The sequence below is a fragment of the Peromyscus eremicus genome, unplaced genomic scaffold (genome assembly GCF_949786415.1).
Source record: "Peromyscus eremicus unplaced genomic scaffold, PerEre_H2_v1 PerEre#2#chr22_unloc_1, whole genome shotgun sequence".
Classification (NCBI taxonomy): Eukaryota; Metazoa; Chordata; class Mammalia; order Rodentia; family Cricetidae; genus Peromyscus; species Peromyscus eremicus.
In genome coordinates, this window is record NW_026734286.1 from 745,705 (window position 1) to 967,500 (window position 221,796).

Consider the following 221,796-nt stretch of genomic DNA (forward strand, 5'->3'; position numbering starts at 1 on the left):
CCAAGTCAAACATCCTCAATGAAGCCAGCAGCTGTAGCATCTGTAACTCATTCTGGGGAACTGACACCTGGTCAGGATTGTGACCTTTCTCCCCTTGCTCTCAGCTTCCAAAGGGCTCCAGTCCCAACATTCTATTAGCACCCTTTCTTGTGGTGGCAGTGTTCTGTTTGTTAGTCTGAAATAGGTTCTCAATCTATAATCCAAGCTGGCCTCAAACTGGCAATCCTCCTGCCTCAGTCTCCTAAGTACTGGGGTTAGAGTCATGCACCACCACACTCAATTCAGTGTTTTATTCACACATATTCCATGGTTCTACCTTGAGGATCCACAGACCTACTTAAGGGTTACAGCTGATCCACAGGACAGCAATGATATTCACCTACTAGCTTACTAAGTGCAAAGACTATAGGCATAGACCAATAATACCCACCAAGACCTCATCTAAAAAAAGAAAAAGGGTGGGCTGGCAAGATGGCTCACAAGTATAAGTATGAGCTTAAAAGGATCACACTGGAGTTCCATCCTCAGAACTCAAAAAAGACATGCAGTGGCTCAAATCTGTAATCCTATCACTACTACAGCAGGATTGGAGGAACAGACAGCAGCATCACCCAGAAACTCTTGGCCAGCTAGCCTGAATTACATAGCATGGCAAAATCAAAAGACCTTGCCTTAGCAAGGTGGAAACCAATTCCCAAAGTTGTCCTCTCACCTCCATACACACTGTAGCATGTATTCATATACCCTACAAAGACAATAATAACAGATCAAATCAAATCAATAAATACTAAGACAAGACAGAATAGAAGTAATGTGAGCTCTATGTATTTGTTATAAATTAGGTCATGCTCTCCCCAGAGGAAATCCAAGGAGGAAAAGTAGTCAGGTGGCCATGGGGACCCGGCAAAGTAGCCTGGGGCAGTGTCACAGGTATGGCTGGTCCTTGGACAGCTCCCACCTCTTTATTGGAGGAGCAGGCGTCACTGCCTTCTTAGTGGCTGCCACAGCTGAGCTGCAAGAAAAAAAACAACACTTAGAGCGGGTCTGCAAAGAACACTGGAGAAGGATCTTTTTGTTTATTTGTTGTTTTAATTTTTTATTGAAAATAAATTTTTCTATGCAATATATTCTGAGCAGTTTTCTCTCTCATCTCCTCCCAGAATCTCTCCACATCCCCCACCCATCCAACTTCACGCCTTCCCTCTCTCTCTTTACAAAACAAGCTGGCAAATAAAGAAAAACAATAAAACCAAAACAAAACAAACAAACAAAAGAAAAACACATGTACACACACAATAACACACATAAAACACAAAATCGGAAACCATAATACATATGCAAAAGACCTGTAAGGTTACAAAATACCCAAACAAAGCATTATGAGACAAAATCTCCAAAAATACCACTGTTTGTTTTGTGTTGGCCATCTACTACTGTGCATGCGGATTGCCCTAAGTGTAGTTCTTATACTCAGTGAGACTCCACTGGAGAAAATTGATTTTTCCTTTGCAAGCAGTTGTCACCTGGAAACAAGTTCTGGGTTAAGAATGGGGGCTCATATCCAGTTCCCCTCTCAGTGCCTGGACCCCATCTGGCTTGAAACTGTGCAGGCCTTGTGCACTCTGCCACAGTCTCTGTGAGGTCATATGTATGTCAGTCCTGCTGTGTCTGTAAAGCACTGTTTCCTTGATGTCCTGCATGTCCACTGGCTCTTTCAATCTTTCAGCCTTCCCTTCTGCACAGTTCCCTGAGCCCTGGGGGTAGGGGGGTGGGGAATTTGATGACAGCATCCCAATTAGGAATGAGTGTTCCACTCAATAGCATTGTCTGGTTGTGGTCTCTGTATTAGCAATGGGGAAGGACCTTAAGCGCTGAAGTTACTTGGCCTTTCTAACCCATATTTCCCTCGTTTGTAAGGTGGTCATGCCCACCCCGGTACAAACACACCCACTGAGCTTTCTGGATATGGAGTGCAGAGGGCAGGTATCTCAGAATGCCCAATCCTTCCCCAATGAATACATGCTGGGAGCTGGCATGGGCCATGAGAAGCTTCAGTCAGCCTGCCCTGACACCAGCCCGAACCTGGCCTTGGATAGCTCGAACCCTCCCTTCCTACTTATACTCCAGTGTGAACAGACTCCAGAGCAGGATGCTGTGTGTTAGGTCCCACACAGCATGGTACCTGGGATGGACAGCTGAGGTACCTATTAACATATCAAAGCCCACATTGGAGCCAGGCTCCCTGGGCTCCTCTCAGCATTTCTACCCTAAACCTCTCCAGCCCCTGAGCTTCACCTCCCTTCTCCCAGTTTTCCTTTCCTATATAACCCAGCCACTTCCACAAGCGCTCTCACGGCTCTACTCTAGGTTCTCCTCTCTTTCCCGGTCTTCTCTCTTCTCCTCTCATTCTATTCCCGGTCTACTCTGGCCATGTTTTGTCTGGACCTTTCCAGATGCCTCTGGCTGAATTCTCACTCATATCTATAATAAAAACCTTCTCCTCAACCATATCTAAGAGCAGTCATGTCCTCATGTTTATTCACTGGGTAATGGTTGTCCACTGTCCTTCCTCAGGTAGTGAGTACCACACAAACACTCAATGGCAGGTGCACACAGGCACAGTACTAGTGACTTAAGGCCAGCCCTTGAGCTGGCAGAGCAGAGTATGAAATGTAAAAAGACAACACTAACACTTAAGACCAGACTGGGCTACATGGGGAGGGGGGGGCGGTGCTTAAGTGGCATGCACCTATAGTACTTTAAAAAAAAAAAAAAACAATCTAAAGCAAGCAACTAGATCCCCTGAGTCCGAGAGTTTAAGGACAGCCAAGGCAAAATAGTAATGTATGTCATTACTATCTAGCTCTTAAAAATATAAAGACAGGGCTGGGCATGGAGACACATACTATGATGGCTATTCTTGGTTGTCAACTTGACTATATCTGGAATTAACTAAATCCAAAATGACTGAGCACACCTGTGAGGGATTTTTCTAAATTAAATCATTTCAAGTGGGAAGACCCACTTCTAACCTGAATCTTTGAGGTAGGAAGATAAACCTTTAATCCAGATCTTTTGGGTGGGACAATCCACCTTTAATCTGGACCACACCTTCTGCTGGCAGCCTATATAAGGACATGCAAGAAGGAAACTCTCTCCCCTCTCCCCTCTCCCCTCTCCCCTCTCCCCTCTCCTCCCCTCTCCTCCCCTCTCCCCTCTCCCCTCTCCCCCTCCCCCTCCCCCTCTCCTCCCCTCTCCCCTCTCCCCTCTCCCCCTCCCCCTCCCCCTCTCCCTCCTCCCCTCTCCCCCTTCCTCTCCCCCTCCCCCTCCCCTCCTCTCCTCTCCCCTCCCCTCCCCTCTCTCCCTCCCCCCTCCCTCCCCCTCCTCCTCTTCCCTCTCCCTCCCTCCCTCCCCCCCCCCCTCTCCTCTCTCTCTTCCTGCCTGCTTGCTTGCTTGCTTGCTCTCTCATTAGGAAGTCTGGCATTAGAGCCTACTTTGGGATTCCAGCCTATACTGAAGACGAGCTGAGGCATCCAGCCTCATGGACTGAACAACTACAGTGTTTATCTAGCATACCAAAAGCCCTGGGTTCAACTCCGAGCATCACAAAAAACAAGTGTAACAGCACATCCCTGTCAGTACTTAGGAGTTGGAGGTAAAGGAATTATGAGTTAAGTTCTCATTACATAGTAAATAGAAAGTCAACTCTGTCTCAAAAAATAAAATAAAATAATAAACAGGCTGATGGCTGGGGAGATGGCTTAGTGGGTAAAAGTGCTTGCTATGCAAGCCTGATAAACTAAATTTGATCCCTAGGACCCACATAAAAAGCTGTACATGGTGGTGTGCATCTGTAACCCCAACACTCCTACAAAGAGATATGAGGCAGGGCCAGCTCATGGGCCAACCAGCCTTTAGCACAAAGCACAGCAAGAGAAACAAACAAAACCTTGCCTGAACAAGGTAAAATGAGAACCAACTCCCAAAAACTGTGCTCTGACCTCCACACACTCTGTAATATGCACACCTATTCACTCTATCTCTATCACTGTCTCCTCTCTTCTCCTCCCCCTCATACACATACACACACCACACACAAAATAAACGTTTTCTGTTTGTTTTGTTTTGTTTTGTTTTGTTTTTTGAGACAGGGTTTCTCTGTGTAGCCCTGGCTGTCCTGGAACTTGCTCTGTAGACCAGGTTAGACTCAAACTCACAAAGATCTGCCTGCATCTGCCTCCTGAGTGCTGAGATTAAAAGCATGCATCACCACAACTGGCAAACTTTTTTTTTTTTTTAATGTAGGGCTGGAGAGATGGCTCAGCAGTAATCCAGCTACTATCCTTACATAGGAACCAAGTTCAATTACCAACACACACACACACACATCAGATGGCTCACAAGAACCTGTAACTCTGAAGGGAGATCTAATGCCTCTGGTGTCCAAGGGCACATGCACTCACAGACCTATACACATGTAATTAAAAATAATAAAAAAATAAATCTTGGGGCTAGAGAGATGGCTCAGCATGGGCTGTTCTTCCAGAAGCCCCAGGTTCAGTTTTCAGCACTCACATGGCAGCTCACAACTGACTGTAATTCCATTCCAGTTCCAGGAGACCAGATGCCCTCTTTTGGCCTCTGCAGTTGCCAGGTATGTATGTGATGCAAAGACCTATTTGCAGGCAAAACATCCATATACATAAAATAAAAGTACATTTTTTTTTTTAAGTAATCTTAATTTTTTTGTTTTTCCAGACAGGATTTCTCTGTGTAGGCCTGGCTGTTCTGGAACTTGCCCTCTAGACCAGGCTGGCCTAGAACTCAAAAGATCGCCTATCTCTGCCTCTCAAGTGCTGGGATTAAAGGCATGTGCCACCATAACAAGTAAAAAAAAAAACCTTGAATAAACAGAAAAGGCTAAGGAGTACCCTAGGACCTCACAGTAAATTGGCTATTATGGCCTAGGCTATTGAACTCTCTGGGCATCAATTCTGTTCTGCAAGAGTTATCAGGAATCAAGTATGGTATGAACTCTATTCATCAGCTCATTAAGGAAAAGCTATGGTCAAGAGACAAAAGTACAACAAACATACTTTATCTTTAATTGGCTTTTCTTTGTGACCAATTCTTGGTCAGTCTCTCATTCCATGTGTGCATGCTTCTATGTGTGCCTGTGTCGATGTGTGTGTGCGCGCGCGCATGTGGAAGTCATAGGAAAACCTCAAGTGTCATTCATCAAGCAACATCCACCCTTTCCTTGAGCCAGGAACTCTGTTTGGTCTGAAATTCTCCTAGGCTCGGTGGCCAGCAGGCTCAGGGATCTACCTATCTCTGCCACCACAATGCTGAGATTACAAATGTACATCTTTTAATCAGCTTTTTTCCCCCATATATTCTGGGGATCAAAACCACGTTCTGAGCCGGGCGGTGGTGGCGCACGCCTTTAATCCCAGCACTCGGGAGGCAGAGCCAGGCGGATCTCTGTAAGTTCGAGGCCAGCCTGGGCTACCAAGTGAGTCCCAGGAAAGGCGCAAAGCTACACAGAGAAACCCTGTCTCGAAAAACCAAAAAAAAAAAAAAAAAAAAAAAAAAAAAAACCACGTTCTGCAAGAACTTCACCAACTGAGCCGTCACCTCAGCATCTTTTTTGTGAAAAAATAACATGTAAGGAGTGTGGGGAGGGGTGCTGTACATGAGTACATAACACTTATGGAATCCAGTAGAGGGCACTGAATCCCCTGGAGCTGGAGTTACAGGTTGTAAGCCCATCTACACAGGTGTCTGAGAACAGAACTCTGTTCCTCTGCAAGAGCATTACACAATCTTAACCACTGGGCCATCTCTCCAGCCCTTTTTTACTGGGTCTGTTGGTTTGTTTGCTTGCTTATTTGCTTGCTTACTTGCTTGTTTGTTTGAGACAGGGTCTTACTATGTACACCAGGCTAGCCTCCAACTTGTAGCCATCCTCAAGCTCTGCCTTTTGAGTACTGGGATGCAAGATGTGTGCCACTGCATCTGGCCTCAGCATCTCATTCTATTTTTTTTCTATGTGTATGTGTATGTCTACGTGTATGGGTGATTTGCCTCTGTGTGTGTGTGTGTGTGTGTGTGTGTGTGTGTGTGTGTGTACACCACTTGCATGTTTGGTACCTGCAGAGCCAGAAAAGGGCATCAGATCCCCTGGAACTGGAGTTTAGGAAAGTTATGAGCTGCCATGGAAACCCTACCATGTCCTCTGCAAGATCAACAAGTGCTCTCAAATGCTGCAATATCACCAGCCTTTTCGCCTCATTCTATAAAACAAAACAAAAATTGATAAATAGAGAAGAGACTGGCTTTATAGACACAAAAGAGCTGAAGGAAACAGAAGCCAAACAAAATGATTGGTCAGTTCAAAGTTACCTTCCTTACAGAGGCTAAACTAGCGGGGACTTCTTTATCATGCCAACTAAAACTGGTTTGCCAGGGAACTGACTGATCTTTCACCTGATTTCTCAGAAGGCTGGATAAACAACTAAGCTTCACATAAGTGTCTGTTCTGTCTTGGTCTACTGGATCTAGTACAGAAACTCATTCCAGACTATGGCCTCCTATGAACCTCATGTAATACTACCGTCATCCTCATTTAATATAAGGCACCTGAGGACAGGAACCAAATACAGTTTTTTCTCTTGGGTTCCTTTGGGGTTCTTTTAGCATCATCATTATTTTTGGACTAATTTATTGGGGCTAAGGGCATACCATAGCACATATGTATAAGTCAGAAGACAATTTGCAGGTCTCTGCTTCCAGCACATGGATCCAGGGGATCAATCTCAGGTCATCAAGTTTGGCAGCAAGTACCTTACCCACTTAGGCATGTTACCTACCCCAACTTGTTTTAAGACTGCCCCTAACTATAATCACCTGGAACTTGCAAGCTTCCTGCCTCAGCCTATCTTCACCTTCCCAACACTGGAATTATAAATGTACTACCAGGCCTGGCTTTTTTTAATGTGAGTTCTGGGGATCAAACTCAGGTCTCTGTGCTTAAAAGACAAGTAGATTACTAAGTGAGCTATACCCTCAGCCCTGGCCTGAACTCTTGATTCTCTTGCCGCAGCCTCCTGTCCAACCACACCTAGCTAATAAAATGGGATTGTGGAAAACACCCTTCCACCTGCAGGGAAGGAAAGGCCGATAGCAGAAGGGAGTGTTGCTGAGTTCTGGGCAGGGAATATTGAGGGTCCTCACCTCTCAACTGTCTTGCCCGACACTAGGGCCTTCTGTGAAGACATGATGATTGAAGGAGGAACAACTTCCCGACGGCCATCACGAGTGCAGTAGTAATTGTTGGACAGCTTGTGACTGGGGCCCACTGGGAGCTTAGGAGGTGGCTGGGTCCTGAGAGGAAAAAGATGTTGGTATTGAAACAAGCCTACAGAAGCTCTCACTGCCACAACTCATTTACAATACTAAGGATCAGGAGCTACAAAGAGGGCTGTAGGCCAGAGGCATGCCTTAGTACACTATCACACTATATGCCTAGGTCTGGGACCAGAAAGCAAGTAGTAGACACTTATCTATATTAAAAAAGTCTTCAAAGCCAGGCTCCAGCCTAGTTACCCTAAGTCACTATAAGGACCCTTCCTGAAGTTCCCAAGACAAGGAGAAACCTAGACATGATCCTATCCCCAACCCAAAGCTAAGCTTAGCAGCAGCCTTCCCTCCACCTCAATATGTTCAGGAAATCAGGCTAGAATGCCAAGCTGTGACCACCCCTTATCCAGCAATTACAGTCCACAACACTGAGCCACTGCCCCAGATTATCCGACTGAAGTGGCTTCCGCCAGCTCCCACCCCCCCAAAGGCCAGGTTATGGAACTTGTGAGTTCCCTATTATCTCAGGAACCCTTTGAAGAGCCCTGCTGGAATAAAGGCTTACTACTCAAAGAACACCTTGCCCTGGGAACCTGTCCAACTCTCTGTACTTCCTGCTACTGTATGGTCTGCTGCCAAAACTCCCTGTAGAGGGAAGTGGAAGAGTTATGTGGAACAAAGCTCAGTCCAGTCTTGGGTTAAACTCTGGGTTTACCAAGAAATCTAAAGCCGTGAAAGGAAACACTAAGCTTCAAACAAAAGAGGAATTGCCTGGGACAGAGTGGATGACAGTAAAAAGTTTAGGGATTTATTTGTTTATTTGGCCACACTGTCAAACAACATTTTCTCTGGCAATTTTAAGTTTTCAAAAATTTGAAAGCCATTTTATTTCTTAAATAAAAAATATGTCAGTGTTCTTGAGAGGTAGAAGAAAATTAGTTCAAGGTCATGCTAAGCAACATGAATTCCAAGTCAGCACAGGCTACATGAGACTGTCTCAAAAATACAAAAAACAAGAACTAGAGAGTGGCTCAGCCGTTAAGAGTGACTGTTATACAATCATAAGGAACAGAGTGCAGATCCCAGCACACACATAACAAGCAGAGCCTTCTCCTGGCCTCTGCATGCACACATGCACATCTCCATTTACATGCCCGGACACATATACACATAAATAAATAAAATATTTTTTAAATTTTATGTTTTGGTTGGTTTTTTTTTTTCTTAAGATAGGGTTTCTGGCTGTCCTGAAATTCTATGTAGACCAAGACTGCTGGCATCAAATTCTGATCCACCGGATCTGTGTCCCAGCCCTAGGATTAAAGGTCTGCACCACTACGCCTAGCTTAAAATTTCCTAAGATTGGCCTGGAGTGGTGGCACACGCCTTTTATCCCAGTACTTAGGAGGCAGAGGAGGGCAGATCTTTGAGTTCAAGACCATACTAGTCTACAAAGCAAGTTCCAGGAGAGCCAGGGATATACAGAGAAACCCTGTCTCAAAGGAAAAAAAAAAAAAAAAAAAAAACAAACTTTTTTTGTTTGTTTTTCAAGATAGGGTTTCTCTGTGTGACAGTCCTAGCTATCCTGGAACTCACTATGTAGACCAGGGAGGCCTTGAACTCAGAGATCTGCCTGCCTCTGCCTCCTGAGTGCTGAATTAAAGGCATGCACCACCACTGCCCAGCCAAAAAAAAAATTTTTTTAATTTTTTATTATTTTTATTTTTTTTAAGATTTATTTATTTTTAATATATGTACAGTGTTCTGCTTGCAGGCCAGAAGAGGGCGCCAGATCTCATTACAGATGGTTGTGAGCCTCCATGTGGTTGCTGGGAATTGAACTCAGGACCTCTAGTAGAGCAGCCAGTGTTCTTAACCTCTGAACCATCTCTCCAGCCCCCCCAAAAAATTCTTAAAATTACAAAAGTAGAAAAGATAGGATAAAATGAGAAGCATAGCTAGACACTGGGTACACCACTGTAGTTTCAGACCTGAAGAATAGCCTGGCCAAATAATAATAAGTTCCAGGAAAGCCTAAGCTACATAGCGATACCCTGTCTTTTGAAGAAAACAATGGGGGCTGGAGTCATGGCACAGTGGTTAGTACTTGTTCATGCAGAAGACCCAATACTCATATAGTGGCTCACAACCATTCAAAACTCTAATTCCAAGGTATCCAACGCCTTCTAGCCTCCAGGATATTGCATGCATGTGGTGCACAGCCATACATACACACAAAACACCCACACACAAAATAATAAAATAAAAAAAAATTTTTAAAAACAAGCCAGGCAGTGGTGGCGCACGCCTTTAATCCCAACACTCGAGAGGCAGAGGCAGGCGGATCTCTGTGAGTTAGAAGCCAGCCTGGACTAGAGAGTGAGTTCCAGGAAGGGCTTCAAAGCTACACAGAGAAATCCTGTCTCAAAAAAACAAACAAATAAGAGAAAAACAAAGTAATGGCCAACAAGATGGCTCATTGGGCAAAAGTGCTTGCCACCAAGCCTAACTACCTAAACTCAATCTCCAGGACTCAAATGGCAGAGAAAGAAGAACTACTCCCACAAGTTTTCCTCTGACCTACACTCAAACACAAACACACACACACAAATGCAGTAATTTTAAAAAGAAAAAAATGACAATTATGCCGGGCGGTGGTGGCGCACGCCTTTAATCCCAGCACTCGGGAGGCAGAGGCAGGCGGATCTCTGTGAGTTCAAGGCCAGCCTGGGCTACCAAGTGAGTCCCAGGAAAGGCGCAAAGCTACACAGAGAAACCCTGTCTTGAAACACCAAAAAAAAAAAAAAAAAAAAAAAAATGACAATTATAAAGTTCTAAAAGGACAAACAATATGTGAAACTTAGAATTTGCCTGAAAAACGTATATGCTAAGCCATAGCTTTCATCATCTGTACACAGCAAAGTAAAAAAGAACCAGTCATCTAATGCCAAGACCCACATGAGTCACTAGAGGGCGCCCTCATCCTAAAGAAGCTGCTAGTTCATGGCCTGTAAGCCCAGTACCTCAGTGCAACCTGCTGAACCATCTCCCCTAGAGGATCTCATTGAGTTCAAGGGCAACCTGATAAGAGTGATCCAAGCCCAATCAGGAATACAGTGTAAGACTCTGCCTCTGGACAGGCGTTGTAACACATGCCCAGTCAACCCAGCACATGGCAGGCAGATCAGAGTGAGAGACCACCTCAGGCTAACTATATATAAAGACCTGTCTCAATAAAATATAAATAAGCTGGGTGGTGGTGGCACACGCCTTTAATCCCAGTACTCGGGAGGCAGAGGCAGGAGGATCTCTGTGAGTTTGAGGCCAGCCCGGGCTACAGAGTGAGTTCCAGGAAAGGCGCAAAGCTACACAGAGCAACCCTGTCTCGAAAAGCCAATATATATATGTACAATTATATATATGTGTATGTGTGTGTGTGTGTGTGTGTGTGTGTATGTATGTACGTACATGCTGTATTTATTTCTCTGCAATGTTTCTCCCTCCTAGACAACATCCACATAAGAAGTAAGGATAGAAGCTGTTGAGATGGCTCACTGTTGCTCTTGCAGAGAACCAGGATTTGATTCCCACATGGTAGCTCACAACCATCTGTATAACTCTAGCTCCAGGAGATCTCATTCTATCTTCTGAACTCCACAGGCACCAGGCACACACATGATACATATAAACTCATGCAGGCACAACACTTACACATGTAAAAATAAATCTAAAAATATTTTTAAGAAAAAAAGATAAGTATAAGAATTTAAGGCATAGTTAAATTTAAGTGATTAACATTCATGAAGCTGTCCCCAGCACCACATAAACCTGGTACGGTGGTACACTCCTGGAATCCCCGAACTTGAAGCAGAATCATGAGTGTGAGGGCATACTCTAGGCTACATGACAAATTTGGGGCCAGGTTGGGTGCTCTGTTTCAGATGCTCCCCTTGGCTTCTGCCCCTTGGCTTCTGCTGAGTTTTCACAGAGGAGCTCATTCTAAACCCAGCAAAAGCCAAGAGGCTGTTTTTTCATTTGTTTTTCAGTCTCTCACTATGTAGCTAGCCCTGGTTGGCCTGGAACTCACCACGTAAATCAAGTAGGCCTTGAATTCACAGTAATCAGCCTGCCTCTGTCTCCTGAGTGCTGAGAGTAAAGGTTATACCACTATGACCAGCCTCAGATTTAGGGTTGGTGGAGGAACGGCAGGATGAGTTCGGGGGAGGGGGTGGGGCAGCAAGCAAAGCCTGCTCACCGCTTGGCGATCTCCTGATAGCGCAGCTGCAGCTTCGCCTGCAGGTCTTGCTGTGGGAAGAGGAGAGAAGAGGTCAGACTGTTGGGAACCCCAGGATTGGGTTAGTGAACAGGTGTGGTCAGTCAAGATATGGATATAGGCCCTGCAAATGAAGAAGAAAGCTGGGGCAGTGGCTTACAGAACATTACCAAGTTTTTGAGCCTTTCCAAGACCTAACTTTAAAAGCCTTCCTCTTTTCCTTCTCCCTTTATCTTCTTTAGATATGGGTCAATATACTAAACAAGCCTGCCCTAACATTATGGAAATTCTCACTTTCTCTGAAGAGCCACACACCTGAATATTTGCTTGCTGACCTGCTGTGCTGAATACGCCTTTCTTGGACCCAAACATAAAGGGCATGGCTACCTCTCTTCCTCTTGTACATCTCCAACCAGGAGCTGCCGAAATCTATAACTTCCCTGACCTTTAGTTTTCTTGCGAAACCTAAATACTCTTCCTCGACTTTCCAAAACAAGAGAAAACTACGGCCATAAGATTCAAAGCTAGGATACGGGGACTACAGAACTCCGGGACTGAGTGGGACGTGGGAGACAAGTGAGGCGGGGAGAGAAGGGCAGGAGAGGAGGAGGGGCAGGAAGAAGCTAAAGCTAGGCATCTAAAGCCGAGGTATGGGGACAAGGGAATCCCGGAAACCCGACCAGATAACACTTAGGACCTTGAGTCCCGGACTAATGGAGTCACAAATTGAGGGATCCTGGACTCCCCACTGAGCTAATGAGATGTGAAGCGGTAGAAGATTCGGAGGAGCACAGAACCTAAATCCTTCCCGACCACAATCGGACCGGAACACTCACCCCAGACGCCCAGTTCCGCAGCTGCTGGATGACGCGAGTGGCGGAAGCCATCTTTCTTCCGCTCCGAAGGACGCTGGTGACGACTCTGCCCCCGCAGACTGCTGGGTAGCGCGAGCGCTCTCGCGAGAACGGGAGTAGAGCGTGGTCAGGAGCGTGTTATAAAAGCGCTTCCCTGCTCACGTGACTCCTCTCCGCCAGATCGCCGCCATCATGGACACGAGTCGCGTGCAACCCATCAAGCTAGCTAGGGTGAGGTGACTGTAGGTGTTTAGAAGCCTGGATAAAGGAGAAGAAAGCTGGGTCTGTCGGATCTAACTGTCCCTTCTTTCCTGCAGGTAACCAAAGTGCTGGGCAGGACCGGCTCGCAGGGACAGTGCACGCAGGTGAGCGGGTGGGGACACCCCGACTACTTCCTGGGCTCTGAGCCCTCCTAAATATTCAGTTCACTGCTGGATTTGGTGGCCTTTAATCCTAACTGCTAGGCTTACTGAGGATAGAACTTAGTAGCCAACATGAATACCTTGAGACAGTTTGAACGTTTTATTTTTAAAAAGGTGGGAGTGGGCTGGAGCTGTGTCGGTAATAGACTTGCTTGACATACGCAGAACCCAAAGACTGGATACTGCACTCGTACTAAAATATCAGGTGCTAGCCCACGCCAGTAATTCAAGAAACCTAAGACAGGCAGATAGCTGGGAGGTTCAGGCAGGCTTAGGCTACAGAATGAGTGAGATCTAGTCCCGAAGAAAGCTGACACTTGCCTAGCATGCAGGACTTTGAGTCCCCTGCACCACATAAAGCAAGAATTGTGGGGTATGCCTTATATCTTCTTAGGAGACCAGCCTGGGGTAGAGATGCCTTGACTACTCTCCTGGAGGAAAAAAAATAATCTGGTTTATACCCAGGTCTCCTATCGTAGGTTATTGAAAAGACTGAGGTAGGAGAATTCCGTATTTCTGGGCCAGCCTGGCCTAGTCTTAAGCGGGAGGCCCAAAGATAGAAGCCTAAACACTGGAGGTGGGGAAGAGGTATTTTGGGGTGGTGGAGTAATTCCAGAAGGATCAGGAATTCAAGGTTAAGCCTGGGCTACAGGGTAAGACCCTGCCTTGGCTTGGGTCTCTTTGATCTCAGCACAGAGGAAGGCTGAGTTAAAGGCTAGCCAGGGCTACAGAGTGAGACCCTGACTTTAAAAAAAAAAAAAAAATTAGCCGGGCGGTGATGGCGCAATCCTTTAATCCCAGCACTGGGAGGCAGAGCCAGGCGGATCTCTGAGTTCAAGGCCAGCCTGGGCTACCAAGTGAGTTCCAGGAGAGGCGCAAAGCTACACAGAGAAACCCTGTCTTGAAAAAACCAAAAAAAAAAAAAAAAAATTACGCCAGGCCTTTAGTCCTAGCACGAGATATGAGAGACCTTATTTTTGTAGAAGGAAAAAGACACACGCCTTTTGTGCTCTGGGTTACCCAGGATCTCACAGACCTTCTAGCAATTTGGTTATGCAGCTGCTTTTTTTAATGGTTCTAATGTACACCCTTTAATTGTCCCAGGTTCTTGGTGGTAGGGGATTTGTTTCCACTTTATATGTCTACCACTTGATAATGTCCAGAGATTAGAAGAGGGGGGATCAGATTTCCCCTGGAGCTGGACTTAACAGGCCAGTAGCAAGCTGTGGGTGCTGGGAAATGAAGCCAGATTCTCTGAAAGATCAAAAAGCTCATAACTGCTGAGCCATCTCACCAGCCCCTACCCCAAGCTCTATTGTTCTCTGGATCCATATCACCTTTCCACCCCACTAGTAAGTAGCAGCACTTAATTCTTCTAATGTGTCCATAGGTGCGCGTGGAATTTATGGATGACACCAGCCGCTCTATCATCCGAAACGTCAAAGGCCCTGTTCGAGAGGGTGATGTGCTCACCCTATTGGAGTCAGAAAGAGAGGCTCGGAGGTTGCGCTGACCGTGCTGCTGGTGGGTATATGGCAACCCTTGGGAAGAACTGCCACTTGCTGGGAGTGAAAAAAGTTCTCTATTTAATACTTGGGTCTGTTCACAGGGTCCTGGATATCCAACACTTGGCCCATGATGACCTGCAACTATTAAATAAAGCATTTGTATTGTTTTAACTCGTCTGGTTAGGGCTTTTGTTTTTTTTTCCTCTTGTAGCCTAGGCTGGTCTAGAATTTGGAATCCTTCTAATAAGGTTTCTCGGGGTAGTGTCTTTGCTTTATAGCCCCAGTGATCATTTCACTCTGAAAACCCTTTCATAGGTATATCTTGCACATGGGATAGAGTGTATGTGTCCCTACCACTGCCACCCACACAGAATACAAGCTCAGTAGAAATGCTTTATTAGGAAAGGTGTTTTATGAAGTGAATGGGTTGGGAGTACCGGCACAAGGCACCCTGCTGTGATTGGGAAGTTCAGGCATAAGAGGAAGGTGTCTCCTACAGTCCAGGTGGAGGTAGCAGCTCACAGACCTTCATTTGTCACTGCATCCCTTCGCTGGGTGTGCCTGTAGGAGACCTTGGGGGTGGCTGGCCCTAGAACAAAGAAAGGGGTTCTGTAGACAGAAGGTAAGAGCTTCCAGCCACCATGAAGGAAGGGTTGTTAAGGATGTGGGAGTAGTTAACATTCCATTCCTGTAGAGCCAGGCTGCCTGTACTGATTGCATTTAGACTTCCATTCCTACTTTACATCAGGGTAAGTGTGGGCCTAGTTGGGTGAATTAGTCAAAAAAAGGCCAAGAATAAACCCAGTATTTGGTGTCCAATGCTCAACCCATAGGGTGTGTTCTCCCAGGCACACTTCCCTGCTGGGGCAAACTTTTACCAAGCCTCTAGGCTTCTAGCTCTTCCTACTTGAGCAAAGGGCTCCTTTAACAGGAAAATCTTCCTACAACAGGTAGCTAGGGTATGCCTTTCTTTCATGTGTGTGATTTTAACCTAAAGTTGTGTTTACCACTGGTTTTGCTAGTTAAGCATCAAATGCTTTACAGTAGAATTCAGGCAGAGGTTCTCCAATCTTTGTTCTTCAGGAAAGGAGGCTTCTGAAGGTCGTTAGCATCCGTCTGTTTCTTGGGGACCACACCTACCTGGAAGCTATGGTGGTCTGATGTCAGGTGAGCATGGAGCAGTGCAGCCACCTCATCCTGTTCAGCCTCCAGCGCAATGGCCAGGGCACTTGTTCCCTCCTGAGAAATAATAGGACATTAGGTCCCTGGGCTACAGTGGAACACACCACCACTACTCTAGGTCCTTACTAGTGAGTAGCTCACATTGTCTAAGATGGTTAGGTCACAGCCTGGTTGGGCCAACAGCAACTGAACTGTATCAAGACGTCCATACTCGCTGGCACACATCAGTGCTGTAGCCCCATCAGCATCCTGTACATTAACATCAGCCCCACATTCCAGCAGGGCAGCCACCATGTCCTGATGGCCGTGGCTGATGGCCAGCATGAGGGCTGTCTGTCCAGTCTGGAAAAAGAGGTCTGAGGGTTTGAAAGTAGAAAATGACACCACCTTACCCACCCATTGTGAGTAGTAGTGTACTATGCACCTGGCTAGCCTTGGCATTGACATCACCCGTGCCAAAAAGTCTCTTGACCACAGCCATGTCTTCCTCCTCCTGCCCTACAGAAGTGAGTGCAGCCAACATGAGTGCAGAATAGCCGGCTCTATTCTGATGATTGACATCACAGACCCCTGGGAAGAAGAAAGAGATCACTTCATCCAAGCCTCACATGCTGATTGGTTGGGGGAGGGGGGGTCAGGGTTGAGTCTCCTGCATCACAGATGGGGGAATGAGCATCTGTTGGCAGCCATCTTTTGAGACAGCATCTCATATAGCCTAAGCTGGCCACAGACAAGGATGGGTCATGAACTTATAGTGCTGCCTCCATTTCCCCAGCACTAAAACTGCTGGGCAAAAACTCCACTAGCTAAGCTACACCCCTATTTCCTCTGCCAATTTCGTATGTGCATTTGTGTGATTGGCAGACAGTAAGGCCTTGCAGTCTGTCAACCACCCACAGCCCCAGAGATACAGACATAAGCGGGGGCTTACATGAGTGCTGGATATCTGAACTCCTGTACTCTTGCAATGCAGGTATTCTTTTCTGTGTCTGTGTTCCTCTTGTTTTTATTTGCTAATAATCTCTGCTCAGGTGCACTCAATAGCTGTTCACTCACAAATGCTTTACAAGAGTAAGGACACAGACTTTTAATCACAGCACTTAAAAGATAGGAGCCGGGCGGTGATGGCGCATGCCTTTAATCCCAGCACTCGGGAGGCAGAGGCGGGCGGATCTCTGTGAGTTCGAGGCCAGCCTGGTCTACAGAGCGAGTTCCAGGATAGGCTCCAAAAGCTACACACAGAAACTCTCTCTCGAAAAACCAAAAAAAAAAAAAAAAAAGACAGGAGGATGGCCACAAGTTCAAAGCCAGCCTGAGCAACATAGTTCCAGGCCTATACAGTGAGCCTTGTCTCAAAAAACAAGAATTTTAAAAAATTTATTGGCCAGGTGGTGGTGGCATGCACAACTTTAATCCCAGCACTCACAAAGCAGAGGCAGGCAGATCTACAGTTTTAGGCCAGTCTGGTCTACAGAGCAAGTTCCAGAATAGAGCTCTACAGTGAGACCCTGCCTCAAAACAAAAATAATTTTTTTTTTTTACTGTGTGTCATGCTGATGTGAAGGTGAAATGGGACTAGCAACTGAGCAATCAGGATTGAAGGTCCCAACAAAGAAAATAATGAAGTTAGTAACAGGATAGTGGTTAGTCTATGGCTCACTGTCCTCTCTATGTTGTTTCATAGACAATGAAATTGTTGCCTTGAGCCAGTACCCACTAGATTTGATAAAAGTTACCATATCCAGGTGTGTGTATTTGCTTCAGTGAGGGGATAAGATGAGGCAGGGTTGAACAAGCAGAAGGCAAGTGAACAGTAGTTCAACAGCTTGGTGGTAGTGAGAAACCTAAGCAGTGAGTAACCCACCCCCCACCCCTTGAGGATAGACAGTGTAACCAAAGAACTCAGGAAGCAGTCAGGCATGGTGACACATGCCTTTAATCCCAGCAGAAACAAGTAGATCTTTTGTGAGTTCCAGGCCAGGCTGGGAGATTGAGGAATACAATATACCCAGGGAGGGGATTGCTAAATTGAGGTCTCTGATCTCAAAGCTGGGTGTTACGGGGGGGGGGGGGGGGGGGGGGGGGGGAGTTGATTCAGGACAGCTGAAGATACAGTGAGGCCAAAGATACCCCTGGGAGACGGGCAAGAAGGTCACAAATTTGAGTCCAGGCAAGGGCTACATAGCAAGGCCTTAAGTCTAGATGCTCAGAGGGGTTAGAACACTACCTGCCAGCCTGAGGACCTGATCCCTAGCACCCTCATAAAGTTGAGCACCATGGCACATGTCTGTAAACCCCAAGGCTGGGGAGATGGAAACAGGTGGGACTTGCTGGCCAAACAGCTCCAGGTCCAATGGGAAGTTGTTTCAGAAAACAAAGTAGGGAGTCATAGCGGAAAACACCCAGTGTTGATTTCTGGCCAAGTAAACAGCAATCCACCCACCCTCTGCCACTCAGCATTTTTCTGTGCCCCTCAACAACCCCAGCCTTCACCCAACCTGGCCCTCTTCTCCACAACCCAATTCCCTGACCTGTATCCAGTAGCAGGCTGGAAATGGCCAGATTTCCATGAGACACACTGTAATGCAGGGCCGTGTTTCCATTGCCATCTGCCAGGTTCACCACATGAGCCAGCAGCTCAGGCCCCAGGCTCTTCACCCCTCGAAGCACCTCTGCCACAGACTCAGCCTGCGAGCGCTTTTGGCTGGACACTCGAAACCATTCCTGGGCCACAAGGCGTGCAGCACTCTGGCAGGACAGGGGCAAAGAAGGCATCAATGCAAATACGAAATGAGAGGCACCAAAATTATGTGTGTGGAAGCCCCCTTTGGTGATCCTGGCAAGCAAGCAAGGCCAATTTCTAAGTAAAGAGAGCTTGAACCACACCCTCTTAAAAAAGGAAGTACAGTCAGGTTCCTGGGCTCAAAAAATAAGACTACATTATGGGAAAATAGAGGACCAAGAGTGAGTGTGGCAGTGAGTACCCACTTGTTCTTTCAGTGTCATGGAATGGGCCTGGGGCTCTGATCTTTACTTGGGGCTGTGGGTGGGCAGGCCAAGAAAAGGTCAGAGCTCTATCCTAGGGGCTAGTATCTCTTTAGAGCTTAGGATCAAGGAAGGTCTCTAGTAAGGGAGAGTACCAAACTTGGTACTCCTGCTCTAGGAAACCCTGCTCTCTTAACTAAGAGGATGTAAGGGAGGAGACATAGGACCCACACTCACGCCGTCTCTGGTGACTCCACGAGGCCTGATCAGCTGCCGATTCAGAGCAATGCATGCCTCCCTCAAACGCGGGCTCAGTTCACACCTGCCAGGGAGGCCAGTCTATACTCAGGATCCTGGGCAACGGTGACCAGGAAAGAAGGTTTCTGCACTGCAGACCTTTGGAGAATGCTCACCTCCCTTCTGTCTCTGCCTTCAGCTCTAGCTGTGCCTCACATTCAGAGTCCCCGGCGTCTTGGTCGTTGGGGGGGCCAGGAGTTCCAGCATCAGATCCCCCACTATCATCTCCTGACACGGAAGAGCTACTCCTGGGGAGTTCAACACCATCTTCATTGTCACTATCACTGGCATCCTCGCTGGAGGAGCTCTCATACCTGGGAACAGGATGGGAGGTGTCTGCTGAGCCTCCCCTGTGGGCTCATTCAAGACGGTTGTGAGGTGAGAGTGGCATTTTAAAAAGGAAACTGGACTGCAAAGCCAGACTATGAGCAGAGGGGCAGAGCTGGGATTAATAGCCTGTGTCCCTGTGGCTGTTATCGGGAAAGGGTTTGCGCTCACTCTCCGTTGAGGACCCCAACGAACTGCAGGCTCTTGGGTCCCTGACTGGATTGGGCACCTGGAGTACCGTCTTTTTTCTTCATGATGGATTTGAGGATGCCTGGCAGGGAATTACATAAGGGCACTGAGTTTTGACTTCAGCCACCTGGCAGGCCAGGGTTCAACCAGGAGTGGAAACTCACCAGCAGGGGCTACCTCCTTGTCTCCAGCCATGGGTCTGGGCTGGTTCTCCACTGGGAGCTCGGTCTGCGTGGTCTTCTCAGTGCAACCCAATTCGGTCTGGGTGGCCACCTCACAAGATTGAGGCCTGGCCACTGCAGCCTCGTGGGCCTCCTTCAGCTCCCTCAACCGGCCCCGCAGGAGTTCGCTCACTCCACGCTGATGCTCCAAGCTCGTGTGGAGCAGCTCCAGCTCACGCTCTGCAGCCTCGGGCAGCCCCAGCAGCGCCTCGGTCACCCACGTGTCCACCTCAACGGTGTGAGGGGCCACCTCCACTCCAGCCTCCCTAGTATCAGGTACTGCCTGGGCATCTGCCTCTCGGGTCTCGGGCACGACTTCGGTGCCCGCCTCCCGAGTCTGGGGTTCCCCATCGGGTGTCCCAGACGCCGGGTCGAGGACCTGCAGCTCGCCTTCGCTGCGCCTGGCAGCCAACCCGTCGGGATCGTCAGCCCCGGGGCTGGCCCTGGAGCGGACTCCGCGATCGGAGGTGGCCAAACGTTCAGTGAGGCGGCGAAGCTGGGAGAGTTTGTCTGGGCGCGCTTCAAAGGCCTCCACTTCTTGCTCCGGCTGCACGCGCCCGGCCAGTAGCCGCGCCTTCTCGGCGCGCAGCGCGCGCACCTGCTCTTGCAGCTTGGGCAGAGCGCGCGCCTGGTCCTCGAGTTCGCGCAGGCGCCGCAACGCCACGGCCATCTGCTCCCTCACCAGCTGCAGCTGGGCAGGGCCGGGTGAAGCAAGGGCGGGATTGGGGGCGGGGCTGCTGCGGCCCGACCCGCGCGGGCTACGCGTGACCGCACGGACCGGGCTGAGCGCGCGCTCCCCGGCCTGCGCCTGAGCCTGCTCTAGTCGTCGGCTGGTCTCCAGGAGCGTGTGCTCCACGCGCGGGTTGCGCGAGAAGGAACGCGGCGACAGCGGAGGCAGCAAGAGTCCCGGGAACGCCCCGGGGGAGAGTGCGCCCGACGCTCCGCCGTCGTCACTGGCCAGGGATTCACTGGAAGTCCAAGCCCCTGGGCTCCGCGCCCCGGCAAGGCCCGTTCGGGGCGCCCGCGGGCGTCGTGTGTGAGGGGGTCCTGGGGCTCGGCGGGAGGCAGGACCGCGCTCGAGTTCCTCCACATACTTGAGGAAGTCCAGGTCCAGGTGGAAGCCATAGGGCGTCTCCACCGAGTAGGGAGAGCTAGGGCTGCGAGCACTCCCAGTGGAGCCTGGGTAGAGGCGAGGGCCGCCCAGGTCTGTGGTGTAACAAGGACGTGGAGAGGAAAGAGGGTGTCAAACCAAGAAGCACCCAAAGAGAATGAACAAATGTGTTCCCCGCCCCTTTGCCCCTGTTATGCACCTGTACATTGGTCATGAGCAATATCTGCACACGGATGGGCATGCAATCATGTTTCTTGAGCACCCACTAAGTGCCAAACACAAACTTGGGACATTATAGTAAGACAATATCCGAGCCCTCCTGTTAGCCATAAATAGACACAATCATTTCAAATGACTTTCAAGACAATAATACATGGTGAAATACAGAGCCACTGCAGGAGCCAACTTTGGCTCTCACGTCAGGAAAGATTTCCTGTAGTGGGAACTTAAAAGGGATTGGGCCCTTCATAACAAGGAGGAAGCAGCTGCAAGGGCAGAAGGTTCCAAGAAGAAAAAAGACCCATGGAAGACACTGGAAGGGAGGGGGTGCTGTAAGAGTGACAGTCCAATGGAAGTCAGGAGTCTCCAGGGTGGTGAAAGGAGGAAGGGAGAGAAGAGCTAAAGGATAGGCAGAGGGCACACTGTGGGGGTCCTCTAGGCCATCATGGGGAGTGGACATTATTTATGGGGGTGGAGGTGTCATGAATGGGTTTTAAATAAAGCCATGACATTGGCTAATAGGCTTTTAGGAAAGGCCATGTGGCCACCGTGTTAATACAAATAAAAAGGAACTGCTGAGTTATGTCCATATATACACACAATCACCCAATGTGGATCTGTGTAAACACATATACCTCATTTTGTACACTCACCAGACAGGTTCTGATTCAGGACGAACTTGGCCATATTTCCTAGAGTAGCCACCAGACAGCCTGGAAAAGACCCCCAGAGAAGTAAGTGTGAAAATCCAGTCCTGTCCCTTGGTTAGAACCTGATGTTCGCTCCACCACCATTGAAACTTTGAGCAAACAGACCCAAGAGCATTTTTCCACCTCACCCATCCCCAGGCTCTCTCCTCGTCCCTTCAGGAACCTTGGAAATGCTAATGCTACAGATGGGATCCAAGACTTTTTTCATTCTACATAAGTACTCTTACCACTTTTGCTTTGAGACAAGGTCTTGCTATGTGGCTAACTAAGGCTAGCCTCAAAATCATAATACTGCCTCAACCTCCCAAGTTCTGGGATGACAATTGTGTGCCACCATGTTTAGCTGAAATTTGAAGTGAATGAAGTAGGAACACCCAAGTTGCAAACCTGGGAAGAGGAAGCAAGACAGACATCAAGCAGAGAAAAATAAGGAAGTGGAAGTATTTCAGACTTAGAAATCTCAGTACCTTAGGAAGCTGAGACTAGAGGATCCCAAGTACAAGCCAAGCATAATGGTGCATGCCTTTAATCCCATCACTTGGCAGGTGGATCTCTTTGAGTTTGAGGCCACCCTAGGGTCTACAAAGTAAGTTCCAGGACAGCCAGATCTACATAGTGTGATCCTGTCTTTAAGGGGGCAGGAGGGAGTACAAGGTTAGCCTAGACAACACCCTAGACAGATGTTGTCTGTCTAGACAGATCCTGTCTCAAAAAGTGAAAACAGAGGGGCTGGAGAGATGGCTCAGAGGTTAAGAGCACTGCTTGCTCTTCCAAAGGTCCTGAGTTCAATTCCCAGCAACCACATGGTGGCTCACAACCATCTGTAATGAGATCTGGCGCCCTCTTCTGGCCTGTAGGGATATGTGCAGACAGAACACTGTATACACAATAAATAAATAAATCTTCAAAAAAAAAAAAAGTGAAAACAGAGCTGAGGATATAGTTCAATGGCCAAATGCTCGCTTAGCATTCTACAGGTACTAGGTTTAACCCTCAGTAACACACACACACACACACACACACACACACACATACACATATACACACACATTCCTTGCATTTTTCTTAGAGAAATGGTAAGATTTAAGTGAGCATTGGAAATTTAAGCAAGGTTACTTGCAAAACCCTTCTATAAATGATAGATGGAAAAGTATAAGTCTAGATAGCTCAATGATGCAACTGAGGAAAGCCTGTCTCTCTGAAATGTCTCTAGTACGATGCTACAAGGCTCTGTTCTTGGCTTATGGGACTTTATAATGGAAATGCAAGCATCTAAGGAAACAAAGCTATGATTATCCATGAGTTCAGGGAGTATGAATCTTCAGATGACACAATGGAGGCTAAGTAGGTAAGGGTGTGGAAGCAAAGATATGACTCAGTGGCACTTGCCTAGCATACACAAGGACATGAATTTGATTGGAGCAGCACCAATAAAATGAATGAATGAACAAACAAATGAATGAATGAATGAATGTATCCTGGGCTGGAGATGTATTTCTCTGGGTAGAAAACTTATTTAGCATAAATGAAACCCTGGGTTACTGACTAGTGATACAAACCTGTCACGACAACACTTAGGAGGTAGACGCAGGAGAATCAGGAGTTCAGGTCATCCTCAGTTACATAGAGCTTGAGGCCAGCCTGGAATACATGAGACCCTATCTCAGAAAAGTGGGTTAGAGAGAGAGAGCTCAGCAGTTCAGAGCACTTGCTATTCTTGCAACTGACCAGGTTCAGTTCCCAGCACTGGAGAGCTTACAACATCCTGTAATTCCAGTTCCAGGGGATCCAACAGTCTTCTGGCCACTGAGGACACTTATATATACTTGGTCCATATAGGAACACTCAGGTACTTACACATATAACAAAAACTGTTTAAAGGAAGAAAGAAAGGGGCTGAAGAGTTAAGGATGATTGTTACTCTTCCAGAGGACCTAAGTTTGGTTCCCAACACTTACATGGTGGCTCACAATTTCCTATAACTACAGTTCCAGTGGATCCAATGCCCTTTTCTAGCCTCCTCAGGCATCAGGCACATATGTGGACTACACACATAAATATAGGCACTCATATGCATAAAATAAAATTTTGAGGAAGGGAGCAACGAAGAAGAAAAGAAAAGGAAAGAAAGCCAGGCATGGTGGCACACACTGGAATCCTTCCACTCAGGAGGCTAAAATAACAAGACCGTGAAATCAGTCTGGGCTACAAGCAAAGCTGAGGCCAGCCTAAGCTATATACTGAAAAACTACATCAGAAAGAGGAAAAGTGGATAGAGTGAGAAGAATCAAATCACATGTAATGGGATAGTTAATAAAATCAAACATTAAATCTAGAACTTTAATCCCAGAACCCAGAAGCAGAAGCAGGAAGATATCTGTGAGTTCTAGAACAACCAGAGCTACTTAGAGAGACCCTCTCTCAGGGGGGTGGGGGGGGAACAGCTTAGGATGGAGACAGGGTGTGGCTTCAAGGCACTGCACTAGCCTCAAATACATAAGGACCTGGGCTCAATCCTCAATGCTTAGCATACACACACACACACACACACACACACACACACACACACACACACGGACAAGGAAATGATGGGATGATGGGACTTCAGGGAACACACATGAAAAGCCTCCAGAGAGCCAGAAAGTGGCTCAAATTGACTGCCTACTGAATACTCTCCCTAATAAACCTCCATAGAATTCTGCAACATAAATTATTGTTCACATTTTACAGAGCAGCTGAGTAGGTCTCTTTGAGTTCCAGGCCAGCCTGGTCTACAGAGCTAGTTCAGGACAGCCAAGGCCACACAAGAAACCCTGTCTTTGCAAATAAACAAACAAAAAAAGGCAAGAAGACATTTTACAGAGCAATTAAGTCCATTGCCAATGGGAAAACCTTTCAGATAAGGCTCTGTCCACCTTCTGGGGACCCCATCCTTGTAGTGCCAAGTCAAGCCCTAGTCTGAGAAGCTTTTCACCAGGTAGACCCAACCCACCTTCTGGCTTACCACCCCTCTGCTCCAAACCACTAAGAACCCAGCCACTCTTTCCAGCTTCTACCATTCTGAAGAGTCACTGAGTGCCAAACATTACTGGCTATTCAGCACCCATCAGCATGCCTAACACATCCCCCTCTCCACTGCTTCAAGGATCCCTTTCTGCTCTCTGAGTCCCCTCTCCCCATCCTCCTCATCCAACCTGAGGCTCTGAAGTCTCCCTCCCCATCCCAAGCAGCTGTTTCCTGTCCCCTAACACCGGCTGCAAGGGGCAGGCCGGCAGGTCACCATGGAGGACAGCCAGTGCCTCTCACGGCTTGTTTTCAGGAAATTGCCAGGGAAGAATTTGGTTTTGGAAAAAGCCTGGACCAGGGCTCAAGGGTCTGGAACTGCCTTTCACACAGTTGGAGTGTGATTCTGTACGGTACAGTCTGTCCCCTCCACCTGAACATATCAAAATCCAAAGCTACGGGACAGAGAAAACAGCTGCAGGTCATTTCTAAGACCCAGACCAGCTAGAACAGCCAGGTCCAGAGGCTGTACTGAGATGTAGGGTTGTAACACGAATCTTAAAGGATCTTATTAATAAAACAAACCCCGGGGGGTTGGGGATTTAGCTCAGTGGTAGAGGGCTTGCAGGCCCTGGGTTCGGTTTTTTTTAAAAAAAAAACAAAACAAAACAAACAAACAAACAAACAAAATACATAAAAAAAAAAAAACATGGTGCCAGGTATTGGGGTGAACGCTGAAAGATCAGAACAAGCCACATCCAACCTCACCTTGCCAATTTCTCAGCTGATCTTGTTTCCTCAAACTGGAAACCTCTGAGTCCTCATCCCAATGGATCTCTGCTGAACTGCTGCTAAAAGCCCAAAAGCTTAAAAACCTAAAAAGCCTCTCGTTCCTTTGTCCTCACACCTTTCTGTGTCCAGCCATCACTTCCTGGGATTAAAGGCATGTGTCTTTCCCAAGCAAGACATGAGATCTCAAGTGCTGGGATTAAAGATGTGTGCCACCATGCCTGGCTTCTATGTCTATCTAGTGGCTGTTCTGTTCTCTGACCCCAAATAAGTTTATTAGGGTACACAATATATCAACCACATAGGGTCGTCATTAGTAGGGGGGTAAATAACAGTAAGATTATTGATGATTCTTTTCAATTTGGGTTTTTTTTTTAGACTTTTTAAAATTTGTGTCTGTGTGTGTATGTTTGAGTATTTGCCCATGAAGGCCAAAAGCTATAGATACCCTGGAGCTGGAGTCACAGGTATGAGTAGTACTCACTCTTAACCACAGAGCCATCTCCCCAACCCACTAGTTTTTTGTTTGGTTTGGTTTGGTTTGGTTTGGTTTGGTTTGGTTTGGTTTTTGAGACAGGATCTCAGGAAGCCGAGGCTGGCTTCCAACTCCCTAGGTAGTTGAGGGTGACTGTGAACTCCACCCTCCTACCTCCACCTCCTGAGTGCTGGGATGTGCTTTACCACACCTGGGTTGTGCAATCCTGGAGATGGAACACAAGACTCCATGCATGCTAAGCAAACACTCTCATAACTGAGCCACAGCCACAGCCTCATTTCTTTCCTTTTCTCCCTCAGCTTCTAAGTAAGTAGCTTGTGCACATCAGCCTGAGCCTTCTACAGTTGGTCTTCATATTATCACTAACCCCTACCCACTGTACAGATGGAGAAACAGAGGCACAGAGAGCAGTTAAGCTATATCCTAAAAGGCATGCATGGGCACAAGCAGGGTTGAATGCATGTAGCTTGTTCAGATCCCTGTATTGGCCACTATGCTTGACTTTCTTGTTTTATTTATTTATTTTTTACACTGGTTTTTCCGAGGACAGGGGTCACATGCATGCCTCAACACACATATGAAGGCTGGAGAGGAACTGTAAGAGTCAGCTCTCAGCCGGGCGGTGGTGGCGCACGCCTTTAATCCCAGCACTCGGGAGGCAGAGCCAGGCGGATCTCTGTGAGTTCGAGGCCAGCCTGGGCTACCAAGTGAGTTCCAGGAAAGGCGCAAAGCTACACAGAGAAACCCTGTCTCGAAAAACCAAAAAAAAAAAAAAAAAAAAAAAAAGAGTCAGCTCTCTTGACCATGTGGGTCCTGAGGACTAACTCAGACTTACTGGCAAGTGTCATCTCACCAACCCATTTCATTTCTTTCCATGTTTTGTTAGTTTGTTTTGGAAGTTTTCGGTTTTTGTGGTTGCTAGGGGTTTTGGACTTTTTTGTTCTATTTTGTTTGTGTTTGAGACAAGGTCTCACTATGTAGCTAGACCAGGCTGGCCTTGAACTCACAGAGCTTGTCCTGTCCCTTCTGAGTACTGCCCTGTTTGTTTTTTGTTTATTTTATGTATTTATTTAAGACAGGGTCTTATTATGCAGTACTAGCTGACCTGGAACTTGCTATGTAAACCAGGATGGCCTCAAACTAACAGAGTCTCCTGCCTGTGCTTCTGGAGTACTGGGGATTTCAAGCATGTACCACCACCACTCTGGGGCTCTGTATTTATGTATGTATTTATTTATGTATGTATGTATTACGACTCCAACTTTTCATGCTTCAGCCTCCCACATGCCGGGATTTCAGGCATGCACTGCCACACCCAAAGGAATGCCCTTTTTTTCCTTTCTCATTCCCTCCTGGCCCCTAACCCCTCCAATCCCTCCTTCCTGTGCTGAGGATGAAACTGGAGCCTCACACATGTTAAGTGAGTTCTCTACCACTGAGCTACACCACTAGCCCTTTTTGCCTTAATTACATTTTATTTATTTTATGTGGGAGGTGGGTGGGTCCAAACATGCCATGGGGTGAGAGTGGAGGTCAGAGGGCAACTCTGTGGAGTCACTTCTCTCCTTCTCCCAGGGATCCAACTTGATGTCAGGGATGGCATCAAGCACCTTTACTGGCCAATCCATCTTGCTGATCCCTAAACCCCTTTACTAAGTTGCCCATGCAGGCCTTGGACTCACTCTGTAGTTCCCAGGCAGGCTTTCAACTTTCAATCCTCCTATCTCGACCTCTCCCGTAACTGGGATTATAGGTGCTTTTGGAAAGATTCCCCTCCCCTCTCCAGAAATTGCAGGAAACCTGGGCCACTTATCACTCACCCTCCCAGCCAGCATCAGTCGGCCCAGCATGAGTCCTTGATTGGAGAGTAGGAAGTGTGGTGGAGCAAGCCCACACCTAGACTGCTCCACAAGCCAATGTCTCCCAAAGTGGGGCGTGTAGCTGTCCTCTTCTCTCCCACACTACTTGGCTGTCAAAGCTAAATCCAGATCCCCCGCCTGAGACCCCCTCATTAGGCTGTCAGAGCTGAAGCCACACGCCCCCACACCCGCCCCTGGAGCTATTTCGGGACACAGAGCTGTATCCGGAAACCTGAAGGATGGGGGACAAAGCACTCAGTGCGCACCGAGGTCCTGAAGAGGGTATATCTTCCTGACCTAAGGCTCTAAATGGTGGCACCCTTAACGTTGGGACGGGATTCTCAGATTCATGACGTGTTGGGGGGTTAGATGATGGAAGGACTGGGGGTCCTTGGTTCATCACACACACCCCTCCCCAAACATACACAACCAGGTCAGCTTCGAAAAGACAGGGCAGTTTCCTACAGGAAAAGCCGCTGGGCGGTTCCATCCGTTACTATTGTCTATGGGTCCGGGGGGCCATCCGTCCCTCCCTCCAACACTGTTTCCGTATCACCCGCCCCCTCCACCCCTCTGCAAGAAGCCCATCCCGAAACAGCCAGTCCCAGGTCCCCAAGCCAACTCTGGGGAAGGAAGGGTCCATTAGGCATCTGGGAGGCATTACGGTGCGCACAAGCTCCCCGGTTCGGTCCTGGATGGCCATATGGCGGAGATCTGCTCAATCTAGCGCTCCCCTCCTGGCTTGGCTAACCCACCTGGGGCTCCCAGTGTCCGAAGAGTCACCATTACAGGACAGTGTGTCCACCCCGTCGCAGCGCACAGAGCCCATAGAAGGGGCTGAATGAACCGCGCCCCTCCCGGACACTTGTGTCCTCATTTTCCCCTAGGATCCCCCTGAGTGTCCCGGAAAGTTTGGACTTTACCTGAATGCGAAGCCCCGGCCGCGCCCGCACTACACCCGGGCCCGCACCCTCGAAGCTCGGGACCGGTTATCAAGGCTTTTACCCCTAACTGATGGCCATTTCAGCCAACCAAAACTCGAATCTGACAGAACTATCCAATAGTAAGGCTGAGTGGGCGGGGACGGGGTGGGGACGAGCCCAGGGCGGGGCCTACAGTAGCGATCTGGAGAGATGATAGCTGTGGAGTTGCATGCTTCTCCAGCCACAGCTGAATCCTGCCTGGTCCATGACTTAAGAAGGTGGTGTTTCATTCACAGGACACTAGGGGGCAGGCTACAGGAGGAATCTAAGCAAACTATTCCAGTGGGATTTATGTGATTTTAATTCCTAGGGTCTGGTTTAAGTCCTAAGACCCTGGATCTTGCCCTCCGCAGGACCTTTGCACAGAAATATTCTCTGCATGCGATACTTTTCCCTACTTCCAGGTGCTCAATCTATGTGTACCTGTAAATCTATGTATCTATCTACCTATCTATCTATCTCTCTCTACCTACCTACTGTGGTAATGAGTATTTAATCTAGTGTGTATGCATGCTAGACAACTGCTCTACCACATGTTAGACAAGTGCTCTACCACTGGGTTATATATTCCCAGCAGAGCAGACATTTATTAAATACCTATAGATAGATGATTGATAGATAGGTAGATGATAGATAGATAGATTAAAAAAATTGTCACAGCCACCTTATGCTGGAGAGGATGTGGAGCTAGGGGAACTCTCCTCCACTGCTGGTGGGAATGCAAGCTTGTACAACCACTTTGGAAATCAATATGGCGATTTCTTAGAAAATTGGGAATCCATCTCCCCCAAGATCCAGCTATACCACTCTTGGGCATATACCCAAGGAATGCTCAACCACACCACAAGAGCACTTGTTCAGCTATGTTCATATCAGCGTTGTTTGTAATAGCCAGAACATGGAAACAACCTAGATGCCCTTCAACTGAAGAATGGATAAACAAAATGTGGTACATATACACAATGGAATACTACTCAGCAGAGAAAAACAATGACATCATGAGGTTTGCAGACAAATGGATGGATCTAGAAAAAATCATCCTGAGTGAGGTATCCCAGACTCAGAAAGACAAACATGGTATGTACTCACTCATAACAGGATACTAGATGTGGAACAAGGATGACTGGACTGCTACTCACATCACCAGGCAGGCTACCTGGAAAACAGGACCCCAAGAAAGACACAGGGATCGCCCAACGACAGAGAAATGGAATGAGATCTACATGAACAGCCTGGACAGGAGTGGGGGTAGTGAAGGGCGAGGGTCGAGGGAAAGAGAGCTTGGGTGAGTGGGAGATCCCAGCTGGATCAACAACAGAGAGGGAGAACAAGGAATAGGAGACCATGGTAAATGAAGACCACATGAGAATAGGAAGAAACAAAGTGCTAGAGAGGCCCACAGAAATCCACAAAGATACCCCCACAACAGACTGCTGGCAATGGTCGAGAGACAATCCGAACTGACCTACTCTGGTGATGGGATGGCCAAACACCCTAATTGTCGTGCTAGAAACCTCATCCAACTACTGATGGATCTGGAGGCAGAGATCCATGACTAGGCCCCAGGTGGATCTCTGGGAGTCCAATTAGCGAGAATGAGGAGGGTTTATATGAGAGAGAATTGTTGAGACCAAGGTCGGATAAAGCACAGAGACAAATAGCCAAACAAACGGAAACACATGAAATATGAACCAATGGCTGAGGGGTCACCAACTGGATCAGGCCCTCTGAGTGGGTGAGACAGTTGATTGGCCTGATCTGTTTGGGAGGCATCCAGGCAGTGGGACTGGGTCCTGTGCTCATTGCATGAGTTGGCTGTTTGAAACCTGGGGCCTATGCAGGGTCCCTTGGCTCAGCATGGGAGGAGGGGACTGGACCTACCTGGACTGAGTCCACCAGGTTGATCTCAGTCTGTGGGGAAGGCTTTGCCCTGGAGGAGATTGGAATGGGGGGCGGGCTGGGGGGAAGGTGAGGGGGGCGGGAGGGGGGAGAACAAGGGAATCTGTGGCTGATATGTAGAACTGAATTGTATTGCAAAATAAAAATTAAAAAAAAAATTGTCACAGCAATGAATTAAAACTATATTCAAGGCCAGTGAGATGGCTCAGCATATAAAGGTGCTTGCTGCAGCCGGGCGGTGGTGGCGCACGCCTTTAATCCCAGCACTCGGGAGGCAGAGGCAGGTGGATCTCTGAGAGTTTGAAGCCAATCTGGGCTACAGAGTGAGTTCCAGGACAGGCTCCAAAGCTACACAGAGAAACCCTGTCTCGGAAAAAAAAAAAAAAAAAGGTGCTTGCTGCCAAACCTGACTATCTGAGTTTGATCCCTGGGACCAAGTAACGGAGAGAATCAACTCCCACATGTTGTCTTCAGACGTTCAAATTGTGCCATGCATCTATCCACATGTATTCATACACACAGTAAATTAATAAAACATTTTTAAAGTGCATTTAACTCTAACCTATTTGGAGTATGTTATGATTGAAAGCTACTATAGATTTTGTTTCCTGTTAATGTAGCGTTGACTAATTGTGGGCCAGGCTAGTGAATCTCTTAGCGGGCAGGATCTCCGCTGTCCTGTGCCTTTCAAACCATGGCTCCTGTGAAGGGGTAATGGGTACTCTGTGGGCGAGAAAAAGAGATGCAAGGACCTCATCTGCAGTGAACTGAGAATTCAGGGTTTAGGGGAGAGGATCTGAAAGGCAGCTTTCAAGGTGACCCTTAAAGGAGGACCCTTAAAGGAGGATCCAGGCAAGGATAAGAAGTATAAAGCTCCCCTTAGGGACCTTGAACTGGGCATGTCAGCAAGAAGTGAGTTGGTGGGAGAACAAGGGTTTTTGTTTGCTCCAGGTTTTAGGAAAGGGTTTGGGTTTATTTCAGTTGTTGTTGTTGTTGTTGTTGTTATACTTTTCTGGGTTTTTGTTTTGTTTTGTGCTTTGACTTTGTTGTTTTCAGGGATGACCTTGAACTTCTACTCCTTCCACTTCCACCTCCCAACTTTTGAGAGGTCTCACTACAGTTTGAAAGATTTAACCTAGCAGTGCCAGCTGTGTCTGTGGTGGTACAAGCCTGTAATCCCAGCATTTAGGAGACTGGAGACAGGAGGAGTTCAAAAGCAACCTAAGCTACATGATTCTTCAGTCTTTCCCAGTTTCTTTGTTTTAATTACAGAAGCTGTAACAGTGCTACAGTCAGATTGTACAGTAATATATTTATACAATAGTGTGTGTATGTGTGTGTGTTGCTTTGTATGTGTGTAGTGTGAATATGTACATGATAGTCCATGTGGACGCTGGCAGGTCTTTTACCTTGAGGGCTCTCCGTTTTTATGTTTTTGAGATAGGGTCTGTCACTGAAGCTCACCAGTTTGCCTAGCCTGACTGGCTAATGATCTTCAGGAACCCACCTGTCTCTGTCACCCTATTTTTTACCCTAAAGCTGGTGTTACAGCCACATGCCGCTACACTTGGCTATATTCCCAAACACTGATTCTTACCATTTACAAAAAAATTGATTTATTTTCATTGGTTGATCAGCTGAAGAAATATGCCCAGTTTGACATGGAAATTCTGGAGTTGTAAAAATATTTTTATTGCATAATAAGTAGATCACATGTCTAGCATGTACAAACCCTGATTCAGTCTCCAAAATCAAAACCAAAAATGTTTAACTGAAAAATGAAATGATGTGCTAAGTGGTGGTGGTGCATGCCTTTAATCCCAGCATTCAGGAGGCAGAGGCTGGCGGATCTCTGTAAGTCCAAGGCCAGCCTGGGCTACAGAGTGAGTTCCATGAAAGGCACCAAAACTACACAAGAGAAACCCTGTCTTGAAAAAATAAAAGCAAAACAAAACAAAAAGATGCACGAGAGAGAGAGAGAGAGAGAGAGAGAGAGAGAGAGAGACAGAGACAGAGAGAGAGACAGAGAGAGAGAGAGAGACAGAGAGAGAGAGAGACAGAGAGACAGAGAGAGACAGAGAGAGAGATCAGTAAGACAAATGTGTAACTAAGGAGGAGGTTTTAACTTTTCAGCCAGGTCCTTAACTTTTCAACAAGGGCCGTTTTGCTAATTAGGAATGCTTTGAAATATTTAAAGACTTTTATTTCCCTCAATGGTGGATGGTAGAACACTGAGCCAATCCCCAGTCCAAGAAGCACTTTTTTTTTTTTTTTTTTTTTTTGGTGGTTGTTTTAGAGACACGGTCTCACTACGTAGCACAGGATTACTTAAAATGTGTGATGATTCTCCTGCCTAAGGCTTAGGAGGGCCTACTACTATCTTTAATTGTTGTGACTTGGGGAAGAGTGTATGTTCTAGTCACTGTTCTATTGCTGTAAAGGGACACCACAACCAAGGCAGTTCTTTTTTTTTTTTTTTTTTTAAAGCATTTAATTGGAGGCTTGCTTACCATTTCAGAGGGTTAATCCATGATGGTGGGAAACAGACAGGCATGGCACTGGAACAGTAGCTGAGAGTTTTTGGGTTTTTGGGGTTTTTTTTTTTTTTTTTTTTTTTTTTTGGTTTTTTTTTCAAGACAGGGTTTCTCTGTAGCTTTGCGCCTTTCCTGGATCTCGCTCTGTAGACCAGGCTGGCCTCGAACTCACAAAGATCCGCCTGCCTCTGCCTCCCGAGTGCTGGGATTAAAGGTGTGCGCCACCACTGCCCGGCCCAATAGCTGAGAGTTTTATATTCTAATCCACAGGCAGCAGGAAGAGAGAGAGAGAGAGACACTGGGACTAGTCAGGGCTTTTGAAAGTTCACCTCCTCACCCAGTGATACACCTCTGACAAGGTCACACCCATAATCCTTCCCAGACAGTTCACCAAGTGGGGACTAAACCACAGATATATAAGCCTATGAGGGCCATTCTCACTCAGACTACCACAGTGTATTTTGGTCATTTAGTGAGTAGAACCCAGAGATGCAGAAAGACATTCTACATTGCACAAGGCAGCTCTCCCATAACCAAGAATAAACTAGCCAGAACTGGAACCATGCTGATTATTAGAAAATCTAGCTGTGGGGGCTTGGGAGATGGCTCTGTGGAAAAAGTGCTTGCTGTGCAAGCACAAGAACCTGAATTTGGATCCCCACATCAGGCATTGGGCAAGACACATTTATAATCCAAATACTGGGGAGCAGAGACAAGAGGATTCCTGGAAACAAGCTTAGCCAAATCCGCAGGCTCCTGGTTCAATAAGAGATGCTGTCTCAAAAAATAAGTTGGAGAGCAATGAGGAAGACACTTGCTGTCTCTCTGCCCTCCCACCACAGTTTTATGTTTGTTTTTTGTTATGAAAGAAACATAGTGGGCTGGAGAGATGGCTCAGCGGTTAAGAGCACTGGCTGTTCTTCCAGAGGTCCTGAGTTCAATTCCCAGAAACCACATGGTGGCTCACAACCATCTGTAATGAGATCTGGTGCCCTCTTCTGGCCTGCAGTCATACACGCTGTATACATAATAACTAAATAAATCTTTTAAAAAAAGAAAGAAAGAAACATAGCTATATGTTTGGCCAGGGAGTTGTTTGGTTTTATTGTTTGTTTTTGTTATTGTTTTTGAGACAGGGTCTTACAATATAGCCCTGGCTGTCCTAGAACTTGCTATATAGACCAGACTTACCTCAAATTCACAGAGGCCTGCCTCTACCTCCCAGGTGCTGGGATTGAAGACATGTGCCACCATTGTTGTGGAATATTATTTTAACTATATAAAGATGTGTTACATTTCTTTATTTTGTGGACTATTACTTTAACTGTGTAAAAGTGTGTCACATGTGTTTATGCTGCATTTATTATGTTAAAGATGTGTTGCTGTTTTACCTCGCTTGCCTAAGACACCTGATTGGTCTAATAAAAAATTGAACAGCCGCCGGGCGGTGGTGGCGCACGCCTTTAATCCCAGCACTCGGGAGGTAGAGCCAGGTGGATCTCTGTGAGTTCAAGGCCAGCCTGGACTACCAAGTGAGTTCCAGGAAAGGCGCAAAACTACACAGAGAAACCCTGTCTCGAAAAACCAAAAAAAAAAAAAAAAAAAAATTGAACAGCCAATAGCTAGGCAGTTTCGGGATAGGTAGAGCTGGAGGGCAGAGAGAAAAAATAGGAGGAGGAATCTAGGTGAGAGAGAGAGAGAGAGAGAGAGAGAGAGAGAGAGAGAGAGAGAAAGAGAGAGAGAGAGAGAGAGAGAGAATGAGAAGAGAAAGAGGGAAAAAAGAGAGGGGAGATGCCCGGGGCCAGCCAGTCAGACAGCCACCAGTCAGATACAGAGTAGGACATACAGAATGAAAGAAAGGTAAAAATCCCCAAGGCAAAATGTAGATGAAGAGAAACAGATTAATTTAAGTTATAAGAGCTAGTGGGACAAGCATAAAATAAAACCAGGTATTCATAACTAGTAAGAAGTCTCCATGTCAAGAACTTAGTCCTACCTCAACTTGATATGCCATGCTTTATTGACACCCATGGGAGGCCTGCCCCTTTCTGAACAGAAACAGAGGAGGAGTGGGGAGGGAACGGGAGGAAGGGAGGGAAGGGAAACATTGGTTGGGATATAAAATAAATGAGAAAATTTAATTTTAAAAAAAGAGTCTCCATGTAATGATTTGGGAGCTGGTTGGTGACCCAAAAGAAAGCCTGTTACACACCATATTGGGCTAAGAAATCTAGCTGTAAAGCAACTATCACTATTCCCACATCCCCTACAAAAAAATATCACATTGCTAGTTCCACAGAACAACTTCCATGATGGTATCCCAAACTCAGCAGGCCCCTTCCTCCCCAGGTGAGCAGCGTCATGACTTGGAGGTGTTTTAGTTTGTATATGTTTGGTTTTGATTGTTTTGTTGTTTAATTTTAGTTTGTTTCTTTAATGTTTAGAATTGTTGTTGGGTTTTGTTTGTTTCTACACTTACTTAATAGGAGCAGGGCACACACATGCCTTGATCAGAGATCAGAGTACAATTTATAGGAATTTCTTCTCTCTTTCTAGCATGTAGATTCCAGGAATCGAACTCAGAAAATCAAGCTTGTCAGCCAGTGCCTTAACCTGCTAAGTTGCCTTGTCTACCCTGCCCTCATTTTGTTTCTGGGATAAGGTTTCATGTAGCTCAGGCTGGCATCCCACCTTAAACTCCTGACCCTCCTGTCTCCACCTCCTGGATGCTGGGATGGCAGTACCAGAATCATCCTTAGCTACATAATGAGTTAGAGGCTAGTCTGGGGCGACATGAAACCTTGTCTCAAAACACCATCAAACAAAAATAAAACTTAATACAAATTGTCTTAAACAGTCTGTTTGCATGTGTGTGTGTTTTTATATGTATTCTCTCTCCCCATCTTCCCCCTCACCCACCCACCACCTGTTTCTTTCTTTTTGTGATTGGGTCTCATGTAACCCAGGCTGGCCTCAAACTTACCAAGATATCTCACCGATCCAGTCATTGTTCTGTATCGTAGCCTTTACAGCTGTGTATATCTGTCAATTGTTCCTCTGCCTTGCCACCTTACATAGCACCTCCAGATGCTGTGTGAGCCAGCCCTTCCAGGTCAGTTCCAGCTTGATGGCTGCCTGAACAGGATAAGTATAATGACATCAGTTGACATGCCAATATGGACAAAAGAAACTCTACAGGGCCCCACGGCAAGATGAAGAGCTACAAGTAGCCAATGGCTGCTGAGAGAGGAAGAATCCATCTTCTCAAGGGATGAGCTCCTAAACAGGATGTCCAATCCCAAGTGGACAGCCATGGACACATATACATACAAACAATGCTAAATAAACTTAGTTGTTTTATTTATATATAATATTATATATGTGTGTGTGTTATGTATATTCTAACTGCATAGGTATATACAAATCAATAATAATTAAAGAAAAGACCATGTATTTGGGAGAGGATATGAAAGGAGTTTAGGGGGAGGGACAGGTAGAAATGATGTAGCTAGAGTGTTTATGTACAAAGTTCTCAAAAAATTATTTAGAAAATGGACTAGAGACATGGCTTAGATGGAATGGCACATGCTTGGCATGTGTAAAGTCCTGGGTTCAATCCCCCATTTGATAAAAATTAAAAAGATCCCAGCCTAGCAGATTGTTGGGAAACAGAACCTGGAGAAGGAACTTTGTGTAAAAGTGGGAAGCTGAGGATGTACCTCAATTGGTACAGTGCTGTTTCATATGCAGAAAGCCCTGGCTTTAATCCTCAGCACCCCACAGAACCTAGTGTGGTGGCACATGCCTTTCATCCCAGCAATTGGAGAGTAGAGGCAGGAGAATCAGTTCTAGGTCATCCTTGGCTACACAGTGAGTTCAAGGCCAACCTGGAATAAATATCTAGGGGAAAGGGGTAAGAATAAATAAATAAATATAAGTAAATATGTAAATAAGGAAGAAGAAGAGGAAGAGGTCAGGATGCATGCCTTTCATTCTAGCAATTGGAGAGTAAAGGCAGGAGAATCAGGACTTCTAAGTCATCCTTGGCTACACAGTGAGTTCAAGGCCAGCCTGGAATATATGTCTAGGGGGAGAGGGTAGGAGTTCTAGGACAGACAGACAGGGCTACACAGAGATCATGTCTGAGAGAGAGAGAGAGAGAGAGAGAGAGAGAGAGAGAGAGAGAGAGAGAGAGAGAGAGTCAGTCCAAGACTACAAGATGGTGTCTCAGTGGGTAGGGCACTTACTGCCCGATCTGAAGACATGAGAGTTTGGTCCCCAAAATCCTCATGGTGGAAGGAAAGAGCTGACTATAACAGGTTGCTCTCTGACCTCCATACATGTCCTGAAGTATGTGTACACTCCCACATACACTCTCTTGTGTGTGCATACACACACACACACACACACACACACACACACACACACACACACAAAGAGAGAGAGAGAGAAAGAGAGAGGAAGAAAGAGAGAGAATAAATATGATTAAAAACTTTTTTTAAAAGATAATAAAGAAGGGGACTAGAAAGGCGACTCCACAGTTAAGAGCCCTTGCTGCTCTTGTAGGGGACCAACTTCCCATTCCCAGCACCCACGTGGTAGTTCATTACCATCTGTAACTCCAGTTCGAGAGGATCCCATACCCTCTTCACCAAGCATGCATGTGGTGCCCACACATACATGGAGGAAAAACATATAAAATTAATTAAGTCGAATTTAAAAACTGAAAAAGCTTCTGAGAAAGCTGCAATAATCTTAGAGTTCATTAATGACCCCTCCCACACACCTCATTGCTCACATCCTTCATGTTCATGGTAGAAAATGTGACCCTTTTCTGTTCTGAGCTATCTCAGGCCAACAATGGAGTCTCCAGAGAGAAGTGGGGAGAGGGGAGAGAAGCCAAATTTCAGCCATTCCAAAGTATACATGAAGCCCTTAGAAGCCACTTTGGATTTCTTTGCCATTTCAAGGACCTCCTAGACATATGCCAGAGTACCCTTCACTCTGTCTGGAATGCAACAGCTCTACATGGGCTATGACTGACTCTCAACACAAACACCCCCAGCGTCTGGGCTGAGGACACAGATGGGGTTTTCAAAGGACATGGCCACCCGTTCAAACTCCAGATTCATCCTGCACCTCATCCAGCTGTTTCCCTCCCCCATAGAGTTCTGGAATTTATCCCTCTCCTACCTGTGGGGGTGGAGGAACACATCATCCCCACTGCTCTCCTGCTCCCTTCCCTAACTTTGAGCAAGTTCAGTTATTGTACAGTAGGGTTCTTCATATCTTAATGATTTGCTAAAGTGGGATGTCCTTGAGTTTAACAGAAGCTTCCTAGCCCCAGGTACACTTTAAATCAGGAGTTAGGGTGATGATGGACTTACATGGTCACACAAAATTTCCACTGAGTCAGTAACAGCCAAAAATGAAATTCACATACAACAGAATGTCAGACATGAATATTATTATAGGTTTAATAAAAGGTGCTCAAGAGAAAGAACTGAAAGGGCAAGTTGGCTCAGTAGGTGAGGGCATTTGCTCCCAAACCTGGGGACTTGAGTTCGATCCCTGGAACCCACAAAGCAGAAGAAGACAACCAGCCTGATTCAGGACCTGAGTTCCAATCTTCCAAACTTCTTTCCCCCCCCCCCTAAATGGATATGGTGGCAAGTGATTGCAATTTCAACACTGGGACGCAGACACAGGAAGATTGCTGGGGCTCTCTGGCTGGCCAGACTAGTAAACTTGACAAGTTTCAGGCCAGTGGGAGATCCTGAGTCAAAAAGAGGAATGATACCTGAGGAACAATGTCCAAGGTTGTCCTCTGGTCTTCACATACATACACACACACACACCCACAACACACCTTCATCTGTGAAAATACACACATACACACAAAATAAAGAAACAAAGAAATGAGCTGGGTGGTGATGTCGCATGCCTTTAATCCCAGCATTTGGGAGGCAGAGGCAGGAGGATCTCTGTGAGTTCAAGGCCAGCCTGGTCTACAGAGCGAGTTCCAGGATAGCCAGGACTGTTTCACAGAGAAACCCTGTCTTAGGGTTGGGGATCTAGCTCAGTGGTAGAGCACTTGCCTAGCAAGCACAAGGCCCTGGGTTCAGTTCTCAGCTCTGAAAAGAGAGAGAGAGAGAGAGAGAGAGAGAGAGAGAGAGAGAGAGAGAGAGAGACCTTGTCTCAAGTTACAGGCAGTTATGAGCTACCATGTGGGTGCTGGGAATTGAACCTGGATCCTCTGGAAGAGCAGCCAGTGCTCTTAACCAATGAGCCATATCTCCAGCCCCACCCCCCACCCCACCCCCCATCATGGGATTTTAGAGTAAGAGATTCTATCTAGCTATAAACCAACCAACAAACAAACAAAGCCATTCTGAGTAATTGATTCAGGCAAGACCCCACAGTAAAGCAAGTGGAAGAAAATTCCAGAAGAAATGGAACACTTTCATAGCCTCAATGTGTGAGCCCTTAAGATAGACAGCAGTTACAAGAGAGTAACTGTCACCTCACAGAAAAGAAAGTGACAGAAATCTCCAAGTGGTTATAGTTAAAACTACCAGCTGGGCTGGAGATCTGAAGGGATAGTTCAGTGGTTAAGGGCACTGGCTCCTCTTTCAGGTGCTGGTTCAATTCCCAGCACCCATATGGCTGCTCACACTTGTCTGTAATTCCAATTCCAGGGGATCCAATACCCTCTTCCAGCCTGCTTGGGCATGCTTATGGTGCACATATATGCAGGCAAAACATCAAAATTCATTAGTAAAAAACAAAAACTGACCACACTACTGTGGTATTTGTAAGATATGTCACAGGGTCCTAACACAAAGAAAAAAGCACCTTACAAAGGACTGAATAGAGCTTTCAAACACATGTGGGTGTCATCCCAGAAGTTGGGTGGTGGAGGCAGAATATCAAAAGTCACAGTCTCCCCTGTTACATAACTAGTTTGACTGGGGCAGGGAGGTATGGATATGAAACAAAAAAACGAGCTAGGCTATTCCCCATATGACCACTAGGGGGAGTCCTTTATTTCAAACTTTATTTAAACCAGGAGCAGGGAGGCTGGTAAGATGTCTCACCAAAGAGAAGCAACCTGCGTTCAAACCCCAAGACTCAAGGAGAGGAAACAATAACTTCCACAAGTTGTTCTCTGACCTCCACTCATGCACTGTAGTATACACAGCCCCATACTCAAACACAGGCACACACATGCACTCAAAAATCAATAAATATGTAATTTAAAATATTTCATGGGCTGGAGAGATGGCTCAGAGGTTAAGAGCACTGACTGTTCTTCCAGAGGTCCTGAGTTCAATTCCCAGCAACCACATGGTGGCTCACAACCATCTGTAATGAGAGCTGGCACCCTCTTCTGTATACATAATAAATAAATAAATCTTTAAAAAAAATTTCATGTGATAGATTTGCCTGCATGTAAACATGTGCCATGTATGTGCATAGTGACCAAACAGGCCAAAAAAGGGTGTTGGATCCCCTGGAATTGGAATTACAGATGGTTGTGACCCCCATGTGGGTGCTGGGAATGGAACACACATCTTCTGAAAGAATACCCAGTGCTCCTAACTGCTGAGCCATTTCTCCAGACACAGTAAAAAATGTAATTAAAAAAAAAAGGGGGGTCAGCTCAATATTATCCTCAGTTACATAGCAAAATGTGAGGTCAGCCCAGCGTACAAGAGACCTCTCAAAAAGAAAAAAAAAAAAAAAAAGGCCAATGACTCCATGAGCAAAGGCAAGGTCACAAAGGCTTGCTGCATAAGCCTTAGGACCAGAGATCTCCAGGATCCACACGGTAGAATGAGGGAGCCAGCTCTAGAATGGTATCTTCTAATCTCCTCATGCTTGACATGGTGTGCAAGTGCCCATACTCAAATACACACACACACACACACACACACACACACACACACACACACACAAATTAATCAATTAATCAGTATAATAGAAAAACATCTGTGTGATAAAAGATAAAGAAAAGAGAAAGCAGGAAGTGCAGTTCAGAGTAGAGAGTACATCAAGTGTATGTCAGACTCTAGTTTCCATCCTTGGTAGAGGAAGAGGAAGTAGGAATGTTCCAAACTAAAGGTAGACTGATATATAGGACATGAAAATAATCATAAATGCCACTGGATTGGACCAGAGTCTCAATATATAGCTCTAGCTGTCCTGGTACTCACTCTGCAGACCAAGTTGGCCTTGAACTTCACAGAGATCTGTCTTCCTCTGCCTCCCAAGCGCTGCAATGAAGGATTACTGGTGTGTGCCACTGCACCCAGCTAGAAAAAAAATTTAAATGCTTTAAGGGGCAGGGGCATCTGTTGCTTTGCAATTTAATTTAAAATGTTAAAACGGCAGCCAGGCATAGTGGTGCTTGCCTTTAGTCCCAGCACTTGGGAGGCAGTGGTAGGAAGAGCTCTCTACGTTCAAAGCCAGCCTGGTCCAGGATTTTCAGGGCTACATAGAGAGACCCTGTCTCAAAATAAATAAAATAAAATATTAAAATGGGCAGTGTCTCAATTAATAGCTACCCTATCCTCCTTGATATCCAGGCCATCAGCAACAAGACAAGATCACTTAGAGTCCTCTCTTTTTCTCTCCTCACTGTTCAAGTGGTGTTTGTTTTTGAGACAAGGTTCTATGTAACCCAAACCAGCCTGGAACTCTGTATGTGGTCAAAGATGATCTTGATTGTGTGTGTGTGTGTGTGTGTGTGTGTGTGTGTGTGTGTGTGTGTGTTTATATATTTGGCACTGGAGATGAAACCCTGGACTCCATGAATACTAAGTAAGCATCCTACCAACTGAGCTAGAGCCCTAACCATTATTGAACCCCATATTCCAATGAATCAGCAAATCATAAACACTTCATTTTCAAAATGTTCCAGTATCCAGCCATGTCTCACCACCATTGTGTTTTCCTCCTGGTCCAGCCTGGGCTAAGGAAGTCATCATCTCTTCTCATCATTTCAGTTCTATGTGTGAGCCCACAGACCAGTTGGAAGGAGGCTTTTAATGCCTAAATCTTGTCAGCTCTTTGCTTAAAGTCCTATACATGACTTACACATTAATAAAAAGTCAAGTCCCATAGTTGGGTGTGGTAGTGCACACTTTGATCCCAGCACTAGGGAGGCAGAGGCAGGTGGATCTCTGTGTTCAAGACCAGCCTGGTCTACAAAGTTCCAGGAGAACCAGGGCTACACAGAGAAACCCTGTTTCAAAAACAAACAAACAAACAAAAAGATCAAGTCCTTTCCCAGTGACCTTTAAGGATCTGCCCTTGTTTTCCTGCTTTGATTCTTCCCCTTTTAAAATGTTTTACTTAGTTTACTTATTAATTTAATGTACATATGTATGTGCATGTGTATGGATTCAAGTGCTACACACACAAATGGAGGACAGAGAACCTACAAAAGTCAATTCACTCCCTCCATTACACAGGTCCCAAGGATTGATCTCAAGTCCACAGGCTTGGTGGCAAGTGCCTTGACCCACTAAGCCATCTTGCCTCCTTCCTGTTTATTCAATGATCATACACATACACATCTGCCTCAGGACCTTTGAATTGGCAATTTGCTCTTTCTAGAATGTTATTACACCAGAAAACTCACTTGGCTTGCTCTTTCACGTCCTTACTTCCCTGCTCTTCTCACTGAGTCCATTTGTGACCACTCTATTTAAAATGGTTAATATCCCTCCCCCATTCTGTATATTCTTTATCTTCTTTGATTGTTTTTTTCCTACTTAGATCTATCTATATGCTTTCTCCTTTCCTAACTTGTCTTGTTAATTATGTCTTTCCTGAACAGTAATTATAATGTTTGCTATATTAACGATCTTTGGCTTAAGTGCTCAAAACAGAATGTGGTGTGCAGCAGGTGCCCCACAAATGTTCGAAGAATAAATAGTTAAATGAGATGGGAGCTGGTGATTGATAGGGCTCAGTGGGTAAAGGCACTTGCCACCAAGCCTGAGGACCCAAGTTAAACCCACAGGACCCACAGGATAGAAGGTGAGAACTGACTACATATGCACTGTGCTGAACACACACACCCCACACATGCATACTTAATTTTTTTTTGATTTGTTTTTTTTTTTGTTCGTCTGTTTTTTTCGAGACAGGGTTTTTCAATGTAGTTTTGGTGCCTATCCTGGATCTCACTCTATAGACCAGGCTGGCCTCAAACTCACAGAGATCCACCTGGCTCTGCCTCCTGAGTGCTGGGATTAAAGGCGTGCGCCACCACTGCCTGGCGCATACTCAATTTTTTAATTAATCAATGAAATAGCCTGAAAAGGAGAAAAGAGGAAAAGTAAAGGAGGGAAAGCTTACTAGTCATCACTTACATAAGTCCCCTTTTCGACAGATTCTCTGGACATGTTAATCATATTCCTCCTGGCGTTAGTAAGGGCGGCTCATAGATGAGCCAACAGGGGGTGCTAGAACCTCGAGAACTTTCAACCAGATTAATACCTGCAGGAAGTTTTCCTCCGAGGAGAAACAACAAAAATCTCGTGCAGCAGCTTTGCTTTACTGTCATAAAAACTATTTCTGAACTTCTGAAATCACCCACAGAGAGGATTAAGAAACTCTAAAGCATCTGGACAAGGTGACTCACACCTATAACCCTACCACTTCAGAGGATCAGCATTTCAAAGTCATCCTTGCCTAAGTAGTGAGTCTGAGACCAGTCTGGACTACGAGACCCTGGTTTGTTTGTTTGTTTTAAAGCAGAAGGCCATGAGATCGCTCAACAGGTGAAAATGCTTGCTACCAAGCCTTAACAATTTATAGTGGAAGGAGAGAACTCCTACAGGTTGTCTTCTGATCTCCACACACATGCTATGGCATGTGCATGCCCCCCCAATAAATAAATAAAACATAATGAAAATATAAAAATTATTAGGTTGTTTGCACGTTTGCCACTGTGCAGAGGACCTGAGTATAGTTGGAAGTTTTCCTGTGTCCTGGCCAGCCAGAGGTCAGGACAAATCACTCCCACTTGCGTCCCCCAAGTAAACACACAGAGGCTTATATTAATTATAATTGCTCAGCCATTAGCTCAGGCTTATTACTGACTAGCTCTTACACTTAAATTAACCTATAATTCTTATCTATGTTTAGCCACATGGCTTGGTACCTTTTCTCAGTTCTGCCTTGTCATCTTGCTTCCTCTGTGTCTGGCCAGTGACTCCTGACTCAGTCCTTTCTCTTCCCAGAATTCTCCTCTTCTGCTTGCCCTGCCTATACTTCCTATCTGGCTACTGGCCAATCAGTGTTTTATTTATTAACCAATCAGAGCAACACATATTCACAGCATATAGAAAGACATCTCACAGCATTTCCCCTTTTCTGTCTAATCAAAAAGAAAGGTTTTAACTTTAACATATTAAAATTACATATAATAGAACAGTCATCAAGCAAGAATTACAGTTTCAATATCTAGTCTATTTGTATTTGGCAAAATTAAAGAAAATATTTTATCATCTATCCTATATTTGTGAGTCTAAAATTTCATATATAATTTTTTATCATAACGAAGGAAAATTATAATTATAACTACCTAGTCTTCAACTACATCAAAGACCCCAGAAAGATATAATATTACCTAAGTAAACAGGAAGTACATTGTAAGCAACTTCCAAAAATCTAGAGTGACAGAGATAGCTGGCTGCCTGGACAATCATCCAAAGTTCCTCTGTAACATTGGGGCATCCATCTTTAGCCAATAAGCCTAGAGTTTTTTAGTCACTTCTCCCTGTGTCCTGTAGAATATTTGGCAGTCTCCTCTGCAAAGCAGGAACCTGAGGAACCATTTCACCTTCCAAAGTTCAGTGGTCACCTTCCTATGGGTCCTGCATGTCCAGTTTATATAACATATTATCAACAGTCCAGGCAAGAGCAGTTTTTTGCCCAAATGGCTATTTTTGCCAAGATAAACTCCATATGGAGTATCTTCGAGCCTATCTCAAAAAAAGAAGGTGGAGAGTTCCTGCAAGCAACACCCAAGGTTGACCTGTGGCCTCCACACGCGCGCACACACACACACACACACACACACACACACACATACACAAACGTACACAAGCTTTGTAGGTACCTCTAGGTGTGTAGCTTTTGTGAGTTGTCACCCATACTAGGGTGGGCTTTTGAGTGTTGCAGCTGCCTTTGAATCACCCATGCTCCTATAAGTAACCCAATAAACTCACATTCACTAACTCAAATTTGCTATGTACCAAAGGGTGCCCTTGAACTTATCATCCTCCCTCCTCCATCTAGAGTGCTGGAATTACAGGCATGTACACACGCATGCACATACTTGTACCCACACATACATAAACATGAGTGAACACATACACATAACATCTTTTATATTTAAAAATAAAAGATTCATCATTAATGGTGCCAATAGGAGCAAAGGGCCATCATAACGCCTTCTAATATCAGCCACTGAAAAGGATGTGGTATCATTTCCAAAAATTAATCACAAAAAACTGCAAGGGAAGAACCACCAAAAATACGTACAGCAATAGATGTTCTCCAAATAACGGGTGTGCATCTGCCAAAACCGTCAACACTTGCAGGACAATGGAGGTGCAAAGGGCATGACCAAAAAATTCAGCTCATGCTCCATAGGATGGGCTCCCCATGAGACAAAACTTACAGTTACAAAGGATATGACTGGACCATGGATGAAAACGGAATATGGACTGTAGATTAGATAACAGGACTAGGTCAGGGTTACACTTCCTGCATCTGCTGACCGTAAGGTAATTACATTAAGAACAGTCCTGGGGGTTGGGGATTTAGCTTAGTGGTAGAGCGCTTGCCTAGCAAGCACAAGGCCCTGGGTTTGGTCCTCAGCTCTGAAAAAAAAAAAACCAGTCCTGTTCTTAGGAAAGGCCAAGGGGCAGAAGGAACACATTCTGTGTGTAACGTGCCTTCAAGTAGTTTAGGACAAAATGTGAATGGCAAATTGACAGTATCATGATGAGCATAGCTGCCCTCCAGAACAGAATGTGCATATGTGAAAGTATACTTTGTCTCTCTCCACCTGTGTGGTATATGTGTGTGCCTGGGAGGATGGGAGTATGAAGTGAACATAAAGCCTTGTGCTTAGAGAAGCACATACCACCCAGCCCATTTCCATATCTCTTTGCATTTTGTATATGTATGTGTGTATGTGTATTTGTACAGCTTGTGATGTGTATTTCTATGTACATATAGCTCTTTCCATATAAATGTGTGTGTTATATATATATGGGTATATTAGTAATATATATATATTTACATATAGTTATCCTTTTGTAAGTGTGTAGGGAAACGGGTTTTTTTTTCATTTATGCCTATATGTAAGCATTTCATTGTTTTGGTTTTATAATTCATTTTAAGATTTGTTTGGGGTTTTTGTTGTTGTTGTTGATTTGTTTGTTTGTTTGTTTGTTTGAGGCAGAATCTCATTATGCAGCTCTGGCTTTCTAGGAACTCACTACATAGACCAGGCTGGCCTCAAACTCACAGAGATCTCCCTGCCTCTGCCTCCCACATGGTGATTAAAGGCATGTGCCATGATGCCTGGCTTTAAGATTTATTTTTAATTACATGTATGTGTTAATGGTAGATACGTGCACAGACATACAGGTGCCTTCAAAGGCCAGAAGAGGGTATCCAATCCCCTGGATTTGGAGTTACAGGAATTGTGAGCAACCTAATATGGGTGCTGCAAACTGAACCCAGGTTCTCTGCAAGAACAGTGTGTACTCGTAACCACTCAGCCATCCCTTCAGCCCTGATTTGTTTATTTTATTTGAGACAGGATCTCATGTAACCCAAATTGGACTCAAGCTTGCTATGTAACTGAGGATGGCCTTGAATTTCTGATCCTCCTCCTGCTTCTACCTCAAAAGTGCTGGGATTACAAGTACACCACCATATCCAGTTTATGCAGTGCTGGTGATCAAACTCTACCCACTGAACTACATACACAGATCTGTTTTACACATTTGTGTGAATATTACATATTTATATGTTTGTATATGCCTTTCTATATAAATGTGTTTTTTTTAAATCAATCACTGTATCCATTTGGCCATACGGTTGGTTAAATGTGGTTCTTTCTATATGCATATGTGCATGTATTATGTGCAGATGTCCCTGTGTATTAATGGTTATATATGTGTGTGTGTGTGTGTTATATGCATGTATATTTCTATATTTGTTTGTATGTCTTGTCATGTATTATACTTATCTACATACAGATATATATATATATAGCATATATATATAAATATACATATATAATGTGGAGGCAGGAGGATCAGGGGTTCAAAGCCATTCTATGCTTACATAGAGAGCTGAAGGCCACCCTGTAGTACATGAAAGCAATGTACACATCTTAAATGTGTTTGTGTTTATATACCACCTCTCTCTATTTGTGTACGTTATATATACATAGGAAACTCGGGGTTTTGTGCATAATAGACAAGTACTTTACCAAACTATTGGTAAAGCCCATGCCTAACTTTCGTAAATTGTTTGTTTATTTGGGGGATTGAGGATTGAGCCTTGAGCTTCAGGACTGGTAAACAACCACTATACTACTGAGCTACATTCCCAGACAGGATCTAAGTTGCTATGCTGTTTTGAATATGAATAGCCCCAATTGGCTCATATAATTGAATACTTAGTCACCAGAGAGTAGAATTCTTTGAAAGGATTAGAAGGTTTAGGAGGTGTGGTCTTGCTGAAGGAAGTGTGCCACTGGGGGTGGGTTTTGAGGTTTCAAAAGCCCAGGCCCACTCCCTCACCTCTGTTTGTGGATCAAGATGTAGTTCCCAGCTACCTCTCCAGCACCTTGGCTCCTGCCATGCTCCCTGCCATGATGATAATGGACTAAGCGTCTGAAACTGTAATCAAGTCCCCAGTTAAACACTTTCTTTGAGTTGTCCATGGTATCTCTTCATAGCAATAAAACAGTGACTAAGACAGTTGCCCAGGCTGGCCATAACTCACTCTGTATGCTGGGCAGAACTTGCATTTATTTTATGGTCACCCTACCTCAGACTTTCAGACTGCTAGGGCATGCTAGAGCCAGCTTGGCCCACCTATGAACTTTTTAAAGAAGACTTATAGCACTGGCTGTCCTGAAACTCTCTGTAGACCAAACCGACCTTGAACTCATAGAGGTCCTCTTGCCTCTGTCTCCTGAGTGCTGGGATTAAAGGCATTTGCCACCATGGCTACCCCTTTTTTTTATTTTTATTTTTCTTATTTTTTGCTATAACAACTTTAAAGTACAAATTTTTTGTTTTGTTTTTGTTTTTTTTTAACCTACTTACAATGGAGTCATATCCTGAGAAATCTATTGCTATGGCTGGAAAGTGGCTTGAGTGTGTCCCCAAGGGTTCAAGTGTTGAATTTAATTCTCATAGTAGTAATGCTGAGGTGTTGACTGAAAAATTTTTTTTCTCGAGACAAGATCTTATGTAGTAGAGACTGATCTTAAATTTGCTGTGTGTTTGAGGATGACCTTGGACTCCTGATCTTCCTACTTAAGCCTAAAAGAACTCACCTCCTGAGTTCTGGGACAACAGGCATGTAATACTGCACCTGGTTTTATGCAGTGCTGGCAATCAAACCTAAGGCTTTGTGCATACTACTCAAGCACTCCACTAGCAGAGCCATATCCCCTGAGTGTAGACATGTAAACCAATCTCAGTATGGAGAGATGAGGCCTCTGCGGGGGATGATTAGGATTAGATAAGGCCTTGGGGTAGAATCCTCGTGGCTGGTAACTTGTGACTGAGAAGTAAGACCAAAGGATGTGTACACCTATACATGCTACCTTATCTTAGGCAAAACCTTGAGGCAGGCAAGGCCCTCCATCTTGGACCAGAACCCTGAGTCAAAATAAATTTCTTTTCTTTATAAAGGCCAAAAAAGCAACCTTTGATGTTATTTGTAGTAGTGTAAAATATACATATCCTGAACTGAAAAGAAGTTAAATGAGACATGAAGGGCTGAAAAGATGTCTCAGTAAAGGAATTTGGCACCAAGCCTCACAGCATGAGTTTGATCCCCAAGATCCACACAGTAGAAGGACAGAATCAACTCCCATAGGTTGTTTTCTGATCTTCACAGGACACACATACACACAAAATAAATAAATAAATGTAATTTTAAAATGTTTTCATTTTATGTGTATGGATGATTTGCCTGCATGTATATCTGTATATCATATGCCTGGAACCCAGGAAGGCCAGAAGAGGGTGTTGGATCCCCTGGAATTTTAGTTAAACATGGTTGTGAGCCATCATATGGGTGCTGGGAATTGAATTTGGGACATCTGGAAGAACAGCCAGTGCTCGTAACGTCTGAGCCATCTCTCCAGCCCCAAATGTAAATTTTTTAAAATAATATGTTGAAGAGCTAGCAAGATAGCTTAGCAGTTAAAGGTAATTGCCACCAAGCTAAAAGTTAAAGTTAAAGGTAATTGCCACCTGAATTCCATCTCCTTCAACATGGTAGAAGGAGAAAACCAATTCCCATATGTTGTTCTCTGACCTCCACTCTTAGGATGCAGCACATGAACATTGTTGCCACACTCACAAAGTAAGCATAAAATTTTTTAATGAATTTAAGAGGCTGGGGATGTGGCTCAGTTAGCAGAATATTCACTTAGCAAGCACAAAGCCCTGGGTTCAGTCCAGCACTACATAAAGCCAGGTGCTGGATTGCGTGCCAGCCATCCCAGCACTCCGAAGGTGAAGGCAGGAAGATCAAGAGTTAAAGGTCATCCTCAGCTATAAAACAAGTCAAAGGCCAGCCTAGACTACATGATAATATCCTTTAAAAATACAGTTAAATGGCTGGAGAAATACTCAAAGGTTAAGAACACTGGGTACTCTTCCAGATGATTTGGGTTCACTTTCCAGCACCTACATGACAGTCTGTAACTCCAACTCCAGGTGATCCATTGCTCTCTCCTGGCCTCCAAGGGCACTATGTGCATGTGCACAGATATGTGCAGGCTAAATGCACATACACATAAAATAAATGAATAAAGTTTTTAAAATATATTTAATACTCCCAATACATCCATCAAAAAGTAAAAGTAAAACTTAATGCACTTTAAGTTGGACCATTATAAACTGAAGACTATCTGTATATAATTAAGCAGCAGTAAATACATCCACTAGTTGTGCAACTTTTTCAAAGACTCCAAAGCAAAACCCTGAGCAGTCACTTCTCATTCACCTTTTAAGAGTTCATTGTGAGAGCAGAAGAAATGGTCATTGGTAGCACAAGAGCCAGGTATTGGAGTGAACTCTGTAAGATCAGAGAAGCAGAACAAGCCATAGCTAACCTCAACTCGCCAACTTCTCAGCTGATCCTGTTTCCTCAAACTGGAAGCCTCTGAGTCCTCATCTGGAATGAATCTCTACTGAACTGCTGCTAAAAGCCTAAAAGCTTAACAAGCCTAGTTCCTGGTCGTCACAGCTTATATACCTTCCTGCTCCCTGCCCTCACTTCCTGAGATTAAAGGCATGTGTCACCATGCCTGGCTGTTTCCAGTGTGGCTTTGAACTCACAGAGATCTGGATGGATCTCTGCCTCTGAAATGCTAGGACTAAAGGTGTGTGTGCCACCATTTTCTGGCCTCTATGTCTGTCTAGTGGCTGTTCTGTTCTCTGACCCCAGATAAGTTTATTAGGGTGCACAATATATTGGGAGACACAATATCACCACAGTCATTGGTTAAAAGCACTGCCTGCTCTCACAGAGGACCCAGGTTTGGCTCCCAGCATTCACATGGCAGCTCACAACTGTCTTAACTTTAGTTCCAAAGGATCTAACCTCTCTTCTGGCCTCAGTAGACACTGGACACACACATGGTGCATATACATCCATACATGGAAATACTCATACACATAAAAATAAAAACAAATCCATAAAAATTTCATTGTGGCAAAAAATGAATGAGAGGTTTGAGATAGGACCTCATGTAGCCCAGCCTAAACTCTCCATATAGCTAAGGATGACTCCTGACGGGTCTGCCATCACCTCTCAAGTGCTGAGATTTCAGGAGTGCACCACAACACCAAGTAGTAGTTTTTTCTTTCTTTCTTTTCTTTCCTTTTTTAATGAAGTGCTAGGGATTGAACCCATCATTTTGTGCATACTTAGCAAGCATTCTGCCAATAGAGCTACACCTCCACCTCACCATATAATTACTTATTACCAACCTCATGTCCTGGTTTCATTTCTGGTTGCTGAGATAAAATACCCTGACAAAAGCAACTTCTTCTTCTTTATTTTTTGTTTTTGTTTTTGTTTTTGTTTTTGGAGACAGAGTTTCTCTGTGTATTTTTGGTGCCTGTCCTGGATCTTGCTCTGTAGACCAGGCTGGCCTCAAACTTGCAGAGATCCACCTGGCTCTTGCCTCCTGAGTGCTGGGATCAAAGGCGTCACCACTGCTGCCCAGCCTGGACAAAAGCAGCTTTAAGGAAGAATGGACTTATTTAGGTTCATGTGAGGAAATCAAGACAGGGATTTGAAGCAGTCAGTCACATCCACAGTTAAAAAGCTCATAGTTCAATGGTCAAGAGGGCCGGGCGGTGGTGGTGCACGCCTTTAATCCCAGCACTCGGGAGGCAGAGCCAGGCGGATCTCTGTGAGTTCGAGGCCAGCCTGGTCTCCAAAGCGAGTTCCAGGAAAGGCGCAAAGCTACACAGAGAAACCCTATCTCGAAAAAAAAAAAAAAACCAAAACAAAAAAAAAAACAAAAAACAAAAAACAAAAACAATGGTCAAGAGGAGAGAAAAAATGAATACATACATGTGTGGCTGTTCAGCTCATTTCTCCATGTTTTTTTTTTTTAATTTCATTGGATTATTTTTGTTGTTGTTTTAAGACAGAGTCTTACTGTGTATCCTTGACTCTTCTAAAACTCCCTATGTAAGCCAGGCTGACCCAGAGTTCATAGAGATCTACTCTGCCTCCCGAATATAAGGATCAAAGAAAGCAAGTACCACCACACCTAGCTTATGTTCTTCACTTTTATACAGCCCAAGATTTCCCACCTAGGGACTGAGGCCACCCTCAGTGGGCTGTTTCTTCCCACAGCAATTAGCATAATCAAGACAATCTCCCACAGACATGCCCATAGACCAACCTGACCTACATCTAGACAATTTCTCATAGAGACTTTCTTCCCAGGCAATTCTAGATTGTACCAAGTTGACGATAAAAATTAACCTCAGAAAGCCACACAACTCATCATTTCTGAAATGTCCTATTGGTTATCTCATAGAAGGGATTCAATTAGGATGTAAATACCAGAAAATGAGAACCACTATTTATAATTGGTATTTTTGCAGTACTGGGGATGAAACCCAGAGTCTTACATGTGCTAGGCAAGTAGACTACCCCTGAGCTCCACTCCCAGTTTGAATTATGTATATTTAGTAATGGCAACTTATTGTGGCTGCTAATAGCACAGCTGTGAGTCAGACAGCCAGACTTCAAATCCTAGCTCTGTCTAGACAATTGTGTGAAGCTGGACATATACGCAGCCTCTCTTTCATCCTGTTGTCATCTGTAAAGTCAAATAATTATAACAGCTGCCTCCCATGGAGCTGTTGCTAGGATGAAATGAATATATAATCACTTGAGTATATGAAATACACAGCAGGTCTCGGCTGCTGTTTTTGTTATAAACATCCCTTGCACCAGAAGATCAGTCCATTTCTTCCTAACCTTTCCTCCAGAAGTCTCCGTGATCAGAGGTGGGAACACAGCATTCATGACACCATGTCCTTTCTGGGGTTGACGTCTTTTGAAGGCTGGAATTATTCTCCTTCATTCTGCTGCTACATTCTAGCAACAAAAGACACTTACCTGTTTCCTTTGCTGATGACAGATCAGTCTCTGGGCTTTTCTTTTCTCTCTGCCTCCCTCTTTCCCTCCTTCCCTCCTTTCCTTCCCTCCTTCCTGTTAGTGTTGGAAATAAAACCTAGGGTCTTGTACACAGCAAAGAAATGCTCTACTGTTGAACTTTATTTCCAACTTTTTTTTTTTAATCTCACACAGCTCAGCCTCAAACTGACCATGTAGCTATGAATGACTTTGAACTCCTGATACTCATGCCTATATAACCTAAGTGCCAGGATCATAGGCATGTACCACGATGCCCAGTTTATCTAGTACTAGGAATGGAATCCAGGGCTTCATGTATGTTGAGTTTCTATCAACTGAGCTCCATCCTCAGACCACCTATTTTTTTTGTTTGTTTTGTTTTCTTTTTTCTTTTTTTTTTTTACCCTCCATCCCCTCCTCCTGCTCCACCCACGTTTTGTTGTTTTCATTTTTTTGCATTTGGTGGAGGGGTTGTGTGTGTGTTTAAAACATTAATTTAATGTTGTTTTGTGTGTCTCTGTGTGTCTCTGTGTTTGTGTCTGTGTGTGTCTGTGTGTGTGTCTGTATGAATCTCTGTGTGTGTATGCGTGTGTCTGTGTATGCATGTGTCTGTGTGTGTGTATTGGAGTGTATGTGTGTCTGTGTGCTTGTGTGTGTGTGTGTGTGTGTGTGAGAGAGAGAGAGAGAGAGAGACAGACAGACAGACAGACAGACAGAGGGTAGGGAGTGTCCATTATCTATGTGTGGAGGCCAAAGGACAGCGTTGTGGAATAACTTATTGCCTTTCCATTTTACACAGGGCACTGGGATCAAAATCAGGTTGCCAGGCTTATGAGGCAAGTACTTTCACCAGCCTGACCTTGAATTCCTGATCCTCCTGCTTCCATCTCCCAAGTGCTAGGGTTATAGGTTGTAGCACCTCTTGGGTTTTGTGTGTACGTGTTTGAATGTGTGTGGCTGCAAGTGTTTGTGTGGGGTGAGTGAATGTGTGTGTACATGCTTGTGGAGGCCAAAGGAAGTTGTTGGATATCTTTCTAGCTCTTCCTCCACCTTGCATCTTGAGGCAGGGCCTCTCAGTTGGACTTAGAGCTAGTCAATTAGGCTAGTCTAACTAGTTAGCTTGCTCTGCAGATCCTCTGTCTCTGCCTCTTGAGAGCCAGGTTACAAGCAGGGCACATGCCAGCTCTGCATTTACTTGGGGGCTGGGGTTCCAAACTTTGATCCTTATACTTGTGTAGCAAGTGCTTTACCTACTGATTCATCTCCTCAGCCCCTGGTTTTTCTTTTTAAAACAGGCTCCCATATGTCAACCAAATATAAGTTGGCCTTATACCTAACTATGTAACCTAGGCCAGCCTTGAATTTTCGATCCTCTTGCCTAAACCTCCTAAATTCTGGGCTTACAATGTCTTAGTTTTTTGTTTTTGTTTTCGTTTTTATGATGAAAGAAACTTAAGGGGGAAAGGATTTATTTCAGCTCAAGTTTAAGGTTGAAGTCCATCTTCTTGGGAGAAGTCACAACATCAGGCAGCTAGTCATTACTGTCCTCATCAAAGAATCAAAGAAGCAGAAAGCAAGGGATGAAGCATGCTAGTGATGATCCTATTTTCTCCACTCTTCTATTTTTTTAGATTTATTTTGTTAATGTACGAGTATTTATGTGTGTATGTGTATGTATCATGTGCATGCCTGGTGCCCAAGGAAATCAGAAAAGGGTGTCAAATCCCTTATAATTGGAGTTAAAGATGACTGTGAGCTGCCATGTAGGTACTAGGAACTGAACCCTGTCCCTCTACAGGAGCAACAAGTGTTCTTACCTGTTGAGCCACCTCTCCACTCTTACACAGTCCAGGATTCCCTGTGTAGGGGATGTGCCACCCACAGTAGGTGGATCTTCCTACCTTAACATAATCAAGATAACTACGCCCATCACTTCACAGATAATTCTAACTTTTGTCAAGCTGACAGCTAATACTAATCATCACAACTGGTCTGTGCCACCTTTCTACAGCTATTGGTTGATTGGTTGAAGTACTATAGGTAAACTTAGGGTCTCATGCATGCTAGGCAAGTGCTCTACCACTAAGCTATGTCCCCAGGCCAAATATAGATGCCACATTTTTTTTAAGTGCTAGGCCTCACACATGTTAGGTAAGGGCACTAACATGAGCTGTATACTCAGTTTAGAGCCCAGAAACAAAGCTGGGAGTGTATGAAGACCAGGACACGCACAATGATATGACCCTAGCACACTGCCAGCACATAATAGGTGCTTACAGAGTGACTGCAATGGCTTGGTAAGAAGGAACATTCCAGAAAGAAGTTTTCAGGATAAAAGCCAGAGCAAGCTCCAGGTCCCAAGAGGACGGGAGTCTTTTGTAATGGTTGTACCCATCAGGTGCCTCCAAGAGTCTTCAGAGTGTTGTACTCTCTGAAGTATGGTACTGAAGAAGTCCATGAAAAGTATATGGAGAAAAGACTATGGGATCAGAGGCTGGAGAGATGGCTCAGTGGATAAAGTACTTGTCCCACAAGTGCAAGGAATAAATTGATTCCCAGAACCTACATAAAAGCTGGGCAGACATGGTAATCTCAACACATGGGAAACAATATTGGAAGATCCCTAGGGCAAGCTAGTGAGCTTCAGGTCCAAGAAGAAATCATGCCTTAATAAATAGAGAGCAATGAAGAAAAACACCATCAGCTTCACTCTTCCATACACATGTACACGCAAGGGCATGCTCACCTGCACATATGCGTGCCCTTACATATGTTAACTTGAACACACACACACCACACAAAAAGACTGTCAGGTTAACAAAGTAGTTACTTGTTTCCTTGATTTTTTAAAAATATTTTATTTTTAAAGTTTTAAGATTTATTTTGTTTTATATGTATTAGTATTTTTGTTTGCATGTATGTATGTGTTCTATGTGTGTGCTTGGTGTCCCTGGAGTTCTAAGAAGAGAGCACTGGATCCCCTGGAACTGGAGTTGCACATGGATGTGAGTCATCATGGGGTTGCTGAGACCCAAATCCAAGTCCTCTATCTACAAGAACGGCAAATTCTGTTCTAAGTTGCTGAGCTATCTCTCTAGCTCCCAAGATTTTATTTTATTCTTAATTATGTGTTATGTGTGTGTCTGTGTTTGGTTATGTGCACATGTGTGTAGGTGCCTGAGGAGGCCAGAAGATGGCATGGGGTCTTCTGAAACTGAAGTCTCAGACAGCTATGAGCCCAGTGTGTGTGCTAGGAAGCAAACTCATCCTCTGCTAGGGCAGTACATACTCTTAACTTCTAAGCCATCTATCCAGTCCCTGTTTCTCCCCCTCCCCCCCTTTCTCTCTCCCTCTCTCTTTCTCCATTCTTTTACTTATATTGTGTATGCACATGCCGCAGAAAACTTGGTGAGGTCAGAGAATAATTCTTTTTTTTTTTTTTTCTTTTTCTTTTTTCTTAGTTTTTCAAGACAGGGTTTCTCTGTGTCCTGGCTAGCTCTGTAGACAAGGCTGGCCTTGAACTCACAGAGATCTGCCTGCCCCTGCCTCCAGAGGGCTGGGATTAAAGGTGTGCACCCAGCCAGAGGATAGATAACTTTTGGGAGTCCTTTCTCTCCTTCCAACATGTGGGTTCCAGGGACTGAACTCAGGTCATCAGACTTAGAAGCAAGCATCTTTACCCACTGAGTCATATGACCAGCCCCAGTTTTGTTTCTTGGGACAGATTCTCCTCATGTAGTTTAGGTGGACCTGAAATCCTGACCCTCTTGCTACTATCCTCTACATGCTGACAGACATGCACCACCACACCCAGGTTGGTGATTTTTCTCTTTATGGGCTGGCATGGAATAGCTATGTCCTGCTATTACAGAGGATGCCTGAGGTGGGCAGATGGTGGACGTGTGAATTCATTCCTTGCTGAGGTTTTTCTGCCTGCTCTTTCTGTCTGCCTGCCACTGCTGCTGTGATCAGTCACCCTGGCAAATGGCCCAGCTGGTCAAGTGTACAAGCAGTGGCCTGCACGTCAGCCTTGGGGCATGCAGTTTCAGATTCCAGAGGTTTGCTGCTGGCTCCCAGCCCTGCTGACTCAACTTGGGGGTTTTTCAGTCTGCCTTAAGGGTCTTCCTGGCAGGCAGGTTTTCTGTGCCAGGTTCCTCTTCCTAGCAGGCTAGAGGAGAACTGGCAGGGAAGGAGCCGCCCATACAAACTTGTTGAATGAAAACTTAGCCATGCAGCAGGGAAAGGTATCAGCCTCACCCAGGTCCTCCTTTGTCTCAACCTTGTCCCCCTCTCCCCTGCTCAGTGCTAGGGTTTATCCACAAACTAAGGAACTCAGTGCAGGGCCTAGGCTGTGGAATGAGTGAATGAATGGATGAGTGTGGAAGGGAAGTCTTTCCTTGATACTCCCTAGGTTACTTGCTTTTTAATTTGTGTGTGTGTGTGTGACAATTTTTTAAATTGTGTGTGTAAGTGCTCAACGAGGTCAGAGTCATCATGTCACCTGGATGTCACAACAGGTGGTTGTAAGCTGTCGGACTTGGGTCCTCTGCAAGAGCCAGACGTGGTCTTAATTGGTTTTATTTTATTTTATTTTTATTTTTTATGTTGTTGTTGTTCTGTGACAAGGTCCTCCTTGCTGGCCTGGTACTTCACTGTGTAGACCAGGCTGGCTTCAAACTCACAGAGCTCCCTCCAACTGCTTCTGCTTCTGGGGTGCTGGGATTAAAAATATGCACCACTGTGAACTGTTTTTTTGTTTTGGTTTGGTTTTTTGAGACAGGGTTTCTCTGTGTAGTTTTGGTGCCTGTCCTCTGCCTCCTGATTCCTGGGATTAAAGGCGTGTGCCCCCCCCCCTCCCCCGCCGCCGCCGCCACCACCACCACCGCCCAGTTTGTTTTGTTTTTTGAAACAAAATCTTGCTGTTTCAACCTTGACTAGTCTGGAACTTACTAAACAGGCTAGCTCCTAGCTTACACTATTTTTCTGACTCCTGAGTGCTGGGATTACAGATGAGTGCCACAGATTTTGTTGATACTGTTATTGTTTGGAGACCTGGTTCAGAGTAGCCCAGACTGACTTCAAACTCACTGTGTAGTTTAAGATGAATTGCACACCCTTCTGCTCCATGTCCCAGAGCTGGGATGACAGGCCTGGCCTCAGGCACGGTTCCTGCTTTAATGCAGTAAATTCCAGGACCCCTGTTGGTGGAAGGCGGGCAACTGCAGAAGGCCTAGAGTTGTAATCTGTACGATGTAGGTAGAAATCCCAGCATTAACAGCACTGACAATTTGGCCAGGAAGAGAAAACTAATTGAACAAGGGCGTTAGTGACCCTCACAAAGACGTCTTCAATGACGAATCCTTGAGCCAGCCGGAAAGAGAGTTGGAGCACAGAGAGGTCTCTGGTGGAAGAGAGAGTGGGGGGCAGGGGTTCCAGCCTCGTCTGGAGATTGTAGATCTCAGGAAGCCTCCAAGCGGCGGGGGCAAGGTTCCGTAACTCCCCCCACTTGCCATCTGAATTCACCCGACCAGGGAGAAACCTTTCTGCTACGTAACTCTGCCCTGCTCCGCTTCTGACTTGGGAAGGGGTCAGTCAAGAAGGCACCTACGTCCTGATTGACTTGAATACCCTTTCATCCATTGAAACGGGCGGGGAGCGGGATGCGGGGCTAGGGCTTGGAATTTCCGGACTTAAGAGTGAACCATGCAGTTCAGGGACAGTCACGTCGCTCACGGGGTCGAGGGGGAAGGTCAAGCAGGCATCCCCAAGGATTCTTCACCCCGACACGCACACACCTCGTAACTACCAGGCCTGTGGCTCCCAGCACCCCAACACTTGTCCGCTTGCCCCGCCCTCGGCACTCCCCGGGCCCCGCCTCCGAGGCTCTCCCTCCCACTCCCACACCGCTTTATAAAATGGGGCGTTGGGTGCAACCGGGAAAAGCTGATCGACTGGGAGCTCCAGAACTTCTGCAACGGAGCAAGTCTAAGCCTAAGTCGGCTTCCCCAGAACTCCAGCTACTGGGTCTCGAACCCCTGTCTTCCGGAGTCCTAGTGTCGCCGAACCCAAGGCACCCCTTCCCCGGGAATTATGCGCAGCGCTCCGACTGTAAGGGCAGCCTTGGTGCTCTGCGCAGCTACTGCGGGGCTGCTGAGCGTGCAGGGCCGCCCTGCACAGCCCGAGCCGCCGCGCTTCGCGTCCTGGGACGAGATGAACTTGCTGGCTCACGGGCTGCTGCAGCTCGGCCACGGGTTGCGCGAACACGTGGAGCGCACCCGTGGTCAGCTAGGAGCACTGGAACGCCGCATGGCTGCGTGCGGTAATGCTTGTCAGGGACCCCAGGGGAAAGACGCACTTTCCAAAGACCCTGAGAGCAGAGTCCCTGACAGCGAGCCGGCTCCTGAGACTCTGCAGAGTTTGCAGGTAGGTGCACCCACTAGGGAGGGGGCTGGCTCCTTAGATTCCTTTTGGGTCTCCCCTACAAACAGCGCATTCGCGTGCACAGGAATCGGGCGGGGAGGGGCCTCAAAGAACCAACGTGTGAAAAGATGGAAGGGAGAGTAGGGGGAGGTTGCAGACATAAAGCCAGGTTTTCACCGGTCTTACATGTCTCCAGACACAGCTCAAGGCTCAGAACAGCAAGATCCAGCAACTGTTCCAGAAGGTGGCCCAGCAGCAGAAACACCTAGCCAAGCAGAATCTGAGAATACAAAACCTTCAGAGCCAGGTACTCACCCCAGGGCTTGGCCCAAGTCGGAAAGAGACAAAACGAGGGACCAGTGGTGGAATGTGACTAACAGCTGCTTTAGCATGAGCCAAGAGACCCGACCACCCTTTTCTTATCCTGTCTCAGATTGGCCTCCTGGCCCCCACACACCTAGACAACGCAGTGGCCAAGACTTCAAGGGGAAAGAGGCTTCCCAAGATGGCCAACCTCATCGGCCTGACTCCCAATGCCACCCACTTGCACAGTGAGTGTCTCTGGTGTTGGATGTCACCCGGCAACTCCCAACCCCTCCACCTGCCATTCCCATCCTTACCCCTCTTGCCAAGTCCATCTTAATAAGAAAGAGACTCTGAACTTGGGTGCCTGTGGGCTCACTAGGCTGTAGTCAAGGGCTTTTAGATGTACCACCCTCCCCACTTCTGATCTTGGTTGGCCAGGCCACCCCACCCTTCTTCCCCAGCAAGACTCTCCCCAAAATCTTATTAGCCACTAACCAGAACAAAGGGAGACAGACAATAAGGAGCTGAAGTTTCAGGGGTGCTGGGAGATAGTGATGTAGCTCAGGTACATCATCCTGAGGGGCCCAGGGGTGTGTGTGTGTGTGTTGTGTTTTGAGGTTTGGAACCTGCCAAGGTCTCTTGGTATAGATATAAAAGGGAGCAGCAGGGTAAGGACACCTCCTACTCCAGCTCCCAGAAGCGACACATATTCTTACATCTTACAAATCCTTTGTATCTCTTCTGTCCTCAAAGCCCCCATTCAATCATGTATACACAGACCCCACAGTTTTTGCAATCACAATTTCTAGGTCCTATATTGTGCATGTCCAATAATACTTAGTTTCAAATTGCAGTGTGTGTGGGGGGCGGGGGGGAGCGCGCACATGTGTGACAGAGACAGCGAGAGGTTCCCAGGTCCAACCCTGAGTTCTCAGCCATTCTCTCACCCTGCTTGACATCTGTGGCTGTCCACAGCCAACTGGGTGAAAGTTTGGATATCCCCCTTCACACCCTAGGGGTAGTTGCTGGCTTCTAGCCTTTAGACTTGTTTCCTTCCCTGGCTTTTACCCAGGTATGTACTTGGGCATGGTGAGGGTCATGGGGGAGCTTTCCGGGATCGACAGACACAGGTTCTGGCTAGGTGATGTGGCGGAAGAGAAGGGCAGAAGGAGTGGTTTTGTGGGTTTGGGACTCCTAGACTCAGCCTAGCCAAGTAGGGGAAAGTTCAGAGCCGGGAGAGACAAACAGCTGGTCCTAATGGAGACCACATGCGTGGCTTGGCAGTGTGCCTGTCCTGATTGGATGAGAGGAAAGTAGGGGAAAGGGAGCTGCCCAAGGGATTGGAAAGTGTCCTTCCCATCTTTCTGGGCCTGCCCCCACTCCTGGCAGTGTGAACTGGGCTTGGCTGGCAGAAAGTTCCTGCATGCCCCTCCCCCCAGTGACCTTTCTCCTACTTTTCCTGGCTGGCCTGGGGGTTATTCTTCCTGAGTTTAGAGGCCTTGTGAAGGCCAAGTTCCTTCTCTCCTCCTCTATTTTCCTTCTCTCTTCATTCTGTCCCCCTTCTTCTGGTAGCAGAGACAGCCATATCCCACCCCAACCCCCAGCCTCAGTCTCCCCCTGTCCCATTTAGGCACTGTCAGCATCCCCTGCTAACTAACAGAGTACCCTTTCGCTCAGTCAGCTCTTCTCTTGCCTTACCCCAGATACATCCCATCAACTGTTTTAAGTCTTTATTGAAACACTGGCAGTGGACAAGGCTTTAGAGGCATTCAGGTTCCTATTGTGGAGAGAGCTCCTCCATGTCCCTGGCCTTGAGAAGCCCCCACTCAATGTGAAGAGTAATGGCACTCCACCAGATGAATTCTCCCCTGTGGGAAGACTTCTGTGTTCACTCTGGGGAGTCTAAGTGGGTTTCAGAGAGTGAAAAGGCATCCTTTTAGAAGCTCAGGCCCAGAGAAAGGAATGGGAAAAGGGAATCCCTGGCATCAGGACCATGTGCCAAATCCCTGTGGGAGGAAAGTTTGACACAAGGAAGAAAGGCTTTATGACCAGAAAGGATGGACAAGCAGTGTGGGAAGAGGGAGGATTGGCCAAGTGGCTGGTCCTCAGTGTGCCTTATAGACTACACTGGAGAATGCAACAAGGAGCCAGGAACAAGTTTAGGCAGATGGCCCTGGGGCTCATCCCCTACCACCCAGCCCTCATGCATACCTGTCTCCTGAAATCTCTGGGGGCTTCTCTCCTGCTTCAGTCTCTCCCTTTGTCTACTTTCAGGACCTCCCCGGGACTGCCAAGAACTCTTCCAAGAAGGGGAGCGGCATAGTGGACTTTTCCAGATCCAGCCTCAGGGATCCCCGCCATTTTTGGTCAACTGTGAGATGACTTCAGGTAGGATGTGCTGGCCCATCAAGGAGCCTATTTGCCATGCACAGCCTTTGTGTCATAACATCCAGCCATGTGTAACTCAATGATAAAGTACTTGCCTAGCCTGGAAAAGGCCCTTCCACAGCAAACACACACACACACACACACACACACACACACACACACACACACACCCTATATGCGGCCTATAGGATGTAGCCTTTAGTCTATATTTTAGGATATAGTGATGGGTTTTCTGTGGTTAAGATCTGCAGCCATCCAGGTCTAGTGGTCTACAGAGTGAGCTCAATACTAGCCCAGTGACTAACTGTAACTCTGTCACAAAATAATGAAATATAAACGAGCTGGGGGCATAGCTCAATGGGAGAGTGCTTGCCTAGGATGTATAAGACCCTAAATTCATTCCTCAGAACCACAGCTGGATATGGTGAGGTGTGCCTGTATTTATAATTCCAATACTTGGGAGGTTGAGGCAGGAGTATTGTTGAAAGTTCGAGGACAGCCTCGTCTCCATTTAATAAACATGGGCTGGGACTATACATCAATTGGTAAAGTGCTTCCCTAGAATGTTTGAAGCCCTGGGTTCCATCTCCAACACTGCATAAACTGGGTACGGTAGGCAAGTCTGCCATCCCAACACTCGGGAGGTGGAAGCAGGAGAGTCAGATTTTCAGGTCATCCACGGTTATATAGTGAGTTCAAGAACAGCTTGGGCTGTATACAAGTCATCCTTGGCTACAAAAGCATGATCTAGGCCAGTCTAAGATAGAGACCATTTCAAAAATTAACAAAATACAGCTGCAGCTGGTTCCTGCAAGTTCTTGGGACAGAAGTCTCTTCTGATCCCACCCTCTGAGAGAGAAATGATGAGTGTGTTGCTTTTCCTGGGGTTGTGTGGAAGCATGGCATCAGGCTTGGGAACTAAGTAGAACTGTCAGTTTCCCTGTGAGGAGGGACTTCTGGTGACGTTTTTGTCTTCCTGGCCAGATGGAGGCTGGACAGTGGTTCAGAGACGCCTAAACGGCTCTGTGGACTTCAATCAGCCCTGGGAAGCCTACAAGGATGGCTTCGGAGATCCTCAAGGTCAGTGTTTCTCGGGAAACCAGAGGTAAGGAAGGAGGAAGGGGCAGAAAAGCTGGGCCCTCCTTATGAGATAACTTCTCTTGAGGCAGGTGAATTCTGGCTGGGCCTGGAGAAGATGCACAGCATCACAGGGGACCGAGGCAGCCAGATGGCTGTGCAGCTGCAGGACTGGGATGGCAATGCCAAATTGCTCCAGTTTCCCATCCACCTGGGGGGTGAGGATACAGCTTACAGCCTGCAGCTCACAGAGCCCACAGCTAGTGAGCTGGGCGCCACCAACGTCTCCCCCAATGGCCTTTCCTTACCCTTCTCTACCTGGGACCAAGACCATGACCTCCGAGGGGACCTCAACTGTGCCAAGACCCTCTCTGGTAAGCAGGTTTTACTTCCACGGTAGCCTACATTCAGACCCAAAGTACGTCCATACCCTGGCCCCCTTTTCTCCTTGCCTGCTGTGTGCCCTTGGTCCAGTCATTGAATTAATCTCTCCTGTTTTCAGTTTTCCTGTATTTAAAGTAGTCATAATCATAGTGCCCACTTTATAGGGTTATTTTGAAAATTCAATGAGAACACTTGCAGGGGGCTAGCTGGTGTTAGGCAAAGCCAAGAGAAACCTTTGTCTTGTTTTTTTTGAAATCTGAGGTATAGAGTCTTATGCATGTTAGCCAAACATTCTTCCAGAGCTACACCCCAGCCCCTGGTGTTTTTGTTTTAATTGTCTGTTTGACACAGGGTCTCATATAGCTCTGGCTGGCTTTGAATTTGTTATATAGCCAAAGATGACCTTAAAAGGTCAGCCTCTACCTCCCGAGTGCTGGGGTAGCAGGCATGTGCCAGCATGCTCCTTCCTGTGGTGCTGGAGATCAGTCCCACTATTTCATGCATGTCAGGCAAGCACTGTAACAACTGAGCTACAACACTAGCCCTCCTTGTGTTTCATTTGTAAAGACAGAATCAAACTATGTAGAGCAGGCAGGGCTCAAACTTCCTATCATCCTGCCTGAGCCTCCTGAGTGTTGTGATTACAATGTTGTACCAGCAATCCCTGCTTCATAGTGTAGCCCACTTGGTAGAGAGCATATTGAACATGAATGAAGGCCCAGGTTCCATCTCCGATGGATAGTTATAAACCATATAAACCAGGTATGATGGTACACAGTGGTAAAGTAAAGGTGTTTGCCTCCAAACCTGATGACTTAAGTTTGATCTCTAAGACCTACATGGTAGAAGGCTAGAACCAACTCCCACAGGTTGTTCTCTGACCTTTACACCACTGTGGCACATGCACACCCACACACATATTCACATGCACACAGAATAAATAAATGTAATAAATTCTAAAGGTGTAAAATCCAAAGTTCATCTTGTCTCCAACCATGTCCTCTCTCAGTATGGAAACACAAGACCTTGACCACATCTTCTGTTCTCTAACCCTGTAGGTGGCTGGTGGTTTGGCACCTGCAGCCACTCCAATCTCAATGGACAGTACTTCCACTCCATCCCACAGCAACGGCAGCAGCGTAAAAAGGGGATCTTCTGGAAAACATGGAAGGGCCGCTACTACCCACTTCAGGCTACCACCCTACTGATCCAGCCCATGGAGGCTACAGCAGCTTCCTAGCCTCTTCACTGGAGCCTGGTCCCAGGCCTAAGAAGACAGTGACTTTGGTTGTGGCCCCAAGATATGGCCACTCTCTGCTGGTGACAAGAGCTCCAAGTGGGGCTATCTGGAGTCTCGTGGACAGAGAGGACGCCCATGATTGGAGAGACTGGAGGACCCCTTTTCCGTGTTGGGGGTCTGCAGGCATTGTTGTCTGTAACAGTCAGAGCAACCAAAAACAAATGACCCAGACCCAAGAACCATGGGCTTGAGGGGCATTGAGTCTCACTTCTTGCCTGCCAGAGAAGTTGGGGATGCAGAGGGACCACTTGGGTCCAACTAGCTGGGCCCTTAGGGGCAGACTCAGTCATATTGACTGGCTGGGAGACAGGGTTCTCAGGAGCCCTGTATACACTCATGGTGCTGTTGTGGGTGCTGTGGATGAATGGGTGCCAACTGTGGTTACAAGGCACAGCTCACAGCATTCTTGGAGTAAATACAACCTCAGAACACTTTGTTCTCTGTTGTTTCATTTGATTTTTAAAATTGAATAGTTTCAAAGCTGGCATAAACATGTTCCTTGGGTGGAGACTGTGTTGCCAGATCTCTTAAGGACAGGATTGGTTTATTGTTTCTTCCACCTCTGGCAAGTGATTTCAGCTTCATTCTTTTAGTATTTCATGATGTGGGTGTCGTTTTTATTTCAAAATATCAAAATGGAGCCGAGGAGATGGCTCAGTGATTAAGAACACTTTTCTTGCAGAAGACTTGGCTTTGGTTCCCAGCACCCACATGGCAGCTAACAGCTGTCTGTAACTCTAGTTCCAGAGATTCAGTGCCTCTTCTGATCTCCACAGGATCCTGCACATATGTGATATACATGCACACACTCAGGCACACACATAAAAAAATAAATATTTTTTAAAAAATCAGAGCTGGGGAGATGGCTTAGTGGGTCAAGATACTTGCTGCCTAAGCCTAATGACTGAGTTGAAGCCCCCAAACTTAAATAAAGGTGGAAGGACAGAATGGACTCCACAAAGTTGTCCTTTGACCATGTCATGGCACGTGGGCTAGAACACAGAAGTCATACCCACAATAATGCAGTTTTTTTAAATTTTTTAAAATTAAAAATCATAAAACTTATGTAGTTCAATCATTAAGGAAGCAGGTAATAGAGAAAATTAAAACCACTTTCTGAGAGCACCACATGGGATACACACATATCCCCAGCACCCAGGAAGTGGAGACAGGAGTATTGCCAAGTTCTAAGTCAGGCTAAGCAATACAATAAAACTGTCACGAAAGGGGAGGATGCTGAAGATGTAGCTCAACTGGTCATACTTGACATGCACAGGTCCTGGGTTCCATCCCCAGCATCTCTGTATAAATAGGGCATAGTGGTAGGTAACCTCTAATGCCAGTCTTTGGGAGGTGGAGGCATGAGGATTAGAACTTTGAGGTAACCTGGGTGTACTGGCTGTTTATGTGTGCCAACTTGACACATGCTAGAGTCATCAGAGAGAAAGGAGCCTCAGCTGAGGAAATGCCTCCATGAGACCCAGCTGTAAAGCATTTTCTCAATAATGATCAATGCACGAGGGTCCAGCCCATGGTGGATGGTGCCATCCCTGGGCTGATAGTTCTAGGTTCTATAAGAAAGCAGGCCGGGCGGTGGTGGCGCACGCCTTTAATCCCAGCACTCGGGAGGCAGAGCCAGTCGGATCTTTGTGAGTTCGAGGCCAGCCTGGACTACCAAGTGAGTTCCAGGAAAGGCACAAAGCTACACAGAGAAACCCTGTCTCGAAAAACCAAAAACCAAAAAAAAAAATAAAAAAAAAGAAAGCAGGCTAGTAAACAGCACCCTCCATGGCCTCTGCATCAATTCCTGCCTCCAGGATCCTGTCCTGTTTGAGTTCCTGTCCTGACTTCCTTTAAGAATGAAAAGCAATATGGAAGTGTAAGCCAAATAAACCCTCCCCCCCCCCAACTTGCTTTTTGGTCATGGTGTTCCTAAACAGCAATAGAAACCTTAACTAAGACACTGGGCTACAGGAAAGAAAAGGAAGAGAGGAAAGCAAAAAGAGATGAAGTTAATTTTAGAACTCTCTAAACCTGATGTCCTAACTCACACTTGTAATTTCAGCACTTGGGAAGCTGAGGCAGGGGAATCAGAATCGCCATGAATTTGAGCCCAACTTAGGCTACACAGTAAGACCCTGTCTCAGAAAAACAAAAACTTGGTTTTTTTTTTTTTCACATTTTTATTCATTTATTTATATGTGTGGACAAGCTTCTGCCATGATGCCTATATAGAGTTCAGTGGGCAAACTTCTGCTATAATGCCTATATGGAGTTCAAAGGACAACTTGCAGGAACTGGTCCTTCATGTATGTCTCAGGAATCTTCAGACTTGGCAGCAACCTCCTTCACCTGTGGAGCCATCTTGCCTGTGCCACAAAAATATTTCTTACTTGGAGTTGAACATGGGGTTCAGTGATACAGTGTATTCCTCACGTGTATGAGGCCATGAGTCTGATTCCCTAGCAAAACACACACACACACACACACACACACACACACACACACACACACTTTTTTTTATTGAATCCATTATATCCAAATATTACTATTTCAACATACAATCAATATTTTAAGAGTTTTTGCATTTTGAAATAGGGTCTCCTGTAGCTTAAGCTGGCCTCTAACTCAGTATGTAGCTGAGGCCTGCCTTAATCCTCCTGCCTCCACTTTCTGACTGCTTCAGTGACCAGGTAGACCCACTATTTCAGCTTATACTGTTCTTTAATTTCTTCTAAATCATTCAAATCTTGTGTGTATTACCTGCTCGTGGCACTTCTCAATTTGTACCAGCTGTGCCACACAGACTTAATACACATGAGCCACTGGCCAATGGCTGCCATATAGGATAGCATATTGGTAACATAAATACTAACACAAGGATTTTGATAAATTCTTGACATTTTTGGTCATACCTAAAGCATTGTTCCATATCGTTAAAACACATTTGGGTCTAGCGAGATGGCTTACCGGGTTAAAGAGCTTCCCAACATGGGTGCTGTGAATCAAACATGGGTCCTCTGCAAGAACAACAAACACTTTCGATTTCAGAGCCATTTCTCGATCTCTATTTTTAGTATTTTGAGAAATTTCCATGATGATTTCCATACAGGTTGGACAAGTTTGCATTCTTACCAGCCCTGCATATGGGTTCCCTTCTGTCTTCATTCTCACCAGGATTAGTTATTACTTGCTTGTTTGCTTTTTGCTGTTGTTTTTTTTTTGTTGTTGTTGTTGTTTGTTTGTTTTTTGTTTTTTGAAACAAGGTTCCACTGTCTAGCCCTAGCTGGTCTGGAACTCACTATGTATATCGGGTTATTTGTTTTTTTGTTTTGGTTTGGTTTTTGTCTTTGTCTTTTGAGACAGGGTCTCCCTATATAGCCCTGGCTGACGCTGAACTCACTGAGACCCACTTGCCTCTGCCTCTCAAGTGGAAAAATTAAAGGCATACACACTGCCACACCAGGTCAAATTATTTGTTTTTCTTAATGATTGCCTTTCTGACTGGTGTAAGATGTAGGGTTTATTTGTGATTTGTTTTGTTTTAATATTTAAGAGCTGGAGTTACAAGTGGTTGTGAGTTGCCTGATGTGGGTGTTGGGAACAAATTAGGGTCAAAGAATAGTACAGGCTCTTAATAGCTGAGCCGTCTCTCCAGCTTCTCAATGTAGTTTTGATTTACATTTCTCTGATGGCTAGTGAGGTTGGATATTTTACCATGTTTATTGGCCATTTATACTCCATCCTTTCAGTACTGCCTGCTCATTTCCTCACCCACTTTACTGATTGGATAGTTTGGTTTTGTTATTGTTTGACCTACTTATTGAGCAAATAAACATGTCAAGTCCTATGCCAGGCATCTGGCATACTCTACTGGACAGAAAGATCTCTGCCCTTCCTCAGCTACCTGCTCTTCAAAGCATCTCCCATGGGAACATGTTGATATTTAACCAGAGATCTAAACTGGAACACTATTGAGATTAAAATGCGTTGCTGTCAATAATTAAGCTACATAAAGTGGCTCACTCTCAGACATATCAAGATGTATTGACCCATTTAGAGAAAGCATGCACATGGAGCCAGAGAAATGGCTCAGTGGTTTAAAGTACAGACTGCTCTTGCAGAGGAACATTTGGTTTCTAGCACACATGTCAGGCAGCTTGAAATTGTCTATAACTCTAGCTCCAGGGGACCCAAGGTTGTCATCCAAGAGCACTGGTACTCATATGCACATACTCATACACAGACACACAGGCATACAAATAATTTAAAAATAAAATGATTTTTTTCCTGTGCATTGTTGTTATACCCATGTGAGGGGGTTGAGTCCCCTGGAACTGGAGTTACAGACATTTGTGAGCTGTCACATGGGTGCTGGGAATTGAACCCAAGTCCTCTGGAAGAGCAGCCAGGGCTCTTAAATGCTGAGCCATTTCTCCAACTCCTAAAAGAAATATTTTTTTAAAACATAAATATAGGGCTGGCAAATAGTTCAGGATGGTGTACTTATTTAGCATGTCCTAGGTTCAATACACAGCATGGGGTATTGGAGGAGACAAAAGTGAAAGTCAAGGATAATCCAACCTATACTTTGTCTCTACAATTCGACGCTTAGTATTTGTGTATTACATTTGTTTTATGTAAATTTACTTTAAGTAATCAGATTGTCAGCCATGCATACTGGCACATGCCTGTAATACCAGCACTTAGGAGGTGGAAGGGAAGATAATCAAGATTATTCCTTAATGCCTAGTGAGGTGGAGGCCAGTCTGAGCCACATGAGACTCTATCTCAAAAAGACAAAAGGACTGGTAGAGTGTTTGTATAGCATGCACAAAGCCCTGGGTTCCATTCCAAGAACTACATATACCAAAACATGGTATTCCTGAAAGGGCAGTGTTTGGAAGGTGAAGGCATGAAGATCAAGAGTTCAAGGCCAGGGCTGCAGAGATGGCTCAGGGTTAAGAGCACTAGCTGCTCTTCAGAGGCATCTAGTTTGATTCCAGCACCCACATGATGACTCACAACTGTTCATAACCCTCTAGGGCACACGACCTCCTCTTCTAGCCTTCATAGGCACTGCATGCAGACAAAACACTCATACGCATGAAAAATAATTAAAAGATTATTGCACGTACATACACATACAAATCCAAAAGAAAAAAAAAGCACCATTCTGACATTCTGAAGGGAAGGAAATTAGTTCAGGGCAGAGCACCTGCCCAACACACACAATACAGATGTGGCAACACACATCTATAAGTCCGCTACTTGGGAGGTTGAGGCAGCAGAATCACAAGTTTGAAGCCAGCCTCAACTACACAGTGAGTTCCTGGCCACCCTGAGATACAGTGGGACCCTATTTCAAAAACCAAAACCCAATGAAAACAACAACAAACCACCAAAACTATAGGTTGGGGCTGTATCTTAGTGGTAGAGCACAGCACCTATCTGACATGCATAAGGCAGCAGTTGGTTCCATAACCCAAAACTGATGGGGCAGCTGACTTTTTCAAAATGTAGTTCCGTGTGTATATAGTATGTGTGTATGTGTGCATTTGTGTGGGTGGGCAGGTACACGTTTGCACATGTGGAGGCTAAAGGTCAATAGTGGTGTCTTTGATTATGCTTTGATTTAATTTTCCAGGCAGGGTCTTTCATTGAACCAGGAGCTCATGGATTAGGCCAGACTGGCTGGCCAGTAGGTCCTAGAGACCCTCCTCTTCCCCAGTGGGTGGAAGGTGGGTGCTGCCACCTCAGCTTTTTAACTAGAATGCTGGAGATTCAGACTCAGATCCTCATGCTTGCTTACACTGCAAGTATTTTAGTACCTAGATCATTTCCCTAGCTGCCACCACCACCACCACCTGCCTTACCTTATTTTATGTAACAGGGTGTTGTTATTTTTGAGACAGGATCTCAAGTATCCAGGTTGTTCTCAAACTTGCTCTGTAGCCAAGGATGGCCTTGAACTCCTGATCCTCCTGCTTCTACCTCCTGAGCGCTGGGATGACAGGCATGCACCATCATGCCGAGTTTATGTACAGTCAAGTTATGCAGTGCTAGGGATGGAACCCAGGGTGTTGTGCATGGTAGGCAAGCATTCAAACAATGGAGCCATGCCCCCAGCCCTCACTGCTAAGGTTCGAATATGTTCCTACAAAGCTCATGATGTAATAGGCACTTAGAAACTGCTTTTGTTGCCCCAGCAAAATGGCTTAGGCAGTAAAGGCACTTACTACCCACCCTGATGACCTGAGTTTGAGCCACAAGACCCTCATGGTGGAAAGGCAGAACTGACTCTCACAAGTTGTCCTCTGGCCTCCATGTGCAGGCAAACACTCACACATATTAACAAATACATAAATGCAATATTTTTGAGACAAGGTTTCTCTGTGCAGCCCTGGATGTCCTGGAACTTGCTCTGTAGACCTTGAACTCAGAGATCTCCCTGCCTCTGCCTCCTGAGTGCTGGGATTAAAAGCCACCACCACCCAGCTTGTTACAGTATTTTTAAATTTTATTTATTTATTTTACATCCTGACTACAGTTTCCCCTCCCTCCTCTCCTCCCATTCCTCTCCACCTTCCCTCTGCTACCCCCCCCCATCCACTCCTCCTCCATTTCTGTTCATAAAAGGGAAGGTCTCCCATGAATATTAACAAAACATGGCATATGAAGTTGTAGTAAAACTAAGCACCTCCCCCTGTATTAAGGCTGGGCAAGGTGACCCATTATGAGGAGTAGGGTCCCAAAAGCCAGTAAAAGAGACCGAGATAGTCCCTGCTCCCACTGTTAGAAGTCCCACATGAAGACCAAGCTACACAACTGTGCCATATATGCAGAGGGCCTAGATCAATCCCTGGTTGTCGATTCAGTCTCTGTGAGCTCCTATGAGCCCAGGTTAGTTGATTCTGTGGGTTTTCTTGTAATGTCCTTGATCCCCCTGGCTCCTATAATCCTTGCTCCCTTTCTTCAGCAAGACACCCCAGGCTCGGCCTACTGTTTGGCTGAGGGTCTCTGTATCTGTTTCCATCAGTTGCTTGATGAAGTCTCTCTGGTGACAACCGGGGTAGGGACCAATCTATGAGTACAGCAGAATATCATTAGCCCTCACTACAACTATTACAGCATTTTAATACTATCTGATGGCATCCTTGGCTTTGGGGTCTGTAGAAGCTAGTGACTCACTGATACATACCAAAAGACACTGAGGTAGGAAATGTATAGAGTTTTTTTTCCCCCCCAAAACAGGGTATCCCTGTGTACCCCTGGCTGTCCTGGAACTCACTATTTATTGGAATGACTTATAGGCTGCAGTCCAACAATGGCTAGTTATGCATGGAAAGTCCAAGAATCCAGTAGCTGCTCCATCCTACAAGGCTGGGTGTCCCAACTGGTCTTCTGCATTTGCTGGAAATGTGAGGGCAAGCTGGCAAACAAACAAACAAACAAAACACTCTTCTTCCATTGTCCTTATATAGGTTTCCCAGTAGAAGGTGTGGCCCAGATTAAAGGTGTGCCTTCCAGCCTCAAGATCTGTATTATAGTTCATTACAAATAGAGTCAAGTTGAAGACCAAGAATAGCCATTATACCCCATAAGTAGACATTTTGTTGTTATTATTGTTAAGACAGGGTCTTTCTACATAGTCCTGGCTGTCCTAGAACTCACTATGTAGACCAGGTTGGCCTCAAACTTACAGAGATCCTTCTGCCTCTAGAGGCATGTACCATTACACTTGGCCAATAAAAATCTTTTTTTTTTAAGTCTACTCTACAGGCACTGTGGAACATTACCTTTACTTGATGAGCCATCTTACCAGCCCACAAGTGGCTATTGTGAGGCTAGAGGGCTGAAGAATGGCCAGAGAGATAGCTCAGTGATTAAGAACATTTGCTGCTGTTGCATAGTATCTGGATTCAGTTCTCAACATCCACACAGTGGCTCACAGCCATCTGTAACTGCAGTTCCAGGGGTTCTAATTCCTTTTTCTGGCCTCTGTGGCACCATAAGCCCATGGTATACACACACACACACACACACACACACACACACACACACACAGGCAAAACATTCATACTCATAAGATTTTTTAAAAAAAATTTAAAGAGGGCTAAAGATGGATAATTTGGCAATTGACCTGAAATATTTCATGTGTGTGTGTGTGTGTGTGTGTGTGTGTGTGTGTGTGTGTTGAGATGATTTTTCTTAGCCCTGGCTATCACGGAACATACTCTGAAGACCAGACTAGCCTTGAACTCAAAGATCTGCCTGGCCCTGCCTCTCCATTGCTGGATTTAAAGACGTGTCCTACTACACCTGGCTGGACTTGCAACATTTCAAACTGTCTGCAATTACGAAGTTGTAGTCAGTCACTTGACGGCATAGAATCTTTAACACAGGTGTAGTGTTTTCCTGGGAATTTCGGCTCACAACCTACAGTTACCTTGAATTCCAGGTAGATTAGATCTTCACAGGACAGAGGATCCTAAAAATGAGAGCAGTTATCTTTGTTGGGGAGGCTGCACTCTGGAGTAGATCATCCTGTAGGAAACCAGATTGGTCCCCTGCATTGGTTGGTGATGATGCTAACAGATACTAACAGTAGTTTATAGTTTAACAGATTGACATCTTATCAGCCACTAGAGAGGAGAAGCTGGAACTATTTCTAGACCAAAACTACTTGATTATACACACATATTGCCCTTCCTCTATCTGAAGCCAAAAGGTCAATTCCCTAAAGAGGAACTTGTGGTCACTGGGTCCCTTTTGAGTTTCCCTCTCTCCGTGGGCACTGATTAAGCATCCTTTCTCTGCTTGATACCATCATTAGCCTCTTTAATTGGTGTATTAGGATGGCTGAGCCTGGCTGGTTGAAACTTCAGGAGCAGTGCCTTTTGCCTCAAACTCTAGTTACAGCTATGTTGGAAGAGGCAGGAGGATCAGAAGTACAAGAATAGCCTATTTCACAACAAAAATAAAAACAAAACAAAATCCAAGGTGTTAGAATTTAACCTCCAAAGTCATATGTTAACAGTGTTGGATTAGATGAACTCAAGGCAGTGGACTTAAGATGGCATTAGTGGCTTATTTGTTTCAGTGGTTTTTTTGTTTTGGTTTGGTTTTTGGTGTTTTGTTTTGTTTTGTTTTGTTTAGTTTATTCTCTATAGGGTTGTTTGGTAGGTGGTACATGCAATAGTTTGCATGGAGGTCAGAGGACAACTTTCTGGATTCAGTTCTTTCTTCCCGCCTTTACTTAGGCTCCAGTGATCAAATTATTCAAAACATCAGAGGCAAGCACTCTACCCACTGAGCCATCTTGCTAGTCCTGTTCATTATTTTTGGCTGTTTACTATTGTTTGAGACATGGACTTGTAGAGCCCAGGTTGGCTCCAAACTTACAATTTAGCCAAGGATGACTTTGAACTGGATATCCTTTGGCCTCTGCCTCTGAAGTGCTGGGATTATAGATGTGTATTACCATACCTAGATGTTTGCAACAAGATCTGATAATGTAGACTTGTCTGGCCTAGAACTGGCCATGGCCTCAAGTTTCCTTTGATCCTCCTGCCTCAGCTTCTAGAATTATTGACATGCACCACCACAAGAGATTTCCTTTTGTTTACCTATTTGCTGCCAGATCCTACCTCCCCATGAGATTACTGACTCTGTCTTTTTCAATACTGTATTGCCAACACGTAGTATGCCCTTAAGTGTTTATTTATTTATTTATTTATTTATTTATTTATTTTGGTTTTTCGAGACAGGGTTTCTCTGTGTAGCTTTGCGCCTTTCCTGGAACTCACTTTGGAGACCAGGCTGGCCTCGAACTCACAGAGATCCGCCTGCCTCTGCCTCCCGAGTGCTGGGATTAAAGGCGTGCGCCACCACCGCCCGGCTTTTAAGTGTTTATTAAAGGACGGATTAAAAGGCTTTTCTTGTCTTCAACTCCCTAATTTCAACCCAAGGATTAATATGATCTGACCTGTTTTTAAAACTACCTCTGATCCAGAAGAGACATGTGCCTGTCATCCTTAGCACTTGGAAAGAGGAAGCAGGAAGATCCGTTTAATGTCATCCCCTGCTACATTGTGAGTTCAAGGTCAACCAGGGCTACTAGAGATGCTAAATAAATACTCTTTCCAGTGGCCTTAGGAAAAACAGTGGACTGTGAGTGATGAGGGCAAAGGAGGGAGAGCAGAAAGGAAGGAACTGCTTAGTCTAGTGATGGGGTCATGACTAAACGGTAGCGTGAAGTGGATGAGAAGCAATCAGAACCAGCATATCCTAGTGGCGAGGTCCCACTTCCACAGCCTGGGTTCAGGTCCTGAGATGGAGAAGCGGGGTGGGTGGGTCGGCGCAAAGAAAAGAACTATCCAACCACCGGCTGAGTTTCACACAAGTGCTGGGCTCTGAATAGCTCCAGCAGTCTTTATTTATACATCCAAACAAGCATGTTTTTCCCTACTAACAAATAAGTTTTTTCCCATCCTCCAATATTAACCTCTTACAAAAACAAATATGACAAATATGTTTCTTTTTCCCCAACTTTTACATCAAAACATCTTTTAAACCCAAAACAACATTTATTGTTTTGCTAGCTTGGCCAAATATCAAGCCAGGTACATCTTGTCTTTACAAAACTAAAAGGTGATAAATATGGGAACACATTTTCAAGAACAACAATATCTTTCAAGAACAACAATATCGTTCAAAACTTAAGAAAGCATATTTACCGAAATAGGGGTAAATTGCCTCCGATTCTCTCAGCACTGAATCAGGACAGCCCCCAGAGTCTGGAGTGACAGCTAGCATCTCCAGTCAAGAAACCTGAGAAGCATCAGCTCCCAAAGAATTTTAGGGGGAAATATTTGAGAAAAAATTGGGTTTCCAGGAATGATCACATCTGTCCCATGCATGACTGACAAAGTGACACTAAAAACCACCAAGAGAATCATCAATATTATGAGAGAGAAGAGAGTGTGCAGGTTTTATAGCCCCAGCAGCATTCTGTGCTGTCCTGAAGTCCAATAGTCCTTGCTGAGAGAGACTGTTGCCATAGGCTTTGCCTCATCTGCAGACTTGGACAAGCACTTACATGCTGGTCTAAAACTAGGCCGCACAGCTCCCAACATTCTAGTTTGTTTCTCTGTTGCTGTGATAAAATGCTAAGCAAAAGCAAGTAAGCAGGGAAGAAAAGGGTTTATTTGGCTTACATGTTACAGTCCACAATTACAGCAATCAAGAAAATGTCCACAGACACAGCCATAGGCTAGCCTGATAGAGACAATTCCTTAACTGCAGCTCAGTCTTCTCAGATATATAAAGTTAATAACCAAAATTAGCTGAGAAATAAAGGATAAGGGACAGAATAAGGCATTTAAGGATGACAGGTGGAAAAGAACAGCTGTAGACAGAGAAGTACTTGACCTCTGTCATTGACAGGGTGGAGGAAGGATGGATATGAACAAAGAGCTCATATTTGTGTCTGGAATGCCTGATAGACACCTCAAGGATGACATCCAAGTGTTAATAAGAATTGCTCTAGTAGGGGCTGGAGAGATGGCTCAGTGGTTAAGAGCACCTACTGCACTTGGGCAGCTCACAATCATCTGTAAACTCTAACTCCAGGGAATATGATACCTTCTTTTGGTCTCTGCAGGCAGGCACTGTTATATATGTGATGTACACACACACACAATTAAATAACAATAAAAGAGGAATTAGAGGGGTAAAAGTGTTGGGTGGGAATGATGTATGAATGAAATTCTAAAACAATAATGAAATAAATGTAAGAAAATAATAAAATAATATAAAAAGTAATTGCTACAATAGGGCTGGGATTGTAGCTCAAGTGATAGGGTGCTTGCCTGGGATGAACCAAATCTGGAATTTGTTCTTCAGCACTGTATAAAACTGGGTATAGAGACACATGCCTGGAAACTCAACACTCAGAAGGTAGAAGCTGGAGAATCAGTAGCTCAATGGCTACATTAGAGTTTCAGATAAGCCTGGGATATATGAAACCCTGTATCAAAAACAAAATCAAACAGGACTCAATGGGTCATTGCAACAAAAAAGAATAAATGAGTGAGTGAAAATGGCAAGAATATGGAAGAGGAGCATGTTGGGAGGTGTTCAGGGAAAATGGAAAAATAAAGTTGCAAGTGGCTGTGGTCAAGATACATTAGATGCATGCATGAAATTGTCACGGAATGAATTTAAAATATCCTAACAGCAATACTGTCCCCTCAAAAAACCAGAAAATAACAACCAACAAAAACAAATGAGCAAACATAAATCTAAGCAAGGGGCTGGGGAGATGGCTCAGTTGATACAGTGACTGCTGAGTCACGTCCCCAGAACCAAGAACAGAACAACAGAAACAAGTGTTATGTAACTACCACGTGGGCTCTGCAGTTATGTTATTCTTCACTCAACAGATTTCAGCACAAGAGTACAGCAATGATGTGTACACAATCCCCGCCCTCTTGGGACGTATATTCTGCTAACGCTACAGAAACTTAAGTGAGGGCTGGTGGGGGTAGCCTCAGTGGCCAAGCACTTGCCTATAGATCATAGGTTTGGTCCTCTACGCTAGAAAGAGAAACAAAACAAGAAACTAAATGGATCAAGAAATTGATGCACATTTTGTAGTTAATAACATTGAGAAAGACAGCAATACATTTTCAATGTGTGCCACAGCTTTCCTGAGAGTAGATGTCAAATACACATGAAAAGTTAATCACAGAAGGTAATAGATGCACTTGTATACCAAAACACCATTTTGTACATTAAAAGAAAAATACAAAGTAAAAATACACACACACACACTCTTTTGAGACAGAGTCCATGTAGTCCTGGAACTGGATGCGTAGACCAAGTGGGCCTTGCACTTACAGAGATCTTCCTGACTCATCTTTCTTTTGAAAGGTTCCCATGAAGCTCCTATTGGCCTTGAGCTTGCTATATACCTATACATGAGCTTGAACTTCTGACCCTCCCACCTCTACCTACTAAAGGTTGGGGTTACAGACATACCTGACATATATATAAAATTTCTGGTGATGATATCCAGGGTTTGGTTCTTGTTAAGCAAGCATTCTTCTCACCATTCTCTTTAATTGGCATATTGGGCCAAGTAAGCTAACCTTACCTATTGGGCTACAAGAGCCTGGGTTTTCCCCAAACTCTAGTTACAGCACCAGTTTCCAATGTAACATTTCCCTCTTACCCTGTTTTAATTCCCTAGATTTTATTACCCCATGGCATTAATATATGCTTTAGCTGGGTATGGGGGCTGTCTTAGGGTCTCTATTTCCATGAAGAGACACCATGACCATGACAACTCTTATAAAAGAAAACATTTCACTGGAGCTGGCTTACAGTTTCAGAGTTTTAGTCCATTATCATCATGGCGGGACATGACAGCATGTAGGCAGACATGGTGCTAGAGAAGGAGATGAGAGTTCTACATCTTGATTCAAAGGCAACAGTGTAGCATGGATTGTTAGAAAGTCTTATTAATAAGACCTTCTAACAGTTACTGGGGTGAATGCTGGAAGATCAGAGAGGCAGAACAAGCCATAGCTACCTCACCTTGCCAATTCCTCAGACTGGAAGCCTCTGAGTCCTCAACCAGAATGAATCTCAGCTGAACTGCTGCTAAAAGTCTACAAGCTTAACCAGCTTTAGTTCCTGCTCCTCACACCTTATATACCTTTCTGCTTTCTGCCATCATTTCTTGGGATTAAAGGCGTGAGTCACCATGCCTAGCTGTTTCCAGTATGGCTTTGAATTCACAGAGATCCGGATGGATCTCTGCCTCCCAAGTGATAGGATTAAAGGCATGTGTGCCACCATTTTCTGGCCTCTATGTCTATCTAATGGCTGTTCTGTCCTCTGACCCCAGATAAGTTTATTAGGATGCACAATATATTGGGGGACACAATATATCACCACAAAACAGAAAGTGAACTGTGTGCCACACTGGGCATAGCTTGAGCATATATGAGACCTCAAAGCCCAGCTCCACAGTGACAAACTTTCTCCAACAAGGCCATACCTACTCCAACAAGGCCATATCTCCTAATAGTACCACTCCCTATGGGCCAAGCACTCAAACACATGAGTCTATAGGTGCTATCCTATTCAAACCACCATAGGAGCACACATCTTTGATCCCAGCACTACTGGGACAGGGGCAGGCAGAACTCTGTGAGTTCAAGACTAGCCTGGTCTATATAGTGAGTTCCAGGACAAGTAAGACTACACAGAGAGACTCTGTCTCTAAAAAAAACCTTAAAAAAAGAAACATGAAAAATGATGAGAAGTAGAGAAAAGAGATTTAAATTAATATGGTGGGGAAAGGAATAAATAAAGGACTATCATGATCCCACTTAACTTTGAGGTACTGACATCAGCTTTAGATTATTTACAGAATTGGGTCAAAGGGTATGTATAATTAGGGATGGGGAGATGCAACCATACAAAGCCAGGTGTGGCAAGGTGCACTAGCACTCCCAGCCTTAAGGGTCAAAGACAGATGGATCTCAGGAGCCTGCTAGACAGCTAATCCAGCCAAATCAGTGAGATTCAGGTTTAGTGTTCAAAACTGAGGTGGTAGCTATTGAGGAAGACACCTGACATCAACCTTTGACCTCCATAAGCTTGTTTACACATACACACACAAAACCACCTCCATATATGAACATGCACATACATATACCACATACACATAAGAAGAAAGAAAGTAGTAAAAGTCAAATAGCAATCTCATCGATCATTCTCTCTGCTCTGGTTCTTCAAGGTGGTCCAAAGAAGTTATCACCATCTTGCTTGAGGGATTGGTCACCAGCTAAAAACATCACTTCTGCTCTGGGGTGCAGCCTTGCTCTCATGATAGATACTTGCCCTTATCTAGAGGTGGAAAGTAATGGAAGGCTTTGTGTTTCTTGGAATCCAAGGTGATTATAGATATTAAGTCACTGACCTCACTTTGTGCTTTCAGAATCATAAGATAGACAAGACACTCCTGAGTGATTAACATGTCTTTGCAGGCAAAGAGGAGTCTTTATCCAAAGCAAAGGAGATAGACACAAAATGAAGACAGAGATATCAGGCCTTCATCTTTCCCTTTATTATTCTGAGGGCCTAAGTGAGGAGTTAGCATATCTTAACAAAAGAGTGTTGTTTGTTAGATTTTTTTCTTTCTTTCTTTCTTTTTTTTTTTTTTTTTTTTAATTTCTCTCACGGGTCTTTTTTTTTTTTTCTTTTCTTTTCTTTTCGACAGGGTTTCTCTGCATAACAGCCCTGGGTGTCCTGGAATTTGCTTTGTGAACCAGGCTGGCTTTGAACTCACAGAGATCTGCCTGCCTGCCTGCCTTTTCCTCCGAAGTGCTGGGATTAAAGTTGTGTGCAACCATAAAATGTGAATGGGTCTGTACTTGGGAGTTTATGTGTACTACATGAATACAGGACCCCAAGGCAGAAAGAAGGCATCAGATCACCTGGAACTGGAGTTACAGATGGTTGTAAATTGATATGCTGGTGCTGAGAATCAAACCTGGGTTCTCTGCAAGAGCAGGAAGTGATCTTAATGGATGAGTCATCTCTTTAGGCCCTGGTTTTTTGTTTGTTTGGTTGTTTTCGGTTATTTTTGTTTTTGTTTTGAGTAAGGACCCCAAACTACCTTTTGGGTAGGATGACCTTGAACTCTTGACTCTCCTGCTTACAGCTCTCCAGTTCTAGTGGCATGTGCCACCACACTCAGTTTATGTGACAGGTGCTTGTGCATATTAGGCAAGCACTCTATTGCTTGAGCATTTTCAGTCCCAAAGCAGCTTTTAAACATTTGTTATAGTGCCACTAAGAATTTTTTCCCTCACTTCAGTGCTAGGGATTGAAACTAAGCCTATGCATTCTAATTAATTTAGCTGTGGGCTGAAGAGATGGCTCAATGGTTAAGATCACTGGCTCCTCTTAAGCAAGACCCAGGTTTGATTCCCAGCACTCACATGGTGGCTCACAACTGTCTGTAACTCCAGTCTCAGGGGATCTAATATCATCCCTGGCCTCTACAGGCACTACATGCATATAATGCACAACAATCAAACAAAACACACATACATGGAAAATAAATACAATTAAGCTGCATTCCTTTCCCATACTATTATTCCCAGCCTCTGAATAGCTTTTTTTTTTTTTTTTTTTTTGGTTTTTTCGAGACAGGGTTTCTCTGTGTAGCTTTGCGCCTTTCCTGGGACTCACTTGGTAGCCCAGGCTGGCCTCGAACTCACAGAGATCCGCCTGGCTCTGCCTCCCGAGTGCTGGGATTAAAGGCATGCGCCACCACCGCCCGGCTCTGAATAGCTTTTAAATAAAGACTTCATGGCACAAAGTGGACTGTTAATTGTGTATGTATGTGTTTAAGGAAACAATCCACATAATCTTAGGAATACATGTGCAGAGGAAGAAAATGAGATCAGAGAGGTAACTTCTAAGTTACTAGTGTACAAGAGGATCAGAAGTTCAAAGTTGGCCAGAGTGTGGTCTTTTAATACCAGTGTGTGTTTGTGTGTGTGTGGGGGGAGAGGTAGGTAGATCTCTGAGTTCTAAACAGCAAGTTCCAGGCAAGCTGGAGCTACAATGAGGCCCTGTGCTCCAAATAAAACAGAAAAAAAAAAAGAAAAAGTTCAAAGTAATCGATAAATACATAGTAAGTTTGAAGCCAGCCAGAGTAACATTAGGACTTGTCTCAAAAAAAGAAAACAAGGCCGGGCCAGTGGTGGCACACACCTTTAATCCCAACACTAGGGAGGCAGAGCCAGGCTTATCTCTGTGAGGCCAGCCTGGGCTACCAAGTGAGTTCCAGGAAAGGTGCAAAACTACACAGAGAAACCCTGCCTCGAAAAACCAAAAAAAAAAAAAAAAAAAAAAAAAAAAGAAAAGAAAAGAAAAGAAAAGAAAGAAAGCCAGAAGACAGGTCATCTGATCCACAACATTAATTCCAGTCCAGCCAAGGTTACATAGTGAGAACCTGTCTTTAAAAAGAAAAGAAAAAAACGTAAGTAATGGTTGAAAGGACCAAGCACATGCCATAACAGGCTGCTCAGTCTTCTCTCAGAGATCAGGCCTCAATTTCAGTTTCCTGAGACTGAGTAAGCAGTCTCTGGGTGGGCTGTGAACAAAAGACATAGTCCTTGCAGTAGCTCCCTTTCTGCACGTACTCTGACTTCTCAAAGTTCAGTCAGATGTTTACTGTCTGGGACCCCTCACCAACTTAGAGTTATGTGCATGAGTCAAGGAAAGAGCCTAGACCACTGAGCCAGCCCCCACAGTCAGTACGTGCTAGGCCAGCCAGCCCCCATGGCGGCTCAAGGACAAAGCCTGGGACTTGTGCTGGACTGCCCCAAAAATGATAATTGTAAACCCCAACCAGTAAATTCAAAGGTTACATACACTCACCCAATTAAAAGAGAACAGAGATAAAAATAAACCAATCCGAGTTGCACCCGTGCAACACGACCCCCCCCCCCCAACTACCCTGAAGGGCTTGTGGTTTTTGCCTTTAAAAAAGGTAGCCTCACAAAGGAAGAGCAACTCCTCCGTGCCTCACTGTATTGGGTGTAGGAATGAGTTCCCTGTCTAGACTTGTAGCTACAGAATAAACCTTGCTGTTGCATTCTGGACATCCACGGTCTTCAGTGGTCTCTTTGGGGTCGTGATCTGGGCATAACATGGTGAAAAGCAGAAAACAAGAGACTTAATCAATTTGTTGAGAAGAGGAACAAATAAAGGTCTAGGATCCCCATTTGTTTTGGAGGTACTAACATAATCTTTAGGTTTAAACAAAGAACTGGGGAACTGCAACCCAGAGAAGGTTCCCCTAACCACGCACATACACCCGGAAATGGTCATTTATGGGGCTAGAGTAAGAGGCCAGAGCAGACTCACTGACCTATGATGTCATCAGGACATCCTTAACATCACCTGGAGGTAGCTCAATTTCCCTTCCCCGACAGGTCCACTGGAAAGCCCAGTCTGAATCCAGTCCCTCATTGGTTACTCACTCCGTCAATCCACTTCATTGTTCAAGTCTTCCGCCCCGCCTTCCTCCGTCGGCTTCTGATAGGCTACTGAGTCTGTCACTTCGAAAAGGTCCGCATTCCTTCCGCCTTTCTCCTGGAGACCGAGGGCTAGAAGGGTGGATCCCAGGAGGCTCCCACCCCCTTAAACTCGGCTCCTAAGTCTGATTGGTTTGCCCGGATGCCTGTCACTACCGCTTTCACCGTTGACTGGCCGTCGGACCGCCGCTCTGCGCGGCGCCGGTTCCGCCCCCGTCGGGTGTTTGTGGTGGGGCTGCGGAGTCGCCGATCCCGCCGGAAGCGCCAGGACAATGGGGACCCGGGACGACGAGTACGACTACCTATTCAAAGGTGCGCCCGGTGGACTACAGACGAGCAAGGGCGCTGTAGCGACCGGAGGGTCGAGGCCCCGCTAGGGGACGAGAGGGCTCAGGGTGGAGCCCGGGGCTTCAACGAGGCCTGTCCCCGGGTAGGGAGTTGGAGAAAGCCGCGACAAGCCGAGCTCGCTAGGTTTCAGGCCATAGTGCGCAGCGGTGAAAAGAGGGAGGCTCAGAGAGGCCTATGGACCCCGGATGCACCGGGGCGGGCCCGAGGCCTTGAGGGGGTGGGGCCCGGAGGGGTAGGAGAGGCCGTTGGGGCGGGGCTTCTGAGGGGCGGGGCTTCCCTGGGTTTGGTCGGCGGGCTGCGTTGAAAGTAGGGTTATAGATGGGGTTAGGGCAGTTAGGGAACATTGTGGGCGTGCCCAGGAAGCCTGATTGGTGTGAGTCTTCTAGGGCTGGGCCTGGACTGGTAGGGGCGGGGCCTATCTTGGGGTAGAGCCTGGGTCATGTGGTGCAGGAGCCCTAAATTGTGGTGTCTTGGAATTGGGTGGGATGGCTCCTGTGTGTGCACCACTAGTTCAGACTCTGGGTAAGTGATGGAGATATAGTTCTATTGGTTGAGAGTTTGCCTAGCAGTAGCATCCACAAAGCCCTGGGATTTATCGCCACACTGCATAAATCTTGTGTGAAGGTGCAGACCTCCCAAGGAGGCAGAGGTAGGAAGATCAAAAGTGCAGAGGCCTGCCGGGCGGTGGTGGCGCACGCCTTTAATCCCAGCACTTGGGAGGCAGAGGCAGGCGGATCTTTGTGAGTTCGAGGCCAGCCTGGTCTACAGAGCCAGATCCAGGAAAGGCGCAAATCTACACAGAGAAACCCTGTCTCGAGAAAAAAAAAAAAAAAAAAAAAAAATGCAGAGGCCAGCCTTGATTACTGGAACCCTTTCTCAAAGAAAAAACACACGTGGATGGCATTGACCCAGTTTGTACACTATTCTGAGACTTTATAATAATGATCTCTTTTAATCCTCTTTATGAATTTATACAGCCCATATTATCCAGGAAACAGGCCTGTAGGGGTGCACACCTAGAAGCCCAGTATTCAGAGTTGGAGGCAGGAGAATCTTTTTCTATTTCAAAGCCATCCTGGGGCTGGTGAGGTAGCTCAGCAGGTATCAATGTATGCTGCCAAGCCTGATAACTTGAATTCAGTCTTAGGGCCTACATGGTGGAAGAGTCTGCCAGTTGTCCTCTGCCTCCATGTGTACTCCATGTCATATGAGCCTACACACACACATGCACACAGAATAAATAATGTAATTTGGCCAGTTGAGATGGCACACACCTTTAATTCTAGCACTTAGGAGGAAGCCGAAGCAAACAGAGCTCTGAGGTCAAGGCAAGCAAGCCTGTTCTACATAGAGAGTTCTAGGAAGTGGGGGAAATGTAGGGGGTGGCGAGTGAGACCCTATCTCAAAAAAATTTTTAAAGCTAACTTAGGTTACATAGCCATAGTCTGTTCTCAAAACAGAAGGGAAACTGAAGTTCAGAGAGGAACCTAAGGGCGGAGCAGGATTGGGCTCAGGACAGTTTATGGATTTTTGACACTTAGGGTGTGAGCTTTGGGGCAAGGCTTGCAACTTAGATCTGGAGCAAACAGGTGTCAAACCTCCCTTCAAGACATACGTATCCTACCAGCAGGAAGAGTTTTCCTACCTGGTGAGCATCCCCCATGTCACTGGGGTCCCTCATTTCTCTGGTGAGCATATTTAGGGATCTCTGGCATTGTGACTCCTTCTATGCCAAGGTGGGCTTTTTGGTCCTGTACTATTCATGCTGGACTCCCCACCTAACAGTGGCTGGTTTTGAGAGCTAACTCCTGGGTACACAAGGGACACACTGTTGCTTTTCTGGGAGTATGTCCTGGTGCTCAAAGCCAGCCTTGGCTTCTTGGGATTGTGGAGGTAGTTGTGATAGCCATGTAGCTTCTATGCAGAAGCAAAAGGCTTCTAGGCAGAGACAGAGTTACCACATAGCACCATGAGCTGATAGTGGGCTATATATCCAGATGTGAGACTGATTAGCAGATTAGGCTCCAGGTATTATTCCAGAGGCAGAGGACGATTTGGAAGGATTTTGGAAACCAGAGATTTGAAGGGCTCTCTGATGGCAGGTGGAACAGACTCAAGTCCTGCTGTGGCAGGGACCTGTCCCCACTCAGCCCACCCTGAGGAAGCTTCAGGCAGGGCAGGGTATCTTTTCCCTTCAATTCAACACATTCAGCATCTGTGGTCATTCCCTGCTTGTTTGCGACTTTTTGCTGTTATAAATAGCCTGGCATTGAATGTGTGCCCAAGTCCTCTCTTTGCCCTGTGGGCTGTTTCCTTGATGTGCATTCCCAGAAGTGCAGTTACTAGGTCAGGGGCGATGGAGCTCCCATTGCCATTCCTGGTACTTGTCTCCAGAGCTCACTTCCTGGAAACACCAATCAGCTCCTGCAGTAGCTGGCATAGGGGGAGTACCTGCCTTCCCTGTTGCCCTCCCCCACTGGCCTCCTTTCCTGGTCTGGCAGGTGCCTTCTTCAGTTAGTCATAGTAGCTGCTTAACCCCCAAGGTCAGCATCCCACCAGTGCTCACCCTAGGTCTCTTCTCCATTTTTTACATCTCATCTGAGGACCCTTTAACATTTATCCTTTTCATTAAGATTTTCAAGCTATTAAATTAGAAAAGGGAGTGCTGGGGAATTAAAAGGGAAGAGAGCTAGCGGCAGGCAAACTACTATCATCAATCACATCACTTGCCTGCATGTGGCAGATCCCCCAGAATGTGAATACACTGCACCTGCCAGTGCCTTCTGAGACCCACAGCTTTCAGAAGCTCAGGCCTAGGGCCCGCCAACCATCATAACAAGGGTCATTGTTGGAGAAGCATTTCATATTCAGTGGCAAGAAGGTGAGGCCAAGGCCAGCCTATACTACATATAGTGAGAGCCTGTCTCAAGAAAAACAAAACAAAACAAAAATCTACAGTTGTGCTAGAAGTGTTGACAAGGACTGATCTTGTTACTCTATGGCTCTCTTTGCCACCTCTAGAAACTTGGGAAGGATAGCGTCTGGAGCCTCACCCTACCCTCATATCTCTGTGCTAAATAAACCAGCCTTGCCTGTCCTCACCTCCTTATCCTAGGCTTTGGTCACCTTTCCTTGACATGGAGGGCCACAAGGAGACAGTGGTACGCGCTCACACACGTTTTTTGGCAGCCGCATCATACATTGGCTCCCTTGACCTTAAGGTGAAGGCCAAGAGGTCCCATGAGTGGGTGGCCACATGCCATTTGTTTTCCTCCATAAATAGTCTCTGCCCCAGGAGTAAGGTTGTTTATTTGTACCTAATTATAGATACTCACGTTTATTCTCTCAGTTTTCTCCTGTCACCCACTGGACATTTTCCCAACCTGCTGGTGGATCCCTAGAGATACCCCTGACTTCTCCTCTAAGGAACATTAAGTTAGGGGTGCCATACTGGGACCACCTAGGCCCCATTGTCAGACTCTTTTCCCAGAGTTCCCAGCCAGTTAGTGCCCACCCAGTTTTCAAGGACACAGGTCATGTGAAAGGCCCAGAGACTCTGTTCTTTGGGTTGTGCCCACCCCTTCCCAAGGACATAGAAAAGACTAGACCCCAGGGACAGGGCTAGCTCCAGCACTTACATAAGGCTAGGTAATATGCCTGCCAGGCCTGCTGTGCTAGTGACTCCCACTAGCCCCAAAGAATAATTGAGGCAAGAATGCTCCCCTGTGCCAGTCCCTGGAGTCTGGAATGGTTAGGACCCACTTCCTAGAGGATATCTTCCCCACACTGAATAGCTGCTCAGTCAGCCTGAACATCAAAGGCTCCAGGAGTGCTACCCTAGGACAGGCTAGAGCATTCAGGGCTCTTGAGAGGTTCCAGATCTTTGTTTTTGCCAGCTGGGCTTGCCTGCTAAGCACGCCAAATGGCATATCCAGGGGGACTATTTCCCAGCCAACAAAGCCACAGACTTCTTTGGAAATGCTGGGGGCTGTGTCCTCAAGGTCTTATTATTTGCCCAAGACAACTGGTCACTTATTTTCTTGACAATGTCGTTTTCACATCCATTCTACATGCAGAGGCAGCCTAATCACCACCCTGGTATATCAGGTACCCTGTGCCAGGGATGGCCTGAGCAGCCTAGTCTTCCTGCTGTTCACCTGGGTGTGGTCTGTGGACCCTCCATCTAGTCTGTGCATTCTTTTTTTTTTTTTTTAAGATTTATTTATTTATTATGTATACAGTGTTCTCTTTGCACATATCCCTGCAGGCCAGAAGAGGGTGCCAGATCTCATAGATCTCATTACAGATGGTTGTGAGCCACCATGTGGTTGCTGGGAATTGAACTCAGGACCTTAGGAAGAACAAACAGTGCTCTTAACCTCTGAGCCATCTCTCCAGCCCTAGTCTGTGCATTCTTACTCTCAGTGGGTAACCTTGGACTGGGAATTTGTCTTTGGGTTGAGTATCCCTAACTGCGATGGGATTGTTAACATTGTGTCTGGCCCTGAGTGGCTCTGAGAATTTGCTAAGCCTACACCTGAGAAGCATTTGGGTACAAGCTTGACCCAAAGTCCAGTCATGGTCGCAGTGCAGCTGCTGTGGCCAACAGTCCCGAAGGCTATGCAACAGAGACAAGACTGAGAAGACAGAGGGTGTGAGAGACCTCCTGAGCAGGGCGAGTTTTCCATGTCATTCCTGTAGGCATGAGCATGAGGAGCAAAGTTCTCCTGACTGTGGTAGCTCCTGTGGAAAGGAAGTGAGGGGTAGATGCTCTGGAGAGAGATTCCTGCAGTTCAGCTTGTTTCATGGCTCAGGAGCCAGTCATTGCCACAACCACCATGGTTGGGAGTCCTTGGCTCTGCCCTAGTCTAGCTTCACCTCTTTCTCTGAACTTGGCATTCTTTTACTGGGTACCCACAGAGTCTCAGGAAGATCCTGAGCCTATCATCACATGTCTTGTGGACCAGGCCATATGATAGTTGCTTGGAGAGGAGAAGCCTGACCTGAGTGAGGGGTCTCACAGACTGTTGGATCTTGAAGGATGAGCAGGAGTTTCTTGGCTATCCCTGAAGAATGCTCAGGTGGTGGGAAGCTGGGAAATAGGCAGGCTGAGGTACACTGGGCTTCATTGCCTCCAGGAGGTAGAAACAGGACCTCTGAGTTGCATGCGAGGGATGAGGGGAGAATGGCAGGGTAGATGTGAGATTGAGATGGAAGAGAAAGGCCCTTCAAAGACCTGAATTCAGATTCTGCCTAGATGGCTTGCCAGGCAAGTTCCCTGGACATGCATTTCTTGGTGAATGTGATTGGGAAGTGGGGCAAATCTGCAAATAAACACAGGCCCTGGCTCCTGCTTTGCCTCCACACCCCTGATAGCATGCTTTGGCTTCCTCATTCCTCATCTGAACCTCAGTTTCCTTTTTTAAAAAATGGACTGTGTGAGGTAGTGTATGCCATCTCTGCAACCTCTTTTTTGTTCCCCCTCTTATGAATATGTTTGTGGGGTTTTGTTTTGTTTTTGGAGTTGTTTGTTGGTTTGTAGTTTTGTTTTTGTGGAGATTTGTTGTTTTTGTTTTGTTTTGAAATAGGATCTCACTGTGTAGCCCTAGCTAGCCTGGGTCTGCTTCCTGAGTGCTAGGATTAAAGGCCTGAGCCACCACACCAGGCTTGTTTTGTTTTTGAGGACATCATGAAGCTTAGGCCTGCTTCAGACTCACTATATAGCCAGGGATGATCCTGAACTTATTCTGCCTCCACCTCCAGAGTAATTCCAGGGTATACCACCAGGCTTGGCTTTATGCCCACCACACCCAGTTTAATGCAGTGCTGGGGATCAAACTCAGGGCTTTGTGCATATTTAGACAAGCACTCTACCAACTGAGCAGCATTGCCAATGCAGTTTGTCCTTTTAAACAGGGACTCAAAATGTAGCTCAAGCTGGCCTTGAATTTACTGCGTAGCCCAAGCTGCCTTTAAACTCATGGTTCTTATGCTGCAGCCTCCTGAGTCTTGGAATTATAGGCACATACCATTATGCCTGCCTCAGTCTTCCTATTCTTGGCTCTAAAGCAACCAGCTCAGATGGTGAAATGGGTTGGGTTCCCTGTCTTTTGCCATATCCTCACCTGTGCACTGAGGGGGTTGACATGGGCATTTTCCCAGGGTGATCCAGGCATGTCTGGGGTCAGATGAGGTAGGCAAGGAGGCTCTTCCAGCTGCTTTGGGGTGTGTTGATTCATTCTACAGACATTTGTTGGCACTTACCATGTGCCAGGCCCTATGCCAGGCCTGAGGATACAGCAGGGAACAAGACTATCCAAGATTCATGCTTATAGGGCAGACTAGACACACACACACACACACACACACACACACACAAAGAGCAAAACCAGACATGTGAGGGTTGCACGAGCTATGGAAGAAAAGCTAGGACAGAGAATAGGGAAGGTTGGGAAAGTAGGATTATAATAGGGTTATAGGTAGGGTCTTGGCATCCAAGGGGCCCTCAAAGAGGTGAGGCGGGGGCCAGAGAAAGAATGGTCAGGCAATGGTAGTCTGTGTAAAGGCTCTGAGGCAAGACTGTGCCATGTGTTGGGAAAAAGCAAGAGCCCATATAGCTGGCTGGAGCATGTGGGAGATTGAGGAAAGGATAGAAAGAAGCTTCAGGGCATGTAGTACCATGCCTTGTGAGCCCCAGGGAGGTTGTGGGTTTTGATTCTTAGGTACTTAGGAGCCATTCTAAGTCCTTGCCCAGGGCAGACAGTGTAGCTCTAGTGCTCACATATGTCTTGTGGCTGTGAGTGCAAGCTTTTGGCTGGGGCCTCAAGAAAAGGCTGATACTGTGAGATGGTGGCCTGGCCTTTGAAGGTAATAAGGAGCAGGAATCTACACACATGCACACATACACACACACTTTGTCTAACAATTGAATTCATATAGACAAGTACACATACAGGACTGAGGATGTAGCTCAATTGGCCTAGAATTCATGAGACCCTGGGTTCCATCCCCAACATCATATACACCAGGTAGGCATGGTGGTAAATATCTGTAGTCCCCACATTTGAGAGGTAGAGGTAAGACAATCAGTAATTCTAAGTATTCTGCAGCTGCATAGTGATTTGGAGGCCAGCTTGGGCTGCTTGAGACCCTATCTCAAAAATAAGTATATAACCAAGTATATCTTCACTATCTGAAGTCACCTGATGGAACCCACATGGAAGCAGCACATTACTGGCCCTCAGAAGTGCCCTGCAGTTTCCCTTCAGTTATGAAGGAAATATAAGATTGACCCTAGAATATGAGAGGAAGAAAGGACTGAAGATGACTTGGCCTGAGTACCTTCCAAGTTGCATGAGTCATTGTCTAAGCTAGGGAAGGTGGGGGTGGTCACCCAGTGAGGTAACCAGGACAATATTCTGTTGTGCTGACTTGAAGTGCTGAGGCTCTGTTTGGTGATATAAAGGCAGAGGGCGCACCAGTCTGGGCTTGCAGAAAGGAGATTAATGTAGGAATCATCAGCCTATAAGCGATATTTGCAGCCAGAAGCATGGATGGGATCACCTGGGGATCCAATCCTGTGGCTCCCTTATATTTTTCAGGTAGAGGGATAGCCTGCAGCAGCTCTAAGATAGGGAGGCAATATGGGGTCATTGAAGCTCAGGAAGAAACAGTGTGAGAGGAGGGCTCTCTAAGCTGCTGCATGAGGACAAGGCACTGAGACTTAACCTTTTCCTTGTAGCCACTGGAAGGTCTGTAGGTTGGTATGTTAATAGGGGGTGGGAACTGAGTCCCTCCTGAGGGCTCTTCCCATTTTGTGTTCCTCACCCTGCTTGCCAGAGCCAGTGAGCTTAGCCTCAAGTCTATAGCCTGTCTGTATCATCTCTACCTATACCTTGGGGTCCTGATCCCAAGGTGGGTGCTCCTTCTACTCCCCAGACCCTGGATAACCATGCTCAGTCTGGGGCTTAGAGGGTCCTGGAGGACTGGAGGCAGAGACAGAAGTAACAGAAGTATAGATAGCACTTTCTAGGGGTTAGATATGCAGAAAGAAGAAAATCAGGGCAATGCCTAGAGGCATCAAAAGAGTATATTCTTAGCCTGGCCTCTTGATACACTCCTGTAATTCCAGCACTTAGGAGGCTAGGGCAGGAAAGTCAAAAGTTTGAGTTAAGAAAGGCTACATCATGAGACCCTGTCTCACTGGCTTCTTACCTTCCCCTTCACCCCCACAAAAATGTATTCTTTTGGGGCTGGAGAGATGGCTCAGAGGTTAAGAGCACTGACTGTTCTTCCAGAGGTCCTGAGTTCAATTCCCAGCAACCACATGGTAGCTCACAACCATCTATAATGAGATCTGGTGCCCTCTTCTGGCCTGCAGTTATACATGCTGTATACATAAATAAATAAATCTTTAAAAAAAAAAAAAAAGTATATTCTTTTCAAGAGAGAGAAACCAGAGCATATAAGCCAAGCAGCTCAGTGTAGCTGTAGGGAGGGGAAGGGTGCTACCTGTTGGGTCCTGGTCCCTCCAGGCCTCAAGACTCCCAGGTGGGGCCTGGATTCCTCCTGAGAGCTCTCCCCAGTGCTTGTCTCTCAGCCATTCAGTATGGCCAGTGAGCCTGGGCTCAGTCTGTGGCACAGCCATGCCTGTCTCTCCTTGGCTGGGATCCTGGGCAAATACCTTTCCTGCTCCTCAGGCCCCAGATGACCAAGCCTGCAACCCCCATGGCTCTCCACTGGTAGGCCCACCCTCAGCTACAGAATTCCATTGCCTTCAGGGACCATAAGATTTCTGGCTAAGGTATCTGATTAGATGCCCACTGCCTATTACATCTGCATTGCATGTGTGAGCACATGCACACGTGAATACAGACATGTGAGCACGGATATGTGAGCACATGTACATGTGAACATGTGCATGGTAAATCCTGCCCAGGCCCGAGCCCAGGCCCCACCCCAGAGCCTGGGTGCTGCAGCCCTTGTAGGCAGTATTTGCCAAGCCAGGTTAGGACTCACTTTACAGCCTAGCACTAGTCAGTTCCCCTGCATAGTCCATGTCTACTGGTGTCATGCCCTATGTCCTGAGGAGCTTTAATCTGTAATACTTTATCTTTCCTAGCCATGTTGTCCAGATAACTATTCTGGAATAGATTTCCTTTTTGTTGTTGTTTTCAGACAATGCCTCTTTTAGCTCAGGTTTGTTAAGTAGCCAAGGATGACCTTGAATTTCTTGTATATGTGGTGGGGGTGGGGCATAGCTTTTTGAGACAAGGTCTCACTGTGTAGTCTTGAATGGCCTGAAACTTGATATGTAGACAAGGCTAACTTCCCGAGTGTTGGGATTAAAAGCATGTGCTGTCATGATCTTGAGTCTCTGATCTTCCTACCTCCACTTCCTGAGTGCTGGGATTACAGTTTTGTTATTACAGGCATGCACCACCATGCCCAGTTTATGCAGTGCTGGAGATTGAACTCAGGCCTTGACTCATGGTAGGCATTAAGATGATTGGCTCCAGCTTCAAGGAGACATGCACAGGGCTACATTGAGACCTTTTCTCCCTGTCAGTGTTACAATGCCAGCTTCTAAGCTGCAGGAAGTCATACACACTGACATGTGAACCCTATAAAGATGTGACAATGATGGGACCCTCTAGGAGCACTGAGTAGAGTAATCCTCACCTCAGGCAGGAATGGTGACCAGCTCTGTCTAGGCTGCAGCCAGAACACATGTTCTTGCTGCTCATGGAACTACCAGTTCTACAGATGAATGAGGGTTTGGTTGTCTGAAGCAGCTGGAGAAGGAGAAGCATAGACAGGGGGAAGAGTATTGTTTCCTGTCACTTAAAACACCAGACACAACTATCATAGGTGTTTACCCTGCTGAATGTTGACCCATCCTGTGCCCTGAACAACACCACAGTAATAATGACAAATGCTCACCAGTGTCTCTTCCTGTGTACTGCATGTTGGCCAGGTCCTGACTCTGTGTGCTCTCATTCCACCTTCCAAATAGGCTTACTGCCTTCTTGTTCACACATGTAGAACAGATGGGCCAGGGAGGTTAAGTGACTGGCTCAAGGTCATTCAGATCCAGAGCTTTTTATGACCCTTCTTGACTACTCAGCCATCAGGCTCTGGGGTTAGTGAGTCTCAAGCCATCCTGTCTGCAGCGTGGCCTTGGATATCACCATGTCCTAGCTGGGACAGCCTTCCTCTAAGGACAAGAGACAAGCAAAGGTATCTGTGCTGACTGTTTCTGAAGCTTCCATTTTCTTTGTGTTACCAGGGTATCTGTGGGTGGTGGCAGTAACCAGAGAGCCACCATGCAGGTTTGATGGGTGGATGTGGGAAACGTTGGGTGCTGCCTGATCCTCACCTCTCCTCCTTCTCTCCTTGCCCCCAAGTGGTGCTTATCGGGGACTCAGGTGTGGGCAAGAGTAACCTGCTGTCACGCTTCACCAGAAACGAGTTCAACCTAGAGAGCAAGAGCACCATTGGCGTGGAGTTCGCCACTCGCAGCATTCAGGTGGACGGAAAGACTATCAAGGCTCAGATCTGGGATACTGCCGGCCAGGAGCGCTACCGTGCCATTACCTCTGCGTGAGTTTAGCTAGACTTAAGACCTGGAGATAGCAGAGGTGTGTGGGCATGTGACACAGGAGCTTGTAAGGGTATGTAAAGGTTGGACTGGAGTGTGGAGAGCTGAGATCAAGGAGCGGAAGGGTATCCAGAGAGCTGTGGAACCCATGGGCAGACCAGCACCCAGCCTTGGGCATAACCTGGCACTGAGGTTATTACTGGGTGGACAGTGAGGGTCTGGCTTAGGCCCTCCTTTTCTGACCCAACCCCACTCAGGCAGCCTACCTGCTTTCCTGTCTTGGCATCATCTCCCAGTTTTAGCATACATTTTGCATCACTGTAGCCTCCCAGTTACTGAGACCCACCCAGCCTGCCTCTTTATGTACCCTTGAGCCCCCTGGCTGCCCCCTCACCTCATTTGCTACACTTTGCATTCACATCATACCGTGGCCTCATCACTGGTCCTTCATCCCCAGAGGATGGAAGTAGTCCCATATGTGGTCCAGGCCTTTATTCACAGTGGGCATTGGCGCTTCTACCTGATAGTAGCTTTCTCCCTGCACAGCTGCTGTATCCTCTCCTATTCATGGCCTTGGGGTATCTTCTAGCCCTGAACCCCAAATTCCCTCCTTAGTCTCTCCCATTTGTGAAGGGCCTCCTTCAAAGATACGATGGCTGCCTCTGTCCAGGCCCTGTGCTTAGACCAAAAAGCCACCATCCCCTGGGGTTCCCATGAGGGTGCTGAGGTTTATGCCTGCACTTACTCTGCAGGTACTACCGTGGTGCAGTGGGTGCACTGCTGGTGTATGACATTGCCAAGCACTTGACATATGAGAATGTGGAGCGTTGGCTGAAGGAGCTGCGGGATCATGCAGACAGCAACATTGTCATCATGCTGGTGGGCAACAAGAGTGACCTGCGCCACCTGCGAGCTGTGCCCACTGATGAGGCCCGTGCCTTTGCAGGTGAGCTTGTGGCAGACATGCCAGCAAATGGTGGGACTGTGCTCTGAGAACCAGACTGACGGATTCAGAGAATTGTCTAGAAGTCGGGGACCTACTTCCTCCAATGTCACGGTTCATGTCATAGTGCCTGTGTTCAGCCTTTGTAACTTCCCTAAGCAGTTAAGTTAATCTCTTGATCCCAACCCTTAGGAGCAATTCTTCTGATACTGGGTTAGGCAGGTGGGCAGGCATAGTCCTAGAGAGGGTTGTGGGGAGAGGAGTGTGGGAGCCAGACTCAAGAGAGAATTTTCTCTTTTCCAGAAAAGAACAACTTGTCCTTCATTGAGACCTCAGCCTTGGATTCCACTAATGTAGAAGAAGCATTCAAGAACATCCTCACAGGTAGGCCCAGTGTCTGGGTGGGTATAAGGACAGTGCCCAATGTGCAGGTGCACTGCAAACCCAGTCCAGGCCTTCCATGCCCCATAAAGTCAGGACATTTCTAGCCCTTGCTGATGCATGGACACAGAGGTTTTCACCCAAGTCCCTGTGATGGGCCCTTCTGGGGCTACAGGGCAGGAAAGGAACAAACAGCCTAGGCTAGTTAGGACCAGTTCTGTGCCCTGCCCCTGCCCACTTGGCTGTGCCTGGGAGCCTCCAGGTGCCCAGCCCTCAATGTTGTTTTACCCTGATGTGGTGGGGGTCCTTCACAGCATGGTGGGAATTGTCTTTGTTTCCTGTTGCTCTATAAAAAGGCAACTTGAGGGTTTATTTTGGCTGACAACTCAGGGTACTTGAAACAGCTGGTCACGTCATCACAGTCAGAAGACTGGGGATGTGCACAAACTGATGCTTAGCTCCCTTTCTTCATTGTACACAGTCCAGCAACCCCTGCAGAGACTGGTCCTGCTTGTGTCAATTAAGTCATCAAGATCCTCCCCTACAGGCATGCACAGAGGGCCTTCTCCCCAGTGATTCTAGGTCCTGTCAAGTTGAGGATTAGGAAACATCCGGCCTGTGTCCTTCGGAGAGGTAAATTGCCTTGGGCAGGCACACAGCTGCTCACTGCATCCTTCCTGTTGCAGAAATATACCGCATTGTGTCACAGAAGCAAATTGCTGACCGTGCGGCCCACGATGAGTCCCCTGGCAACAATGTGGTGGACATCAGTGTGCCACCTACCACCGATGGACAGAAACCCAATAAGCTGCAGTGCTGCCAGAACCTGTGACCACCCTGCGCCTCCACCCAGCGTGCGTGCACGTCCTCGGTCCTTGGCCAGCCCCTCCAGTGTCCTCCTGGCCCCTCCCTTGTCCCTTTAGGACAGGCTGCTCCCACCTCCAAGTGAGCTCCTCCTACCAGCCCACTGGCTCAGGAGGAGCAGGAGTCAAGTGTCCTCTCCTGTCCTGCCTGCTCGAGAGAAGCTAGAAGCCCCTTGCTTATGTACCTGCTCTTGGGTATCATGGGCATCTTGACAGGGTGGGGAGGTTGGTAGAATGGACGGGGCCAGCCAGAGGTGACGAAGATGAGTGGAAGGACCCAGCTTCTCCTGTTTTTTCGTGGCAGACTCCAGGGAGCGATCACCTCCTTCCCTCTCTGGCAGTTGACCCAGCTGGCCCTGCATCCCCACCCCAAACCCTCTGAGCTGATGCCCGAAGAGCCAGGCATTAGGGGCTGGGCAGGTGGACACTTCTGCCTACACCACCATAGCCAGCGCCAGCACGGCCTCCAGCATTCCCAGGCCTGCGCACTCCTGCTCCTGCCTGTAGATTTATGCTGGGAAAAGACCCCCACACACACACACTTTGCCCCTCTCCATCCTCTGCACGCAGCGTTGTCCCCTGCCCGTCCCTTCTCTGTCTCGTCTCCCTGTCTGGTCAGGAACCTGTCTGCAAGTGAAGCAATATCTCCATGTTTTGTATATAAAACTGCTCTTGTAGCCTTTGGTTTTTTGTTATTGTAGAGAAACACAGATTCTTTATACACTTTGTAAAATTTACGCCAAACCCCAGCTCTCGAACTCTTATTCTTCCTGTAGCCCCTGCACTGTTGCCCGTTACTAAATGTATAAGCCAACTTCTGTACAGAAACCTGCCACTCAGCCTCTGTCTTCTTTATCTCTACAAGGTGCACCTGATTCGGGGGCCCTTATTGGTCCCCAGTGGTAGGTTAGTCTAGTACTGGTGAAACAGTGGGTAGGCGTGCTGAACTTGCATACTAGGCTGTAAGATGAGGATCCTGGGCCCCAAAGAGGGGAGGGTGAGTCCTGTGCAAATGGCTCCTGTAGTAGGGAGGGGAAAAACAACAAACAAAACAAAACACTGGTGACCTGGCGTGGCAGCCTTAGCTTAGAACAGTTTAGGGAGAAGTACCCGCCTCCCCCAAATAGCTTGTATCTAGGATTGCCATGTCCGAGGGCGCCCCCTAGTGTGAATGGGAGACATGAGCATGCCCACAGCTTGCCATTTCTACCTGCTGCCAACAATGGCCTTATCTGGGTTCCTGGTAAGGAACGCTTGCCTAGTAACTGTGTCTGATATCAGCCCTGCCTCCATGGCTCTCTTTACTCAAGATTGACACTTTATGGGGCTAATGGAGGACACCAGTGACTTGCAAGGTGAGTGGCTCATGATTTTCACTGCCTCTTCCTAGGACCCATCTCCCCTGTCCCTGTGCCCCAAGCCTACATAGTAACAAGATGTGTCCTTTTCCACCTCTAGAGGAAACCTTACAATCCGAGTACAGCAAACTGTTCTAGAAGCCCTAGTCTCTGGATGAAGAGAACCTGGGGATGCCTTCTCTCCTGATTCAAAAATGAATGTAGCCCCCTTGACAGGCGAGGTAGGCAATCCCAGACATATCTCTCTGATCCAAGCTGGTCACAGTGGCTCATACCTGTAAATCTCACACTTGGGAAGTGGTGGCAGGAGATCCTGTTCAAGGCCAGCCTCAACTACACGAGACCCTGTCCAAGAAAAGAAAGGAAAAATCAAAGAGCTCAAGGAAATTGAGGTAGATCCCCAGGCTAGGCCAAAGCTGCTGATGTGAGGTGGAGAGTCCAGCAGACACAAGCAGGAGATGGCACAATCTAAGGGCCTGCTCACAATGACTGGCAGTGGGGCTGAATTACCCTAGGTTTGGCCAAGGCAGGACAGGTTAGATATGATGGATGGGGGCCAAGGTAAAGCAATAGGCACTGAAGGAGTTCAAGCAGATAAAAAGGTCATGAGCTGGAGAGATTGCTCTGATAAAGGTGCTTGCCACCATTTATCCAGATGACTGAGTTTGATCCCTGGAACCCACTCAGTGAAAGAACCAACTTCTACAAGTCCTCTGATCTCCACATGACACATAACTGAATATTTTTACTAAATAAATAAATCAAAATCAGTCATTGGGCTGGGTAGATGGCTCTGGGTAAAAGTGCTATGTAAGTATAGATCCCAACACGCAGTAGATCCCAGAACTCACTTAAAGCTGGAGTCACTAGTACAAACATCTGTAATCCCAGCAACCCTTCAGAGAAATGAGAGGCAGAGACAGGATATTCAGAAGCTCATGGGCCAGCTTCTGCAGGGGTAAAACAAAGACAACCTATCTCAAACCGTGTGGAAGGTGAGGACTGCCTCCAAAAGTTGTCCTCTGACCTTAACCCTTAGGAGGATTTCTATATTTGCACACAAACGTGCACACATGCACCATGTGCAATGTACACACACACAAAAGTGCATACATGGAATGTGCACACACAAATGTACCCACATGCCATGAACATACATAAACAAACACATAGATGTATGGACATGCACCCACATGCAGTGTACACACATGCATACAACACCATATATATTGGTTGCAGGAAGTGGAGAAATCAAGCTAGAACTGGTCTGGAAGCTTTCTGCCTATCTTTCATTGTACCAGAAGCTATATAGGCTGCTAGGGGAGAACTGTCATCAATAGCCCTGCCTATGGACCCTGCATGCTATAGTACTAACATGTTGGCAAGATATGCCTGCTGGTGTAATAGTGTAGCATGGCTTTTATGTATAGCAATCACTCTCTGATTAAATCTAAAGCCCATTCCACAGAAGGGAATCCACATTTGGTACTGTAAGCCTGGTAAAAGCCTGCAGCTAGGGATGTGGACTCTCAGGATGCACATGCCTGCATTCTTACACACATGCATATCTCTCTCTCTCTCTCTCTCTCTCTCTCTCTCTCTCTCTCTCTCTCTCTCTCTGTCACACACACACACACACACACACACACACACAGACACACAAATAACATAAATAAAATTAGAGCACATAAACATTTGTTGTTCAGTCAAGCTTCAGCTTCTGTATCCAATAGGGATTAGACTAGAATTGGAGACAGAACATTCAGGGCTAAGTCTTTGCCAACATAGGGTTGGATGTGTTATAGAATTGATAAGTATGTAACTTAGCCCACTATGTCATACTGCAACAAGAGACTGGAGAGAGTAGTACCAACATAAACACCTGAAAGACAAAAACCGCTGGAAACCCTTGCCCACATGCAACAAACAGAACAAGCTCAAGAAAGCCTGCAAACTTTGGAAGCAGAGGCAAGAGGATCTCTGTGAATATGAGGCCAGCCTGGTCTACAAAGCAAGTTCCAGGACAGCCAGGACTACATAAAGAAAAAAAGAAAAGAAAAGAAAAAGAAAAACCCAAGATAGAATGTGGGGAAGCAGGTGCAATGCAAATTACCTATAAAGAAAATGAGCCTTATGGCACAGCACTTCTGAGCACATATTTTCCCTTCAGCTTACTAGCTTACTCCCATTCTCAGGAGTGCTTTTCTTTTTTGAACATTTTTTTTGTGTATGTTTTGCCTGCACGTATGTCTGGGTACCACATGCATGCAGGCCACACAGAAGCCAGAAGAGAGTGTCAGATTCCTCTAGAAATGGAATTACAAGGCCGGGCGGTGGTGGCGCACGCCTTTAATCCCAGCACTCGGGAGGCAGAGCCAGGCGGATCTCTGTGAGTTCGAGGCCAGCCTGGACTACCAAGTGAGTCCCAGGAAAGGCGCAAAGCTACACAGAGAAACCCTGTCTCGAAAAACCAAAAAAAAAAAAAAAAAAAAAAGAAATGGAATTACAGATGGTTTTAAGCTGCCATGTGGTGCTGGGAATTGAATCTGGGGCCTCTAGTAGCCAATGCTCTTAACCACTGAGCCATCTCCAGCCTACTTTTTGTTTCTTCATAAACTTTTTCTTTCTTCATCTCTTTATGTATATGTTGAGTTTGTACTGTGTGTATGGTATATGTTTGTATGTGTGTGCAGATGCACATACCTGTAGGGGGCAGCAAAGGTAGTTAACAGGTATCCTCTATCATTCACTGCTTGACTTTCTTGAGGCAGGATCTCTCCCTGAATCTGGAACTTGCATTTTTTTTTTCCCTACTAGACTGGCAGTTAGCAAGCCAAAGCAATCCCCCTCTCCCTACAACTTTCAGTGCTGGGATTATAGGTGTGTGCAGGATGAGACCTGTTTTGCTACATGGGTGATGGGATCCAAATTCTGTTCTTCATGCTTACACAGCAAGTGCTCTTAACCACTAAGCCATCTTTAAAGCCCCAGACTGTCTATTTCTCACCATATGCCCTAGGTACAATTCTTTGTCCTGGACAGTAGACTCTGGAAACCTCAGTGGGTGTCCTCAAAACTCTGATCCACACCTGAAACAGTATGTTAGTGGTGTTGGGAAGTGCGGCCTTTGTGAGTTAACTAGATAGACGAGGTCATCAGAGTAGGGCTTCCATGATGGCATGGCAGCTTCATAAGATGAAGAAGAGAGACCCAACTTGGCACATTTATAGTGTCTCACACATTGCAGTTCCTTCTGCCACATCACAAAGATGTAGAAAATCCTCCACCAGATGTTGCTCTTAGACCTCCCAGTCACCAGGACAGTGCACTAAATGAGCCTCTATCCTTTTTTATTATTTGTTTGTTTGTTTATTTGTTTGTTTGTGTGGGGGGGCACTTTTCAGTAATTGCTTCTCTTCCTTCACCATGTGGATTCTAGGGATTAAACTGAGGTTATGAGGGGTGGTGGCAGGCACCCGTCCCTCCTGAATCATCTAACTGACCCTACTCTTTCCAATATCCTGCTTCCAAATCCTTTGTACAACAAAATAAAATTATCTTAGATGGCCAATAATGTGGTGATATTATGTTCCCCAAAATATTGTGTACCCTAATAAACTTATCTGGGGTCAGAGAACAGAACAGCCACTAGATATAGAGCCCAGAAAATGGTGGCACACACGCCTTTAATCCTAGCATTCCGGAGGCAGAGATCTGCCTAGATCTCTGTGAGTTCTAAGCCATACTGGAAACAGCCAGGCATGGTGACTCATGCCTTTAATCCCAGGAAGTGAGCCTTTAATCCCAGGAAGTGATGGTAGGAAGCAGAAAGGTATATAAGACGTGAAAACCAGGAACTAGAGCTGGTTAAGCTTTTAGGCTTTTAACAGCAGTTCAGCTGAGAGCCATTCGGATGAGGACTCAGAAGCTTCCAAACTGAGGAAACAGGATCAGCTGAGGAATTGGTGAGGTGAGGTGGCTGTGGCTTGTTCTGCTTCTCTGATCTTCCAGCATTCATCCCAATACCTGGCTCTGGGTTTGATTTTATTAATAAGAACTTTTATGATTTGTTCTATACATAAAAAGGAGTTTGATTGTATGTGAGTTGAGAGAGACTGTTGGGCATATGAATAACTATTCTGAGACAGAGGTTTCCTGCAGTCAGAGAAGGAAGATTCTGGGATAAGTTTTGAGGCTTGGTTAGTATTAGAAGGTTGTCCTGGCTAGTTTGATGTCAACTTGACACAAGCTAGAATCATCTGAAAGGAGGGAACCTCAACTGAGAAAATGCCTCCATGAGATCAGCTGTAAGGCATTTTCTTAATTAGTGATCAATTGGGGAAGGCCCAGCCCATGTTGGGTGGTGTCATCCCTAGGCTGGTGGTGCTGGGTTCTATAAGAAAGCAGGCTGAGCAAACCATGAGAAGTGAGCCAATAAGCAGTACCTCTCCATGGCTTCTGCATCAATTCCTGCCTTGCTTGACTTCCTATCCTGATGTCCTTCAGTGATGGACCACGATGTAGAAGTGTAAGCCAAATAAACCCTTTTCTCCCCACTTGCTTTTTGGTCGTGGTGTTTCATGAAAGCAATAGCAACCCTAACTAAGACAAAGGGGTTTTGTTGTTGTTGTTTGGGGTTTTTTGGAAATTTTTTGGGGTTGGGTTTTTTTTTTAGATTTTGTTTTTGCTTTGTTTTGGTTTTGGTTTTGGTTTTGACAGGGTCTTTCTGTATATCCCTGGCTGACCTGAAACTCACTCTGTAGACCAGGCTGGTCTCAAACTCAGAGATCCTCCTGCTTCTGCTTCTCAAGTGCTGGGATTTGTCTGTCTGTCTGTCTCTCTCTCTCTCTTTTTATGAGACAAGGTCTTGATGTCTAACCCAGACTGGCCTCACACTTGCAACAACCGTCCTGCCTTACCTCTCAAGTATAGGATTAAAGGAAAGTGCCACCACATCTGGCTGAATTAAGATGTACTAATTCACTCACACTTTTATTTTGTCATTTAAACTATTTTATCACCATTACTGAAATTACTATTATTGTGCAAGCATATGGTAATATTTGTGTGCACACACATGCCACGGTGCATATGTGGAGGTCAGATGACAACTTTGTGGAGTCAGTTCTCTTTTTTTCACCTTCACATGGTGTATTAGATACTTTTCTATTGTGACAAAACACCAAGGCAACTATCAGAGAAAGGATTTATTTGGGCTTACCGTTCCAGAGGGACAAGGGCCCATCATGGCAGGGCAGTGTGGCAGTAAGAAGCAGGCATGGTGCAAAAGTAAGAAGCTGATGAAGACAGGCAAGAGGTGTGCAGCTTTCAATTCTCCAAGCCTGCCTCAGTGACACTATACCATATAAACCTCTCCCAAATAATGTCACCAACTGGAAACCCAGTGTCCAAATATCAGAGCCTGTGGGGGACATTTTCCATTTAAACCACTACACATGGCTTCCAGCGATGGAATTTGGGTAGTCAGATGTATTAGTTACTTTTCTTTTGCTGTGATAAAACACCATGGCCAAAACAACTTATAGAAGGAAGAGTTTCTTGTAGATTTACAATTCTAGAAGGCTAGGAGTCCATCATGGCTAGGAGCATGACAACAGGCAGGCAGGCATGACACTGGAGCAGCAGCTCAAAGCTCATGTCCTGATTGATCCACAAACAGGGAGCAAAGAACAGACTGGGGTGTGGCTATAGGCTTTTGAGCCCCAAAGCCTGCCCCTCTTGATATACCTCCTCATTAAGTACATCTTCTAATCCTTCTCAAACAGATCCAACTGAGGATCAAATATTCAAATATATATGCCTATGGGCACCACTGTCATTCAAACCACCTCTCTCTCTCTCTCTCTCTCTCTCTCTCTCTCTCGTGTATGTGTGTGTGTGTGTGTGTGTGTGTGTGTGTGTGTGTGTGTGTGTGTTCATGTGTCACATGGCAGGGTGCCTCAGGCCAGTTGAGCTGGCACCTTCCCTTTTGCTGAGGGTGCTGAGCTCACACTGACTGCCACTGAAGTCCACAAGTTCTGGATAGCACCAAACTCAAGCCTGTGCTCTTAATAGCTTAATAGCCACCACCACCACCACCTGGCTTCATGTAAATAATTTATTAAGGGGCTGGAGAGATGGCTCAGAGGTTAAGAGTACTGACTGGTCTTTCAGAGGTCCTGAATTCAACTTCCAGCAACCATATGGTGGCTCACAACCATCTATAATGAGATCTGGTGCCCTCTTCTGGCCTGCAGGCGTACATGCAGGCAGAACACTGTATACATAATAAATACATAAATCTTTTAAAAATTTATTAAATTAGTTTATCTTGAAACAGTTGGCCACGCCTGTGAGGCTGAGAACCTAGTAGTTGCTTGGTCCTTGAGACTGGATGCCTCAGCAATTGGAGTAATTCCACAATATCCATCATTCTCACACTGGAGAGGTAGACAACATAGTGTCTGGTCTGCCACCTGTGGCCATGTAGGTGTCCAAGGACCATGCCACCACAGGGGCCATACCAATCTGAGTGGTCTGCTCTGCCACCTGGTGCCATGGTGATATCTAAGACAGAGTTGCAGCTGAGGCCCATGTATGGGTCCATGGCTCTATGGCAGCCAGGGTCTGAGTTGATGTAGGTGGCTCCTGTTACTATCAAAGGCCATGTGGATGCTCGAGGTCTAGGTCCCTACCTGGGGGCATGCTGATCTGAGTGGCTTGCACCTGAGGTAATGGTGACATCCAGGCCTGGCTGCTGCTGAGGACCATGTTTGGGTCTGTGATCCTATTGTAGCTGGGGTCTGTGTTGAAGTCAGAGGCCTGTGTTGCCATCAAACGCTACATGGAAGCCTGGGGTCTGGGCTACAATCCGTGGCCTTGGTGTTCAAGGGCTGTGCTGCCACCAGAGCCATGCTGATCTGAGTGGCCTGTGTTGCCATCCAGAACCATGGTGCCATCTGGGCTGTTACTGGGGCTTAGGGCTGTGTTTGATGCAGTTGGGATCTGGGTTGATGTCTGTGGCCTGTGTTACCACAGAGGTATAGTTGTTGTTGTTGTTTTAACTCTTTGGGGATGCTGCAAGCCGCAGGAAAATGTAATGTAATTCAACTACTATCACAAAGAAGTCAAGGACTTCTCCAAAGGTCAAGCCATGGCTTAAGTCTTGGTGACATTTTAGCTTGTGTGTGTGTGTGTGTGTGTGTGTGTGTGTGTGTGTGTGTGTGTGTTGGCTGGTTCCTACAGTGATTTTCTTGTAATGCTATGGGTGCTTCCAAGAACTCCTAACAGTGTACTTATCTAAAATACCTATCAGGCATCCAAGACCAAACCATCTCCTGAGCTAAGGTAACACTCTTATGGAAAAAACACCTGTTCCCTATGTCAGGAGGATAGCTTTATTTCTTGTGCTATCTGAGACCCTCCTTTTCTATTACTAACATTATAGACTCCTAACTTCTTACCTAAACACTCCTAGGAATGTAGTTGAGCACACAAATTCCTTTTTTTCTGATATACTAACCAATCATTAGCTCTCAGTTGACCTCCTTTTTTTTAACCACTCCCCTTTTGGGTTGTAAAAGAAAGCCTGACAGTCACTGCCTAAGGAAAATTCTTACCTGCCTTTATGACCCTGTAGCAATTCAAGCCTGTACCTGGCTGGAGGGGGAGGAGTGCTATTGCTTGGGTTTATAACTGAATACCCTAGAGAAATTGAGAGATTAACTGAGGGGTATAAGGAGATTCAGAGGAGGAATTTGAGGGAGAGAACTTGAGGATGAGATGGAGAAGAGAAAAGAGAATGGAGGAACTAGATGAGTAAGAACTGGAGAGAAACAAACTAGGTGGGAAAGAACTAGATTGAAGGGCTAGAAGAGAGTACTAGAGGAACAGAATGGAAGATGAGGAAGAGTTCGATGGGGAGGAACAAGATGAGGAAGAAGGAGATGGGAGAGAAGCTAAGATGGAAAGGAACTAGATGGGTGAGAAGCTAGATGGGGCAGAACTAATAAGAGAGAATTAAGATAGAACTTAGAGGGGACAACAGATAAATGTAGAAAGAAATCAGGCAAGAAAGGAGCTAGGCATGAGAACAGAACAGAAGCAGTGTAGAGAAAAAACTGACTCAAGAATAAAGTGTATGGACTAAAGAATTTCATGTACATAGATTCATTTCTTATCATCAAAGATTAAATTATCAGCTGGTTGTAGATTCTTTCCGGACCCTGGGAGGGGACTATCAAGGGGCTGGATCCCCATAGTCCCCAATACTGTGGAATGATAACTACAGGATCTCCATGACTTAAGGTGGCATTGGGATATCCAAGAGGAATTTTGACGAGGGTCCAGTAATGATGGTGTACCAGAATCCAGAGGCCTTGAACCAGACAAATGAATGACTCATTGCAATGAACATTTTGCAAGAAAAGCTGATTGGACAAAAGGGTATACTGTGTGACACACCATGGCTCCCAAATGCCACAAGATGAATGAAGAGGTGTTGGAGATGTGGGAAAGAGGAACAAAGAGGATGTTTGTTTGTTTGTGTTTTTATTTTAATTTTTAAAAATTTTCTTTTGGGGTTGATGCTGCAAGGGTGAAGGGCGGATATGGGGGGACTAGGAAATGAGTGGAATTGGATGCATGATGTGAAATTCCCAAAGAATCAATAAAGAAATTATGTTAAAAAACAACCATCACATTATTATTATTTTGTATGTATATGATGTGTATGTGTAGATATGGACATGGTGCACATGTGGAGGACAAAGGACAACTTTTGAGAGTCATTTCTTCTGTCTGTTGTGGATTCTGGGGATGAACTCAGGTCATCAGGCTTATTCATCAAATGCTATACCCATTGACCCATCTTACCAGTCCTTTGTTTTTTTAGGGAAAGTGGGAGGGTGGTTCTCACACTGTAATTCAGACTGGTACAAATAAAGGTCCTTTTCTTGTACCTTCATGAGTGTTTGGATTACAGATGTGCTCCACTGGCCTGGTTTCACATTTTTGTCATATTCAAAAGAAACTGGACAAATGGCCATCTGTGGTGCCTATGAACATACCTAAGTCCAAGCTGGCCTCCAGGCTCTCTCAACATCACAGATACCTCTTACAGTGTCCAGGCTGGCATTCTGGCTCTTCTCAGCTCTTCTCATCCTACCTCTTACCCTAAATTTCTTCAGCTCATGGGCTTTCTTCCCACAGCTTCTCATTCCCTTATAGCCCTGCCATTTCAGCTATGCACTCCCTTGGTCCCCTCTTCTGTTGTCTTCCTCTCTCGGCTCCCCTCTTCTTGCCCTTCTCTCTTGGTCTCCTTTGCCTACCCTTTCTTCTCTTCCTCTCTCTCCCCATCCCACCCCCCCATGGCTAAGTCTAGTCTGAAAGCCATGTTCAATCTACTACTTTCCCTGTCCTGGACTCTTCCAGGTGCCTTTAGCTGTACTAACTCTCATATCTATAATAAAATACTTGCCCTCAACTGTACTTTGGAGAGGCCATGTCCTCAGTTTATACAATTTTTCCTTTTAAATATGGAATGCTTAATGAATTTTCAGATCATCTTTGCTTACAGGGGCCATGCTAATCTTCTCTGTATTGTTCTAATTTTAGTATATGTGCTGCTGAAGTGAGCAACAGATGTGTGTGTGTGTGTGTGTGTGTGTGTGTGTGTGTGTTCATTTTTGTGTGCTGATGTGCCCTCCAGTCCTCACTTGAACACACCAGAGAACAATGTGGGGTATCCTGCTCTATCATTCTATCTTAGAGGCAAGGTCTCTTACTGAACCACGAACAAGGCTGGCAGCCAGCAAGTATGAGAGATCCTTCTGTCTCTGGCCCCTTACAGTGCTGAGGTTACAGACAGACACTGTTACATGTATTTACATGGGTGCTGGGGATTTGAACTCAGGTTCTCATGCCTGTGCAGCAAGTGTTCTTATCCACTGAGCCATTTCCTAATCCCAGACTTCAAATTTTTAAATTTATTTTTATTGTATGTGTATGAATGTTTTCTCAGCATATATGTCTGTGCATTCCTGGTGCCCACAGAGACCAGAATCGGATGTCAGGTCCCCTGAGACTAGAATTATATTTAGACTGTGATGAGCTGCTATGCGGATGATGGGAATCCAGCTTGAGTCCTCTGGAAGAGCAGCCAGTGCTCTTAACTGCTAAGCCATCTCTCCAACCTGCCCCCCCCCCATTTTGATTTCTAAATAGCATTTGCCAGATCCAGGGCAGAGGCAGGGCATACAAATCATCCTGAAATATCTTGCTGGGCCAGCAATGGTGGCGCACGCCTTTAATTCCAGCACTCGGGAGGCAGAGGCAGGCGGATCTCTGTGAGTTCAAGGCCAGCCTGGTCTCCAAAGATGGAATTGAAAAACCATCTTCTAGCAGCCATCGTAGCAGGATTATGATTCACAATACAGCCTTGACAAGAGAATACAAAAGATTTACAGAGAGGCACTGTGCCTTTTCCTTCAGCTCACTAAGCCAGGATTGCCTTGAACTCACAATCCTCCTCCCTCTATTTATGGGGTGCTTGGATGACAGGCAAGTACTGATATATCGATATATCCAGTTTATATGGTGCTAGGGATGGACACAGGGCTATCTCTTTTTCTTTTCTTTATTTGAGACAAGGACTCATGTAACTCGGGCTGGCCTTTATTGTGTAGCCAAGGATAACCTTGAAGTTTGATCTTCCTGTATCTACCCCCCAAATGCTAAGAATACCTGTGTGCACCAAAATGCCCAGTTTTATATAGTGTAAAAGATAGCACCCAAGGTTTTGTGTATGCTAAGCAAGCACTTTATCAACTGAGCTACATCCTCATTCCCTCACCTTTTCTCTATTTGCAAAATTAGTATGTTTATTTTGTTTGTATCTTGGTTTTTTTTCTTCTTTTTTAAAATTTTATTTTATTTTTGAGTCAGGGTTTCTCTACATAACCCTAGCTGGCCTGGAGCTCCCTGTAGACCATGCTGGCCTTGTATTTATAGAAAGCAATTTCCCTCTGCCTCCCCAGTGGTGAGATTAAGGATTAAGAGCATACACCACCACACCTGGCCCCAAAGTGAATATGTTTAATGAGCATGAGGGAATGGAGCTTAAAGCTAACCTTAAAAAAATGATATAAAAAGCTGCCACTATATAAATATATAAAAAGATATAAAAAGCTATTCATTCATCAAAGGAATGGACCTAGGAACAAAACACTCTACCAGGCTGGAAATGGAAATGGGTGGAGATCTTATATCCAACCACAAACAAACAAACGAAAAACCCAAGTCTCTTTGTACTTTCACAAAGGAGGTAGATGAGGCGCCTTAGAGGGTTAAAAATGTCCATGCTCATACACACACACACACACACACACACACACACACACACACACACATTCAAACACCAATAATGATAATAGCTAAACAAAATGGGAATGTAGTTCAGTGCTCACCTAGCACCCACACCTGGGTTTTATTCTCAGCACCACAAAAACCGTGAGTGGTAGTGTAGGCCAGTCATCTCTGAACTCTTGAGGTGAGAGCAGGAGGATCAGGAGTTCAAGGCCATCCACAATTAGATAGCTAGTTGAACTGCAGTGTGGAATAAAAATAAAATGGAAAATAAAACAAGGGTGTGGTTGGGCCAATGGGTAAAGCCACCTGTTGCCAGGCATGAGAACTTGAGTTTAATCTCAGTGACCCACATAGTAGAAAGAAAAGATTCCTACAAGTTGTCTTCTAACCTCTAAATTGGCACCATGGCAGACACATACACACACACACACACACACACACACACACACACACACACACACACACACTTGGTAAGTAAGTGTAATTTTTTTTTAAAGAAAGGGATTGAGTCTCTAAGGCCATATTTTCCTCCAGCCCTGAATAAAGACATTGTCTCTGTGGGGCTGGAGTTAAGAGCACTGTGTGCTCTTGTAGAGGGCTCAGGTTAGATTCCCGGAACTCAAAGGGTAGCTCACAATCATTTGTTACTCCAGTTCCCGGGAATCTAAGTCCTTCTGGATTCTACATGAACTGCACACACATGGCGTACATGCATACACACAAGCAAAACACTCATAAACAGAACATAAAAATAATCTTAAAAAGTTAAAATTGTCTTCTGTCCCAGAAAAAGACCCCTGAACCCATGTCACAACTAAATTTACATCTGTTTTAGCCTTTTTCTCTCAGCTTTCTATAACCGTAAGGGGCTATGTTCATGGTGGAGAGAAATTAGAGCTCTCAAATTTGGCCAAAGTGTAAAAGAAAAATATTTTAAAGACAATGTCTGTAGTCTAGGCTGAACTTTAACTTGATATATAGATGAGAATGACTTTGAATTCCTGATTCTCTGTTTCCAGTTTCTAAGTGATGGGATACAGACATTGGATACCATGCCCTGTTGTGTGGTGGAACCCAGGGAGAACCTGGGTAAATGCTAGGCAAGCATGCTACCAGCTAAGCTGTATCCTCAACCCCAAACTATAAGTAGATCTATATTCCTATCCTAATTTCTGTTTCCTAATTTTTTCGTAAAACTGGAAACTGAGGCAGTGGGTTTATTAACCTACATGGCCAGGAACAATAGTAACAATCGAATCAGACAATAATCATCAATGGATATCAAATTGCTGGCAAATATTTGTTGATAAACAATATTTAATTCATTTCAAAATATTTTCCCATAAATAATAAAGCATTATTGACAAATATGGCACACACTAACTCACACTGGAGAAACAGGCAGACATCGTTTCAACTCAGCATAATCAGGAGTGGAGGATATTAACACTGTATACATCTTGAGAACACAATGTTGTTTCTGTACTTTCTGCACAAAAACTTCATGAGGAAGAAATGTAGATATTTTCAAATGAAGGGTTAGTCTACAAAATATCTAGCCTGTCATTTTGAAAAGTATCAAGGCCATGAAGACAAGGCACAACTGAGGAACTGTTCCCATCCCCACTCCTGGGTGGTAGGAATGAACCCAGCATCTTGTTCATGTTGGGGGCAGGGGTTCTACCATTGAGCCAGGCCCTTAGGCCCTTGCTGGGAGATTCTACACCCTGAACTTTATCACCTAGCCCTACCTTTAAACGATATCATTCACACTTTGAAAGGGCTTTGAAAATTATATGGTAATACAGGATTAATGTTAACTTTCTGATCTTGAAGGTTGTTAACTGATTATGGAAAAGTGTGCTCATATTTAGGAAGTGGCTGAGCATGATAGCACCTAAATGCATTCCTAGTATGTGGGAGGCTGAAGCAAGAGGATTATCATGACTCAAGAACAGCCTAGATTACGGGTTGGGGATTTTTTTTAAAGATTTATTATTTATTTATTTATTTATTTATTATGTATACAGCATGTATGACTGCAGGTTAGAAGAGGGCATCTCATTACAGATAGTTGTGAGCCACCTTGTGGTTGCTGGGAATTGAACTCAGGACCTCTGGGTTGCTGGGAATTGAACTCAGGACCTCTGGAAGAGCAGTCAGTGCTCTTAACCACTGAGCCATCTCTCCAGCCCAGGGTTGGGGATTTAGCTCAGTGGTAGAGCGCTTGTCTAGCAAGTGCAAGGCCTTAGGTTTGGTCTTCAGCTCTGAAAAAAAAAAAAAAAAAAAAAAAAAAAAAAAAAGCAGCCTAGATTACATTGTAAGATCCTATCTCAAAAAAACAAAAAGCAGGACAGGGGCTGTACTCAGTGGGTAGAGTGCTTGCCTAGCATGCGTAAAGCCTGGGCTTCCATCTCCAGCATCAGATACCAAAGTGGTGATGTGATGCAGGCCTATCATCCCAGTCCTCAGGAGGTAGAGGCAAAAGCTACGCCCTCTGGCTACTCAGCAAAATAGAGGTCAGCCTGGGATACGTGAGATCCTGTCACAGACAAAAACAACAAAAGAATAAAAAAAGATGGATAATGTATAGTCCCATGATGGCAATATGTAGATCAAGTGTATACTTAGAGAGATAGAGGCAAAGAGAATACTATAAAGGCAAAACAAGAAGGATTACATAAGTTATTTTGAATCAGTTATCCTTGGAGATAGTGAACAATAACAAGAGTGGTGTCAATCCGAGACAGTGCAAACATTGTTCAGCAGATGTCCTTGCATAAATATTTTTGTAAAGTTCCAATGTCCTCTGTAATCACTTTTGTTATGGTTGTTATGGAGGCATGGATAAGTGAAATATCCTCTTTTATAATTTCTGGGGGTTTTTTTCTTTCTTTTTTTTTGCTGTTGTTTGTTTTTGATGACACAGGGTTTCACTCTGGCTGTGTATATGTGTATATGGCTGTGAAGTTGCCTCCTTCTGCCTCTGAAGGCTGGGATTAAAGGCCTGTTCCACCACACACATTCAGCCTTTTAAACTTTTTTTTTTTTGGTTCTTCGAGATAGAGTTTCTCTGTAGCTTTGGAGCCTGTCCTGGAACTTTCTCTGTAGACTAGGCTGGCCTTGAACTCACAGAGATTCGCCTGTCTCTGTCTCCCAATAGTGCTGGGATTAAAGGCGTGCACCACCACAATGTGGCTTTAATTTTTCTTTCTTTCTTTTTTTTTTTCAAGACAGGGTTTCTCTGTAGTTTGGAGCATGTCCTGGAACTTGTGCTGTAGATCAGGCTGGCCTTAAACGGCTTTTTACTATTGCTGTAGGAACTGAACAAAAGTGACTCCACATTGTTTCTGATGTTAATACTCAAAAACAGTTACTAAAGTCAGGTGTAGTGATTCATGAGAGCCATGCCCACACTTAGAAGCAGGAGTTCAAGGTCATCCTCGGCTGAATAGCCAGTTCAAAGCCAGATTGGGCTTCTTGAGAGCCTGTATCAAAAAAAGAAATCAAAAACAGCAACAAAATGGAGCTTAGGGGTGTAGCTTGGTGGTAGAGCACCTACCTAATATTTGAGGCTTATGACTCCATCCAAAGCACTGGAATAGTAATAGTAATAAATAATGAAAAGTGAGGGTATGATAACACATGGTTGTAATCTTACACTTGTGAGGGTAAGGCAGCACCTGGGCTATATAGAAAGACCCTGTTTCTAACAAACAAACAAAAAAATGATTTAATAATTGCTAATGTTTGTCTCACAATATTCATATTAGTTAATGTGTCCCCAGGGTCCTGAACAGTACTGTACCATAATAGTGCTACCTTCTGAATTTTGATCTTTTGTTGTTGTTGTTTGTTTCTCTTGATATGGTCTTGTGTAGCTCAGGTTGGCCTCAAATTTCCTATGTAATGTATGAGTGCTGGTATTATAGGCATGTACCACCGTGTCCAGATTATATGGTGCTGGTGATCAAGGTCAGGGCTCTGTGTGTGCTAGGCAAGTTCTACTAAGTATTGTATTTTTATTTGTTCGTATATTTGTGTGTCTGAGTGTGTCTGTGTGTATGTGTGTGTTCAAGCAGAACAAACAAGTTTGTATGCATGGGTTTCTCTCTTTTCACTTCATTCTCTTAAGGCAGGGTCTCTTAGTAAAACTAGTACTAGATTGACACTTCAGTAAGCCCCAGCCACTCTCATGCCTACACCGTCCACAACACTAGGGTTACAGGAGTTCAAGGCGTCATTCAGCCTTTTTTATGTGGGTTCTAGGAACTTTAACTCAGATCCTCATGTTTGCAAGGCAAGGGCTCTTGCCCACTGAGCCGTCTCCACAGCTCTTTCTACCATCATCTCTTGATCCATTTTTTTTCTTTTTTGTTTGTTTGTTTGTTTTTTTGTTTTTTGTTTTTTGTTTTTTTTTTTTTTTGGTTTTTCGAGACAGGGTTTCTCTGTGTAGCCACCCTGGCTGTCCTGGAACTGACTATGTAGACCAGGCTGGCCTCGAACTCACAGAGATCCACCTGACTCTGCCTCCTGAGTGCTAGGATTACAGGAGTGTGCCAACACTGCCCAGCTTCTTGCTCCATTTTTAAAAAATGTATCTCTTGCATGAATGAGTTAACGAATAAAAGATGTTGGCTTTAGTCTCCTCCACAACCCACAGCACCCTAACTCTTCTGGGCTGGTTTAGTGATCATACTATCTCTCCTTACCCTAGGATTGGTAAGTGTGATAAGGACGAATGTCCAGCACATACGAAGCCCTTGATTCCATTCTAGCATCCCACAGCACTGGGAAAGTGGAGGACAGAGGATCAGAGGTTCAAGGTCATCCTCCGCTATAGAGTGAATTCGAGACTAGCCTGATTTACACAAGACTTTGTTTTCAAAATAACGGGAAAAAAAGAAGCGTAAAGAAGTCACTTGGCAAGTGTCACGTTCAGTTTTGTTGCGGAGTTGTTTACTTAAGCGCGCCTTTGTTCTGCAGCAGGCGCTGGCAGCAAGTCTACAGTTTGAGCTTGGGTTGGGGAGGAGCCGGGATGAGGCGGGGCCCATTCTGGGGGCGGAGTCAGGACACGGCAGGGGCGGAGCCAGAAGCTGCGGCGCCGCGGGACCTGGACCGCCCAGGACGTCCCCGTAGCTGTAGGCCCCACCTCCTGGGGCGTGACGTGCACGGTGATTGGTAGATGTGGTTGAGAGGCGGTCTCCATTGGTTCGCCGCGCTGTCCGCTCGGCGGGCGGTGCCCGGACGCAGGTGCCGGCCGGAGCGGAGCAAGCAGCTGCAGACGGGCCGGGCCGGGCCGGGACCCGGGCCAGGGAAAACCGAGGGGCCTGCGCGGCCGCCCGGCCCGGCCGCAAATCAGGTAGGCACGGAAGAGCGGGTCAGGCCCGAGTATGCAGGCGGGTCCAACTCGGTTCCGGGTTCGAGGCTCCGGCTCAATACTCGGGCGGAACAGCTAGGTCTGCACTCTTGGCCTCGACCCTGCTCGGGACTCAGGCACCTCGGTTTTTATTTCGGGGCTGGTGAGAGGTCTCGGTGCCTCAGCGCGCAGCAAGAATCTCCGTGAGCCTCGGTTTCCCCATCCGTGAAAAGTGGGTCATCCCGGAGCCAACCTGATTTAGGAGATGGTTGATGAGGAAAGCGCCTGGCATACAGTAGGTGGTTAATAAGTGGCTAATGTCACTCTGTAACCCTCTTCATAACGGTTCTGTTTGGATAATAATTAACATTATAAAGAGTTGGGCGCTTCACAAAAAAGCTACTCAGAGTGCAGAGTACTGAAATTGTTGTTTTTCAAACGCTAGTCAGGGACTGCCAAGATGGCTCAGCTGCCCAAGGTGCTTGCCTGAGTTCTGTCTCAAGGTCTCATATGGTGAAAGAAAAAACTGACTCTAGAAAGTTGTCTTTTGAACTCCATAGGCCCACCCTTGCATGAGTACGCCCACATGCATGTGCACAAAATAAATAAAATTGAAAACACTTTTTTAAAAACTCTGTAGTCAGAATTTATGTGGTTAGTGGGAAACATACTGGGTGGAAATACTAAAAATAATTCCTCTCGTCTAAATGAGCAAATTGACACTCAGCGAAGTTTAGGCTGTTGCCTGAGGCCACACAGTAAACAAGAAGCAGAGCTTCTGGGATTAGAATTCAGTTTCTGGACTGGGGATGTAGTTCAGTACTTGCGTAGCACATACTAGGCCCTGGGTTCAATCCCCAGTATACACACACACACACACACACACACACACACACACACACACACTCCAAAATAAAAAAGACAGATGGGGCCCAGAAAAACAAATTAGCTTGAACCAGGACATACAACATCAGTGGCAGAGCCAGGATAAGCATGTAGGTCGTGGGCCATGGTGGCACATGTCTGTTATTATCTCAGGTACTCTGGAGGCTGAGGCAGGAAGAGTTCAAGGCCTGACGGGGTTACTTAGTATAACCCTGGTTTTGTTTAGTGCTTTTTTTTTTTTTTTTTTTAAATTTTAACTTATTTTTTATTCTTATTTTATTTTGTTTTTGAGACAAGGTCTCACTATGTAACCTTGTCTGTCCTGGAACTCCATAAGGAGACCAGGCTAATTTTGAATTCATAGAGATCCAACTCACTCTGCTTCCCAAGTGCTGGGACTAAATGTGTGTGCCACCATGCCTGGCTAGTTTTTAATTTATGTATGTGTGCCTGTATGAATTTATGCCTATTATGTAAGAACCCTCAGAGGCTGGAAGAGGGTGGTGGATCTCCTGCAACTGGAGTTACAGGCAGTTTTGAGCCACCATGTAGGTACTGGGAACCAAACTCAGGTCCTCTGCAAGAGCAGTAAGTACTTGAAACTGCTGACTCATCTCTCTAGCCCCATGATATTTTAAAACATTTGTTCATTTATTTATTTGTTTTGTTTATGTGTAAGTTTGTGAGTCCTCACTCACTACAGCACATGTAGAGATAGATCACAAGACAACTTTTGGGATTCAGTTCTTTCCTCCTACCATGTGAGTTCTGGGGATTAAACTCAGCTCATCAGACTTGGTGGTGGCAAGCATCTTTCCCTAAGGAGCCATTTTACCAGTCTTTAAAATAAAAATTTTAAAAAATTAAAAGAAAGCCCTGGAATCTGGGCATGGTGGCCCATGCCTATAGTCAGTCCAAGCACGCAGGAGCATGAGCACGGTGACTGCTGCAGGTTTGAGTACAGCCAGGGTCACATAGCCATAGAGTCCCTAAGACTCTAGGTGGAAAAAAATAAGAGTCTGGAATGTAGCTCAGTGAGATTCAGGGTTCAATCTCTAATATTACACATGGGGGGGGGGGGCGCAGTGGTAACCATGAAGCCTGGTACCTTTTCCTGAGAATCTATAGGCAGTTTATGGTTGCTGAGGGAGGGAGAGACATTCTCTTGAGTGATGTGATCACTGGTAAGTGCCCAGACTCCAGAAGTAAACCCTTTCCCATGCTCCTTGTTGGTTCACTCCTTTCAAAAAAAGTAAACACAGAATCTGAGTGTGATGCTGCCTGCCTGTAATCCCAGCACACAGGAGGCTGAGGCAGGAAAATTACCAAGAATTCAAGGTCAGTGTGGGTTATGTAATGAAATGCTGTCTCAAAAGTGAAGCAAACAAAGGAACAAAAACTAGTGGCTGGTTTTTGAATACTTGCTGAGCTGGGCAGTGGTGGCCCAGACTTTTAATCCCAGCACTCATGAGTCAGAGGCAGGCTGATCTCTGTGAGTTCAAGGCTAGCCTGGTCTACAGAGGGAGTTCCAGGACTGTTACACAGAGAGACTCTGTCTCAAAAAACCAAACAAACAAAAAAAAAAAGAAAAAGAAAAAAAGAAAGAAAGAAAGAAGAAAAAGAAAAAAAGAATCCTTAGTGCTCTTGCAGAGGACCTAGGATCAGTTCCCAGAACCTTCATGGTGGCTTACAGCCATCTGTAACTCCAGTTTTAGGGAATCCAACTCCTTCTTCTGGCCTGTTCAAGCATTCACTGGACACACATAGTGAACTTAGGTGCATGCAGGCAAAAACTCATACATATAAAATAAAATTAATAAATAAAATTAAATAAGTCAACAAAAAAGAACTAGTGTCCTTTGAAGACCAGATAACTCACTGTACAGTTTAAGTTTAAATCCTGTCTCTGTCTCTTTCCAACTGTGTGACCTTGAGTGAATAAGCATCCCTTCTGAACTTTGGCCTCTTCTTCAATCAGTGAGGATAATTACTGGGCTTATACTTTGGTTGTGAAAACTTGATGAAAGCCTTAGAACTGTTTCCCATTATAGAGACTGGCAGGATAGCTTCTAAGGCTCATCTAACTGATTCTTCCAATTTGTTACAGAGTTGGGAATGAGAAATGAATACAGCAATACTGCGTGCAATCACTCTGTGCTAGATCTAGGACGGGGTGCTGGGGACAGCAGGAAGAATGTCTGACAAAGTCCCACCTTTCCAGAGTCACTGAAGAGTACGAAGACAGGCATGACAGGTTCATTAACAAACATTTCAGAAAGGACCCCATGCCATGAGGTGTCACTTTAGCCATAGTGGTCCAAGAGATGTACTCCAGGGATGTGACCTTTGAAGGAGACACTTAATAACAATTGTTTGAAATTTGAATGTAAGCAGATAGCTTGGCAATCTAATATTTTGTGTGTATTGTTTATTTTTGAAACAGGGTCTCCTGTAGCCCAAACTGGCCTCAAACTCAATATATAGCTGAGGATGACCTTGAACTTCTAATCTTCCTGCTTACATGTCCTGAGTGCTGGGATTATAAGTGTGTACCCCCATACTCAGTTTTATAAGGCCATAGGGAGCAAACTCAGTGCTCTGTGCATGCTAGATAAACATGCTGCCAGCTGAACCACAAGCCCAGCTTTAGTATCCAGTGTTTAATACATTTTTGCTGATGTTACTTTTTAAAAATTTATTTCAGTGTGTGTGTGTGTGTGTGTGTGTGTGTGTGTGTGTGTGTGTGTTTTCTCTTTCACCATATGTGTGTGTGTGTGTGTGTGTGTGTGTGTGTTTTCTCTTTCACCATACAGGTTCTGGGAACAGAACTCAAGTCACTAGTGCCTTTACTTGCTGAGCCATTTTGTTTTTTTGAATTGAGGTGTCTTGTAGCCCCACCTGATCTCTAGCTCTCTGTGTAGCCAAAATAAGCATGAACTCTTGATCCTCCTGCCTCTGTTTAGAATGCTGGAATCATAGGCATGTGCTACCATGCCCAACATTTCTATGACTATTTTAGCAATTTATGGACTAGTATGAGCAGATTTACTAGTGTTGGTGGACTTCCCCCAATAGTAGGTAAAGTAAGGAATTGTGATAATTCTTGTAAGCACAATTGTTGGTATAAATTCTAAGATCTGTCATCTTCTAAAACTTGGAAGACAGAGGCAAGACGATCAAGAGTTCTAGCCTGAGCTGTATAGTGAGACCCTGTCACCAAGAAAAAAGAGAGAGAGAGAGAGAGAGAGAGGGAGAGAGAGAGAGAGGGAGAGCGTGCGCGAGCGCGAGCAAGCGCACTGGGAGTGTAGTTCAGTTGGTAGAGAGTTTACCTAGCATGCACGAAGCTCTGGGTTCCATCTTCAGAACTACATACACCAAACATGGTATTCCTGAAATGGGAGTATTTAGAAGGTGAATTTCAAGAGTTCAAGGTCAGGGCTGCAGAGATGGCTCAGGGTTAAGAACACTGGGTGCTTTTCCAGAGGACCTGGGTTCAATTCCCAGCATCCACATGGTAGTTCATAACCATCTGTAGCTCCAGTTCCAGGGGATCCGATGCCCTCTTTTTGCCTCACAGGCAGCAGCTGTACATGTGGTACATAGATACACATGCAGGCAGATACACATAAAATAAAATACAAACAATACAATTTTAGAACATTTAAAATGATAGTTCAAGGTCATCTTTGGTTAAATAGTGAATTCTAGAAATCTTATCTCAAAAAAAAAGAGAGAGAAGGAAGGAAGAAAAAAGAAGAAAAAGAACCAAAGAAAAGGGGAAAAAAATCTAAAACAAATCATCAGAGGTCGAGGTGGACTTTTTTCAGCTTGCATTCTCTCAGAGGGCCCAGCACTTCCCCACTGACCTCTCATCTGTACATTCTGGTTGACAGAACATCAGTGTCCACAACAAGGCAGTCCTGGCCGATGCCCTATGGCTGTTATCTCAGGTTCTCAGCCTTCCTCATGGCTGTCTGACTTTGGTTGATACTTGCTTATCTGACCTATGGTGGCTCAGCTATGGAGGCCTCAGAGGTCATGCTGGGTTTTTAGCTGAGCTCCTCAGGGAAGAGCTGGTCTGTCAGCTGACTGTCTGAGTGCAAAAAGTCAGTTAATCATTTACGTTCCATGTATTTTAGGTCTCTGGTTTTCACAGGCAGGGCTGGTAAGAGTTGACTTGGGGTGGAGCTGGCCCTATCAGTTGGAACTTACAAATACTATTAGGGTTGCTGTGGGCTCTGGATTTTATTCTTAGAGACAAGAGTCTTGGGTGTTGGACAAATTGAAACCAGTGATCTTTGGCTCTGGATTGATGTCTTAAGTAGCCTTCTGTTCTTTCCGGGATTTCTCAGAAGAGTGAGGCATGATGCCACAGTCCTATGACCTCAGCTACTTGAAGAACTGAGGCAGGAGGGTCTTAAGTTCAAGGTCTGCCTAGACTACAGAGCAAGCTCCAGGCAAGGTCGGCCTGTGTAGCTTGGAGGTACTCTCAAATTAAAACATTACCAGACAGTGAGATAGATACCTCATAGAGTAAAGTGCTTGCCACCAAGCCTGATGACCTGAGTTTGAGCCCCCAAAACCCACTTGGTAGGAGAGAACTGACTCTTGCAAGTTGTCCTCTGACTTTCACATGCACTCTGTGGCACATCTACTCTCTCCTCCATAAATGAACATAACAAAATTAATGAAAAATTTTGAAAATCAAAAAGGAAAAGTTTTAAAAGTGTGTGTGTGGAGGGGTGGGGTGCAGAGAGCTACGAGTATAGCTTAGTGGCAGGGTGATTGCCTGGTAAGGCTGGTCTCTAAGTTCATATCCTGCTACTAGAAAGGAAAAAACATTCTTAGAGGAAATTTACACAGAGATTGGAAAGCTGGAATTCCCTTCTTGCAACACTGGAGAAGAGGATGAGGCTGCATAGGGTTCCTTTTTGCTTATTGGACCCTGAGGCAGAGGGCAGAATTCCACCAAAGTCATGAAGAGTAGACTTCAGAATAGCTTCCTGAGGTATTCACTATTTCCTGTAGCCTCTCCTTGGGAACTGAGGATAGAACAACTGGTCTTATGGGGACACATACATGTGTCATTTCCTTGATGAATTGAAATCTCCAAGAGTGCACAGTCCAACAGAGGCCATGAGTCACAAGGGACCTGAATGACTCACCATTCTGGTGCTGTGCAAAACACTTGAGTTTCTAGTTCTCTATCTCTCCCTCCCCCCGCCCTGCCCCGTCCGTCCCTCCGTGTGTGTGTGTGTGTGTGTGTGTGTGTGTGTGTGTGTGTGTGTGTGTTGGTTGGGAATTGAATCCAGAGTCTCACACATGCTAGGGCAGCACTTTATTACTGTTCCATCTGTCACAGGCCCTCACTGGATTCTAGGCAGGTATTCTACCTCTTGAGTCATGCTCCCAACCTCTCTATATGCATTCTGTTTCCATTAAAGACAGCTTAATGTGTTTTTAGTCCTGTCTCAAGGATCTTGTCTTAGCTAGAACAAGATGGTCCTGGCTGTGGAAAAAACTGAGTGAAGGGCTGGGCACACAGTAGATGTGTAGTTACTTTCAATTGCTGCTCCATGTGGAAATGTGACATGGAGGCTGATTTGTAGGATTTGTAATTGGGACCATGCCTGGCTTTTTCTAGAAGACTAGAAAAAATCCATCACAAGCCCCAGCTGTCCTCCAAGCCTGGGCTAAGTTGTGTATATCACATCATAGAGTTCTCACATCTACATTTTACAGATGCAAATAGACATTCAAAGAGGCAAGTCTTAGAGTCCTGTCTTAGTGTCAGTTCTGTTGCACTGATAAAATACCTTGACAAAAGCAACTTAGGGGAGAAGAAAGGATTTATTTTAGTTCACAGTTCCAGGTTACAGGCCATCATTTCAGGGAAGTCACAGCAGCAAGAACTGGAGGGCATTTGTCATATCACATTTATAATCAGGAACAGAAAGCAATAAATGCATGCAGGCTAGTGCCCAGCTCACACTATCCTTTTCATTCAGTCCAGTGTGTAGCTCACCTTCCTTCAAGGGGGGTCTTCCCACCTCAACTAACCAATTAAGAAAATACCTAGGGCTAGGCAGTGGTGGCACACACCTTTAATCCCAGCACTCAGGAGGTGGATCTCTGTGAGTTCTAGGCCTGCCTGGTTTACATAGTTCCAGAACAGTCAGGGCTACACAGTGAAACCTTGTCTCAGAAAACAACAACAACAACAAAAACAAAACAAAACAAAAATGAAATTGTCAACTAAAAAACAAACAAACCATTGATTAGGGAAAAAAAAGGGCCTGGTGGTGGCGGCACAAGCCTTTAATCCTAGCCAAGGCTGCACAGAGAAGCCCTATCTCAAAAAGAAACAGAGAAAGGAAGAGAAGAGAGGGAAATACCTAGGTAGAAGGGACTCCAGATGTTTCAGCAGGTAAAAGGACTTGCCACCAAGCCTAATGACTTGAGATCAACCCTCAGGATCCATATTGTGGAAGAAGAGAACTGACTCTTGCTAGCTGTCCTCTGACCTCCACATTCATGCTGTGCACATACATAAACATACACAAGACAAACATAATTTAAAAAGAAAAAGTCCCTCAAAGACACAACCACATCCCAACCTAGTCTAGACAACTCCTCATGAGAGCCCCTTCCCACAACCACATCCCAACATAGTCTAGACAGTTCTTCATGAGAGTCTGTTCCCACAGCCACATCCCAACATAGTCTAGATAGCTGAGAGCCCCTTCCCACAACAATATCCCAACCTAGTCTAGACAGTTCTTCATTTCTCTGTGTAGCTTTGGAACCTTTCCTGGAACTCACTCTGTATGTAGCCCAGGCTGGCCTTGAATTCACAGAGATGCACCTGCCTCTGCCTCCCGAGTGCTGGGATTAAAGATGTGTACCACCACCACCCGGCTTCCAGGTGATTCTTGATTGTGTCAGTTTGACAACTAAATAACCATCACAATCCCTGACAAGATGGAACTCAAGATCCAGGCATGGTCTAAAATCCACCATTCAGAAGTCTTAGATCTTAAGTTCCAGGCTAGCCTGACTATAGAGTGAGTTCAAAATAGGGACTCAGAGTGGGGAGACCACTTCGTAGGTAAAGGCTAGCTGCACAAATGTGAGGACTTTAGTTTACATCCCCAGAACCCATGTAAAGCCAGGCATAATAAGCCTCAATCCCAGTCCTCATACTGTGAAAATGGGAGGTGGGGTCAGGAGAATCTCTGGAAGATGGGGAGTCAACTGGCCTAGTGTACACAGTAGAAAACAAGAGACTCTGTCTCAAACAAGGTGGCAGACATGGGTGTTCTCAGACCTTTGACCTCTACTCATGTGCCTTGGTACACACTCACTTGCACATACACATATATTTGCAAGCACATGTATACACATACATACATACCTCAAAAAAAAAAAGAGTAACCCAACTGTTACCGTGACTCACTAATTTTGCCTTTGATCTCTCTGCTGGCCTCCCCTCAGGCTCCTGGGACCATGGGCCTCAGGCCCTGAGGACAGAAGGCTCCTTGTGGCCATGACGACAGGTGACTGCTGCCACCTCCCTGGCTCCCTATGTGACTGCTCTGGCAGCCCTGCCTTCTCCAAGGTTGTGGAGGCCACAGGCCTTGGGCCACCGCAGTATGTGGCACAGGTGACTTCAAGGGATGGCCGACTGCTCTCAACTGTCATCCGGGCTTTGGACACACCGAGGTGAGTAGTATCCTGACTGTTGTCCATTTCTTTCTGGGTTGAGTGATTTTCTCCTAGTCTGAGGTTAGGTTCAGTCACTGAGAGAGGCAAAGGGGTGAACATGCCAGAGAGAAGAAACCAAATACAGAGGTTGGAGAGATGGCTCAGTGGTTAGAGAACACTTGCTGCTCTTGCAGAAGATCAGAGTTCAGTTTCCAGCACCAACAATGGACAGTTCACAACTGTCTGCAACTCCAGCTCCAGGAGATCCAACACCCTCTTCTGGCTTCCTTGGGAACTTCCTCTCCACAGAGCAAATACTAAAGAGACCAAATAGTTGGGTGTGGTGGGACATGTCTGTAAATGGGGCTAGGGAGATGGGGCAATTGATAAAGTGCTTGCTATGCAAGCTTGAAGACCTGAGGTTCATCCCTGGAATCTGTGTAAAAAGCTGGGCTTGGTAGCCTGTGTTATAATCCCAGGGAGAGACAAGCAGATCTCTGGAGCTCTCTCAGCCAGCCTGCCTTAACTGGTGAGTGCTAGGCCAGCTAGAGACCATTCTTTAAAAAACAAGGTGGACATCCCCTGAAAAGCAGTGCCTGATGTTGACCTCTGGCCTTCACACACACATATACATATGCACACAGATAGGAACATGTACCAGGCTTTTTGTTTTGGGTCACCAACCAGCTCCAAATCATTACACGGAGTCTTCCTATTAGTTATGAATGTTCAGCCTTATCTTATGCTTGTCCCACTAGCTCTTATAACTTAACCTGTTTCTCTTCATCTACATTTTGCCTCAGGGCTTTTTACCTTTCTTTCCTTCTGCATATCTTACTTTCCCTGCTTCTCACGTCTGGCTGGCTGGTGGCTGCCTAGCTTCTGGCCCCAGGTGTGTCCCTCTCCTTTTCCCTCATTCTCTCCTCCTTCTCCTCTCCCTTGCCTAGATTTCTCCTCCTACTTATTCTCTCTGCCCACCATCCCTGCCTATCCCTCTCCTGCATAGCTGTTGGCTGTTCAGCTTTTTATTAGACCAATCAGGTGCCTTAGCAGGCAAGGTTAAACAAATGCAACACATCTTTACATAATTACACAAATGCAGCAAAAACAAATGTAACACATCTTTACATAGTTAAATATTCCACAACAAGAACACACATCCACACACAAAACTTGAGTGTGGAGACACATATTTATAATCCCAGAACTGGAGGTTGATCCCTGGGACTTGCTGGCCAGCTAGCCTAGCCAGTGAGAGACCTTGGCTCAAAAAACAAGATGGCGGTCAGTGAGATGGCTCATTGGGTAAAGGCCTGATGTTCTATCTACATTAGATCCCTGGGATACACATGATGGAAGGAGAGAATCAACTCCTGAAAGTTAGCCTCTGACCTCCACATGTGTGCATGGCACGTACATGCCTACCTGTCCACTCATGCACACAAAATAAATGAATAAAATGTAATTTTAAAAACAAGGTAGACATTCCTAGGCCAGTGGGAGACTCTCTCTAATAAACAAGGTGGATGGCTCCTGAGGAATGACACCCGAGGCTTCCACAAGCATGTGCACACACATGCATGCTCACCAGCACCCATCTATACACCTTACATAAGCACACACCAAAGAACATAAATTCCAGTACATGAATTCTGAGGCAAGAGGATTAAAGTTTAAGGCAAGCCTAGGCTACAGAGAGTATGAGACCATCCTAGTCTACATAGCAATATCTTTTCTAAAATTTACTAATAAATGAACAAATTGCAGCTGGGGATATGGCTTAGTGATAGAGTGCTTGCTTAGTATGAGCAAAGCCATGGATTCTCTCTTCAGCACTAAAATTCTAGATGATTATGGGAAATCTGAAGATCAAGTGTTGAAAGTTGATTCATGAACTTTTTCTTGAGGAGATATAAACAAATGCTTGCTTCCTCCCTTGATATCCCCCAGAGACAGGACACCAATGACAAACTAAAGTACAGTTCCACCAAAGCCTAGGTGTGGGGACCAATGAGTTTATTGGGGTTACTTAGAGAGTTCGGGTGGGTGATTACTTACAGGAGCATGGATACCCCAGAAGAGCTGTATCACCAGAAAGTCTCACTCAACATAGATGATGACTTCCCCATAGCACCATAGATAGAGTCCCCCTTCATGAACCTCCCATGTTCTGCATAGTCTAGCACCTCTTAGACCACAAGATCATGTGTAACTAGGAAATTAATCGAATATAGTTAGCAGGGAGAAGTGCAGGAGGTGGTGTCTGGGGTCTCAGGGGAGGGTATAGTGACCCTCCCACCTCCTCTTTGTAGGAGGGAAGGCCAACAGTCAGCAGACTGGATCTTGAAGGTTGTTTGCAAATAGTCCCAGCTACTCTGATGAAGACGATGAAAGCTATTGTGCCCAGAGGATAGGGCTTTACAACACCAGTGACCTTGGGCTTTGGAGAAGCAGTGCAGGGAGTGAGAATTGTGGAGAAGAGTACCTGGGCTGAAACTCCTGTGGATACCTTTCTTTCCCCGAGTGATCTGGAACAGATTTCTGGTCAGAGTATTCTGAGAATATGTTGTTATGGTCCTCAGAGTGTGGATTTTGCTGCCTCTGTCCATGATGAAGGTATGTTCTAAGGAGCCCACTGGAACTGAAATGATCATAAGCTGAAAATGCTAGGCTGGCAAGATGGCTCAGTGTGTAAAAAAACTGGCTACATGTGCCTGACAACTTGAGTTCAACACTTGGAACACATATAAAAGTGGAAAGAGAGAACCAACCACAGCAAGTTGGGTGGGAGAGACAGGTAGATACTGAGAGCTTGTTGGCTAGCATGCCAGCCTAGCTAAAAATGCAGACTTCCAGTTCAGGGAGAGACCCTGTTGAGGAAGACACTTGACATGGTGCTCTGGCCTACACATGCATGTGCACAGGCACATGCACCTGTAACTCACATGTGAGACACACACACACACACACACACACACACACACAGTGGTTAAAATTTTTCCAGGCCTTCCTTCCTTCCCCTCTTTCTTCTCTTTTCTCCTTCCCTCTTCCTCGCTTTCCTTCCTTCCTTCTTTTTTTTAAATCTCAAGACAAAGTTCCATGTAACCCATTCTGACCCCAAGCTTGTTATGTAGCTTAACTGGTCTTGAACTCCTGGTCTTCCTACCTCTGCCTTCTAGTACTGGGACTATAGATGTGCACCACATTGCCCAGCTTCTTTGGACTTCTCACTTTTTTTTTTTCAAGACAGGGTTCCTCTGTATAATTCTGGCTGTCCTGGAACTCCCTCTGTAGACCAGGCTGGTCTTGAATTCACAGAGATCTACTTGCCTCTGCCTCCCAAGTGCTGGAATTAAAGGTGTACACCACCAGTGCCCAGCTGAACTTTTCCATATCTGTAAAGTGGAATCAAGTGAACGTTTTCCTCCAAGGCTCATTGTGAGAATGAAATAAATGAAGCCCAGTATTGCACTTAGAATATAGCCTATAGCCACAGTTCTGGAACCAAGGGGAGCCAAGGGGAGAGGAACATCAGTTTGAGATTGACTTGTGAACCCATGTCCAGCCTGGGTTATGCAGTGAATGCAAGTGAGACCCTGTTTCAAAAAGCAAAACAATTGAGCATGGTTGCACACATACTTAGGAGGCAGAGATAGGCAGATTTTTGTGAGTTCAAGGCTAGCTTCATCTATATAACAAGTTCCAGGCCAGCCAGGGTTACATAGTGAGACTCTGTCTCTAAATAAATAAAAATAAATAAATATAAAAACAAAGTTAGGCATGGTGGCACGTGCCTGGCATCCAGGACTGGAGAAGTAGACACAGGAGGACCAGGAATTTAAGGTTATCCTCAGCTATGGTGGCAAGTTAGAGGCCAGTATGGGCTACATGATACCCCGTCTGAAAACAAACAACAACAACAAAAAATAGACTGAAGTCGGATGTGATGGTGTATGTCTTTAATCCTAGCACTTGAGATCAGAGGCAGGCAGATCTCTATGAGTTTGAGGTTAGCTTGTTCTGCATAATGAGTTCCAAGACAGTCAGGGCTACATAATGTAACCATGTCTTGTTTGTTTGTTTGTTTGTTTTGGTTTTGGTTTTGGTTTTTGGTTTTTCAAGACGGGTTTCTCTATGTAGCCCTGGAAACCATGTCTTAAAATAAATAAAAACAGGCTTGCAAAGATGATTCAGTGGGTAAAAGGCCTGCTGCTATACAAGCATAAGGACTTGTATTCAAATCCCCAGAATCCATGTAGAAATCCAGTCATGGTACGCAGGCCTGCAAACCTTGAGGTAGGGGTGGAGACAGGTGAAGCTCCAGAAGCTCAGAGCAAGCCTGACACATACAGCACATATGAACACTGACCCTCCTCAAACAAGGTAGGAGGTTGTCATATATAGCACTCATATAAGATAAATTAAACAATTAAACTAAATGCCCCCAAAGTGCCTGATACATGGGGAGTGCTCAGTAAACCATAACTTGCTCTCTTTCTGCCTTTGTAAGAATTGCTGTTTCAGAGTTTTCAGGGCTTCCCAGAAGAAACTGAGCTGACGTGGCTCTTGAGAGTCTTACTGTTTCCTTTCTCTGAGTTGGTTTCTGGAATGGGGAGTCCTTTCCTGTGAACTTTTATGTTTGTGTGACTGTGTGTGTGTGAATCGGAGTGTGTAATTAGAAAGGAACTGGGAATGCCCTTGGGGGGGGGGGAGAAAGAGAGAGTTTGCATGTGTGGGGATACACACGTGCAGTTGTGTGTACCTGTTTGTGTGTTTGTGGAGGTGAGAGGCTGACATCAGGTGTCTTTCTTCATCTCTTTCCAACACACAGGCACCCATGCACACACGCACGCTGTTGAGGCAGGGTTTCTGACTTGAACCCAGAGCTGGATGATTCTGCTAGAATGGATACCCAGTTTGTTCTGGGGACCCCATCTCCATCTTCTAGGTGCTGGGATTACACATGGGCCACCACACCTGGGCACTGAGGATCCAAACTCCAGTTCTTAGGTTTGCCTGGCAAGCTCTTTACCCATTGAGCATCTCCTCAGTCTCCCCAGTAGCCTTTTGGTATGGCAAAAGAAAACAACTTCTTAGAGACTGGGCTGAAAGGAAAGATATGAGCCCTATCTTTTGGGATCTGGGCTGTTTGGCATTTCTGTTATTTTGAGACAGGATTTCATGTAGTCCAGGCTTATTTCCAGCCTTGAACTCTTGATCCTCCTGTCTCTACCTCCAAAGTGCTGGATTCGCAGCCACACAAACAGAAAGCTGGAGAAAAGGTCTCTCTCTCTCTCTCTCTCTCTGTCTCTGTCTCTGTCTCTCTCTCTCTCTCTCTCTCTCTCTCTCTCTCTCTCTCTCTCTCTCTCTCTCTCTCTCGTGTGTGTGTGTGTGTGTGTGTGTGTGTGTGTGTTCCTGACAATATGCTCTCTGGGCAGAAATGTTTAGAAAACAATGACTCATGTATTGGATAGCCCATGGGTCCCCTAAAGCCACACCTCCTGCCTTCTGGAGCTGCCCTAGGAAGAACTCAACTTCCCTAGAGACTGGGCTGTAATTAGAGACTCCACACAGCAGCTGTTATGGATGGTTTCTATGCCTGTTTGCCCATCCCACCCCTTGTCTTCCTTAGCCATGCACAGAAAAACAAATGAGTAATTTTCTCATATGCACAGGTTTCTCAGAGTGTAACTTTTAGATATCGATAGAGCCAGGAGTTTTGATAATGTGTTTTTAAAAAATTTTGTGTGTGGGGCTGGAGAGATGGTTTAGTGGTTAAGAGCACTGGCTGTTCTTCCAAAGGTCAATTCCCAGCAACCACATGGTGGCTCACAACCATCTATAATGGGATCTGAAGCTCTCTCTGGTATGCATGCAGACAGAGTACTCATACCTAAAAATATACATATATAAATAAAATTTTAAAAAAATTTGTGTGTGTTGTATATTTGTATGTATATGTAATCATGTGTGTGTGGTATTTGTTAATGTGTGTGTTATCAAGTGTTTTGCTGTATATGTGTGTAATTATATGTGTGTGTGAGATGTGTGTTAGTGTATGTGTGTAAGCATGTGTGTGTGTTAGTGTATGTCTGAAATTTTGTGTGTGATGTGTGTTAGTGTATGTGTGTATAATCATGTGTTAGTGTATGTGTGTGATTATGTGTGTGCTGTAGTCCTTGAGGACTGTATTAGTTATTTGTCTTGTTTCTGTGACAAACACCTGACAAAGGTAACTTAAGGAAGGAAAGATTTGTTTCCATCATGGCTGGGAAGTCACAGTGGCACAGGCATCTGAGGTGGTTGTTCATGTTGCACTTATAATGCTTAGGAATCAGATAGATGAATTGCTTGTGTTCAATTTGCTTTTTCCTTTAAAAATTATTAGTGTGTATGTGTGTGTTTGTGCACACTCCTGTGTGTATCCCATGATGTGTGTGTCCAAAGGACAACCTGAAGGAGTCGATTCTCTTCTTCCACAATGTGGGTCCCAGGGATTGAGCTCAGGTCATCAGATTTATCAGCAAGCACCTTTATCCATTGAACCATCTTGTGTCCCTGCTTCCTCTTTTTTATTCAGTCTAGGACCCCAACCCATGGAATGGTATCATCCATGTTTGGGATGGGTCGTCCCACTTCTGTTAATCTAATTTAGAAAATCTGTCACAGACATGCCCAGAGATTTGTCTCTAAGGTGATTATTCTACATGGTGTCAGGTTGGCAATATAAACCCTCAGAAAGACCACCAAGAGTGGATAGTTACTTAGGAATATCATGATAGTATTTCATTAAAAGAAGAGAACATTAGGCAGGCAGGTGGACAGGATGCTCACTCTAGGCTAAAAAGCCCATAGTAGCTCTGGGGAAGGGACACATGGGCCTACCAATGGGAGTTTGAAAAAGCTACCTCAGGAGAGGACATCTATAGCTGGGCTACTGAAGGATGACTAGGAGTTTACCAAACAGCAACCTGGGAGTGACAGTGAGCTTATATTCTAGCAAACAGTGATGCCAGTATAAGCAAGAAGCCCTACCATCATTTACAAGTCTTATCTCTGTATCCTTCCAGTGACTGTCCCTTCTGCCGAATCTGTCACGAGGGAGCAAATGGGGAGAACTTGCTGTCCCCGTGTGGCTGCACCGGCACGCTAGGAGCTGTGCACAAGAGCTGCCTGGAGAAATGGCTGTCTTCCTCCAATACCAGCTACTGCGAGCTGTGCCACACTGAGTTTGCAGTTGAAAAGCGGCCCCGACCCCTCACAGAGGTATGTTCTTTGGGGGGAAGACTGGACATCCAGAAGGGAGGAAGGGCAGTTTGGGGACAGAGGTAGTAGCTGTTCAGGTTAGCTGGGGAAGCTGATTATGTCCCTGCCAGTACTGGGAGGGATCTGCTAATGTGTGGGAACCTGACTGACCAGAGGCTGTGTAGGTCTGCAAACCTCTGCCCGCCATGCTCGCTTTCTGTCTCTGTCTCTGTCTCTGTCTCTGTCTCTCTCTCTGTCTCTCTCTCTCTGTCCTCTCTGATGGTTGTTTTGCTTTGTTTTTGAAGCAGAGTCTCAGGTGCCCTAGGCTGTCCTCAAAGTAGCTTTTAGCTGAAGATGACTTTCCAACTCCTGGTCATTCAGCCTCTACTTCCCCAGTGCTGGGATTATAGGCAAGCAGTATCCACCTCTGGTTTATGCAGTGCTAGCAATGGAACCCAGTGCTTCATGCATGCTAGGCTAGCCCTCTACCAACTGAGCCACAAACCCAGCCTCAGCCAGCCTCTCCCCTTTTAATATTGCTTGAATTTGCTACTATCCTGCCTCTGTTTCCTGAGTATTGAGATTATAAGCATGTACCTCTAGGCAGGGCTGTTTTTTGCTTGTTTGAAATAGAGTGTAATTTTAGCTTAGGGAGGCCTGAAAGGGCAATCCTCCTGCTTCGGCCTTTTGACTGCCAGTATGACAAGGTATGAACCCTAGGGCTACTGTTGTTAGTTCTTTTCTTTTTTATTTTTTTGAGATACAGTCTCAGGTAGCCCAGGCTGGCCTATAGCTTGCTGTATAACAAACTGGCCTTAAACTCCTGATCCTCTTGCCTCCACCTCCCATATCCTGGGATTAACAGGTGAACAACCACACCCAGGTTTTTTATTTGCTCGTATTTATTTATTTATTTGTTTGTTTGTTTGTTTAAAGGCAAGTTTCATTATGTAACCCTGGCTAGCCTAGAACTTGCTATGTAGACCAGGCTGGCCTTGAACCATCTGTTATCCTCTTGATTCAGCCACCATACAGTTGTTGGGGGCAGTTTTTGTTTTTGTTTTTTTTTTTTTGGTTTTTCGAGACAGGGTTTCTCTGTGTAGCTTTGCGCCTTTCCTGGAACTCACTTGGTAGCCCAGGCTGGCCTCGAACTCACAGAGATCCGCCTGGCTCTGCCTCCCAAGTGCTGGGATTAAAGGCGTGCGCCACCACCGCCCGGCTTGGGGGCAGTTTTTGAGGCAGAGTGTATCTAAGTAGCCCTAGAACTGACCTAAAAGTCTCTATGAAGACCAGGCTGATCTCACAGAGATCTGACTTCTGTGGCTTCCCAAGGACTGGAATTAAAGGTCTGTACCACCATACCATGCTATTATTTTCTTTTTGTTTGTTTGTTTTTTTGAGACTGGGTCTCTGTATATCCCTGGCTGTCCTGGAACTCACTTTAGACCAGGCTGGCCTCGAACTCAGAGATCCACCTGCCTCTGCCTTCTAAGTGCTGGAATTAAAAGCATGAGCCACCACCACCCAGCTTATTCTTTTTTTTTTTTTTTTTTTTTTCTTTCGAGACAGGGTTTCTCTGTATAGCTTTGTGCCTTTCCTGGAACTCACTTTGGAGACCAGGCTGGCCTTGAATTCACAGAGATCCGCCTGCCTCTGCCTCCAGAGTGCTGGGATTAAAGGCGTGCGCCACCACCGCCCAGCTTATTCTTAAAAATATGTTTTATATATTTTATTTGCATTGGTGTTGCCATAGGTGTAGAGTCCCCTGGAACTGGAGTTACAGACCATTGTGAGCTGCCATGTGGGTGCTGGGAATTAAGCCTGGGTCCTCTGTAAGAGCAGTCAGTGCTCTTAACCACTAAGTCATCTCTCCAGCCCCTTAAAAATATTTTTAAAATTAATTACATGTGTAGAGGTCAGAGGACAACATGCACAAGTTAGTTATCTTGTTTATCCATGTGGGACCTGGGATAGAACTCAATTTGTCAGGCTTGGCAAGTGCCTTTACCTACTGAGTCATCTCACCAGCCCTTTATCTATCTATCTATCTGCCTGTCTATCATCTACCAACCATCTATCTATCTGTCATCTATCTATCAATCATCTACCTATCTACCTACCTACCTACCTATCTACCTACCTATTATAGCCCCAGCTGGGCCAAAACTTAGAATCCTCCTATTTCAGCCTCTTCTAGGTTTGGGATTACAGGCATGTGCTACCAAGCTCAGATCATCAAGTATTTCTTTGAACACCTCTGGTGTGCCCAATATTTTGTCAGGTACTGGACCTGCCAGGTCACCAACCCGCAGTTGATAATGTCCACATAATCTCCAAATAGGCCAGTTGGTGGGAACAGTTACAGTGTCTTAGTTCCTGTCCTGTTTGCTGTGATGAAATACCCTGACAAAAGCAACTTAAATAGGTCACACTCTATCACTGCAGTGAAGTCTATTGGTAGGAATCTCTATCTTAAACAAGTTAGCTGGTGACATGGTATCATAGTCCAGAAGTGGAGAACAAGCAACACCAGTACGCATGGCTCTCCTTTCACTGTCCAGGCCAGCCTATGAGATGGTGCCGAACTCACAGTGAAATTAAGAACATTCTCACAGGCAAGTCCATAGGCCACCCTGATCTGCACAATCCTTCCTTGAGACTCTCATCCCAGGATTCCAAATTCTGTCAAATTGACCATTAACACAAAACATCAGAGAGGGAAATGTTGGGATGGTGCAACGAAACACTTGGGGGCCAAGAGTGGTCCTAGGAACTGGAAGATAGCTCACTGTATAAAGTGCTTCCCATACAAGCACACAGGCCTGAGTTCAAATCCCCAGAACTGGCATAAAGCCAGGTGTAGTAGCTTATTTCTGTAATCCCAGTGTTCCTAAGGCAAGTTGGGCGGTAGATACAGAATCCCTGGAAACTTGCTGGCCAGCCAGCCTGGTTTACACAAGAGGAAAACATCAGGGAGACCATATCTCAAACATGCATTCCTGTACTCATACACCAACACACAAACACACACAAAGACTGAGAGTTGTGTGGGTGAGGGAGAGGCCTTGGCTGGAGGTGAATCCCCAAATTGAGACCTGAGGGATTAAAACAGGAATTTAGAGAGCCTAGGGAGAAGACAGTCCTGGCAGAGAACATAGCAAGTGCAAAGGCTCTGAGGCCAGGAGGAGTAGGCCAAGCTAAAAGGGGTGGGGTTGTAGCTCATGGTGTAATGCTTACTTAGCATATATGAGACCCTGAGTTCAAGCTGTAGAATCCAATAAGAATCCCAGCACTTGAGAGGTAGGTAGAGGCAAGGGGATTAGAGGTGGAAGGTAATCCTTGACTGCATAGGGAGTTTGAATCCAACCTGGGCTACATGAGACCTGTTGTATAACACTATTCTTGGGGATATGTGGACAGACATCCGAGATGTTTTGTTTGAGAAAAAAAATCCAAGAAGGCTCAGTGGTTAAAGTGCTTGCCATGTAAGCATGAGGATCAGGAGTTCCGACCCCCTAGAATGTATGTAAATGTCAGGTGGGTGTGGTAGCTGCTTATACTTATAGCCTCAGGAAGCAGACACAGGGGATCCTCAGAGCAAGCTGGTTAGCAAGACAGGCTATATCCATGAGCTTTGAGTTTGATTGAGAGAGCCTGCCTCAATGAATAAGGTGGAGGACAGCTTGAGGATAATTCTTGATATCAACCTCCACATGCTATGTGTGCCCACACACGCATATGCGCGCGCACACACACACACACACACACATTGCACCCCAATATGTATGCACACATGCACACACATGTATATACTCACACAAAATGAAAAAAAAGTAGGGAGGAAAAGAGTGGCTTCAAGAGAGATGGCAGTGATGACACCTGGCTTTGTGTGTCACACAGACACTTGGACTTTGTCCTGAGCATGACAGTTAGGATTGTAATTGGATGTCCCCAGGTACTTGCTGTTTTATTGATGCCACCCTGGCGTACGATGGCTGAGAACTCCAGAGTAGATGTCACTGAGCTGAAGTGTGAGGAGCAGTGTCCGTCCTGAGACCAGAAAGTACTGCCCAGATCAGTCAAGGACACTATAGGTCACTTGGGAGACCTAAGTAAAGCCTCCAACCCACCTGGGAGCTGAGTACAAAGGAGACAGTGAGAGAGAGGGACCAGTCTCTACATACACCGTTTCCTACCCTTGATTCAGTTCAATGTATCAGTTTAAAAGGCCCTATCATAGGGCCTTTGTGTCTGATGCTCATGTAGTCTGCAGTTCTGTCTCCCTTCCCACCCCTTCTGTCCATTCTGCAAGGCCTTTAGCTAGCTCCCTGGCCATCTTCCCCATTTTTAAAAATTAATTTTTAAAAATTACTTCACTCTGTGTGTGTTGCAGGGGGTCATGCACACATGTATGGCACAGTACACATATGAAGGATGACTTTCAGGGAGTTGGTTCTCTCCTTCTACCTTTGTGTGGGTTCTGAGGATTGAACAGGTCATCAACCTTGTGTGTCAAGTGCTTTACCCACCAAGCCCTCTTGCTGGCCCCCCAACGTTCCCTGTTTCATATGTCCCTCACAGGAGAACAAGGACCCTTTCTGCTGCTTTCCTTGAATTTTTTTTTATGAGCCATATTTGTTTCTCTTGGCCCAACATCTTTGGGGGGGCTGTATGATATAGTGACAAAGGGTACTTGGGCATCCAAGCAGCATTAGGTAGGTTCTAGTCCTGGCTGGCTTTGTGGGCTACAGGATGAATAAACCTTATCCAAAATGTTTGGGCTGGTTGTGGTGGCACACACAGGTAGATATGCCAAAGAGTCAGAGACAGAAAGATAACAGAGTCAAGCCAACCTGCGTAACACCAAGGCCTGGGGTGTGTGGTTCATCTGGTAGGTAACCTAACATACATGAAGCCCTGGATCTGAGCCTCATCACTTCATAAAAACCTGTATGGTGCCACATACCTATAATCCTAGAACTGGGGAGGTGGTGGCATGGGGGTCAGAAGTTCAAGACCAGCTTTGTCTATATAGTGTTGAGTTTATCCAGCCTAGTTTACATGATATCCTGTCTTTTAAAAAAAAAAAAAAAAAAAAAAAAAAAAAAGCTTGGGCCTAGAGTGGTTTTGAGAGTTTGGGAGTTTGGGATTTTGGAGTGTTTTCATGGGTAATATGAGATATTTTGGGATCCAAATTGAAAGGAAATCCACTCATATTTCATAAATATACATATATGTATACTCTCATCCTGAAAGTAAGTTTATACAATATTTTACTTTAATTGCTTGTTTTCTTGTATTGCTGAGGTTGGAACCAAGGGCCTTGCTCACACTAGGCAAATACTCCCCCACTGTGCTACATCCTTAGCCCATAGTGTCATTGAGTCAACATATGTAGTGTTAGTTATTTCTCTTTCTCTCCCATTTCTCTCTTTTGGAGAGAGATGGCTCAGTAGTAAGGTCACTTATTGTTCTTTTGGAGGACTGAAGTTCAATTCCCAGCACCCACATCAGGCTGTTCACAAGCACTTGTAACTCTAGCTCCAGGGGATTTGACTGGGCTTCATAGCCCCCACATACATGTGTACACACACACACACACATATGTGTACATATGTTAAAAAAATTATTTATTTATTTATTTATTTATTTATTTATTTATTTATTTATTTATTTTGGTTTTTTGAGACAGGGTTTCTCTGTGTAGCTCTGGCTGTCCTGGAACTCATGATGTAGACCAGGCTGGCCTCGAACTCAGAGATTGGCCTGCCTCCGTCTCCTGAGTGTTGGGATTAAAGGCGTGCACCACTACTACCCAGCATATCTATTAGTCTTAGTTTCTTTTCTATTTCTGTGATAAGACACATGACCAAGGCAACTTATAGAAGGAAGAGTTTATTGGGGGCTTACAGTTTCAGAGAGTGAGTCCATGATCATCATGGCAGAGAGCGTGGCAGCATGCAGGTAGGGATGGTTCAGTATCTAAGAGCTTACATTTTACCTGCAAGTAGGAGACAGAGAGGGACTAACCAGGAATAATATGGGCTTTTGAAATCCTGCCCCAGTGACGTATCTCCTCCAACTAGGCCAGACCTCCTAATTCCCTAATAGTTCCACCAGCTGGGGACCAAATATATGAGCATACATGAGCCATTTTCATTCAAACCACCACTCTATATGTCTGTCTGTTTATTGAGGAAGGGTCTCACATAGCCTAGGAGGACCTCAGACTTGCAGAGGTTGACCTTGAACTTATGATCCTTCTCCCTACATTGCTCAAATGTTGGGATTACAGGTGTGTACTATTACACCTCCACCCCCTCTGTTTCTTTCTTTTCTAGGGTGGTGGTAGCAATTGAACCTAGGGCCTCACTCATGCCAAGCAAGTGTTGTACCATTAAATTATATCCCCAGATATAATATTTTAAATAATTTTGAGCTGGACATTGTGGCACATTCTCAACACTTGGAAGCAGGAAGGTCAGAAGTTCAAGGCCCACATGGGTTGCAGGAGATACTGTCTCAGAAAACAATAACAACCCATCATGGTGGTGGTGCTGGTGATGGTGGTGCTAGTGATGATGTATATATAAAACAAGTTTCATGATGTAGAAATTTCTATTTGTGGTACCACAATGACATTTTAAAGATTTGTTTTTAAGCTAGGCATAGTGGTGCACACCTTTAATCCCAGCACTTGGGGAGACAGAGGCAAAAGGACTTCTGTGAGTTTGAGGCCAGCCAGGTTTTCTACATTGCAAGTTCCAGGACAGCCAGGACTACATAGAGAGACCCTGTCTCAAAAAGCAAACAAACAAAAAAAGGATTTTTTTTTATTTTTTTATTTAGGTGTATATCTGTATGTGTGTTCGCTTGTGTGCAGGTGCCCACAGAGGCCAGTAGAGGACATGGGATTCCCCTGGAACTAGAATTATATAGGTGGTTGGTTGTAAACCTTTGACATGGATGATGGGAACAGAACTCTGGTCCTTTGGAAGAGTAGCAAGTGCTCTTAACTTCGAGCCTTGCTTTCCAGTTGCCCTCTTCTACTCACCCATCATCCTGGTGTTTTATAAGTTTCAGATTCTAGAACATTTTGGATGGTAGAATTTTAGAATAGGATAGTCAGTCTGCTCTAGTTATGTGAATTTGCATGAATACATTAAACTCCTCTGTTGGCTCCATTTGCCCATCAGTAAAATGGATGCAAGCACTCAGCAGACTCCATATGATTAATTATTAATTAAATAATAATAACACTAAAGTATTACTATTATTAAAAAATAAGGAGATCCAGGCCTACAGCCCGCCCTCATCCCATTCCTTCTGCAGCACCCTTCTACATAACCCCACCCCTCATCTGCTCCCCTGTAGTGGCTGAAGGACCCAGGGCCTCGCACTGAGAAGCGGACGCTGTGCTGTGACATGGTGTGCTTCGTGTTCATCACACCACTGGCTGCCATCTCAGGTTGGCTGTGCCTTCGAGGGGCCCAGGACCACCTCCGTCTGCATAGCCGGCTGGAGGCTGTGGGGCTTATTGCCCTCACCATCGCCCTCTTCACTATCTATGTGCTCTGGACACTGGTGAGTGGGTGCAGCCCAGGTAGGTGGGCTCAGCTGGGATGCCCAGGCTGTGTGTGAATGTTGCTACTGCTGGAAGTGGTCACCTCAGCTCACTCTTGCTGTTGCTTCAGGTTGACAGTGTAACACAGGTCCAGGGACACCCCCAGCCAACAGTGAGCCTTTTGTTCCGAGGGCACTAGGGCAGCTAATCATGATGGGTCAGGTGAGAAGAAGTGGGGACAGAACAGCAAAAGTCTGAAGCAAGAAAGAGATTGGGAGAGAGTGAGGTCGAGCAGATACGTACTAAGAAACAGAGGACAAGTGAGACATCTCAGCAGTAAAGGAACTGGCCCTGAACCCGTGTGGTAGAAGGTGAGGACTGACTTCAGCTTGCCCTCTGTCCTAACATAGGATGCCCCCAGAAATAACTAAATAAATGTAACAAAGAATATGGATTAAAAATCTTCCAAAAAAATAGGAGCCCCACTTCTCCCTGCTGAATTGTTGGCTACTGATAGACTCTGGAGAAGGGGGAGACATTGTCTTCAGTTGTGTGCCCACAGCTGAGCCCATGAGGCTCTGCTGTATACCCAAACCCATGGCCACACAGATGGCCCTGCCTTACCTCAGTGTGTCACAGAGAAAAACAAAAAGACCTGAATGTGGGGAAAGGCTCTGTAGGGAGGAGGGGTTTGATGGGTTGCAGGGAAATGAAAGTGGGATGAGTAATCGGAATGCACTGTAGACATATATGGAACTGTGAAAGAGGAGATGTAGTTAATAAAAAAGTTAATAAGGAAAGAAGGGGAGAGGGGAGGGGGGAATATGTCCTGGATGTAGCTCAGTTGGTGGTGTGCTTATCCAGTTTTGAATCCCAGTGCCATTCTCTCTGGTTTCCAGCTTTGAGAAGGTCAAGTCAGGAGGATTAGACACTCAGGGTTATCCTTTGCTACATAGTGAGACCATGGCTAGCCTGGGATATATGAGACTCAGTCTCAAAAAGAAAGAGAAGGAAAGGAGGGAAAGAAGAAGGGAAGGAGGAAGAGAGGAAGGAAGGAGGGAGGGAGGAAGAAGGAACAGAGAGAGGGAGAGAAGAGGAAGGAAGGAGGGAGGGAGGGAGGAAAGGAGAGAAAGAAGTTGAGGGCCAGTGAGATGGCTCAGCAGATAAAAACACTTGCCTGATGACCTGATTTGATCCCTGGGACCACATAGGGGGAGAGAACAGACTTCCACAAGTTGTCCTCTGACTTCCATATGTACACCCCACTCCACCCCCACACAATCAATAGATGAAAAATGCAGAAAAAAAATTAAATCAGGGCTAGAGAGATTGCTCAGTGGTACATGTGCAAGGCCTAGGTTAAATCTCTGGTACCACAAACGAACAAATAAGACAAAAGCCAGCTGTGGTGATTTACATTGCCTGTAATCGCAGTACTCAGGAGTCTGAGGCGGGAGGATGACTAACAAATTTAAGGCTTGTTTGGGCTATACAATGAAACTCTGTCTCAAAATAAGTAAATAGACAGACAGATAGATAAATAAATAAGGACAGGCATGGTGGTGCACACCTTTAATCCCAGCATTCAAGAGGCAGAGACTGGTAGATCTCTGTGAGCTCAATGCCTGACTGGTCTATATATAAAGTTCCAGAACAGCCAGGGTCACATAGAGAGACCCTCAAAAAGAAAAAAAAAATGAAGGGAGAGATATTAAGAACTTAGCTGGGAGCTGACAGTGATAGAACATGATTCTTCCAGGAGCTCAGGGCCAGTCTGAGCAACATGGGGTAGTTCCATCTAAAGAATAGAGAGTAGAGAATGAGGGATTGAAGCCAAAATACAGGACTGAGGAGTAGCTGAGTTGGTACAGTGCTTGCCTAACATGCACGGAGCTTTGGGTTCTAGTTCCTAGCACTACATACACCAGGTGTGTTTACAAACACCTGAGTTGGAGGTAGGAGAATCAGAGTTGGAGGCCAACCTGGACTACTACATGAGACTATTACTCAACAAAACAAAACAGGGCTGGCAAGATGGCTCAGTGGGTAAAAGTGCTTGCTGGGCAAGCCTGGCAACCTGAGTGTGATCCCTAGAACCCACATAGGTAGAAGGAGAAAACTGACTCCACAAAGTTGTCCTCTGGCTTTCACACCAAGGCCCTCCAACAAGAATAATAAATAATTTTTTTTAAAAGTTTTAAGACAAATAAGCCAGGAAAGATTGTATGAGACATATTGATTGAAAAATTGAGGGGTTGGAGGTGTGGCCCCATGGTAGGGCACTTTCCTGGCATGTATCAGGCTCTGGATTCCTTCCCTAGCACAGGAAATAAACAGAAAATGAGTTTGGAATGGGTACCCTATAAAATGTACTGGTTTCAATGTGTCAGTGAGAAAAATTAATTTAAACTAAAAAATAGTTGTGAGTTGGTGGTTTGGTGGGTGAAGGCAATTGCCTTCAAGGCTGACAAACTGAATTCAACCTCCAGGACCCACATGGTGGAGAAGGAGAGCTGATTTCTACAGGTTATCCTCTGATGTCCACACATGTGCATGAGTGGATGCACACACACACACACACACACACACACACACACACACACACACACAATATAAAATGTAGTAAGAATATACCTGAAAAGTAGTTAGAAGGAAGAAGAGAAGAGAATGGAAATGGGGAGAACACTGAGACTATTGCTGAGACAGAAAGTGATAAGATAAAGTAGGAGTGCCACTAAAGCAAACAGTGACATCTTTGCTCAGAGAGGAAGTCCTTGCACTTTCCAGTTGTCCAGCTATGGGCCATTCCTCATATCAAGAAGTCGTTTCCAGATCAGTGGTAGAGTTCATGTTTAGCATGAGAGAGACCTTTGGTTTCAAGCTAGCAACACAGAGAGAGAGAGACAGACAGACAGACGGACTGACTGACTGACTGACTGACTGACTTAAAGAGGATCTCAAGTACCCCATACTGGCTTTGAACTCAGTATGTAACTAATGATGGCTTTGAGCTCCTGACCTTTCCAATTCTCTCACCTCCCGAGTACATGGGTGACATGTGTGCACCACCACACACTTAAGTAAACACTGTCACAACTGAGCCTCATCCCCATCCCTGATGTGCTTTTTTTATGAGACAGGATCTCAGCCCAGACTGGTCTTGAACTCTTTGTAGTTCAAGTGCTGGGATTACATGCTCAAGCCCACCTCCTCAGTGAAACACTTCCTCCAACAAGACCATACCTACTCCAACAATGCTACATCTCCGAATAGTGCCACTCCCTTTGGGGGCCATTTCTTTCAAACTATCACAGTGGCTTTTACCCATTGAGCAGTCTGGCCAAACTCTACCTTTTATTTGAGATAGTCTCTCACTGTACCTGGAACTCACTAGTTTGGCTAGACTGGCCGGCCAGGGACCTCTAGAAACGTGCCTGTCTCTGACCTCAGCACTGGTATTATATATACATCCCATCATGTTCAGCTTTTTTTGCAGGCATTGGGGTCTGAACTTAGATCCCTGACACTTACACAGCAGACCCTTTATCAACTGAGCCGTTTCCCCAGTCAAGGTCTCATGGGCCAGAATGACCTTGAATTCCTGATCCTCACATCTCTACTTCCTAACTGCTGGGATGTCGTATATGTGCCACCACATCTGCTTTATGTGGTGCTGGGATGGAACCCTGGACTTTGTGAGTGCTGGGCAAACACTTTACCAACTATGCCGAATTCCCAAACACTAGTGTACAATTTTTAATTGCTCCTCTTTTCTCCACCTGTTTGTCCCTCCCCACTCCAACACCCCTGATAACCACCCATCTTTTTACTATCTCCATAGTTTCTCTTCTTCGGGAATGTCATGTACTTGGAGTCATACAACATGTAGCTGCTTCGGCCTCTTTCACTTGGTTATTTGAATTTAAGTTTTCTTTATGCTGCATCATCACTTAATAGCTCACTTTTGTTGTTGTTCCATATTGAGAATTGAACCCAGGGCTCTCACATACTAAGCAAGCATGCCTCTACTGAGCTATATCCCCAGCCGTTTTTTATATGTTATTTTGAGACAGTGTCTCACTAAGTTGCACTCACTCTGTAGTCCTGACAGACCTTAGACTTGTGGTTGTCCTGTCTGAGGAACAAGGGGTCACATTCCTGCACTACCAGCTGGACTCTTTTTTTTTAATGGTATTCGGATTAGAATCCAGTGCCTCTCACATGCTGAACAAGCACTTTACCACTGAGCTGTAGCTCCAGCTCTCACTTCTTTTAGTGTGTGTGTGTGTGTGTGTGTGTGTGTGTGTGTGTGTGTGTGTGTCTGAATGTGTGTCCATATGTATGTGTGTGAGTATGTGTAACCATGTGTGTGTGTCTGTATTCATGTGTGTGTATGTGGTATATGTGTGTGTACACATGTAAGTGCTACCAGCCAGCAAGTCTTAGCGATTCTCTTGTCTCTACCTCCTTCCTCTCCCCAGTTTTGGGGTTACAGGTAGGACACAGGATCATGCTCAGGAATTTGAACTCAGATCCTCAAGCCTACACAGCAAATACTCTACCCACTGACCCATCTTCCCAGTCCCTTAAATGCACCATCATTTTTATATTCTTACTTATGAAGGGATAGGTTGCTTCCAGGTTGGGCAATTGTGTGAGTGCTTGAGGTTAAATAATCCCAAGAGACTGGTAGGACTCCATTCTCATCAGCTGTAGAACGGAAGAGCCTTGCTCCCTGCTGGGGTCAAGGTGGTGGATCCCTTATTTTACAGGACTCAAAGCTTATCAAAGTTCTCAGAGGACCAAATGGGTGAGTGTATAGACAGTCTACAAGAAATGCCCAAATGTGGTCTGCTTCTAGGTTTGGCCTATGGCAAATGCCAGGGCTCCTTTTCCTCTCCCAGGGTGGAGGCCTGTCTCTACCTTCCCACCCACTGCAGGACTGCCCCCGCAGGTCTCTTTCCGATACCACTGCCAGCTGTACTCAGAATGGAGGAAGACAAATCAGAAAGTCCGCCTGAAGATTCGGGAAGCAGATGGCTCCGAGGAACCCCACCACTCCTTGCTGGCTGCTGGACTCTTAAAAAAGGTGGCAGAGGAGACCCCTGTGTGAAGAACTGACTGGCAGGGCCCTGAGGTAGTGAAGAGACCAGAGGCAGATGACAATGCCTTGGTGTTTGGAAGGATGGAAGCTGCCTGACCTTTCATGCACAGCCACGATGCTTCTCAGGCCAAGAGCCACAGCAAGCAGAGCCTGCTCTGTGCTCCTTGTGAACATATTTTCAAGGGTTTTGTTTTATACATTGTTGTACATGACCAGGACAAATGGACAGACCCAAGCTTTGGATGGAGCAGGCACCTTATCTCATTCTGAGTTCTGCTTGATACCTCCTTGGCCAGCAGCTTTGACTGCTTGTGTCAAGGGCACCCATTGGGCTAGAAGGTTCCAGCAAGCTTCTTGCGCTACTCTGCACCTGGCTGGCTTGCTTTACTGGCACTCTTGACTTTATAAAGTTGCACTGCATTCCAAAAACCCAACCCTGAATGAATAAAAGGAGCCCTTGCTGGCTAACATGGACTCGTCAGTTACATTTCTAAACTGCTCCAAGTGAGTGATTTTTATGGGGGAAAACTATAAAACACTTGGCTAGTTTTGAGGGATCTGTTATGAATCTGTCTTAGTTTCTTAATTCTATGATAATCAGATAAAAGCAACTTAAGTGGGGGTGCAGAGATAGCTCAGTGGTTAAGAACACTGGCCACTCTTGAAAAGAACTGTGTTCGATTCCCAGAACTCATATGGCAGCTTGCAATGTTCCTAACTCCGGTTCCAGGGGAATCAATGACGGCTTTTGGCTCCCCTGGACACTGCTCACATATGGTACACATACATACATGCAGGCAAAATACCCATACACATAAAATAAATTTTTTTAAAAAGGCAACTTAAGGGAGAAAGCATTTATTTTATCTCACAGCTCCAGGTACAGCCCCTCATGGTGGGGAAATCAAGGCACAGTTAAGATGGGTCTTTCTACATCAATCAGTACAATCAAGATGATAAATTGACAGTTAATGCTAACCATCACAGAAGCGTAAGGAAGAAGTAAAGTCAGAATTTTAAACAAAGAACAGGATGCAGGGCCTGGGGAGACGACTCAGTGATTAAAGCACTTGCTACACGATTATGAAGACCAGACTTCCCATCTCTATAACCTATATAGATTTGGGGTGTGTGTGTGTGTGTGTGTGTGTGTGTGTGTGTGTGTGTCTGTCTCCCTGGTGATACTAGCCTAGCACTCAGGAGATCCCAGAGCAAGCTGGCTGGCAAAACTAGCCATATGGGCAAAGCTCTGAGTTCAATTGAGAGGCCTTACATCAATGGATAAGGTGGAGCCTTACTTCGTCTTGTATGTGAAAAAACAAAGAACAGGAAAAAGGGATAGTTTATTTCTCTTTAAACTATTTAATGTTATTATTGCTGGGGGAGGTCAGAAGAAACCTTGTTAGGAGAGCAGGATCTTCCCTGTTACCTTTATATGGCTGCAGGGAACAAACAGGTTTTTAGGTTTGTACAAGCGCTCTCACCCATTGAGCCACTGCACTGGCCTGGGCAGGGTTTATGATGAATGATCTTTTAAAAATACCTTTTTTTTTTTTGAGACAGGGTTTCTCTGTGTAACAGCCCTGGCTGTCCTGGAACTCACTTTGAAGACCAGGCTGGCCTCAAACTCACAGAGATCAGCCTGCCTCTGCCTCCTGAGTGCTGGGATTAAAGGCATGCGCCACCACAGCCTGGCTTATAAAAATATCTTTTATAGAATTTATTCTTTATGGGTATGAGTGTTTTGTTTTCCCTGCATATATGTGTGCACTATGTGAATGCAGTGCCCAAGGAAGCCAGAAGAATGCAGGAGATTCCCAGGAACTGGATGGAGTTACAGATGGTTTTGAGCTGACATGTGGGTGCTAGAAACAAAACCTCTGTCTTCTGTAAGAGCAGCAAGTGCTCTTAACTACTGAGCCATCTCTCCCACTCCAATAAATGATTTTTAAAAGTTTCTTTGTGTTTATTTTTTAAATGATTTTTTGTTTGTTTTTTTTTCAAGGCAGGATTTCGCTCGGTAGACCAGGCTGGACTCGAACTCACAGAGATCCGCCTGGCTCTACCTCCCGAGTGCTGGGATTAAAGGCGTGCGCCACCACCGCCCGGCCTTAAATGATTTTTTAAAAAATTATTTTAGCTGGTGATGTAGTTCAGTAATTGAGTACTTGAATAACAAAGACAAAACTCTGGGTTTGATTCCCAGGATTATTAAATAAATATAGGTTTGTTTTTTTGTTTTGTTTTGTTTTTTGTTTTTTGAGACAGGGTTTCTCTGTGTAGCTTTGCGCCTTTCCTGGAACTCGCTTTGGAGACCAGGCTGGCCTCGAACTCACAGAGATCCGCCTGGCTCTGCCTCCCGAGTGCTGAGATTAAAGGCGTGCACCACCACCGCCCGGCAATAAATATAGTTTTTAATATTTTTTAGTAATATACACACTTTGAGACAGGGTCTCTAGGTAGTACTGACTGGCCTGGAACTCAAAGAGATCTCTTGCCTCTGTCTTCTGAGTGCTGGGATTACTAAAAGCATGCAACACCATGCCTGGCAATATAAATATATATGTATAAATATTTATATATATATATAAATATAAATATATTGCCAAGAGGTCTCACTGCATAGTGAGACGATGTCTCAAGGAAACAAAATTTTATATATATATATATATATATATATATATATATATAGTGTATATATCTATAGATACTATTTATATATACATGTGTATATATATATTTTTAATGGTACTAAGGATTGAATTCAGAGCTTCACATATTATAGGCAAATGATCTACCATGGAGTGTATCCTTAACAACAAGTGACTTTAAGAATAAACAAAGTGGGGGGAGTGTGTGTGTTGTTGAGCAGGTGTGGGTTTACATGGGTCTGTGGGAAGAAGACACATCACACCTTGAGGATATCTTAGCCTTTCCAGCTGCAGGGGGAATCAGCCTCTTGCGGGACTAAGACACCTTCCCTTAGCCTAGGGCATTTTTATTGTTCTCAAAATTTTTACTTTCAGCAACTTGATTTCCATATTCCCAAAACATCCTGATGAAGCGTCCAAAGGGACAATGCCAAGTGCAAATTCTTGATTAAGGAATATCACAGTGTACTGGATTTTTCCTAACTAAGTTTTGCATATGCTTTGTACCCTTGGGAAACTCTCAGACAAGATTCACATTGAGGGCAACAAGAGAAACAAAAGATAACTAAGAAACAAAAGATGGATTTAGGCTAGGTGCTAGCACTCGAGCCAGACCAGTGTAGCCCAATGGGAATTCTCCCACATGTGTGCTTGAGAATTGGCTCAGTGTTTAAGAGCACTGGCTGCTCTTCCATTGAAGAGGACATGGGTTTGATTCTCAGCACTTGTGATGGCTCACAACCATCTGTGACTTCTTTGGGAGATTCAATATTCTCTTCTGGCCTCCACTGACACCAAGCATACACATGGTGCACAGGTATACAGACAGGCAAAACACCCATACACATAAATCACAAAGGGCCTTTCGTGGTGTTGCACATCTTTAATCCTAGCACACAGAGGCAGAGGGAGGCAGATCTCTGTGAGTTCAAGGGCAGTCCAAAATACATATTGAGTTCCAGGCTGGCTAGGGCTGTATAGTGAGACCATGTCTCAAGAAGATAAAATAAGCCATGTGTGTGTGGCACATGCCTTTAGTCCCAGCACTCAGGAGACAGAGGCAGTAGGATCTCTTTGAGTTCAAGACTAGGCTAGTCTACATAGGGAGTTCCAGAGCAGTCTAAATAGAGAGATCCTATTTCCCAAAACAAAACAAAAACACAAAACAAAAAAGCCACAAACCCTCAAAACCACAAAAATAAACAAAATAACAACAACAAAACCAACTTGAGAGTATACAAGGGCTGTGAATGTAGCTCAGTGGCACAAAACATGCTTAGAATGTGGGAGGTAGCCGGGCGGTGGTGGCGCACGCCTTTAATCCCAGCACTCGGGGAGGCAGAGCCAGGCGGATCTCTGTGAGTTCGAGGCCAGCCTGGGCTACCAAGTGAGTCCCAGGAAAGGCGCAAAGCTACACAGAGAAACCCTGTCTCGAAAAACAAACAAACAAACAAAAAAAAAAAAAAAAAAAAAAAAAAAGAATGTGGGAGGTCCTAGTTCCATTCCAAAAGGAAAAAGGTAAGGACAATTTCCACTTAGTTTGTATTTCCAATGAGCCCTTTGTACTGAGTCCATTTATACTCACTAGTAACTAATGGCAACACTAGCCACATTTATCTGGGATTACCATGGATGAGACCCAATTCTGAGCCTGTTTCACATCTCTGGGGAAGGAACAATTATTACTGTTATTCCATTTTAAAGGTGGGAAGACTGAGGGCCAGTGTATGAAAACTTTTATCTGAAGTTCTACAGCTTTAGGAGCTGGTGATCCCAGATGCTGCAGTATTAAGCTTTGTGCCCTACCCCCCAGGCAGACTCTAGAAAGATGTAGAATGTGACCATGGTAGTAACAGCTTCTGTTGCTTCTTATCCTCTTTACTTTGCTTAGTTTGCCTCAATATGTAGCCCTGTTGGCCCTGGAATTGTGTAAATAGGCTGGCTTCAAATTTGTGGTAATCCTCTCGAGTACTGAGATTACAGGTATGTGCCACCATGCCTGGCCAGCTCACCTTTGAGCTCTTGTTGCATGCTGAATTATTTAACAGTTAAGGGTGCTTGACATCTTCCTGCATTTAATGCCCAAGGCTTCTCTGAAAAGTGGTTTTTGGGGAATCTTTTATTAACACCTCTTTCAGATGAGCAAATGGAGTAGGCTCATCATCATTCCTAATGGGTCCAATACAATATGGTCCTTCCTGTTTTTTTCTGCACCCATCCCTTGTACATAGGGTGGGGGCGGGGGTGCGATGGCACATAAAAACAATATCTTGCTGCCCTGACTGGAAAGACAAGGGGGAAGCCAGTTTTGCAGAAGGCTAAAACTCAGGGGCTGGAATCTGTTTGACTTCATGGCTGGAACAGTATGATTGAGGAGTAGAGCTAAGATGATCAGGCAATAGGTGACAGGTGAACTGATACCTATAGAAACTTACATAAATGCACACAGGCACATTTGCTCTCCTGACCTACCTAGCTTGGCACCTACTTCTTATCCTAACTTTAGAATGTAGGGTCTCTGGAGATGGTGTAAGGGTGCTCCAGAAGGTGCCATCAAGGAGAGAGGGGGTGGGGAGAGGGAGAGAGGGAGGGAGGGAGAAACAGGGAGGGAAGGAGGAAGAGGGGATGTTGGAGGTGGAGGTTTCTGTTATACATCTCTTCTAATGCTTTGAATTACGTTGAAAGTTTTAGTTTGATGTTAGCCTGTCAAGGATTCTGCATACAGGACTAGTTCTGTGGCTCAGTGGGTAAAGATGCTTGCTACCAAGCCTGTAACCTGCATTTGATTCCCAGAACCCACCTGGTGGAAAGAGAAAACTCCAACTTGCAAGCCATGGCATGCTCCAAGCCTGTATTCAGTCACACACACACACACACACACACACACACACACACACACACACACACAATAGTTAAAAAAAAAATCCTGCCAACAGAATTTTCATTTTCTTTCTGCCCTAGGACCATTTAAAAAAAGCTGGTGTCTCCTTGACATAACATGGCTGTTGCCACCCATGAAATCATAGCTGGGGTGGTTACTTGCACAAGATAGAACCCTTTAGCATTCCATGATGGTTGGGATGGGGCTTGGTAGGCATCACCTTTCCCTGAAGACCTGTTGGTGGTAGTTGCTGGAGGAAGGAGGTGTCATTTTCTTCAGCAGTGTAGCCTATGCGCAGGTAAATAAACCCCTATCTATGCTCATGTAAGAGATCCTAACTCAGTAGTTCACAAAACAACGACATGGAGTAAGTAGGGAATTTGTAGGAAAGAAGGTTCAGTGGGAGTGTGAGGGGGATAAGATGGTAACTGGAGGTGAATATGATAAAAATACTGTATAGGGTCAGGAATTGAAGCTGGTAGAGTTCATGCCTAGCATGAACTAGCATGTTCAAGTCCCTGGGTTCCATTCCTAGCACTGAACAAACTGAGCATGGTTCCTAAAGTTATCATTCCAGCACTCAGGATGTGGAGGTGGGCAGGTCAGACATTCAAGGCCAGGTTCTGCTACACAGAATTCAAAGCCATCATTGGCAAGAAACCCTGTCTCAAAAAAAAAAAAAAAAAAAAAAAAGCCCGGCCGGGCATTGGTGGCGCACGCCTTTAATCCTTTTGTAGGCAGAGGCAAGCGGATCTCTGAGTTCAAGGCCAGCTTGGTCTACAGAGTGAGTTCTAGGACAGCTAGGACAGCCAGGACTACGCAGAGAAACCTTGTCTGGAAAAGCCCGCCCCCTCCCCAAAGTCCCAAACAAACTAAAAATACATGATATACATATATGAAGTTGTTAAAAATAAATTAAATTAATAGGCAGACGTGGTAGTGCATGCCTTTAATTCCTACACTTGATAGGTAGGGGCTGGAGGATCTTCCAGGCCAGCCGGGGCCACATAGTGAGGCCCTGCCTCAAAAAAGAAGAAGAGAAATTAGTTAATAAAACAGAGGGGTGAAAAAAGAAAGTAAGCTGGAGTCAGTAGGTCAGTATGTGCACTCTTATTAGAAGTGTGTAAGGGCGATACTCTAACTTCACACACAGCAGTACTCAAGGGCGCCGGGAGGCGTGGCCTGATATCCAAGGGAGCAGATAGTCAAGGGGCGTGGTCTGGTATCCAGGGGGCGTGACCCGAGGCGAGGAGGAAGCGGGAACCGGTCGCAGCACACGCAGGCGTTACTGGTCGTGCAGGGTCACGTGAGCGCGCAGGCGCAGCTCGGCACAGCTCGCTCCCTCACACAAAGCCCAGACGCGGAGAAAATGGCGGCAGGGGTCGAAGCGGCGGCCGAAGTAGCAGCGACAGAGCCCAAAATGGAGGAAGAGAGCGGCGCGCCCTGCGTGCCGAGCGGCAACGGAGCTCCAGGCCCGAAGGGGTGAGTATTCTAACAGCAATTTGCCTTTCTCTAACTCGGGCCGGGCTTCTTTGCAGCTCCGTTAGGTGTGTTGGCCGCTTTCTCTTCCCCCAAGGCGGCGCGGCGTCTGCGCAGGCCTTTCCCTGCCGAGAGTCGGGGGCGGCGGAGGCTGTGATGACGACGAAGCTAGGAGAGCCGCACGGGTCGCCCCCTTCCGACGGCGCTTGCCTCGGCTGCCTCAGCCTCCCGGCGGGCCGGGCGCGTCGTCGAGGCCTGTGGCCTGCCTGGTCTTTTACTCTGGGAGCAGTGATGGCGTGCAGGCTGGCGGGAGCCCGAGTCTCGCTGCACCTCTCAAAGGGGTCTCGAGGGTTGAGCGACTAAGGCTGTGTGGTTTCAACCCCTCAACATTACAACCCATGGTAGTGGGGGTGTTCTTGTCTCAGTTTCTCAGATCCGCCAAGTTAGGGGTGGAAGGAGTACGCGCGCGGGTTATCACGTGTACGGTCAGCAAACGGCGGCGGGACAGGGAAGGTGTCGCACCTGCCTCTTTGCAGGGTTCTGAGACCTCCGGTGTTCGTTCATCTCTCCTGCAGGAAGTGCTTCCATCAGGATGGTCCCCGGACCCAGGCTCCGGGGCTGGAGTCCTTCCGCTTCTTCCTCAAGCGCAGAGTTGGTAACAGTAGGGAGAAGTGATCCCAGCTTGCTCAGTGTTCATCCTTAGCGACAGGCATAAAGTGTGCGCGGGTGAAGGCACCTCTTCGGGGTTTCAAGGTTTCAGAAATTAGGATAGCCAGACTTCATCATTTCCTTTTCGGAATCCTAACTGGGGTCTGTCCCGAGTCCTTGGTTTGTTTTTGTAAGTTTCCTAGTTCGGCCTGATGAGTGCCAGCTTTTGTGGAGGAAGTTGAAGCTGAAAGGATCCAAAGTGCAAAGTGTGGCCAGGCTATATAGAGCGAGTTCAGTCAAAGTTGCCATTCAATCAATGGGAAATTGGGTGAGACCGTGTCTCAACTAAAAAAGAGGGATGGGAACGTAGTAAAGTAATAGAGCAGTGGCCTGATACTCCAAAGTAACTAGATTCCATCCCTAGTAACACACTACATGGCAGACCTTCCCGAGCCGAAGAAAAAGTTGTCTTCAAGAAGGAAAACGTTCCATTATGCTCCCGTGGAACTCTATTCACACTGATTTACCATTACTTGAGAAAGGTATGGAGAAACATTTTGGTTCTAAGACCAGCAGCTTATATCTCTGAATTTTCATCTGCCATCAGATTTGTAAGGCAGGAAGCTTTAGGATTCTGGGGACTGAAAGTATTTAAACACTTGTTGATAAAGCATTTACTAAGTAATGGCTACTGTGTTACTGGAGGAAATTCTAGATCTATGTAGAAGTAAAACACCAGTGGTTAACTGGTTCATATCTGTGATTTCAGTATTTGGGAGGCAGAGTTCCCCAGTTTCAGCTACATAACAAGTTCAAGATTTGCCCACGATATATTAGTGCCCGTCTAAAAACAAACCAAAAATGTGTGAACTTGTGATATTATAGCCCAATAGGAGTATTTACCCAGGTTGTACAAGGCCCTGGGTTCCACCCCACAGCACTGAAATAAAAGAGAGAGGGGCTTCCCTTTAGTTATTCCCAACACTTTATTATGGAACGTCTCAGCCTTTTGAATGTGTTATTGTTACTTCCCTGTCTGCCCCCTTTAGAACCCAGAGTCTTGGACTCTTTCCTGTGAGCTACACCTCCAGTCAGTCCTATGTTCACTTTTTTCAGCCTTTGTTTTAGAGATGTCTTGTAGGATCCGATTCCCTTTCTCCTTCTCCAGTCTTTGCTGTTCCCCCAGTTTTTGAGATAGATGCCTGGCTAGCCTGTAGAGTCTACAGTGTAGACCTTGGTGGCCTTGAATTTGTAATGATGCCCCTGCTTCTGCCACCTAGTTGCTGGGATCAAAAGCATACGCTATCACTTCTGGCTTTTGTAGGATTTCTGAGGGCCTTATCTGAAGGGCTTTAAGAAAAGTTGTGGGATGAAGTGCTGTCAGAACCTTTGTAGGTGAAAGGTTGAATTTGTTATAGAACTCAGTACAGCGGTACAGTTTTCAAATTTTCTACTGTCCATTTTAAATAGATATCTTGTGACTGAGTCATTTGACAAATTGTGCATAGAAAGTTTCAGAGATGAAATAGTGTTGGAAAGAACCTGAGTGGTCTGAGACTGACTTAATGGAGGATACTTGAGAAAGGGGCAGCACTTAAACAGTTTTATAGTACAGGTGGAGAACAGTTGTGTGTGTGTGTGTGTGTGTGTGTTTTACAAAATTCTTGAAGTAAAACTTCTAAAAGAATGGAAGAGTGCTTCCTCCCTACTTTTTGACTAGTTATCAAACCTGGGTCTTCATGCTTATAAGCATTGCCTACTGAATCTTCTCACCAGCTGGTTTTTATTATTTTATTAAAAATATTATGTGAGCCGGGCAGTGGTGGCACACTCCTTTAATCCCAGTACTCAGTAGGTAGAGGCAAGTAGATCTCTGAGTTTGAAGCCAGCCTGTTCTACAAAGTGAATTTCAGGACAGCCCACAGAGAAACTCAAAAAACAAAGAAAAGAAAAGAAAAAGGAAAAAATATGAGAACGAATGTTTTGCCTGCATGTTTGTTTATACATGACGTGCATGCAGTGCCCATGGAAGCCAGAAGAGGGCATCAGATCTCCTGGAACTAGAGTTATTAGCAGTGGGTGCTGGGACTTGAACCCAGGTCCTCTGGAAGAACAGCTAGTATTTTTAACCACTGAGCTATCCATCTCTCCAGTCCGTTTATTTAGTTTTTGATGGTAGAGACCATTTTATTATTTTATTTTTTTAAGTGTTACGTGTATGCACGCAGATGAGTGCCAGTGTTTGGAGCCAGGAAGAGGGTGTCAGATCACCTGGAGCTAGAGTTAAAGGAAGTTGGGCGCTATGGGTGCTTTTAACCACTGACCTATTGTTTGGGTTTTTTGAGACAGCATTTCACCCTATAGGTCAGGCTGGCCTTGAATCCTGCTGCTTCCCTCTCCTGACTGCTGTGATGATAGATGTGTACCATCATGCCCTGCTCTGTTTGCTGTACTTTAAAAGGTGATTGTATATTTGGTGAAAAGGATTTTTGAGGCACATTAGATTGTTAGCTCAAGATTAGAATAGGAGACTGTATTATTTGAGTGTGTGCTGTCAGATCAGAGCTTTGCTGTTACTTTACCCTTTGAATTTTTTTTTTTTTTTTCATGACTGGGGAAACAGATGCCAGCCTGCAAAGCTTGCTTTTACCTTTTTAGCCCCCTTCCTTGAGGGTTTCCCAAATGAGCTCTCATATTACTCTGTTTTGCAGTATTAGAGTTAAAGCTGAATTGTCTCTTTGGTAGTTTATAGTGGGATCAATGCTTAGACTTTTTTCTCTGATAGACACTGGTTGAAATGTTTTAAAAACCTCCCAAGTGGGTGCAGTGCTAAAAGGCTAGGAGCAAATAGGTCTCCCTTTTCACACCTCTCAAATTATTATTGGTGTGCTGTGTGCTAACTCTTTTTAAGTTCTTGTAACTTGATAGTAGCCTCCACTTATAAAGAGTATTATTCAGACTTTGATGTGTGGCCCTCCCTAGCTCTTAGTTACCTGTAGTACTTGTCCTTACATATTTCCTACTTAACATATACCAACTTATTTTTTTATTTTTATTTTTTATTTTGCAATACAATTCAGTTCTACATATCAGCCACGGATTCCCTTGTTCCCAACTTATTTTTGGTCTTAGTCTTTTTTTGTAGAAATACAGACAGTTTACTTACTTGTTTTTGTTGTTGAGACAGGTTCTCACTGTAGGTCATGTCGTCTTCAAACTCAGAAATCCACTTTCATCTGCCTCCCCAGATCTGGAATTAAAAGTATTCTCTACCATGCTGGGCAGAGACTGTTTATTATTAAAGAGAAACATTGCTGAGAATAGAACTGGATTAAGTGAGCTGGGAAAAAGCATATTCTCAAAAGCCCCAAACTGCTTTTGGTTATGCTGTCTTTGTTTTGTCCTAGAACTCGCTTTGTAGACCAGGCTGGCTTTGAACTCACAGAGATCCACCTGCCTTTGCCTCCCAAGCAGCTCCGGATTAAAGGCGTGCTCCACCACCACTTGTGTTTTTAACTTGTGGTGTTTTAAAAACAAAACAAACACCTGGTTTGTTTTGTTTCTAAAAGGCAAAATCTTAAGTATCTCTGGTTGGCCTCTTAACTTACCATACTCTTCTGTCCCCTGCTTCCTGGGTGCTGAGCATACAGGTGCATACTACCACACATCCTTGTTGTTGATCCTCACAGCAAGCCTTTGTGTTGCTATGGATACAGGCTATGTTGGTTTGCTAGTAAAAAGTCACATTAGACTGAGTTATGTGGTTCATTAAGTGGAGAATCTGTAGCTAGAATAATGTTCCATTAAATGGTCAGAATTTAAAAGACGTCTGTGAAGATTGATTTATGAAAGAGGTTGTTTTCAGGAGGGAAGATGGATTTTTGTCTCTGAAGACATGATCAGAATTTCAAGGTATTGAGATTTTTCTCCCAAACTATACCCTTCTCTTGATTGAGAAATTCCAAAAATAGTATAAGTGGTAATTATGCATAGGAGTGTCATGAAGATATAAGAGATGCTAGGGAGACAAAAGGCACATTAGATTGTTAGCTCGAGATTAGAATAGGAGGCTCTGTTATTTGAGTGTGTGCTATCATAGCTTTGCTGTTACTTTGCTCTTTGATTTTTTTTTTTTTTTTCAAGTGGGTTTTGTTGGTTTGTTTTCTTTGTTGGTACTCATTATATAAACCAGGCTGGCCTGAAACTCAGAAGTCCACCTCAGTCTGGGATTAAAGGTATGTACCACCATGCTGGGCTTGAGACTGTTTTAGTGTACTGAATAGAATAGAACTTCATGGTTTATATAAATTTACATAAAGGCACTCAATCTTTATATAAACTGTGACCTTTGTATATAGTATAATTTTAGTGTGGCAGAGCAATGATGTGATAAATCCCAAAGTTGTATAAAACAGGTGTTGATTTAATGTCTTGCAAATATCTAACATATTTTAGGTCTTAGCATATTATGAGATATAACGGTAGCTAGAGTTTTCCTGCCTGGCCCACGGTCAGGGCAAATCTCTCTCACCTGCCAGTCCCACAGCCGCTCAGACCCGACCAAGTAAACACAGAGACTTATATTGGTTACAAACTGTGTGGCCGTGGCAGGCTTCTTGCTAACTGTTCTTATAGCTTAAATTAATCCATTTCCATAAATCTATACCTTGCCAGGTGGCTTGTGGCTTACCGGCATCTTCACATGCTGCTTGTCCTGGTGGCGGCTGGCAGTGACTCTCTGACTCAGCCTTCCACTTCCCAGCTTTATTCTCCTCCTTGTCCCGCCTATACTTCCTGCCTGGCCACTGGCCAATCAGTGATTTATTTATTGACCAATCAGCAACACACTTGACATACAGACCATCCCACAGCATATAACAATTTGTTAGACTATTAGAAAAGATTATTTTATTGGGCTTGTTTGGAACTTTGAGTAACTGGGTGCCAGAATCTAGTTTTTCTTGGCAATTTGGGATTGAGAGCCAGTTAAGTAAAGTACATAGACTAGCTGCCTGTGTTGTCTGTGGGTTCTTTGAAAGATTACAGATTTGTTAGTTTATGTTAACGTTACAACTCAAGCACACTGACATATGCTGGAAAGTTTAACAAACACGAGAAGAAAGTGTAAAGTTTAACCCAGGTATACATCAGTAGTCCCAGCTCTCAGTAGGTAGAGAGCCAAGAGCTCTATATCATCTTCATCTTCTCATTCTCTTTCTCCTTGTCCTAGGGACTGAATCAGGGTCTTGTGCTTGCCAGATAAGTGCTTTGTTCTCCAGTTAAATCACTAACCCCGCTTTGTAACACTTTTAACAGTTTTTCGTTGTTGGCACCTTGATCAGTTCTCCCTGGGTGTACCCTTTCTTAACTTTGGGACATTTGGAAATGTCTTGAGACACTTTTGACCTTAATCTTCTTAACTAGGGGATTGGGTTTACTGTTACCTATTGAGTAGAGTTAAGACTGCCACTAAGCATCCTGAAGTGCAATGAATACAGGATAACAAGAATATCTGCCTGGGAGGCTGAGTCAAGAAGATTGCCAGTTTAAGCCAGCCTGGGCAACCTAGAGTTCCTGTCTAAAAATAAAGTAAAATAAGGGCTCAGAATTCAGTAATAAATTAATTACAAATGTTTTATTTTTCATGCACACATGCATGCGTAGATCATAGGACAACTTACAAGAGTTTGTTCTTTCCACCATGTGGGTACTGAGGACTGAACTTGCTTGAATCATCAGGCCTGACACCAAGTGTCTTTACATTTACCTAATGAGCCATCTTGCCAGCCCAATAACCTGATTTTTAAAAATGGTTGAAGAGCTAAGTGTAGTGGTGTGGGCCTGTAATCTTAGCACTAAGGAGGCAGAGGCAGGAATTAATCATCCTTGGTTAAAGTTTAAGGCTATCTTGGGTAGAATGAGACCTTGTCTTTAAGCAGGGGAGGACAAGTATTTGTGAACATCTCACCAAAGAATATAGATTGCAAATATGCACATTTAAAAAAAAAAAACCCAGAACTGTGAGTTGTTAGGGAAAAAAATAAAACCAAGATACCATTTAAATACCTAGCATAATAGGTAAACTTAAATAATGACCATGCTAAGTATCATCAGAGAGAAAAAGGAACTTGGGAGAATTATACTTTTCTTGGTAAAATGGTACTACCATTTTTGCAAACATTGACAGGTTCTTTTTTTTTTTTTTTGAGGCAGGTTCTCATGTAGACCAAGCTGGCCTCAACTCACAGAGATCACATGCCCCTGCCTCCTTCCTTCTGGGATTAAAAATATGTGCAACCAGGCCTGGCTTACTTATTTTCAGAGCAGATACTTTTAATTTTGAAGACAGTTTTGTCAGTTTTGCTTTTTCAGATTGAAATCCATTGTGAGTTAATTTACAGAGATAGTTTATAGATAAAACTTTTACATGATGCTTGTAAACTAAATTCGCTTTTTGTTTTGAGGCATGGTCTTTCTGTGTAGCCCTGGCTGCCCTTGAACTCACTCCTTTGACCAGGTTGGTCTCTAACTCAGAGACCCACCTGCTTCTGCTGGGATTAAAGATGTGTGTCACTACAACCCTACTGAATTTTAAGTTTTTTGAATGCTGTTTGTATTTTCCATAAAAACTCAACAGAGGTTATGCAATTGATACAGATAAAATTTAAGATTCTTTTTGCCGCAGGTACTTTATCAGTCTTATTTTCAATATCTTCCAGATTTGGAGTATTTATGATAAAGATGCCTACAAAGGGCCAGCAAGATGACTCAGACACAGTGGTTAAAGGTGCAGGACAAACATGGTGAAGTAGAAAACCAACTCCTAGTAGTTGTCTCCTGACCACCACATGCATTCCATGCAGCATGTACACTCAAACATACACACAAAAAATTAAAACAAAGCTGAGTGGTGGTGGCTCACGCCTTTAATTCCAGCACTCGGGAGGCAGAGACAGGTGGATTTCTGTGAGTTCAAGGCTAGCCTGGTCTACAAAGCGCGTTCCAGGATAGGTTCCAAAGCTACACAGAGAAACCCTGTCTTGGGGGGAAAAAATTAAAACAAAACAAAAATCCTGTTTATAACTCAACACTTAGGAGGCAGAGTTCAAGTCCACCCTGGTGTACATAGTTCCTAGCCACACAAGGCTACATAGTGAGACCTTGTCTCAAAAAAACAAGTCTTTCTGTGAATACTTTTGTATTATCTGCTTAAGCAGGACATGGTTTCTGTATTAAATGTTATGGATCTGGAGAGATGACTCATGGTTAAGAGGACCTGAATTTAATTCCCAGGATCTACTTGGCAGCTCACACTGTCGGTAATTCCAGTTCCAGGGGATTTGACACCTTCTCTTGACCTTCTTGGACACCAGTCAAGTACATGGTACAAATATACATGCAGGCAAAACATTCAATATACATGGAAGAAAATACTTTTAAAAAGGCAGCTATTGAGGGTTGGGGATTTAGCTCAGTGGTAGAGTGCTTGCCTAGCAAGCGCAAGGCCCTGGGTTCGATCCTCAGCTCCAAAAAAAGGGGGGAGGGCAGCTATTACTATAAGGATTTGGGAAGGAAATCATCATTAGTCTTATGGCATATGAGAAAAATAGCATTGAATATGTTAAGATGAACTTTATGGTATACTACCTGTTACATAATCTGCATTTGAGTATGAGTAAGATCTCTTTGAGGAGTTTTTTTCTGAATATATGTTCAGAAAGGCCAATATTTTGAAAAGCTGAAAACAAGAGGTAGTTCAAACCCCATTTGCTTATGAGGAAATTAGTGAGAGATTGGCCAGAACAGGATTTGTGTGCGGTGGTTCTTTGCCTACCCTTTGAGTAGTAAAACTCAGTGAGCTGCTTCTCAGTGGTGAGTCATGTGCTATGATTAACCTCAAACCAAACACCCAGCTGCTGTGGTTGTAATTTACTTTTAGCTGTAGGTAGATCAGGAGAATATGGGCTAGATACTTTACTGCCTGTGTGCTCTACTTATTATGTAGTTTATAATTAACAGATGAGCTGAGCAGTCTGTGAAAACAGACTGAAAGTATTACTGTGTTACTGATTTTTTTTTTTTTTAATTAAATGATTTTTTTAGACAGCGTTTCTCTTTGTATGGGTTGAACTCAGACTGGCTCTGCCTCCTGGGTGCTGGGATTAAAGGTATGTGCCACCACCTCCCAGTGCTGACTGATGTTTTTTAATGTAAACCTTTAAATATTTGGGATTTTGGAGGCAGAGGCAGGCGGATCTTTGTGAGTGTGAGGCCAGCCTGGTCTACAGAGTGAGATCCAGGAAAGGCGCAAAGCTATACAGAGAAACCCTGTCTTGAAAAACAAACAAACAAACAAACAAACAAAAACCAAAAAAAAAATTGGGATTTAAAAGAAAGTTATATTTAAGTACATTTCTATCCATAGATCCTCTGGTGAATGGTGACAAGTGGATTGATGTATAATTTAAGAACTTTTGTTTTTGCCAAGAAACATTTAGAGATGTGTTGGTAGATAGTGTTGTGTTAGGCAAACTTAGGTGATGGACTCCCTCCCCCATCCCTCACCCCATGCCTGGGAAGTTGGCCTCACTCCCTCCTTCTGTGTTATGCAGCATAAATAACCATACTTAAGCCTAGGATAGCACATTTCTCTTGAGCATGGGTTCTTGATAGGTAGGTGTGTTTGTTCTCATTTAAGTGAGGCTTACTCTGCCTCCTTTTTCTAGGTGTTGGGATTATAGGCATGTGCACTATTCCCAGTGTGTGTGTGTGGGGGGGGGCTAGGTTATAAGAAATGCATAATTGCAAATATCTGCTGTGAAGACCTTCATTTGGAATGTTCCAAATCAAAACCAGCATTGTCCTCATGTCATACATAACTGTGTGGGATTATAAACCTGGTACCACAGATACCACTAACATAGAAACTTTTTCTCTTGAATTCAGTGAAGGAGAACGACCTGCTCAGAATGAGAAGAGGAAGGAGAAAAACATAAAAAGAGGAGGCAATCGCTTTGAGCCATATACCAATCCAACTAAAAGATACAGAGCCTTCATTACCAACATACCTTTTGATGTGAAATGGCAGTCACTTAAAGACCTGGTTAAAGAAAAAGGTAATGGTACTGGTGGTGGAGTAGGGTAAGAAGGTTGGTGTGTCTTCTCTGTGGCTAATCTGGATTTTTTGTCAGTGGAAGCTGCTCTAGGAAGAGCGTGTGTTCTGTTCAGGTTTAGAGCTACCCCTAGATCCCTCTACCCTTTTTTTGCATTCACGCCTACATGTTAAATAGGGTGATTTATATGGTCCCTTGACCTACAAATAATTTTACTGGCTTAATAGTTATTGGGGACTTCAGTTAGGTTTGAGGGGAGTGTTTTTATGTTAAGGAAATTTATCAAATTTTTCACTCTCTGTGTGTGTGTGTGTGTGTGTGTGTGTGTGTGTGTGTGTGTGTGTTTTAATTCTGTCTTTAAGTTTTTTTTTAAGTGGCTAAGAGATAGTTTTAATTTTTGTGGGTATCCTGGAATCAAAATTTGGTGCCTGGAATGTCTGTTGCTCAGATTCTAAACTCTGTAACGGGATCTGCTGTTTTAACTGAGCTCTCCTCTGAAGTAAAGAGATGGGCAGTGGGAGAGCTCAAATCATCTCTGCATGTGGTGCTGTGAGGGTGTATGGTGTCCCGGCCCAGGCATCCAAATCCTGGCCTAAGACAGGTCAAGCGACCAAGGGCCTCTGCTACCTGGAGGTCTGAGGGAACCACCTTGCCTCTGCACACTGGTGCGTCGCCCTCTCCTACACTCTGTTTGCTCTTGTCCTCCTTTCCTTCCTGATTCTTAGCTCTGATGGTGGCTCTCAGGACTGAAGAGATTGCTGGGTCCTGGTTTAGATAAGGTAGATAAGAAGCTCCTCTTCTCCCCCAAGGGAACCTAGGATCAAATTACCCTTAATGGAGTCTCTGAAGGACTGAAAGGTATTGGTTTTCTGGAGCATTCATAATGAAGAGAGATTTGAGCTTGATTTGTTGAATGATTAATTCTAGTGACAAAGATGCCACTTGGATGGCCCTTTGGTGTGTGTGCTGGTGCCCCAGCATTGAGTTTTGAAACTGAATAATGGCCACTGCCATCATTATCCCATTACTTACTTGACCATGACATGCAAGAAGCACTAGGCACCGTGAACCTTCACAGTCACATGTGCTGTTCCCATGTGGTATTTCTCAGATAAACAGATGAAAAACTGTGTTGGTGTGAGATTTGTTTTCCTGCCTTGATCAGCCAAATCATTCCTGCCAATCCTCCTAGAGCAAGAGTGAAGTTTCTTTTGTCTGAAGGGAGTGTCATGTGGCATCCCAGATACAGTGTTCTTGGTTCCTTGGGACTGCTGCTTTAATATAAGCTTAGAATTTCTGTACAGTACAGTTGGATCTCATTCGAATTAGTTTTCGGAATAAACCCCAAATTTGTGTTTTTGTGATTTGGTTGAACCACTGACTTGCTATCCCCATTGATAATAAGGTGTAGTAGTTCCAAGAACCAGGAATGTGGCTTTGAAAATGCAATTGTTAGAGTTTTGTAAGAGATTGCAGGCCAAACTACTTTTTCATTTTTAGGAGTGTGTGAACCAGTTTTGGGACATGATGGATAAAGTAGGTGATATTTTTACTGCTTTACCATTCAGTAATTCAGTTTTGGAAGCCATGAAGCTGGTAGCAGCAGCAGGCATGACGTTTCTGGATGTAGAAGCAGTTCACCTCAATTTACTATTTTGTCCTGTATTAAGTGTGGAGCCAGCCTGGTGGTTTACTTGGAGCCTTCCAAACTGGTTCTCATATTCCCCTGGCCTACTGCCATGGATGTGGGTGCTCCTCCCTTTCAGTGTACTTTTGTTGGTGTAACTCAGAATTACAGGTGTGCAGTAAATCTTTTTATTGAATGTTAAAATGTTCTTGCTTAGTGCTCCCAGGTACAGGTTAAACTAATTACTCTGCTGTCTAAATAATTAGCAGTATTGGATTGGGAGTAAAGTGATTCATAGGAGAAAGGTTAGTTTTTCTGTAGTAATGTTTAGATTCAGTGTGTGAAGTTTAAAGACATTTACTATATTTACATATGTATGGCTTCTTAAATGTTCTTTTTATTATGAGATTGAAAATTTTTTATTTTTGTTTGATCTTAAAAAATGTTACTAGTTCATATCTATCTCTATCTCTTCTTTTTTTTTTTTTCTTTCGAGACAGGGTTTCTCTGTAGTTTTTGTGCCTTTTCCTGGAACTCACTTGGTAGCCCAGGCTGGCCTCGAACTCACAGAGATCCACCTGGCTCTGCCTCCCAGTGCTGGGATTAAAGGCGTGCGCCACCTCCGCCCGGCTCTCTATCTCTTCTTGAGATGGTCTCATCTCGATCTCTTTCTGAGATGGTCTCACTATGTAACAATGTCCTAGAACTCATTGTGTATACCAGAGTAGCCTCTGGAGATCATAAGAAACCCAAATGCCTCTGTCTCCAGGGTGCTGGGATTAAAGGCATTAATTTAATGTGTTGTCAGAAAGTCCTCTAAGTTTTTGGAAAGTTTAAGTGGCAGATTGAGGTACTTAAACCCTAAAAGGATTGGTTTCATGGTAACCATAGTTGAATAGATCACAGAGATTGGGCTGGCGTAATCAAAGCAGTTTTTCCAATCTGCAGTCTTCTCTGAGAAAACTCTGTCTTCCTGGAATAAGAGGAATAATTATTTGTCTTTACCTCCAGTCTCTGCCATTCCAAGTGTCATTAGTTGCAGCCTGTCAGAAAAGGACAGGAGCCTAAAAAGGCAGCACTGGTAATAGCATCTCATGTACTATTTCCTGACTCCTGATCTTCCTCTTCTCCTTCTTTGATACCAAGCATGTATTTTGTGTTTAATTTTACCTGTTTAGCAGCATTTTAGGATATTCTGTTAATGATCTTGTAAAAACCTGGTCACTTGCACTTTCCCCTTGGAAAATGACACAGAGCTTGTTTGGTGGTGATATAGTGAAATCAGTATTGCCCATTTTTAAGACAAGATCCATGGAAAGTGTTGTGTTTTTTTTTTTTTCTCTGAGCTGTGCTGCTGTTTTGCTCAACTCCTATCAGTGAAGGTCCTTCGTTAAGATACTGTTTTTGAACCTTGCTCTTTGCTTGACTACCTGCTCCCTGCTCCAAGGTGTCCCAGAGGAACAAAGTGAAGGTTTATTTTATTTGACTTTTTTTTTTTTTTGAGACAAAGTTTCTCGTATATCCCAGGTTGCTTCAGACAAGTGCTGGTGTGACAGGTGACTTCCATAACGTGGTCATCCTTGTTTAATGGAGGCATTACAAGTAACAGATGGTTTGATACCAGAGAGTACTGGATTGAAAAAACAATTGGGAACCATTTTTACATGAATTTAAATTAGAGGTTGCAGAACTATGATTGAAAGTAACTTTTATTATCCGTAGCTACTCAAAAAGTGGGATACTGTCTTAAAAATGTTTGACTATAAGGACTGGGTACCAGAATGAATATTTCTTTTAAACAAAAGGTGATTTTTTTCTTTTTCTTTTCCTTTTTTTTCCATCTTAAAATAATGTTGTCCGCTGGGCTGTGGTGGTGCCCACTTTTGATCCTAGTACTTGGAGGTAGAGGTAGGTCGATCTCTTAAGTTCAAGGCCAGCCTCATCTACAGATCGAGTTCCAGGACTGGCAGAGAGAAACTGTCTTAAAAAACCAAAATAATAATAATAATAATAATAATAATAATAATAATAATAATAATAAAAACAGTAATAATGTCTTACATTAATTGGAGCCCTTAAAATCCTCAGAATGAAAAAAGTTGGGTGGGGCTGGAGAGATGGCTCAGCGGTTAAGAGCACTGGCTGGTCTTCCAGAGGTCCTGAGTTCAATTCCCAGCAACCACATGGTGGCTCACAACCATCTGTAATGAGATCTAGTGCCCTCTTCTGGCCTGCAGGTGTATATGCAGACAGAACACTGTATACATAATAAATAAATCTTTAAAAAAAAAAAAAGAAGGGGCTGGAGAGATGGCTCAGAGGTTAAGAGCACTGGCTGCTCTTCCAGAGGTCCTGAGTTCAATTCCCAGCAACCACATGGTGGCTCACAACCATCTGTAATGAGATCTGGTGCCCTCTTCTGGCCTGCAGTCATACATGCTGTGTACATAATAAATAAATAAATCTTAAAAAAAAAAAGAAAAGAAAAGAAAAAAGTTGGGTGTTTGGAGCCAGCAGTGTGGAGGTGGGGCAGCTGCCACCCAGGCAAGACTCAGCTGCACTGGTGAATAAACACTGTGCCCAGTTGGAGGAAGAAAGAAAAGTCAGTGATAGTTTACTTTCAAATCCTAGTTTAGCAGCAGTCAGTTTCATTTGTATAAGCAAAGATTTCTTTAAGCCTTTAATCCATGTGTTATTATTTAACGATCATCACCTAGTAATTTCAGATTGCTGCTGACAGAAAACTGAGGCCTAGAGGGCAAGTATAGTCCAATAGAAAGCCTCTCTTGGTTCTCTGCAATAATTTACATTGTGGTTTGGTGAGGTAAAGTTGCTGTAAATTTCAGTGAAGTTCCTGCCCAGTATTCTTCATATTTTCCTGTTGGAAATTGAGCTATTATTTTGCAAGACCTGCTATGCAAAAGCACTCATGTTTAAGTACTGCTGTTGATTCCCCAGCTTTCTAGTCATTGCTATAGGCAGTAGAAAGTTTGTGCTTTTATCACTATGTATTTGGCTGAATCAGTTTATTGTTGTGTAGGATGGCTTTCCATATTTTAAGTTGTCTTTTTTTTTTTTTTTTTTTTTTTTTTTTTGGTTTTTCGAGACAGGGTTTCTCTGTGTAGCTTTGGAGCCTATCCTGGAACTCACTATAGATCAGACTGGCCTCGAACTCAAGTGCTGGGATTAAAGGCGTGTACCACCATGTCCGGCCTTTTTTTCCCTTCCCTTTGAGATTAGGCTTTTACTGTGTTAGACTTGAGATCCACCTCCCTCCAAGGGCTAAAGACATGCTCCCAGCTGAAGTTGTCTTTATGAAATGTGCCTTTAATCTGTGCGATTTTTCCCTTAGATTGACTGAATATTGACCACTATGATACATAGAAAGCATGCTCAACAGTGTGTCCTGCTTTCTTTCATACACACATTTCCTTCAAAAAAGAAAGAAAGAAAGAAAGAAAGAAAGAAAGAAAGAAAGAAAGAAAGAAAGAAAAGAAAAAAGTATCTAAGTATGGTGACACACCCCTGTAATCCCAGCAATTGGGAGGTGAAAGCAGAGGATTGAAAATTTATAGGCAAGCCTGGGCTGCATGAGACCGTCTCAAAAAACAAAAAATAAGGACTGGCTTTGTAGGTAAAAGTGTTTGCTGTACAAGGTAAAGACTTGTACAGCAAGCTTGAATCCTCACAACTAAAGTACAGTAATCCTACAAAGAGATGGCAGAATCCTTATCGTTCACAAGCCAGCTACACTGGTATATGCAGAGGTGAAAATGAGACTGTACTTTAATCAAGGTGGGAGGCAAGGGCTGACACTCCTAAGGTTGTCCTCTGACCACCACAAAGGTGCCATGGAACACATGCCCCAACTCACACTAGTGTGTGCATGTGTGCACACAAACACATAAAAAGATTCCAAGAAATATGAAAGGTCCTAGGTTCAATCCCTAGCACAAAAGCCGTACATACATGTATTTTCTTTAGTAAAGCTTTGGTTTCTATATTCTCTTATTTCTTTTTCAGTCTTTTTTATTTAGATACTTTGACATTTAAAGCTGCAGTAGATTTGTTTTAGCGATCTACTCTTGGGATTCTGTGGATAAGCTGTACTGACTACATAAAACAAATCTTTGACATACTAGAACAGAGGAGGCTATTGTCTTCTTTTTAAAGCCTTCATGATTACCTTCCTCTAGAGAATTGAGAATTACAAACAGGAGTAACCACTTGAATTCTCTTGTGGTATCAAGATTGGAATATTACAAACTTGTGAAAAGCATAGTTATTGCTGATACTGCCGCAGTTTAGAAATACTTATTTCTGACCCACAGAGAAAACATTTCTAAGAGGGAGACCATTTTTAATCAAACGTTAGTGCACAGGATTGAAGCTGGATGTGTGTCATCACTAGAATGTCAAATGGAAAAAGCTATAATTTTCTTAACTTGGTATTTTGTTAAAATGGTTATGACTGTGGAAAAAGTTTGTTTTGGACTTTGTTGTTTTCTAGGTTGCAGTAACATCGTTTTGATTAAAGTGTCTTTTGGCTACAAGCTAGAAATTTCAAGTCAACAGTCCTTGGATTCTGACAAACTTAAAAGTTGTCTTGAGGTTGATTTTGTGATTCTTTTATTTAAGGTTATTGGCAGTAGTCACAGCTGGTAGGAGACAAATTTGGAATTTCTTCACTGTTTTGACACTAGGCATTTTCATCAGTGGAGATAAGAGCTGTTGGTCCTTGAATGGCTGCTGCTGTTGAAATAAATGGCTTTTAACATGGCTTCAGAAGTGGTCATGGAGCTTTTGAACTGCTTTAACTTTTATAAGGGTAACATAAAGCCAACATGTATAACTGTTCCTTGGCTGTGATCAGTTTTTGTTGTTGTTATTTGCCTGCACAAAATATGTACTCAGAATCAACTATAATGGTCCCTCCCATTTCATTTTTCTTTCTTTGCACTGATTCTCCTTGTTTTGTGCAAAGTACCAGTTCTGTAACATTTCAGGAAAGACAAGGCGGGTGAGGCTATAAACTTTGAACACTTGGCCTTCAACCACTGTGCAACTCCATTAATACATCCTTAAGATGTTCGTTGTGTTTGTGAAATAATTTTGTTTTCCATTTGAATCTTTACTTTCTGTATTGATTTTAAAAATCCTAATTCTTACTCCTTTGAACAAAGGAGTTTAAGTAGGGAGGCCCTGTCAAGGCCTTTAATGGGTTATTTTTACCCTTGCACTGCTAAACTTAAGTGAATTGAAGACTAATATCATAATCATCCTTCTAAGGATGTGAGTGATTGATTCCTAAGAAATCCTCATTATGCCCTTTTTTAAACTTTGGAAATGTGATTTAGAGGTTGTTTTCTAGAAGTTAATGCTTTGAGCCATCTTCAAGTTCAGCAGCCATTTTGGTGGTTGTCTAGATGGATTTAACATCTGGTTATGGTGGTCATGAATTGGCAATCCAAACCTTGGGGAAATCTGCAGAAATTTTGGAAATCATTTGCTATTTTTCCTTTTGCATGTAGCTTAGAATCATGGTACTGTGTTTAACTATCTTGTTGCAAACTGAGCCCCAAACTTGAATTTGTACCCTCTTAGGGGCTTTTTAGAAAATGGTAAGAATAAGGCCTGATGCTATTCAGACTTAACAATTGTATAGTCAGTATTCTTTCTCCAAACTGGTGCCTCGGACTGTGTGCAGAATTCAGCTATAGAATTTGTGAGGCTCAGTACAGGGGAAAAAAAAAAATGATGGTGCTCTTGTTAAAATATTAGAAATTTCAGTATGGTGCTTAAAACCTAAATAAGCACAGGGCTTTGTTACACAGTTTGCACACACAAAGCTGGCCCTGAGGTTGTGTCTATATTCCTTTTGGTTTATGTATAGGCACATTCTTGTATTTGTGGCATGTGAGGTCAGTTCATTGGCGTTGTGATGTATGTGTTGTTTATCTGACTTCACCAGTAAGAGTATATCTGTAAAACTCTTCTTCCTTACCCTGAAAGTAAGTCTTGCAGAATTCTTTCCTGTAGATTTGGATTGCCTCTAGTCATGAGTGAGCATTATAGATAGGGAAATTGATAATGGAAATCTGTGGAAGTAGCGTGTTTGTGGTGGGAGGAAAATCAAGGACATATTGTTAATGACTTTTCACCTATTTTACTGCACACCTGTAATGCCTAGTTTGGTGGTTTGGAGAATATGGAGTGTTTCTGGGCTTTCTTATAAGGCAGAGGCTCCATACAGGGTTGCTGATGATTGTTCTAAATTCCCATTGTTTTCTTGGCTTTTCTCCCTTGGTTTATGTGTCGTCTGGAAACTGATTTGTAGTTGGTGAGGTAACATACGTGGAGCTCTTAATGGACGCTGAAGGAAAGTCAAGGGTAAGTGTCTGAGAGAATTTCTTCTGTGGATTTACTACATGAAAATGTAACTGTATGGTGGCGTGGACTCGAATGAAATCAGGAATGAAATCAGGAAGGCAGTGAGTGCTCATGTTACTGTAGCCATGTTTGATTTTGCCAACATTCTAGTAGGGTGGGAGGGGGCTTGCAAACAGGAGTCCCGCTTTTCCAAATGGCTGGCCAAAGAGCTTTCTGGTATTCTGTTTGGATGCCCAATTTGGATAACTGGGGACCATTAGCAGCATTGTCTCTTTGTTTAACAGGAATTGGCTGTGTGTGAATTATGCATGGAATTTTAGTGGTGGTATAATTAAAGTAAAAGTGTGTTCTTGTTTAGAAAATGTTATTCTTGGTTGTTTGCTGATTTGAAAGTTGTGTGAACCAAAGATTCTGAAAAGTAGCCTTTGTGCCAGTAAATTGTAAACCACACATTACAAACCTGAACGTTCAAAATTGGCCTAGTTTAATGAGAATATAAACTACTTTCTGTTGTGCAATAGAATGGCTTAGAATAATCAAAAGGACGAACTTAGTTTATGGAAAGGTTGGACTTAGTAGGAGTATGGTAAGGATTGATTGAGTACAGAGGGAAGCAGATCAAAAGTTTGTGTGATTTCTTGGAGAAACTGATTTAGGTCTGCTCATTATAAGTTAGCAGCTTTAGTGTAGTGCTGGTAATTTGTAGGAAAAGGAGATTAAGGAGCCTCTAGCTTTTTACAAGGAAGGCTAGGTCATGCACTTCTGTCAGCTTCCCCTTAGAAGGATTAATTTTTAAAATCCTGACCTTTGTTACATAAATCATATCTTGAATTTGTTCATGACTGTCATTGATACTTACTGTTTTGTTTTTGTTTTCTTTTTCCCCCTTGCTCTTCTGACTGGTCTGTGGCCTCTTTCAAAGGGATGCGCGTAAGTATTACCTACTTACACTTACTGGCATTTGAATTTTCCAAGTTGTAGGACTGTTTTATTTATTTGCTTTTGACTCTTTTATAGTGTTGTTGAATTCAAGATGGAAGAGAGCATGAAAAAAGCTGCTGAAGTTTTAAACAAGCATAGTCTGAGTGGAAGACCACTGAAAGTCAAAGAAGTGAGCTCTTTTTTTTTTTTTCCCCTCCTCTCCTTGGTGTTGGTGATGGAACCCAGGGCCTTATACATACTAAGAAAACAGTCTGCTACTGAATTACATTCTCAGCTCAAAAGTAAGGTATAATTGTTTGGTGAAGATAAGAATGGTCCTTGACGAAAATGTATTGAGTAGACCAACCTGTTGTTTTCGTTTATTTGGTTCTTTGTTCTTTTAAGACAGGCCCTGTAGTGAAGAGAGTCTTTATATCCACCAGTCTGAATGCTATTCTTGTCCCATCTTTGTTTTTGGTTTTGTTGTTGTGTTGTTTTTTGAGACAGAATCTTGCTACAAAGCTTTGATTGGTCTCAAACTTGGGATCCTTCTGTCTCAGCCTCCTAAGTGCTGTGATTGCAGTGATGTGTCACAGTATGCCTGCCTCTTTATTTTTGTGTATGTAGTGTATACCTGTGTGTACACAGGTATGCACAGGTGTTCATGCTAGTGGTGAATGTTGGGTATCTTCCTCTGTCACTCTCCACCTTAGTTTTTGAGATAGATATTCTTACTGAACTTGGGGCTCACTGTTGAAGCTAGACTGGCAGGCCAGTAGACTCCACAGATCTTCCTGTTTCCCATTCCCTTAAACACTGCAATTACAGGGGCTGGAGAGATGGCTCAGCAGTTGAGAGCACTGGCTGCTCTTCCAGATGTCCTGAGTTCAATTCCCAGGAACCACATGGTGGCTCACAACCATCTCTAGTGGGATTTGATGCCCTCTTCTTGCATAAAGGTGTACATGTAGGTAGGATGCTCATATACATAAAATAAATAATTAAAAAAAAACACTGCAATTATAAACATTCTCTAGTACCCCAGCTTTTATCTGGGTGGCTGAGGATCTGAGCTCAGGTACTAACGCTTGCTCACTTTGTCCCCTAGCCATCTCCTTATCCTTCTTTTAATTTTGTAAAATGTATTTATTACTCATCTTTATCAAATCCAAATCAAGTTTCTTTTGTTTGTTGGTTTTGTGGTGCCAAAGATTGAATCCAGGGTTTTTTGCATGCTAGGCAAGCATTCTGTCACTGAACTGTGTTCCTGACCTCCGGAACTTTTTTATAGGAAATGTTCCAATACTACTACTGCCTATATTATTTACCTCCTTGATTGTGTGTGTTGGGGAGGGGTGGTGTTAGGTGTCTGAGAACATTTCTTTGCTGTGTAGCCCAGGTTAGCTTTTAACTCAGGATCATCTGTCTTTCCTGCCTGAGTGCCGAGATTAAAGGCAGGTGCCACCCTTCTTGACCTTTTCTTTTTTGGAAGGAAGACAACTTATTTGGGACTTAAAGGAAAGCATGGGGGGGGCGTAAGTAATTTCTTGTGTGTTCCTGATAAATTGATAAGGCAGGGTTCAAGAATTATGTCAGGCTGGAAAGATGGTTCAGTGGTTAGGAGTACTTGTTGCTTTTCTAGAGACAGTCTGTGTTTGATTCCTAGAACCCAAGTGCAGATGGTTACAGTCACCTTTGTAACTCCAGCTCCAAGGAATCTGATGCCTCTTCTGGCCTCTCTTGGCATGTCCACACACACACACACACACACACACACACACTCCTATAAGGACATATAGATGTAAATAAGATAAATAAATGAGATAATCATGCCAGCATCAGATTTCCATAATTTTGTTCAGGTGCCAATATACTGCGTTGACTATACCTGAGTGTCAGCACCTTGTACCCCTGAGGGTTTTTTTTTGTTGTTGTTGTTGTTTTTTTCCCCCATTGTAACTTGGTTATAGACCTATGATTTCAAGCTTTTTGAAAAACCATTGAGTTTTACACAAATTACACTAGTTAGTAAGACTCACCCATACTATGCCTGAAGGTCTTGTTTCAATCTGGAATTTTCAACTCAGGTCAGCCAATCCTTTCATTACCCCTACCTTTTCATTTTAGTTAAATTGATTGTTTTCAGCTTTTGATTTTTATGTTCTTTGTTTCTGAACTGTTGCTCTTCCTAGAACTCTTCTAGTTGCTGTGGTTTATTTCATCCTGTTAATAATTTGAGAAATGCCTTTTGTATAGTCTATTGGTCTCTAGGTTTTTTCTTTGCTTGTTTTGTTTTTAATTCAGTGTTGGAAATGAGAGTGCCTGGTACATACTGTGCCGCTTGATGAGCTCTGCTACTACTAAGTTGTGTCCTCCGACTTTAAGAAGACAGATTTACTCAGTACACTGCCAGGGGCATCAGACTGGACTCTAATAGAGTCCCACCTAAAGTTTTTTACCTTTCTATTTTGAGACAAGGATTCCTTAGCTTCCTAGACAGGCTTTGAGGTGAATCTGTAGCTCAAAGCAGGCCTTGAACTGCTTTATCAATCCTGAGTATTGAAGTTACAGACCTTCACCACCGCCATTATCATGCTTTACTGAGAGCCCTTTTAAAATTTTACTTTCTAAATTATTGTTGCTGAGGATTGCAATTGTGAATACTATGCAAACACTCTTGTCACTGAGCTGCACCCCAGCAGAGGAGAGCCTCTGCAGTGGTGAAGGCAGAAGTTCCACTAGTCTCTGCAAGCCTACCTCTAACCCACTTCTGGCTGTAACACTTTGTGCTTCTTTCAGGATCCTGATGGTGAACATGCCAGGAGAGCAATGCAAAAGGTGATGGCTACGACTGGTGGGATGGGTATGGGACCAGGTGGCCCAGGAATGATTAATATCCCACCCAGTATCCTAAATAATCCTAACATCCCAAATGAGATTATCCATGCATTACAGGCTGGAAGACTTGGAAGCACAGTATTTGTAGCAAATGTAAGTAAATGGGAACATTCTCTAAAATAGAAAAACAGGGAGGGATGGAAATAATGTGAAAACAATATGCATGCTTAATTTAAATTAAAATAGAAAAATAGACAACTTTTTAGACTGATCTTGTCACTGTTGTACAAGTAATTTAAAGTAGGCTTAAGATAGCTTCTTTTTATTTTAAAGTAGGCCTTTGGGTTGGGCTTTGTTCTTTGTGACCACTGACTGCTTTTGTGGCTTCAGAATTGACCTTGGTCCTACTGGGGTCTTCTTTACTGAGGTTTTCAGATGTTTACAAAAGCAGTAGCTGGGTTTGTGTCTTCATTGGGGTTTTATTTACTATAGTTTTGATACAGGGCAAGAGTAAACAGACAGTTTATGTGTCTGGAGTGAATGATGATATCTTTATCTTCTGCAAGGACAAATACTTTTAGAACAAAGTGGGTTCAGGAGTGTTGCTAAGACTTAAAAAGGAGGATGACTTTTTCTTTTTTTTCTTTTTAATTAGTTAATTTGTTTTTTTGTTTGTTTGGTTTGGTTTTAGGGGGGTGTTTTTTGCTGTTTTTTAGAGATAGGGTTTCTTTTCGTAGCCCTGGCTGTTCTGGAATTCACCCTGTAGACCAGGCCGGCACCTGCCTCTGCCTCCTGAGTCCTGGGGTTTAAAGTGTGTGCTACTCACCGCCTGGCTGACTTTCTTTTTTTTTTAAGTGTGAGGGTAGGGGGGAATGTTAATTCAGTAAATGTGAGGAGACTTAAGCTGTTTCATTTAAGAAGAGAGATAGTAAATAGCAGAGTTAAGGTCAGGCTCTGCAATTGTACTTCAAAAATTCTACTAAAGTTGATTTTCTTATGAAGTCAGCCAAAGCAAGTCTTATTAAATGGTAAAATGTGTCTTTTTTTCCCCAAGAGGTTTACCTTGAGGTTTTTACTCTCTTCTTTCACCTAGCTGGATTATAAAGTTGGCTGGAAGAAACTGAAGGAAGTATTTAGTATGGCTGGTGTGGTGGTCCGAGCAGACATTCTGGAAGATAAAGATGGGAAAAGTCGTGGAATAGGCACTGTGACTTTTGAGCAATCCATTGAAGCTGTGCAAGCTATATGTATCCTTCTGTGGGAGTTAAGTTCATGGCAAACAGTGGACACAGCACTGTTAGGCATTAATAGTCCTAAGTATATTATAATAATAAAGTAGAAATAACTGTATCTTCTCTGTGACTAGACTGAATAAATTACTACAGAATCTGAAATTTTTCTGGAGTAGAACACAGATGGATAGAGGGTGTGGTTGCATCATAGGCATATGCTATGAATGGTCTTTTCTGGTGTTTTGTTTTCAGAGGAGTTTAGGAAATGGATCACTTAGAGAACTGGGGCTTTTAATTTTTTATAATGCCCCTATGGATCCTCTGTCTCTTGTGAGTAGACATGGTTTGAAGAGGCCCCCCTCTCCTTGCACTAAGCTTGCTCTGGGGTTACATCTTTTTAAAATCATAATAAAGTATGACTATAGGAATTAAACTCGAGACAGTTCCTGGGTTCCTTACCCAGAAAACATGATACTTCTGAAATGGTAGAACTCTTGGCCTGTTGAAAACTGCTGTATCTACATACCAGAAGGATTTTGTAGTGTAAGATCACAGATAAAGCTTCATAGCTCAAAATAATTGAAATTGCTTATGAATTCACAGAAAGGACTGGTAGCTGTGGAGTTATTCCCTTTTTTAATCATTTTATCTTGCGTGCAGTTGTTAGAAATAACCTTAATTATAATACCAGCTATGTTTAATGGCCAGCTGCTGTTTGATAGACCAATGCACGTCAAAATGGTGAGTTACTAGGATCACTTTCTTCATAATATGTTCAAATAAGTTAACAAAAATGTAGAATTACTAAAACTACACATCTAGCCCTTAAACTAAACCTACATGTCATTGTTTAGTAGACTGTAGAGTGATGAGCACCTTTGCTCATGCATGTCTTGTCTGTAGATTTCTGTCTGGTTCACTGTTAACTGCTACGTTCAGGAAGACTGTTGAGTGTCCTGCTTGAGCAAGTGATCAGTTACAAAGAATCCTTTGCATAGAGCTCCAGTTTTCAAAGTATTACCTACAGTGTTTGGCTAGTATTACATCTGTAGTGAACAAATATTTGATTCAGACAGCTTTTAAAGGTCTATTGAAGTTCAGTTTTAATAAACAATAGCCCTGCTATAATGTTGCCAAAGATAATAATAGAAACAGTACTGGAAGATGTCGAGAGCAGTCTGGTTAGAATTCAAATTGAGGAATAAAATAAAAGGAGCTATAAATTCTCTTTATTTCAGTTTAATTCTTTGACTAGCTATGTATTCATAGGCCTCAAAAATACATATGTGAGCCTCACTGGTACTTCTTGCTTAGGTCCTGCCCCACCCACCCAGTAATACAAACTTTCGTTGTTGTTGTTTTGTTTTGTTTTTTTTGTTTTTTATTGAGACAGGTTTTTCTCTGTGTAGTTTTGGTGCCTGTCCTAGATCTCACTCTGTAGACCAGGCTGGCCTTGAACTCACTTAAAGGCCTGCACCACCACCACCCAGTCTACAAATGTGTTTTTATTCTTCCTGTTGGCACAGAAGATTAAAAGATGCTCCCATATACCTCTTTATGTTTGATATAGTTATTCTGTGTCATAGTTTATTTATATTTAACTGGTTGTCTGATTTGTGACACGGCCTTTACACATGGTGATATTCTTCTGGGCTACATCTCCAGACCTGACTCTTTGTTGTTACTGTCTTTTGTTTTGTTTTTGTGACAATTTCATGTAACTCAGACTGGCCAGGAACTTGCTGTGTATCCAAAGCTGGCCTTAAATTCCTGATCCTTCTGCTTAAGCCTCTCAAGTGCTAGGATTACAGGTGTGCAGCACAGCACCTGACTTCTCACTGGTTGTTGAGGTAATTGCTTCCATCTTTTGCTGGTGCTGTAATAGATATTGAGATCTTTTCCTTTTTTTTCCTCCAGGATGAGAGGGCCTTACCAAAGGGAGACTTTTTCCCTCCTGAACGACCACAGCAACTTCCCCGTAAGTATTTGAATTATACTAAGTAGAAAACCATTAGTTATATTTACACTTGTGAAAGGTTAGCCTGGGGGTTCTCTTGATTAATTTGTTTGTCCTGTCACCCACCCTCACCCCACACAGGGTTGTACTATGTAGCCCTGGCTAGCCAGAGATCTATTTGCCTCTGCTTCCCAAGTGCTGGGATTAATAGTGTGCACTGCCATGCATGTCTTGACCAGTCTTTTCTATAGATTTTTCAGGGTAAGAAATGAGTAGAGAAATTCACAACTTGAATTTTCGGTACTGGTGCTGGTTCAGAGGATAAAGGCATTTGATGCAAAGCATAATGACCTGAGTTCAATCCCTGGGACCCACATGGTGGAAGAAGAGGACTGATTCCTACAAGTTGTCCTCTGACTTCTGGTTGTGCACCAAAAGATGCATGCTGTCTGTCCGTGGTGGTCTGAATGACCCTCGTTGGCTCATAAATTTGAATGTTTGGTTCCTAGTTAGTGGTACTGTACGGGAAGGATTAGGAGGTGTGGCCTTTTGAAGATGGTATGTCACTGGAGCAGCCTTTAAGGTTTCAAAGGCCCACAACATTCCTGGTTAGCTTTCTGCTTGTAGACATGTGAGCTCTTAACTACTTCTCTAGCACCATGTCTGCCTTCCTGCTGCCATACGCTGTGCTGTGATGGTCATAGAGTCTAACCTCCTGGAATCATGAGGCTCCAAATTAAATGCTTTCTTTTAGAGGTTGTCTTGGTCCTGGTGTCTTATCACAGGATTAGGAAAGTAGCTAAGACACTGTCTTACTACTATGTCTCACACACACAATTTCATTCATTCATTTGTTTGTTTGTTTATAGGAAGGGCTCTTGGATTATACCGTGGCAAAGCAGGCTGCCCAGATGTAGAGGGCAAAATTAGGCACTGAAAATGTCTTGGGGTGGTTGGGCAAACAAATTGGAAAGGTAATGAACGCTAAATTGCACTGAATTTTGCTATATAGTCTAGCAGTTCCCCTTTCAGGTATGTTCCAAGGGTGAAAACCGTATGTTCACACAAAGAAATTATATAGATGCTTAGTATAACATGACTCAGTATTCAAAAAGTAAAGCCAGGCTTGGTGGTACACACCTGTTACTGGCACTCAGAGTCTGAAGCCAGCATGGATACACAGGTAGGTCTTGTCTCAAAAGAGGAGGGGAGGGTATTGCAAGGGATCTGTTAGCTTATAGATACATAAAATCTGGCAGATTCAATTGATGTAATAGTACTTAGTCAAAAGGAAAAGGAGGAAGGAAGGAAAATGCATACACGATGCAGTACAGATAAACCTTGATTCCAACACTAGACATTGTCCAGAACAGGTGGATCTAAAAAGGCAGCAAGTAGTTCAGTGGTTGCTGAGGAGTGACTGCTACCAGGGGTGAAGTTTTTTGGAGTGATGAAAAGGTTTATGAAATTGTGATGATTGCTAGCTTGAAAGAGGCCTGTGGCTTTAAGAATAGATTAGAACTTTGGGTGTAACGTTCAGTGATTGGGTGCATGGCTAGCAGTTAAAATCGCTCAGCACCCAAAAAGGATCAGAAAGATAGGAGATGCTTGTCTGTTGAAAGGACCATATTTCCTTACTACCCATCTGCAAGCAGGCGATCACTTACCATGTTTGCTGTGACTCTTATTGATGCTTGTTCTAGAGGTAAAGGAGCACTAGACCCCAGGGATCCCATTATTCTGGTTCTTGGTCTCTTGACATGGTTGAAAGGGTTGACCTCAGAGCTTTGAGTGCTTTAGAGTAGTAAGCCTTGGTGACTCCTTGGAGCTGTTGCCATGCAATTAAAAAACCTAGTTGTTAGCCAGATTAAGTACCTAGAGCCTGTCATAGATTTTTGTTGTTTGTTACCTTGATTTTAGTGCCAGGTTTTAGTGGCTTTTTCCAGATACCAGTCTGTATTCTTGTGTTCTTGTTTGAGTTTGTGGAGCATAGCAATGAGGATACGCTTTAGAATGTAGAATTCTTGAGGTAGTGGCACAAATCTGCAATACCAGGACTCAGGGTAGAGGCAGGATGGTCTCAAGTTGGAGGCCAGCCTTGAAATGCATAGTGAGACCTTAATATCTAAAAGAAGGGGACAAAAAGGGGGGTGAGGGAGAAAGGTTAGTTTTTTGTTTTTTGTTTTTTTAAAGAATAAAAATGGAGTAGGGGTAGGGTCAGGCATTGTGCATAGCTCTAATCCCAATATTCAGAAAGCAGAGTCATGTGGATCTTCGTGAGTTTGAGGCCAGCCAGAGCTACATAGTGGGGCTATGATAATTTTATTAATTTATTTTACTTATTTAGTACACTTATTTATTTCCTATATGTGTGTGCATGTACGAAGGCTTGTAGGTCAGAGGACAATTTGTAGGTACCAGCATTCTAGAGGTAGAACTCAAGTTGTCAGGCTTGGGAGTAAGTGCCTTTACCCCTGAGCCATCTTGCCAGGATGTGAAATGACTTGTTAGCTGCCCTTATTGTTTTAAGCACATATTACATACTCCAGTCTGACTCTGTGAGCCGGGGTTCGCACACACGCGGCCGGTAGCAGATAGGAGAGTGCCGCTGTGTCTGGAGCTGCCTGGGGCACAGGGAATGCGCTGGCTTTGCTAGAGTGCCACGCATTTGTGAAGCTCTGGGTGCTCCCCAGGGGGACAGAAATTTGCCTTACTTGGGTGCCAGATACTACTGTAATTAATGAGGTGATTCCACGTAATTTATCTGGTACTCGAGAGGTTTATTTCTGGGATAACTTACAGCCAATAGGGGTTGGTTACAGGATCTGGGAGAGATGAGGTACCATCCAGCGGAGAACTCTGGCTTGGTTTCCCATCCAGCTTCCAGGACCACGAGGTATCCAGAAGGGCCAAACACATACGCACCTCGAGTCTAAGGGGCTCCTTCTCAGCCGTGCCCCAGGGGCAAGTCATAGGCAGGTGTGACAGTTACCTGCTGTCACTCTAGGGACAGTGTTTCAAGGTCAAAGCTGGAACAGCTACCCACTACAGTGTACCTTCATAATGAGGGTGTGTAGGTATATAGGTGTTGAAGTCAAGTTAGGCTCTGGGCTTGCTCGATCTAGGGATGAAGCATGGCAGCTAGAGCATACCAGTTGTCTTGCCTCTGGGGGTCACCATGTTTTGAGAAAAGGGAATCCATACTCTATCTGCTTCTTCCAGATGGACTTGGTGGTATTGGTATGGGTTTAGGACCTGGAGGACAGCCTATTGATGCCAACCACCTGAACAAAGGCATTGGAATGGGAAACCTAGGGCCTGCAGGTGAGAATTGTAGTGTGCCTACACTGGGGATAACTGGGGAAATTCAGTTTATTAAAGTCCACTATTAGGGCAGTTGAATCTGGAGTTTTTCAAATAGGATAAATGCAATTGGGACAAAATCCCCTCTTCATCTCAGCCTCGTGTTCACAAAAGCAGTATTGTTTTTATTGAGTTAAAAAAAATTTAAGCTACTATGCCTCTTCATCTTAGTCTCATGATAAATTTTGTTTGAACAGAGATAGGCCATTAGTTGGTCTCACCCAAGGTCACACTGAGTAACAATGCAGGCTACTGACTGCAGGACCACAGCTCTGCCATTGGCACCCTAAGTCTGTCAAAAAGACCATTTTGTACCTGAGATTGACATGACTTTTTCTAGAGTTGTGGGCATTAATAGAATAAAAGGAATTTGAAAAGCTTTTGTGCATGACAAACAAAACTCCTGGGTCACAAGGAAAAATAGACAGTGTCTTTGTTCAGGAAGACAGAAAACCTAAAGAGTGAAAACTAAGCTGTGTTCATTTTTAAGTTTGTAATGTATTTCTGTGCTATTAAGGCATATTTTATTCTTTTGAATCTAGACTTGGGCCTTTCATAGGATCATTTGAAATGGTGATACGGATGCTCCTCTGCCTCACCACTGTCAGTTTTGCATATCCCTGTGCTCATGGTTCTACCATTCTTAGCACATTCTTTCTGATTGGAAATGTGGGAGGGAGCTTTTGTATTTTAGAAGCTACTTTATTATTATTTAAAATTTGCTTTTAATAGGGGTTTTATTAAACATCTATTTCTGTCCAATAACATTCTAAAAAAGTGAATATTTACATACTTTGTCTGATCGTTATATTTTATATTTAATGGTGTCTGGCTTGTTCACTTAATAAGATTACATAGGCTCTAATTTTAAGCCACATTTAAACTTGGTCTGTTTAAAGTTTTTGCTTGAAATATGATACCTTTTGACAGTTAATGGTGTTCACCTCACCTTTGATGAAATACAATAACATCAGAGAGCTGCTTTATATTCATTATTCATTTATTGGTTTGGAATTTTGTGCTTTTAAAGTTTAAACATTACTGTTTTGACATCAGTTTTGTTTGCATTGACTTTTTCTTTTAAAGGAATGGGAATGGAAGGCATAGGATTTGGAATAAATAAAATTGGAGGTAAGATTTAAAGTGAAGTACACATGTAATCATTTTTAAGTGTTTTCCTCTCATTTTCCTGTCTTCGAAGCCTGGCATGTCATTCTCCCTTTTTAGAAGTTTGAGTCTAGGAATTACTTGTTTTATTTGTCCATCATTCATTCCAGTGGGTGTTGGCTTTGATTGGCTTTCTCACTAGCTAGCTCTGTGGTCTTGGGCATATGGTTCCATTTCCCTGGACTCTCTGTCTTTTTTTTTTTTTCTTTCTTATTCACTGAGGGAGTTGGATCAAGCCAGCTTTTAAAAAGGAACCAACTTTTTTTTTTTTCCTTGCCCAAAAGCTATAAAGCTTGGTAAGTTCTTGACATAAATACCAAAAAATGAAACGTGTAAAAACATTTTTCCTTGCCTGGTGAATATGCTTGTTGGGGTGACATTAAAATAAATAACTTCTTACAGGCATGGAAGGACCCTTTGGTGGTGGTATGGAAAACATGGGGCGATTTGGATCTGGGATGAACATGGGCCGAATAAATGGTAAGAATAGCATTTTGTCCTCCAGCTTGTGTCTTGTCTATCCCTTATAGCTAAGGGTTTCTTGCTGTCCTTTGGACTGTAAACCTGCTGTACATGATGTTTTGCTTATTTTTTCCACTTAATCACATGGCTTTTTAAACTGCTAAAGATGGTAGGTAGACTTAGCTAGAACTGGTTCCCTTGAATGTAGCCAACGTATGCCCTCAGGAGTTGAGTAATAAAACTTTCAATTTCCTTACTGCCTACAGCAGCACTCAAACACACATAGGATCAGTACTTATGCTTTGTTCACTCAAAAATGTTTTTCAGAGACTGGAGAGGTAGCTCAGCTGTTAAGAGTATACAAAACTCTTGCAGTGGACCCAGGTTGAATTCCAAGCACCCATGTGATGATTACACAACTGTCTGTAATTCCAGTTCCAGGGAATCTGACCCCTTCTGTTGAGCTCTGTAGGTTCTGAGTGTTGGTATGCATGCACACACACACACAAATAATAGTGATAATTTTTTTTTAAGATTTATTTATTTTATGTATATGAGTGCTTTATCTGCATGTAGGACTTTATGCCAGAGAGGGTATCGGATCCCACTATATGGGATGATTGTGAGCCCCCAAGTGGTTGCTGGGAATTAAACTCAGGACCTCTGGAAGATCAGCCAGTGCTCTTATCCACTGAGCCGTTTATCCAGCTCCTGATGATAATTTTTTAAGGAATGCTTTTCAAAACGCCCTTGACATGGAATGTTGGATTGATTCTTTCTTGATCTGTTTTGCTGATGACTCCCAAGTTGTGGGCAGAATCATTTCTAAAATCCAGTTGTATAACAAATCTTAATATCCCTTGCAACCTGGTAATGAAGATAACTCTAGTATTACAATATTAGTGTGTTGACATCACCTTGCTAGCCTTGTTTTGGTTTACTTGACTTTATGAATTCAACCACGGACCTCTCCCCAAGTTCATTCTTTCAGGGAGTGTCACAATATTCCCTAGGCCCAAATGGTCCTGAGGTCATAGAAGCAGAAGACATAGCAGGAGTGGCTAAATGCATGCTTCACCTGGCCCACGGAGGACTGTCCCATCCTGTAACTGCTAGTATACTCTTATAATTTCTCTGGACATGAAAAACTTCTCCCAGTCAGTGTACTCAATCACACTTGATTGCTTTTGTTGTTGGGGAGAATTTAATCTCTTGATGACACTAATTACAAAGGAGTGGCACTTAGCTTCAGCTCATTTGGAGACATCATCCATCCTGAGACACAGCTTTGACCTCCTGGAGGTTATTGTTTGCTCAGTTGATAAGATCAAGGCCATGGGGTTCTAAGTACAGAAGAGGTCAGAAACCTCAGGTAACTTTAGAGCATCAAGCCCACAGTGCTGACCACATCAACTTGCTAGCCTTGTTTTACTTGGCGTTATGAATATAGTGCTGACCTATTGCTGCATCATAATGCAGAACTGGCCTATCTTTGGTAGAATCTTTGTTGCTCTTTCCAATCAGTGGGATTTTGAATCGCCCAAGAACTACTTGATGAAGTCAGATTAGTTGCAACAAGACCTCAGATAACTACACATTATACAATTTAGCTCGAACAGTGTAGGAATGGATCCTTGGCTCTACTTGGCATTAGTTAATAAGATCCCATTATTTGAGAAGACTTGATGAAGTCAGATTAGTTGCAACAAGACCTCAGATAACTACACATTATACAATTTAGCTCGAACAGTGTAGGAATGGATCCTTGGCTCTACTTGGCATTAGTTAATAAGATCCCATTATTTGAGAAGACAGAGCTTGTCCAGAATGCATTAGGCCAATTTTTTGAGTATTGTGGAGCCACAAGGCATCCAGTGATAAGAGAAATCTCACCACAGGTATTTCCAAATCTTGCAACAGCATATTGGGCAAAGTGAGTCATTCTAATATACTCAAAGATTTAAAGCATCTGACTTAATTGCTAAGGCAACTGTAACATGTCTGATTTAGATGGCTTCAGCACATAAACTAAGATGTGAGGTATCAAAAGGTCATGGTGCCAGTGTAATGGTCCAAAAAACAACCAGTATCCTCCCCACACTTACATATTAACCAACACATACATTTTAAAAGCAAAGAAGAACCAATGTTGCCATATTCACTCCTTAAGAATCACATGAGTAGGTATTGTTTATCCTCATTTTGTCAGAAACTGGGGCACAGAGAGTAATTTACCTAAAGTTATGTGGCCAGTAAATTGTGATGCTATGATGTGAATTCAGCCTGTTTCTAGCCTCTTTCTTGTGCCTCCATCCTGCCTTTTAGAATTGCCTCCAGCACAGTGGCAGCCCCTGTGCTGAGAAACTGGATGTCTTTGCTTTTGAAAATCCTCTATATGCCAGTGGAAGTTTGACTTCTACTTGCTGGAGAGCTGCTGCTACTATTCATAAAGCTTTCCTGGGAATGAGAGTCATTAAGTATTTATGCTTACATGTTTCTTTGCTGGTCTGTAGTAACATGTCCAAGTAGTATGAGGCAGACTAGCATCTTCTAGGGTGTTTTTGAGGAGCATACTGCCCAGCTTCCAGGACACACAGAGTTATATGTGGCTTTGGATACCTTTTCTCTGGTACCTAATGTAGGTAGATGGTGGTGAAGAGATATAGGAAGGCTACACTACCTCGGTGATGCAGGGACAGAGATTTATGTTTTCAGTGTGCTTTTAGGCATATCTGCTGCACCTGTGCTCCTGAGTGTTTAATAAAAAGGGAAAGAGAATTCTGGCTTGATAAAATGTTGGCTCAGATAAAGTCACTAGGAAGGAAATATGATTGTTGCACTAACTGGAGTGTGGTATACCTTTGGAGTAGATGAAAATGGATGGGGTGGGGTGGGCTTCAAAGCCCTATTGAGGTAGTAATAAAGCCATTGATAAACTAGGAGGTGTAGTCCAGCAATTAAGATTCGTGTGCTGGGGAAATGCAATCTGTGTTCTTAGATGCAGATATGTAGCTAGAGTTTTCCTGCCTGGCCCACGGTCAGGGCAAATCTCTCTCACCTGCCAGTCCCACAGCCGCTCAGACTCGACCCAGTAAACACAGAGACTTATATTGGTTACAAACTGTGTGGCCGTGGCAGGCTTCTTGCTAACTGTTCTTGTAGCTTAAATTAATCCATTTCCATAAATCTATACCTTGCCACGTGGCTCGTGGCTCGTGGCTTACCGGCATCTTCACTTGCTGCTTGTCCTGGTGGCGGATGGCAGTGACTCTCTGACTCAGCCTTCCACTTCCCAGCTTTATTCTCCTCCTTGTCCCGCCTATACTTCCTGCCTAGCCACTGGCCAGTCAGTGATTTATTTATTGACCAATCAGCAACACACTTAACATACAGACCATCCCACAGCACAGATATTTGGTGTCTCTCCCTCTTTGTTCAGCAAAGAACAGAGGCTTCCACAGACTGCATCTAGGTTCTGAGATATAGACAAACCAAACTCTGGAGCCCTTGAGTTTAAGTAAAATGTTTTAAAAGGGGAAAAAAACTTAAAAAGAGATGTGAGCATTTTGATTTAATTGATAGTCATTATTCCACTCTTGTGGTCCCATGTGCTGATTGTTGACATTATACAGATTCTCAGGCCAGTGAATCAATCTGTATAGATAAAGTCGTGATAATGTTTGTGAGATACAGAACAACATTTCATAATAAATTTTCTTTTTTTATAAGTAAAATTGGGACTCTAAGACCCTGTTGTTAATACATGGGATGATGAAGGTCTTAAGTTATGTATTAAGGCCTGCATTAGACTTGACTCCTGCCTTCCATCTTCAGACACAAATTGAACACATTTGAAAAATGAAAAAGACTGACTTATAAGCTTCACCTGGTTGGTTCAAGCTGTAGTTCCACCTTTACCCAGAGTCTTTATTAAGTGCTAACAGGTTGGCAAGATGACTTAGCAAGTAAAGGCATTTGCTGCTGAGCCTAATGAACTGAGTTCTGTTCTCAGAGTCCACATGATTAAAGAAAACTGACTTCCACAAGTTGTCCTATGGTAACTTGGCACATGCACTCACACACAGACAGCCTAAATAAGTAAATAAATAAATGTGGAAGTGCTAACCAAAGCCTGCTTCCACATCTCTAATTGTTTACTTCCTTGAAAGGATAAGGCTGTGAAGCTGCATGCAAGTAAACTTTTATAGTTTTACACTAAAAGGTACCTGCCACACAGTACCAATTTGCTTGATGTTCCCAAGGAATAAAATAATAGTGGGTTTTGTTTGTTTGTTTGTTTGTTTGTTTTGGTTTGGTTTTGGTTTTTTGAGACAGGGTTTTTCTTGTAGCTTTGTGTCTTTCCTGGAACTCGCTTTGTAGACCAGGCTGGCCTTGAACTCACAGAGATCCGCCTGGCTCTGCCTCCCGAGTGCTGGGATTAAAGGCGTGCGCCACCATCGCCCGGCTCAATAATAGTGTTTTATTCCCCATCATGATGGGTTAGAACCCAATGCCTCATGCATGCCAGGCAAACATACCATGGATTCATATTCCCCTGTCCAATACTACTGGATTTTCCAAGGACCTTTCAGTAAAGGAGGAAAGCAGAATGATAACATTTGAATCTTGCATGAGAGAGATGGACATGTGTATAGGAAAAAAGTAGGCAGTCATACAAAGCTTTTTTTTTTTTAAGTTTAGTTTATGCGTATGTGTGTCTGTGTATGTATGTGCATCATGTGTGTGCCTGGTGCCTTTGGAGGTCAGTAGAGGGTGTTGGATCCATTTGAACTGGAACAGACAGTTGTTGAGTCTATGTTGCTAGGAACCAAACCTAGCTTAACCACCAAACCATTTCTTCAGGCTTATGAAAGACTGCCTCAGGCAAGTATCCACTATGGTTGACCTTTCCCCCACAAAACTTGAGCATGTTTTAAGATATTGTAAAGGGTGACAAATAGTTCTCAACAGTATTAATAGTGCTGCAAAGGACAAATGGGTGGAATTTTGTACCCAGACACATTTCTCCACTCAGTTTGGGCAGACTTTGCTTTGTGTTCGCCAAGCATGTGACCTTGGCAAAGTTACTAAGGGATTTGGGCCTCAATTTCTTTATTAAGAGAAAGCAGAGGTTGTATTTGGTGAGATAACAGCTTTTGGTCAGATGTCTGTTAGTGCCTAGTAGATGGTACCTTTTGCTTTATGTGAGAGACTTCTCTGTAGCTTGCCTTTGACTTGGTAGTGTGATGATGAGTGCACAATGTACCCACTGTGTACCTGTGTCAGAAGTTGTAGATTAGTCCTTAGACTAAGGTAGGTCATTTGTATGCAGTGCCTCCCTTCTTCCTTTATGAAATAGAAGGTGAATGGCAGTTTCCTATAGAAGAGCTTTAGTCATCAACTTTTGGTAGCTTGTTTGCCTATAGCTTGTTTTAATGTTTAGAGCATATGGTGTTCCTAGGAAGGTCTAGGTTAATATTTTTTTTCCACAGAGATGGAGCATAGCATATGTGGAGGATTTGAAGGAGAATTTGCCAGAAATGAGACTGTTTTGGAGCTTTGGAGAACCCCTTAACAGGGGAATGGGAAAGAAGGTCCCATGGGCTCTATGTAGGCAGGGTCTACTTTTGGGTGTACAGGTAGGTTGTGGAGGCTCAGCTCATCCCAATACCGTGGATTCTTTTCCCAGGCAAACTCTGGCAATTTTTGCGTCTAGTTGATATTAGCTGTGTTCTTAAAATGTTTAAAGACCCAAGGAAGATTGTCTTCAAATACATCTTTCAGCTAAACATCCCAACTCTATAGGTTGTCTTTAGGCTTCTTGCAGACAGTGTCTTTTTGGATATTCAGGAATTACCAAAACCTTTTCCCAGTATTTGGTGGCTGTTGTTGGGTGGAAACTTCCTATTTCTTCAAGGCATGATTACAGAGCAAATGGTTTTCTTTTTAATTTTAGTTTAGGTGTTTACCTGCACGTATGTCCTATATACCACTTTGATTCTTGGTGCCCGAGGAGGCCAGAATGGGGTGTCAGATCTCTTGGAACCGGAGTTACAGAGTATAAGATGCCTTGTAGGTGCTGGGAATTGAACCCATGGTCCTCTGGAAAAACAGCCAGTGATTTTTTTTTTTTAATTAAGAAAATTTTTTATTCATTTTACATACCAATCACAGATCCCCCTCTTCCCTCCTGCCCCTCCAGCCTCCCTCTCCCAACCCACCCCCCATTCCCTACAAGAAGGTAAGGCCTCCCATGGGGAGATACATTTAGTAGAGGCAGGTCCAAGCCCCTCTCCCTGCCTCAAGGCTGTTCAAGGTGTCCCATCATAGGTAGTGGGCTCCAAAAATCCTGCTCATGCACCAAGGATGGATTCTGATCCTACTGCCAGGGGCCCCATAGGCAGATCAAGCTACACAACTGTCTTACTATGCAGAACGCCTAGTCCAGTCCCCAGCCAGTGATCTTAACCACTGAGCCATCTCTTCATCCCATAAATGATTTTCTTAAATTTAACCTAACTTGGCTGCTAGTGAAGATGCACTTACTAACTTTGACTTTATATATGTGAATCAACATGGGTGTTGGAGACTAGAGAGTAGAAGAAAGAGGCTTTAAGGGAGACCAGTACATGTGATATATGACAGTGAAAGGGTTCTAGCATCCTAGGGAGAGAGAGGTCAAGCAAAATGTAGTAGGTACAAAAATGGCATAAGGAAATCCCTGCTTGGTTTGTTAATAAAGAAAGAATATAATTAGAAATAATAAAGACATCCATGTTTAGAAAAGGAGAAACAGTTTTACTTTTTCTGAACTTGGTTGCTCTGGACTATCTGACTTTATTTCAGATTCTTCAAGCTTTAAAATTTGGAGGAGTGAGTTCATACCTGTATCTGACTAGGATGATTGCATTTCCTATTGCTGAAACTAGATTTGTTTCTATGTCTAGAATAGTCCTGTATTAAAGATATATTTTAAAACACTGTCTTGGGGTCATGTCTGTAGTCAAAAGAAAATGATGTTATGCTCAGAACCTTACATCATTGCCATTCTGTGACACACACATCCCCTTACCTATGTGACAAGGACGTCAACCTTTCCTGTCCTGAAATGGTATCTGAGGTTGCTTTACATGGCAACAGGAAGTTTGTCCTATCCTGACCTAGATGAAAACATTACCTGCAGGCCTTGCTGCCCTTGCTACTGTGGTACCTTCGGTTAATACTATTTAGTCCTTGATTCCCTGCTACTGCTTGTGATCAAACACAAAGGAGTAGAACAGTATATACCAAAAGTTGGATTTTCAGAGTAATGGCCTTGCTTGGTTTGGGGTTCGTTTTGTTTTTTTGGTTTGTTGTTGTTGTTCTTTTGTTTTATCTCTTTCACCTCCTGCACAGAATCCCTTCTCATAGCATGGCAATAAGTAAATCTTTGCACTTCTTTGTGCAAGCAGATGTACTCAGTGCTTCAAAAATGGGTCTGTTGCCCTTGACCTTGGGATACGATGCACTTGAAGAGATGATAGCTATAAATGGCCAGGAGACTAGTCTAATGAAGTGAGTGAGAGTATTGTTTCCAGACCCTTGGCAGCTATATTGGCAGCACATGAAGTATGCTAAGACCTAGAAAGCCTGTATTAGACAGCCAATAGATAAGCTGTGCTCAAAGCAGCAATGTAGGGAGACGACAAAGGAACAATTATTTGAAACTGAAGCTGACATCTGGAGGCCCAGAGATTTGGCACAGGCAGCTGGTGTGGCAGCAGACAGGGCACTTAGGTACAGTGGTTTGGAAGAGAGAAGGCATAGGGAACAGAGTCAGTGGAGCACCTGCTTAGGGAGGTCTGTGAATGTCTGTAGAAAGAGTTTGTCTGTTTCAATTTTTTAAATATGTGGTTTAGTGATATAAAGCTGTCATAGGAAATAGATTGATATATTAGGATCTTGGGTGTAGTGTAAGAACGAACTGGATACTTGCCAGCAGATGGGAGCCACCTTATCTCTCCCTGTACTTTCCGATCTTCCTCCAAGGTGTTTGGAACACAAGAAACAGTTGTGGGCTAGGCTTTCATTTGTGGTTATAGGGATAATAGTACAAGATGTGCTTTGAGGTTAGTATACTTGAGGACCAGAAAAGTTGAGTACATTTTCCCACATTGCAAAAGACTGAGGGAAAATATAAGGTTTTTTTTCCTTTTCAAAGATTTTCTTTTATTATATGACATACAGGTTAAACTTGCCTACTTGAAAAATACAGAAAGGGTAATAAAATAAATATTTTTCTCCTTACCTATTTTTATAGGTAATGCTTTATCAAATGTTAAAATGGTTATTTTGCAAAATAATAAATAGAACACAGCTGTGGAATGCAAGAACCCACCCAAAAGACCAGGAGCATTTTGGCTTTATAAATACTTAGCCTTTTGGCAATATTTTAGTTTGTAAAACAATTTTCTCTTTAAATTTTTTTCAAGACGGGGTTTCTCTGTGTATCCCTGACTGTCTTGGAACTTGTTCTGTAGACCAAGGTGGCCTTGAATTACAGAGATCTGTTTGCCTTCTGAGTGGGACCAAAGGCATGTGCCACTACTGCCCAGCCACATACCAGTTTCTAAGTCTACAAATCTCTGCTGTTTAAACAAAAACTGTCAATAAACTTTAGTTTCCAGGAAGGTCCATCAGTTCTTGTCACACTTTGGTGGAGCAATAATAGTCATGATTATCATGGTGGCCAGTTCTATATCAGTAGCTCCATAGAAAGGAGAAAGACCTCTTTCTTGCAATTAAGTCTGACCATTTTCCTAGATTTCCTTATGACCTGGTGACCTCAGTGAGCAAAACTTCAGTGATAAGATATTCCTCTTGTAGGCATTCTTAGTAAGCTTCAGTATTTTGCTGTGAACCCTAGACATGTCCTGAAATGAGTCTCAGGTATCCATGTAACAAGGTTTGAGTATTTCCAGATGAATACCCTTAGTAAAGATCTTCCATTTCCTGTGTATTCGTTGCCCATAAGGTAGTGTTGGTTTCCAGTTGCAATGGGAGAAACCATGTCTAACAACACTACTTAAATATCCAATGCAATACAGATTATTCATCACAAAGGCTTGTAACAATCTCCATCTGGGAGAGACAGAGTGTCTAGAACACACAGAAGCCATGGAAGGATCTTGACTTCAGTTTTGAAGGCCATGTTCTTGTTTTTTGGCTATGATGCTGACACAGAAACACCTAGCTTTCTTGGGGATGCTTTTCTGCCTTTTCTGGTAGGCAAGCCTCTGCTTCATTCTTGCTGTTTGTACACAGATGACTATTGTGCAATGCCCTAGAATAACACAGCATCACAGGCTTTCCATTCTGACTTACACAGACACTTCATGGTACCACACTAAGTTCACTTTTTGTTGCCAAAAGCAGTACAGGAATGTCTTCTGTCTGCTAGGCCCTGTGGAGCTGAATCTTCAGCTCAGACATCTTCTCAAAACTTGCTGGGTCTCTGCTGAAGTAGGCAGCCAATTTTAGGCATCCACAATCTGCATGCAGTAGTTTTTTTCCCATTATGTCTATAGTCATTCCACTTCTCCATCAGCAATCGGGGTACATTCAAATATCTTCTCCCATTACCTTGCAAATTCTGTCCATGCTGTCGTGCATCCTACAAAGATAACCACAATGACTTCCCTAACTTCTGCTCTCTTATAAACACCACACAGTAGTAGGTGTTCCCCAGCTAAAAGGAGATGACAGAGTCTCTAGTGACAATGGTCTTCGGGAGTGGCAGAGGTTACATGAGTGGGGTTCCTTCTAGACTGTCAAATGCCTGGCACTGGCATATTGTCCTAAAAGATGGCCACAGAAAATGCATCTGCTTCTGTATGTCATGTCATAAAGATTTCCCTGTCTCATTTGCAAACAGCTCTGACAGCTGCAAAGTCCTGTAATAGTTAAGTACCTATTTTCCGCTCGTAGCTGTGTTCTCACATGATAGAAGCTAAAACTTCAGATCTCTAAGGAGGATGTTAATGATAGCAGTAGCAAAGTTTAAGGAGGCTTAGATGAACCATTGGCCAGCAAGCAACGGTGTTTTCTCTGTGGGACGGTGGAGCAGAGAGAGAATTCTCCCATGTCTTTGTCAACATCATATCCTGCTTGCTCATTGGGTGCAGATTGTCCTCACCTTCTGTTCTGTACAGCTACGCTTTATTTTGGTGGTGCAGAGAAGGGTGGAGTCTGTGCAGGCTTCAGGCTCCAGGGTGGGAGACATGGAAAGGCCTTGGTTTCCTGCCCACTGGGGAAGCCGCAATACTAAGTGTTCAGAACACCTTTAGAAAACTGCTGCTGATCAAGGGTTGAGGGCCCTTTTCTCCTGTCTTTGAGTTTAACACATTAATGCACACCATTCCTCTCTGCTGAACGAATTTGCAGGCACCCCTGCAAACTGGGTCTGACTCTGAAGCTATAAGGAGTCCTAGCATGTGGCTCTCCTGTTTTCTGTAAAATGATTTGTTTTATGTATGTTTCTTAAACCCCTTCCCTTTTCTTTAAAAAATAAAAACAAAACAACTATTATGCTTCTAGAATATAGTGATCAGGTTTCTGTTACAGAGAAATTTGGCTAATTATTTTTTCTTCCTGCTTTCCTTAGAAATCCTAAGTAATGCACTGAAGAGAGGAGAGATCATTGCAAAGCAAGGAGGAGGTAGGAATCATTTAGCTTGATGTTCTGTGTTTTATTGTTGTTATTAGAACAGGCATTAATGGGGACTCAACAGTAGTGTGACAAACATGGGATCTGACACAGGCTACCCAGGGTGGGAGCAGTCACTGCCTTTTTGTAGCTGTGTGGCTTGTGGCAAGTGGCTATACCTTCGTAGTACTCACCTATACAGTGCGGGGAGGGAACAATAGATACCATCTTAGAGGGTTGTAAAAGAGCCAGTGCATGTAAAAACTCTTAACTGAAAAGTGCACCACCAAATACATGCATGTTGAAACATGCATGTGTGTTCATTAGAAAGACTCAAAGAATGAGTATCTATAGGCCAGGTGTCCATTGTTGAGTACTGCAAACATTTTGGTATATTGTCTTCCATGATGGTTTTAGGGGCTCTTAGAATTAAATGAACTGTTTTTTTTGTGGGGGGGGGGGGGGTTGGTGGTTTGTGGGTTTTTTGTTTTTTGTTTTTTGTTTTTGTTTTTGTTTTGTTTTTTTTTTTTTTTTTGGTTTTTAAGATTTAATTGGTGTGGGTGGGTGGATGTAGGGATGTGCACATGAGTACAGGTGCCAGTAGACAACAGAGGCAGAACTGTAGGTGCTTGTGAGCTCTGTGATGTGGATGGTGGGAACTGAATGAGTTCTGAGCCAGCTCTCCAGCCCAAACTGTACCTTTTAAGCCCAATATTTTTTCCTCCAGCCTTCAAGTTTGGCCTTCCTTTGGCAGCCCACTTGCCAGGCATTTCTATGAGGGCTTTGCTAAGGTCTTTCTTTCCTTATTCTGCTGGTGTTGACATGGGGCTGCCAGCATCATTGCTACACTATATATATGTTAAGCCAGAACCTTTTTCCCTCTTGCAAATGTGTAGAAGTTATTTTCTGAGCTATTTTTGTTCTGAAACACTAACATTCTTGAAGTTGTGCTTCTTTTTTGTCAACCAGTGTGCTGTATTTCAGCTACAGAAGTGGGCACAGAGAGGTGAATTGACTTGTGCCAGGCCATACAACTTTGGCGAGTTACATACTATTATAAAAATTGCTGATTGTTCTCTTGTTGAATTTCACCCTGGGTCAGTAATAGCCACGGGTTAGACTGCTATCTTGAGAGATGAACACTATGAAACTTGAGTTTTGAGCTCTGCATGGTGAAGTGGTGGGTCATATATGGCCTTGGTGATGGAGCCAGACCTTCCCTGTCCAGGCGTTGCAAGCACCATGGATGAGGGTCATTGTGCGCTGGTCACTGACCCCTTGGCTTCTTCAAGAATTGACCCTGCTATGCAGTCAGCATCTTTCTTCCAAAACCAATGAAATCAATATACATAAGCTATCAATTTCCCTACCAGAAGGAAGTGTTCTAAGAAATGGACAGTTTGTATGTATGTGTACACTGAGGATCTATATGGACATTTTTGTTTTCTTTATCTTCTGCTCACATGGCTGTGTAATAACTTTGTGCCCTGGAAGCACTAAGGAAATGCAGACAGACTGGCTGTCAGCAGGGCATCTTAAGAGGGATAAATTGAGGGAAGATAAAGGTTGTAAGTGACTTTGAATTATCTCCATGTAACTCTTATCGATTACTCCGAGTTACTGAATATGAAGTTTTCCGAGCTTCTTTGAGAGCATTTCTCAATGTCTGCTGATAAGGAAACTACAAAGTTTTCAGGAATTGATGTGTGACTCATAGGTTTGTTATAGGTACCAGTTTTTTGGTGGGTGGAGTTTTTTGTTGTTTTTTTGGTTTTTGATTTTAGGGCGTAGTGTTTTCTCTGTGGTGTATCCCTGGCTGTCCTTGAATTCAGTTTGTAGACTAGGTTGGCCTCGAACTCACAGAGATCCAACTGCTTCTACCTCCCAAGTCCTGTCATTAAAGGCGTGATCCACTACCACCCAATGAAGGTGAATTTTTATTCCTTAAGTTTTATTATGAAATTTTTACCTTTGTTATGGAGTGGAAAGGATAATTGTGGATATCTTGTTGCTAACATTGAGTTTTCTTAATAGTAAATTACTTTGATTTGTGTTTGAACTTGGGATCTGAAGTGCCCAGACTGGCTTGCATTGGTATATGAATACCTACACAAGTCCCTGACTTCCACTTGTGCTTTTTATTCCTGTTTCAGGTGGAGCTGGAGGCAGTGTCCCTGGGATCGAGAGGATGGGCCCTGGCATTGACCGCATTGGCGGTGCTGGCATGGAGCGCATGGGCGCAGGCCTAGGCCATGGCATGGATCGAGTGGGCTCTGAGATTGAGCGTATGGGCCTGGTCATGGACCGCATGGGCTCAGTTGAGCGCATGGGCTCCGGCATTGAGCGCATGGGCCCACTAGGTCTTGACCACATGGCCTCCAGTATTGAGCGCATGGGCCAGACCATGGAGCGAATTGGCTCTGGCGTGGAGCGCATGGGTGCCGGCATGGGCTTTGGCCTAGAGCGCATGGCCGCGCCCATTGACCGAGTGGGCCAAACCATTGAGCGCATGGGCTCTGGTGTAGAGCGCATGGGCCCTGCCATTGAGCGTATGGGCCTGAGCATGGATCGCATGGTGCCCGCAGGCATGGGGGCCGGCCTGGAGCGCATGGGCCCTGTAATGGATCGTATGGCCACCGGCCTGGAGCGAATGGGCGCCAACAACCTGGAGCGCATGGGCCTGGAGCGCATGGGAGCCAACAGTCTGGAGCGCATGGGCCTGGAGCGAATGGGAGCCAACAGTCTGGAGCGTATGGGCCCTGCCATGGGCCCGGCATTGGGCGCTGGCATTGAGCGAATGGGCCTGGCCATGGGTGGCGCTGGAGGTGCTAGCTTTGACCGAGCCATTGAGATGGAACGGGGCAACTTTGGAGGAAGCTTCGCAGGTTCCTTTGGTGGAGCTGGAGGCCATGCACCTGGAGTAGCCAGGAAGGCCTGCCAGATATTTGTGAGAAATGTAAGTGGTTCTTCAGGAGCTCCTAGTTGTTGTTGTGAATGAGGTGGTGGGGAAATCAGTGGACTGAGCGATGTAGACCAGAGGGAAGTCTGTTGGAGAGCTGGGTAGCGTGGGGAGTACAACTTTCCCATCCCCAAAACTCGGCTGGAGGTTGAGGGTTTTCAGGAAGAAATAGTCCCAGGGCCAGGCATGGTGGCCCATTTCTTTAATCCCCACCACACTCTAGAGGTAAAGGTTAGTTGGTTCTCTGTGAGATCCAGGCTAACAAGAGCTACCAAGTGAAATCCTGTCTCCAAAATACAAAGAAACAAAAATACAGTAGTCAGGCATTTGCCTGTGATGTGCGAGGCAGTAGAGTAAACTGAGCTCTAAATAAAGGTCTGTGGTTTCTGATTCCCTTGGCTTGAGGAACACTTCAGTCTTGGCACAGTGATTTAGAGAAAGGTGGTTGTGATTGATAGAATTACTGAATGACTGAATGGGTTGCCTACTCAGCTCTTAGGTCATCCCCATAAGCTAAAGACTTGTTTTGTTTCCTGCTAATTGTCATAAAGATGTCAGCCTGCCTCTCTGTCATGAGAAGTGGAGATTTTTTTGGAGTTGAAGGGACTACTGGGGATTAAATCTAGGTCTATACACTTACGAGGCAAATCACCCTACACCTAAGCTACACACCCAGCCCAAAGAAATCAAGTCATATTCTCGTATCTATTGTGATGTCTGTACATTGAGATTTGGTTGCATCACTTATTAGTCTGCCTCTTTTTTCCTCAGCTCCCATTTGATTTTACATGGAAGATGCTAAAGGACAAATTCAACGAATGTGGTAAGTGTCTGTTTGAGAAAGGCTCTCTGTGTGCATTCCTGTGTTGTGGCTGGTTGGTGATGCTGTTGAGTTGGAGCAGTGAAGCTTCCTTCCTAGCCTTAACCACTGACCATGGGCTCTAGAGCACCAATGGGCCTTGCCATTGTTCTGCCTCTGCAGGTACTCAGGCAGGTGTTGGGTGTCCTGGTATGTGTCATGCTATGTGCTCATTTCATCCTTTATGAGACAGTCTGTCTCTGTTATAACCTAAGCTGGACTTGAGTTCATGATTCTTTTGCCTCTGCCTTCCATATTCTGGAACTACATGCAAATGCTACCACTCCTGTTTTCTTAGTTTCTGAGAGGAGGCAGTATTATCATTTTTACGTAAGAGCAAAGCCACCTTCCTAAAGTCACAGATTTGTAAGAGGCAAAAACAAGTAATTCCAAGACAAGTTGCCTTCCTCCATGAAGCCTATAGCCAGTTTGGTTCCCCAGAGCACTCACGCTCTGCAGTTACAGGTCTGGGCACACAGTATGGGATGAAAGTCTCTGATTGTGGATTCATAGGCACACTAGGCAAACTTTCTGGAAAGCTTCCTTGATGACCGAGATGCAGTCATCTCCTACTACCATTGCACCTTCTCAACTAAACCAAGGTCTAGGTGCTGCTTGATCAAAACACCTGTTTTTTGTTTCCTCATTCAGAAATGGCTTACATTTCAGTGTTTTTGATGCTTTCCCCTGTTTTTTGGGGGGTAAGCTGTAGAGTCAAAGTCCACCTCCTTGCCTGGTTCTTTGATTCTCTCCACTGCAAATTTCACATCAGTCATTATTGTTGGAATGTGCCATTTATCCCACCTCTGATAATATGCATATTCAAAAGCTTCTGAAAACTTGGTTCCATCTCCCTATTGCCCTTGAACCTGTGACATTCTCTGCTTTCTTGTCAGAAGATGGCCTTCCCTTTTCCCTTCTCTTTTTTCCTTCCCCTTTTCTCTTTTTCTTTTTGAGACAGGATCCAACTAGCCCAGGTTAGCTGCAAAATCATTGTGTAGCCGAAGATGATCTTGAACTCTTAGATTTATTTATTTAAATTTTTTTGAGATTGCGGTCCTAGAAATCAGACTGGACCTTATAAACTCACTATTATGTAGCCAAAAATAACCTTGAACTTTTAGTCCTGCTTCTAACTCCTGAACGCTAGGATTACAGGGGTGTGCCACCATGCCTGGTTTGTGTAAGTGCTGGGGCTCAAACCCAGGGTTTTGTGCATGCTAGGCAAGCAGTGTATCCACTGAGCCTCATCCTCAGTGACTTTGCACTCTTGATTCTTTTACCTCTACCTCCCAAGGGCTGGGATTACAGATGAGCCACCTTTCCGTTCTCCTTTTTGTCTTCCCTCCTTTAGTTCTGTCTTGCCATTCTTTTGAGGCTGGGTCTTGCCATGTAGCTCCAGTCTGGCCTAGAACTCAAAATCTTGCTTTAGCCTCCCAAGTTCTGGGTTGCAGATGTGTACCATTGTGTCCTGCTCTGGCAGGAATGTTTATTCTGATGAATTGCTACTTAATATCTTTCAGAACTTTATCATGAGAAGCCACTGGAGTGTCATCTCTCCCCAAGCCATTAGTAGCACAAGAATTAAGGGCCTAACAGTACTAATGTGTCTTTGGCTCTTACTCTATTATAGACCCATTTTTTTGTACTTGACACATACCTGGGTACTTAATAACCTGGGTGCTTATAGGTCTATGAATGGATATGTGTAAGCTACTCACTAAGTATACCTGGCTTACATTGGGGCAGAATAGAGTATCATTGGCAGTGGCCCTTGTGACTAGATGGTGGTATTCAACAATCAAGCCTTTAGAATACAAATCTAAAGTTGGCTCCACATAGTCCCCTCTTGGTATAACTTGCTGGAGCATAAAGGCAAACATTTGAAGCTGGTTGGCAGGTTCTTCACAGCAGGTTAGGCTGTTGTCCTGCTTGGAGAACAATGGCAATATAGTGGAGGGGGCTGTAGTTGCTGGCGCCATTCGTGGTGTTCTGAGCATTCACTTCATGTGCAAGGGCCTCTCTCCTTTTTGACTCTGTCACCGAAATCCAACAGGTGATCTGGACTGAGTGGAGCCCAGACTGAGGCTGAGCTCTGGGTTTGCCTGATGCGTGTGGTCTCTTCTTCCCTCCCTGTGCCAGGCCATGTGCTGTACGCCGACATCAAGATGGAGAACGGAAAATCCAAGGGGTGCGGTGTGGTTAAGTTTGAGTCTCCAGAGGTGGCTGAGAGAGCCTGCCGGATGATGAATGGCATGAAGCTGAGTGGCCGAGAGATTGATGTTCGAATCGATAGAAATGCTTAAGCAGTTGCCTTTTTTAAACATCAATACCAGACCTCTGAATTTGTATTTTTCCTTGTTAACCATTTTAATTTGTTGGCTGGATGTATAAAGATGTTTAAAAAATTCAGTTGCTTTTTGGGGTAATCTGAATTAATATTTTAATGATTGGGGTTCCATTTGACTGTTTGCATTGAGATTGCAATGTGCGCAATTTTTTTTGTAGTTGTGGCATCTTGTTGACATCAAATATGACTTTGATAATAAATACCAGTTCCAGAAAGTGGCTTGCTTTTTGTGTGTGTATATATTTTTTATGTTATAGAGATGGCCATCTGAGGTCTGCAGAGCTGGGGCAGCTTGCACTTCTTCCTCGGAGCTGTGACCTCCAGGGATCTGACTCCATTGTTGCTTGTCTGTGGGCCCCAATCTTTGGAAAGCAGACCCTGGTTATAGTAGAAACACTATAGTACAGATCCTAGAAGGTCTTCATCTTCCCAGGAGTGATAATAGCAATCCTGAAAGTCATTCTGTGGCCTTATTCTCAGGCACTGAGTGACGCTCACTTAATTTTGGCTTTTCTTTGTTCAAGCCCACTAAGAATGTCACTGTTTGGGACACACTTCATATGATGTCCTGTTAGGCAGGAGTCCCACTAGTGAAAGGCGGTCATAGACTCACTTGGCAACACATGCTTCCAGCCTACAAGGAGTTTTAGAATACAGCTACTGGTCATCTAGGGTGTGTGGGGATGAATCCTTAGCAGCTCCTTTCCTATAGGACAGACAACTGATTTTTCTTTCTCTTCACTTTGGATGCCTGGCATGTGCTTGTGTTCTGTTGTGTGTACCAGTCAGGAAGGAGAGGAAAAGACAAGAAGCAAGGATGTTTTAAAGACAGGTTTTATGTGGGCATGTACACTTGGGCTTGTTTGCCAGGCTGGGATCCAGGGCTTCTGAGTAAGCAGTGACTGGGTTGGTGGTCCTGGAACCCACTTGTCTGTCTGCCTTACTGTCCCTGAGGAAACGGTTGGGTGTCCAGAGGGTCTGCAAAGAAGGATGAGTTCAAGTGATCTATGCCACAGAAGCATGATAACAAGCATCCCCGTAGGAGTCACTACATACCCCAGAAGCTGACGTCATCATATACTTCTGTTTCCCTGGCAGAGAGCACAGTATAGTCAGTAGGGAGACAACCCTGGTGTTCCCCATTCCACCAAGGCAGGACCAACACTTACAAGGGCAACAGTGCAGTCCTGGGTACATAGCCATCTGCAGGGGGGAGAGTAGAGTAGATTCTCAACCCTAGAACCCCTCCCTCATTTCCCTACATGTGGGCCAAGCACACTTACACTTGCCCTTGGGGTCCCGGCACAGCATCTCATCCTTGTTAGTAAACTCGATCACCTCCAGGATTTCTCCACGTCGGATGCCCAGGTGCTTGCCACCCCCACGCCGGGTCTTGGCATTGGGATCAATCATCATCTTTGTGTGAATCACGATCTCACCTTCAAACTTGGGGAACATCATGTTAAGACTCTACTTCTGCTGTAATTTTGGTTCCTTCCTCAGGATGGAAGTCCTGGGCCCTTGGTACCAATCCTCCCAGGATTCATTCTTTGTTCTATGTTCTCACCTTGAACTTCTTTCTAAACTCTCTTTCAGCTTTCTCTGCCTTCCTGATCTGTTTCAGCAACTTGGGGTCTGTGGGTGGCAGCTGCTGTGGCTGAGTGGCATTCTTCCTGGAAGACCCAGACATTGGGGTATTTATTTATAAGTAAGAAGTATGCCCTATCAAGAGGCCCCGAGCTTAGCCCACCCCTGTAACACCCTGTTTGCCCCATGTACCTGAACTCTGTGTCCTGCTGAGGCCATCTGGTGGTTTGCTGGGTAGACTGCACTTCATCTGAGGGCATTGGACAGAGTCAGGACAAAGGCCCCCAGCTTTGTCTCTACACTAGTGACTTGATGGGTGACCCTGTTCTGTCAGTCCTCAGGGCTTCCCTGTATCTTGACCACTTCTCTTCTGCACCTTTCTCTGAGGATTCATTGGTTCTTGTGGGTAAGGTTTACTTTGGTGAGGAAAGGCTGAGAAGTTGGTCAACTGTCTAAGGCTACCTAGCTAGTAAAATTGTAGAGATGGGATGGATTTGTAGGCCTTTGGTTTTGGTTTTTGGTCTCACTGTATAGACCAGGCTAGCCTGGAACTCATATCTATCTGCCTCTATCTCCCCAAGTGCTGGCCACCATGACCAGCTCACAAATTGTAGACTTTGGGAGCCATTTTGCTTCTGCCTCCCAGAATATGTTGGGAATTACAGTAAGATTTTGGATTGAGAGCTAAAAACAAGCTTTCCCTTATAGCATCCACAGTTTGCCTCTCAGGGGGAGCAACCAAGGTGGGGTTCTTTTTTTTTTTGGTTGGTTGGTTGGTTTTTTTTTTGAAGACAAGAGTTTCTCTATGTAGCCCTGACTGTCCTGGAACTCACTCTTACCAGGCTGGCCTCGAACTCAGATCCACCTGCCTCTGCCTCCTCGGTTCTGGGATTAAAAATGTGCGCCGCCGCCGCCGCCACCACCACTTGGCCAGGGTGGGGTTCTTAGCCTGAACCTTCTGCTGCAGAGACTGAATGGTAGGGTTTCCCAGAGGAGTTGACTTACACCACTTCCCAGCAGTAGGCTAGGCTTCCAGAGTGAGTCCAACTGTTGGCTGAGGGCTTGGGTGACAGGCACTTAAAGATGAGGGTTAGGGCCTGAATCAGAGGCCCCATTTTGTTAGTGACCCAAATGTTACTTTGGACCAACTATCTTTTCTGATGAGCAGACCACAGAGGGGCACCTGTGTCGTACCCCATCAGTGCTGAGATTGATCTCTACTCTAGGCAGAGAAACCTGCGCTGCACCTGCTTTTCTCATCTGCTCAGCCTTGAGTGGTTTCACAGCTAGAAACAAACTTGACTGTGGCAACACTGGGCCCTGTGGTTCTGGATCATCCTGCAGCTTGTTCGGAAGCAGGCCACTGATGATCTTCCTTTCCTGTTGGTCTACATATAATCCTGGAAAGGCTGGACCCTGTGTCTCCAGGGGAGTTCCCAGCTGACAAAAGACAGGGGTGTGGGGGGAGGGGCGGCTGCCATGTTTCAAAGGAACCCAAGAGGAGGGAGGTGCTGGTGGTCCCAGGCCACTTTGGTACTAGAAAGATACCTCTGAAATGCTCAAAGCAGCCTTTGAGAGACTCTGTGCCCACAGGATGGCTCACACATTGCACTGAAAGGAGAAATTCGAGCGAGGTCTGATACTTTGATCATGATCTTGAAAAATGGTGGGTAAAGATTGGGAGGAGGTTACTGAAGCAGTGTGTGTGGGATAGGGGATGGTCTTTTAGGTTTAAAGGTTCTAACCCTGGAAACTGGCTAGGGCTCTGACCAACCTCTGCAAAGCTGACACCCCTTACCCCCCAAACCGTAGAACATCTCCTCAACAGAAGCACTAGGGGCTCTCTCTAGATGGATCAGGAGAAGCAAACAACAGGCCCAGAAAGGAGCAAGGGCTGGAGAATTTGAAGGTATCTGGCTTTATACCAGGACCTCCAGCTGGAACAGTGAGAGCTAGCATATTCCAAGGCTAAAAGTCCTTCCTAGGAGCCCCAGTGAGACAGGGAATAGCTAGGGGAGGTGGGGCTCAGCTGGAATCCCCCACAGCTCTAGATCAACTGGCTGGGCCTAGTCTCAGATCCTTGAACTTCCTCATTGGTAATGGGGTAACAACTGCCTTGGCTGTGGCTGCAGAATCATCAAAGCTCTTTCATAGAAGCCCATGTTGTTACCATAGAGACACCAATCCTGGAACCCTTTGAGAAATTGACTTAGAAAAAAGGCAAAGAACCTTTTGCTGCACTGCTTCCAGGCCACACCTCGCTACTGATTCCAGGCATACATCTTGCTGGGACATCCTCTTGGGATGGGCTGCAAGGAACCTGGTGGGTGGGGTTTGGGTGCCTCTGGGCTTCCTTTTCCTCACCATTCTGGCTCACCAGCATCCAGTCTGGTCTGGATCACTTTGTGGATTACTTAAACCTGGATCCTGAGAGAATGCCTTTGCAACTAATGTTTTATGGATGCCCAAGCCAACCACCTAGACCATCTACAAACCTCTGCCTCTGGGGCTGAGACTAGAGTCACCTGTGGCCTCCACAGCATCATACAGTTCATAGATCTCGTCCGGGTTCCTGCAGAGATAGCTGAGATGAGGGCCTCCTTTAACCTTACACCCCGTGCCTGACCCCTTTCTCCCCACACTCACTGCGAGATATGTTGAGGTTTTTGGGCTGGGAAGTGGGTCACAGAAGAGCTGGTCTTCAGTACAGCTGTAGAGGAGAGAACATGGGAGGTAAGTGGCTCTGTCCAGATATTTTGTCCCTTCCTCTGCCTGATCCACCTACCCTAACTCACCTATGGCTGTTGCTGAGCCTCTCCGGAAGCTTTGGATATTGATGGGAACAGGCGGTAATGGGGGCTTGGCTGGAGGGGATCCCAGGCTGCTGGCTGAGGGCAGAGGCCTCCGCCGGGGCAGTTGCCGGACTTGCAAGTCTTCTGATCTCCAGCGGGGTGTCCCAGGGACTCCATACCCAGGGCTGAGGGGGAACTGGGGGCTGGAGCCCGTAAAGGCAGAGGGCAGAGAGCACTCTGATACTGAACTAGGAAGCTTGGGCTTTCTGGGCAGACCCTTGGGAAAGTCAGGCTGGAAGAACTTGCCGTGTTGAGGCTTCAGAAACTTCCTGGGGAGTGAGCTGAACTCAGGCTCTGAGGATGTTCTAGGGAGATGACCCAGTTCCAGCTGTGAGGGCTTCTTAGGAAGCACTTTGAGGTCTGGGTGCTGAGGCTTCTTAGGAACTTTTCGGACTTCGGGCTCTGAGGATGTCCTAGTAAGGTCACTTAGCTGGAGCTGTGGATGCTTTTTGGAAAATGCATGGAAGTCTGACTGCGGGGAGTAAGATGGGAGATTGCATGACTCAGGCTTCCAGGGGGGTGTCTGGGGGACCTCATAGGACATGGGCTGCTGTGGAGACTTTGGGCAACCAATGGCCTGAGGATGTGGAGGCTTCTTGAAGTTCTCATTAAACTCAGACTGCAGAGACATCTTGGGAAAGGTACTGATGTCAGACTGTGGGGAGTGGGGGTGAAACTCACTGGTCCCAGGCTTGGAGAGGGATGTCTGAGGAACTTGGCTGGACTCTGGCTGTGTCAGGGACTTCCTAGAGAAACCAGCAGCCTGAGGCTGCAGTGGCTTCTTGGGAAAAGTACTGGACTCAGATGGCAAGGGCTTCAGAGGGGCCTCACTGGACTCAGGCTGCCAGAACTTCTTGGGGAATGTAATAGGTTTGAGCTCTACTGGGGGCCTGGCAGGATTGCTGAGTTCGGGTTTCAGGGGCTTCTGGGCAGGTACACTAGGCTCCTGGAGCACCTCAAGCTGTGGAGACTTATTGGTGAGCTCGCCAAACTCGGGTTTGGGAAGCTTCTTGGGGAGATTAGTGAACTCAGGCTGTGGGGGCTTGGGGAGGCTGGCAAACTGGGGCTTTGGGGGCTTCTTGGAATCTGTGAACTCAGCGTCTGAGGGCTTCTTGAGACCAGTGAACTCTGGATGTAGAGGCTTCTTGAGTAGATCAGTGAACTCAGGCTGCGACAACTTTCTGAGAACCTCTGACTGCGAAGTCTTCTTGGGGAGGTCTGCAAACCGTAGCTGCAGGGGTTTCAAGGACACTGTACTGAGCTCAGATTGTGAGGCCTTCTTGGGCTGCTCACTTAATTCAGTCTGTGGAAACTTCTTCAGGAGTTGGTTGAACTCAGGTTTTAGGGTTTTTCTGTACGGTTCCCCAGGCTCTTGCTGAGAGGCCTGGAACTTAGCTTGGAGATTTCGGAAGTCCTGATTGCTTCCCTAGGAAGACATAGGTCATTCAGGAAGTCTCATACGAGGCAGATGGAGAAACAGCTAGGTACCTACAGATACAGTTGGTCGTAGACACACAAATCCATCACCCTCTCCATTCCCTTAGGCTCCCATTCTACTGTTGCTTCCTCCTCAACCTCAGCTCTACCTCAGCCAGCTTCTCTTTTTGGGTGAGAACTATTCCTGGCCTCAGGTTCCTGGAAGCCACACCCTCCTGACTCCTTCACCTAAGCTGTGTCTAACCTCATCTCTAACAAGACCTAGTTCCTGATGCCTCTCTACTAGCCCATGGCCACGACACGGTATTTCCAGTTAGTGATACTTTCTTCAACCTTTGCACCTTCTGCTCCTCGTTGGTTCCCTCTTTGCCCCCTGCCCAACCACTAGGTTCTCCACAGTCCTTTTTGTTCTGATTTCAAAATACATCCGGAATCCAACCACTTCTGTCACCCCAGCTGGAGGAACTGACCCCCTCAGCCAAGAATACTGTAATGGGCTCTTCCTGGGTCTGCTGCCCTAGAGGAGGCCTCCTGACTCTCTGTTCCCAATCTCTCAGTGAGTTTTCATCTCTCCAGGGAAAGCAAACAGTCCTGAATGACTCAGCAACTTCCCTCCCTATCTCATAGCCTCTGTCCTGTCTGTAATGCATACCCCTCAATGCACGAGTCTCCTCTTCCTCCTCCATGTCTTTGTGACAATATTACTTAAGGAGATAGCACTATTTTAAGTCAGTTTCCCCTCCCCAGTTGTCCGCTTTCACCATCCTACGTAACTGTTCTCTTTATATCTTCCATCACCTATCAAATTTCTTATATTAGTTCTGCTGTAATGTCTTTACAAGGTTGTTTTGGGGGTTTGTATTTTTGTGGTGTTAGGGATGGAACCCAGTACCTTGCTAAGCAAACTCTGTAGCATTCAGCCACACCATACCATTGACTAGGGTTTTTGTCTTGTTTATTTATTTTTTAATTTATTTTTGAAGTAGGGTCTCATATATCTCAGGCTTGTTTCAAACTTGCTATGTAGCTGAGGATAATGAACTCCTAATCCTTCTGCCTCCACCTACCATGTCCTGGGATTACAGGTGTGTGCTGCCACACCCAGTTTGACTAAACAGTCTGCTCAGTAGGCAAAGAACTTGCCATGAAAGCCCGTGTACTTGAGTTCTATCCTCAGTACCCATACATAAAAAAGCCAGGAGCAGCACTTGTAATCCTACCTCAGGGGAGGCCTACAGAGAAGGCCCTCTAGGATTTTCTGGCCAGCCAGGCTAGCTAAGTCAACAAGCTCCGGGTGCAGTTAGAGACTCTGTCTCACAAAAGAAGGTAGAAAGCCATCGAGGAAGACCCAACCTTCACATTCATGTACACAAATACAGCTATCTACTTTAGTCCCTATAGTTCATCAATGACCTCCCAGTGCCTGGCACATAGTAGGTCCTCAGTAAATATTTACAGAAATAAAAGTATATGCAGGACTATAAAGACAGGCATACATCCAGTCTAAGATGTATGCACAGGGAGGCTTACAGCATGACCCCTTCCCCAATGAGGACCAGCAGGCAGGCTCTCCACATGAGGACATGTACTATATGACATGTTCAGAACATCCCTGATGCTCTCAAAGCTGGCCATTTGCCATAGGTTACAGGTACAGGTATATACACAAGGCAAGGCCTTCTCTGAGGGGCCTTTCAGCCTGTCTTCACTTAGGGTCAGAAGATTGGAGGATAGAGAGGGCAGAACCTTGTGAGCCTATCTGAGATGGAGGGATTCAGAAGCACCTCTGGAAGGAAGCAATTCTTTCCTAGAGTCAGACATGCCTTTGTTGAAGCCCCAGTCAGCGAGGGAGTCGAGGCAACAGCTCTAGATGACCACAGGGATAGATAAGGGTTAGCAGAGCATACTTGGATGACGACTGGCTGGGGACCAGGCTGGGGCAGCAGGTGCATGACCCACTTAGTGACCCCACAGGAAGCCTCTGGTCTCATCCCAGGTGCTGACCTGGGGTGAGGGGATATCATTCCAAGCATACCCAACCTTCCCCCCTTGCAGTCATAGATCCAAGCCTGGTCCACAAGAGCTCAAGCTATGCCTTGACTGTTCTCAATCTTTGCCTGCACCATTTCATTCCCAAAACTGTTTGTTCCCATCTCTATTCTGCCAGGCTACCCATGGGGGAATATTTACCAGTTCCCCAGTTTTCGCTTGTGCCCCTTGTTTCCTGGCCAGAACGGACTTCACTGGGGGCTTGGGGACTTACCATAGCTTCTGGGGGTGGTGGACCACAGGGTGAGTGGGCTCTGTGCTTAGGCTGCTGCTTTGAGGAAGTATCTGTGGTTTCTGCTCCACAGGCCGACGCACAAAGTAGGGGCTGTCGGGGTGGGGAGGGCAGAGGAGGAAGGAGGTGGAGATGGCCTGTCTGTTCCCTCCTTGAGTTCCTGCCTGCCTACTATTGTCCCCAAGCTCAGGTAAACAGACCTAAGCACATCTCTAATGCACACAGTTACTAGCTGTCACTAGCCTCTTGATTCCCTACTGTCCCCTTTACTCTGAACACTTTGGAGTCTTGACAGGCTTTGTCTCCAAAGAACAAGGCCAAGCCCAAACTCAGGACAGCCACAGGGACAGAGTACCTGAGTGGGGATATTATGTGCTCTGGGGCTTAAGAAGTCTCTGTAAAGAGTTAGAGCTAGGATATGGCTGGTGCAATGGTGAGGACATATTTGTCCTCCTGTGTTGCTTCATCTGCCTTCCTTGTTTCAACACGTGTACTCTCAACAGGACTTCCCTGTTAAGGTAACAAATGCCCCACTGGCCAGGGCTGAGCACCCAAAGCATAAGGCTCAAGTGGGATAGCAGATTTGGGGGTGGGTAGTGTTAAAGACTTGTCACTGACTGAGTGAGGGAATATTATTGCCCCTGGTGAGGCAGGGGATTTTAAGGCCACCTCAAGTTCCCAGTGGTTAAAGGAAGTAGAGAGGAGAAACCACAAGACTGGGTTGCAAGAAAATGGAAACAGCCCTTGAGAGCCCAAAGAGGGGCCAAGGTAGACACAGGTAAAGGAGGGGATTCAGTCAAGGAACAAAACACTCAGCAGATTATGATAGAGAGATGATTATCAGTTTAGAAACAGAATAGAATCTCTAGAGCTGTTAACAGAAGGATCTCCCAGAGATTCTGACTTCACTAGTCTGGGGTGTGGTCTAAGCAGGAAGATTATTTGGACCCTGGCAGGGTGGTTCAAGTGCATAGGTGAGTATAAATGTGATATCCTTGGAGTCACCCTGATATACAAAACACATGTTCTAAGCCCCTGGAGTAGTGGTGTATACTTGTAATCCCAGCAGAGGTAGGGGTTCAGTACAAATCCAAGGCTAGCCTAATTACCCAGTGATTTTTACTAATTACTAATTTCCAGGCCAGCCAAAGCTACATAGTGAGACCTTGATTCAGAAAATTGAAGAAACTTACCTCCAAAAGTGCATGTTCTAGCCAAGTGTAGTGGCATACATCTGTAATCCCAGTACTTTGGAGACTGAGGGCAAGAGGATCTTAAGTGCATGGCCATCCTCAGGCTACAAAGTTGAGACCTTGTCAGCAGGGCATAATGACCTTTATCCTAACACTTGTGTGTGTGTGTGTGTGTGGCGGGGAGGCAGACAGATCTCTGTGAGTTCAAGGCCAGTCAGGACTACATAGTGAGACTGTCTCAAAAAACAACAGAAAAAGTTGAGACCCTGTTGAAGCAAAATAGCATAAAATAAATCTGAGGTTTTAGCTCTGTTGGTAGAGTACTTGTAAAGCACACACAAAACCTTGGGTTTGAGTTCCAGAACCACATAAAACAGCACTTGGGGGGCTGGAGAGATAGCCCAGCGGTTAAGAGCACTGGCTGCTCTTCCAGAGGACCCAGGTTCAATTCCCAGCACCCACATGGCAGCTCACAGCTGTCTGTAATTCCAGTTCCAGGGGATCTGACACCCTCACACCAATGAACATAAAATAAAGTTTAAAAAAATATATAAAAAAAAAAAAAGAAAGAAAGAAACAGCACTTGGATGGCACATGCCTTTAATCCCAGCACTTGAGACGTAGAGGCAGGTAGATCTCTATGAGTTTGAGGCCAGCCTGGTCTACAGAGTGAGTTCCAGGGCAGCCAGAGCCACATAGAGAGACCTTGTCTCGAAAAACAAAACAAACAAAAACCTGTGCTTGGGAGGTAAAGACAGGAGGATCAGAAAGTTCCATCATTTGATGCTATCCTGGTTTACATGAGACACATAGTGAAACCCAGTCTTAAAAAATACATGTTTTGGTTTAGGTGACAAGTCTGCTATTGGGTGGTATGAGACTGATGGAGTAGCAAGAACATGTATAACTCTTGGGAATGAACCAGGTGAGGTTTCATAAGCTTATTTAAACAGAAAGCTCAGACAGGAAGACAAGCCTCCTTTATTTTAGTATATAGCATCAAGATTATAATGCCTGTGTATTTCATATTGGGTCATAGTTCCCAGATCTGATCTGCTTTTTACAAGAGTCCCAGGTGGACAGGGATAACCAAGTCTGTGTTTTTGAGTTTCCAGAATCTTGGTGAGTGGAGTCAGAGGTAGGGATATAAAAGAAGCCACACCTATAATCCCAGCTACTGTGAAGGGTAAGGCAGGTGGATCACAAGTTCAATTCAGGTTTGGTAATTAAGTGAAGACCCAGTCTCACAACAGAAAACAATGGGCCAGTGAGATGGCTGGGAGGTGTGGTGGTAAAGACACTTGCTATATAAGCTGGATGACCCAAGTTCGATTCCTGGAACCCATGTAAGGTGGAGGGGAAGAACCAGCTTCACAGCTGTCCTCTGTGTTATACACACACACATACATGCACATAACACAAACATATTGGCCGAGAAGCACACTGTAGGCACTCAAGGCCAGCACAAGCTAAAGGTCTAAATGACAGCTGGGGATCCCCCAGGCTAACTACTCTGTGGAGCCTGGTAGACTAAGCAGGGGCACATGCAGGGTGGTCTGTAAGCTCCCAGCACCAGGGGTCTTACACTCTGCATGTGGCCCACATGACCATGACCAGGTGGCTCTCACTGAACTATGGGGTCAGAGGCCTGAAATGATTGAGGGCCAAAGAAATGAACACGTGTGCCTGAAGCAGTGTGGTCCAGGTTGCTGAGATGTGAGAGCTGGGATCCAGGACCATGGCCACTCTCCACTTCTTTTTTTTTTGTTTTGTTTTGTTTTTCGAGACAGGGTTTCTCTGTGTAGCTTTGCGCCTTTCCTGGGACTCACTTGGTAGCCCAGGCTGGCCTCGAACTCACAGAGATCCACCTGGCTCTGCCTCCCAAGTGCTGGGATTGAAGGCGTGCGCCACCACCGCCCGGCCCCACTCTCCACTTCTTTTAGCCGGGGTAATGATAAGCAATTTAGTATCTCTCAGGTGACAAAACTGCTGGTGGATAATTGCCTAGTGGTGGCCCATCACCTTGCCCTGCAGACAAGTAAGTCTCCAGGAGTTACTCAGTCAACCTCAATCTCTGAGCAGCTGTGCAGGCACGTGCTCTTCTCCCACACTGACGTTTTACAGTGCTTCTTGCTGGAAAGCTGAGACACTAAGAAGATTCTTGGAGGGGGGAGAGGGGGGAGGCTATCTAGGAGTTGAGGGCAGAATACTCTGTAGGATCCCAGCTTGAGGTTGGGGATTATGGGAGTTCAGAAGGAGCAGGTGGTGGGGTGAGGGCAGTTTAGCAAGCTTTCCGAAGAGCAAAGGTTGGGCATGTGTAAATCAGGGAGGATAGGCAGGTGATTTGGGCAGTGAATTGGATGCAGTGGAAGTTCTGTAGTTTCCTGGTATCTGATCCCCAATACTCAGTTCCTAGGATGGGAATCACTGAGCAGACATTTTCCAAATCTCCTAGTCTCCCCAAAGTGTGAGAAGGCCCTCTAGGGAATAATATTCCCTCACCCCAGGTCAGCACCTGGGATGAGACCAGAGGCTTCCTGTGGGGTCACTAAGTGGGTCATGCACCTGCTGCCCCAGCCTGGTCCCCAGCCAGTCGTCATCCAAGTATGCTCTGCTAACCCTTATCTATCCCTGTGGTCATGTAGAGCTGTTGTCTCAACTCACTGACTCACTGATTGGAGCTTCAACAAAGGCATGTCTGACCCTAGGCAAGAACTACTTCCTTCCCAGAGTTGCTTCTGAATCCCTCCATCTCAGATAGGCTCACAAGGTTCTGCCCTCTCTGTCCTCCAAGTTGGAAGGCCCCTCAGAGAAGGCCTGGCCTTGCCTTCTGTGTGTATGTGTGTGTGTTTACAGAGGCTAAAGGTTGCCACCGGTGTCTTCCTCTAATCTCCAAGTTAGTTTTTGAGACAAAGTCTCTCACAGAACCTGAAGCTCACTCTTTTGGCTAACCTGGCTAGTCAGGAATTCCCAGGTCCCTGTCTCTTACCCCCCTTCCACTTCCCACTAATCACTTGCTATTTATTCTTTGACTTAATAAACTCACTCATTCAAAACCAAAAGTATGGCTGTTGTACTTCATTCTCTAGATCCTACAAACTGTTAAGTTTGGTGAAGAGAAAACAGGAGGGCTGTGACAGGGATGTAGGGCCTAGAGGAACCCAGCTCAGCAGGTGAGTGGTATCATGGCTACAGATACCAGGACAAAGAGGTGATAAAGGATAATTCTGATTAAGAGTTAGGATACAAGGGAGTGCTGAGTGGGTCAAAGTGGGGTGGGTTTTTCTTCTCCAGAGTGTTTCCCAGAAGCAGCAGGTATGAAGAGTACGGCCATAGAAGATGGGGAAGTTTGGGAAGCACCGTGGGCTACTAGAACTAGAATCTGTGTTCATGTGTATTGTGTGGGGAGGGGGGCGGGCGGGGTACACATAATCAAGCCCACACATGTGGAGTTGAGACAGGTTAGTTAACATAGGATGCCTTCCTCAGTCACTTCACTTTCTTTTGAGACAATCTTTCAATGGAACTCACTGTTAACTATTTCAGCTAGACTGGCTAGCCACTAAGGCCCCAGGACCTAGCTGTCTCTGCCCGCTAGTGCTGGGTTACAGACACATGCCACCATGCCCAGTTTTAAAATGGGTGCTAGGAATCTGAACTCGGACCTTCCTTGTACCTAGTATAACATCTCTCCACCCTAAGAACAGGAGTATTGTCCAGAGAGCAGTAGGGGCCAGTGAGGAGCACTAGTGAAAGACTGTGGTGCTCTATGGGTGCTCCGACTGCAGTAGAAGATGCCTGAGCTAGACAGAGAGGTAAGAATATCCTCCCAGTGATGGCTGAACAAAGAACCGGACAGAATTCTACACCCAAGAGACATGGCCTTTCTGGCTCTGGACTGGAACAGAAGCAAGGCACCACATTTTCTCTCTCTTGTGTGTGTGTTATGTATTCCATACGTAGCTGGGATGACCCTGTATTTCTGATCCTCCAGACTCTACTCTCCACTCCTGCCCAGTTCTGGAAATGCATGCTTGCATCAGCACTCCTGGTTTATCTGGTGCTGAGGATAGAACGCAGGGCTTTGTGCATGCTAGGCAAGCACTGTACTGAGCAACATCCCCATCCTTGGTACATTGTCAAACGGACCTCAAACTCTCCAGAACTGGGGCTGGGGCAGAAGCCAGCAGCAGAAGAGGATCTGCAGACTGAAAGGATGAGGATTAAGTTTAGTTCTCCATCCCGTCCTGCCCACCCCTCAACTATAGCCACCAAGGCGTTACTTTCCCCTGTGAACCCTTTGTCCTCAGAATCGGGGCTCTATCCACAATAGCTCAGAGCTTACTTAGATCTAGCTTCCCACACTGCCTTCCTCTTTTTTTTTTTTTTTTTTTTTTTTTTTTTTTTTAAGTTTTTCGAGACAGGGTTTCTCTGTGTAGCTTTGCACCTTTTCTGGAACTCGCTTTGGAGACCAGGCTGGCCTCGAACTCACCGAGATCCACCTGGCTCTGCCTCTTGAGTGCTGGGATTAAAGGCGTGCACCACCACCGCCGGCACCTTCCTAATTATTTTTTTTTTTTTTTTTTTTTTTTTTTTTTTTTTGGTTTTTTGAGACAGGGTTTCTCTGTGTAGCTTTGCGCCTTTCCTGGAACTCACTTGGTAGTCCAGGCTGGCCTCGAACTCACAGAGATCCGCCTGGCTCTGCCTCCCGAGTGCTGGGATTAAAGGCGTGCGCCACCACCGCCCGGCTCCTAATTCTTGATGCTTAAAAAAGAAAATAAGCCGGGTGGTGGTGGCGGTGGCAGCACGGCAGGTGCACGCCTTTGATCCCAGCACTCGGGAGGCAGAGGTGGGTGGATCTCTGTGAGTTCAAGGCCAGCATTGACTACAGAATGAGTTCCAGGAAAGGCGCCAAGCTACACAGAGAAACCCTGTCTCGAAAAACAAAAACAAACAAACAAACAAACAAAAAACTCAAATTCTCTTTAAGCCAGGGGTAGGGGGTGGGGTGGGGAGGTGGGGGTGGCACACGCCCTTAAAACCAAGAACTAGTGAGGCAGAGAGACAGGCAGATCTCTGAGTTCAAGGCCAGTGTGGTCTACAGAGCGAGATCCTGACAGGCACAGAGAAACCCTGTCTTGAAAAATCCTCCCCCCCGCAACCCCCCCACCAGAAAAAAAAAGAAAAAAAAATTTTGGGATGGTCTTGCTATGTAGCCCAAGTTGGCCTTGAAGTTAAAGAAGTGATCCTCAGAGGTTAAGAGCACTGGCTGTTCTTCCAAAGGTCCTGAGCTCAATTCCCAGCAACCACATGGTGGCCCACAACGATCTGTAATGAGATCTGGTGCCCTCTTCTGGCCTGCAGGCATAACACTGTATACATAATAAATAAATAAATAAATCTTAAAAAAAAAAAAAAAAAGTGATCCTCGGGCTGGAGAGATAGCTCAGAGGTTAAGAGCACTGACTGCTCTTCCAGAGGTCCTGAGTTCAATTCCCAGCAACCACATGGTGGCTCACAACCATATGTAATGATATCTGGTGCCCTCTTCTGGCCTGCAGACATACATGCAAGCAGAACATTGTATACATAATAAATAAATAAAATAAAAAGACAAGTTGTGATGAGTGGGATCAAAATATTCATATAAAATTCTTTAAAAAAAAAAAAAGAAGAAGTGATCCTCGCAGGTCTGCTTCCCAAGTGCTTGGATGTACCACCATGCCTTGGGGCTCCCCCCCCCCCCCCCCGCTCCCCCCCCCCCCCCCCCCCCGACAGTGTTTTACTGTACAGCCTGGCTGGAACTTGCCCCTTAGATCAAGCCTTGAACTTAAAGAGATCTACCTGCCTCTGCCTGCCAAGTGCTGGGATTAAAGGTGTATGCCACTATGCTTTGGGAGAACAACTATAGAGAGTTGATTTTTTTTTTTCCCACCCCACTGAGGGTTCTGGGATCAAACTCAGGTCATCAGGGTTGCATGGGCAAGCACCTGAACATGATGAGCCATCTTACTGGTCCCGCTTTTTGTTATTATTTTTCAAAACAGAGTTTCTCTATGCAGCCCTGGCTCTGTAGATCAGTCTGGCCTCAAACTCACAGAGATCTGCCTGCCTCTGTCTGTTTTTGTTTTTCAGTAAAGGAAAAACAAAAACAGACAGAGGCAGGAAAAACACCTGAAAAATTCTATCTGGTTTCTGGAAGTTGTGGAACAGAATGGTGGGCACTGGCTGTCACTACCTATAGCTGACTAGGGTGGCACTGAGGTGGAGACCTGGATTCCAGGGCTGAGGTGCCAGGTAGACAGTGACAGGAGTGCTGAGGGGGGTCAGGTCCTGTGAAGCTAATTCTAAGTCCCCCTCATATGGTGTGTGAGCACCCTAGACCCAGTAGGTGGCCGCCTACTGCTTATTTAAGGGGAGGGCAGGAGAGGGCTCAGTGGTTAAGAGCTCACCTTCGTTCTGCTCTTGCAGGAGACGCATATTTGGTTCCCAGCACTCACGTTGGCAGTTCATAAGAGCCTGGGAATCTCATACCCTTTTCTGACCTCCATGAGCATTGCATTCATGTGTACACACACACACACACACACACACACACACACACACACACACACGTAAAATAAAAACATAAAAGTAAAATCTTATCTGAGGGGCAAGGGACCCAAGACACAGCGCAGGCTGGCTCATCTTGCCTCTTTTATTGTCCCCTCCCTCCTCAAATTACAAAAATCTCTGCAGGCCCTTCCACCCAGCCCAACACAGCTGGTTCAAAGCTGTGAGAAAATGGGACGCTCCCCCTCTGACAGTTGTGACACCCCAGGAGCAAATGAGGCTGGGTTTTTGTGGAGTTGAGAAGGGGGCAGCTGAGCCTCACCCCTTGCCTCTGGCTCCATGCCTGAGCATTCCTCAGCCTTACTCGCCTGGGTTTCCGCACGAAGGGACCCAGGCGCCAGGGCTGTGGGGGCGCCGGGGCGGTGGTCCTGGAGGTGTAGTGTCATGGCGGGCCGTGAGGCCGTGGAGAAGTCGCACTGCATGCACGAGTAGCGGCCACGCGTGTGTTCCCACACGATGCGGCTGGGGGCCACGTACCCTGCAGGCAGGCAGGCCACGGTTAGTCCCCGGTTTCACCCCAGAGGACCTTTCCACCAGGGATGGTGGATGTTGACCAGGGCAGATGAGACTTCTCCCTATGTCCATCCCCCTCAGCTTCCAGGGTCCAGGGAGGTTGGATTCTTTCTCCTGGGTTTGACTGCCCATCACTGAAGGCACCAATTGATTCCCATCCCTGGACCTCCACAGGAGAGGATCACTCAGATATGGACAAGGAGCAAGTTTTACACAGGAACGCCGGCGCAGATGAAGGCATAGGTGCCAGTCTTTTTAAAGGTAAAAATCATGTATTTTAAAGGATAGGCACTGCTGCTTCCATGCATTCACAGGGCCCTCGCAGGACATAGGAATAAAGGCCCCTCCACCCTGCCTTGGTGGTCACCTGCACCCACCTGAGGGCGCATCGGAGCCACCCTGAGGTCTTCTGGGACTTCCAGCAGCACCTTCAGGAAAAAGATAGGTCAAGTTCAGAATAGGGATAGGCCCAACCAGCTTTGCAGGCAACTGGCTCCCATACTCACCTTGACTCTTTTTCCAGATGGCAGTGCTAGAGGCTGGTGGTCCTGGAGCAGCAGCCAGGAATGGGCGCAGTCGCGGGGGACTCAGGCCAAAGGGCGCAGGGTTCAAGTAGGGAAGGAACGGCCCAGTGGGGGCAGAGGTGAAAGGCTCAAGTAGTGGGAATGGCAGGCTCAGAGTAGACGAAGGGTCAGATTCTGGGGGGCGCTCGGGCACAGGTGGCTCTTTGTCCAGGGCAGGGGGTGGTGGCGGGGCTGGGCTCTGAGCATGCTCTGCACAAACATGCAGATGCTTGAAGAGCGATCGGTGAGTACGGAAGCGCAGGAGACAATTCTCACACCTGGGGGTAGGCACAGGGCTGGACTATCTGGGCAACAGGAAGGGGCCTATCCATTGCTATCCAGGGATCAGGATATGAGAAGGGTATCTAGGTTGAAATCTCTGTAACTCTGTGCCTAAATAAAGGAGCTTGCCCTACACACTCTCCCTTACTGAAGTCTTAATCCTTCCTGACCTCTCCAGCTCGGAGCCTCAAGCTTCGATTTTACTTTGGTGGCCAATTTACCATTAAGAAGTGAGACAGAACCACAGCATGTATACCCTGCTGCTTCAGCTGAGCCTTCAGGCAGAGTGACTTACTCCTATTCACATCGGTCTTCCATGCACTGCTGGGGCTGGTTTCCCAGGCCATGCTTATATTCCGAACCCACCCCTCCTCCACACACACTAGGAAGGGGCTAAAGATCTGGAATCAATAGAGGGGAAGGTCAGGGCCTCACTTGAAGTAGCGGTTGGGCTTGTAATGCAGCTTGCCGTGGGCTACCAGCTCCTGCATGCTGGGGAAACTCTCAGTGCAGCTCAGGGCTGAGCATCGGAAGAGTTTGCCTGGTAGGGATGAAGGGCAGGTGTGGAGTGGGATGATTAAGACTGACCCTGGGGGGCTCTGTCTTCCACCCTAACCTTCCTCACTATCACCAGCCCTCATCCTACCTTCCAGTGACTGTGTGGGCGGGCAGTGGGTACGGAGATGCTGTGCCAGATCACGAATGCTGGGGAAACTGAGGCAGCAGCCAGGGCTAGAGCAGGGTATCTGTTTCCCTGCAAGATAAATGGGTATCATCAATTTTTCCTTACGGACCTTCTCCCCATTCCCAAAGCCTTGAACTAGCTCCTCCCCACTGCTAGAATAAATTGCCTGGAAAGGCTGAATAGGTTTGGTTGCTACACCTGACATAGACTTGATGCTCAGTAAACGGTGAGGAATTCCCCTAGACTGCACCATCTCAGTCCTATCAAAGGACCTATGAAGGCCCCATCACAGATCACCTGGTGGAGGACGTCGTCTGGGCAACCTCTGGTCCTCATTCGTCCCCACACCTGTGCTGGCTGAGCCAGGCTGGCAGCTGTCTACGGCTGGGGAAGCAACCTGCTGCGGAGGTCCTCCACGGTCCCACACTGGTGGTATGGCTGTTGGGTTAGGGCCAGGCTCCCCCACAGAAGAGAAAGTGGCTGTAGCTGCCACATCTGGAGACACCACCTCCTTGTCGGGCTCACTGGAGCTGGACTCTGCACTGGCTAGCATGTCCGGACTGGGCTTGGACGGTTCCTCCTGGTGCAATAAGAGGCTAGAATAAGGCTGGGATCAGAGTGTGCCTAGGACAGAGGGAAGTCTTTCCACTTCAAAGGTCCACAAGACTCAGGGTTTCTAACTCCTTCCCACTCCCACCAGATATTACCCAACCATCTCACTTTCTGAGTCACCAGAATGATGCTTTAAGGGAGACAAGGGCAGACTGAGCTGTCTCCTAATTCCAACTGCAGAAGGAAGTATATATAAGGGATTATGCATAAAAGAGCATCATCATCAACATCCCTTCTTCTCTACCTTTGGGAGGAGGCACCACGGGGTGAAGGCGTGGCCTAGGGGAGAGGGCGAGGGTCCGGCCTGGGAGCAACTTGGAAAATGCCACAAGGCCTAGAGTGGATTGTGTGATGATGGGGAATGCTGGCCGAACTAGAGCTGTGCAGACAGACGATCTCAGAGACGCTCAGGGCCAGGATGTGTGAAGTTTAGGGCTGAACTCGAGCGGAGTGGGCGTGGCCCGAGCAAAGCCAGGCCTAAATGAAGAGGCAGACCGCTCGCTAAGTGACAGTCAGCGGCGGGCGGGAACCCGGATGTGGGGGCGGGGTCGGCTGGAGGGGGTGCGCGCCGCAGGACCGCTCCCTGTCAGTACCCACTGCTTCTCCGCGCCCGCGTGCCGGGTGCCGCGCTCACCATCCTCCACTCAGTTCGACCTCTGGTTCCCGTGCCTTCGATGACTCCGGCTGCAGCAGGGGAGACTTCCTCGGCGACGTGGGCTCTCGATCACGTCGGCGCCATTTTTTCCGCTTCTCAGATCTCGCGAGATCTGGGGTGTGGCCTAATCCTGGGCGCTTCTCTAGGAGGAGGAGGGGACTGAGGTTAGGCTGCTGTTCTTAGGCAGGTGAGAGTTTGTAAGCGTAATTGCAAAAGCAGAAGGCAAAGATCCTACATGAGAAATCTCTCCAGGCCTTAGCGTCCTTGTCTGCAAAATGGGCACCTCCATCCATTTCCTGCAGGCCCCATAACCAACTCTGGAAAGGCAAAAAGACACTTTTTCTTCTTTTTGTATACTAGGTCAGGTTGACCTCTAACTCTTAAGTCTTCGCTCCTCAGCCTGCAAGTACTCGGATGACAGAGCAGTGTTTCCACACTGTATGCTTATGATTTGGCTTACTTTTAACTGGAAATTGACAGTCTGTTCTTACACAGAGGTTGACCTTGAACTTGGATGCTACCACACTAGGTTTTAGGCGGTACTAGGTATCGAACCCAGAATTTTCATGTATGCTAGGCAAACACTCTACAAACTAAGCTACATCCTTAGTAATATACATATACATATGCAAGTGAATGTACGTGTGCACAGATGTGAGCAGGTGAATGTGGAGGCCCAAAATAAACACTGTCTTCCTCAGTTGCTCTCCACTTAATTTCCTGAGGCAACGTCTCTCACTGAAGCTGGACCTCACCCAGCTTCTAGCTTGCCAGAAGATTCTCTGTGTCCACCTCCCAAGTGCCCCAATTACAGGTAGCTAGCTGCTGTGTCTCCCACCCAAGGAGTGCCAGGGATCCAAACTCTTCCTCATTTACAGTGCTGTGGGTCTGAACCCTAGTCCTTTGTGTCTGCACAAAGCCATCTTCCTAGCAAGCTCCATATTTTTCAGCGCATCCAGTGTGCAGTAAGAATGACTGTTAGGGCTGGAGAGATGACTCAATGGTAAAGAGCACTGCTGCTCTTCCAGAGGACCCCAGTTCAATTTCCAGCACCCACATGGCTGCTCACAACTGTCTGTAACTCCTGTTCCAGGGAATCCAACACCCTCACACAGATATACATGTGGGCAAAACACCAATGTACATAAAATACAAATAAATGTAAAAAAGAAGGAAAAAAAGAATGAATCTGTTGTAATAGCCCAATTTGGGAACCACCCTAACTGTGGACCTTTAGGTTTAGTGAACAGGTGAATCCCACAAGTAGCAAAGTTTGAACATGAATCCTAAGTGTATTGGTACAGTGCAGTGAGGTTTCCTGCCCATCCTACTTCCCTTAAGTTCATACTAAGTGCCAGGAAGGGACTTAGTACTGCTCCTAGAAGACTGGAGTCAACCACTGAAACTGGAGTGACAATAAATCAAGGACAGCAGAGAAATGATCTTGGATCTAGCCTGTGAGATAAGAAAGCAAACAAAGTGCTGTGGAAATGATGTGTCAGGGAAGCCTGTCTGAAGGAGTGACTTGAGCTGTGCCTTGATGCCTGGGGAAACAGAGTACTATGGGAAGCTGACACAGATATACTGAGCTGGCAAGAAACAAGTTTCCCTTTGATGAGCAACAGTTAGGAGATCTCTGCCCTATGGAAACAGAATGAAGAAGTAATGTGGAGGTCAGAAAGAGATCTTGGGTGGGTCCTGTAGGCCGTGTGTGTGAGAGAGAAAACATGGTTTCTGATGTTGTCACTGATGAATATTTATTTTTCCATTTTCATATGTGTGGTGCATGTATATGTGCATACATGTTTGTGGAGGGTTTTCATGTGGGTACATGTGTACCTGGTTGCTTGTGCATGTGGAGGCTGGAGGTTGGTATTGGGAATAATCCTCTATGACTCTTCGTCCTTGTTCAATGAGCCAGAACATCTCAATAAAACCCAGATCTCACCAATATGGCTAGTCTTGCTCTGGGGATCGATCCTCTGTCTCCACCATCTGAGGCTGAAATTACAGGAGGGCCATATTGCCTACCTGGCATTTACCTAGTACCTTGGGATCTGAACTCAGGGCCTCATGCTTTTGTGGTAGATGCTATTGTATGACAATACTTTTCTAGGGAGACACAAACACGTTTACTTACCTTAGATAGGGAGCCCACCTTGGTGATCCAAGAGTTTTATTGGGGTTACTTACAGAAGCAGAAATGACTCAATGACAACTGCATCACCAACACCCACCCTTTAATGTGTGACAGCTCACAAAACTGGGAACCTGGAGCACACTGCACAGCCTGCAGGCAGCTCAACAGGTTGGAGAATGTCCTTTCCAAGTGACTGAGTTAATCTGAACCTCTTCCAGGCTGCTGGGTGGATCTGAGTCTTATTTGCAGATTGGTTTTTCTGAAAGTAACTCTCAGCAACCTATTGTTTACTCTGGCAGGGGGGTGCCTGGTGAATCTGGTCAGTTTCAGGGACTTTCTGAAGCTACTTTGAATTGTTGACCTTCTGGCTTAAGGAGCTTCTCTGCAAGATAGAACAGCTAGTTATATTGCAGAAGGGTACAGCATCTCTTTCTGGTGATCATTTGGAGGATAGAGTTTGGGATAGATGGTAAAGTAGAACTTAGATCTCAGATCTCTATACATTCAACCTTTCAAAAGATGCTTATTGAGTCAAGCAACTGTAGACTTTATATGCAATGTATTTTTAGGTAAACCAAGAGTCTACATGTGCCACTATAGGCAAAGAAGATAGAAGACATTTAGAAACTGCGAAAGATGGGGGCTGGAGAGATGCCTCAGAGGTTGAACTCTTGCAGAGGACCTTAGTTTACATGGCTGCTCACAAATATCTATAACTCCAGTTCCTGGGAATTGGATGTCGTCTTCTGCTGGCACTTGTACTCACACAGATACACACATATGCATAAATAAATAATAAAATTAAATTAAAACTGAGAAAGAGGGGCTGGGGCTGCCACTTAGTAGACTGCTCACATAACATGCACAAAGCCGTAGTTTTGGTCCCTAGAACCACATAAACCATCTGTGGTAGTACACTTGTCATCCCAGCACTGGGAGGTGGAGGCAGGAAAGTCAGGACTTCAAGGTCATCTTCAGCTATAAATAGAATTCAATACTAGCCTGTACCACATGAGACCCTGTCTCAAAAAACTAAAACAAGCCAGGAATGTTTAATCTTTAATCCCAATATTTGGGAGGTAGAAGCAGTCTAATCTCTGTGAAAAGGCCAGCCTGCTCTACATAAAAGTTCCAAGCTACCCAGGTCTACATAGTAGTATAGTATCTCATAAACAAACAAACAAGAAATCCCCAAACAACACCCCCCAACAAATTGAAGAGGAGGCCCAAGGATGTAGCACAGCGCAGAGACTGAAAGTGCATGCCCAGCCTTCTGCAGATTCTTTAGTGCTGGGATCAAAGATGTGTCACCATGTGTGCCTAGTAAGATCTTTTTTTGTTGTTGTTTTTTTTTTTTTTTTTGAGACAGGGTTTCTCTGTGTAGTTTTGCGCCTTTCCTGGAACTCACTTGGTAGTCCAGGCTGGCCTCGAACTCACAGAGATCCACCTGGCTCTGCCTCCCGAGTGCTGGGATTAAAGGCATGTGCCACCACCACCCGGCTAAGATCTTTTTTAAAAGAGGGGCTGGGGGCTGGATAGATGGTTCAACATACAAGCAAAACACCCATATACCTAAAATAAAATAAATATACTTAAATTTTTTTGGAAACAAAAACAACCAGAGAGGATCTCCCTAATTGGTCAACATACAGAGAATAAGAGACTGTTGAATGCTCAGTTCTAAATGGTACACCTCTCCCTCCAGGGGTCATCTTCTCAGAAGAAATATCAGAAAGAGTGTAGGAATCAGAGATCAAAGATAACATCAAGGAAACAGTGACCCCTGGTAGGTTGACCACACACCAAGGCAGGCCCCATTTCTAAGAACAAAGGGGCAACACAAACTACATTCAATGGAGAAATTCAAAAAAAGAAAGACAGAAAGAAATGTTAAGGTTTATTTGGAATGGATGGGAGGGTGGTTATGGGAGAAGCTGGGTGGAGGTGGTGAATATGTTCAAAATATGTTGTATGAAGCTCTCAAATATGTAGTCAAGGATAACTTTGAATTTTTCATCCTCCTGCCTCCACATCCAGAGTGCTGGGATTGAAGGTATATACCACAACATTTCCTGTATACCATACTGGGTACCCAACCTTTGTGTATTTAGCCAAGCACTTAACCAACTGGCCTAGAGCTTCAGCCTCTTTTTGTTGCAAGGTGGAGAGATGTGTTTGTGCTGGGGAAAGAAGGATAGGGTGAGGCTGAGGAAAGAATAGGGCCACAAGGAAGGGGGAGGAGGGGCCGGATGTAAGAAGTTTTGTGAAAGAGCCCACAGGATGTGCGAGCTGAGGACTGGGTAAGTCTGAGGTGACAGTGGTTAACAGTCTGGAGCTGTCCCTAACCTAAATAAATATGCAAAGCTGTCCTTTAGAATATATCAAGCCCCACTTTTTTTTCTCCAATCCCAGCACCCTGCCCAACATTTACCATCCACTGTGCTCAGAAGCCTTACTTCTTGTAAGTGGGGTATCCCTCATGCCAGTGGAACCAGGGGACTATACCCCCAAAGTGCTAGGAGGGGAGAGCAATCTGCATGGTGAGTCTGAAGGGAAAGAATGGAAACCCCTTCTGCCTCTCCTCCTCCCCATCCCCCTCTTCCTTTCTTTTGTGTAGCCCAGGCTGGCCTCAGAGTTGCTTTGTAACCAAGGATGACTTTGCACTCCTAATTCTTCTGCTTTCACCCTCTGAGTGCTGGGATTGTTGTATCCATTTCTCGAAACCCCCAGAAACCACCAAGGAGCCGGTTTCCGATGCAAGCACATAAGGGTCCTTTTATTCAGGTTCAACCTGGGCCACCACATGGCAGATGGAAGGAAATGTGGCTGCAGCCACGAGCCCAGATGTAGAGAGTTTTTATAGGGAAAAACCACAAGCAGGTTGGCAACTTGGGATTGGGTAGAAGGGATATGGGGCAAGGTGATTTTTGGAAACTATTCGTCTAGACTTTGGATGTGAAACCACATTTGAAACCATTTGGTTAGACTTTTAGTGGGGGAACCACAACCTGCTGAACAGGATTATCTGGACTGCTCAGCAGGATTGTCTAGATATCTTCAAGGGCCATACACTGCAGACAGGATGTCTGCAGGAGGATATTGCTCTATATCCGTTCAAGTTGTCATGGCACATTCCTGAGGTCCTTCCTAGAACTGAGTACAGCAGGTAGTCTGAGATGGTGGCCCTTTACCTTAAGATGGAGCCTGTAAAATCAAGGGTAGACCTTCACAGGATGATGGGTATGCACCAACCAATACCTGGTTTATGCAGTGCTGGAGATGGAACCTAGGACTTTGTACATGCTAGGAAAGCACTCTATCTCTGAGCTACTTTCCTCAACCTTGTTTTTCTTCTTCTCTTCTGTTTCCTTTCCTTTCTCTGTACCTGTCTCTTCCCTCCTTCCATTTCAGTGCTGGGTTAGAACCCAGGCCTCCATGCATGCTAAGCAAACACTACCAACTGAGCTATTTCCCTAACCTTTTACTTTGGGGGAGGGGGGTAATGGAAATTTATTTACTTAAAAATTGCAATTAAATTAATTTTTTTTGCTATGTATGTATACACAAACATGTACCATGTTGTGCATATGGAGGTCAGAGGACAGCTAGTAGGAAATAGTTCTCTTCTCCCATCGTTTGGGTCCTTGGCGTGGAACCCATGTTGTCAGTCTTAGTAGGAAGCACCTCTACTTGCTGAATTTCACTGGCCTTAAACAATTTATGTACTATAATTATTATTTTAAATATTTATTTATTTTTATTTATGTATATAAGTGCTTTGCCTACATGTGTGTATGTATACCCTATGTGTGCGTGGTGCTCAGGGAGGCCAGAAGAAGGTGTTGGATACCCTGAGACTGGAGTTATGGATGGTTGTGAGCCACCTTGTGGGCACTGGGAATC

At 45.0% G+C, this 221,796-nt stretch overlaps 9 protein-coding genes and 1 non-coding gene across 23 annotated transcripts; 5 read left to right on the forward strand and 5 right to left on the reverse strand.

Annotated features, from left to right (window-relative positions):
* Window positions 1-809: 809 nt before the first annotated feature.
* On the reverse strand, window positions 810-12,602 carry Ndufa7 (NADH:ubiquinone oxidoreductase subunit A7). Of its 2 annotated transcripts, XM_059251958.1 has the most exons (5): window positions 12,472-12,602; window positions 11,618-11,667; window positions 7,237-7,386; window positions 6,231-6,296; window positions 810-1,012 (listed from the first exon to the last, which is right to left on the reverse strand). In XM_059251958.1, exons 1-4 carry the CDS (start codon window positions 12,520-12,522, stop codon window positions 6,275-6,277), a joined length of 273 nt encoding a protein of 90 aa, XP_059107941.1. In that variant the 5' UTR covers window positions 12,523-12,602; the 3' UTR covers window positions 810-1,012; window positions 6,231-6,274. The 2 variants fall into 2 exon arrangements, with proteins under 2 accessions (XP_059107941.1, XP_059107940.1); XM_059251957.1 differs by lacking the exon at window positions 6,231-6,296 and having other exon boundaries at window positions 12,472-12,600.
* Window positions 12,603-12,635: 33 nt separating this feature from the next.
* Window positions 12,636-14,590, forward strand: Rps28 (ribosomal protein S28). Its single transcript, XM_059251959.1, has 4 exons — window positions 12,636-12,720; window positions 12,807-12,854; window positions 14,302-14,435; window positions 14,521-14,590. The coding sequence occupies exons 1-3, from the start codon at window positions 12,682-12,684 to the stop codon at window positions 14,422-14,424; spliced, it is 210 nt and encodes a 69-aa protein (XP_059107942.1). The 5' UTR covers window positions 12,636-12,681; the 3' UTR covers window positions 14,425-14,435; window positions 14,521-14,590.
* A 209-nt stretch (window positions 14,591-14,799) lies between these two features.
* On the reverse strand, window positions 14,800-28,783 carry Kank3 (KN motif and ankyrin repeat domains 3). Of its 2 annotated transcripts, XM_059251994.1 has the most exons (11): window positions 28,731-28,783; window positions 21,604-21,663; window positions 19,564-20,826; window positions 19,382-19,481; window positions 19,000-19,197; window positions 18,824-18,908; window positions 18,133-18,349; window positions 16,026-16,171; window positions 15,743-15,943; window positions 15,560-15,658; window positions 14,800-15,008 (listed from the first exon to the last, which is right to left on the reverse strand). In XM_059251994.1, the coding sequence occupies exons 2-11, from the start codon at window positions 21,635-21,637 to the stop codon at window positions 14,955-14,957; spliced, it is 2,397 nt and encodes a 798-aa protein (XP_059107977.1). In that variant the 5' UTR covers window positions 21,638-21,663; window positions 28,731-28,783; the 3' UTR covers window positions 14,800-14,954. The 2 variants fall into 2 exon arrangements, 1 of the variants encoding a protein (XP_059107977.1); XR_009376265.1 differs by lacking the exons at window positions 15,743-15,943; window positions 16,026-16,171.
* Window positions 28,784-58,626: 29,843 nt separating this feature from the next.
* Angptl4 (angiopoietin like 4) lies at window positions 58,627-65,482 on the forward strand. Its single transcript, XM_059251860.1, has 7 exons — window positions 58,627-59,599; window positions 59,793-59,903; window positions 60,030-60,147; window positions 62,177-62,290; window positions 63,275-63,370; window positions 63,460-63,741; window positions 64,810-65,482. Exons 1-7 carry the CDS (start codon window positions 59,267-59,269, stop codon window positions 64,989-64,991), a joined length of 1,236 nt encoding a protein of 411 aa, XP_059107843.1. The 5' UTR covers window positions 58,627-59,266; the 3' UTR covers window positions 64,992-65,482.
* A 17,834-nt stretch (window positions 65,483-83,316) lies between these two features.
* Window positions 83,317-97,142, forward strand: Rab11b (RAB11B, member RAS oncogene family). The gene is made up of 5 exons (XM_059251765.1): window positions 83,317-83,491; window positions 93,934-94,129; window positions 94,880-95,073; window positions 95,374-95,454; window positions 96,138-97,142. Exons 1-5 carry the CDS (start codon window positions 83,452-83,454, stop codon window positions 96,281-96,283), a joined length of 657 nt encoding a protein of 218 aa, XP_059107748.1. The 5' UTR covers window positions 83,317-83,451; the 3' UTR covers window positions 96,284-97,142.
* Window positions 97,143-107,202: 10,060 nt separating this feature from the next.
* Window positions 107,203-107,311, reverse strand: LOC131900846 (U6 spliceosomal RNA). Its single transcript, XR_009376292.1, has one exon. It is a non-coding gene; the product is annotated as a U6 spliceosomal RNA (small nuclear RNA).
* Window positions 107,312-114,279: 6,968 nt separating this feature from the next.
* Window positions 114,280-143,381, forward strand: Marchf2 (membrane associated ring-CH-type finger 2). Of its 7 annotated transcripts, none has more exons than XM_059251887.1 (5): window positions 114,280-114,401; window positions 122,778-123,005; window positions 130,058-130,253; window positions 137,607-137,816; window positions 142,658-143,381. In XM_059251887.1, exons 2-5 carry the CDS (start codon window positions 122,830-122,832, stop codon window positions 142,907-142,909), a joined length of 834 nt encoding a protein of 277 aa, XP_059107870.1. In that variant the 5' UTR covers window positions 114,280-114,401; window positions 122,778-122,829; the 3' UTR covers window positions 142,910-143,381. The 7 variants fall into 7 exon arrangements, with proteins under 7 accessions (XP_059107870.1, XP_059107869.1, XP_059107874.1 ...); XM_059251886.1 differs by lacking the exon at window positions 114,280-114,401 and adding an exon at window positions 114,411-114,693; XM_059251891.1 differs by lacking the exon at window positions 114,280-114,401 and adding an exon at window positions 114,411-114,693 and having other exon boundaries at window positions 142,701-143,381.
* Window positions 143,382-149,679: 6,298 nt separating this feature from the next.
* Hnrnpm (heterogeneous nuclear ribonucleoprotein M) lies at window positions 149,680-196,699 on the forward strand. 4 transcript variants are annotated; one of them, XM_059251885.1, is made up of 17 exons: window positions 149,682-149,914; window positions 159,506-159,675; window positions 167,637-167,689; window positions 168,612-168,619; window positions 168,707-168,800; window positions 171,410-171,448; window positions 171,566-171,601; window positions 172,542-172,695; window positions 173,372-173,421; window positions 174,598-174,658; window positions 177,860-177,961; window positions 179,087-179,131; window positions 179,570-179,647; window positions 190,272-190,325; window positions 192,467-193,269; window positions 194,044-194,095; window positions 196,274-196,699. In XM_059251885.1, the coding sequence occupies exons 1-17, from the start codon at window positions 149,802-149,804 to the stop codon at window positions 196,435-196,437; spliced, it is 2,076 nt and encodes a 691-aa protein (XP_059107868.1). In that variant the 5' UTR covers window positions 149,682-149,801; the 3' UTR covers window positions 196,438-196,699. The 4 variants fall into 4 exon arrangements, with proteins under 4 accessions (XP_059107867.1, XP_059107868.1, XP_059107866.1 ...); XM_059251884.1 differs by having other exon boundaries at window positions 149,680-149,914; window positions 171,410-171,601; XM_059251883.1 differs by lacking the exons at window positions 149,682-149,914; window positions 159,506-159,675; window positions 167,637-167,689 and having other exon boundaries at window positions 168,606-168,619; window positions 171,410-171,601; window positions 196,188-196,393.
* Window positions 196,700-197,299: 600 nt separating this feature from the next.
* On the reverse strand, window positions 197,300-204,309 carry Pram1 (PML-RARA regulated adaptor molecule 1). The gene is made up of 10 exons (XM_059251631.1): window positions 204,265-204,309; window positions 200,864-202,346; window positions 200,715-200,778; window positions 200,564-200,640; window positions 198,261-198,318; window positions 198,049-198,154; window positions 197,765-197,927; window positions 197,651-197,684; window positions 197,538-197,572; window positions 197,300-197,459 (listed from the first exon to the last, which is right to left on the reverse strand). Exons 1-10 carry the CDS (start codon window positions 204,307-204,309, stop codon window positions 197,422-197,424), a joined length of 2,103 nt encoding a protein of 700 aa, XP_059107614.1. The 3' UTR covers window positions 197,300-197,421.
* An 8,205-nt stretch (window positions 204,310-212,514) lies between these two features.
* Znf414 (zinc finger protein 414) lies at window positions 212,515-215,847 on the reverse strand. 3 transcript variants are annotated; one of them, XM_059251843.1, is made up of 7 exons: window positions 215,733-215,847; window positions 214,784-215,066; window positions 214,448-214,555; window positions 214,237-214,342; window positions 213,463-213,797; window positions 213,334-213,384; window positions 212,515-212,921 (listed from the first exon to the last, which is right to left on the reverse strand). In XM_059251843.1, the coding sequence occupies exons 1-7, from the start codon at window positions 215,733-215,735 to the stop codon at window positions 212,599-212,601; spliced, it is 1,209 nt and encodes a 402-aa protein (XP_059107826.1). In that variant the 5' UTR covers window positions 215,736-215,847; the 3' UTR covers window positions 212,515-212,598. The 3 variants fall into 3 exon arrangements, with proteins under 3 accessions (XP_059107826.1, XP_059107828.1, XP_059107827.1); XM_059251845.1 differs by lacking the exon at window positions 214,784-215,066; XM_059251844.1 differs by lacking the exon at window positions 212,515-212,921 and having other exon boundaries at window positions 213,320-213,384.
* Between the last annotated feature and the right edge of the window lie 5,949 nt (window positions 215,848-221,796).

Bases quoted from the DNA above. Each gene is read 5' to 3' on its own strand.
- Ndufa7 (XM_059251957.1), bottom strand. From the start codon at position 12,522: ATGGCTTCCGCCACTCGCGTCATCCAGCAGCTGCGGAACTGGGCGTCT. The intron at 11,668-12,471 runs GTGAGTGTTCCG...CTCTTCCCACAG, and splicing joins TGCGGAACTGGGCGTCTGGG to CAAGACCTGCAGGCGAAGCT. The intron at 1,013-7,236 runs GTGAGGACCCTC...TTTTTCTTGCAG, and splicing joins TCGGGCAAGACAGTTGAGAG to CTCAGCTGTGGCAGCCACTA.
- Rps28 (XM_059251959.1), top strand. From the start codon at position 12,682: ATGGACACGAGTCGCGTGCAACCCATCAAGCTAGCTAGG. The intron at 12,721-12,806 runs GTGAGGTGACTG...TCTTTCCTGCAG, and splicing joins AACCCATCAAGCTAGCTAGG to GTAACCAAAGTGCTGGGCAG. The intron at 12,855-14,301 runs GTGAGCGGGTGG...ATGTGTCCATAG, and splicing joins CGCAGGGACAGTGCACGCAG to GTGCGCGTGGAATTTATGGA.
- Kank3 (XM_059251994.1), bottom strand. From the start codon at position 21,637: ATGGCCAAGTTCGTCCTGAATCAGAACCTGTCTG. The intron at 18,350-18,823 runs GTGAGTGTGGGT...CTGTCCTGCCAG, and splicing joins GTGGAGTCACCAGAGACGGC to AGTGCTGCACGCCTTGTGGC. The intron at 15,659-15,742 runs GTGAGCTACTCA...ATTATTTCTCAG, and splicing joins ACCTAACCATCTTAGACAAT to GAGGGAACAAGTGCCCTGGC.
- Angptl4 (XM_059251860.1), top strand. From the start codon at position 59,267: ATGCGCAGCGCTCCGACTGTAAGGGCAGCCTTGGTGCTCTGCGCAGCT. The intron at 59,904-60,029 runs GTACTCACCCCA...ATCCTGTCTCAG, and splicing joins TACAAAACCTTCAGAGCCAG to ATTGGCCTCCTGGCCCCCAC. The intron at 62,291-63,274 runs GTAGGATGTGCT...CTTCCTGGCCAG, and splicing joins CAACTGTGAGATGACTTCAG to ATGGAGGCTGGACAGTGGTT.
- Rab11b (XM_059251765.1), top strand. From the start codon at position 83,452: ATGGGGACCCGGGACGACGAGTACGACTACCTATTCAAAG. The intron at 95,074-95,373 runs GTGAGCTTGTGG...TCTCTTTTCCAG, and splicing joins TGAGGCCCGTGCCTTTGCAG to AAAAGAACAACTTGTCCTTC. The intron at 95,455-96,137 runs GTAGGCCCAGTG...TTCCTGTTGCAG, and splicing joins ATTCAAGAACATCCTCACAG to AAATATACCGCATTGTGTCA.
- Marchf2 (XM_059251886.1), top strand. From the start codon at position 114,671: ATGAGGAAAGCGCCTGGCATACA. The intron at 114,694-122,777 runs GTAGGTGGTTAA...GCCTCCCCTCAG, and splicing joins AGGAAAGCGCCTGGCATACA to GCTCCTGGGACCATGGGCCT. The intron at 123,006-130,057 runs GTGAGTAGTATC...GTATCCTTCCAG, and splicing joins CGGGCTTTGGACACACCGAG to TGACTGTCCCTTCTGCCGAA.
- Hnrnpm (XM_059251884.1), top strand. From the start codon at position 149,802: ATGGCGGCAGGGGTCGAAGCGGCGGCCGAAGTAGCAGCGACAGAGCCC. The intron at 179,132-179,569 runs GTAAGATTTAAA...AACTTCTTACAG, and splicing joins TGGAATAAATAAAATTGGAG to GCATGGAAGGACCCTTTGGT. The intron at 193,270-194,043 runs GTAAGTGGTTCT...TTTTTTCCTCAG, and splicing joins GCCAGATATTTGTGAGAAAT to CTCCCATTTGATTTTACATG.
- Pram1 (XM_059251631.1), bottom strand. From the start codon at position 204,309: ATGCACCTGCTGCCCCAGCCTGGTCCCCAGCCAGTCGTCATCCAA. The intron at 202,347-204,264 runs GTATGCTCTGCT...ATGTCTTCCTAG, and splicing joins CCCAGCCAGTCGTCATCCAA to GGAAGCAATCAGGACTTCCG. The intron at 200,779-200,863 runs GTGAGTTAGGGT...TCTCCTCTACAG, and splicing joins AGGCTCAGCAACAGCCATAG to CTGTACTGAAGACCAGCTCT.
- Znf414 (XM_059251843.1), bottom strand. The intron at 214,556-214,783 runs GTGATCTGTGAT...TTTATCTTGCAG, and splicing joins CAGACGACGTCCTCCACCAG to GGAAACAGATACCCTGCTCT. The intron at 214,343-214,447 runs GTAGGATGAGGG...CATCCCTACCAG, and splicing joins GCCCACACAGTCACTGGAAG to GCAAACTCTTCCGATGCTCA.